Source organism: Carassius gibelio, chromosome A1 (genome assembly GCF_023724105.1).
Source record: "Carassius gibelio isolate Cgi1373 ecotype wild population from Czech Republic chromosome A1, carGib1.2-hapl.c, whole genome shotgun sequence".
Lineage (NCBI taxonomy): Eukaryota > Metazoa > Chordata > Actinopteri > Cypriniformes > Cyprinidae > Carassius > Carassius gibelio.
Window position 1 is genome coordinate 1,109,700 of NC_068371.1, and position 288,358 is coordinate 1,398,057.

General features: G+C 38.4%; 2 protein-coding genes and 5 long non-coding RNA genes across 19 annotated transcripts; 4 read left to right on the top strand and 3 right to left on the bottom strand.

Annotated features, from left to right (window-relative positions):
* Positions 1 to 23,170: 23,170 nt before the first annotated feature.
* Positions 23,171 to 26,883, top strand: LOC127947950 (uncharacterized). Of its 6 annotated transcripts, none has more exons than XR_008151900.1 (6): positions 23,171 to 23,432; positions 24,413 to 24,656; positions 24,782 to 24,865; positions 25,534 to 25,638; positions 25,725 to 25,821; positions 26,423 to 26,883. It is a non-coding gene; the product is annotated as an uncharacterized LOC127947950 (long non-coding RNA). The 6 variants fall into 6 exon arrangements; XR_008151798.1 differs by having other exon boundaries at positions 23,171 to 23,422; XR_008151849.1 differs by having other exon boundaries at positions 23,171 to 23,422; positions 25,538 to 25,638.
* A 2,442-nt stretch (positions 26,884 to 29,325) lies between these two features.
* Positions 29,326 to 32,077, bottom strand: LOC127948311 (uncharacterized). 4 transcript variants are annotated; one of them, XR_008152068.1, is made up of 4 exons: positions 31,846 to 32,077; positions 30,674 to 30,770; positions 30,465 to 30,548; positions 29,326 to 29,860 (listed from the first exon to the last, which is right to left on the bottom strand). It is a non-coding gene; the product is annotated as an uncharacterized LOC127948311 (long non-coding RNA). The 4 variants fall into 4 exon arrangements; XR_008152062.1 differs by having other exon boundaries at positions 30,674 to 30,929; XR_008152069.1 differs by having other exon boundaries at positions 31,836 to 32,077.
* A 9,419-nt stretch (positions 32,078 to 41,496) lies between these two features.
* Positions 41,497 to 42,540, top strand: LOC127949038 (uncharacterized). The gene is made up of 3 exons (XR_008152231.1): positions 41,497 to 41,614; positions 41,756 to 41,840; positions 42,355 to 42,540. It is a non-coding gene; the product is annotated as an uncharacterized LOC127949038 (long non-coding RNA).
* Positions 42,541 to 45,251: 2,711 nt separating this feature from the next.
* On the bottom strand, positions 45,252 to 47,533 carry LOC127948984 (uncharacterized). The gene is made up of 3 exons (XR_008152224.1): positions 47,387 to 47,533; positions 46,559 to 46,654; positions 45,252 to 45,560 (listed from the first exon to the last, which is right to left on the bottom strand). It is a non-coding gene; the product is annotated as an uncharacterized LOC127948984 (long non-coding RNA).
* Positions 47,534 to 67,626: 20,093 nt separating this feature from the next.
* On the bottom strand, positions 67,627 to 158,451 carry chst10 (carbohydrate sulfotransferase 10). Of its 3 annotated transcripts, none has more exons than XM_052545438.1 (6): positions 158,199 to 158,451; positions 151,839 to 151,963; positions 126,853 to 126,950; positions 126,479 to 126,713; positions 120,646 to 120,751; positions 69,041 to 70,167 (listed from the first exon to the last, which is right to left on the bottom strand). In XM_052545438.1, the coding sequence occupies exons 2-6, from the start codon at positions 151,936 to 151,938 to the stop codon at positions 69,618 to 69,620; spliced, it is 1,089 nt and encodes a 362-aa protein (XP_052401398.1). In that variant the 5' UTR covers positions 151,939 to 151,963; positions 158,199 to 158,451; the 3' UTR covers positions 69,041 to 69,617. The 3 variants fall into 3 exon arrangements, with proteins under 3 accessions (XP_052401481.1, XP_052401398.1, XP_052401315.1); XM_052545355.1 differs by having other exon boundaries at positions 151,836 to 151,963; XM_052545521.1 differs by lacking the exon at positions 158,199 to 158,451 and having other exon boundaries at positions 67,627 to 70,167; positions 151,836 to 151,956.
* An 877-nt stretch (positions 158,452 to 159,328) lies between these two features.
* On the top strand, positions 159,329 to 185,006 carry LOC127948897 (uncharacterized). Of its 3 annotated transcripts, none has more exons than XR_008152215.1 (5): positions 159,329 to 160,949; positions 177,525 to 177,756; positions 179,829 to 180,732; positions 181,405 to 181,456; positions 181,895 to 185,006. It is a non-coding gene; the product is annotated as an uncharacterized LOC127948897 (long non-coding RNA). The 3 variants fall into 3 exon arrangements; XR_008152219.1 differs by having other exon boundaries at positions 182,668 to 185,006; XR_008152220.1 differs by having other exon boundaries at positions 183,890 to 185,006.
* An 8,356-nt stretch (positions 185,007 to 193,362) lies between these two features.
* Positions 193,363 to 198,941, top strand: LOC127948835 (uncharacterized). Its single transcript, XM_052545647.1, has 10 exons — positions 193,363 to 193,571; positions 193,839 to 193,938; positions 194,044 to 194,171; positions 194,251 to 194,310; positions 194,746 to 194,811; positions 194,894 to 194,950; positions 195,746 to 195,805; positions 196,216 to 196,412; positions 196,956 to 197,115; positions 198,124 to 198,941. Coding segments are annotated over exons 2-10 (861 nt in total). The 5' UTR covers positions 193,363 to 193,571; positions 193,839 to 193,936; the 3' UTR covers positions 198,255 to 198,941.
* The last annotated feature ends 89,417 nt before the right edge of the window (positions 198,942 to 288,358 follow it).

Consider the following 288,358-nt stretch of genomic DNA (forward strand, 5'->3'; position numbering starts at 1 on the left):
GGGCTTGATTTTACTTCATTTGAACAAAGGCACTATTTCAACATTACTGGACTCAGAAAGCTGTAAACTGACAATCTTGATCATTGAAGTCCTAACATAAGTTTTTGAGCATATAACTTCTAACACATTAAAAACTGTCTTACAGCATTGCAGAAAACATTTTATTTCATAAGACATAAGCATGTTTCAGTTTGGCAAGATTTGCACTGAATATTGAATGAAACAGCTTTCTCTAATAGAGAGACAAGCTCTTGAGCAGATTTGGGTTTGATTTCACTTCATTTGAACAGAGGCACTATTTCAACATTACTGGACTCAGAAAGCTGTAAACTGACAATCTTGATCATTGAAGTCCTAACATAAGTTTTTGTGCAAATAACTTCTAACACATTAAAAACTGTCTTACAGCATTGCAGAAAACATTGTATTTCATAAGGCATAAACATCTTTCAGTTTGGCAAGATTTGCACTGAATACTGAATGAAAAAGCTTTCTCTAATAGAGAGAAAAGCTTTTGAGCAGATTTGGGCTTGATTTCACTTCATTTGAACAGAGGCACTATTTCAACATTACTGGACTCAGAAAGCTGTAAACTGACAATCTTGATCATTGAAGTCCAAACATTAGTTTTTGAGCATATAACTTCTAACACATTAAAAACTGTCTTACAGCATTGCAGAAAACATTGTATTTCATAAGGCATAAACATCTTTCAGTTTGGCAAGATTTGCACTGAATACTGAATGAAACAGCTTTCTCTAATAGAGAGAAAAGCTTTTGAGCAGATTTGGGCTTGATTTCACTTCATTTGAACAGAGGCACTATTTCAACATTACTGGACTCAGAAAGCTGTAAACTGACAATCTTGATCATTGAAGTCCTAACATAAGTTTTTGTGCAAATAACTTCTAACACATTAAAAACTGTCTTACAGCATTGCAGAAAACATTGTATTTCATAAGGCATAAACATCTTTCAGTTTGGCAAGATTTGCACTGAATATTGAATGAAACAGCTTTCTCTAATAGAGAGACAAGCTCTTGAGCAGATTTGGGTTTGATTTCACTTCATTTGAACAGAGGCACTATTTCAACATTACTGGACTCAGAAAGCTGTAAACTGACAATCTTGATCATTGAAGTCCTAACATAAGTTTTTGTGCAAATAACTTCTAACACATTAAAAACTGTCTTACAGCATTGCAGAAAACATTGTATTTCATAAGGCATAAACATCTTTCAGTTTGGCAAGATTTGCACTGAATACTGAATGAAACAGCTTTCTCTAATAGAGAGAAAAGCTTTTGAGCAGATTTGGGCTTGATTTCACTTCATTTGAACAGAGGCACTATTTCAACATTACTGGACTCAGAAAGCTGTAAACTGACAATCTTGATCATTGAAGTCCTAACATTAGTTTTTGAGCATATAACTTCTAACACATTAAAAACTGTCTTACAGCATTGCAGAAAACATTTTATTTCATAAGACATAAGCATGTTTCAGTTTGGCAAGATTTGCACTGAATACTGAATGAAACAGCTTTCTCTAATAGAGAGAAAAGCTTTTGAGCAGATTTGGGCTTGATTTCACTTCATTTGAACAGAGGCACTATTTCAACATTACTGGACTCAGAAAGCTGTAAACTGACAATCTTGATCATTGAAGTCCAAACATTAGTTTTTGAGCATATAACTTCTAACACATTAAAAACTGTCTTACAGCATTGCAGAAAACATTGTATTTCATAAGGCATAAACATCTTTCAGTTTGGCAAGATTTGCACTGAATACTGAATGAAACAGCTTCCTCTAATAGAGAGAAAAGCTTTTGAGCAGATTTGGGCTTGATTTTACTTCATTTGAACAAAGGCACTATTTCAACATTACTGGACTCAGAAAGCTGTAAACTGACAATCTTGATCATTGAAGTCCTAACATAAGTTTTTGAGCATATAACTTCTAACACATTAAAAACTGTCTTACAGCATTGCAGAAAACATTTTATTTCATAAGACATAAGCATGTTTCAGTTTGGCAAGATTTGCACTGAATATTGAATGAAACAGCTTTCTCTAATAGAGAGACAAGCTCTTGAGCAGATTTGGGTTTGATTTCACTTCATTTGAACAGAGGCACTATTTCAACATTACTGGACTCAGAAAGCTGTAAACTGACAATCTTGATCATTGAAGTCCTAACATAAGTTTTTGTGCAAATAACTTCTAACACATTAAAAACTGTCTTACAGCATTGCAGAAAACATTGTATTTCATAAGGCATAAACATCTTTCAGTTTGGCAAGATTTGCACTGAATACTGAATGAAAAAGCTTTCTCTAATAGAGAGAAAAGCTTTTGAGCAGATTTGGGCTTGATTTCACTTCATTTGAACAGAGGCACTATTTCAACATTACTGGACTCAGAAAGCTGTAAACTGACAATCTTGATCATTGAAGTCCAAACATTAGTTTTTGAGCATATAACTTCTAACACATTAAAAACTGTCTTACAGCATTGCAGAAAACATTGTATTTCATAAGGCATAAACATCTTTCAGTTTGGCAAGATTTGCACTGAATACTGAATGAAACAGCTTTCTCTAATAGAGAGAAAAGATTTTGAGCAGATTTGGGCTTGATTTCACTTCATTTGAACAGAGGCACTATTTCAACATTACTGGACTCAGAAAGCTGTAAACTGACAATCTTGATCATTGAAGTCCTAACATAAGTTTTTGTGCAAATAACTTCTAACACATTAAAAACTGTCTTACAGCATTGCAGAAAACATTGTATTTCATAAGGCATAAACATCTTTCAGTTTGGCAAGATTTGCACTGAATATTGAATGAAACAGCTTTCTCTAATAGAGAGACAAGCTCTTGAGCAGATTTGGGTTTGATTTCACTTCATTTGAACAGAGGCACTATTTCAACATTACTGGACTCAGAAAGCTGTAAACTGACAATCTTGATCATTGAAGTCCTAACATAAGTTTTTGTGCAAATAACTTCTAACACATTAAAAACTGTCTTACAGCATTGCAGAAAACATTGTATTTCATAAGGCATAAACATCTTTCAGTTTGGCAAGATTTGCACTGAATACTGAATGAAAAAGCTTTCTCTAATAGAGAGAAAAGCTTTTGAGCAGATTTGGGCTTGATTTCACTTCATTTGAACAGAGGCACTATTTCAACATTACTGGACTCAGAAAGCTGTAAACTGACAATCTTGATCATTGAAGTCCAAACATTAGTTTTTGAGCATATAACTTCTAACACATTAAAAACTGTCTTACAGCATTGCAGAAAACATTGTATTTCATAAGGCATAAACATCTTTCAGTTTGGCAAGATTTGCACTGAATACTGAATGAAACAGCTTTCTCTAATAGAGAGAAAAGCTTTTGAGCAGATTTGGGCTTGATTTCACTTCATTTGAACAGAGGCACTATTTCAACATTACTGGACTCAGAAAGCTGTAAACTGACAATCTTGATCATTGAAGTCCTAACATAAGTTTTTGTGCAAATAACTTCTAACACATTAAAAACTGTCTTACAGCATTGCAGAAAACATTGTATTTCATAAGGCATAAACATCTTTCAGTTTGGCAAGATTTGCACTGAATACTGAATGAAACAGCTTTCTCTAATAGAGAGAAAAGCTTTTGAGCAGATTTGGGCTTGATTTCACTTCATTTGAACAGAGGCACTATTTCAACATTACTGGACTCAGAAAGCTGTAAACTGACAATCTTGATCATTGAAGTCCTAACATAAGTTTTTGTGCAAATAACTTCTAACACATTAAAAACTGTCTTACAGCATTGCAGAAAACATTGTATTTCATAAGGCATAAACATCTTTCAGTTTGGCAAGATTTGCACTGAATACTGAATGAAACAGCTTTCTCTAATAGAGAGAATAGCTTTTGAGCAGATTTGGGCTTGATTTCACTTCATTTGAACAGAGGCACTATTTCAACATTACTGGACTCAGAAAGCTGTAAACTGACAATCTTGATCATTGAAGTCCTAACATTAGTTTTTGAGCATATAACTTCTAACACATTAAAAACTGTCTTACAGCATTGCAGAAAACATTTTATTTCATAAGACATAAGCATGTTTCAGTTTGGCAAGATTTGCACTGAATACTGAATGAAACAGCTTTCTCTAATAGAGAGAAAAGCTTTTGAGCAGATTTGGGCTTGATTTCACTTCATTTGAACAGAGGCACTATTTCAACATTACTGGACTCAGAAAGCTGTAAACTGACAATCTTGATCATTGAAGTCCTAACATTAGTTTTTGAGCATATAACTTCTAACACATTAAAAACTGTCTTACAGCATTGCAGAAAACATTTTATTTCATAAGACATAAGCATGTTTCAGTTTGGCAAGATTTGCACTGAATATTGAATGAAACAGCTTTCTCTAATAGAGAGACAAGCTCTTGAGCAGATTTGGGCTTGATTTCACTTCATTTGAACAGAGGCACTATTTCAACATTACTGGACTCAAAAAGCTGTAAACTGACAATCTTGATCATTGAAGTCCTAACATAAGTTTTTGTGCAAATAACTTCTAACACATTAAAAACTGTCTTACAGCATTGCAGAAAACATTGTATTTCATAAGGCATAAACATCTTTCAGTTTGGCAAGATTTGCACTGAATACTGAATGAAACAGCTTTCTCTAATAGAGAGAAAAGCTTTTGAGCAGATTTGGGCTTGATTTCACTTCATTTGAACAGAGGCACTATTTCAACATTACTGGACTCAGAAAGCTGTAAACTGACAATCTTGATCATTGAAGTCCAAACATTAGTTTTTGAGCATATAACTTCTAACACATTAAAAACTGTCTTACAGCATTGCAGAAAACAATGTATTTCATAAGGCATAAACATCTTTCAGTTTGGCAAGATTTGCACTGAATACTGAATGAAACAGCTTCCTCTAATAGAGAGAAAAGCTTTTGAGCAGATTTGGGCTTGATTTCACTTCATTTGAACAAAGGCACTATTTCAACAGTACTGGACTCAGAAAGCTGTAAACTGACAATCTTGATCAATGAAGTCCTAACATTAGTTTTTGAGCATATAACTTCTAACACATTAAAAACTGTCTTACAGCATTGCAGAAAACATTTTATTTCATAAGACATAAGCATGTTTCAGTTTGGCAAGATTTGCACTGAATATTGAATGAAACAGCTTTCTCTAATAGAGAGACAAGATCTTGAGCAGATTTGGGCTTGATTTCACTTCATTTGAACAGAGGCACTATTTCAACATTACTGGACTCAGAAAGCTGTAAACTGACAATCTTGATCATTGAAGTCCTAACATAAGTTTTTGTGCAAGTAACTTCTAACACATTAAAAACTGTCTTACAGCATTGCAGAAAACTTTGTATTTCATAAGGCATAAACCTCTTTCAGTTTGGCAAGATTTGCACTGAATACTGAATGAAACAGCTTTCTCTAATAGAGAGAAAAGCTTTTGAGCAGATTTGGGCTTGATTTCACTTCATTTGAACAGAGGCACTATTTCAACATTACTGGACTCAGAAAGCTGTAAACTGACAATCTTGATCATTGAAGTCCTAACATTAGTTTTTGAGCATATAACTTCTAACACATTAAAAACTGTCTTACAGCATTGCAGAAAACATTTTATTTCATAAGACATAAGCATGTTTCAGTTTGGCAAGATTTGCACTGAATACTGAATGAAACAGCTTTCTCTAATAGAGAGAAAAGCTTTTGAGCAGATTTGGGCTTGATTTCACTTCATTTGAACAGAGGCACTATTTCAACATTACTGGACTCAGAAAGCTGTAAACTGACAATCTTGATCATTGAAGTCCAAACATTAGTTTTTGAGCATATAACTTCGAACACATTAAAAACTGTCTTACAGCATTGCAGAAAACAATGTATTTCATAAGGCATAAACATCTTTCAGTTTGGCAAGATTTGCACTGAATACTGAATGAAACAGCTTTCTCTAATAGAGAGAAAAGCTTTTGAGCAGATTTGGGCTTGATTTCACTTCATTTGAACAGAGGCACTATTTCAACATTACTGGACTCAGAAAGCTGTAAACTGACAATCTTGATCATTGAAGTCCTAACATAAGTTTTTGTGCAAATAACTTCTAACACATTAAAAACTGTCTTACAGCATTGCAGAAAACATTGTATTTCATAAGGCATAAACATCTTTCAGTTTGGCAAGATTTGCACTGAATACTGAATGAAACAGCTTTCTCTAATAGAGAGACAAGATCTTGAGCAGATTTGGGCTTGATTTCACTTCATTTGAACAGAGGCACTATTTCAACATTACTGGACTCAGAAAGCTGTAAACTGACAATCTTGATCATTGAAGTCCTAACATAAGTTTTTGTGCAAGTAACTTCTTACACATTAAAAACTGTCTTACAGCATTGCAGAAAACATTGTATTTCATAAGGCATAAACCTCTTTCAGTTTGGCAAGATTTGCACTGAATACTGAATGAAACAGCTTTCTCTAATAGAGAGAAAAGCTTTTGAGCAGATTTGGGCTTGATTTCACTTCATTTGAACAGAGGCACTATTTCAACATTACTGGACTCAGAAAGCTGTAAACTGACAATCTTGATCATTGAAGTCCTAACATTAGTTTTTGAGCATATAACTTCTAACACATTAAAAACTGTCTTACAGCATTGCAGAAAACATTTTATTTCATAAGACATAAGCATGTTTCAGTTTGGCAAGATTTGCACTGAATACTGAATGAAACAGCTTTCTCTAATAGAGAGAAAAGCTTTTGAGCAGATTTGGGCTTGATTTCACTTCATTTGAACAGAGGCACTATTTCAACATTACTGGACTCAGAAAGCTGTAAACTGACAATCTTGATCATTGAAGTCCAAACATTAGTTTTTGAGCATATACAGTATTGTTCAAAATAATAGCAGTACAATGTGACTAACCAGAATAATCAAGGTTTTTCGTATATTTTTTTATTGCTACGTGGCAAACAAGTTACCAGTAGGTTCAGTAGATTCTCAGAAAACAAATGAGACCCAGCATTCATGATATGCACGCTCTTAAGGCTGTGCAATTGGGCAATTAGTTGAATTAGTTGAAAGGGGTGTGTTCAAAAAAATAGCAGTGTGGCATTCAATCACTGAGGTCATCAATTTTGTGAAGAAACAGGTGTGAATCAGGTGGCCCCTATTTAAGGATGAAGCCAACACTTGTTGAACATGCATTTGAAAGCTGAGGAAAATGGGTCGTTCAAGACATTGTTCAGAAGAACAGCGTACTTTGATTAAAAAGTTGATTAGAGAGGGGAAAACCTATAAAGAGGTGCAAAAAATGATAGGCTGTTCAGCTAAAATGATCTCCAATGCCTTAAAATGGAGAGCAAAACCAGAGAGACGTGGAAGAAAACGGAAGACAACCATCAAAATGGATAGAAGAATAACCAGAATGGCAAAGGCTTAGCCAATGATCACCTCCAGGATGATCAAAGACAGTCTGGAGTTACCTGTAAGTACTGTGACAGTTAGAAGACGTCTGTGTGAAGCTAATCTATTTTCAAGAATCCCCCGCAAAGTCCCTCTGTTATAAAAAAGTCATGTGCAGAAGAGGTTACAATTTGCCAAAGAACACATCAACTGGCCTAAAGAGAAATGGAGGAACATTTTGTGGACTGATGAGAGTAAAATTGTTCTTTTTGGGTCCAAGGGCCACAGGCAGTTTGTGAGACGACCCCCAAACTCTGAATTCAAGCCACAGTACACAGTGAAGACCGTGAAGCATGGAGGTGCAAGCATCATGATATGGGCATGTTTCTCCTACTATGGTGTTGGGCCTATTTATCGCATACCAGGGATCATGGATCAGTTTGCATATGTTAAAATACTTGAAGAGGTCATGTTGCCCTATGCTGAAGAGGACATGCCCTTGAAATGGTTGTTTCAACAAGACAATGACCCAAAACACACTAGTAAACGGGCAAAGTCTTGGTTCCAAACCAACAAAATTAATGTTATGGAGTGGCCAGCCCAATCTCCAGACCTTAATCCAATTGAGAACTTGTGGGGTGATATCAAAAATGCTGTTTCTGAAGCAAAACCAAGAAATGTGAATGAATTGTGGAATGTTGTTAAAGAATCATGGAGTGGAATAACAGCTGAGAGGTGCCACAAGTTGGTTGACTCCATGCCACACAGATGTCAAGCAGTTTTAAAAAACTGTGGTCATACAACTAAATATTAGTTTAGTGATTCACAGGATTGCTAAATCCCAGAAAAAAAAAAATGTTTGTACAAAATAGTTTTGAGTTTGTACAGTCAAAGGTAGACACTGCTATTTTTTTGAACACACCCCTTTCAACTAATTGCCCAATTGCACAGCCTTAAGAGCGTGCATATCATGAATGCTGGGTCTTGTTTGTTTTCTGACAATCTACTGAACCTACTGGTAACTTGTTTGCCACGTAGCAATAAAAAATATACTAAAAACCTTGATTAGTCTGGTTAGTCACATTGTACTGCTATTATTTTGAACAATACTGTAACTTCTAACACATTAAAAACTGTCTTACAGCATTGCAGAAAACAATGTATTTCATAAGACATAAGCATGTTTTAGTTTGGCAAGATTTGCACTGAATATTGAATGAAACAGCTTTCTCTAATAGAGAGACAAGCTCTTGAGCATATTTGGGCTTGATTTCACTTCATTTGAACAGAGGCACTATTTCAACATTACTGGACTCAGAAAGCTGTAAACTGACAATCTTGATCATTGAAGTCCAAACATTAGTTTTTGAGCATATAACTTCTAACACATTAAAAACTGTCTTACAGCATTGCAGAAAACATTGTATTTCATAAGGCATAAACATCTTTCAGTTTGGCAAGATTTGCACTGAATACTGAATGAAACAGCTTTCTCTAATAGAGAGAAAAGCTTTTTAGCAGATTTGGGCTTGATTTCACTTCATTTGAACAGAGGCACTATTTCAACATTACTGGACTCAGAAAGCTGTAAACTGACAATCTTGATCATTGAAGTCCTAACATTAGTTTTTGAGCATATAACTTCTAACACATTAAAAACTGTCTTACAGCATTACAGAAAACATTGTATTTCATAAGGCATAAACATCTTTCAGTTTGGCAAGATTTGCACTGAATACTGAATGAAACAGCTTTCTCTAATAGAGAGAAAAGCTTTTGAGCAGATTTGGGCTAGATTTCACTTCATTTGAACAGAGGCACTATTTCAACATTACTGGACTCAGAAAGCTGTAAACTGACAATCTTGATCATTGAATTACTAACATAAGTTTTTGTGCATATAACTTCTAACACATTAAAAACTGTCTTACAGCATTGCAGAAAACATTTTATTTCATAAGACATAAGCATGTTTCAATTTGGCAAGATTTGCACTGAATACTGAATGAAACAGCTTTCTCTAATAGAGAGAAAAGCTTTTGAGCAGATTTGGGCTTGATTTCACTTCATTTGAACAGAACCACTATTTCAACATTACTGGACTCAGAAAGCTGTAAACTGACAATCTTGATCATTGAAGTACTAACATTAGTTTTTGTGCATATAACTTCTAACACATTAAAAACTGTCTTACAGCATTGCAGAAAACATTTTATTTCATAAGACATAAGCATCTATCAGTTTGGCAAGATTTGCACTGAATACTGAATGAAACAGCTTTCTCTATTAGAGAGACAAGCTTTTGAGCAGATTTGGGCTTGATTTCACTTCATTTGAACAAAAGCACTATTTCAACATTACTGGACTCAGAAAGCTGTAAACTGACAATCTTGATAATTGAAGTCCTAACATTAGTTTTTGTGTATATAACTTCTAACACATTAAAAACTGTCTTACAGCATTGCAGAAAACATTTTATTTCATAAGACATAAGCATGTTTCAGTTTGGCAAGATTTGCACTGAATGTTGAATTAAACAGCTTTCTCTAATAAAGAGACAAGCTTTTGAGCAGATTTGGGCTAGATTTCACTTCATTTGAACAGAACCACTATTTCAACATTACTGGACTCAGAAAGCTGTAAACTGACAATCTTGATCATTGAAGTACTAACATAAGTTTTTGTGCATATAACTTCTAAACACATTGAAAACTGTCTTACAGCTTTGCAGAAAACATTGTATTTCATAAGGCATAAGCATGTATCCGTTTGGCAAGATTTGCACTGAATACTGAATGAAACAGCTTTCTCTAATAGAGAGAAAAGCTTTTGAGCAGATTTGGGCTTGATTTCACTTCATTTGAACAGAAGCACTATTTCAACATTACTGGACTCAGAAAGCTGTAAACTGACAATCTTGATCATTGAAGTCCTAACATAAGTTTTTGTGCATATAACTTCTAACACATTAAAAACTGTCTTACAGCATTGTAGAAAACATTTTATTTCATAAGACATAAAAATGTTTCAGTTTGGCAAGATTTGCACTGAATATTGAATGAAACAGCTTTCTCTAATAGAGAGACCAAGCTTTTGAGCAGATTTGGGCTAGATTTCACTTCATTTGAACAGAAGCACTATTTCAACATTACTGGACTCAGAAAGCTGTAAACTGACAATCTTGATCATTGAAGTCCTAACATTAGTTTTTGTGCATATAACTTCTAACACATTAAAAACTGTCTTACAGCATTGCAGAAAACATTTTATTTCATAAGGCATAAGCATCTATCCGTTTGGCAAGATTTGCACTGAATATTGAATGAAACAGCTTTCTCTAATAGAGAGACAAGCTTTTGAGCAGATTTGGGCTTGATTTCACTTCATTTGAACAAAAGCACTATTTCAACATTACTGGACTCAGAAAGCTGTAAACTGACAATCTTGATCATTGAAGTCCTAACATAAGTTTTTGTGCATATAACGTCTAACACATTAAAAACTGTCTTACAGCTTTGCAGAAAACATTGTATTTCATAAGGCATAAGCATCTATCCGTTTGGCAAGATTTGCACTGAATAATGAAAGAAACAGCTTTCTCTAATAGAGAGAAAAGCTTTTGAGCAGATTTGGGCTTGATTTCACTTCATTTGAACAGAAGCACTATTTCAACATTACTGCTGTAAAAGCTGTAAACTGAAAGCTGTAAACTGACAATCTTGATCATTGAAGTCCTAACATTAGTTTTTGTGCATATAACTTCTAACACATTAAAATCTGTCTTACAGCATTGCAGAAAACATTGTATTTCATAAGGCATAAACATCTTTAGGTTTGGCAAGATTTGCACTGAATACTGAATGAAACAGCTTTCTCTAAAAGAGAGAAAAGCTTTTGAGCAGATTTGGGCTTGATTTCACTTCATTTGAACAGAAGCACTATTTCAGCATTACTGGACTCAGAAAGCTGTAAACTGACAATCTTGATCATTGAAGTCCTAACATTAGTTTTTGTGCATATAACTTCTAACACATTAAAAACTGTCTTACAGCATTGCAGAAAACATTTTATTTCATAAGACATAAGCATGTTTCAGTTTGGCAAGATTTGCACTGAATATTGAATGAAACAGCTTTCTCTAATAGAGAGACAAGCTTTTGAGCAGATTTGGGCTAGATTTCACTTCATTTGAACAGAAGCACTATTTCAGCATTACTGGACTCAGAAAGCTGTAAACTGACAATCTTGATCATTGAAGTCCTAACATAAGTTTTTGTGCATATAACTTCTAACACATTAAAAACTGTCTTACAGCATTGCAGAAAACATTGTATTTCATAAGGCATAAACATCTTTCAGTTTGGCAAGATTTGCACTGAATACTGAATGAAACAGCTTTCTCTAATAGAGAGAAAAGCTTTTGAGTAGATTTGGGCTTGATTTCACTTCATTTGAACAGAAGCACTATTTCAACATTACTGGACTCAGAAAGCTGTAAACTGACAATCTTGATCATTGACGTACTAACATAAGTTTTTGTGCATATAACTTCTAACACATTAAAAACTGTCTTACAGCTTTGCAGAAAACATTGTATTTCATAAGGCATAAGCATCTATCCGTTTGGCAAGATTTGCACTGAATACTGAATGAAACAGCTTTCTCTAATAGAGAGAAAAGCTTTTGAGCAGATTTGGGCTTGATTTCACTTCATTTGAACAGAAGCACTATTTCAACATTACTGGACTCAGAAAGCTGTAAACTGACAATCTTGATCATTGAAGTCCTAACATAAGTTTTTGTGCATATAACTTCTAACACATTAAAAACTGTCTTACAGCATTGTAGAAAACATTTTATTTCATAAGACATGAGAATGTTTCAGTTTGGCAAGATTTGCACTGAATATTGAATGAAACAGCTTTCTCTAATAGAGAGACCAAGCTTTTGAGCAGATTTGGGCTTGATTTCACTTCATTTGAACAGAAGCACTATTCCAACATTACTGGACTCAGAAAGCTGTAAACTGACAATCTTGATCATTGAAGTCCTAACATTAGTTTTTGTGCATATAACTTCTAACACATTAAAAACTGTCTTACAGCATTGCAGAAAACATTGTATTTCATAAGACATACGCAAGTTTCAGTTTGGCAAGATTTGCACTGAATACTGAATGAAACAGCTTTCTCTAATAGAGAGAAAAGCTTTTGAGTAGATTTGGGCTTGATTTCACTTCATTTGAACAGAAGCACTATTTCAGCATTACTGGACTCAGAAAGCTGTAAACTGACAATCTTGATCATTGAAGTCCTAACATAAGTTTTTGTGCAAATAACTTCTAACACATTAAAAACTGTCTTACAGCATTGCAGAAAACATTGTATTTCATAAGGCATAAACATCTTTCAGTTTGGCAAGATTTGCACTGAATACTGAATGAAACAGCTTTCTCTAATAGAGAGAAAAGCTTTTGAGCAGATTTGGGCTTGATTTCACTTCATTTGAACAGAGGCACTATTTCAGCATTACTGGACTCAGAAAGCTGTAAACTGACAATCTTGATCATTGAAGTCCTAACATAAGTTTTTGTGCATATAACTTCTAACACATTAAAAACTGTCTTACAGCATTGCAGAAAACATTGTATTTCATAAGGCATAAACATCTTTCAGTTTGGCAAGATTTGCACTGAATACTGAATGAAACAGCTTTCTCTAATAGAGAGAAAAGCTTTTGAGTAGATTTGGGCTTGATTTCACTTCATTTGAACAGAAGCACTATTTCAACATTACTGGACTCAGAAAGCTGTAAACTGACAATCTTGATCATTGACGTACTAACATAAGTTTTTGTGCATATAACTTCTAACACATTAAAAACTGTCTTACAGCTTTGCAGAAAACATTGTATTTCATAAGGCATAAGCATCTATCCGTTTGGCAAGATTTGCACTGAATACTGAATGAAACAGCTTTCTCTAATAGAGAGAAAAGCTTTTGAGCAGATTTGGGCTTGATTTCACTTCATTTGAACAGAAGCACTATTTCAACATTACTGGACTCAGAAAGCTGTAAACTGACAATCTTGATCATTGAAGTCCTAACATAAGTTTTTGTGCATATAACTTCTAACACATTAAAAACTGTCTTACAGCATTGTAGAAAACATTTTATTTCATAAGACATGAGAATGTTTCAGTTTGGCAAGATTTGCACTGAATATTGAATGAAACAGCTTTCTCTAATAGAGAGACCAAGCTTTTGAGCAGATTTGGGCTTGATTTCACTTCATTTGAACAGAAGCACTATTCCAACATTACTGGACTCAGAAAGCTGTAAACTGACAATCTTGATCATTGAAGTCCTAACATTAGTTTTTGTGCATATAACTTCTAACACATTAAAAACTGTCTTACAGCATTGCAGAAAACATTGTATTTCATAAGACATACGCAAGTTTCAGTTTGGCAAGATTTGCACTGAATACTGAATGAAACAGCTTTCTCTAATAGAGAGAAAAGCTTTTGAGTAGATTTGGGCTTGATTTCACTTCATTTGAACAGAAGCACTATTTCAGCATTACTGGACTCAGAAAGCTGTAAACTGACAATCTTGATCATTGAAGTCCTAACATAAGTTTTTGTGCAAATAACTTCTAACACATTAAAAACTGTCTTACAGCATTGCAGAAAACATTGTATTTCATAAGGCATAAACATCTTTCAGTTTGGCAAGATTTGCACTGAATACTGAATGAAACAGCTTTCTCTAATAGAGAGAAAAGCTTTTGAGCAGATTTGGGCTTGATTTCACTTCATTTGAACAGAGGCACTATTTCAACATTACTGGACTCAGAAAGCTGTAAACTGACAATCTTGATCATTGAAGTCCAAACATTAGTTTTTGAGCATATAACTTCTAACACATTAAAAACTGTCTTACAGCATTGCAGAAAACATTGTATTTCATAAGGCATAAACATCTTTCAGTTTGGCAAGATTTGCACTGAATACTGAATGAAACAGCTTTCTCTAATAGAGAGAAAAGCTTTTGAGCAGATTTGGGTTTGATTTCACTTCATTTGAACAGAGGCACTATTTCAACATTACTGGACTCAGAAAGCTGTAAACTGACAATCTTGATCATTGAAGTCCTAACATAAGTTTTTGTGCAAATAACTTCTAACACATTAAAAACTGTCTTACAGCATTGCAGAAAACATTGTATTTCATAAGGCATAAACATCTTTCAGTTTGGCAAGATTTGCACTGAATACTGAATGAAACAGCTTTCTCTAATAGAGAGAAAAGCTTTTGAGCAGATTTGGGCTTGATTTCACTTCATTTGAACAGAGGCACTATTTCAACATTACTGGACTCAGAAAGCTGTAAACTGACAATCTTGATCATTGAAGTCCAAACATTAGTTTTTGAGCATATAACTTCTAACACATTAAAAACTGTCTTACAGCATTGCAGAAAACATTGTATTTCATAAGGCATAAACATCTTTCAGTTTGGCAAGATTTGCACTGAATACTGAATGAAACAGCTTTCTCTAATAGAGAGAAAAGCTTTTGAGCAGATTTGGGTTTGATTTCACTTCATTTGAACAGAGGCACTATTTCAACATTACTGGACTCAGAAAGCTGTAAACTGACAATCTTGATCATTGAAGTCCTAACATAAGTTTTTGTGCAAATAACTTCTAACACATTAAAAACTGTCTTACAGCATTGCAGAAAACATTGTATTTCATAAGGCATAAACATCTTTCAGTTTGGCAAGATTTGCACTGAATACTGAATGAAAAAGCTTTCTCTAATAGAGAGAAAAGCTTTTGAGCAGATTTGGGCTTGATTTCACTTCATTTGAACAGAGGCACTATTTCAACATTACTGGACTCAGAAAGCTGTAAACTGACAATCTTGATCATTGAAGTCCAAACATTAGTTTTTGAGCATATAACTTCTAACACATTAAAAACTGTCTTACATCATTGCAGAAAACATTGTATTTCATAAGGCATAAACATCTTTCAGTTTGGCAAGATTTGCACTGAATACTGAATGAAACAGCTTTCTCTAATAGAGAGAAAAGCTTTTGAGCAGATTTGGGCTTGATTTCACTTCATTTGAACAGAGGCACTATTTCAACATTACTGGACTCAGAAAGCTGTAAACTGACAATCTTGATCATTGAAGTCCTAACATAAGTTTTTGTGCAAATAACTTCTAACACATTAAAAACTGTCTTACAGCATTGCAGAAAACATTGTATTTCATAAGGCATAAACATCTTTCAGTTTGGCAAGATTTGCACTGAATACTGAATGAAACAGTTTTCTCTAATAGAGAGAAAAGCTTTTGAGCAGATTTGGGCTTGATTTGACTTCATTTGAACAGAGGCACTATTTCAACATTACTGGACTCAGAAAGCTGTAAACTGACAATCTTGATCATTGAAGTCATAACATTAGTTTTTGAGCATATAACTTCTAACACATTAAAAACTGTCTTACAGCATTGCAGAAAACATTTTATTTCATAAGACATAAGCATGTTTCAGTTTGGCAAGATTTGCACTGAATATTGAATGAAACAGCTTTCTCTAATAGAGAGACAAGCTCTTGAGCAGATTTGGGCTTGATTTCACTTCATTTGAACAGAGGCACTATTTCAACATTACTGGACTCAGAAAGCTGTAAACTGACAATCTTGATCATTGAAGTCCTAACATAAGTTTTTGTGCAAATAACTTCTAACACATTAAAAACTGTCTTACAGCATTGCAGAAAACATTGTATTTCATATGGCATAAGCATCTATCAGTTTGGCAAGATTTGCACTGCATACTGAATGAAACAGCTTTCTCTAATAGAGAGAAAAGCTTTTGAGCAGATTTGGGCTTGATTTCACTTCATTTGAACAAAAGCACTATTTCAACATTACTGGACTCAGAAAGCTGTAAACTGACAATCTTGATCATTGAAGTCCTAACATAAGTTTTTGTGCATATAACTTCTAACACATTAAAAACTGTCTTACAGCATTGCAGAAAACATTGTATTTCATATGGCATAAGCATCTATCAGTTTGGCAAGATTTGCACTGCATACTGAATGAAACAGCTTTCTCTATTAGAGAGACAAGCTTTTGAGCAGATTTGGGCTTGATTTCACTTCATTTGAACAACAGCAGTATTTCAACATTACTGGACTCAGAAAGCTGTAAACTGACAATCTTGATAATTGAAGTCCTAACATTAGTTTTTGTGTATATAACTTCTAACACATTAAAAACTGTCTTACAGCATTGCAGAAAACATTTTATTTCATAAGACATAAGCATGTTTCAGTTTGGCAAGATTTGCACTGAATACTGAATGAAACAGCTTTCTCTAATAGAGAGAAAAGCTTTTGAGCAGATTTGGGCTTGATTTCACTTCATTTGAACAAAAGCACTATTTCAACATTACTGGACTCAGAAAGCTGTAAACTGACAATCTTGATCATTGAAGTCCTAACATAAGTTTTTGTGCATATAACTTCTAACACATTAAAAACTGTCTTACAGCATTGCAGAAAACATTGTATTTCATATGGCATAAGCATCTATCAGTTTGGCAAGATTTGCACTGAATACTGAATGAAACAGCTTTCTCTATTAGAGAGACAAGCTTTTGAGCAGATTTGGGCTTGATTTCACTTCATTTGAACAAAAGCACTAATTTCAACATTACTGGACTCAGAAAGCTGTAAACTGACAATCTTGATAATTGAAGTCCTAACATTAGTTTTTGTGTATATAACTTCTAACACATTAAAAACTGTCTTACAGCATTGCAGAAAACATTTTATTTCATAAGACATAAGCATGTTTCAGTTTGGCAAGATTTGCACTGAATACTGAATGAAACAGCTTTCTCTAATAGAGAGAAAAGCTTTTGAGCAGATTTGGGCTTGATTTCATTTCATTTGAACAGAAACACTATTTCAACATTACTGGACTCAGAAAGCTGTAAACTGACAATCTTGATCATTGAAGTCCAAACATTAGTTTTTGAGCATATAACTTCTAACACATTAAAAACTGTCTTACATCATTGCAGAAAACATTGTATTTCATAAGGCATAAACATCTTTCAGTTTGGCAAGATTTGCACTGAATACTGAATGAAACAGCTTTCTCTAATAGAGAGAAAAGCTTTTGAGCAGATTTGGGCTTGATTTCACTTCATTTGAACAGAGGCACTATTTCAACATTACTGGACTCAGAAAGCTGTAAACTGACAATCTTGATCATTGAAGTCCTAACATAAGTTTTTGTGCAAATAACTTCTAACACATTAAAAACTGTCTTACAGCATTGCAGAAAACATTGTATTTCATAAGGCATAAACATCTTTCAGTTTGGCAAGATTTGCACTGAATACTGAATGAAACAGTTTTCTCTAATAGAGAGAAAAGCTTTTGAGCAGATTTGGGCTTGATTTGACTTCATTTGAACAGAGGCACTATTTCAACATTACTGGACTCAGAAAGCTGTAAACTGACAATCTTGATCATTGAAGTCATAACATTAGTTTTTGAGCATATAACTTCTAACACATTAAAAACTGTCTTACAGCATTGCAGAAAACATTTTATTTCATAAGACATAAGCATGTTTCAGTTTGGCAAGATTTGCACTGAATATTGAATGAAACAGCTTTCTCTAATAGAGAGACAAGCTCTTGAGCAGATTTGGGCTTGATTTCACTTCATTTGAACAGAGGCACTATTTCAACATTACTGGACTCAGAAAGCTGTAAACTGACAATCTTGATCATTGAAGTCCTAACATAAGTTTTTGTGCAAATAACTTCTAACACATTAAAAACTGTCTTACAGCATTGCAGAAAACATTGTATTTCATATGGCATAAGCATCTATCAGTTTGGCAAGATTTGCACTGCATACTGAATGAAACAGCTTTCTCTAATAGAGAGAAAAGCTTTTGAGCAGATTTGGGCTTGATTTCACTTCATTTGAACAAAAGCACTATTTCAACATTACTGGACTCAGAAAGCTGTAAACTGACAATCTTGATCATTGAAGTCCTAACATAAGTTTTTGTGCATATAACTTCTAACACATTAAAAACTGTCTTACAGCATTGCAGAAAACATTGTATTTCATATGGCATAAGCATCTATCAGTTTGGCAAGATTTGCACTGCATACTGAATGAAACAGCTTTCTCTATTAGAGAGACAAGCTTTTGAGCAGATTTGGGCTTGATTTCACTTCATTTGAACAACAGCAGTATTTCAACATTACTGGACTCAGAAAGCTGTAAACTGACAATCTTGATAATTGAAGTCCTAACATTAGTTTTTGTGTATATAACTTCTAACACATTAAAAACTGTCTTACAGCATTGCAGAAAACATTTTATTTCATAAGACATAAGCATGTTTCAGTTTGGCAAGATTTGCACTGAATACTGAATGAAACAGCTTTCTCTAATAGAGAGAAAAGCTTTTGAGCAGATTTGGGCTTGATTTCACTTCATTTGAACAAAAGCACTATTTCAACATTACTGGACTCAGAAAGCTGTAAACTGACAATCTTGATCATTGAAGTCCTAACATAAGTTTTTGTGCATATAACTTCTAACACATTAAAAACTGTCTTACAGCATTGCAGAAAACATTGTATTTCATATGGCATAAGCATCTATCAGTTTGGCAAGATTTGCACTGAATACTGAATGAAACAGCTTTCTCTATTAGAGAGACAAGCTTTTGAGCAGATTTGGGCTTGATTTCACTTCATTTGAACAAAAGCACTAATTTCAACATTACTGGACTCAGAAAGCTGTAAACTGACAATCTTGATAATTGAAGTCCTAACATTAGTTTTTGTGTATATAACTTCTAACACATTAAAAACTGTCTTACAGCATTGCAGAAAACATTTTATTTCATAAGACATAAGCATGTTTCAGTTTGGCAAGATTTGCACTGAATACTGAATGAAACAGCTTTCTCTAATAGAGAGAAAAGCTTTTGAGCAGATTTGGGCTTGATTTCATTTCATTTGAACAGAAACACTATTTCAACATTACTGGACTCAGAAAGCTGTAAACTGACAATCTTGATCATTGAAGTCCAAACATTAGTTTTTGAGCATATAACTTCTAACACATTAAAAACTGTCTTACAGCATTGCAGAAAACATTGTATTTCATAAGGCATAAACATCTTTCAGTTTGGCAAGATTTGCACTGAATACTGAATGAAACAGCTTTCTCTAATAGAGAGAAAAGCTTTTGAGCAGATTTGGGCTTGATTTCACTTCATTTGAACAGAGGCACTATTTCAACATTACTGGACTCAGAAAGCTGTAAACTGACAATCTTGATCATTGAAGTCCTAACATAAGTTTTTGTGCAAATAACTTCTAACACATTAAAAACTGTCTTACAGCATTGCAGAAAACATTGTATTTCATAAGGCATAAACATCTTTCAGTTTGGCAAGATTTGCACTGAATACTGAATGAAACAGCTTTCTCTAATAGAGAGAAAAGCTTTTGAGCAGATTTGGGCTTGATTTCACTTCATTTGAACAGAGGCACTATTTCAACATTACTGGACTCAGAAAGCTGTAAACTGACAATCTTGATCATTGAAGTCATAACATTAGTTTTTGAGCATATAACTTCTAACACATTAAAAACTGTCTTACAGCATTGCAGAAAACATTTTATTTCATAAGACATAAGCATGTTTCAGTTTGGCAAGATTTGCACTGAATATTGAATGAAACAGCTTTCTCTAATAGAGAGACAAGCTCTTGAGCAGATTTGGGCTTGATTTCACTTCATTTGAACAGAGGCACTATTTCAACATTACTGGACTCAGAAAGCTGTAAACTGACAATCTTGATCATTGAAGTCCTAACATAAGTTTTTGTGCAAATAACTTCTAACACATTAAAAACTGTCTTACAGCATTGCAGAAAACATTGTATTTCATATGGCATAAGCATCTATCAGTTTGGCAAGATTTGCACTGCATACTGAATGAAACAGCTTTCTCTAATAGAGAGAAAAGCTTTTGAGCAGATTTGGGCTTGATTTCACTTCATTTGAACAAAAGCACTATTTCAACATTACTGGACTCAGAAAGCTGTAAACTGACAATCTTGATCATTGAAGTCCTAACATAAGTTTTTGTGCATATAACTTCTAACACATTAAAAACTGTCTTACAGCATTGCAGAAAACATTGTATTTCATATGGCATAAGCATCTATCAGTTTGGCAAGATTTGCACTGCATACTGAATGAAACAGCTTTCTCTATTAGAGAGACAAGCTTTTGAGCAGATTTGGGCTTGATTTCACTTCATTTGAACAACAGCACTATTTCAACATTACTGGACTCAGAAAGCTGTAAACTGACAATCTTGATAATTGAAGTCCTAACATTAGTTTTTGTGTATATAACTTCTAACACATTAAAAACTGTCTTACAGCATTGCAGAAAACATTTTATTTCATAAGACATAAGCATGTTTCAGTTTGGCAAGATTTGCACTGAATACTGAATGAAACAGCTTTCTCTAATAGAGAGAAAAGCTTTTGAGCAGATTTGGGCTTGATTTCACTTCATTTGAACAAAAGCACTATTTCAACATTACTGGACTCAGAAAGCTGTAAACTGACAATCTTGATCATTGAAGTCCTAACATAAGTTTTTGTGCATATAACTTCTAACACATTAAAAACTGTCTTACAGCATTGCAGAAAACATTGTATTTCATATGGCATAAGCATCTATCAGTTTGGCAAGATTTGCACTGAATACTGAATGAAACAGCTTTCTCTATTAGAGAGACAAGCTTTTGAGCAGATTTGGGCTTGATTTCACTTCATTTGAACAAAAGCACTAATTTCAACATTACTGGACTCAGAAAGCTGTAAACTGACAATCTTGATAATTGAAGTCCTAACATTAGTTTTTGTGTATATAACTTCTAACACATTAAAAACTGTCTTACAGCATTGCAGAAAACATTTTATTTCATAAGACATAAGCATGTTTCAGTTTGGCAAGATTTGCACTGAATACTGAATGAAACAGCTTTCTCTAATAGAGAGAAAAGCTTTTGAGCAGATTTGGGCTTGATTTCACTTCATTTGAACAGAAGAACTATTTCAACATTACTGGACTCAGAAAGCTGTAAACTGACAATCTTGATCATTGAAGTCCTAACATTAGTTTTTGTGCATATAACTTCTAACACATTAAAAACTGTCTTACAGCATTGCAGAAAACATTTTATTTCATAAGACATAAGCATGTTTCAGTTTGGCAAGATTTGCACTGAATACTGAATGAAACAGCTTTCTCTATTAGAGAGACAAGCTTTTGAGCAGATTTGGGCTTGATTTCACTTCATTTGAACAGAACCACTATTTCAACATTACTGGACTCAGAAAGCTGTAAACTGACAATCTTGATCATTGAAGTACTAACATAAGTTTTTGTGCATATAACTTCTAACACATTAAAAACTGTCTTACAGCATTGCAGAAAACATTGTATTTCATATGGCATAAGCATCTATTAGTTTGGCAAGATTTGCACTGAATACTGAATGAAACAGCTTTCTCTATTAGAGAGACAAGCTTTTGAGCAGATTTGCGCTTGATTTCACTTCATTTGAACAAAAGCACTATTTCAACATTACTGGACTCAGAAAGCTGTAAACTGACAATCTTGATAATTGAAGTCCTAACATTAGTTTTTGTGTATATAACTTCTAACACATTAAAAACTGTCTTACAGCATTGCAGAAAACATTTTATTTCATAAGACATAAGCATGTTTCAGTTTGGCAAGATTTGCACTGAATATTGAATGAAACAGCTTTCTCTAATAAAGAGACAAGCTTTTGAGCAGATTTGGGCTAGATTTCACTTCATTTGAACAGAACCACTATTTCAACATTACTGGACTCAGAAAGCTGTAAACTGACAATCTTGATCATTGAAGTCCTAACATAAGTTTTTGTGCATATAACTTCTAACACATTAAAAACTGTCTTACAGCATTGCAGAAAACATTTTATTTCATAAGACATAAGCATGTTTCAGTTTGGCAAGATTTGCACTGAATATTGAATGAAACAGCTTTCTCTAATAAAGAGACAAGCTTTTGAGCAGATTTGGGCTAGATTTCACTTCATTTGAACAGAACCACTATTTCAACATTACTGGACTCAGAAAGCTGTAATCTGACAATCTTGATCATTGAAGTACTAACATAAGTTTTTGTGCATATAACTTCTAACACATTAAAAACTGTCTTACAGCATTGCAGAAAACATTTTATTTCATAAGACATAAGCATGTTTCAATTTGGCAAGATTTGCACTGAATACTGAATGAAACAGCTTTCTCTAATAGAGAGAAAAGCTTTTGAGCAGATTTGGGCTTGATTTCACTTCATTTGAACAGAACCACTATTTTAACATTACTGGACTCAGAAAGCTGTAAACTGACAATCTTGATCATTGAAGTACTAACATTAGTTTTTGTGCATATAACTTCTAACACATTAAAAACTGTCTTACAGCATTGCAGAAAACATTTTATTTCATAAGACATAAGCATCTATCAGTTTGGCAAGATTTGCACTGAATACTGAATGAAACAGCTTTCTCTATTAGAGCAACCCGTTCTCATCAGTCTGCGTATAAATAACACGACTTTACACTTTCTATTTGCGTGTAATGCATACGCCAAATGCCATTTTTGCGTGCATATGATACGCCAATCCTTCCCATTAATTTCGGTGGAGAGCAGATGCGTCAAAATAACACGCATCATCTTCAGCGGCAGTGACGTCACCAGCGAGGCTCGTTCAGTTCACCTGATGCGCGTACACCTTCAAACAGGTAAGCAAGGGTAAATATATTTTTTTCTTCTTCTTTTTGTAATGATATCACGTGGTTAAGCGTATTGTTTTAATTATTTCAGTATTTCTGCATCACGTTAGACAGGGTCGTGTTTTTAAAGGGCAGTTTATGCTCAAATTATGGGTCAGTGGGCTGCTCAGCTAGCCTACCATTGTCATTAGCCTAAGCTAACCTGTACTGTTTATAGACCTGTTGCAGTTTTAAATAAATAATGATGTGACATATGGGTCTTCAGCTTTTAGACATGAGACTAATACAAGCACAACAAAGCACCCAACCCAATATCGCGTGATAATCGTGATCGTGTAAAAAGTCCACACATTTAGCATATTTTTACAATACTAGCCTAACTTTTGCTTGACCACGTCATGTGTAGCCAATACACACACAGTAACTACAGCATATTTACCATGCTTCTCCTACTGTAACCGTAGTTTTACTCTGGACTTTGTAACGCACATAACCACGACATTTACTATGGGTTTACCATAGTAACCATAGTTTTACTCTGGTATTTGTATTTACTAACACACAATAACCACAACATTTACTATGGGTTTACCATAGTAACCATAGTTTTACTCTGGTATTTGTAGTTACTAACACACATAACCACGACATTTACTATGGGTTTACCATAGTAACCATAGTTTTACTCTGGTATTTGTAGTTACTAACACACATAACCACGACATTTACTATGGGTTTACCATAGTAACCATAGTTTTACTCTGGTATTTGTAGTTACTAACACACATAACCACACTATGGGTTTACCATAGTAACCATAGTTTTACTCTGGTATTTGTAGTTACTAACACACATAACCACGACACTTACCAGGATTTTACCACAGTAACTGTGTTTTTACTCTACACTATTTGTAAAGCACAGTAACCACTAAGTTTGCCATGCCTTTAATATCTTTTTGTGATGTAATTGTAATTCAGTGTTTTTTCTGTCTTGCAGTTACGTCGGATTACATACTCCACAACAACCTGTAATCCAGCAGATCTTTAAAGAAGCCATCTCTTGTAAAATCTCTCTCTCTCTCTCTCTCTCTCTCTCTCTCTCTCTCTCTCTCTCTCTCTCTCTCTCTCTCTCTCGCTCTGCTAGAATTAACAGGGAACTTCAACTCCACGCTCCCAATGCTGATATTGAAGAAGCTGTCAAGGGGGCTGAACAAGTCCTTCAAAGGATCAACCCTTCACAGGTAATGTTGAAGACTCTTAGTTATAACTGATTTGCTTTAATGTACGCATCCTTATATTATGTGTTAATCAAATATTTTGGTCACAGATCATTTTAACACACTGTCTCAACATGTTTATATTTCAGGAAGGCCTGTCATGAGATTTGAATTTGACCATCTTGTGCATTTATGAAGAAGACCAAAAGCTGCAAAGGCAAACACTTCCAATGGTACGTCAGATACATTTTTCTCAGCATTTGATGTTTCTTAAATTTTGGTTCACTTAGCCCATCAGGAAGAACACTCAACAAAGAGCATGTTGTAGTAGTAATAATTCATCCAATAATCATATTATATTGCACAAGCGTACTTGTACAAAATTCTACAACTTTTACTCCTACTGCTGTTATTGGCCATTACCACAGCTCCCATCAGATTGTGCCCATTGTAAGAGTGTTTATATCATGAAGTTTAAATGAAGTCCATTGTATTCTTTATTAATCTTTACAAATTGGTGCCGCCTCTTCCTGTTTCAACAGTACATGATATCTGTCCACACCTCATAGTCTGCCTTTCTTTCTATGGTGATGTTACTGAACACATCTGTCTTAGAAGCAAGAGAATGGAAATCCTAGTTTAACTTTTCAAGTGCTACAAATCAGATCTTCAGTGAATTTGGGCAATCAGATCACTTAAAGTTGTTCACACAAAGACCAATAACTATAATGAGAAGTATTTTAGCATCCACACCAACAGACAGTACTGTTCTCTTAAATCTCTTAAATGTTCCCCTCATTCTGTTAAATTTATACACAAAATTCTGCCTTTCTCTGCCTTTTTCACTTCATCTTCATGCTGTACTCCCTCACTCACACATTCTTTTATGCTCTGTTGTAAGGCAGAAACTGAGAGTTTGCATGATGGCATTTTCTCAGACGCTGAATCTGATGTGTACAGATGAACTCAGGAGCCTACTAGAGTTGCCACGGAACTTGTGCTTGAAGTATATAATTATATCTGCTTTATTTATATTTTTAAACAACAATAATGATTAAACATGGGGTCAATAAATATTTTCTTGTTTTACAGCTGAAGACCAGAAACGCAAAGAAAATCAGTCAAACCAGTCCTAAAGAAATGAGGAATGAACATGGACTTCTTGTGCCCCAAAAGAAAAGACAGAAAGGTGAAAAGTTTCACATTTCCATTTGTATGTCTGAATTCAATGCAGTTATGTGTGGTACAACATTGATGTTGATCATTTAAAAGACTTTTCAAGTCCGCAGTTATAGTTTTTCACATATACATCTTTTTTATAGCTCCTAAAATGAGCAAATAAGCTGTGCATCATATCTGTGATTTGGAAAGGAAATGACTGAATATGGTGAGTACTGACACCTGCAACTGTATTCACCAACACTATTACTCTAGAATGGTTATTGCTGTTATTGCTGACTTATTGTTTTGTCTGTTTGTTTGAATTAAGATGAAGCCAGTTGATGAAGATATCAATTGAATGGCCACCGAGTGCATCACTGCTACCTGAACCCATCAGTTATCTTCTGTGAAGACTGCATTTACAAACCGCTCTACTGCGACAGCTCAGATGTTACGGTCCGTAAAAGTAAACATCACAGCTAAACAACAAGAGCTAGTTGTGGTGGGATTCTTTTGGCCAATATCCCCAACAAGAATCAATGTTAAGTCCAGTGCAACAATTATAAATAAAAATACTATATATTGTTTATTGATTTACCATACCCTAATTACATGTTTTGGCCCTCCAGGACATCTAGACCAGGTGGAGTGTGAGGAGGACCGTCAGAGACTCCAGCCAGCCGAGCCATGGATTGCTCTCACTGTTACCATCAGGCATGCGTTATCACAGAACCTACACCAGCAGACAGTGAGACAAGTTCCTTTCACAGGCAATCAGACTGAACTGAACTCATACCAGTAAAACCATACACACCCCACCAACCTCATATGCCCTGCACTCTTATCAGTTATGCTGACTGGACTCAATATTATTATGCACCCTGACATTCTGTTTGCACTAATTCATACCGTGCTTTACTGCAGAGATGTATGTGTACTGTGATTATTATTGTTTTCAATTCATGCTCTCTGTATAGCATAATTTTTAACATATATTGTTCTCTACCTGAATTGAGTCCCTTATATATGTGTGTTGCATATATATATTCAGAATTTGTATTTCATATATATTCATGAATTAATTCATTTGTCATCCGTACTATCAGGCTGCAGTCTGCACCCAAGACTTTCATCACCTGTATACTTGTGTTCATTGTATTGTGACAATAAAGATATTTGATTTAAATTAGTTACATGTCTTTTGTTCATCAGTTGTGCTGTAGGGTGCTGCATAACAACTGCAAAAAAAAATGTATGACATGGAAGATTATGATATGTCCAGGACATGGACAAGCAAGAAGAGGAAGAAAAGCAGGAGAGCTCTAAAAACTTGATGTGATTCTTTGGGGCTCAAGACATTTCACCATGCATGCATTTGCATGGCTTCATCTGATTAGAAAAACATGGTTTTAACATAACCCATTTTTAATGTTGTTAAAAATTGTATATCATTTGTCTTAATACACTACTTTAGTTGTCTTTATGTTGTATCCTCCAGTAAAGTACTGCACATGGTGTTGGATAATAAAGTAGGGTGAATATTCTATATTAAGAATGGTGTTTGGTAAATACATCATTTAATTTTGTAAACAATAGATAAATGTGTTTTAATTAAGAAATGAACATTTGGTTACATTAATGACATTCAGTTAGATGAAGGGCAGGCTGAAAGCTGCATTAGAAGATACTGCATGGACTATAATGCTGCAGGAATTTCATGCACAACTGAAGGTGATGGACAAGGGAAAGATCAACATGAATCCAGTACTGTATAATAAGCAAGATGAGCATGCACATTACTGATGTTTAGTACCCGAGGAGGACAAATATGAGGAGTATTTTACACAGAGACACAAATTAGCTCTTAATATTATGATTCTTTGCATTGCATGAATTGTATGGCTTTGCACTATAAACTACACACTCTCTGTACCTTGTCTTACTGAATGACACATTGACACTGTGAAAGTACAATGAAGTGTCACAGTATGTATTGGTTGTTTAAATTTGGTGTCTTTGTTTACTTTCAATACTGTATCCTTGCACCTGATGTAATTCAATATTTGGAGCCTATTCCAAATAGGCACTGATGTATATTTTTATGGTTCTATTCTTATTCTAAGATAAACATGACTTACAACTTACATATTGGCAATTTGTTGAAAAGAAAAACTTAAAAATTATGACTCAGCACAGTCTGTTGTCCATGATGAGAAAGGTATGTGTATGTTTTACTGCCCTTCCATCTTCAAGGGCCCAGTAGAGTCCCCTAGAAGAGCAAAAAAATGTAAATTTCAAATGGCTGTAAATCAAAGTCTGATTATAGTGTCAAAGAAAAAATTGGCAGGACAACTACTTATGCTATGCTAATTAAATAATGTTGGACAGAGTTTTCAAACATATATGGAAAGGTGGTATAAAGGTGTTTAAAAAAGTGCACTTAGTAAAATATCGAATTTCAGCCTGCCTCTTAAATATGTCATTAATGTTTACACAATGAACATGTTTAGATGACCCTTTGTTAAAAAAGATTGCATTTTCCCATTTTTTTAATTATTAAACATTTTAAACTACATTACCCATAAGCCTCTGCCATTCTATCGTTTGAACGCGAGTAATATTAGCGCTGGTATTTGGAGTTTATTGGAGTTGTGCTTAGGGTTAGGGTTACGATTTCGGTAAAGAGGTAATTTCTCACGACATAGCAACACTGCATTGTTAACTGAAGGTGTTACTGACGTAATAATTACAGTCAAACGGACTTTGCAACATTAAGCGGTTTATAATTTGGGTTAAAAGATAGTCCAATCACAGCGAGTTCTGCGAGAGCCAAGGGAACGTCAATGCCAATGGCAACCCAGTTGAGCAGAGGCGTCACACTAACTTGTACATATATGGTCATTTATGCCGGGAGCTTCCGGGTTCCTGTAGTGAATGGACAGAAGCTGCAGTTACCCTGATGCAGCAAGAAATACGTTGATTAAAGGTGTTTTTTTGTTTTGTGTTTTAACGAAGGTATAATGATTCCCATTGTATTGAATAGGCTACATTGTTTACACTAATATTAGTGTACAGTACTTAAACTCAAAAGTTTGCATATACTGTGTGAAAAATAAATGTCAAAATGTTTCATTTGCTTAAAAAAAACACCTCTGAAGATTATTTAAACACAATATTTTTCTACTACTCAATTTTCCTTCTGTAATATTTACAATGTATTTATAGTGTATTAAAGGTAAACAATTTATCACATCTACGTTTCATGGAAATGGACCCTAAAAACTTGCCATTCTTAGATCCACCAGTTGAACTATATGAATAGAAAACAAACAAACAAACATCATGACATCAATCACTCATTGTCTAGTCATTTTACAGTGTTTATTGATATGTCAAACTTTTCGCAGATAAACATAGTGCCCAGAACAGTCTCTCTCCAGTTTATTCCACTATGAAAAAAAAAGAAAAGTTGATAAAAAAAAATGCATAGAGGTAACTAAGTGAAAACAAACAAACCAAATTGCAGCAGAAACTCCCTTCAAAAAACATAAGTTTAATATTCAAAAATAAAAAGGGAATTTGTTTACAGAAATCCTGACAAAAGATGCCAAAGAATAATCAAGGCTACAGTTGAAAATATATTGTTTTCTTCCCTTTATCAACCAAATAGGCAAAAATGATTAAGAACAATGCTCCAATATTTTACAATTATCACCTTTAAAAACATATATCCTGTAATCATTGTTTGCTTCTATTGTGAATAAATGCAAAACAAATAAATGGTTAATAATAATAATTATTATTATGTGTATATATATATATATATATATATATATATATATATATATATATATATATATATATATATATACAGGAGTGCTTATAGTAGAGATTGGAGTGATGAATGTAGAGGAAAAATGAATACAAGCAGAAATGCTAAGACTGGAGGTTGGCAGTAAAGGACTGAGAGCAGATGTGTCACACAAGAGAGGAAGATCTGGAAGCTTTTGAATGGGCTGATATTGTGAAGAGCTGATGAAGAATGATTAAGTAATCTGTGAGAAATCCTGCAGGAAGAAACAAAGATAATTTATCACATTATGAACAACAAAAACACTGACAACAACAAAATTGTACAGTACTGTCTGTTGGTGTGGATGCTAAAATACTTCTCATTATAGTTATTGGTCTTTGTGTGAACAACTTTAAGTGATCTGATTGCCCAAATTCACTGAAGATCTGATTTGTAGCACTTGAAAAGTTAAACTAGGATTTCCATTCTCTTGCTTCTAAGACAGATGTGTTCAGTAACATCACCATAGAAAGAAAGGCAGACTATGAGGTGTGGACAGATATCATGTACTGTTGAAACAGGAAGAGGCGGCACCAATTTGTAAAGATTAATAAAGAATACAATGGACTTCATTTAAACTTCATGATATAAACACTCTTACAACGGGCACAATCTGATGGGAGCTGTGGTAATGGCCAATAACAGCAGTAGGAGTAAAAGTTGTAGAATTTTGTACAAGTACGCTTGTGCAATATAATATGATTATTGGATGAATTATTACTACTACAACATGCTCTTTGTTGAGTGTTCTTCCTGATGGGCTAAGTGAACCAAAATTTAAGAAACATCAAATGCTGAGAAAAATGTATCTGACGTACCATTGGAAGTGTTTGCCTTTGCAGCTTTTGGTCTTCTTCATAAATGCACAAGATGGTCAAATTCAAATCTCATGACAGGCCTTCCTGAAATATAAACATGTTGAGACAGTGTGTTAAAATGATCTGTGACCAAAATATTTGATTAACACATAATATAAGGATGCGTTCATTAAAGCAAATCAGTTATAACTAAGAGTCTTCAACATTACCTGTGAAGGGTTGATCCTTTGAAGGACTTGTTCAGCCCCCTTGACAGCTTCTTCAATATCAGCATTGGGAGCGTGGAGTTGAAGTTCCCTGTTAATTCTAGCAGAGCGAGAGAGAGAGAGAGAGAGAGAGAGAGAGAGAGAGAGAGAGAGAGAGAGAGAGAGAGAGAGAGAGAGAGAGAGAGAGATTTTACAAGAGATGGCTTCTTTAAAGATCTGCTGGATTACAGGTTGTTGTGGAGTATGTAATCCGACGTAACTGCAAGACAGAAAAAACACTGAATTACAATTACATCACAAAAAGATATTAAAGGCATGGCAAACTTAGTGGTTACTGTGCTTTACAAATAGTGTAGAGTAAAAACACAGTTACTGTGGTAAAATCCTGGTAAGTGTCGTGGTTATGTGTGTTAGTAACTACAAATACCAGAGTAAAACTATGGTTACTATGGTAAACCCATAGTGTGGTTATGTGTGTTAGTAACTACAAATACCAGAGTAAAACTATGGTTACTATGGTAAACCCATAGTAAATGTCGTGGTTATGTGTGTTAGTAACTACAAATACCAGAGTAAAACTATGGTTACTATGGTAAACCCATAGTAAATGTCGTGGTTATTGTGTGTTAGTAAATACAAATACCAGAGTAAAACTATGGTTACTATGGTAAACCCATAGTAAATGTCGTGGTTATGTGCGTTACAAAGTCCAGAGTAAAACTACGGTTACAGTAGGAGAAGCATGGTAAATATGCTGTAGTTACTGTGTGTGTATTGGCTACACATGACGTGGTCAAGCAAAAGTTAGGCTAGTATTGTAAAAATATGCTAAATGTGTGGACTTTTTACACGATCACGATTATCACGCGATATTGGGTTGGGTGCTTTGTTGTGCTTGTATTAGTCTCATGTCTAAAAGCTGAAGACCCATATGTCACATCATTATTTATTTAAAACTGCAACAGGTCTATAAACAGTACAGGTTAGCTTAGGCTAATGACAATGGTAGGCTAGCTGAGCAGCCCACTGACCCATAATTTGAGCATAAACTGCCCTTTAAAAACACGACCCTGTCTAACGTGATGCAGAAATACTGAAATAATTAAAACAATACGCTTAACCACGTGATATCATTACAAAAAGAAGAAGAAAAAAATATATTTACCCTTGCTTACCTGTTTGAAGGTGTACGCGCATCAGGTGAACTGAACGAGCCTCGCTGGTGACGTCACTGCCGCTGAAGATGATGCGTGTTATTTGGACGCATCTGCTCTCCACCGAAATTAATGGGAAGGATTGGCGTATCATATGCACGCAAAAATGGCATTTGGCGTATGCATTACACGCAAATAGAAAGTGTAAAGTCGTGTTATTTATACGCAGACTGATGAGAACGGGTTGATTAGAGAGACAAGCTTTTGAGCAGATTTGGGCTTGATTTCACTTCATTTGAACAAAAGCACTATTTCAACATTACTGGACTCAGAAAGCTGTAAACTGACAATCTTGATAATTGAAGTCCTAACATTAGTTTTTGTGTATATAACTTCTAACACATTAAAAACTGTCTTACAGCATTGCAGAAAACATTTTATTTCATAAGACATACGCATGTTTCAGTTTGGCAAGATTTGCACTGAATGTTGAATTAAACAGCTTTCTCTAATAAAGAGACAAGCTTTTGAGCAGATTTGGGCTAGATTTCACTTCATTTGAACAGAACCACTATTTCAACATTACTGGACTCAGAAAGCTGTAAACTGACAATCTTGATCATTGAAGTACTAACATAAGTTTTTGTGCATATAACTTCTAAACACATTGAAAACTGTCTTACAGCTTTGCAGAAAACATTGTATTTCATAAGGCATAAGCATGTATCCGTTTGGCAAGATTTGCACTGAATACTGAATGAAACAGCTTTCTCTAATAGAGAGAAAAGCTTTTGAGCAGATTTGGGCTTGATTTCACTTCATTTGAACAGAAGCACTATTTCAACATTACTGGACTCAGAAAGCTGTAAACTGACAATCTTGATCATTGAAGTCCTAACATAAGTTTTTGTGCATATAACTTCTAACACATTAAAAACTGTCTTACAGCATTGTAGAAAACATTTTATTTCATAAGACATAAAAATGTTTCAGTTTGGCAAGATTTGCACTGAATATTGAATGAAACAGCTTTCTCTAATAGAGAGACCAAGCTTTTGAGCAGATTTGGGCTAGATTTCACTTCATTTGAACAGAAGCACTATTTCAACATTACTGGACTCAGAAAGCTGTAAACTGACAATCTTGATCATTGAAGTCCTAACATTAGTTTTTGTGCATATAACTTCTAACACATTAAAAACTGTCTTACAGCATTGCAGAAAACATTTTATTTCATAAGGCATAAGCATCTATCCGTTTGGCAAGATTTGCACTGAATATTGAATGAAACAGCTTTCTCTAATAGAGAGACAAGCTTTTGAGCAGATTTGGGCTTGATTTCACTTCATTTGAACAAAAGCACTATTTCAACATTACTGGACTCAGAAAGCTGTAAACTGACAATCTTGATCATTGAAGTCCTAACATAAGTTTTTGTGCATATAACTTCTAACACATTAAAAACTGTCTTACAGCTTTGCAGAAAACATTTTATTTCATAAGGCATAAGCATCTATCCGTTTGGCAAGATTTGCACTGAATAATGAAAGAAACAGCTTTCTCTAATAGAGAGAAAAGCTTTTGAGCAGATTTGGGCTTGATTTCACTTCATTTGAACAGAAGCACTATTTCAACATTACTGGACTCAGAAAGCTGTAAACTGACAATCTTGATCATTGAAGTCCTAACATTAGTTTTTGTGCATATAACTTCTAACACATTAAAATCTGTCTTACAGCATTGCAGAAAACATTGTATTTCATAAGGCATAAACATCTTTCAGTTTGGCAAGATTTGCACTGAATACTGAATGAAACAGCTTTCTCTAAAAGAGAGAAAAGCTTTTGAGCAGATTTGGGCTTGATTTCACTTCATTTGAACAGAAGCACTATTTCAGCATTACTGGACTCAGAAAGCTGTAAACTGACAATCTTGATCATTGAAGTTCTAACATTAGTTTTTGTGCATATAACTTCTAACACATTAAAAACTGTCTTACAGCATTGCAGAAAACATTTTATTTCATAAGACATAAGCATGTTTCAGTTTGGCAAGATTTGCACTGAATATTGAATGAAACAGCTTTCTCTAATAGAGAGACAAGCTTTTGAGCAGATTTGAGCTAGATTTCACTTCATTTGAACGGAAGCACTATTTCAGCATTACTGGACTCAGAAAGCTGTAAACTGACAATCTTGATCATTGAAGTCCTAACATAAGTTTTTGAGCATATAACTTCTAACACATTAAAAACTGTCTTACAGCATTGCAGAAAACATTGTATTTCATAAGGCATAAACATCTTTCAGTTTGGCAAGATTTGCACTGAATACTGAATGAAACAGCTTTCTCTAATAGAGAGAAAAGCTTTTGAGTAGATTTGGGCTTGATTTCACTTCATTTGAACAGAAGCACTATTTCAACATTACTGGACTCAGAAAGCTGTAAACTGACAATCTTGATCATTGACGTACTAACATAAGTTTTTGTGCATATAACTTCTAACACATTAAAAACTGTCTTACAGCTTTGCAGAAAACATTGTATTTCATAAGGCATAAGCATCTATCCGTTTGGCAAGATTTGCACTGAATACTGAATGAAACAGCTTTCTCTAATAGAGAGAAAAGCTTTTGAGCAGATTTGGGCTTGATTTCACTTCATTTGAACAGAAGCACTATTTCAACATTACTGGACTCAGAAAGCTGTAAACTGACAATCTTGATCATTGAAGTCCTAACATAAGTTTTTGTGCATATAACTTCTAACACATTAAAAACTGTCTTACAGCATTGTAGAAAACATTTTATTTCATAAGACATGAGAATGTTTCAGTTTGGCAAGATTTGCACTGAATATTGAATGAAACAGCTTTCTCTAATAGAGAGACCAAGCTTTTGAGCAGATTTGGGCTTGATTTCACTTCATTTGAACAGAAGCACTATTCCAACATTACTGGACTCAGAAAGCTGTAAACTGACAATCTTGATCATTGAAGTCCTAACATTAGTTTTTGTGCATATAACTTCTAACACATTAAAAACTGTCTTACAGCATTGCAGAAAACATTGTATTTCATAAGACATACGCATGTTTCAGTTTGGCAAGATTTGCACTGAATATTGAATGAAACAGCTTTCTCTAATAGAGAGACAAGCTTTTGAGCAGATTTGGGCTAGATTTCACTTCATTTGAACAGAAGCACTATTTCAGCATTACTGGACTCAGAAAGCTGTAAACTGACAATCTTGAGCATTGTAGTCCTAACATAAGTTTTTGTGCATATAACTTCTAACACATTAAAAACTGTCTTACAGCATTGCAGAAAACATTGTATTACATAAGGCATAAGCACCTTTCAGTTTGGCAAGATTTGCACTGAATATTGAATGAAACAGCTTTCTCTAATAGAGAGAAAAGCTTTTGAGTAGATTTGGGCTTGATTTCACTTCATTTGAACAGAAGCACTATTTCAACATTACTGGACTCAGAAAGCTGTAAACTGAAAATCTTGATAATTGAGGTACTAACATAAGTTTTTGTGCATATAACTTCTAACAGATTAAAAACTGTCTTACAGCTTTGCAGAAAACATTGTATTTCATAAGGCATAAGCATCTATCCGTTTGGCAAGATTTGCACTGCATACTGAATGAAACAGCTTTCTCTAATAGAGAGAAAAGCTTTTGAGCAGATTTGGGCTTGATTTCACTTCATTTGAACAGAAGCACTATTTCAACATTACTGGACTCAGAAAGCTGTAAACTGACAATCTTGATCATTTAAGTCATAACATTAGTTTTTGTGCATATAACTTCTAACACATTAAAAACTGTCTTACAGCATTGTAGAAAACATTTTATTTCATAAGACATAAGAATGTTTCAGTTTGGCAAGATTTGCACTGAATATTGAATGAAACAGCTTTCTCTAATAGAGAGACCAAGCTTTTGAGCAGATTTGGGCTTGATTTCACTTCATTTGAACAGAAGCACTATTTCAACATTACTGGACTCAGAAAGCTGTAAACTGACAATCTTGATCATTGAAGTCCTAACATTAGTTTTTGTGCATATAACTTATAACACATTAAAAACTGTCTTACAGCATTGCAGAAAACATTTTATTTCATAAGACATAAGCATGTTTCAGTTTGGCAAGATTTGCACTGAATATTGAATGAAAGAGCTTTCTCTAATAGAGAGACAAGCTTTTGAGCAGATTTGGGCTAGATTTCACTTCATTTGAACAGAAGCACTATTTCAACATTATTGGACTCAGAAAGCTGTAAACTGACAATCTTGAGCTTTGTAGTCCTAACATAAGTTTTTGTGCATATAACTTCTAACACATTAAAAACTGTCTTACAGCATTGCAGAAAACATTGTATTACATAAGGCATAAGCACCTTTCAGTTTGGCAAGATTTGCACTGAATATTGAATGAAACAGCTTTTTATAATAGAGAGACAAGCTTTTGAGCAGATTTGGACTAGATTTCACTTCATTTGAACAGAAGCACTATTTCAACATTACTGGACTCAGAAAGCTGTAAACTGACAATCTTGATAATTGAAGTCCTAACATAAGTTTTTGTGCCTATAACTTCTAACACATTAAAAACTGTATTACAGCATTGCATAAAACATTGTATTTCATAAGGCATAAGCATCTTTCATTTTGGCAAGATTTGCACTGAATATTGAATGAAACAGCTTTCTCTAATAGAGAGAAAAGCTTTTGAGCAGATTTGGGCTTGATTTCACTTCATTTGAACAGAAGCACTATTTCAACATTATTGGACTCAGAAAGCTGTAAACTGACAATCTTGAGCATTGTAGTCCTAGCATAAGTTTTTGTGCATATAACTTCTAACACATTAAAAACTGTCTTACAGCATTGCAGAAAACATTGTATTTCATAAGGCATAAGCATCTTTCAGTTTGGCAAGATTTGCACTGAATAATTGAATGAAACAGCTTTTTCTAATAGAGAGACAAGCTTTTGAGCAGATTTGGTCTAGATTTCACTTCATTTGAACAGAAGCACTATTTCAACATTACTGGACTCAGAAAGCTGTAAACTGACAATCTTGATAATTGAAGTCCTAACATAAGTTTTTGTGCATATAACTTCTAACACATTAAAAACTGTCTTACAGCATTGCAGAAAACATTGTATTTCATAAGGCATAAGCATCTTTCAGTTTGGCAAGATTTGCACTGAATATTGAATCAAACAGCTTTCTCTATTAGAGAGACAAGCTTTTGAGCAGATTTGGGCTAGATTTCACTTCATTTGAACAGACGCACTATTTCAACATTACCGGACTCAGAAAGCTGTAAACTGACAATCTTGATCATTGAAGTCCTAACATAAGTTTTTGTGCATATAACTTCCAACCCATTCTCACTCCAAAGGCGTCAAAAATCGAAGCATAGTCAAGCGCCCCTAGCGTCACTTTTATGACACCAAATGTGCCTCTTGGCGTCGAATATCGAAGCACTATGACCTTCATTGCTTTCAGTAGGAAACTTTTGGCGTCAGAATTCGACACGAGATGTTTATCGCTGTGAAATCACGTTCAAGAAGTCCCATTCAGCACACATTGCGATACTTGCTATCAGTGACAGTTCCACAGTTTGGGTGAGTAGTCGTAAATACGCTCTTTTAATGCCTTTTATAAAATGTATTCTGTCTTCTTTATTAATCAGATTAGTGCCATATGTTTAATCGCTGTATTATATCGGTCATCCGTGGCTGTCTTTGAGTTTCATTGCGTTTAAATAAATGAACACAGCTGCTAATTAGTCTGATTAAACTCTATCTGTCACGTGACGTGCCATAGACATTTTATATTATTATTAATTTCAGGATCAATGATTTAAGTTGTATTTGTAGTAAAATCATGGTAATCACGACACTTACAATAGTAATAAACGAAATGTGAAGTTAAAACACAGTAAACGGGACATTAGTAACTATAACTGTAGTTTTACTATGGTATATTAATAATGTAACACCAATGAGCGGATGGTATTCAACCATCTGTTCCATATTAATGAATCCTGACCCTTTTGACACATTCTACACTCAAAGACCAGAACGTGAGTTAAAGAAAAAACAAGGACTTTCGTTTTACAACCCTCTTACAACATAACTCACCACCCTGGGCGCCACCATGACAGCAACGTCCTGGCGGGGATGAGAGTTATAACACCTTGGAGACTATCCAGAGATGCGATATCGAACTTCAAAAGGGAAGACAAACACCCCCCCTTCTTGATCGCACATTCCAGTGAAACAGACGCACACACATTCATGAGACGCACACACACTCAAAAACAGGCACAAGCATCTTTGCTGGCCCATGGACCTTCTTTTACTAAAAAATTTCTCAGAGGGCAGGCTTCAAGTATAACTCGTTTGAAGTAATGGTGCTTCATATAACATTATCCAGAGAAACCAATGTTAATGATAAATCCCCTGTTATGTTTGTACTGGCTACTGTATACAGGCCACCAGGGCACCATACAGACTTTATTAAAGAGTTTGGTGATTTTACATCCGAGTTAGTTCTGGCTGCAGATAAAGTCTTAATAGTTGGTGATTTTAATATCCATGTCGATAATGAAAAAGATGCATTGGGATCAGCATTTATAGACATTCTGAACTCTATTGGTGTTAGACAACATGTTTCAGGACCTACTCATTGTCGAAATCATACTCTAGATTTAATACTGTCACATGGAATTGATGTTGATAGTGTTGAAATTATTCAGCCAAGTGATGATATCTCAGATCATTATTTAGTTCTGTGTAAACTTCATATAGCCAAAATTGTAAATTCTACTTCTTGTTACAAGTATCGAAGAACCATCACTTCTACCACAAAAGACTGCTTTTTAAGTTATCTTCCTGATGTATCCGAATTCCTTAGCATATCCAAAACCTCAGAACAACTTGATGATGTAACAGAAACTATGGACTCTCTCTTTTCTAGCACTTTAAATACAGTTGCTCCTTTACGCTTAAGGAAGGTTAAGGAAAACAGTTTGACACCATGGTATAATGAGCATACTCGCACCCTAAAGAGAGCAGCCCGAAAAATGGAGCACAGCTGGAGGAAAACAAAACTAGAGGTATTTCGTATTGCTTGGCGGGAAAGTAGCATATCCTATAGAAAAGCATTAAAAACTGCTAGATCTGATTACTTTTCTTCTCTTTTAGAAGAAAACAAACATAACCCCAGGTATTTATTCAATACAGTGGCTAAATTAACGAAAAATAAAGCCTCAACAAGTGTTGACATTTCCCAACACCACAACAGTAATGACTTTATGAACTACTTTACTTCTAAAATCGATACTATTAGAGATAAAATTTCAACCATTCAGCCGTCAGCTACCGTATCATATCAGACAGTGCACAATAGACCCCCTGAGGAACAGTTCCACTCATTCTCTACTATAGGAGAGGAAGAATTGTATAAACTTGTTAAATCATCTAAACCAACAACATGTATGTTAGACCCTATACCATCTAAGCTCTTAAAAGAGGTGCTTCCAGAAGTCATAGGTCCTCTTCTGACTATTATTAATTCCTCATTGTCATTAGGATATGTCCCCAAAACCTTCAAACTGGCTGTTATTAAGCCTCTCATAAAAAAGCCACAACTTGACCCCAGAGAACTTGTTAATTATAGACCAATCTCGAATCTCCCTTTTCTGTCCAAGATACTAGAAAAGGTGGTATCCTCACAATTATATTCCTTCTTAGAGAATAATGGTATATGTGAGGATTTCCAGTCAGGATTTAGACCGTATCATAGTACTGAGACTGTTCTCCTTAGAGTTACAAATGATCTGCTCTTATCATCTGATCGTGGGTGTATCTCTCTATTAGTTTTATTGGATCTTAGTGCTGCGTTTGACACAATTGACCACAACATTCTTTTGCATAGACTTGAACACTTTGTTGGCATCAGTGGAAGTGCATTAGCATGGTTTAAATCGTACTTATATGACCGCCATCAGTTCGTAGCAGTGAATGAAGATGTATCATATCGAACACAAGTGCAGTATGGAGTACCTCAAGGCTCAGTACTAGGGCCGCTACTCTTCACGCTTTATATGTTACCCTTGGGAGATATCATCAGGAAACATGGTGTTAGCTTTCACTGTTATGCTGATGATACGCAGCTCTATATTTCCTCGCAGCCTGGTGAAACACGCCAATTTGAAAAACTAATGGAATGCATAGTCGATATAAAAAATTGGATGACGAGTAATTTCTTACTGCTAAATTCAGAAAAAACAGAGGTGTTAATCATAGGGCCTAAAAACTCTGCTTGTAATAACCTAGAACACTGTCTAAGACTTGATGGTTGCTCTGTCAATTCTTCGTCATCAGTTAGGAACCTAGGTGTGCTATTTGATCGCAATCTTTCCTTAGAAAGCCACGTTTCTAGCATTTGTAAAACTGCATTTTTCCATCTCAAAAATATATCTAAATTACGGCCTATGCTCTCAATGTCAAATGCAGAAATGTTAATCCATGCATTTATGACTTCAAGGTTAGACTATTGTAATGCTTTATTGGGTGGTTGTTCTGCACGCTTGGTAAACAAACTACAGCTAGTCCAAAATGCAGCAGCAAGAGTTCTTACTAGAACCAGGAAGTATGACCATATTAGCCCGGTCCTGTCCACACTGCACTGGCTCCCTATCAAACATCGTATAGATTTTAAAATATTGCTTATTACTTATAAAGCCCTGAATGGTTTAGCACCTCAGTATTTGAATGAGCTCCTTTTACATTATACTCCTCTACGTCCGCTACGTTCTCAAAACTCAGGCAATTTGATAATACCTAGAATATCAAAATCAACTGCGGGCGGCAGATCCTTTTCCTATTTGGCGCCTAAACTCTGGAATAACCTACCTAACATTGTTCAGGAGGCAGACACACTCTTGCAGTTTAAATCTAGATTAAAGACCCATCTCTTTAACCTGGCATACACATAACATACTAATATGCTTTTAATATCCAAATCCGTTAAAGGATTTTTAGGCTGCATTAATTAGGTAAACCGGAACCGGAAACACTTCACATAACACCGTACTTTCTACATCATTAGAAGAATGGCCTCTACGCTAATATTTGTCTGTTTCTCTCTTGTTCCGAGGTCACCGTGGCCACGAGATCCAGTCAGGGTCACTTCAGTCACCCGGATCCAGTACGTATCCAGACCAGATGGTGGATCAGCACCTAGAAAGGACCTCTACTGCCCTGAAAGACAGCGGAGACCAGGACAACTAGAGCCCCAGATACAGATCCCCTGTAAAGACCTTGTCTCAGACGACCACCGGGACAAGACCACAGGAAACAGATGATTCTTCTGCACAATCTGACTTTGCTGCAGCCTGGAATTGAATTACTGGTTTTCGTCTGGTCAGAGGAGAACTGACCCCCCAACTGAGCCTGGTTTCTCCCAAGGTTTTTTTCTCCATTCTGTCACTGATGGAGTTTCGGTTCCTTGCCGCTGTCGCCTCTGGCTTGCTTAGTTGGGGTCACTTTACAGAGGTGTAATGTACAAGTTGCACGTAATTAATAATATTTCCTTCTTTCTGTCTTACAGGATTTTTTGCAGATAATGCTGTTCTTCTTTTTCAGGTCTAAAATATTGAGCTCAACAGCTATTTTAAGAGCCAACCCTCACAAACCTTCCTAAAAACTAAAAGAGCTATTACTGAGTCTCAGCGAATCTTGTCATGATCAGCTCTTCCCAGGTACATTAGTTTAGAATATTTTTTAATCAACATTTACTCATCAAATGCTCTGGTCTGAATCTTACTTTAAATTAACTTAAGTATGTTTAATGAGCAATATTAATTGCACACAGAGTAAGTAGAGATTATCTTGTTTCACAGAAGAGAAGGAAGACCAAGGAAATTATTTGCTCAGGATGAGAAATGAAGATGGCCATCTTGTGCTCAAACAAACAGAAGTCCTCTGGTATGTGTGTGTTGAAGCAATGCTGTGTTATACAACATTTTATGATGATCTCTCACAGAACTGGTCATGTCAGCCTTGATTTCTTTTTATACTATTACATTTACAGCATGTTAGCAAAGTGTTACTCGGCATTTTTAATATTATGTTTTTAAAAACACACCACCTGTTTTAAAAGTAGACAAGTATCATGAAATTGGTTTAGTTGATATAAACACCAATTTACATTATTTCATTGTTTTGTAAATGTTATGTTATAAATTGTGAATTGATAGTTGATTGGTTTGAAGCCAGGCCTTACACTGCACAGACTAAAACACATTTGTGAGAGAAGTCAGGAACTTTGGAGAAAGATTCTAGAGGAAGAAAACACATTTACTGCAACAATAGATGAATTCTAGAGTCTCTGAGAACTACACATGCTAATGCAGTCTCATGAGCAAGACCTTTGCCTTTTGTAACTTTTTCTTAATTCTTGCAGAATGACATTTTTATTGCAGTATTTTAATTTGTACAGATGATCTCATTAGCCAAATGAGGGGTTTTGACCAAGTGATGCTCTTGAAAGGAGTGAAAGAAGAGGATGTGGTAAATTGTCTTCAGAGAAAAAGCTTCTCAAAAGGTCTCAAAACAGCTTGAAGAATGGTAAGTGTACAGTACTACAAGGGTAAAATCACACAGAACATAAGATGAGCTCTCTGTCCATTAAACAACTTCATCTGGATTGTTTGTTTCACTTTGACCGGGTCTGGCATCTTAGGACTGAGAGATAACAAAACTGCTTTCCAGACACGAGAGAAGAAGATCATGATGGGCAGATGAAACCAGTTTAGATGTGATGATGGGAATCATTATTTTCTGGAACAGTATCACATGTCTTATATGTATCACATGATCTGTATCACAGTTGACTGAATGGGACTGTGTGACTTTTAAAGACATTTCATCACTCATTTGTGTGAACTGATTTATATATGAGGTTAATGTATTTTTGATGATAATTATTTTCATTGAATCTTATTTGTCTTGATGCTACTTTATCAACTTTATAGTCTATGCTTCAATAAAATGAAAATGGTGAATATTGTGTTCTGAAGATTCTTGGTAAATACATAATTTTACTAGTTAGGCTGAAATGTGTTTATTTTAGACTTGGAAAAACTACATATTAATTATTGGGATTATTTTTTATTTAAGATATAAACATTTTTGATCGGATTAATAACATCTGGGACATCAGTACACCAGAAAGTAATTTTTTGATATATTAGTAGCAAATATGCAAATTTTTTGTGAAATAAAGGGAGTTACAAGATTAATTATTTTGCATTACAAGATGGTTCCATGGGCTTTTTTGTTACAAACACTTGAGGGATAACTGAGAATGTAGCAGGAATGATCAACGTGGATCTTGTACTGCATTAAAACCAAGAGCAGGCACATTACTGATGTCCAGCACCTGAGGAGCAAGATACGGTGAGGGTGAGGAGGACATTTTTACACTGATTTTTGCTAATTAGTTTTATATATATATATATATATATATATATATATATAAATTAATATTCTTAGCACTGCATGAAAGTATCACAATGTGTATACATTGTCCTTGATTACTGCTTAACAGTGGGGAATAGATAAAGGCAAGTTGTTGCTGGTTCATCCATTATATTTCTTGCCATTTACTTCAAAAATCAAAGAAATAATCTATTATTTTCATTGTTAAATCATTTCTTTCTAATTTTTCCATGTTTCATCAGATGGCTTCACAATGTCCTGTCAAAAGGTATAATAGCAATGATGTAAGAATTAGAAAACAGAGGACTGTGAAAACTGTCAGATATAAATGTGACTCAGCTCAGTTTGTTGTCCATGATGAGGAGAATACATATATGTAGGTTTTACTGCCCTTCTACCCCCAGGGGCCCAGTAGCACCCCCCGGAAGAGCCCAAAACTGTATATTTCAAATGGCTGTAAATCAGAGTCCAATTAACGAATCAAAGAGGAAATGGGCAGGATTATTACTTATGCTATGCTGATAAAATAATGTTGAGCTCAGTTTTCAGAAATAAATGGAAAGCTGGCATAAAGGCATTTTAAATATTGCTCACTGTAAAATACCACATTTCAGCCTGCCTCTCAAATGTATCATAGAGGTTTGCACAATAAACATATTTAGATAACCAGTTTTCCTTAAAATAAATAATTTATTTCGTTTCGTTAATAAAAAGTTTTAAACTACATTACCCACAAGCCTCCGTCGTTCTATCTATGGAAAGGCAACACTAGGGGGCTGTTTTTTTTTGTAGTTCATTGAAGTTATGCTAGGTTAGGATTAGGATCTCGCTAAAGATGTCATTTTTCTCAAGATAGCAGCACTTCATTGTTGACTTAATATATTACTAATGTGATGATAGCAGCAAAACATACTTTTTAACATGATGCGCTGTTTAATATGGGTTAAAAGAAAATTCATAGCCAATGACATCAAAGCTGAGCAGCGGCGTCACACTTCCTTATCCATTTATGACAGATGTCTTTCGTTTTTCGGCTGAAAGGATAGATTCGGTTAACAATAGATTAAGCTTGCTACTTATTAGATTCTGTTTTATTAACGTCTACACCTTCCTCCGTTGTTCAGCTTGACAAAAATTGGGCAATATTGATGTGCACATGCCCAGCAGTCGCAGTTGTATCCAACAGATAGATTCCTCTCATTAAATATGACACATTTTTAAGATTTTTTTTTTTTTTTGACCAAAGACAAATATATTTACTAATCAAATGAAGTGCTTCTAAAATTTACATTGTATATTACAGTGTGTTTTAAAGTTAAAATTGTTCACATTTGTGTTTCTGTGATTTACCATTCTCTACCATTTGAACTCTAGGAATAAAAACAGAAATTATAAATGAATGAATGAATGAACAAATAAATACATAAAGCATAATAAACATGCATATTTTTGTAAGGATCTTCCATTATTTATTGATATGTCAAACTCATTTAAAGACAACATGCCCAAATTACTACACTGCATCCTCTGTCACCAAGCTCGTTTTTGCCACCATAAAGAATAAAAAGGCAGTTATGTTTTAAACATTAACTATTTTCAGTATGCAAATGAAAATGCTTTTATTAAAAAACAAAACAGTAAATACAGTATGTCTTTCAGAGAACACTGGAAAAAGATCAATTTTCTTAAAAATTTAATTGACCAAAATGTTATACAACACAATGTAAATGTTTCAAACTCACAAAAAAACACCATGAAGACATGCATGTCAAGTGTGCAATATCATCTATAAAACTCTATCAGCACAGCATCAAATAAACACTGATTGAACAATGAAAGACAGAGAAAGTGTTCAGGAAAACAAACACCTGCTAGCTTTGACAATAACATCATGAATTCACTTCATGAATGGAACTAGGGGATGACTGTGTATGAATATCTCCTTTACTAAAACTCTTAATTAAAGTCTAAAATGTTTACTGTATGAAGCTTGAAAAAGAGAACAAAAAGTTCTGTAATGTATTCATTATGAGCTTATAATTAAAATAAAAGTTACATCTTCTGCAAAAATCAAACCACTGCAAAGTCTAATCACTGATCCAGGGACCATTTCTGTGTGTGCGGGGGAAAAAAAAAAAAAAAAAAGAGTTAACGAGGTGAGTCCTTGTGCATGATGGAGAACTACAGCGTCACCAGCAAACAATCCTGTAAGACAGAAAGGAAGGAAATATTACATTACATTCAACTTATACATTACACTGTGTTTTGTTTAGACCATAAAAGCAGCCTCTGTAAAGATAATGTATAAATAAATGTTAAATGCATCCATTATTGAAAGCAAGTAATTAATAGCAAGCTATAGTCATATGAATTCTTTTGATAGTGTCAGATGAAACCGTCCTGGGGCTTGTACAATATCATACAAGTGTTAAACTGGATTATTAAGACTGTGATGTGCGACTGTGTTTAGGGATCATTTTTAAGACTTTGACCCCGTCCAGATACCCACACTTGCAGTCTTGACAACTTGAGAGTGTGTGTACGTGACAGTGTGTGAACGAGACTGTCCCCGGTCTTAATAATGCCAAAGCACAATGCCTTAACACACACTAAACATCTCCAATTCTGCTCCTGAGCGCTATACAAAGCATAGTGTATCCCATCATGCACAATGTTTTGGAATAAATCATCAGAATTTTGCCGAGATCACACAAGAGGTTACGGACAGCTGTCCAATGTACAGTATGTGAAATATTGTTAATTAGATATTAAAAATCTCTGTAAACACATAAGTGTCCCATAAGGCAGTGGCTCCCAATCCTGGTCCTGGAGAACCCCAACACTGCACATTTGAGATGTCTCCCTGATCAAACACACCGGATTCAACTCATCAGCTCATCAGTGAAGGCTCCAAGGCAGATAAGAGAGACATCAAAACCGTGCAGTGCTGGGGTTCTCCAGGACCAGGATTGGGAAACACAGTCATCAGGTCATGAAAAGTTCGACACACACTTGTGGTCATCATGCTCACTTGAACACTAGGCCAAATACAGGAAAGACGTCAAATAAGTAATCAAGTGGTCAAGTGCAAAGATGGCAAGTGTGGGTATTTGGACAGTGCAACAGTTTAAGAAACAACAAATGCTGTACAAATTATAACAGCAGGAATGTTTGATAAAAGGGACAAACTATCACAGACTTACTGCTGCAAATATCTGCCTCCGCAGCTTTCTGTCTTCTCCATTTCTGAAGGAATCCCTCTCCAGAAACACCACTGGGCTTCCTTTACGTCTTTTCAGCTAAAAATAAAAATAATAAAAAAGGGGAGAGAAAATAAAATTGAATTATATACAGAATGTTAATAATGATCTGTGAGCAAAATATTTATATATATATATATTTATATATATATATATATATATATATATATATATATATATATAAACTGATATGAATGAACTGCAAGATCGAAAAATACATGTTTTATTATTTATTTATTTTTGATTTGATTTTTTTTTTTTTAGATTTACATTTAAAGGTATTAAAAGCATGGTACAGAACATATGATTACTGTGATATCTGTCATATAAAAGCACATAAAAACACTAACATTACAGTGATACAAACAATTATTGTTTTGTTGTACTGATTATTAATATACCATAGTAAAACTACAGTTATAGTTACTAATGTCCCGTTTACTGTGTTTTAACTTCACATTTCATTTATTACTATTGTAAGTGTCGTGATTACCATGATTTTACTACAAATACAACTTACATCATTGATCCTGAAATTAATAATAATATAAAAGGGATCGAATGTCTATGGCACGTCACGTGACAGATAGAGTTTAATCAGACTAATTAGCAGCTGTGTTCATTTATTTAAACGCAATGAAACTCAAAGACAGCCGCGGATGAATGACCAATATAATAAAGCGATTAAACATATGGCACTAATCTGATTAATAAATAAGACAGAATACATTTTATAAAAGGCATTAAAAGAGCGTATTTACGACTACTCACCCAAACTGTGGAACTGTCACTGATAGCAAGTATCGCGATGTGTGCTGAATGAGACTTCTTGAATGTGATTTCACAGCGATAAACATCTCGGCCCAGTTTCCCGTTAATGGCTTAAAATAAACCAGGACTAGGCTAATTCTACTTAAATTAATCCACACTAAACAACTGACTTTCTGAGATGTTGCTTAAGTTTGGATTAACTAGTTCTAGACTACAGAGTCTCAGATTAAGGTAATCAAGGACAAGTGAGATCATCTTTTGGAAACCCGATTAGATTAATGGCATGCACATGTGGCTAAGGAGAGGTTATAAAAACCTGGTATGGACTACTTGTAATTCATTAGTCTTAAGGAGTGTGTGGAACAGGAGTCATTACACTTAACCAAAAAATGGATCAAGGCAGAAGAAAACGCTCAAAAAACTTCAGTGAATTTGAGAAGACCCTTTTTAAACAAATTGTATCAAATTATCCTGTAATTGAAAACAAACAGCATGATTCAGGTACAGAAAACAAGAAGAAGAAGGCATGGATTTCCATATTGAATCAATTCAACTCAAATGAAATAGTAACCAAACGGACACTCCAACAAGTTCAGGTAAGATTTATTGTTGCCCCATTCTTACAAATCAGTCAATTATAAATGTTTTCATTAATGAAATGTAAAAAGAAAACAATATTATATAGAAGTCCTTCTTCAGAGTATATATTATCTTGTAAAGGTCCTGTGGAAAAACATAAAAATAAACCTGAAAAAAACAACTGCTGCTACGCGTCAAGAGCGTTTCAAGACAGGCGGGGGACTCCCAGTTCCACCAGACACAAAGGAGTTGGGGGACTTGTTGGCTGGGATTATTGAAAGTCAGCAACCCCTGGAAGGTATTCCAGATGATGACCATTTGGACAGTTCAGGTGAGGAATCCTTCAAAGACTCATTTAACACGTCTCATTTACAGTAACGTGCTATCCCATCCAACATAATTAAATGCAAGTCATGTCTTGTAACAAAAATTATGTAATGACCTTTATTGTTGAAGTCAAATGTAATGCTATTTATTTATTTTTTTCATACAAAGATGACCTGATCTTGACACAGGACTTGGGGGGCGCAGGGAACAGTCAAGATGCTCAAATGAATCCAGCAGCAGCCAGCACCAACATGCAGCAGCATCCAGTCTCCTGCAGTAGCAGTAGTCAGCATCCAGCAGTCTCTAATCCAGGCAGCAGGTCAAGAGGGAAAAGGATGACCATTCATGAGAAACTTGCCATAGAGTTCCATGAACGTAATTTACAATATTTAAAAGAAGAACATGAAGTCAAAATGAAAATCCTTCATCTTGAGTTGTCTATGAAAGAGAGAGACATGAAGCAGCAGCAGTGTCAACTGACTTTGGAACAAAATCTCAGTTAAATAAATAATTTCATGAATTTTTTTTATCTGTCTATGCCAATCATTTATGTATCACTCAAGGCTCATTTATGAGAAGTGCTGCAAAGCAAAAGCATCTCTGTAAGCAAGTCCATTTCTGTCATTGGCTAGCTCAGCGATAGGGACATGTTGGTCATCATCATTTGCAATATCAGGGTCCGGGCAGCCACACTGTTTAAGAAAATTATGAAGCACTGCTGTTGCAATAATAACAATGCAGCACCTCCTAGGTTCAAACCGCAGTGTATTTCGGAGACACTGGAAACGATTCTTCCATACACCAAACATGCGCTCTATTAGCCCTCTGGTGAGCATGTGAGCTTGGTTATAGCGCTGTTGCTCTGGTCTGACTGGATGGAGATAGGGGGTGAACAAGAAGTTTGTCTGTGCATACCCACTGTCACCAAGTAGAATTCCAGAGTGTTGTCTTGTTTCAAACTGACCGTACAAAGAGGAGTTGTGGAAAATCCTTGAGTCATGGGTTGAACCTTTCCAACGTGCAACAATATTGGAGAACTGCATAGTGGGAGTGCACACTCCTTGTACATTTATTGAAAACCAGTTTTTACGATTTCTGAATTCCTCAGCATCTGCTGTAGAGGGACACTTGATGGGAATGTGGCAGCCATCGATACAACCAATGACTCCAGGGAAGTTACCATATTCATAGAAATCTACCTTGTAGGTGGCCTGTTCAGCAGCATTTGGGAATTTGATGAAATCCTTTTTCAGTTCACATATAGCACTGCAGACTCTGTGTACTATTTTGCACACTGTTGATTCACCTACACCACACAAATCCCCAGTTTCACGATGGAAGGTTCCACATGCCAAAAACCTTAAGGTAATTAATATTTGTAAGGAAGGAGAAATAGGAGTGCCCCTGACTAAGTCACCTGAAAGCTTGGGCTGCAGCAAACCAATTATTTCTGTTGCAGTTTCCTTTGACATACGGAAACGGTCAAGAAAATGTAAATCATCAAAATCATTTAGTGGGTTGCTCCTGTCTTTCAGCAACCTTCTTTCTGGTCTTGGTGGTGGTCTCTGATTGTCGTTGAAATAGTCGAGGTAATCCATTTTCTGCTACTATGAACGTGAGCCTTGAGGCAAGACGTTTTTAATCTGAGGTTAAACCTGCTTCTGACCAGGTTTAATTTAAGACTTCATTTAGATCTGAATTAGGTCTAATCCTACTTCTAGAAATCCGATTGTTTTAAGTCTAGACTAGTGCAAGTCTGAGACTATTGTAATCCATGTGTGAGAAAGCTACTTCAATAAATCCAGGTTTAAAATGACATTTAGTCTACGACTAGGCTTAATTCCCGTACGGGAAACCGGCCCCTCATGTCCTCGTGTCGAATTCTGACGCCAAAAGTTTCCCACTGAAAGCAATGAAGGTCGTAGTGCTTCGATATTCCACGCCGAGAGGCACATTTGGCGTCATAAAAGTGACGCTAGGGGCGCTTGACCATGCTTCGGTTTTTGACGCCTTTGGAGTGAGAATGGGTTGTAACTTCTAACACATTAAAAACTGTCTTACAGCATTGCAGAAAACATTGTATTTCATAAGGCATAAGCATCTTTCAGTTTGGCAAGATTTGCACTGAATATTGAATGAAACAGCTTTTTCTAATAGAGAGACAAGCTTTTGAGCAGATTTGGGCTAGATTTCACTTCATTTGAACAGACGCACTATTTCAGCATTACTGGACTCAGAAAGCTGTAAACTGACAATCTTGATCATTGAAGTCCTAGCATAAGTTTTTGTGCATATAACTTCTAACACATTAAAAACTGTCTTACAGCATTGCAGAAAACATTGTATTTCATAAGGCATAAGCATCTTTCAGTTTGGCAAGATTTGCACTGAATATTGAATGAAACAGCTTTTTCTATTAGAGAGACAAGCTTTTGAGCAGATTTGGGCTAGATTTCACTTCATTTGAACAGAAGCACTATTTCAACATTACTGGACTCAGAAAGCTGTAAACTGACAATCTTGATAATTGAAGTCCTAACATAAGTTTTTGTGCCTATAACTTCTAACACATTAAAAACTGTCTTACAGCATTGCAGAAAACATTGTATTTCATAAGGCATAAGCATCTTTCAGTTTGGCAAGATTTGCACTGAATATTGAATGAAACAGCTTTCTCTAATAGAGAGAAAAGCTTTTGAGCAGATTTGGGCTTGATTTCACTTCATTTGAACAGACGCACTATTTCAACATTATTGGACTCAGAAACATGTAAACTGACAATCTTGAGCATTGTAGTCCTAGCTTAAGTTTTTGTGCATATAACTTCTAACACATTAAAAACTGTCTTACAGCATTGCAGGAAACATTGTATTTCATAAGGCATAAGCACCTTTCAGTTTGGCAAGATTTGCACTGAATATTGAATGAAACAGCTTTCTCTAATAGAGAGACAAGCTTTTGAGCAGATTTGGGCTAGATTTCACTTCATTTGAACAGAAGCACTATTTCAACATTACTGGACTCAGAAAGCTGTAAACTGGCAATCTTGATCATTGAAGTCCTAACATAAGTTTTTGTGCATATAACTTCTAACACATTAAAAACTGTCTTACAGCATTGCAGAAAACATTGTATTTCATAAGGCATAAGCATCTTTCAGTTTGGCAAGATTTGCACTGAATATTGAATGAAACAGCTTTCTCTATTAGAGAGACAAGCTTTTGAGCAGATTTGGGCTAGATTTCACTTCATTTGAACAGAAGCACTATTTAAACATTACTGGACTCAGAAAGCTGTAAACTGACAATCTTGATAATTGAAGTCCTAACATAAGTTTTTGTGCCTATAACTTCTAACACATTAAAAACTGTCTTACAGCATTGCAGAAAACATTGTATTTCATAAGGCATAAGCATCTTTCAGTTTGGCAAGATTTGCACTGAATATTGAATGAAACAGCTTTCTCTAATAGAGAGAAAAGCTTTTGAGCAGATTTGGGCTTGATTTCACTTCATTTGAACAGAAGCACTATTTCAACATTACTGGACTCAGAAAGCTGTAAACTGACAATCTTGACAATTGAAGTCCTAACATAAGTTTTTGTGCCTATAACTTCTAACACATTAAAAACTGTCTTACAGCATTGCAGAAAACATTGTATTTCATAAGGCATAAGCATCTTTCAGTTTGGCAAGATTTGCACTGAATATTGAATGAAACAGCTTTCTCTAATAGAGAGAAAAGCTTTTGAGCAGATTTGGGCTTGATTTCACTTCATTTGAACAGACGCACTATTTCAACATTATTGGACTCAGAAACATGTAAACTGACAATCTTGAGCATTGTAGTCCTAGCATAAGTTTTTGTGCATATAACTTCTAACACATTAAAAACTGTCTTACAGCATTGCAGGAAACATTGTATTTCATAAGGCATAAGCACCTTTCAGTTTGGCAAGATTTGCACTGAATATTGAATGAAACAGCTTTCTCTAATAGAGAGACAAGCTTTTGAGCAGATTTGGGCTAGATTTCACTTCATTTGAACAGAAGCACTATTTCAACATTACTGGACTCAGAAAGCTGTAAACTGACAATCTTGATCATTGAAGTCCTAACATAAGTTTTTGTGCATATAACTTCTAACACATTAAAAACTGTCTTGCAGCATTGCAGAAAACATTGTATTTCATAAGGCATAAGCATCTTTCACTTTGGCAAGATTTGCACTGAATACTGAATGAAACAGCTTTCTCTAATAGAGAGAAAAGCTTTTGAGCAGATTTGGGCTTGATTTCACTTCATTTGAACAGAAGCACTATTTCAGCATTACTGGACTCAGAAACATGTAAACTGACAATCTTGAGCATTGAAGTCATAGCATAAGTTTTTGTGCATATAACTGCTAACACATTAAAAACTGTCTTACAGCATTGCAGAAAACATTGTATTTCATAAGGCATAAGCATCTTTCAGTTTGGCAAGATTTGCACTGAATATTGAATGAAACAGCTTTCTCTATTAGAGAGACAAGCTTTTGAGCAGATTTGGGCTTGATTTCACTTCATTTGAACAGAAGCACTATTTCAACATTACTGGACTCAGAAACATGTAAACTGACAATCTTGAGCATTGTAGTGCTAGCATAAGTTTTTGTGCCTATAACTTCTAACACATTAAAAACTGTCTTACAGCATTGCAGAAAACATTGTATTTCATAAGGCATAAGCATCTTTCAGTTTGGCAAGATTTGCACTGAATATTGAATGAAACAGCTTTCTCTAATAGTGAGAAAAGCTTTTGAGCAGATTTGGGCTTGATTTCACTTCATTTGAACAAAAGCACTATTTCAGCATTACTGGACTCAGAAACATGTAAACTGACAATCTTGAGCATTGTAGTCCTCAGTGTTGAGTACTCGAGACTCGGACTCGGTCTTGGACTCGGTCTCGAGACCGTATTTTAATGGTCTCGGTCTTGTCATGGACTCGCTCTTGGCGAAACTTTTTTAAACCAATGACAGTGCTGCGTAGCTGCACGAGCCTGTGGCGATGCAGCGCGCCAAAGCCCGCCAGAATGGGCGGGGCGAATGGCTATATAAGCAGGCAATTGCCAGAGGAAATCAGGTCATACGACTGAAGCGACGACACTGAACCCGCAGCCTCGTGGCACGGCATATAACGCAGTACTCGTTCCGTATCTCAGGGAACCGAGGTTACGTTCATAACCGAGTACGTTCCCTTTCGATACTTCACTCATACTGCATATGGGGAACGAATTCAACCGCGCCGTGCCACGGTAGGGAACGACAAGACTTAACTTGAACACCCTGGGGTCCAGAGGATAAGTGAGAGGGCCGGAGCCATCGAACCCTTGACGCTACACTGCTGAGAGGGAGCTAGCTCCCTGGAGGTGGTATGATGACAGAGTCTGCTAGAGGCCGTCGTATCAAACCGAAAGAACCCGAGCATGCAAGGTCGGGATATCCAAGTTATAGAACCTGACAAAAGTGGACGGCGAGGACCAGCCGGCCGCCTCACAGATGTCCTTGATAGAGACACCACTAGACCAGGCCCATGAAGAGGCCATCCCTCTAGTAGAGTGGGCTCTAACTCCTATGGGGCACTCAAGGCCCATAGAGGAGTAACATAGAGCGATAGCTTCAACTATCCAACGCGAGAGGCGTTGCTTTGAGACCGAAGACCCTTTTGGTGTGTAGTACGTCCCCGGGGAGGCTCAGAGGCTCCCATCAAGGGACCATACATGCAGAGCCCAGAGTTCTGGCTGTGGATGCCAGATTGTCCTGTTCGCCTGAGAGAGGAGGTCCCGCCTCAGGGGGATCGGCCATGGGGCTTTCATGGAAAGCCTGAAAAGCTCAGAGGACCAAACTTGGGTCCTCCAGAGTGGGGCCACTAGGAGGACTCTGTGTCTGTCTTCCCTGACTCGTCTGATGACCTGAGGGATCAGAGCGATCGGGGGAAAAGCATAAAGAAGGAGGCTGGGCCAGTTGTGGGCCAGCACATCTGTTTCCTTTGAAAAATAAGTTGGGCAATGAGAGTTGCTTTCTGAGGCGAAGAGGTCGACCTCTGCCTTCCCGAAAATCTCCCAGATTTTGAGAACCGTCTGGGGATGGAGCATCCACTCGTCCGAGGGGACATTGCTCCGTGAAAGCATGTCTGCTCCCAGATTCGTCTTGCCAGGTATGTGTGTCGCCTTGAGCGATCGCAACCTGGGTAATGCCCATTCCAAGAGGCGCTTTGCCAGTGCGCAGAGGCGGCTGGACGAAAGGCCGCCTTGGTGATTTATGTAGGACACCACTGTCATGCTGTCCGACTGGACTAGGATGTGGCGCCCTTCCAAGATTGCCTGAAAGGATTGAAGGGCTCGTTCTACTGCCAGCATCTCGAGGCAGTTGATATGAAGATGGCTTTCTTCGTGTGACCACGAGCCGAAGGCTGGTCTGCCCTCGCACAGAGCACCCCAACCCAGGTTGGACGCATCCGTTGAGAGCACCGTCCTTCTGGAAACCGCCTGTAGGGGTACTCCACGACTGAACCAAACAGGGTTCATCCAAGGCTCCAGGGCTGCTAGACAGGCCTGGTTGACCCTGATGCGAAAGCGGCTGTGCCGCCAAGCATGAGGTGGGACCCGGAGTTTTAGCCAGTACTGCAAGGGCCGCATTCGTAGGAGGCCGAGCTGTAAAACTGGGGAGGCGGAAGCCATCAGCCCTAGCATCCTCTGAAAGAACTTCAGAGGGAAACAGGCTTTGTTCTTGACAGAGGCCGCGAGCTGCTGAAGTACCAGAGCGCGCTCTGGTGATATGACCGCCCTCATATTGACGGAGTCGAAAACTGCTCCCAGCAACGTAATACGTTGGCTGGGGAGCAGTGAGCTCTTGGCGAAATTGACCCTGAGTCCTAGGCACTGTAAGTGGCTCAGGAGCACGGATCTGTTGTGGTCTAGCTCGGTTCGTGACTGGGCTAGAATGAGCCAGTCGTCGAGATAGTTCAGAATGCGAATTCCCATCTGTCTCAGAGGGGAGAGCGCCTTGTTCATGCACTTCGTGAAAGTGCGGGGAGCTAGAGATAGCCCAAAGGGAAGGACTGTATATTGGTAAGCCACACCCTCGAACGCGAATCTCAAGAATCGCCTGTGATGGGGGGCTATCTGGATGTGAAAGTAAGCATCTTTCAGGTCCAGCGAGAAGAACCAGTCCTCGGGGCAAATCTGCGTGAGGATCTGCTTCAGTGTCAACATCTTGAACTTCCGTTTCATGAGGGAAAGGTTCAGGTGTCTGAGGTCTAAGATGGGTCTGAGAGCGCCATCTTTCTTGGGGACAAGGAAATAACGGCTGTAGAACCCTGACCCGCTGTCTGAGGGAGGAACTATCTCTATGGCTCCCTTCCTTAACAGCGTCATCACTTCGGTGCGGAGGACCTGAGCGTCGTCCGGCTCTAACGAGGTGGGAATCACTCCGCGAAAACGCGGGGGTCTTCGGGCGAACTGCAGTGAGTATCCATGTTTTATTATCCCCAACACCCACTTGGACACTCCGGGGATGGCCTGCCAGGCCTCGGCCCGCGTGACAAGGGGCTGGATAGTGTCGGATGGCAGACCGCTGATTAGGGGCCTGAACACTGACGAGTGTGGAAGAGGAAAACTGCTCTCTTTTTGAAAATGTGAAATATTTATTGTGTTCGCCATAACAACGGCGCTTTGCGTGGACGCAACAACAGTGGGCCCAGGTCGCACAGCAGACAGGCGAGAGAGCTTCTGGGGTGGTCCGGCCGTGGCGGGACTTTGCCCCTTCCTCTTTCTTCCCCAACGATCAGGAGGATTTAGAGGGCGTCGGGTCCAGCACAATCCTTTGCCGGGGGCCCTGACGTCTAGGCGGTTTAGCGCGCCTAGTGGGGCGAGCTGGGTGCTGCTCCTTAGGGGGTGCCGCCTGGGGGGTAGAAGGGGCAGGTTTGCTCTGGTGCTGAGTCGGCGCAGTCCTGGGGCGACTCGGGGCAGAGGTGGAGCGCTTGGGCAGGAAGTGTCGCATGGCTTGGGACGACTTCTGTGCTGCAGTGAAGCGTTCTGTAAACCCTTCTACCGCTATGAGCAATTGAAACATGAAGTCTCAGTGAGTGCAGCCTCAGCATGGGGTTTGTGAAATCTAGCCCGGTATTTCATAGTTCCAAAGAAGGATGGGGGGTTGCGTCCGATCATAGACTTACGTCACCTGAACCGCTCAGTTATGCCACTGAAGTTCAAAATGCTCACTGTCAAGCAGGTTGTAGCTCAAATCAGATCAGAGGACTGGTTTGTCACCATAGATCTCAAAGACGCATACTTCCATATATCCATCCTTCCACAACACAGGAAGTATCTGAGGTTCGCTTTCGGGGGCAAAGCTTATCAATATCGAGTACTTCCCTTCGGCCTTGCACTCTCACCCCGCACGTTCACGAAATGTGTAGATGCGGCTCTGGTATCCCTCCGTATGCAGGGCATCCGCATTCTAAATTATATCGACGATTGGTTGATCCTAGCTCAATCAGAGCAGATGGCGGTTCGACATCGAGATGTCGTTCTCGCACACATGGGGGAGCTGGGTTTGAGACTAAATGCCAAGAAGAGTGTACTTTCTCCAGTTCAGAGAACCACCTATCTAGGCGTAGTGTGGGATTCGACCATGATGCAGGCACGTATGTCTCCTGCTCGGATCGAGTCGATCCTCACATCAGTCGAGAGAGTCAAAGAAGTCCAGTCACTCACTGTCAAACAATTCCAGAGATTGTTAGGGCTGATGGCAGCTGCGTCCAACGTGATACCTTTTGGCCTGCTGCACATGAGACCCCTACAGTGGTGGCTCAAGTCCAAGGGCTTTTCCCCGAGGGGAAATCCACTTCGAGTTATCAAGGTCACGCGGCGATGCCTTCGTGCCTTAGACATATGGAAGAGTCAACACTGTCGTCGACAGGTTCCAGGAGGCACGCAAACAGGCAGCGGCGTTCCAGAATTTCCTCCCTCGTCGCTCTCGTGGTGCATCTGGGTGGGAGATCACCACGCCACATACCGGCTCCTCATACCGGGAAGCGCAAAAACAGAGTGTCGCCGCTCGTGTTCCCCCACGTCGGGACCGAGGGCCGAAGTCGGGGACTTCCAGAGCTAAAAAGCCCGATTTAAGAACAGTTATCGAGGCCCGGAAGTCCTCGACGAAAAGATCCTGACATCAGGGTCCAGAGGGTAGCCCCTACTGGGGTAGAGCGCGGTCCACCTCAGTATACGGTGCCCGCCTCACCTCAGTGCCCTCAGGAGGTCGGTCTGCCAACCCTGCCAGAGCTTCAGGGCGCAGCGGCCTCCAGCGAGCACTGCTCCCAGTTATTTCCGCCCGTGAGCGCAGCGGACCTGGGATGCTCGCCGCCCCTTCGGGGGCCTCTTACACCAGAGGTCAGTCTCGAGAGACTGATTCCCTTAGTAGATTATTTAGCAGCGTGGAAGCTACTGCCAAATGTATCTCATTGGGTCCTGCGTACAATAGAAAAAGGCTATTGCATTCAGTTCGGTCATCCACCACCGAAGTTCAACGGGGTTACACCGACTGTGGTCGGCCCCCGGCAGGCTCTGGTTATGGAACAAGAAGTGAATACCCTATTAAGGAAGGAGGCCATCGAGGTGGTCCCTCCTCTAGACAGGGAATCCGGATTTTACAGCCGGTATTTCATAGTTCCAAAGAAGGATGGGGGGTTGCGTCCGATCATAGACTTACGTCACCTGAACCGCTCAGTTATGCCACTGAAGTTCCAAATGCTCACTGTCAAGCAGGTTGTAGCTCAAATCAGATCAGAGGACTGGTTTGTCACCATAGATCTCAAAGACGCATACTTCCATATATCCATCCTTCCACAACACAGGAAGTATCTGAGGTTCGCTTTCGGGGGCAAAGCTTATCAATATCGAGTACTTCCCTTCGGCCTTGCACTCTCACCCCGCACGTTCACGAAATGTGTAGATGCGGCTCTGGTATCCCTCCGTATGCAGGGCATCCGCATTCTAAATTATATCGACGATTGGTTGATCCTAGCTCAATCAGAGCAGATGGCGGTTCGACATCGAGATGTCGTTCTCGCACACATGGGGGAGCTGGGTTTGAGACTAAATGCCAAGAAGAGTGTACTTTCTCCAGTTCAGAGAACCACCTATCTAGGCGTAGTGTGGGATTCGACCATGATGCAGGCACATATGTCTCCTGCTCGGATCGAGTCGATCCTCACATCAGTCGAGAGAGTCAAAGAAGTCCAGTCACTCACTGTCAAACAATTCCAGAGATTGTTAGGGCTGATGGCAGCTGCGTCCAACGTGATACCTTTTGGCCTGCTGCACATGAGACCCCTACAGTGGTGGCTCAAGTCCAAGGGCTTTTCCCCGAGGGGAAATCCACTTCGAGTTATCAAGGTCACGCGGCGATGCCTTCGTGCCTTAGACATATGGAAGAAACCTTGGTTCTTGAATCAGGGCCCGGTGCTGGGTGCTCTTCGTCGCCGTGTAACGCTAGCGAAAGACGCGTCCCTCACCGGTTGGGGTGCGGTCATGAGTGGCCACCCTGCCCGCGGTCTGTGGAGTGGTCGCCATCTGACATGGCACATCAATTGCCTAGAGATGTTAGCAGTCTATCGAGCACTAAAATATTTCCTCCCAGACCTGAGAGGTCACCATGTGTTGGTGCGCACCGACAACACATCAGTGGTCTCTTATATCAATCACCAGGGGGTCTGCGCTCACGCCCCTTGTACAAGCTGGCATACCAGATCCTTCTCTGGTCCCAGGGCAAACTCCTCTCGATCAGAGCAGTGTATATTCCTGGGAGATTGAATGTTGGAGCAGACATACTGTCGAGACAGGGGCCGAGGCCTGGGGAATGGATGCTTCACCCCGAGGTGGTGAAGCAGATATGGAGAGTTTTTGGCAAAGCTCAGGTGGACCTCTTTGCGACTCAAGAGACATCGCAATGTCCCCTCTGGTTCTCTCTAGTTCATCCAGCTCCTCTGTGACTGGACGCTATGGTACAGACCTGGCCGTGGCTTCGTCTGTATGCATTTCCCCCTATCGCTCTGCTCCCGGGAGTTCTGGCGAGAGTACGCCGGGACGGGGTCCGTCTTCTATTAGTAGCCCCGTTCTGGCCGGGCCAAGTATGGTTCTCAGATCTAGTCTCGCTCCTCGACGGCTTTCCGTGGGAGATACCGATCAGGACAGACCTACTCTCACAGGCGCAGGGCACGATAATTCACCCTCGCCCGGAGTCGTTCAAGCTGTGGGTGTGGCCCCTGAGGGGGCACAACTGTTAGCAGCTGGTCTCTCAACTGAGGTTGTTGAGACCCTACTCCAATCCAGAGCTCCCTCTACGAGGAAACTGTACGCCCTGAAGTGGTCATTCTTTACTTCATGGTGCAGAGATCGCCACCTTGACCCTGTTAACTGCCCAGTTGGTACAGTTCTGGAGTTCTTACAAGCTAGGCTCTCTGCGGGGTTATCCCACTCCACCTTAAAGGTGTACGTGGCGGCCATAGCTGCTTTCCATGTCCCTTTCAATGATCAGTCAGTGGGTAGACACCCCATAGTTACACGTTTCCTCCGAGGTGCACTGAGGCTGAGACCTCCAGTACGGTCCCGTATTCCCCCATAGGATTTGGTTGTGGTTCTAGAGGCTCTTTGTAAAGCTCCATTCGAGCCAATACAAGATATCTCAGATAGACATCTGACACTGAAAACTGCCCTGCTACTGGCAATCACCTCGCTAAAACGAGTTGGAGATCTCCAGGCCCTTTCGGTGGCCCCTACTTATTTAGACTTTGCCCCTGGTATGGCCAAAGCATTCTTATACCCTCAAGCGGGTTATGTTCCAAAGGTTCCCTCTGTTACACCACAACCTGTCGTACTGCAGGCCTTTTGTCCTCCTCCCTTTCGGGAGCCAGACCAAGAGAAGCTAAACTGTATGTGTCCAGTGCGAGCACTGAACGCATAAGTCCACAGAGCTGCCCTGTGGAGAAAGTCTGACCAATTGCTTGTTTGCTACGGTCCTACTAACAAGGGTTCTCCTGCCACCAAGCAGACCCTTAGTCGTTGGATAGTCGAGGCTATCAACGTTTCCTATGAGTCCTCTGGTCTTCCCCCCCCTTTGGGGGCCAAGGCTCACTCTACTCGTGGTATGGCGGCCTCCAAGGCCTTCTCAGTAGGTGTGTCCCTCTTGGACATCTGCAACGCTGCGGGGTGGTCCACGCCCTCTACATTTGTCAGATTCTAAGATCTTGATATGCGAGCCACTCCGGGCTCTTCTGTTCTCTCGTCCTAAGCTGTGCTCTTCGGATACACACTAGGCAGGGCTTTGGTAGTCTGGGAACGAGACGCTGTGTCGCAGAGCCATACTCCCGGCACCCCTGCCGGCGCTTGCTTCCCTACTCGAAGCTGAAGCCAGCTGCACGGCACGTGCTTATATAGCTTCCTGGTCGCTACGTCACCCCGCTCCGTGACGTCACGGCCGTCCATTGGACAGATTGCACACGATATTCAGAGTCGGTCTCGTCAGGGACGTTCCCCAAAGCGTTTTCGACGCAGCGTCTCGTTCCCTCAAGGAACTAGGGTTACATACGTAACCTTGAGGCGTTTTTGTGCATATAACTTCTAACACATTAAATACTGTCTTACAGCATTGCAGAAAACATTGTATTTCATAAGGCATAAGCATCTTTCAGTTTGGCAAGATTTGCACTAAATATTGAATGAAACAGCTTTCTCTATTAGAGAGACAAGCTTTTGAGCAGATTTGGGCTAGATTTCACTTCATTTGAACAGAAGCACTATTTCAACATTACTGGACTCAGAAAGCTGTAAACTGACAATCTTGATCATTGAAGTCCTAATATAAGTTTTTGTTCATATAACTTCTAACACATTAAAAACTGTCTTACAGCATTGCAGAAAACATTGTATTTCATAAGGCATAAGCATCTTTCAGTTTGGCAAGATTTGCACTGAATATTGAATGAAACAGCTTTCTCTATTAGAGAGACAAGCTTTTGAGCAGATTTGGGCTAGATTTCACTTCATTTGAACAGAAGCACTATTTCAACATTACTGGACTCAGAAAGCTGTAAACTGACAATCTTGATCATTGAAGTCCTAACATAAGTTTTTGTGCATATAACTTCTAACACATTAAAAACTGTCTTACAGCATTGCAGAAAACATTGTATTTCATAAGGCATAAGCATCTTTCAGTTTGGCAAGATTTGCACTGAATATTGAATGAAACAGCTTTCTCTATTAGAGAGACAAGCTTTTGAGCAGATTTGGGCTTGATTTCACTTCATTTGAACAGAAGCACTATTTCAACATTATTGGTCTCAGAAACCTGAAACTTGACAAACCTTGTGGTGTCGTCTACCGGTTCTCAGAAGAATCAAACTCAGTCAGGGGTTTTCTCTCAGAAGAAAAGACTTTATTTCCAGGAAAATAAACTCGAGAGTCCTTGCAAGGAAATCTCTCGAATGCTAGGTGGTATCTCCTTATATACAGTTTTCCTGTTTCTAACAGGGCGTATTTTATTCTCTATAGTTTTCCTTATGTTTACATTTTAGTTACTCCCTAGAGAGCTGAGACCTATTCGTAAAGCAAAACCCATTGTATGTATTTTCCAGATGTTTCCTATCTGGGGACAGGATGTTTTTTCTGCAGACAGGCACATTCTTTTCACACACAAGCTATATGATTATAATGGAATCTCACATACATATATGTGACTAGATTTAACATGATTATACTTGACTGATACAAATCTTATTAATAAAAATCTTCCACAACCTGAGCATTGAAGCTCTAACATAAGTTTTTGTGTATATAATTTCTAACACATTAAAAACTGTCTCACTGCATTGCAGAAAACATTTTATTCATAAGACATAAGCATATTTCAGTTTGTTAAGTTTTGCACTAAACATTGAATGAAGCAGCTTTCTGTAATAATCAATTGAGAGAGCAGCTTTTGAGCAGATTTGGGCTAGATTTCACTTCATTTGAACAGACGCACTATTTCAACATTATTGGTCTCAGAAACCTGAAAACTGACCAACCTGAGCATCAGGGGCACCAGGACATACGAAACGAGGGGGCCTCGTTGTGTCACTCGGGGGGCATACCTCCACGGCAGATATATTTTAACAAAAATAACTTAAAATGTAAATTACATTTTAACATTTTTAGCATTATTGCACCATATACTGGATTCTTATTTCTGTGCCCTTGAGAGTATGATTTAGAATGTTCAGTGGAGTCACAGATTCAAACAGCTTTCACGTGTTGGCTGGCACTGAGCCAGAGACGGACGCGCTCAGAGCTTGTCATATATCACAATTAATATGCAGTGTTTTCAACCACATAATGTTTATTTTGGTTTCATACATTTAAATATACATAATCACTAGTAAAATAATACATTGGTAGTTTGTAAAATACACACATATGTCTATGGAAGCAACAAAAACTATTGAATCAAATGTAATTTGCCGACGTGTTTTAGTCATATATCAGACACACATGGCAGAACAATAAAGTTTACTCTATTCTTCGCCCAGTTCAACAGCCACTTACTTCCATGTAAGTCGGGAGAAACTGGGGATTTCAAGTGCTGCAAGTTAAATCCGGCTGAGCGCTCATCTCGTTATAGATCAAGATAATTTATAAAGAAGAATCGGAATATCAGATAGTTGACATGGTAAGCAAGTTTGCATATATATTTTAATAAAAAATGAAAAACTAAATAAAACGAATAGCGATACATCTGTTAGTTATTGTGGCTGCTGTGTCACGTGACAATCATGACGCGTCGCCATAGAAACAAGGGGTCATTTAAAAATATTTGAACTTACGCGTGAAAGGGTTGATTTAAAAAATATTTATATTTTCTAAGTAAACAACAATATCCAAGTTAATTAAACATTTTTTATTGTGACTATAAAAAATAATTCTGTATATATTTTTGGGTGGCTACGCCACTGATCCAAAGCACTGAAGTACAGCCTGCGTAGCTCCACTTTATCAATGATGTTGGCTCCAGTTGTTTCTTCAACTACATATTCAGTCAGGTTCTTGTTTAACTGTCGCCTCCGTTTTGCTCAAACAGGTGTATTTTAGTGATTGCTGTTACTGTGTCACAGAGAATGCAGAATTAATCTTCGCTGCGGAGATTGCGCACACATTCGGCCGGTGAAGATACAAGTTTCATCTCAGTTAAAAGGTCTGTATCCTCTCCTTGCAGAGTGATATTGGCAGGATTGAGCAAAAAAAGAACCTAGGGTGGCAACCAGTGGTGTAGCGCTGGCGCGCTGCTGCTGTAGAGGGAGACCGTTGACAGACCAGGCTCTTGTCTTCATGACAACAATATCAACTTTTTTTACACACCTACACCTACGCCTACTGATAAAGGACACCGTCAAAAGTATTGACGGCGAAATAGATTGTTTGACAGGTGCAATATTTGAAAATCGATAATTATTTATTTATTTTTTAAATTACATTTATATCTGAATTTATGTCAACCTATAGACTTTCAAATATCTAAATATCATGAATTCATATGTATTTGTGTACAAAATGACATATAAACACATTTTCCTATTATATTTTGCCTGGAAACGCTTCCAACACGCGCGCGTGTCGCTGTAAAAAATAGACGTCGGTTCTCACGCAGGCGGTCTGTAAACTCTAACCTGTGGGAGCCGAATTAAAAACCGACACGCCATGCTTCTGAGACGCTTGCGCCACGCATCCAGTGTGTTGCCAGCCTGAGGGTGGTGTGCTGACTAGAGGTGAGGGGGCACAGTAACCTAGGTGGCCGGGCCAGGCCCCCTGGGGCCCCCACATGGCGCCGACCCTGCTGAGCATTGAAGCTCTAACATAAGTTTTTGTGTATATAACTTCTAACACATAAAAAACCAGCCTGATCTCACAATCAAAACGTACATATTTAGACGTAAATTAAAACTGTCCAATACGTATGTGTCTTTACATATTTATAGTGTCGTTTATGTATTATCTGGACGTAATTACAGGTTCGATACGTATCTAAATTTACGTAAAAACAACCTCAAATACGTACAGATAGAACATGTTCTCTGACCAGTTATCCATAGAAATTTGCTCATGAAGCTGATTTTCAATGCGTATCTGATTTTTTTTTAAATTAATGTATATTTTCCCTTTTTATAATTTTTTTTGATAAATGTAAGATCCCTATACCCCACCCAAACCTAAACCTACCCATTTTATACAGAATGTTAAAAGAATAAAACATAATAAAACAATTTTAGTAAAAATATAACATTAAAACGTTATTTTGTGCCACTAATGTTAATCCTACACCTACCCCTAAACCTACCCATAAGCATTTCTTAAATCTACATAACGTTACTGTTATAAATAAACAAATAACAGAAAAACAAACGTAATGTTAATCATTTATTTTTTGCAAAAATATCAAAAGTGGTACCAAAAGTAGTTCAAATGATAATGAGTTCCAGTCGCAGTCCTCTCTGGAGGTAATCGTTTTTATAGGGTACAGAGCAGAATTTAATTTATTAATCCGTGAAATTATGTGTCTGTGTTGCGACATGTCGCAATCTGTGACGAATTAGGTGAGAACCAATTAGCGTTCGATATCAGTGCCTTAAACCAAGTCGTGGAGCACTGGCACTATTTTCAAATTCGAATCATAACCAGAGCGGGCTTTCGCTGTTGCTGAGAATGAAGATGAAGATCGATTGATAAAGGGCTGAATTTGGATATGTTCCTTGCAAACATCGGAATTCTAAAGATATGGAGTACAGCAAACAAATAAAATGGACGTGATTTGTAATTTTATGCTGTGCTTTTGTGTATCTATGGTTGTATTGCACAGAAATGTCATTTCCTATTAAGTAGATGAGTAAACTGCTTTCAATAAAAAACATGTATTGATATAACAATTAATTACAACAGATTTAAATCATTAAAGCCACAATTTTAATATTAATACATGGGAATTCATATACATTCACACTTTACGTTAGATTATTTACGTTTTTTTTTCGCTACTAACACGTAACTATTTGTACGTTTTACTGCTATAAATGGTACGTCAGAATTGTAAGTTTTTATGTGCATGAAAACGTAAGTAAATGTACGTGTGGTAGAACCAAAATTAACGTAAAAATACACACGTATTCTCATTAGATCACGTTGCAAAAACTGTTTCACACTGCATTTGTGAAAACATTTTGTTTCATAAGACATAAGCATCTTTCAGTTTGGCAAGTTTTGCACTAAACATTGAAAGAAGCAGCTTTCTGTAATTGAGAGAGCAGCTTTTGATCAGATTTGGGCTAGATTTCACTTCATTTGAACAGAAGCACTATTTCAACATTATTGGTCTCAGAAACCTGAAAACTGACCAACCTGAGCATTGAAGCTCTAACATAAGTTTTTGTGTATATAACTTCTAACACATTAAAAACTGTCTCACTGCATTTCAGAAAACATTTTATTTCATAAGACATAAGCATCTTTCAGTTTAGCAAGTTTTGCACTAAACATTGAATGAAGCAGCTTTCCTTGATTGAGAGAGCAGCTTTTGATCAGATTTGGGCTAGATTTCACTTCATTTGAACAGAAGCACTATTTCAACATTATTGTATAACATGTACTTATAGTGTACTTACAGTGTATTTACCTAAGAAAGTTCTGGTAATACAAGGTAACTACATGGTGCCTAGTTATTACAGTTATTGTAATTACTGTAATAAGTACATAGTATGTACATGAGGAACAGGACTGTAAAATAAAGTGCTACCAGGCCCTAAATGGTTTAGCTCCTGTGTACCTAACTAACTAAATCCTGTCATATAAATTTACTACTAAATATTGTAGAAACTTAATTTTCTGTAAAGTTGCTTTATAATTATTTGTATTGTAAAAAGCACTATACAAATAAACTTGAATTGAATTCAGCTGTAACAGCAGCTTAAAGTGCATCTTGCTTAGACTGTGCTGAAACACTAGCTTTTAGATGTGAGCATTAACACTCCACTTGTTTTTCTGATTTCAGAATCAGAATCAGAAACCTTTATTATCAAGTATGCTTGCGCATTAAACTAATTTGTTTTAGTGACATAATCTTCCAGTACACAGAGACAACAATACACAGACCAATAATGATAATAATAATAATAATAATAATACATATATGTAAATATAAATAGACAAATATTGAAAAAAAAAAAAAATCAAACAAACAAAAAAAACAAATACATTGTATGAACAGTTGTGTTATAGATAATATTAAATACACTAGAGTGAAATGCAAGAATATACTAAGATGGTGGTAACAAATAATTATATCGGTTATTGCACATTTGTATTGCATAATTGGAGAACATTTAACTGTTCATGAGGTACATTGCCTGGGGGAAGAAACTGTTCTTGTTCCTGGCTGTCCTGGTATTTGCAGCTCTGAAGTGCCGGCCAGATGGCAAAAGTTCAAAAAGGGGATAACTTGGATGTGAGGGATCCAGAGTGATTTTCTGAGCCCTTTTTTACTCTCTGGATATCATCTTTATTTATATAGCGCTTTAAACAAACAAACAAATTTTTTTTTCAAAATTATGGTATTTAATTATGAATTATGTCAAACAACTGAACAACATTAATTAGGCAAACAGTGTATCAATAATGCAAAATGACAGTTGAAAGTTCATCATTGAATTCAGTGATGTCATCATCCAGCTCAGTTCAGTTTAAATAGTATCTGTGCAATCATTTGCAATCAAGTCAACAATATCGCTGTAAATGAAGTGTCCCGAACTAAGCAAGCCAGAGAGCAGTTTTTGTGCAATAACTAATATAAGCTTATATGCCATTCTTCTCACAGGACTGGTGGGAAATGTGCATTGATACACATTTATTATATATGTTATGTTTTTGTGTGTTAAGAGAAAGCACCTCAGCAGCATGTTCTTAACATGATAGAAAGACAGTCTTTTCTTCTTGCTTCAATAAATCGCAATTTTTCTGTACTAAACAAGTGAATTTTGCCAATATATTTTCAGAGATTATAGACAAGATTTTAGTACTGGGTATCGATTCAGATGTGCCAATTCGATTCACAAGTTCTCGATTTGATTTGAATCGATTCTTGATTTTTTTTTTTATTACATTCAGTGAATATAGTTTTAATACAAATGTTACTGATATTTCTAAAATAAGATCAGAAAACATCAGTTTACAAATGGTGAAGTTATAAAAAGAACTTAAGAGCCACAAGCCTGTATTTTAAACCTTTATTTTATTTTTTAAACAATAATATAGACCATATAAAATGTTCTTATTTTTTTCTGGTAAACAGATGAAGGCATAAAACAATTTAATGTATCCTAATAAAGTGAAAAAAACTTATTTTTTGGCAAGCAAAGTGCTGCATAACAGAGATTTACTGTTAAAATTAAAAAGAAAACAAATTTGATAATTCCTTTAAAAATTAAGATTTATTAATATATATTAGTAGTAGTTGCTTGTTACTTATAAATCCCTGAATTTAGCACCGCAGTATTCGAATGATATCTTGTTACATTATAGTCAAAGTCCTTTCAGGCAAGTCGTGCCACTCGGCCTGCCATCTTGGCAACGCCTCCGGGCAGCTATTTCAGAATAACAAGACCAGCTCCTATCTAAATGAATGGGCTGAGAATCAGAACTGCACTTTCACCGGTCACCGGGACATAAAAACAGCATGTATAGAAACAGCAGTGAAATATGATAAAAATCGCTGGAAAAATTTTATAAAATAAACTGCGGGCGGCAGATCCTTTTCCTATTTAGTGCACAAACTCTGGAATAACCTTTCTAACATTGTTCGGGAGGCAGAGTACACTCAGTTTAAAGTCAGTTTAAATCTAGATTAAAAACCAATCTCTTTAACTTGAATTACACATAAGACACTAAAACATTTCTAATATTCAAATCCATTAAATAATTTTTAGGCTGCATTAATTTGGTCAACCGGAACTGGGAACACTTCCAATAACATCCAATGTACTTGCTACATCATTAAAAGAAGGGCCCCAGAGTGCTAAATAGTAATATATTTTTGACAGTTTCTTCTTGTTAAAATAAACCTTTATTTTGATAGGTTGCTGTAAGGAACTTGCAGCAGCTGTCTATGTGATATGATGGTAGTTTTGTCAAATTAAACAATAAAATGCTAATGAAGTGACTCTCAGAGCAGCTGGGGATGAAATTTGCGTATTCATATCATCATAGTGAGATGACAGATACTGAAAGCACAGCGAGCATGTGAATTGACGTCATAAAAAAAAATAAAATAAAAATCTATTAAAATTTTTTTTACCTAGCCCTACAAGATATGACATCGTACAGGTTCTCCCAGATAGCATCACATTTGAATCTTTTTTTACCACAATAGAACCTGTAAATTTAATGCTGAACCTATTTGATGGGCTGAAAGAAAAAAAAAAAGAACTTTTTTCTAAGAGCTCCATATCCTAAATCATATCCCAAACCTTTTTGGATATTTAGATATGTTTTGGTACTAATTTAGTTACATACAGACATATAAAGGTAGCTTTGAAAAATATAAATATAGATACATAATGAAGAGCATATAAGAGGGATGATTTATTATATAGTACCAGAATGAAATGATGAATAATGAAAATTAACATTGTTAAGATCAAAACTGTAAGATTTATTAAATTGTCTTTTAGGATCCTTGAGTACTACAATCCCTTAAGTAGAAAGGATAGAGAAGACAGTATTTTAGAAAATGAATCCATAGTAAACTGGTTTACAGTTTTACCTAATTCACTGTCTTAAATAAACTTTTTTATAAAACTTTTCAAAATAATATTATGGCACTTAATTATTGTATGGTAAATACAGATATTACCAAAGAAAAATAAAATAAAATATAAACTTTAATTATGCACTGTTTGATCTTAGTAATTCATCTTAAAATTTACTCTCTAGTGCAGATTCCGGACCAACCCAAATCCACACATGAATGTCTTCAAACATACTATTATGTGTATAGTAACTAATTAAGTCTCAGATCAGTGCAAAAGAACAACACATCTATCTATCTATCTATCTATCTATCTATCTATCTATCTATCTATCTATCTATCTCTCTCTCTCTCTCTCTCTCTCTCTCTCTCTCTCTCTCTCTCTCTCTCTCTCTCTATATATATATATATATATATATATATATATATATATAATGGAGTCAGGAAATCTCAATGTCAGCCCACTAGGAAGGCAGGTCTCTGGTAATCAAACAGGCTGAAGTCTCCCTGGTAGCGAGCGTAGAGTCGACGAACATCTCGTTGGCTGATTCCAGTAAAATAGCGTTCCACTTTGGTGTGGTTGTAGCGGGTTATCCCTGGTGGGATATTTGGGTATGACACCAGGTCAGAAATACCAGCAGCTTTTAGAATATAAGGAGCATCATGCTCCAGAGTCTCATGGTGTCCCACAACATTGTAGGGGATATCACAAGGAGCACACAGTTCAGCATATGTCATCCAGTGAATAATGTGGTCACCAAACTGCCTATCCAAGTGCTGTCGGCCTGACTTGTCACCCAAGTACCGTACAAAGTCTTCAAACTGAAGACCCACTTTTCCACTATCATCATGGTGACTCTTGCGATATTTACGAATGATGGCTGGGGCAATGTCATGTTTGTACCAAGGTTCAAATCTTGGGTTCTTCACAAACTTGTCCTTGAAAGCAGATATGAGACGCTCAAATGGGTCTCTCACAATAAAGAACTTGAAATAGGAATTTAACCTGTGAACCAAACAAAAACACAAAGTCAGGATAAAAGTATAAACTATTATTTTAAACATTTCAAATTGATGTAATTTTCACAGACCTACTTCATACTTGTTTAGTAATAAGTAAATTAAAGATATTTGTAGCTGTTAACATACAAATGAATTTATGCATGACAGTACATTCTTTTTCCATCATGTGTGTTCAGGACACTCACCCACAAAGTGAGAAATGCATTGATAAACCTTTAGAAACAAGGTCCATCTTCCTAGTGTTGTTTTAAAGGCAGACACACTATCACATTTCTATGATTCAAATCCCTTAAGGAACTGGAAACAGGAGCACTTCCCATAATCCCCAATGCACTCGTGTTGTATTTTTCACAGCAATTAACTTAAGGCTAACAACTCTTTTCATTACTACATCCCACCTTTTTTGTGGAAGAAAGAAAAATTGGATTATAAGTTAAATGAAATGAAACACAGAACACCAGACAGGAGCACTTCCCATAACCCCCAATGCACTCGTGTTGTATTTTTCACAGCAATTAACTTAAGGCTAACAACTCTTTTCATTACTACATCCCACCTTTTTTGTGGAAGAAAGAAAAATTGGATTATATGAAATGAATCACAGAACACCAGAAAAACAACAACCATGAGTGTATTATGTATATATATATATATATATATATATATATATATATATATATATATATATATATATATATATATATATATATATATATATAAAATAACATGTCTGAAACACCTTTATTAGACTATAATAATTTTTTCCAACACCTTGTATCTCCATCCCCTATTAAGTTACAAAGTATGCCCCTTTACATACAGGTGCTTCTCAATAAATGATAATGTCGTGGAAAGGTTATTTATTTCAGTAACTCAACTCAATGAAACTCATGTATTAAATAAATTCAGTGCACACAGACTGAAGTGGTTTAAGTCTTTTGGTTCTTTTAACCCTTTAAAGCCTGACACATTAAAAAAATGGCAGAAAATTATATATTTTTGGAAATTAGATGTTTATTAATCCTTGAATCAAAATCCCCCCCAAAAAATTTTGCCAACTCATATTGTTTATGATATATTTTTTGTATCACATTTGATACATCAGGCTTTTAGGGAACGTTTTGCTTACAACAGTGTAGATTTTAGATACAAAAAAAATCTATTATGCCTTTAACAATTTGAAAATATAGAACATTTTAGGCAGTTTTTCTCTCTTTTTTTTTACATAGATCTTTTTTCCAGTCCTTTTATTTCACTTTGTGGTAGTCACGAAAGCAGTTTCTGTCTTTGTTCAGGCAAAGATGCACCTTACACTTCTTACAGTACACATGTGAGAAATGATTGTTGGTTCAATGCTTGCAACTTTCTCTATCTCTTTGGCAGTTGTGTTTACTGACTTGCCCTCTTTTTGTACGCTGTACATATTTGTTTGTTCTGCCGTTTCCTGTAGCATTTCATCAGTGACAAACTGTTTGAAATACATGTATGGAGTCCAGTTACACCTGTCTTCTGTCCCTTCCTCATCAGATGCAATGAAATCGACAGATGGAGGTTGAAATTGTTTTTATCTCCATCTGTATTCTTTCTTTTTTGCATTATCCTTCACCGACTGCCATTTGAATCTGTCCTGTGTTGTTGGGACCTCAACTTCTATGCTGCTCTGGACTACACTTTCGAATTGATAATCTTCTTCATCACTGCTGTCTGAACTTCCATCATCATGCATGGCCTGAGGAATCCATTCCTCATCATTCTCCTTCTCCTCCTCTTCCTCTAACTGCTCTAGGTCACTTGAATTGCCATCCATTATTATGTTGATTACATTTTGAAGATGCTTTTTTTTCTCTTTCTTCTTCCTCTAATCTTTTTGGCATCTAAAAATACACATAAAAATTGATGATTCCAGCATATTGATTATAATTTTAGAGGAATTGTTACTGTAAAAATAACCTAAATGTATTGTAAGATGACATTGTGGTAGGCATATTGTAGATTACATTAAAAAAATATTTGACACGACTATTCAGGGATAAAGAACCTTATACCTGCAGTTTCAAATTTAATATGTGCATTTTTAACACAATATACAGTATTGTTCAAAATAATAGCAGTACAATGTGACTAACCAGAATAATCAAGGTTTTTAGTATATTTTTTATTGCTACGTGGCAAACAAGTTACCAGTAGGTTCAGTAGATTGTCAGAAAACAAACAAGACCCAGCATTCATGATATGCACGCTCTTAAGGCTGTGCAATTGGGCAATTAGTTGAAAGGGGTGTGTTCAAAAAAATAGCAGTGTCTACCTTTGACTGTACAAACTCAAAACTATTTTGTACAAACATTTTTTTTTTCTGGGATTTAGCAATCCTGTGAATCACTAAACTAATATTTAGTTGTATGACCACAGTTTTTTAAAACTGCTTGACATCTGTGTGGCATGGGGTCAACCAACTTGTGGCACCTCTCAGCTGTTATTCCACTCCATGATTCTTTAACAACATTCCACAATTCATTCACATTTCTTGGTTTTGCTTCAGAAACAGCATTTTTGATATCACCCCACAAGTTCTCAATTGGATTAAGGTCTGGAGATTGGGCTGGCCACTCCATAACATTAATTTTGTTGGTTTGGAACCAAGACTTTGCCCGTTTACTAGTGTGTTTTGGGTCATTGTCTTGTTGAAACAACCATTTCAAGGGCATGTCCTCTTCAGCATAGGGCAACATGACCTCTTCAAGTATTTTAACATATGCAAACTGATCCATGATCCCTGGTATGCGATAAATAGGCCCAACACCATAGTAGGAACATGCCCATATCATGATGCTTGCACCTCCATGCTTCACTGTCTTCACTGTGTACTGTGGCTTGAATTCAGAGTTTGGGGGTCGTCTCACAAACTGCCTGTGGCCCTTGGACCCAAAAAGAACAATTTTACTCTCATCAGTCCACAAAATGTTCCTCCATTTCTCTTTAGGCCAGTTGATGTGTTCTTTGGCAAATTGTAACCTCTTCTGCACATGCCTTTTTTTTAACAGATGGACTTTGCGGGGGATTCTTGAAAATAGATTAGCTTCACACAGACGTCTTCTAACTGTCACAGTACTTGCAGGTAACTCCAGACTGTCTTTGATCATCCTGGAGGTGATCATTGGCTGAGCCTTTGCCATTCTGGTTATTCTTCTATCCATTTTGATGGTTGTCTTCCGTTTTCTTCCACGTCTCTCTGGTTTTGCTCTCCATTTTAAGGCATTGGAGATCATTTTAGCTGAACAGCCTATCATTTTTTGCACCTCTTTATAGGTTTTCCCCTCTCTAATCAACTTTTTAATCAAAGTACGCTGTTCTTCTGAACAATGTCTTGAACGACCCATTTCCTCAGCTTTCAAATGCATGTTCAACAAGTGTTGGCTTCATCCTTAAATAGGGGCCACCTGATTCACACCTGTTTCTTCACAAAATTGATGACCTCAGTGATTGAATGCCACACTGCTATTTTTTTGAACACATCCCTTTCAACTAATTCAACTAATTGCCCAATTGCACAGCCTTAAGAGCGTGCATATCATGAATGCTGGGTCTCATTTGTTTTCTGAGAATCTACTGAACCTACTGGTAACTTGTTTGCCACGTAGCAATAAAAAATATACTAAAAACCTTGATTATTCTGGTTAGTCACATTGTACTGCTATTATTTTGAACAAAACTGTATATTTTAATATGACATTTCAGTCATGAATTGCCATTAATTGAATCATCCCAATATTGTGTGTGTTTGCACTGTGGTAGTCATAAAGTAGATAACATTACTACAATTTGACATTACTGTTTAGACATAAAGCACCATTAATACCTGATGTATCAAATTTGATACACAATTTCCAACACGATTTACTTGTAATTTAATGATTAAATTATTAAGTAATTATGCATTATTTCAATTCAGAAAGTGTTAAATTAATTATATCAGGCGCAATCCAATATCATTTTTTACCTTAACAACTTGAAATTAGCCTTTATTTTCCTGCCGAAAGCGTCTGGCTTGATCCAATCGCAGCTGCCATTTTGAAAAGCTAAAAAATCACCCCTCTACTGCCTGCAGTACAGTGAAATTCCACAAGATGGCAGAATACACGTATCAAAATAGATACAACAGGTTTTCAAAGAAAGTATTGCTCTCACTGATTCAATATATGTCTTAGAAACTCGTGTATCAAATATGATACGTGCGGTTTTAAAGGGTTAATTGTGTGCTTACATTTTACAATACCCACCAATTCACTATCTCAACAAATTAGAATACTTCATAAGACCAATAAAAAAATTCAATTTTAGTGAACTGTTGGCCTTCTGGAAAGTATGTTAATTTACTATACATGTACTCAATAAATCAGAATCTCAATCTCAACAAATTAAAATATGGTGACATGCCAAAATACCTGTAAAGGTTTCCTGAGCTTTCAAAATGGTCTCTCAGTTTGGTTCACTAGGCTTACACAATCATGGAGAAGACTGCTGATCTGACAGTTGTCCAAAAGACAATCATTGACAGCCTTCACAAGCAGGGTAAGCCACAAACACCCATTGCCAAAGAAGCTGGCTGTTCACAGAGTGCTGTATCCAAGCATGTTAACAGAAGGTTGAGTGGAAGGAAAAAGTGTGGATGAAAAAGATGCACAACCAACTGAGAGAACTGCAGTCTTATGAGGATTATCAGCAAAATCGACTCAAGAGTTTGAGTTGACTTCAAAAGGAATGGACTAAGGCTGGTGTCAAGGCATCAAGAGCCACCACACACAGACGTGTCATGGAATTGTTGCTACAGTTGTCGTATTCCTCTTGTTAAGCCACTCCTGAGCCATCTTACCTTGGCTAGTTTCCACATTCTGTGATGATTTGCTGTGCAATGTCAATTGCTGGTGTTGGTCCATTGTGTTCTTTAAAAACCAAAGTCACTGCACCTGTTTACCAAGAAATCTTGGAGCACTTCATGTTTCCTTCTGCTGACCAACTTTTTGAAGATGCTGATTTTATTTTCCAGCAGGATTTGGCAACTGCCCACACTGCCAAAAGCACCAAAAGTTGGTTAAATGACCATGGTGTTGGTGTTCTTGACTGGCCAGCAAATTCACCTGCTTGAGAGAATCTATGGTCTACTGTCAAGAGGAAAATGATAAACAAGAAATAAATCAATGCAGATGAGCTGAAGGTCACTGACAAAGAAACCTGGGCTTCCACACCACCTCAGCAGTGCCACAAACTGATCACCTTTTTTTGAGGGCAGTAATTAAAGCAAAATGAGTCCCTCTCTTTAACAGTGTAAAAAACTCAGTATGCATGAAATAGCATTTCACCCCCCCTTTAAGAGAACCAAAGACTTAAACTACTTCAGTCTGTGTGCACTGAATTTATTTAAGAACAAGTTTCACAATTTGAGTTGAATTACTCAAATAAATGAACATTTCCATGACATTCTAATTTATCGAGAAGCACCTGCAGTCCTTAGACCAAACTGGGGCCTGACACACTCAACAAAGGATGTGAGGTACAAAAAAGAGATAATGACATTTAAGGTGTCTGGGAAGGTGCTTCAAGAAGCTTGAAAGAGTCTTCTGCTAGAGAAGCTGTATCAGATGCAGTGACACAGTGAACATTTCCATGACATTCTAATTTATCGAGAAGCACCTGCAGTCCTTAGACCAAACTGGGGCCTGACACACTCAACAAAGGATGTGAGGTACAAAAAAGAGATAATGACATTTAAGGTGTCTGGGAAGGTGCTTCAAGAAGCTTGAAAGAGTCTTCTGCTAGAGAAGCTGTATCAGATGCAGTGACACAGGATGACTTTGCTTTGTGAATGTTGGATGATTTATTTCAAATTATTTTGCCATGCAAATACATGTGGAGTTGCTCTGTTAGCATGTAGAAACTCACAAAAGCTTTCCACTCTTTACCTTCAATTCTAGCAGTCTTTGAACACTTCACAAGAAGAACTACACAAGAGTCATAGAAGTAACATCAGGTGTGATTGCAATATCGGGCCATTTAGTGTTGTAATCAGTGTCATAGCAAAGCAACATCCTTGAAGAGCATTATTCAAGGGCCCAACTACATCAAAAGCCAGCTTTACCCAAGTGGATGTTGGAGTAGGCGCAGGATGGTGTGGAGCTACATGAGTATTAGTAGTTTTATCATGCTGGAGGCAGGTAGAACAGGATTTGATGCAATTTTCCACTTGATAGTCCATCAATACAAGTCAATCAGCCTCTGCTTTGTACGCACCATCCCTTGATGGGTGGCATGCGCCAACTGGATGAACTTGGATTGCAATGCTTCTGGAACGATCACTCAATGTGTGCCCAGGATTACGTACCCATCTTGTACAGACAGCTCATTCCAAAGATGCTGACAAACAGCAATAGGTGAGCTTTTCACACTATGAGGCCGCCACTTTGCAATGCAAGTCTTAACCTGATGAAGAATAGGACAGTCATCACACGTAGACTTAAGCTCTAGTGCCACCAGGCTCTTGCTCTCGGCTGTAATCAGTGGTTGGAAGCAGAAGTCTGGAAAAACAAACAGCTGTCACATTGTCTCACCCAGGCTTGTATTTCATGTTGTAATTAAAGCACAAGAAGAAGCGTGCAGACCATCGGGCAATGCTCATGTCTACGTGTCCAAGGAGCTTTGTGGAAAGCAGCTAGATCTAGATGTAAAAAGCAATCTATGGATGGACTTGTGTGGATAAGATCTCTGTCACCACAGCTGTTTTGCACCTTCACGTGAGCCAGTATTCACCACTTTAACTGAAGTTTCAGTGTGTTCTATAGCTTTAGCAAAAACTACTGCAGACTCCCCAGATCATAATCGCCTTTTGCAGAGTGATTTCTGTTTAAAACCGCAGACATTCCCGTACATGTGGAGTGAATGTTTCCTCTACAATCTTGGCCTATATTCTTAAAGATTCTAAGAATCCTTTCAGAGAGCTTCTTTAAGAAAACTTTCATCTCAGTTAGGAGGAAGGGCTAACCCCATTGCTATGTATGACTTTTATGTATGTCTTTTGACGTCCTGTTAATAGAAACTCACCAAAAGGGGAATCTGTGAAGTCTTGTCAAGTCAAAAAAAAAAAAAAAAATTGTATAGCTCTTTATACAATACTGGTTGTGTCAAAGCAATTTTACCATGTTAAAAAGGAAAACAGTTTATCAACAATGCAAGAAGATAATAACAGTAATTTCTTCAGCTAATGTCAGTTCATTTTTGAATTCAGTGATGTCATTATCCTGTTCAGCTCTCTTCCAATAGTGTCTGTGCAACCAGTCAAGCAACCCCAACAAGCCAATGGTGACAGTAGGAAGGAACCAAAACTCCATCCGTGACCGGAATGGAGAAGAAACCTTGGTAGAAACAAGGCTCAGTTAGGGGGCCAGTTCTCTGGCCAGTTGACACCAGCACAGTGTGGTTTAATTCCAGTCTGCAAAACAGGTGCAAAAGACTTGTCTGGTTCCTGGTCTTTTGCCGATGGTTGTCAGAGTCAGGGTTAGAGTAGCTGTATTGTCATTCCAGCTCTATACAGTTAGTATACAGTAAAAACAAGAAAGTGTTTCTCCAGGACCAAGGTGCTACAGAGACAAAAAACACAGAACTCGGGACTGCAAAGAACTAAACTGGACATAATTAAATTAAATTAAACAGGCGAAGTAAAGGTTAAATAATAGCTATATATAAAACTATCAAATACAAGGTTAAATAAGAACTAGATAGTAAAGTTTGTTTTCAAACTTTAAGTTGGCTTGAAAAAGCCTGGCCAGAAAGTTAGAAAAATTTAGAAAGTTTGAAAAGCTTAAAAAGTTTAAAAAGATTTAAAAGTTTGAAAAGATTAGGAAGTTTAAAAAAGAAAGTGATTAACATATTACTAGCATTATAAGCAAGTGACTACCATGTCGTTAGCATGATTAACAAAGTTGCTAACATGTTTCTAGCATGTTGCTAGCATGATTTTAGCATGATTAGCATGTTGCTAGCATGATTTTAGCATGATTAGCATGTTGTTAGCATGTTTCTAGCATGTGACTAGCATGTTGCTAGCATGTTTCTAGTATGTGAATAGCTTGTTGCTACCATGATTTTAGTAGGATTAGCATAATGCTAGCATGTTTCTAGCATGATTAGCATGCGACTAGCATGTTGCTAGCATGTTTCTAACATGATTAGCATGTGGCTAGTATGTTTCTAGCATTATTAGCATGTGGCTAGCATATCACTAGCATTTTGCCAGCATGATTAGCATGTTACTAGCATGTTTCTAGCATGATTAGCATGTGGCTAGCATGTTGCTACCATTTTTGTAGCATGATTAGCATGTTGTTAACATGTCGGTAGTATTTTGTTAACATGATTAGCATGTTGTTAGCATGTCGCTAGCATTTTACTAGCATGATTAACATGTTGCTAGCATTTTTCTAGCATTATTAGCATTTTGCTAGCATTTTTCTAGCATGATTAGCATGTGACTAGCATGTTTGTAGCATGATTACCATGTTGCTAGCATGTCGCTAGCATTATTAGCATTTTGCTAACATGTTTCTAGTATGATTAGCATTGTATCTAGCATGTTGCTAGCATTTTTGTAGCATGATTAGCATGTTGTTAGCATGATTAGCATGTTGCTAGCATGTTTCTAGCATGATTAACATGTTGCTAACATGTTTGTAGCAAGATTAGCATGTTGCAAGCATGTCGCTAGCATGTTTGTAGCATTATTAGCATTTTGCTAACATGTTTCTAGTATGATTAGCATTTTGCTAGAATGTCGCTAGCATTTTGCTAACATGATTAGCATGTTGCTAGCATGTTTGTAGCATGATTAGCATGTTGCTAGCATGTCGCTAGCATGTTTGTAGCATGATTAACATGTTGCAAGAATGTCGCTAGCATGTTTGTAGCATTATTAGCATTTTGCTAACATGTTTCTAGTATGATTAGCATTTTGCTAGCATGTTGCTAGCATTTTTGAAGCATGATTAGTATGTTGTTATCATGTCGCTAACATTTTGCTAACATGATTAGCATGTTGCTAGTATGTTTCTAGCATGATTAGCATATTGCTAGCATGTTTCTAGCATGATTAGCATGTGGCTAGCATGTCTCTAGCATGTTGTTAGCTTGTTTCTAGCATGATTAGCATGTTGCTAGCATTTTTGTAGCATGATTAGCATGTTGCTAGCATGTCGCTAGCATGTTTGTAGCATGATTAGCATTTTGCTAACATGGTAAGCATGTTGCTAGCATGTTTCTAGCATGATTAGCATGTGGCTAGCAAGTCTCTAGCATGATTTCCATGTTGCTAGTGTAAGGGAAACAGGTCAATTTAGCTCAAAGGGAATCATTTTGCTAACATGTTTCTAGTATGATTAGCATTTTGCTAGAATGTCGCTAGCATTTTGCTAACATGATTAGCATGTTGCTAGCATGTTTGTAGCATGATTAGCATGTTGCTAGCATGTCGCTAGCATGTTTGTAGCATGATTAACATGTTGCAAGAATGTCGCTAGCATGTTTGTAGCATTATTAGCATTTTGCTAACATGTTTCTAGTATGATTAGCATTTTGCTAGCATGTTGCTAGCATTTTTGTAGCATGATTAGTATGTTGTTATCATGTCGCTAACATTTTGCTAACATGATTAGCATGTTGCTAGTATGTTTCTAGCATGATTAGCATATTGCTAGCATGTTTCTAGCATGATTAGCATGTGGCTAGCATGTCTCTAGCATGTTGTTAGCTTGTTTCTAGCATGATTAGCATGTTGCTAGCATTTTTGTAGCATGATTAGCATGTTGCTAGCATGTCGCTAGCATGTTTGTAGCATGATTAGCATTTTGCTAACATGGTAAGCATGTTGCTAGCATGTTTCTAGCATGATTAGCATGTGGCTAGCAAGTCTCTAGCATGATTTCCATGTTGCTAGTGTAAGGGAAACAGGTCAATTTAGCTCAAAGGGAATCATTTAAGATTTTAAAGGGAATTTGAACAGAATCACTGTTTCACGGCTGGTCACGGAGACGCCCTGCGATTCAGTGAACTAGCCGTTTAACATCAAATCTGCGCTGGATACTAATATCCAAACTATAGTGAAACACTATCAATTAGCACAGTAACAAGATCGGCAGTTTAAGACATTAACTTGTAAGCACAAAACACAAGATACTTCTCTTTTCAATATGAATAAGGCTTTATTAGATAAATCTAAGACATATAACCTAATCTAACACATAAACGCACGCACACACACATTCACACAAGTTGCAGGAAGGTTGAAAGTTAGGGAAAGATGAGTTTAAGAGAATGGAAATATGGAATCCCAAGTTTACAGCAATACGTTAAATTGAAGAATATGTTTGTTGACTGTGTTATCAGTAGATGTGTTTACCTCTGGGTGTAGGTAATGTTGTGTGTTACTGGTGTAGTGCATGTGTGGTCAGATCTGTTCAAGTCTGTGTTGTCTCCCCCTTTTCCTAGCATGTCACTGAAGACTGGCTCTCTGCATCCTTGGCTTGGATGAGGGCGTGTCCATGGTCTAATGAGGGTCAGTCCAGCAAGGCAGGAAGTTCTTTGGCAGACAGTCGGAGGCAGTTTGGCATGGCTGTGTGAAGCTGAGTTGCAAAACTTGTCTCCTATGTTGCATTTTTCTTGTGATGCCTTCTGACTGTAGCAGACTTTCTGACCTTCTGTGCTCTGGTGGTTGCTGTTGCACAGACAGGGAATGTGGTACTTGGAGTTAATTTGACAGTTTGTTAGTGACTGAGGTGATGTCCTTTAGTACCTCAGATTTTTCATCAACAGTTGGCCGTGAAAGACTTGTTCGTTCTGGGTTGTTGTTGAACAGGTGCTTGTCATCTCTGATGTGGTGCACCAGGTGATCACCGGCCTTCCGTTCTGTCGCTGGTCACAGCGAGCATGACTCAAATTTGTGGTCACCTGCATGTAAATTGTCTTGAAGGAACTCTCTTAGTTGTTCCATGACTTGTTCCGTGTCTTCAAATGGTAAGCGGTCATGTTCTTGTGCATACTCAGCACTGTGCATGTCTTAGTGGTGCTGAGGTGGGTTTTGTTGTCGCTTACCCACACGAGTTGCTCTTGGATGAGTCAGCTGATTACCTTTGGATATCTGGTTAGGTTTCCAGATGTTCTTATCCTTTTGGTTTCTTGAGAAGCGTGGCTGGTCCCATGGATTTTTCCAGCAGTTGGGCTGAAAGCGGTCGTGGATATGGGCGTCACGTTCTCTGTGCTCTTGATGGAAGACTCTGGTGTTGTGATGCCACTGGGTGTCGTCCAGTGCAAGGCTTGAGTCTTTGTTGACAGAATTCAAGAGTGTGGATGTTTTGTTACCTTTCTTTGAGGCCAACTTCTGCTTGTTATAGGCCTTCTGTGTTAGGTCACGCAACTGTTGGATGGTCATGGAGTTCGGACAGGCCATGACACCTAGATGGTGACTGACTCCAGGGTGCAGATTTCTTAGGAAAAGGCTTTTGAAGTTCACATCCTCTTCAAGGTCAGGGCTGTTGTGTGCACCAAAGTAGGCTTGTCGGAGTCGGTTGTAATAAGCTTGTGGAGTCTCTTGACGACCTTGTTTGGTTTCCAAGGCAGTTAACAGTCCATGTTCAGACTCTGGGTCTGTAAACTCTTTAATCAGGACCTCACGAAGTCGCTGGTAGTTTGACTTGGTTTGACTGGGCTGTCGATCTAGAAAGTTTCGTACCTCGGGACTGGACGTGGCTCTAAGGAGGTATAACCAGTCTCTCTCAGTCACATAAGGTCTCACTTCCAGGTGAAATTCAATATCTCGCAGGTAAGCTTGGATGTCGGGGCTCTCTGTGGAGTTCGGGTTGAACCTGCTGATGTTTTTAGACAGCTTGTTGAGGTCTTTGATTGTCATCCCATGGGCAGCTCCAAGGCCTTGGACGGGAGGTTTTCTGTCGTTGGCAGGAAAGGGTTGTGTGGCGAAGGCAGGTGAGGTTTTGGGTTGTGGCCCTTCGCTCCTTTCGTCATATGCCAGTTCTTGGACGTGGGACTCTGCTCTGCTCAGCAGTGATGAGGCTAAGAGATGTTTCTCTTTTCTTGGCTCTAGTTTGTGCTTGTAAGCATTTTGGAGTTCTTTTCTGACCATGTAGAGCGCATCGTTGGTATCATCTAGTTGTTGGGTCAGATTGTCCATTTCAGTTCTGTACCTTTCAAGGTGGTCTTTCAAAGCACTGATTTCAGAATTCTTGCTTCTGATGTCTATCTTGGCTTTCTCCAGTAGCTGTTCGGCATACTGGAGTCTGTTTACCAGGTCTTTCTGAGCAGCCGTTGCATGTTGCTGGTCGAGCTGAGCTGCTGCCAGGGCTGCTAGGAGCTTCATAACTTGTTCTGTTGTATCCTGCTCCCTCTCGCTGGGTGCTTTGAGTTGATTTTGAACTTTCACTTCCAGCTTGTCTATGCGACGTTGAGCACGTGTCAGCTCCTCTTGAAGGTGGGTGATGTGCTTGTCGCTCAGTTTCAGCTGGGTTGTGAAGGCATAGCTTAGTGAGCTCGTGATCTTGACTAGCTCCTCGTGGTTGTTGTTCTGGCTTGAATCTTGTGTCAGGAATCTTCTCAGGATTAGGATTATTATTAAAAATAATAACAGTTCAAATGTCTTTGGAGTGAGGCTGTCTGTTATGCCTCTCAGCCAAATGTTCACATCTTCCCCATGGGAAATGGGGTCTGCAGTCTGCGGCATGTTGGCACGCTGGGGAGAAGAGAGACTGACACAGATCTGTGTGGAGTAAAAGCCTATGTGTGGTGGGACAACTAAGTGTTGTATCAGTGATTGTGAACCACTAGTGAAATGTGGTGATGACTGTGTTGGTCTCAGGGTGTCTAAGTAGACTAGAGATGCAAAGACTTTGTCACTCTAATGAGGAAGAGGAAAAGAGACAGAGGTGAAAAACAAATTCAAATGACAAGCAAAATTTCTGTTTTTCAAATGAGGAAAATTATTTTTTCCAATTAAAGGTTATCAAAAACGGATGAGATGCTAAAACTTGGATTGCGTTTTCAACTGTAGGGAGGTTAGGAAGAACAAATGAGAGGATGATTACAATCAAATTCATAAGGATGATTCGTCGTCTTTGGCACGATTGTGTATTTACTTAGAATTGATTGATGGTTCTTACATGTCCTACAAATGTAAAAAGAGAAGAGGAAAGTAAAGGAGAGAGAGGATGGAGATGGTAAGTCTCAGTAGCGGTTATCTCAACTACAAGGAGAGCGTTGTGTTAGTTGCTGCACAACTAATCAAACAAAATAAACTTTAAGTGAAAGAGAGTTGTCTTTCTAATTTATTTGAACTCGTAGTGAGGGATAACAATGTCTCCTTTTAGGGGCTCAGGTTTGTCGTTCCCAGGCTAGGATACACAAAAGAAATGGTAAGAAATAGGAAAATTAAAAAAATTAATAAATGGGCAAAATATGCAAAAATGAAATTAAAAAGAGGAAATCAATACGTAAAACAATAGTGGTTAAGTGTATAACCAAAACAGGAAGAGGGGTAAAACGCATTCAAATAAGTAAAGGTCTGAATAGCATATATTCAGATGGGTAATAAATAAATTAGGAAGAATAAATTTACTTAACTTCCAAAGTTCAAGGCTTATTCATTCCTAAAATAATTAGACCCAAAAGAGAATACTAGAAATAAAAGATCATATGAAATGATCTGAGAGGGAAATTTTAAATGATTCAAAATAAATTTAATGTTTCAATTAAATTTCAATTTGACAATTAATAATTGTGAGTCAGTATTTCCCTTTCTAGTAAAATGAAAATAAGTGGTCTAGTGAGAAAAGAGAGCGATAAAAAGAAAGGGACTAACAAGTGTTAGTTAAGATGTTTAAAATGGTTAAATCACTTCAGCGTTGCCCAAACACACATTATTCTACCACTGGATGGTAATGCTAACGGCTAACCTTTGAGTCTAGTGGCTTTAGTATGGACTTCAATGTAAATGCAATGGTTTCGTTAGCTTAGCGACACCGCGGAGTTTGTTCAGAGTTGCTCCGGAAGTACGTTAAGGCTTCCGGGTCACGGTCGTCACTATGGCAACCAAAACACATTCTAGTGGATTAGCACATGAATCGTTGCATTGTTGCAAATACAGTTAAGCATGTTACATGAAATGTCGGCTCATTTCAACACTGTACAAATAACAACACCGCCTTTCAGTTGGTTTTGCGATGTGGCACTTAAACTCTCAGTTTGTATAGAGTTAAATTTATCTTAATTCAAATAGCAGCTTCCTGCTGTAGTTATTATATCAATCTCAGCAATTTGAATCTCCGTGCCAGTTTTTCTGGACACAAACATAAAAGTTTTTGTTCGCTGTTGGTACACAGTAAAAATTTACTTGATCAATTCCCACTCCCATTCAAATTACTCTCGGACACACGCAGTGAATACGGGGGCTTTGATAAATAGATTGAGGAACACGCTCAAAACTATTCTTTATTCACCGATTTATATCCCTTTTGAAACACTAACAGTTTAGCTCCGTTCAGCAAACAGTGACTGAGATAGCGTTTGAGACACTGGAACACGCAGTGAAATCAAATCAGCTATAAAACAAGGCATTACACAAATGAGGAACACGCTCAATTTCTACCTTATTGTACGATCTCAGATGTTTACTTTTAAGTTCACTTACTGCTGTTAACATTGAAGAGACGGACTTGAGTTAAAGTCTCCTCTAGCTCCTTTCATTCAAGCGGGAGGGCGCGCGCTGCTTACGTCACGCGTCACACAAACACACACACATACTCCGGTCTCGCAAGCTTGTCATCTTTCATTCCTTTAGCAAAATCAAAGATTAAATAACTTGGTTTATGCTCACAATTTAGATTAAACTGCCCGCATCCTCCACCATTCATGTAAGGGAAACAGGTCAATTTAGCTCAAAGGGAATCATTTAAGATTTTAAAGGGAATTTGAACAGAATCACTGTTTCACGGCTGGTCACGGAGATGCCCTGCGATTCAGTGAACTAGCCGTTTAACATCAAATCTGCGCTGGATACTAATATCCAAACTATAGTGAAACACTATCAATTAGCACAGTAACAAGATCGGCAGTTTAAGACATTAACTTGTAAGCACAAAACACAAGATACTTCTCTTTTCAATATTAATAAGGCTTTATTAGATAAATCTAAGACATATAACCTAATCTAACACATAAACGCACGCACACACACATTCACACAAGTTGCAGGAAGGTTGAAAGTTAGGGAAAGATGAGTTTAAGAGAATGGAAATATGGAATCCCAAGTTTACAGCAATACGTTAAATTGCATAAACATGAACAACCATCAATCACGTAATTAGCACTCGCATTGAGTTCCTCAATGGGGTTAAAATTATATTAGATGATCCAGCACAACAAATATCTGGGAATACGTTGCCTTCGTTTGCTGTGAAAGGGACTCCCGTTGAAAGGGGTATCCCGGTGTCGCTGATTGGCTGGAAGTTCAGTAGTGGCTGAAGTGACGTCTTGGGGAGCCCGTGCTTGGGCGTTGGCTGAAGCTGGAGTTGTGTGGCTGGTTGGAGTTCAAACGCGCAGACGAGGTCGACGTTACAAAACTTAACTCAGAACACGAAACTCTCAAACAGAAAAGAAAAGAAATAAAGTTTGACGAGACTAGGTTGTGTTCCTTCTCATTGTGGCATAGTAGCAGCAGGCAGGCACGCTGGAACCGCGCTGATGACTAACCGCATGGCTAGATGCTACAAGCTAAAGCTAGGTAGCAAAGCTACAAGCTAAGAGCAGGCATGACTGATAGCACAAGCAAGGCTAGAACTAAAAGCCGACATGGCTAATAGCAGCAGCTAGGGACTAAAAGCAAGGCATGACTGATAGCACAAGCAATGCTAGAACTAAAAGCAAAATTTCATGGGGTCCAAAGTATTTAAACTTCCTTGTGGGCCACCCCTCAAATGTTGCCTTGACCAATCAGATATGGTCTTGGCTCAGGGGATCATAAATCATTTGTTTATCTTACCAAGCATGTGGTTCCTGCCTCGCAGGATCTAATTTTGGACATGATTCCTATAACAAAATTATGATATATTTTACAAATAAATGATTGTCAGGACAATATCAAGCAAGAAAATTCGATTATATCAATACTAGACATAACTATGTATTGTGACGAGTCAGCTGCCTCCTCCCTGATTATCACCGGCACCCCGTCCTAAATCGCCGCCCTTCACCAGGCTCCCGACTGGAGTGGGTGTGTGAGAGGAGGGGCGCTGGACGAGTCAGGGCTGGCGGCGTGTGATGGGGCACACCTGAAGGAAGTGGAGCCTCATTACCGCCGCTGTTTAAAAGCCCAACGCGCCTCTCCTCAGGAGACCGGTCTCTTCCCCGTGCATGCACACTGGTGTCCTCGTGGGTCCAGGAAGGGTGCGTTGAGGGACTCCCGCGCCACCAAGGCGTGAGCTGCCGGACCCGCGATCCGGAGGAGAACCGCACCCGTTTACACGGCCGACGGGCCAGGATGCCGGGCCGTCCATCCCCTACCAGCGCCGCGGCCAACGAGAGAGACGCGGCCGCTAGGAGAAGCCGCCGCCCCTCGCGCCCCGGACCTAGGAGGGGAGCGCATGCGGCCGCCGGACTCCGCCCCTTGCCTGGACCCTTCCTCGATGAACACTGCCCGACCTACACAAACCCCGCAGCACGACGAGGACACCAGATTCCCTGTTATTTTGGACACTTTCCCCCTTTGGCCACTTTTATTCCCTGTGTTATTTTATGATTTCTGTTAATAAAAGCCTCTCCGAGGCCTGACGCCACGCCCACTGTGTCTGTCTTGTGCTCCTCCCGTGACAGTATCCTATAGTTATCAAAAGACATACACAATAAGCGATTATACATGATAGTCAAATGTGTGGGTTACACATAAATGAATATGGAGTTAAGCAATGGAACGATTCATTTAGAAGTCTTTTTGAGTTCATTCTGGTCCATATATAATGTATAAAAAGCAGTTTATTTGCCATTCTCTGGCAAAGGGACTTTTCTGTGAAGACAAAGGTTTAAAGCCCTTCCCCCTTAGGAATTTCAGTCTGGTTCTGCTGGATGGGGGAAGTCAATGCAAGTATTTAACTTGATCTCCTGGGTTTACATGTGATGTCCAGCGTTGCATTTCATTCACGAACAATAAATTTGACAATCTCTTCTTCGAATTAAAATTGTCAATAATTGTTCTATTGGTGTTAATGTTGAAAGCTGTTGTGTGAACAAGTTAGTTGGTTGGTTATCTTGCTTGGTTCTTGTGGCACTAGAACTGATTTATGACTTCCTGAGGAGTTCGGCTCTCGTTTCAATGCACACAGCTCTGATAGACTCTTTGATTTGTCTGGTTCGACTCATTTCTGCTACACTAGCATTTTGTTAACATGATTAGCAAGTGACTAGCATGTCGTTATCATGTTTGTAGCATGATTAGCATGTTGCTAGTATGTCTCTAGCATGTTTTAGGATGATAAGTATACAACTAGCATGTTGCTAGCATGATTAAAATGCGACTAGCATGTGGCTAGCATGACTAGCAAGTGACTAGCATGTCATTAGCATGATTAGCAAGTGACTAACATGTTTCTATGCTAATCCAGGTAAAACCAGTAGATTCAGTTAGAAACCAGCTAAGACCAGCGTGACAGTGGCCAAAACTACTTTAAAACCATGTTAAAAGCATGTTTCTGACATGATTATCAAGTTACTAACATGTTGTTAACATGTTTCTATGATAATCTAGCTAAAACCAGTTGATTCAGTAAAGAAAACCAGCTAAAACCAGCTAAGACCAGCTAAAGCCAGCTTGACAGTGGCCAAAACCACTTTAAACCATGTTAGAAGTATGTTTCTAGACTGATTAGCAAGTTACTAGCATAATGTTTTCATTTTTCTATACTAAACCACCTAAAACCAGCTAAGGCCAGCGTGACAGTGGCCGAAACCACTTTAAAACCATGTTACAGGCATGTTTCTAGTCTGATTAGTGAGTAACTAGCATGTTGTTAGCATGTTTCTATGCGAATCTGGCCAAAACCAGCTAAAAACATTGGATTCAGTAAAAACCAGCTAAAACCCAGCTAAGACCAGCGTGAGATTGGTCAAAACCACTTAAAAACCAGTTTGGGAGACTAGCCAAAACAACTGATCAGCTTAGGCTGGTTTTAGCTGTATACTCAGTAGAGAGTTTTTAAGGTTTGCTATGGTAGTAGACAGCTTAAATATATTATAAGCCTTATTTTTCAAAAGTTTGTACCCCCTCAATGAAAGTCTATGGGATTTAAGGTGGTTTTGGTAGTCTGGTTTACGAAAACCATAAGCCGGATCAGTTAGAAGAGATATAGCAACCCGAGTCAGACCAGTCTGAAGGTCTGACCCGAGTTTGGTGGTTCTAGTTCTAGGAGGAGATAGTGTTTAAAATTTGGATCAGAAGAATAATAATAATAACTAGAATTAAAAGTTAGTGAACTAACTTTGATGTTGGCTTGGCCATCTTGGCCATGGAGCAAAAGAGCCACAGTACTTGTGTGCCCAACATTCTTGAGTTGCCCCGCTGCAAAAAAAAAAAAAAAAAATACAATAATGTCATAAAAAAATACACCTGCAACAGTCTTTTTCCATGGTCCCTTGCTGTTTTCTTTTTTAATAAAAAGCCTGGGCTATGATAACAGCTACGACAGGGTTGTCTAGCTGGATGTGAAATAAGTCATGCCTATTTTTCTCGTGTATGTATTTCACAGTCCTGTCACTGTTGCTTTGTGGGCAACGACACACAAGATAACTGAAACAATGCGGTTTAAATCAAGGTGATCATAAGAGGTCCAAGCACAGTGAGTACTATTATATGCACAACATGAAAATAGATAATTATCATAGTGTCCCTTCTTCACTTTTTCAGTAATGTGTGATAACTTGATAAAAATATTGGCAATACTATTAAAATATGTTCAAATTTAATGATATCTAGGAGATGATGTTCAAGTCTTTGAACAGATGAGGTGTGCTATATCTTTTCTAACTAATTGGACTTCATAAAATCATAAAAATCCCATAGACTTTAATTGTCAGGATGTTCAGATGAGCCAAGCTCCAAATCCCATTAGACTCAATCAAACTTTGCTTCTATGAACTATTTCTAATCAATTTAAACTCATTCAAACTCATGTAATATTTCAAATTTATTTATGTGCAGAAATAAAACATTTATAAATATTCATTATATTTTTTTAATAAACTTTAATAAGGCCCAATATAGTAATAATGCAAAAACTATAATCTCCTAAATACCATTCAGTTTGACTCTATTTTCACGTTGTGCATATCATAGTACTCACAGAAGGACTCATAATTTACTTGAAAATAGGATATTTATGTATTCACTTGTATGAACTGATTTGTCTCTGAATATAGCTTGAAGTATTTAGTATTTATCCTGTGGCGCCATCGTGTGGACAACATACTGAAAGCAATCAATCCAGCATCAATACCTATTTTCGATTTATTTCTCAACAGTTTATGTTCACGTGGCTGTTTTCGTTTAAATTCGCCAAGCTATTATGAATTTTGAAATAAAGCCTTAAGCCTTGTGTTAACTGTGCTGTCTTACGCCATCACCATGCCAGCTGACCTGCGACAAATACACCTGGCCAACTCTCTGGATAGCGCCTTCCTACAGCACGTCAACCCCAAACAGAGAGAAGTGAACGTGCTCCTGAACCAACCCATCAGCGAGTCAAGCCAAGTCTACAGACCTAAAGACATTGTCAGTGTCAGGATGTGGAAAAGCAACACCCACACCAAAACACACATTCCAAATGCGGTGGCCTACCACGACAGCGACACACAGCTGTACCTGGCCCCAAACATGCACATGTGTGCTTGGTCCAAAGACATTCATTATCTCTGCCTTAGCAAACCCCTCCTCAGACACAAGGAATCTGCGAGCTGCAACCCTGGGTCAGCGATACGCGCTGCCCTGCCGAAGCCAAGCCTCGTACACAAGTCACAGAAACGCAAGCAGAGATTGCGGGTAACAGATGGCTCGTCAACACTCCTGTGCGCTCAGCTACGCTGACCTACGACCAGCATGACACTGCCACCCGTGCCAACCTGCTTGACCAAGTACTGAAAGGTACCACCCAAAACATTGATATTACTCCTGTCGACACAGCCCTCCAAGCACAGCCTCGAGAGCCCGTTCTGAACCCGTCATCTGCGGTCCGAGCCTGGACTGCTGCCGACACTGCACAGTGCATCTCCACCGTCACTGGTCCCGCCCTGACTCTTGGCGTGACCTTCATCCTATACAGGATACTCAACGAGATGCAAACCTCTACAGCCAAACTCACGACAACTGTGGCTGGAGGTCTCCGATGGAATCCCCGGAAAAGGGACGCCAAGTCAAAGACAACACCGAACCTCATCAAGCTGAATCCTCAGCTTCAGGAACCACCTGCCATCATGACCCACCTGCTACATGACCATCACGATTCACCTGTCATCTGCCCATCCTGATGATTGCCGTCCGATGATGTCCACACAGGGACTTCATCTGACGTAAAGGGGGAAGGTGTAACGGATATGCAGATCATCGATTCATAGGTTAAATTCAGGCATAAAAAAATGAAACCCATTTTGCACTAATTGCCTGGCCTGGCACCAGCCTGGCTGGACTTAAATAAATTTACGATACCCGTGCAAGCCTCAAAGGAGAAATGAAAACCCCCAACCAAATTCCTGAAGACGAAGGAAACCTTTCTTAGAAGTTCCTTACTTTCATAATTTTATTAATAATATGTATTTTAAATATGTTTATGGATTGCATAAAATGGTTAATCCTTGTTATGTGAGAGTATAAGTTGCTAGCTTATACTTCAGGAAATGTCTCTCCTCACTTTAACTCTCTCAAAGAGAGCCATGTTTCTTCAACCCCCACCCCTGCAGGTCGTAAAACTTTATGACCACCCTGGACAACAGGACAGGAGAGAAGCCAAATCACTGGTTTTCTTTCCTTATGCATTCTAAACTTACCTTTTTGTTTTTATGTTTTCTAAATGTATTACGTATTTCTTTTTGGTACATTAGATGTTTCCCATATAAATTGGGACTATCTGCAATTTATTAGCGTGTGTTATGTTGTGTTATCTTTAAATGTGTGTAATTCTGCATTTAAAGATACCTTCGTGTTTCTATCTGTTATATATATGTACTGTTTGGTGTTCTTCGAATCGTCATGTTGTGACCGACCCATTTATCTAGAGCAAAGTAATGAAAAATGTATTTTAATCTGGAATTACAAACTTGCTAGAACTCCCCGATGAACTCGGAGAAGCCCTAAATCATCAGGGGGTTGTCTCCACAGAGACAAAGGAACTTTTCCCTCCGCTGCAGATCGCGGACATTCATTGGATCCGCCCTCTCTTCCTCTCCTCTTCTCGTTCTTGGTCCTCGGACACGCTGTGCTCCTGTGCGACCCTGTGCGCGGCCTCCAGGACCACGCACGCTGTTTTCAAAAGGAACAGCGCGCAAAGCTCACACACTCGACGCCGATCTCACCCCACGCACACTGGGCCATGCAAGTATCAGTTTTCTATGGAGATTTAAATGCTGCTTTAAATTGTTGCTATGATCTGATCGTTGTTGGCTTCCAAAAGTTACTGACTATGATTTCCATACCTGAGCTCCTTATGTGATCTCATTCTATTTTCTCTCTCTCTCTCTCGCTCTCTCTCTCTTTTATTTGGATTCCGTTATGTCTTGTATAAAGCTTACTGTTTGTATTGTCGTACGCATATTTACTCTGTGTGATTTGTAGTTTGATGTATTACTAGTTGATTTATTAAAAACCCATATACTGACGATTGGCTTGGACTCCACCCCACTTACATTACGAGTCACTGAGATGTCTGATCTTTAGCTACAAGCTTTAAATTTAGAAACTAAATTTATCATAAGGATAGGATAATGTTTTCATGGCCAGAGAATATTTTTCCTTGAATTATAATAAGTGATAACTTTATTGGAAATTGATAGGTCAGTCTGGTTTGCTGGACAAACCACTGTTTGATTTGCAATAATTTACAGTAAGGCATATCACAACAATTGATATGGAGAATGGAATATTGACATATTAATGAGTAAATTACAACGCCCTGTGATTATTTATTGGTATAAGCAATTGAGCTATTTTTCATAATCAATCAAATTTAATGTAACTGTCACCTGAGATATAAATTTATCATATTCCTGATTAATTATTCAAATTCCCTATATATCATTTGAGTTAATTATTCTGTAAAACTCGTTGTTACAACTGATTGAGATTGAGGAAGTTGTCCTCAGCAAGCTGTCCTCAGCAAAATGTTCTGCACATAGTTTTACATGTGGTTTATAATTTTTTGGGAACCGAATTAAACATAAATTGTAACCATTAATATCCAAGTACAGCGTCCCTGGGAAGGCCAAACAAAGATGATTGGACTCCTCTACTCTGTTTGAGCACAAAAAGAGTAGATTTTGTGAATTCATGTGGGCAGAGGTTAGTCAAAAAACTGTTTTAGTGACATCATTACTGCAGGAACTAGAGGGATGTAGTCCAAACGGGTCGTTTTTTTGTAGGCGAATTCTGTTAAATAAAATAACTCGCTTGGCATTGAACTTTGAGCTTTAGAATTTTACACAACAACATTACACACTAACTAAAGTTTAAAACATGGGATCACGAAGAACGGGACCTTTAAGTTGAAAATGTAAAATTGATTTCTCTCCATTTATGCCTTTTAGCATTAGAATACCTTTTTTGTGGCTGTACAAATGGTTGTCCACCAGAAAGCAGATTTCGATTGTGCCATATGGGAGAATTGGTAGGCCATATAGTTTTAGAAGGGAAAATGTAATCAATCTTTTTAAAAGTTTGGAAAGTATAGGAAAGTATAGGTACATAATGTAATTAGCATTTAGCATTTCCTATATATAAGACCAAAAAAAAAAATATTCCAATCGAATTGGTAAAATAATCTCTTGATCTATTATTTTCCATGAGGACTGTGAACAAGGATCAAACCATTTCTTAAACGAATAAAAGACCAGTGATACAATTTAAAGTTCTTTCATTTTAAGTCTTTGAAGTGTAGACCACTTAACGCGGGGACGTTTTCCATTCCAAATATATTTTATAAGTAAAGAATCAATTTTTTTCTAATGATTTGTAGGTGGAGGGAGAGGAATCATGGAACTAATAAAATTAATGCGAGGCAGAATATTCATTTTTATTACTGACATTCGGGCTAAAGGTGATGAGGGCAGATACATCCATCTTTGGATATCAGACTCAATTTTCCCATAGATTGACATATAGTTTATTTTTGAGATTAGGGGTAAAGTAGGTCTGAGTTTGATCCTTAAATATTTAACTTGTGATGTTGATAAGATATTGTTTAGAATTAGAAAATTAGACCATCTGAATTAAGAGGCATCAAAATAGTTTTTGAATGATTAATTTTAAATCCCGATCCAAAAGGGGGGAAAGTGGACAACCCTGCCTTGTACCTCTATGAATATTAAACCTGTCTGAGATGAGTCCACCGGTATAAGTCACACTTTTTTCATAGTTTGGCTGGTCCTGTGACTTATAGTCAGGTGCGACTTATTTATCAAAATTAATTTGACATGAACCAAGAGAAAACATTACCGTCTACAACCACGAGAGGGCGCTCTATGATGCTCATTGCTCCTGTAGCCTACACTGAGCAGCATATAGTGCCCTCTCGCGGCTGTAGACGGTAATGTTTTCTCTTGGTTTTTGGTTCTAAATAAATGCAACTTATAGTCCAGTGCGACTTATATATGTTTTTTTCCTCGCCATGACATATTTTTGGACTGATGCGACTTATACTTAGGTGCGATTTATAGTCCCAAAAATATGGCATGTAGTATTTATGTTTTGTAAAATGCATGAGGTATTCTGCTCTTCTGTGAAGCAAATCATTGAGTGCAGCCCTTTCTACATTTAACTCATATAGTTTAATACTGGAAAAGTTGTAACCTAATTCACTTTCTAAGTCCCCACATCTTTTTTTCTAATACTGATATTTGTTCAAAATATTTTTTTCCAAGTCTAGCTGAAAAGAAAATGGCTTTATTCCTTAAAAAGCCTTTTGGTAGATCCCCAAAGCATATCATAATTGGAGACTTAGTTTTGATTTAACCTAATAAATTCCATCAGTTCTGCTCTCAGTTGAGATAGGAAGTCCTCGCTTTGTAGTAGCAGAGTGTTAAATCTCCATCGGGACGGTTTGCAGGATGACTTAGTTTGGAGCTGTGCTAATACAGAATTATGGTCAGAAACACTTTGTGGTAGAAATTTAATGCGTAGAGTGGCTTGTGGCTTGATGGCTTGATCTATTTCCTTCAATTAATTCAATTCAAATTCAAACTTCCTGTTTGTTGTTGCCGTCTTTACTGCAGTTTGAGCTCCGTCACTATATTCTTTTTATCAACTAATTTTAATTTAAAAATCAATTTTATACACCATCGTTTCCGTTTATATAATGTGTGAATATATCCTCTAATGTATTCTACAACAAAAACAATCAGAGCGACTCGCTATCACTAGTTTTATTTTGATCTCCCAGGTCCGCTATTAGCTTTCAGCTAATTCGTTAGCATCAGCAAGTGTGATTGTTGCTTATAAATACCTAAATGGCTAAAGTCTAATCTCGCTGTAATCAGCAAAATTCTGGGCTATAATAATATGTGAGCAGTATGTATGTACATGATTGTGTTTTTGAGAAGAAAAAAAATATGCGTGGTTAGTAAAAAACTTAAAATGTTAAATCACTTGAATAAGGCAATAAAACACATAAAGAACATTGGTTCCCGGGATTTTTGAGAACTGGAGCTTGTCGCCTAGAATTTTTCTTTCTAAATTATGTGAAAATCATTTTGTTTTCTCATTTACAGAAAACAATATATTGATTTAAATTTTCTAAGACACTTTTTGTTGGTAAAAGTCAAATGCGAGTAGGCGTCAACAATCATGAATATTATTGTGATTTACACCTGAGAAGACAAAGGCCTGCATAATGAGCTGCATAATGAGCATTTCAGTCAGCTGTGCCACTGAGAGGGAGGAGTTACAAGAAAGAATGTGAGGACAAAATAAATTATATAATTTTATGTTTGTAGTTTATTTAGAATGTATTTAATTATCCCACAAAATAATTTAATATCCACTTGGGGGAGCAGTTAAACAGTTTATTAGGAACAATCAAAGCTGACTTTCAAACTGAATTTTTTGAATCATTACTCCAGTCACACAATCCTTCAGAAATCCTTTTAACAATCTTATTTTCTACAAAAAAACATTTGTTGTTATTATTATCATCACCATTATCATTATTTTTAATGTTGAAAAGAGCTGAGAATATTTTTTTAGGTTTATTAAGGGGGATAAATTGAAAGAACAGCATTGTTTATTACATTTGTTACAGTTACATTTATTTGTTACATTTATATTATTTACATCAAGCTTTTGAATTGTATAGTATTGTATATTGTTACTGAAACTTCATAATCTTTCACTTGATTATACATTTTGTCAGGAATTATAGTTGGGAAAAAGTCTTTGGAAAAAGTCTAACTAGTAAAATGTTTACACGTTATGTAAAAACTAGTACAAGTATATAAATAAATAAAAAGAGACTTACTCATGTTTATGATCTCTGCTGAATAAAGCACTTTTTTCTGAGGAAATCCAAATCTCAAAACCTCAACCACATCACATCTTTTCGGGGTTAATTAGGTCTTATTCCTCTCATCTCGAAACAAACAGTAAAATAAAAAGAACTTGAAGAACAGTCTCGCTGCTTTTTCTTCTCTGTGGGCGTATTCAAGCCGCGCGTTCAGGGCGGGGGCGTGGTCACATTAGATATAATGAAGGGAGACGTGAAAAACAGACATCACGTTTTCATATGGATTACTTTACCACAGAATATCACAGAATATATATTTAATGACGTATTTGTAAATGAAGATCAGCGCAGACAAAGGCTGCAGACAGCAAACCTTGTTTGTTATCTTTATATTATAAGTGCACAAAGTTCTGTTGTTATTATGTCTGTATTAAAAAAAAAGTAGACCCTTTACAGATTCGATTGATGTATTGCTCTTATCTGTATGATCAAAACTGAAAGTGTAATTTAAGTTATTTTTGGGGTTATCAGGAGAAAATGATTAATACGCGTTAATCGACTCCAGAGGGTTAATGGCGGATTAATGTCTACCTTTGATTGCAGGTGAGGACACGTTCAAGCTGCATTCGGTGCAGCTCGAGCTCGAGGCCGTGGAGAAGCAGATTCGCGACCTGGAGGTGAGGCAGGCCCAGCTGAGAGAACGGAGAGCCGCGCTGGAATCATCCCGGGCTGACGATCACAAGTCCGGGGGAAGTATACAGCATGCTGTTAACAGTCCCACCACGTATACTCCGTGTGTTTCTTTGCACAGGCCGGGTGCACCCAGGACGCGATCTTCCCAGATGTCCTTCACTCCGGCGCCGGGACACACGGACCCTGGGTGCATCCACAGTGGAGGATGCAAGCCAGGCCCCGGGCGATGACTTCTCCACCCGGAACCGCTTCGCTCCCCTCCGCGAGATGGGATGCGACGCTGTGATCATCGGAGACTCCATCGTCCCACACGTCCATGCTACGTTAGCCGAAGGTAAAGTGCACACTCATTGTTTCCCTGGTACTCGTGTTCTCAATGTTTCTGCGCAGATACCCTCGATCCTGAAGGCTGACAAGAGCCCCAGAGTGATCATGCTTCACGCCGGGGTTAACGACACCACGCTGCGGCAGACAGGGATGCTGAAGAGGGACTTCAGGAGCGTGATCGAGACAGTTTGCAGCACGATGCCATCGTGCCAGGACCACTGCCCACGTATCGACGAGGACACGAAAGGTTCAGTAGTCTTTTTGCATTAAATGAATGGTTGTTGTCATGGTGTAAACAACAGAAATTGCTATTTGTTAATAATTGGAATCTTTTCTGGGAGCGTCCTAGGCTGTTTTGCGCTGATGGCCTGCACCCCAGCAGAGACGGAGCGGAGCTGCTCTCTGACAACATCTCCAGGATGCTTCGCTCCATGTGACTAGTAAGACAATTCTCAAATAACTATTATGCTGACTTTTGTTCCACCCGCTTAAATTATAAAAGAACTTGCGTGGTAAAAACTATTTAGACTGTGTCTGTTCCCCGAATAGTGAGGTCAAAATATAAATTTAATGTAGGATTTAGAAAAAATCTTATCGTGATTAAACCAGAAACATGTAAAGTAAATGAACAAAAACTATTTTTAAAGTTTGTGCTCATAAATATTAGATCACTCACACCCAAAGCAGTTATTGGAAATTAAATGATTACAGATAATAGTTTTGATGTACCCTGCTTGACTGAAACCTGGCTAAAACCAAATGATTATTTTGGCCTAATGAGTTCACTCCATCAAACTACTGTTATAATCATGAGCCTCGTCAAACTGGTCATGGAGGAGGTGTTGCAACAATACATAGTGATATTCTCAATGTTACCCAGAAAACAGGATACAGGTTTAACTCATTCAAAATACTTCTGCTTAATGTTACACTTTCAGAAATGCAAAAGAAATCTAATGTATCTCTTGCTCTGGCTACTGTGTATAGTCCACCAGGGCTGTATACAGAATTACTAAAAGAATTTGCAGATTTCCTCTCAGACCTTCTGGTCACAGTTGATAAGGCGCAAATCATGGGAGATTTTAATATTCACACTGCTAATACAAATGATGCATTAGGACTTGCGTTTACTTACCTAATAAGCTCTTTTGAGGTCAAGCAAAATGTCACCGGGCCCACTCATCGTTTTAATCACACACTAGATTTAATTATATAGCATGGAATCGATCTTACTGCTATAGATATTGTACCTCAAAGTGATGATGTTACAGACCATTTCCTTGAATCTTGCATGCTGCGTCTGATATTAACTATATGTCTCAGCGTTACCGTCTGGGCAGAACTATTGTTCCAGTCACCAAAGACAGATTCGCAAATAACCTGCCTGATCTATCTCAACTGCTATCTGTACCCAAAAATACACATGAATTAGATTAAATGACTGACAACATAATATTTTCTCTAATACATTAGAAGCTGTTGCCCCCATCAAATTGAAAAAGGTTAGATAAAAACGTACTGTGCCATGTAATACTCTTTCTCTCAAGAAAGTAACTCGTAGTCTTGAATGCAAATGGAGAAAAACTAATTTGGATGTTTTTAGAATTGCATGGAAAAACAGTACGTCCAGCAATAGACAGGCTCTAAAAACTGCTAGGGCAGAGCATATACACAAACTCATAGAAAATAACCAAAACAATCCTAGGTTTTTTTATTTAGCACAGTGGCTAAATTAACAAATTACCAGACGCCACCTGATTCAAATATTCCACCAACGTTAAATAGTAATGACTTTATGAATTTCTTCACTGATAAAATAGATAACATTAGAAATACAATAGCGAATGTAGGTTCTACAGCGTCTAACACTTCAGTTTCATCCATCGCACCCAAAGATAAACTGCAGTGCTTTACAACCATAGGACAGGAAGAGCTAAATAAACTTATCACTGTATCTAAACCAACAACATGTTTATTAGATCCTGTACCCACTAAATTACTGAAAAAGTTGTTACCTGTAGCCGAAGAACCGCTTCTCAATATCATTAACTCGTCGTTATCTTTAGGTCACGTCCTAAAACCATTCAAGCTGGCGGTTATCAAGCCTCTTATTAAGAAACCGAAACTAGATCCTAGTGTACTGGCAAATTATAGGCCTATTTCAAATCTTCCATTTATGTCAAAATTTTTTGAAAAAGTTGTGTCTGCTCAATTGAGCACCTTCCTGCATAAAAATGATCTGTATGAAGAATTTCAGTCAGGTTTCAGGCCCCGCCATAGCACAGAAACTGCACTTGTTAAATTTACAAATGACCTGCTCCTTGCGTCAGATCAAGGCTGCATCTCATTTGTAGTCTTACTTGATCTTAGTGCTGCGTTCGTCACCATAGATCATGACATACTCATAGATAGATTACAAAACTATACAGGTATTCAAGGGCAGGCTCTAAGATGGTTTAGATCCTACCTGTCCGATCGCTACCATTTTGTTTACTTAAATGGGGTGTCATCTCATTTATCATCAGTAAAATATGGAGTGCCACAAGGATCCGTCCTAGGTCCCCTTCTATTTTCAATATACATGTTGCCCCTTGGTAATATTATTAGAAAATACGTGTGGCAGGGGGGGCGTGGTTTAGCGAAGTCTGCAGCGGGAGAGAGAATCAGGAGACGAGCGGTAAGTGAGTGGTTTGGGCAAAAATTATCATCACCTGTTTCTCGTTCTAGTAATTGGCGTGGAGAGAGTATAAAACGCCGGGAGAAACGGATGCAAGGGAGAGAGAGACGGACTGCTGACCCGAACCGGAAGGAGTGAACCGGAAGTTTGACAGAGCGTGTCAGAATAAGAGTCACCGTTTGGGTGTTTGTGATTTTCTTTGTTCTTTGTTTAGTTTTGGTTAAATAAATACGTCAGCAGTCCAGCCGACCCCTTTGTCCTCTTCCTTGCCACACGAACTTACTACAATACGGAATTAGCTTCCACTGTTATGCTGATGATAGTCAGCTATATATCTCAACGAGACCAGATGAAACTTCTCAATTATCTAAGCTAACAGAGTGTGTTAAAAATGTAAAAGATTGGATGACAAATAATTTTCTTCAATTAAATTCAGATAAGGCAGAGATATTAATTATTGGACCAAAAAACACTACACAGAATCTTGTAGATTACAATCTGCAACTAGACGGATGTACTGTTACTTCCTCTACAGTCAGACATCTGGGTGTCATATTAGACAGCAATTTGTCTTTTGAAAATCATATTTCCAATGTTACAAAATCTGCACTCTTCCATCTTAGAAACATTGCCAAGCTACGAAACATGTTATCTGTTTCTGATGCAGAAAAGCTAGTTCATGCATTTATGACCTCTAGACTGGACTACTGTAACGCACTTCTAGGTGGTTGTCCTGCTTCGTCAATAAACAAGCTACAGGTAGTCCAAAATGCAGCAGCTACAGTCCTTACCAGGTCAAGAAAATATGATCATATTACCCCAATTTTACAGTCTCTGCACTGGCTACCTATTAAGTTCCGTATCAGTTACAAATTATCATTACTTACCTATAAGGCCCTAAATGGTTTAGCTCCTGCGTACCTAACTAGCCTTCTTACCAGGCTACAACCCATCACGCACCCTAAGGTCATATGAAGTTATTTTTGATTCAAAACAACTGAACACCTGTGACAGTGCGATAGTGAGTTGCACACTTGTAGAATATTTTCTCAGAAATGTCTTGTATATTTTTCTAACACAAACACAAAGTACATAACTACATCTGCTTGAATCTGCAGCGTTGAATCTCAAACACCGTCTTTCGCTTTCAAGTGACAAGTTTCGCGCTCTCCCTTTTCCACCGAGATATTTGGTTCAAAAGTGATTTGTGCATCTGTAGAGGTAGTGGGCGGGACTGTTTAGAGATTAATGAATTTCAGCCAATCAGAAGAGCTACTTTGGCTCGTTGCTGAGCATAGACTCATGGTGTCATATTAACATTGTTTTTCATGTCAAATAGTTTATCCATAATGTTAGACCATTGCTATAAAATAATAGTTTTGTTCTTAATATAGAAAAGGCACTTTTGATTTTGTTGTAAAAAAAATAAAAAATAAAAATGCTAAATGATGCTTGGTTTATTTGGGCTGTGATAAATATTTCTCTGGTAATCCATCATCTGTGCTCTTGCTGTTGTGAAACATGTGTCCATCTTGGAGGCTGAGGAGAAATTACTGCGAGGACCTGTCATTGACGCAAGCTACTGTAAGGATCCTATAAAGGACAAAATGTTGAAACATGACATCCTGCCATAATATATAAATAACCATTGTTTATACCACTATGCAACTTTTGCTTTTTTTATTTATTTTTATCAGAGAGTTGTATCACTTTGACAGCAGGATAAAGAAACAATTAAAGAAGAGTGGCAAGCCATTGGAGAGTCATCTACAGGAGTCATGCTGTTAAGAAATGACCAAGTCATGGTGTTAATAAATAATTTTTTTTTGAACAACAATGTTGTCTCTTTCTTTGAAATGACCCTTGGAACTTTAGAAAAGGGTTAAATTGTGTTTGTCTTCATAAAATGCTATGTAGGGCATGTTTTGTTGCTGTATGACGAGCAATTGTGAATTGTACAGCAAATATTTCATTTAGGATCCATATGATTACACAGTACTGTATGTCTAATGGCCTGAATATGGTTAATATCTAAATATAACTTAATATAAATTCACAACATCATATATCAGTCAGTCTCCTGTATATAAAAACAGTTTATAAATAAATATAAATAATACATTTTACAGTAGGTCATAGGTCTGCAGCCTCACCCTACTGGACGCATGAGGACCAACAGGGGCGTAAAACTGTTTCCCAAGCCTCCACCTACTCAGCAATGAGCCAAAGTAGCTCTTCTGATTGGCTAAAATTCATTAATCTCTAAACAGTCCCGCCCACTAACTCTACAGATGCACAAATCACTTTTGAACCAAATATCTCGGTGCAAAAGGGAGCGTGCGAAACTTGTCACTTGAAAGCAAAAGACGGTGTTTGAGATTCATCGCTGCAGATTCAAGCAGATGTAGTTATGTACTTTGTGTTTGTGTTAGAAAAATATACAAGACATTTCTGAGAAAATATTCTACAAGTGTGCAACTCTCATTTGATGAATTCACGTATTGATTTGCGGATGTTCAACATTTCTCCACGACTTCACATTTCTTGATGCGGGTGTGTAAATGCGTTTTGCACCACATTCACTGCAGCGATTGTTTCAAAAATGTGAGCGTACGAGTTTCTAAATGTGTGATTTGTAGAATAGGATTTGTGCACCTGCAATGAAGAATTTGAGAAGGTGTAACTGTTGTGTTGTGTTTGTGGGAGAGGAAAAAAAGTCTACAGGTTTGCAACTCTTAAAACACTTCTCTCTGTGACTTCAAATTTACTGATACACATGTGTGGCTTTTCTTTACAACTACAAATCGCACTGTCACAGGTGTTCAGTTGTTTTGAATCAAAAATAACTTCATAAGGTCACAAAACGCTGTACTTTTGGTAGTTCCTAGGATAGCAAAGTCCACTAAAGCAGGTAGAGCTTTTTCACATTTGGCTCCCAAACTCTGGAATAGCCTTCCTGAAAATGTTCAGGGTTCAGACACACTCTCTCTGTTTAAATCTAGATTAAAAACGCATCTCTTTCGCCAAGCATTCGAATAATGTATCTTAAATTGTGAGTGTAGTTGCATCTGATCAAATGTGCATTTTTATTCATTAGCTTGGGTTAAACTAATTTTAGTTTGTTGGATCAGCAGCTGGATCCAGAACACCTGAGAAGAGATGATGCTGACCCTCAGAGGACCTCAGATGATGCTAACCCTGAATCAACAACAGAACTAATTATTAATATTAGTAATGTTCATCGTCTAGCTGACTACATCTTGTATTAATTTTTTCTAAAAATCCTGTCAAACGTGCACAAACTGACAGTCACCATCATAAGCTACTACTAAATATTGTAGAAACATAATTTTCTGTAAAGTTGCTTTGTAACAATTCGTATTGTAAAAAGCGCTATACAAATAAACTTGAATTGAATTGAATGTTCAGGCCCTCAAAAATGCGATTCATTATGGAGCAGAAGAAGAAGAAGAAGAAGAAGAAGAAGAAACGGAGCAATTCCAATAGGGTCCTCGCAGTGCTCGGGCCCTTATAATAATAAATATAGCTGCAAGCAGCGATGGCGGGCTCAAGCCACCAGTGCAAACGCCACCCCGGTGGCATCAGGTAAACTGTGCCCAGCGACAATATGCATTCACAATAGCCCACTGGCAGTCAGGTTTTAAGGGATACGGCAGTTAAAGGGTTAATCAGAATCATCTAGACTTTGAAATCACATTCACAAAACAATATATATAACTTTAGTAACACTTTACAATACTATTTCATTTATAAACATTAACTATGTTAACATGCATTCATTCATGTCAGTTAATATTCCAAACTTAAATATTAAAACATAATTTTTTCCAAACCATATCAATCTTAATAACTACTATTATTTTTTATTTAATCCTTTATGAGTGTCCCCATGAGAAATATCAAAAACAAATGCAAGAAATTGCAAAGTTAAGACTTGACCAGTTTGGGCACCTTGTTGCAGTTTGGGAAAATGTTGGCACTGGAGATTAAATGCTCCCTGATAGTTTCACACCTAATTCTTCACTTTAGTTCTTAACCCTTTTGCAGTTAACATGTTTCTGTTCTTCTCCACCTGTTTTATTTTTTATTTTTTTTACCCTTCTGATCCAGTAAGCATTTTGCTGTCCAGTGGTAATGTCTTAACTTTGCAATTACTGTACTGCTCTAATTTTGAATATTTCTCATGGAGATCTAATAATTTTGGATTTTTCAGTCTGAGTTAAACCTCTTTTTTTGGCTCATTTTATCAGTAAAGGAAAACATGCCTAATAATTCTTCACACCTTATTATAAGGAGTTTTTTTTCTCTTCCAGCCTCCGTGGTCAACTATGCATATATTACACTCTTTGCTTTCTCTAGTGCAGCTCAACCAAAGTCTCATCTCATTCGTTAATAATTCACAAATCCCAGAGAATATTTGTTGTAGTGCAACATTACAGACTAACTAAAGTTGAAAAAGTGAAAAAGCATACTGTAATAGCGCTTCTTTAATAGGCATTATTATTAAGCAGTTCATAAATACAGCTATAAATGTTTTGTTCTTGAACATAACCTATAAAGTTCAATAATTGTATTTTCATACTTTAAGTATAATAAATTACAAACACCACCCCAGTGGCATCAGTAAAACTGTTCCCAGCAGGCACATACAAAGTAGCCCTCTAGTACAGGGGTGTCCAACTCCGTTAATGGCGATTGACTGTCCTGCAAAATTTAGCTCCAACCCTAATCAAACACACCTGAAGCCATTAATTGAGGTCTGCGGGATCACTTGAAAATTAAAGGTAGGTGTGACTGATTAGAGTTGGAGCTGAACTTTGCAGGACAGTCAATCACCAGGAACAGGATTGTGCACATCTGTTCAGTTTGGAATTAAAAGATACAGCAATGAAAGGGTTAATCCGAACCATCAAGAGACACACACACACACACACACACACACAATACAATATATAAAACCTAACACTTTCAATAAGGTTTCAGTCATTAACATTTATTGTATTATTTTACATGAACAATAATCTTATTTATTTTTATTATTTTTTTTCATGATGTATAACCATTTTTAACCCTTGTGGATTGTTCAAATTCACTACCCTTTCGAGTTGTTCGGGATGAAAACATCCACTCAATAAACTGCTGTAAAAATGTATCAGATTCATATTTTTTTTTTTTTGCATAAATCTGTTAATCAACCTCAGTCCTGATCAAAACTACCAAATGTTTTTAAAAAATCCAAGATTTTTACTCTTTAATTGCCAAGTTCATAAATGATGTCATTTGGGGGAAAAACACACAAAATGTTTTCAATATACAAGTAATTGTGGCTGGAATTTTTTTTTTTTTTTTTGCTTTTTATAACAGGCATGTCAAAGATTAGTAGCAACATTAGCTTTGATGCATTTTTAGTTTTTGTGGAGCATTAGATTAAATTTTTTTCTCCCTAACTTGTTGTTGGTGGCTGTTTTTGCCCCATTGACTTTCATTATAATGACATTTTTTGATTGCAAAGCCATGACACTATGTAATCATGCATTCTTGATTGTTTGTGGTTTTCCCTTTTGGGAAGAGGTAAAATTTGTTAATTGATCACTAGGTGGGACCATTAACCCTTTAGATAGGCCTGTGCAAAAAAAGGCTTAGTTTCTGGCTAGTATATGGAGTTATATGGAGTATAACAGCAAATTATAGTGTTTGTGTGTGTGTGAGATTCTTGATTGTAGGTGGTTTTCCCTGTTGGGAAGAGGTAACATTTGTTATTTTTACAGTTGATCACTAGGTGGGACCATTAACCATTTAGATAGACCTGTGCAAAAAAAGCTTAGTTTCTGACTTGTGTTTGAAGCTATATGGAGCATAATAGCATATTATATTGAGTGTGTATGTGTGTGTGTGTGAGAAAGAGAGAGAGATTGTGTGTGAGAGAGACCTTTGCGCACTTACCTTAATGTATTTCAGAAAATCACAATGTACACCTCAGCTCTCAGAACTACATGGAGTAAACAAAAGTGTATTTATGCACCTGCTGCCTTTTAATGGTGGTGAATGTATTCGGTTGTTAAGTGATGACGTAAGAAGCGCTGTTTCCGGGTCCAGGCCTCAACTCACTTCACTTGAGAATATGACTTCAGCAGCCATTTATGAGCACTGTTTATTCATATTGATAATTTCAGTTAAACGCTTTCAAACTTACAATATACACTACAGTCTCCGTGCTCCCAGCATCTCAAACACAAATAATTTTTATATATATTTTTTATATTAATATTTTCATTGTCTGGCTATCTTGTATCTCGGTATGGAGTTAAAGGTTAATATTATAACTTTTTCGCTAGTATTCTATAACATTGTGAGTTAATATTAGCACCTTTTGTTGTTTTCTTGTGGTAACTGATAGAGCATTTGGACACGGAAGCGCTGCTACGTGACGTCAGACTTAACAAGCGAATAGACAAAACAAAAGCATGCATGCATGTCACAGGGTGTCAGAGGTCAGTATCAAATGAGTTTAAAATTATTATTTGCAACTGTAAAAAATAACAAATGTTACATCTTCCCAACAGGGAAAACCACCAAGAATCAAGAATCTCACACACACACACAAACACTATAATTTGCTGTTATACTCCATACAACTCCATATACAAGCCAGAAACCAAGCCTTTTTTTGCACACGCCTATCTAAAGGGTTAATGGTCCCACCTAGTGTAAAAAAATATTTTTTTTTTACCTCTTCCCAAAAGGGAAAACCACAAACAACCAAGAATGCATGATTATATGGTGTCATGGCTTTGCAATCAAAAAAATGTCGTTAAAATGGAAGTCAATGGGGCAAAATCAGCCACCAACAACAAATTAGGGAGAACAAATGTAAATCTAATGCTGCACAAAAACGAACAATGCATCAAAGCCAATCTTGTTACTAATCTTTGACATGCCCAAGACTGTGATAAAAGGTAAAAAAAATATCCAGTCCACAATCACTTTTTATATTGAAAATATGTAATTTTGTGTGTGTTTTTCCCAAATCAGTGACATCATTTATGAACTTGGTAATTAAAAAGTTAAAATCTTGGAATTTTTAAAAAAAATTGGGTAGTTTTGATCAGGACTGAGGTTGATTAATAGATTTATGCAAAAAAAAAATGTGAAAAAAAAAAAAAAAATCTGATACATTTTTACAGCAGTTTAATTTAGTGGATGTTTTCACCAGAAAAAAAAAAAAAAAAACACTTTATTATAAATGTTATAAATGTTGTTATTTGTTTGTTGTTGTTGCTAATTGTGCTGTTTTCATTACAGCTTAAGAAATCTCTTAGGCCTTATTCTTTTCTGACAGTTTCAGGAATAAAAAAAAAATAAAAATAAAAATATTTGTGCTGCAAATAATAATGCTGTACGATTAAAACTGAGAGTGTAATTTAAGTTCTTTTCGGGGTTATCAGGTGAAAATGACTCAAAACGCATATATGCGTTAATCGACTCGAAAGGGTTAAAGAGATGTTTAATTCTCGCTGTCTGTCTGCCACTCAGCTCAGCCCATCCCTGACTCACACTCACACACACACTCAGGCCCCGTCCACATGGAGACACGTTTCTGTGAATATGCACAAATTTTTTATCGGATAGGCGTTTCGTCCACACGGATCCGGTGTTTTCATAAGGTGAAACCGCAATTTTTTTGAAACCGTGTCCCAGAGTGGATAAATTTGAAAACGCCATCTCTGCTTTTTCGTCTGGACGGCTAATCCGTATATTTTCTGAAACGATGACGTCATCAGCCCACATCTCCCCCCTAGTCAGACACCTCTACGTCACGTTACAGCAACAAAAACATGAACAAACACTGAACGATTGTCTTTTTATTAACTAACATTAACACTGATTAATAAATGTATTGTTCCATGTTCGTTTGTGTACCACGCGCAAGTCTTCTCTGTTTTTAGTGTATCTCTGTGCCAGAATTACAGTGCCACATACTGGTCTGGCATGTATACTACATCATTATGCGGTTTCGTGTGGATGCGGATATTTCTTGAGATGGGGAAAAAAAAGATCGGATTGGGGTAAGCTCCGTCTCCGTGTGGACGGGGCCTCAGTCAGCACACATACATTCCTCAAACAAAGGGACAGAGTGAGTTGAGATGTCTGACAGTTTTTTTAATTTTATTTTAATCATACATTGTTGCAAAGTCATGAAACTATGCATATTTCCTCAGAATGATTTGATCGCTGTATGAAAAATGCTTTTAAGTGTTTGGAAGCTGCAATTAAAAAATACAAGACAATTAATGATTCCATTTTTACTGTCATTTCAAAAAATCACCACGACAAAATCCCCGAAATCCGTTCGCAATTTAAGTTCCTCAATGTTTTTGCAACATGTAGACAAAGTTTGGTGAGTATAGTGAACTTTTCCTCTGAGGAGTATGCATTAAATCACAGCTCAATTTTTTCAAAAATCCATATTCAAATCAAAATAGCCGACTTCCTGTTGGTCGTAGCTGACGACTGTGAATTAGAAAGTTGTACATCTTGATAAGTACAATATACTAACACCCCCACTTTTGACAAAAGGTGGCGCTATAGAGTGCCTCTTCGACGCCCTTTTAAAAACTTTTTCTGAGTTTAAAGTAAAAATTACTTCCATTTCAGTCTCTTTCAATATAAGTGTTTACATAAATGTTAATTAAAGCTTAGTTAAAATATTTTAATACATTATAAAAATAATTTTTTTAATTACAGTTTATTTTAAGATTAGTTTATGTACTGTGAAATAATATAAACAATAATATTTTTAATGATAGGAATAACTAACATAAAAAAAGATGAATAAATGATCTGGAAAATAGATTGTTCATTGTTAGTTCATGTTAGTTAATGCATTAACTAATGTAAACCAAAGAGAGCTTATTATAAATTGTTGCAAAACACTTTTCATGATCTATAATCATTTTAAAAAATACTTTTATCATCTATAAACATTTCTGAAATTATTATATAAAACTATATTACCAGTAAATTCATTAGCTTTTTTAAATACGTATTATTTTTCTTTGAAATATTTTTTTAAAATGATTTAAATGCTGTATACACGTTTCTAAGACATTTATTTAAAAGTAATGCTATAGCTCCATCTGGTGGTGGCCATGCCCATGACTGGTATTACACACTGCACGTTTGGTGTTGCTATCTGAACCAGTCCGAATGAAGCGTTCCTAAATGGAGAGAACAGGACAGATTGTGCATATGCCTATGCAAGGCCAGGTTCACAAGCTCTATCTGTAATGCATATTTTTTTCAGAGCCCATGTTAATGGACTAGCGCATGAGCATAGAGAGAATTGTGAGTGCACAGGACACAGTTTGTGCAGAGGAAACGAGTTTTAAGTGCGCGCACGCTCTCCGAGCGAAAGCTTGCGCATTATTTTAATGCGTTTTTGTGTTACAATCAGTGCTTTAAGTGGGCCCAGTGGGCCCAGAACGTGCTTTTAGCATACCGGTACGCTCATTTGGTCATTTGTTTTAATAGAGATTTTAATCTTTTACCTGCACTGCCGATTTTCAGAGCGCCTTTCACAATGCAAGCTTCCTAATTCATCCCACCGAGAGCAGAAACTACATTACCCATTCACCCTTAAATTATACAAGTGAATAGCGCATGTGTCGCTTTTCCCACTGTTAGTGTCAACAACTCAACGTGGCCGGAGAAGGTGTGTGAAAGTCTTTATGAGTATACACTTGGTACTGTTAATAATCAAATACAGTTAACAGCACTTAATATGTTCTCTTGGCTTCAGACTCTGAATACCGAAAGAACAAGATCATAAGAAGATGCTTCGCTGACTGACACCTCAGCAAGTTTGAATGATATCACTGCAGGTCAGACTCAAACTAATGAAGTAATGCAGCTCTTTCAGGTAGGGTGACCAGACGTCCCGAAAAATTTGGGACAGTCCCGAAATCTAAACTCTTGTCCCGACTCCCGAATCTGGCCCTAATTGTCCTGAAAATTATACTAAAGCAAAATCTTGAGTATTTATTGTCTGATAAACATTAAAAACTGTCTGCGGAGGTTGAGTCGTCCTGCAGCCGCTGCTCATTGGCTGCAGCATCTTTTTTCAAAGTTCTAAAAAAATACCGTAGGCGGCTGGGCACAAATTTAGATATTCATTTATCTAATTAATCTATAGCCTATGCACAAAGACAATATGATCTTTTTGTCCCCTTTTTGTTTTAAAGCTTGATGAAGAGAGCGCAAGTTGCTGCAGCTGCGAGGAGGACAGTGATGCACGCGTACAGGAGTGATTGACAGTTCGCGGCACTGTGTACAAAAAATACTCCGCTTTTTTTTCGTTATTTTCGTTTAAGCTTATTAACGTTAGCGTTACAGAAAGGTCTGATTTACGCACTGTTACAACAGTCATTGTTTTTTTGTTTTTTTTTTACAATGACATTTGAGTTCATGATTTTAATGTTGCTGTTTCTTGTGGCAGACTAAAGAGTAATGACAGACGGTTGATCTTTGAATAAAAATGTGTTTAGTTAAGGTTTGAAAGTCATTATCTTTTATTATAGGCTACAAAGTCTAATATCATAAGCCCCCCATCCCGTCACCCAAGACCACAGCAACCGCCCCCCCGCCCCCCCCCCCCCCCCCCCCCGTTTATATAAAAAAGGCTATAATAGAGTACCGGCACCTCTTTTGGGCCACTTAAAGCACTGGTTACAATAACGTGCTCTCGCTGCTGCGTCTGCACCACATACACATACTGTATTCACTCTGCAAACAGTGAACCTGTATAATGAATAACAAATCTATTTCAACATCTGAAGCATCGCTACAATGAGCTCTATGACCAATGCAATTCAGCACTTCTGAATATGAATGAGCTTTTCACTTCCAGCCTTCGAGGACAATTATATATATCACTCATAAATCATGAAATACTAAATCTGTAGTATTTATTAAGATTGATGTGATTTGAAATTGGTAAAATGTGCTTGGAAAAAAAATGTCATCAAAATATCAACATGCCGTATTATTTTGCACTCGAATTTATTGATCTATAAGCATTTGTCAAATATTTTTCCTGCATTACAGCTTAGTCTTTATCTGTGACTGTGAGCTGAACTGTTTTACTGTTAAATCATCAAGATTGTGTAAACTCAGGTAAATGTCATGTCACAGAATGTCTGTCATAGGTCAGTATCAAATAAGTTTACAATTATTATCAGAATAAAAAATATATACAAGTCAACGTGTATGTATTTTTAAAAACTTTTTTAAAATTTTGAAATGAACATAATTCTTAACCTTATTATACAAAATCATGTTGTCTGAGCCCTACAAATTGTACTAGGTTTTTTTTTTTCGTCCCTAAAACTGACAGAAAATGATAAGGCCTAAGAGATTTCTTAAGCTGTAATGATGAAAAAAATCAACAACATACAATTTCTGTTTTTATTCCGGTGATTAAAGAGATGTTAACTCTCTCTCTCTCTCTTTCTCTCTCTCTCTGTCTGTCTCTCTGTTAAGTTCCTCAATGTTTTTGCATCATGTACACAAAGTTTGGTGTGTATAGTTGACTTCCCCTGTGAGGAGTATGCATTAATTCACAGCAGAATTTGCCCAAAAATACATTTTCAAATCAAAATAGCTGACTTCCTGTTGGTCGTAGCTTATGACTGTGAATGAGAAAGTTGTCCGTCTTGATAAGAACAATTTATGTACCAAGTTTGGTGTCTGTAGCTAAAACTAACCCCCCACTTCTGACAAAAACTGGCGCTAGAGAGTGCCTCCACGCCCTTTTAAAAACTTTTGCCATTGTCTAGCTGTCACTAATACTGATATGTGTTCTGAGTTTAATGTAAATCTGAGCTTGTTGTCTGCCTCAAAATCACCATGACAGAATATTCAAGTTTTGGAATGTTGCTATGGCAACACTATATTAGATATCAATATTACCACAACAGATTTACATCGGCTGTGTTTTGTCATTATTCTGATGAAGTTTGAAGCAAATCAAGTAAAAATAAGACGCAGAATTAAAACCATTTTGACAATGAAACACTTCCTGCTGTCAGTTGGTGGCGCTGAAACTTTGACACCTTATAGTTACATATATGTGAGCAACATATTACAATGAACAAACCAATGAAGTTTGATGAAACTCAGGAAATGTATGTGGATGTTATTAGGCACTTTGTAACACCAATGAGCGGATGGTATTCAACCATCTCTTCCATATTAATGAATCCTGACTCTTTAACACATTCTACACTCAAAGACCAGAAAGTGAGTTAAAGAAAAAAACAAGTACCTTCGTTTTACAACCCTCTTACAACTTAACTCACCACCCTGGGCGCTGCCATGACGGCAACGTCCTGGCGTGGATGAGAGTTATAACGCCTTGGAGACTATCCAGAGATACAATATCGATCTTCAAAGGGAAGACAAACACCCGCCCTTTTTACTCGCAGCGATCACACATTCCAGTGAAACAGACGCACACACATTCACAAGACGCACATACATTCACAAACAGGCACAAGCATTTTTGCTAGCCCATGGACCTTTTTTTTCTATAAAACTACCTCTAAATGTATTTTAATGTCTCCCTTTTTGTGCTCAAAGGTATGTATGCGGCATAGTGGAATATACAAATGTTACTGTGTGTTTAATGCAAACTTTATATGCATTTAGTTAAGAATAACTCTGTATCTCTGTATACTTGATTGGTAAAATCATAGTTCTTGGTGTCTGTATAATCGTAAAAATACGACTGTAACGAATCTTGATAGCAAATTACAAAAAGATGCATTGTTTCAGAGGAACGATCTTGCTTAAGAAAAATGTTTAATTTTGTCATCGCCATAAATTAGACCAGTGGGCGGAGATCAGCAAACAAAGAAGATTTTTTCCGCCTCAGTTTGTTTACACTTCATTGGCTCATACTGAAAAATAGGTGTAAACATAAGTTTACGTAAAACCTCAGGGAAACCTGTTTTCTGGGCATTCCGCCAGAGAGAAAAGAGGGTTCCCAGCTTTGCAACTGGACTTCAAGAAGTTCTTCGTTTATTCTTCTTTACTTTTTGTTTCATTTTAGTTTTTCTTTATTGTCTTCGGATATTTGACTTCGTTCAATTGTCTTCACGAGCCAAACGAACTTAAGTCTAATCATCTTTTGGCAAAGTTTACCTTCGCGTTAACCATCGAGCTCACGCATCATCTGTTCTTGAAAGAACCATGCTGAAGCCGCACGGACGGACAATTTGAACGCAACTACACACAATAGCCAGATCAAAGCAAGTACTTTCTTATATCGCAACTAAAATTTCTGTTTAAGGTTGTCTATGCTATTCCATGTTTGTGGAATTATTCAATGACTTGGGGTCTCTTGCAAAGTTAACTGTTTGAAATTGTCACGCTGAGATTGGTTTTCACTTTATCTCCCTCTCTCTTTATCTCTCTCTCTCATTTATCTCATTACTATTCTTGTTCGTTTACCTTGTTTAAATTATATTTTCATTTTGCTATATACTCATATTTACTTCGTGTGAATTGTAGTTATGTACTCTTTAGTCTGTTTTTATTAAATCATATAATTTGCTTGAATTGAATTGTTTTATTGCTCATTGAGATCGAAGTCCCTGAATCGTGTGATCTACGCTACGAGCTTTGTTTTATATAAATTAATTTCAGTAATCTTAGTAGTACAGACACAGAAAATATTGTTTTTTCCTGATCAGAAGATTAATATTTCTTGGAGTTTGTAAGAAGGGTATTTTTATTGAATTTTGATAAGGAAGTCTAGCTTCCAGTTCGCTGGACGAACAGATTGTCTAGAGTATCTTAAATTAATTCGAGTAAAGGTTACCTTTAAGTTATTAAATATTCCCTCTTTGGGTAATTTAATATTTGTAAGCAATAAGCACGTTATATTCATAGACTCATGAATATTCACTTCATTTGAGTTAATTATTCCCCAGAAAGTGATTGTTGCTACAACTTCCTGTTTCTAATTTTTTGACCTAAATTCAACGCCTCGCCACGGGCAAACCATTTGAGATATCAAAAATCCCCTCGTAATTTTTCATCCTCAATGTCTTGAGATCATGTTCACTGAGTTTCGTGGCGAACGGGTGAAAAACTTCAGAGGAGTATTTCAAATTCCAGAGCATGCTTTTTTAAACAGCCCTGAATAGCTGACTTCCTGTTGGGCGGAGCCTATGACATAGAGCGTGAAATTTGTTCGGCTCAATGAGATCTATAAGTGTACTGAGTTTCATATAAATACATGAAAGTTTGTGTGAGCTATGGTTCAGGATTTTCTGACGATGTTCCAGGGGGCGCTGTAGAGCCCCTGTGCCACGCCCGGGTCCCAGTCTCTGAAAGGCGTCCTGATGGCCGCAGGTTCAAATGTGTAGGCCAATTTTCTTTGTTTTTGAGTATGTTAAGGCCAAAACCCCCCGGAAGGTTGAAAAAATAATAATAATAATAATAATACTTAGGGGAACAATAGGGCTCTTCGCCCCTTCAGGCTTGAGCCCTAATTAAAGCTGCAAGCAGCGATGAATGGGCCCTCGCACCCGGACCACAAAAAAAAAAAAAAAAACATTAATGTCAAAAGATTTCTAGGAGTACTTTGTCACAGCGTAAAATATGCCACTTCCTGTTGCCAGCAGGTGGCGCTATGACTATAACTGAATATGGGCATGTAGATCTGTTAAGGGCAGAAGTCTTATCTAACATGTGAAGGTTGGTGAGGATTGGACATTGTATGTCTGAGTTACAGCAACTTCCTTTTTCATGGCGAAACATCGAAATTTGTCAGGCCGCCATGGACACCCCCTTTAACAAACCTCAAGATCCTCGCAATTTAACTTCGCAAAGGCCTTTAGATTACACTGACCAAGTTTGGTGTTGATCTGAATAAATCTCTAGGAGGAGTTTGTTAAAGTACAACCCATGAAAATAGCAAAAACAACACCAATTTTGCAGAGAAAATTCTAAATAACTGACTTCCTGTTGGGATTCGGATTTTGTACCAAGAGACTTATTCATGTATTACATGTGTGTACCATTTTTTTTACATGTACGTGAAACAAAGCTCGAGGCGCACTCTGTTGAAAGTGTAGACGCACTCCGATGAAAGGGTATAGGTGGCGCTATCGAGACATTTTTGCCACACCCGATGGAATATTGGCCTTCAGATCTGTTCAGGCCAGGACCCTTATCACACATATGAAGTTTGGGCAAGATCGGACATTTTATGCCTGAGTTATAACATCTTTTATTCCCATGGCGAGACATCGAACTTCGTCACGGCGCCATGGACACGCCTTTTAACAAAAACTCAAGATCTTCACAACTGAACTTTGCACAGGCCTTTATATTAGACTGACTACCAATTTAGCAGAGAAAATTCTAAATAACTGACTTCCTGTTGGGATTCGGATTTCGTACCAAGAGACTTTTTCATAGGTATTGGTGTGTTATGTGTGTACCGTTTTTCGTACATGTACATGAAACATAGCTCGAGGCACACTCTGTTGAAAGTGTATAGGTGGCGCTATCGAGCCATTTTGCCACACTCAATGGAATATTGGCCTTCAGATCTGTTCAGGCCAGGACTCTTATCACACATGTGAAGTTTGGGGAAGATCGGACATTTTATGCCAGAGTTATAACATCTTTTATTCCCATGGTGAGACATCGAACTTCATCACGGTGCCATGGACATGCCTTTTAATGAAAACTTAAGATCTTCACAACTGAACTTCGCACAGGCCTTTAGATTAGACTGACCACAAAAAAGTAGTAGTTCGTCACAGTGTAAAATATGTCACTTCCTGTTGCCAATAGGTGGCGCTGTGACTATAACTGAATGTGGGAATGTCAATCTGTTCAGGTTCGGAGTCTTATCAAACATGTGAAGTTAGGGGAAGATTGGACATTGTATGTCTGAGTTATAGCAATTTTATTTTTCATGGCGAATCATCGAAATTCGCCAGGCCTCCACGGACACGCCCTTCGACGAAAACTCAAGATCTTCGCAATTTAACATCGCAAAGGCCTTTAGATTAGGCATACCAAATTTGGTGTTGATCTGAATAAATCTCTAGGAGGAGTTCGTTTAAATACAACGCATGGAAATGACAAAAATTACACAAAATTTGCTCATAATATTAAAAATAACCGAATTCCTGTTGGGTTTAGAATTTTGCTCCAAGAGTCTTTTTTTGTAGGTATTGGTGTGTTACATGTGTGTGCCAATTTTCGTGCATGTACGTGAGACATAGCTGGAAGGCAGTTGATTTTCTTAGTATAGGTGGCACTGTCGAGCCATTTCGGCACACCCTCTTCTGAATCCTATATTAGACAAAAATTTTCACCAGGTTTGACGCGTGTGCAAAGTTTCATGACTTTTTGAGCATGTTTAAGCCCTCAAAAATGCGATTTATTTTGGAGAAGAAGAAGAACCGGAATAATAATAATAAACAGAGCAGATACAATAGGGTCCTCACACCATCGGTGCTCGGGCCCTAATAAACGGAGCAATTCCAATAGGGTTTTAATTTTAACATTTTATGGATTCCCCCAATCTCCCGCACGACCAAATTCTGTATTTGAAACTTATTTATTTATTTATTTAAAATGGATTCATTATTATTTAAACAAGTTTTAATTAATACAAGGGAACTTGTGGAAATAATTTTCGGCATGTCATAAGCTCTGTATATAGGAATAAAATGTGTCAAAAAAGGCCAGATAACTAATAAATACGTTTGAACTGCTGAAATAAATAAGCAAATTATGAAAAGTTTCAAGCCTTTCATAATTTGTGACATAAATATGACTATAGTGCCAAAATATGTTAGAACTAGGCCTAGCCTAAAACACTCAACAATAACCCACCTCAACCCCTCAATCGTTTTCTTTTTTTTATGGCATAATGCACACATCCTTAAATGTAATCTATATATATATATTTTTATCCTATTATTCTTGATTTCTTATTCTTGAAAGATATTTAGATCAATTATTATTTATTTATTTTTATGGTGCGAGTCGGAGAAAACTGCGACGTGAATAAAGTCTCATGAACCTGCAGCCTTGTACACATCGATATGTATGCTTGTACAGTGGACCAACGGCCAAGGTTGTTCAAAATCTTTCATTAGCCTATAGATTGAAATGAAAGTGCTTAATAACAACATATGGAAATTGTGTGGTTTTAATGGTTTCATAATGAATGTTTAATAACCATAACATGCAGTAAGAGCCTTTGTGTAAATTACTTTTTTTAAGCATTAGGCTGCAGCCTATATGTCTATTTCACACGTTGAATTTCACTTTCTAAAAATACATTTAAAATTAATTTTCTTATGATTTTTAAGATTCTTATGATGTTATATTATAAAGTTATTTTTGTTGAATTTTGTTATTTGATCTCGGTTTACAAAACAAAATATAACTGCAACCAGTTGTACCACCTGGCAGTAGTTTTGTGAAAGTCTTTAACATCTGACTGACTTGCAGTTAACGCCGTGCCCTGCAGCATTTAGATTGGTTTCCTACAGTATATCAAATAGTTGACAAATAGACTCAAAGCACAACAGGGACAGAGGTTTATCACAGCTGTCTGGTTCAGTTTCGGCTAAGGAGACGAGTGCATTTTTTTCTTGGAGAATTAAGACTGCTGGGGATCATGGCCTCAATAGCAGTAACTTGATCTTCTCTTTATGTGTGGGTCCTGGCACTGGTCACTGTATACAGAGCAACATTTAAAACAGACACATGTCATTAACCCTGTGGGAAACCCTAAACTGTTGACAGAGGGAATCCCCAAGGCAGGGTTACGCTATGTGTAGTAGTGGCAACAAATGTGTCACTCACAAAATGGACAAGGAAGTCTGTAGTTGGAGAATGGTCAACAGCGCTGTAAGACTGTCAAATAAATGTTTTGGAGTAGTTCTCTGGGTGCTGAGACTTTTGGCCCAGAAGGGCAAACGTTTTTGTTAGAAAGAGAAATACGACATGTGGTTTTGTTCATAATTGGCAAGGGATCTTTTGTTCTCTTCCCCTACAATTGGGATGGACACTCTGGATATGGGGCAGACCAGCGCCATATCTAGAGTGGGGTGCTTTTTCGCTTGTATAGTCCAGAGCCCTGCTGTACACATTGCCACTGAGGGAATAGATACAGCCCCTCCTGTACAGGGTGCTGGTCCATCACCATCATCTCTGCTCCATCTCACGCAAGGTCGTGAGTGCAAGCTTTTCGAAGAATACTCCTTTGACGGGGTCCATGGTGTTCGGCACATATGTATTGTGTAAGTGATTGTAAGTGCTCAAAGTCCCCCACTCACTTGCATATGGGCAAAAATGTAACTTTCAGCATAATGGATGCACTGACAGCGCGAAAATTTTTGCGCTGTCAGTGCATCCATTATGCTGAAAATTTGAAGTTGGGTGGTATTGCATCTGAACGCAGTATATTCCCTGATGGCATTTATAGGCTACATCACTTGTCCCTTTCTCCTCTCCACCTGTAGTTGTGTGGTGAGCGCACTGGCGCTGTTGTACTGTGGCTGCATTCGCATCATCCAAATGGGCGCTGAACACTGGTGGTTGAGGATTAATATCCCCTCATGTGATGGTAAAGCGCTTTACGTATACAATAAATTCGTTAGCCTATATGATTGCCCCATTTATCTAGGTGATGTCTATTTGAAGTCTGCAAGATTATACTTTTTTTTTTTTACAGTATTTCCACATTTGCAATACGTCTATAGGACATTTCCTCTCAGATGTCAAGTGGACATTTTTTTTAGATGTATTTAAGATGTTTGTAAACAGCAGATGCTTTCCAGATCAATAGATAGTATTTTAAAAAGAATACATGTGACCTTACACGTTCTATTCTCTATCACTATATATTTTCAAATGTATAAACTAACTTAACAAGTTTCACTTGTGCCTTCACTGATAGATAGAGCAAGATAATTTATTTTATTTTTCCTCTTTCATGTTTCATATGATGTTTAAATTTGTCTCTTAACCTTTAGCAAAACCTTTAACCTTTAATTTTGAATCTTGCTGGGACTCTCACGAGAAGTACATCAAACTTGCTTTGTATTGCAAGGCTCATGATTGGCTGTTCGCCCGTGATGTCACACATTCATGTGCACAGAGCTCCACAAGCTCAGGATCAAAGCCTGAGTTGACAAAGAAAGTTGATGAACAGCATCATGGTACCAACAAAAAAAGCCGAATTGGAGAGGTTTGGTTTAAGCTGCACCACAACAGCTTAAGCAGCAAACTTTCCAGAACACAAAATTTATGTCACTGCCCAAACTTATACTCACACACACACACACACACACACGCACGCACGCATGCACACACGCACGCACACAGATACCACTATACCACTATAATTGGCTGTGTCATAAATACGATGCTCAGGAAGCTACAAGCCAGTGAGTTTGCATAAGGCAGAGAGCATGGATTAAGCTTTAATTTTACCCTTAAACATTGCTCTTTTAGGCTAAAGGAAGTGAACTGTTTACATATATCTTTTAAACATTTTGACAGAGAGAAGCATGAGGGATTCCCACACTAAACACCTTCTTGGTTGTGTAAGAAACGTGTGGCCAGCTTCTTACAGAATAGGAAAACTTGCTAATGTTTCAGTAGGGGGTCATTGAGAAGGAACAGGAAATATTGTTGAATCTTGATATATATATATATATATATATATATATATATATATATATATATATAGTTATATAATGTAATTCACAGTTCTGTACATGCAGAAATCACCAAAGTCTAACACTCATCCTCACATCATTTCAATTCAAACCTGTATGCATTTCTTTCTTTTGTGAAATGCAAAACAAATATTTTTAGCATCTTTTCTGGCCACACATTAGAAGTCAGTAGGGACCAAATGCTTTTAGACCACGGTGTCCAAGTTAAACATTTGTTCTGAAAAATAAATGCACCAGCCTATTGTGGCCAAATTTTATAGGGTAGAAAATGTGTAGTAATAACGTTGACACAAGTCTAGACATCCCCATTAATCTGATGGTGCAAATGGACTGAAAGAACAACAAGAAATTGCACTATAATCTAGGTAATTTCTTTGTACATCCAATTTAGGGTTGCAGACCTGTAATCTGTATTGTGACATATCTAATTTTTTTTGTTTGTTTTTTTGGTTTGGTAAAGTTAAGCAGGGCTCAACAAAAAGGACTGGCCCAATAGTCTGAAGCCAGTGTAAGATAGTGAGAGCTTGAATGCCAAGCATTAGAAGCAATAGTATGCACATGCTGAAAACTAGAATTCTGTTAGACTTAAACCCAACTTTTGATACAGTTGATCATGAAATTATTTTATCTCCTAATTTTTTATCAATGCATTGGTTACCTGTGCATCTTAGAATTGCTAAAAAAAATATTCTCTATGGTTTTAAATCTATAAATAATCTGGCACCAAGCTATCTATCTGATCAACTTTATTCATACAATCCTACACAAAATCTGAGGTCTGGTGATCAGGCTTCTCTCTGTCCCCAGATCACGGTTAAAGCATAGGGGGGATAGAGCTTTTGCGGTTGCTGGCCCTAAGATGTGGAACAACCTTCCAGCATATATCAGATTGGCACAGACTTTAAATGTTTTTAAATCATCTCTTAAAACCTATTTATTTTCTTTGGCTTTTAATTTTTTGTGAGTTTATGATATGAATCCATGGGTTGCCATGTGTTCTATGTCTTTTGTTTGTTCATCATTTTGGTCAGCCGTGCTAACTGTTTTTAAATGTGCTATATAAATAAAAGAAACTTGAAACTTGATTATAATTTTGGTTGTTACCCTGTTTGGTAACATGCTTTCCAAGAAACATCTCTTTACAAAACATTTTTGTGAAGTGAACTGATGTAAACCTTTGATGAATTTCTGTGTCCGTCATAGAGGACAGGCGGGGTAAACCATTTCTTTCATGATCGTGAACCAGGTTCTCTGGTATATCTTCAACTTTTGAGAACTTTCCTGAAAGACAAAAAAAAGTTAAGCATGTTTTAAGTCTAAAGGAGATATGCAGGTTGATGTCATACTTAAGTGAAAGTGAAGTGACATTCAGCCAAGTATGGTGACCCATACTCAGAATTTGTGCTCTGCATTTAACCCATCCGAAATGCGCACACACACAGAGCAGTGAACACACACACACACACTGTGAGCACACACCCGGAGCAGTGGGCTGCCATTTTATGCTGCGGCGCCCCCGGGGAGCAGTTGGGGGTTCGATGCCTTGCTCAAGGGCACCTAAGTCATGGTATTGAAGATGGAGAGAGAACTGTACATGCACTCCCCCCACCCACAATTCCGTCCGGCCCGAGACTAGAACTCACAACCCTTCGATTGGGAGTCCAACCCTCTAACCCTCTTAAGAGGGTAGTTCACCCAAAAATGAAAATTTTATGTTTATCTACATACCCCCAGGTCATCCAAGAGGTAGGTGACTTTGTTTCTTCAGTTAGAACACAAACCAATAATTTTAACAGGACCAATTTTAAGTGAACCATTGACACTCCTAATTGAGATTGTAGATAGTGTCAGTGGTCCATTTGAGAGATAGATAGTGGTAATGCATCCCCATAAAGCAAGGCGAAGAAGAACACTCCGTCCTCATGTGCCTGCTTGAGAACACAAATAGGTGGACGGGCTCAGAAGAGTTCTAACAGTTTGCACATTGTGTGAATCATATGTAAAAATAAATAAATAAATAAATAAAAATCCTGAGGCTGAACTTTTTTCCGGGGGCAGGGCGGGGCAGCACATGCAAAGCATGCAATGACTGTGACAACTTTAACATTTGAAAGAATACTACGGCAAAGTTATTGCTTTCTTTATTCAAACTGATTTTCTTTTTCATGAATATATGATTGATTTTACACTTCGAAAATTATGACCTATATCATCGCTTATCGACACTAGGGGTGTGACAATACACTTAGCTCACGAGATGAGACAAAATACAGATACTTGGTTCACTAGAATGTGACAATATTTTAATACTGTTTTTAAGAAGTTTTTAATAAAATGTTTTGTCTTTTTATTACAAAAGGAAAACAATGCAGTTGTATTTAGAAATATTTTAACTAATCTAGGGCTGTAACTATGGGGGTAGGATTGTAGCAATATTCCAAATTAATAGATTACGATCCACAAATCAATGTAAAGCTATTCACAAAAAATAATCGTATCCACAAATGAATAGAATGAGATCCACAAATATATGTTAGGAGTCTTACAAAATAAAATAATTAAATTCACAAATATATAAAAAATAGATTTGCTAGTAAAAAACGTATTCAAAAATATTTTTGTATGTCACAAGCACAATTCTACCTACATTCATTTGTGAATCGCTTTCTGTACATTTGTGAATTGCTTTCTGCGCATTTGTCGATCACCTCACGCATTTGTGGATTTTGACACAATTCTAGCGTCACCAATGCAGAAAAATCCACAAATAGGTTGACTCCACCCACCGTCTACTTAACCCAATCAGATAACACCCTAACGCTGACCATTCACAGCACGCTCTCTCTCCAACCAATCACGTTTTGCCTAACAACCAGGGTGGGAACAGACACATGAACGTAATGCTGTGTTCACACCAAATGTGAATAGAGCGTCAAATTCTCGTCTACCGCGTCTAGTTTGCCGCTTGACCATTTTGAGATAATTCGCGCGAGTAATTCGTTTTATTCGCGAGTGAAATTAACTTCACAACTCAACAGACGCGAATTTGCATTTCAGGCGAGAAAGTAGTTGTTTTAAACTCAAATATGCGTTTTATTTATAATGACAGCATCTATTTAAAAAATGTGTTTCACCGATCTGGTTCTTTTCGTCAGTTAATTTCAATTAACATGTCATGCAGTACATTGCATTACAGGTAACGTAACAACAGCATTACTCCCCTCAGTTCACGCATGCTCGTAGTATCAGAGACGATGCCACTGCAGGGGGTGACAAGGGGAAACTCATTCAATCGTTTTGCCTGTTTAATAGGGACAAGGGGTCATTTTTCTGATTCATTATGGGAAAACCGAGTCTCATATAATATGCAGTGGAAGATCTGAACCCAAACATATGTCTGTATAATTAAAGGTGCCATATGCAAAAATTGAGGTAAAAATATCCATAACATGACCTACACGCATCAAAAGAATGAGAAGAAATAAGGACGATGATGTCATTAAAAAAATGTCAAGTTATAGTGCTGCAGAGATATCAACCTTAATTAGCATTAGCATTACTAGCCCCGGCCCGACAGGTGTCGTAATACCAGTTTCGGCCATGGGAGGCAGTATGCGGGCAACATAACCACCAGCCAACCTTCAATACACAAATAACACGCACGTCTTGTGGGCGTGCCTGAACCTGATGTCAATCATGTGGAAAGTACAGCACAGTACTTCATTTCAGTTCAGGGAAGAGAGAGAAATTATGGCTCAAGCCCTTGGCAAGAGACCACCACCCGCTACAGGGAAACAACCGCGCTCGGAATCACAAATCAAATCCGATAAGAAAAGGAGCCAAACCAGAGTAAACATCGGCACTGCTTTTAATCGCTGGAGACAACTGATGGACATGAAAGAAATGAGGTTCGACTCTGAACTTGCAACATTTCTTTTCGATTGGTAAGTTAGATGCTGTTAGTATTTCGCTAGAAGTTTGTTTTATATGTTTGTGTATTTGTTTTCGGGAAGTTATAACATAGAAATGTATCGAAGGCTGTTCGATAAACGTGCTAATGTTAGCGATGGCAAACCGTAGCTGCGTTTGATAATTAGCTAGCTATAACTTAACATTACCCATTTTATTATATCATAACTAACCTGCTCTGTCTAGCCTGTTGGTCTCCGTGTCCTGTTTGCTTTGTGGTTTTTCTGTGCGTGAAAAAATTGATGTGTGGTGTGAAAGCGTGTGAAAAGAGTCAACTGTGTGTGTCTCACGGTGAATGCTTGAGGGTTGGCACAATAGATCCAAAGCAGAATAAAGGACAGGTTGATTATTGCTGTTTAGCGTTTGTATTAATCTATGATGTGTACAAGGACATAAAAAATAAATTAAAAGTGATACGTGGACCAAGGTGTCTGAGATTGTTCATTTTAAGTAAAGGATCATAATATTTCGTCCACAACAATATTTAATGAGGTTAACTTATAACTCCTTGTGGTTAGTCTGCACGAGATCAACAAGCTTGTTTGCTTTGCGGCCGCTTTAAATACAAAATAAGCATTTGATCTACGTTAGAGCGTCTGAGCGCTCACGAATTATTCTGCAGCGTCGTGAGCAGAGCGGCAAGAACGATTTTTGACGCTCTAGACGCCGGCGGTGTGAACGCACAGTTAGGCTTCGGCTATGGCTGTAGTGTTGTTGTGAAAGTAGGGGCGGAGCATAGAGACTATGCCGTTTCTCGTTTGTTACTCTAGAGTAGACCAATTCACTTTATTGAGGCATATTGCCCCCATCTGGTATGGAATGTGGAGTATGATTTGATTTTTTTTTTGCCAAACATTACAGATGGCACCTTTAAGGCAGTTGGCAACCCTACTACAGGTGCACATCTAATCTACCCGCAACTTCACACATATTCTAAATCTTGCACTCAATATTGTTTACGTTATAGTTTAATCTAATAAACTAATTCAGTAATTCTAAATGTAAATTATATCCGCAGACTGTTTCGATGGCTGCTTCCTCAAGGAGGTCTCATTTTGTAGGCCACATACATCATAGAAGTTGCCTCGTTTTAACTAGGCAACAATTTACAACAATTTACACCTCACAATGAATAATGGTCCATTTTAGAATTAAGACACCCTTCATGTATGTGGCCGACAAATGCGACAGACTCCGAAATGGTGGTTGGTAGCAAATAATAACTGATTCAATTATTGTGTAAATTGTCAAACTGCCTCACTAGTTATGACAAATAATGACATATCAAGAATCTGGTAAAACTTCAGTTAATTACTGTGTTCAATTGGCATCACTCACCTGTCTTTACTCCTCCTCATCGGCCATGTCGAAGAGACTGTAGCGACGAGTGACTCACGTTCATGTGTCTATTCCCGCCCTGGTTGTTAGGCAAAACGTGATTGGTTGGAGAGAGAGCGTGCTGCAATTGGTCAGCGCAACACGGGCGTTATCTGATTGGGTTAAGTAGACAGTGGGTGGAGTCGACCTATTTGTGGATTTTTCCAGACTTAGGTCTCTGCAGAGCAAAAGTGGGCGTTTATCACCATGTGGGTGTTTTGAAACTGCTGGGTGTTTCTAAATCATGCAATCTAAATGATCCCCCTTACCCAACCCCACATCTAAACCTAACGTCACTATGGCATCAACCAATCAGGTATCATTGTGTAAAAACACCCTTATCTGGTAACTCCCATTACTTTCCTGCAGAGACCTATACTTTTATGTTGTAAATGTATACCTATACATTTTTCTCCACTGGTCACTCTAGAATCCACAAATGCGTGAGGTGATCGACAATGCGCAGAAAGCAATTCACAAATGTACACAAAGCGATTCACAAATGAATGTAGGCAGAATTGTGCTTGTGACATAAAAACAATTTGTGAATACGTTTTTTACTAGCAAATCTATTTTTATATATATTTGTGAATTTAATTATTTTTTTGTTAAACTCCTAACATATATTTGTGGATCTCATTCTATTCATTTGTGGATACGATTATTTTTTGTGAATAGCTTTACATTTATTTGTGGATCATAATCTATTTATTTGGAATATTTCTACAATCCTACCCCCATATGTAACGAATGATTCTTTTGGGAATCAATTAACCTACTGATTCTTTTGACAACTGAGTAATCCTATTTTTTATTTATTTAATTTATTTTAATTTTTTGTAACACAAACAGACTTAAGTGAAAACCAGGCTTTAGTATGACTATTTATATATAAACTAACAATGAACCAATAATAATTGGCTCAAATAAAACATCAAAACCAAGAATTTACAAGATTGTAACAACACTGAACAACACTGTTAAAATTCATAATGTAAAATGCCTATATATATATATATAACATGAACATAACTTAAGTACATTAATGTATTAAAACAAATACCTGTAGAGGGCGCAAACGGCCTGGAGACGTTTCACTTTACAGCTTGATTAAACAATGTTTAAATCCATTAAATTTTAATATTTGGCCACGTGCAGAAACATTTATTTTCAAATCAATGTACAATACAATGGTATATTTGTCAGTCAGTTTCTTGCACAGACCAATCGTTTTGTGTCTTTTCATATCAATGTATCGTCACAAGCCACAGGATTTAATTAGTTTTAATTAGTTTAATTATTAGTTTAATTAAATTATTATTATTATTTTTTTTAAATATATTGTATGTTTTAGCCGTGATTCCCATCCACTTGTATTATAAGACGGATAGACTGCAATGGTTTGAGATGAAAATTTCAGTTTGTGTTCTACTGAAGAAACAGTCACCTACATCTTGGATGCCCTGGGGGTAAGCAGATAAACATAAAATGTTCATTTTAGGGTGAACTATCCCTTTGAAATGTGATGCTGAATTATTATTATTTTTTTTACAGTTTCAAATTAGTTGTAAGATTTATATCCCAAATATATAAGTTATTATACCTAAAGACATATCTTACCATTAAGGACAATTAGCTATTTTACCTGAAGACATATCTTACCATTCAAGACAATTAGAACCTTCTTCCATTGTGTATTTCCAACTTTGGGTGTCTGACAGAAGAGTATTTTGTGCTTGTCACACACAAAAATGCGGTCCAACACAAACTTGCCCACAGTTGTGTGGGTGAGGTTCCACAGAGATGAATTTCTGCAAACAGTTGCTAACAGCTCCAGACGCTTCTCATTCACTGACTGCCAGTTTGTGGGCTCCACCAAAGAGGGACCAACTGAGGACTAATACCCACAACCCAATCAACATACATGAACATATACATAACAGTCAAAAACACATTATAAATAAAAATTTAATTCAAGTTGCTTTTAAAAATAAAGCAAATAAGTGAACCCAGTATACCCTGGCAAACTGTCTTACCAGTATATATGGCTGCGATGCTCCCTTGTCTGGCCACTGTAGATTCATCGTAACAGATGGCAAGGTCCAAACAAACATCTCTGTCCTCTCTGCATAGTCTGAAAACATATTGGAGGGGGAAACTCTCAGAGTGCTTTATGGTCAATGAATATAAATATACAAATAAGTTGTGGGATGTTTTAAATGACAGATACAACATAGCAGGGGTGCAAATCTGGTCTGATAGCTGGTCTGATATCTGCAGGCCCATCACGACAAGGCAGGCAAACCAAGCAATTGCTTGGGGCCCCGAGCTGGCCTGGTTAAGAATAAAGAATAAAATGCAACGACACTGTGTGAGCGCCCCTTTGATCGTCAATGCAGTAACGTGTAATCACACTGTTATCGGGATCCCCCTCAAGGGGGCCCCTCTCAGTAGTCGCTGACAGCAGCCAGCCAACCACCTGATCTCACGTGATGGACTAATATCCGTAAATATTAAGCCGGAACAGTCTATTTATGAATCCTGCATGTTCTGCGTGTCTCTGTTAATGAATGGAGCAGAAGCGCGACTTCCTTTATAAACACACACTGAAGCGCACGTGACGCTCGCGGTAATTTCAGTGTCTGCTGTCTCACTAAATAAGACGAGAACACATGAACAACATCTCCAGAACTGCTCTGACAGTCTCTTCATGAGCATCTGACCGTTTGATTTGAGTAAAACTAGCGTCACATAAAATTTGTATTAATCAAGTATAATCAAGGTGAATCTAGCCATTTATATGTACAGTTATTATTCCATTATAATGATATAGCCTGTGTGTGAAAAGAATGTGCTTGCTTGGCAGAAATATAGACCCTCAGATGAGAAACATCTGGAAAAACATCTTACCCTAACAAAAGTCTAGGGGGACCCTTCTCTCTAGGGAGGAATCAAATTGTAAGCATAAGGAAAACTATATGAAATATATTGAACATGCCTTACCCTGTATAGTGTATAACATTACCCTGTATAAAAAAAAAAAAACACAAAAAAATGTATACAAGGAAATGCCACCTGACATTCAAAAGATATTCAGCTTTATTCTCCTTGAAATAAAGTCTTTTTTTTTTCTGGAAACAAAATCCCAGACTTGATTCTTCAAAATCAGCGGCAGACGACACTACAAGCCCTATTTATTTTATTCTTCTTATTTAGTATTTTATTGTTTGTCTCTGTTCTGAGAAGTGCTGCAGGTGAGTCATAATTTGATGATGTGTGAATCCAGGTTGCTGCTGTTTGTACATTAAAATTAATGTGACATTTTTAATGGGTCAGGAAAATTAACTGGAATGAACATCCCTTTTCGATCCATTTTGGCAGAAATGACAAACTGCAAGCTTTGAATGCTTATATATTCTAAATGCAAATGTTGTCACTGTTTTGAAGCATACTGGCTTATAGATAAACTTATAACTAACATATTGATACTAACACCCAAAAAACTTTAATTTTTATTTCATGGGGAATTTAAGGGAGGATCATTTCGATATGAAACTTGACACCAATAAGGTTACAAGAGTTAATAATTTGTTCCTAAAGCATGCATTAAGCTGTATACAAAAGACAATATACAAAACAGTAATAATACACACAATGTCCCAGGGATACATGTTAATTTATAGCAAGGTTTATCTATAAATTTAATGGAGAAATGTTCTTTCTATGGGCAATATGTGGTTATTCAAATTATAATTATGTGACAGTTAACTCTCCCCAAATTTCTTTGAGTTGTTAAACCATCTTTTCTTGCTGATATACCTTTGTTGCTATGGTAACCAGGGGCATGTTCTGCCTCGGGGTGTTAGTTGTGGCTAAGGGGGTAGTTCACAGACATCCCAGAACCCAGTCCTATTGTTGGGTGAGGGGTCTGTTGGATTATTCATTAAATATAACAGGTCTGTATACAGTGCAACATATATGTCACATGTGCTGTGAAAAAAATCTGTCTGTGTAACAAATAAATATACCCTACTCGCATCTGTACTAGGGCTGCATGAAAAATCAAGATTAAAACTAAATCTCATGCAAATCGAACTATCTAGTGTGATTATGCTATCGCAAACCTTGCAATTATGTTTTTGTTTGAGTCGTTTATAATGAGTGTTTGAGTCACTTATAATGTGCATTTGCAAAAGCAACACTCCTCAAACATCATCATTATAAATATACTTTATCATGGAAATTGCCATTTCCTGGAACTGTGTTATGGTACTTCTGCGGGGAATTTTTGGAGTTTCTCTGTGAGAGCTCCCTATGGCTTTTAGATGCATTCAACCATACTTCACTGACAGGTTGTGCATAAAAAAAAAAAATAAAAAAAACAATGCCAACTTTTTTTTTTTTTTTTTTGGCTCATTGAAGACAACACTCGCTGCTGCATTCTGGATGAGTTGCAGAGGCTTGATATTACATGCAGGAAGGCCTGCCAGAAGAGCATTACAATAGTCCAGTCTGGAGAGAACAAGAGGTTTGACAAGGCGTTGTGTGGCTTGCTCTGACAGGAAGGGTCTAATCTTCCTAATGTTGTATAAGGCAAATCTGCAGGAACAGGTCATTGTAGCAATATGGTCTGTGAAGCTTAACTGATGATCCACCACAATTCCTAGGTTTCTGGCTGACCTGGAACGAGTTATGGTTGACGAACCCAGCTGTATAGAGTAGTTGTGATGAAACAATGGGTTAGCTGGAACCACCAGCAATTCTGTCTTAGTAAGGTTGAGCTAAAGGTAATTGTCATTCATCCAGCTAGAAATATCACTCAGACAGGCTGCAATGCGAGCAGCTACCATTGGATCATCTGGTTGGAATGAGAAGTAGAGTTGAGTGTCATCAGCACAGAGGTGATAGGAAAAGCCATGCTTCTGAATGACAGATCCTAATGATGACAAGTAGATGTAGAAGAGAAGTGGTCCAAGTACTGAGCCTTGAGGAACCCCAGTAGCAAGAAGTTGTAACTTAGATACTTCCTCTATCTGAGAGGTAGGACTTAAACCACAGGAGGATTTGGAATCTGCTCTTGCCAGTCGCAGGTCTTCAATAACTGATAGCAGGGCAGTTTCAGTTGAGTGGCCGCTTTTAAAGCCAGAATGGTTGCTGTCCAGGAGGTTGTTCTGTACAAGGAACATAGAGAGTGGATTGAACACAACTTGCTCAAGTGTCTTTGCAATGAACGGAAGAAGAGATACTGGTCTGTAGTTTTCTAGAACTGCTGGATTAGGGATGGTTTCTTAAGCAGTGGGCTTACCAGAGCTGGCTTAAATTCTGAGAGAAATGTACCAGAGTGAAGAGAGGTGTTGATAATGTGAGTAAGTGAAGGTATGACTGAAGAAGAAAAAAAAAACGCGGAAAACGCGGATGGAATCGCGGAATCCATTCATAAAAATGGAATTTACAGTTTAACGTGCGTGCCACTAGCAGTGATTTCAGCATCTGTCGTCTCACTAAATGAGGATGAAAACACATGAAAAACATCGCCAGGACTGCTCTGAGAGTCACTTCATTAGCATTTGACTGTATGATTTGACCAAAAGCATCATATCACATGCACAGAACTGTACAGGTATTAACGGCAACCCGTCAAAATAAAAGTCCGGTTTTGAAGTCTATTTTTCAGTAGATGTACACTGCCTACTACTACAACTAAAATGAAACAAACATTATTTTTTAAAGGGGGGGTGAAATGCTATTTCATGCATACTGAGTTTTTTACACTGTTAAAGAGTTGGATTCCCATGCTAAACATGGACAAAGTTTCAAAAATTAAGTTGTACGTTTGAAGGAGTATTTCTGTTCCAAAAATACTCCTTCCGGTTTGTCACAAGTTTCGGAAAGTTTTTTTCGAGTATGGCTCTGTGTGACGTTAGATGGAGCGGAATTTCCTTATATGGGTCCTAGGGCACGTCTGCCAGAAGAGCACGCGCTCCCGTATAGCAGAGCACTTAGAGGCTGAGCACAGAATTCACTGATCAGAGCGAGAGTGTCGCGAAATGTCACAAAAGAAGTGTATTTTTGGTTGCCAGGGCAAGACAACCCTGCACAGATTACCTTTACCAAAAAAAAAAAAACAGCATTAAGGGACCAGTGGATGGAGTTTATTTTTACAGAGCATCAACGGAGTTGTGCAAGTGTTTTTGTTTGTTCCCTGCATTTCGAAGATGCTTGTTTTACAAACAAGGCCCAGTTTGACGACGGATTTGGGTATCGTTTATTTCTTAAGGATGATGCAATCCCAACGAAAAAGGGTCACGATCGTGTGTTGGAACCGCAGGCGGTGAGTAAAACTGCTTAAAATATCTCTGCCTTCTTGTTAGTGCGTCCGCCTCCCATGCCAAGACCCGGGAAAAATCGGTACAGACTATCTTTCTCTTATGAATATAATAAAACTAAAGACTTTTTGGAGTTATGAAGGATGCAGTACTACTCTATAGGTACTCAAGATTAACAGGATATTGAGTGAAAACGAGCATTTCACCCCCCCTTTAAAGATTAAAAACATTTCTTCCATGTTTGAATTTCAATAGTAAATCCCCTTTGTTTGGCAAAAAAAGTTTTCTTAATTTTTAGTAATTAAAAGATAAATTAAATTAATGTTTCCTGCCTTGATTTGATTACAATAGAAATTTTAATATACAGAGAAAGGGGAAAAAAATCAAGGCTTTAAGAAAAGGTTTTTTTTTTTTTTTTTGCAATCAAATAATTATACATAATAAAACACAGAATTTGGTAACAATAAAAAATATGGTGTTAAAAAATAAAATGTAACATGGGCCCTTAGAATGTAATTTTTGTTAAACTTTTATTAAACTGATGTGAAAATGTATGTTTCATTATTTTAATTAGACTTGTTTTATGATTAATAAAACTTCAATTTAACTATTAAAAAGGAGTGGAGAAAAATTTAAATGGAAAAAATTTTTCCAGAAAAATTTAAATGAAAATAAAGAATTTAGGAAAATATTTTACAGATTTGATAGAGCCCTATTAGAGTGTGGAATCGGCAAAATCCAATATCAGTCGACCTCTAGTAATAACCTAGAATGCATTCTATGACTTGATGGTTGCTCTGTCAGTTCTTCGTCATCAGTTAGGAACCTAGCTGTGCTATTTGATAGCAATCTTTCCTTAGAAAGCCACATTTCCAGCATTTGTAAAACGCTCTCAGTTACTAACGTAACCTCGGTTCTCTCTAGATGAGGGAACGAGTGTTGCGTAAACTAGCTTAGTAATGTGCACACATATATTCCCAAGGGCATATGCCCAGGTATACATAATAGCGGGTTAATCCAGACCAACGAACGTGGGTCGAAGAATATAATACGACCATCTAAAAGGACATGGGTGCTTATCATAGTATAACAGTCAGGAATGACATAAGTCAGCCTGAACTGCATAGAAGCAAGGCTAACATCAGTTTGACATCTGAGCCAGAGGGACAGATATCCTTGTAGAATTACAGTCAGGGAGGACCTAAGTCAGCCTGATCTGTTAGTCTTAGACCCGTGCTAGCAGCACGCTCATACAACACCGTCTGCACGACACCGAGTCGGGCAGATCAGTGGATATTACACCTACACTGACAACAGCTTAGCCTACAAGGAGGAATTTCCAGGTTATAGAACCTCATGAATGTAGACAGGGAGGCCCAGCCTGCCGTCATACAAATGTCCTGGAGTGAAACACCACTAGACCATGCCCATGAGGAGGCCATGCCTCTTGTGGAATGAGCTCTGATGCCCAGCGGGCAGCAAAGGCATTTAGACTCATAAGCCAGAGCGATAGCGTCAACTATCGCTCTGGAAAGGCTCTCTTTTGACATGGCTAGTCCCTTAGTACGGCCACCAAAAAAAAACAAAGAGCTCTGACTGTCTGAAAGCAGCAGACAGTCTGCCATTACCCTCAGCACCCTGACCGGGCAGAGGAGGTTCACATCGCCCTCACTATCAGATCTTGAATGAGCTGAGAGTGAAATGACTTGTGCTCTGAACGGAGTGGAAGGCATTTTGGACACATAACCGTGTCTCGTTTTGAGAATGACTTTAGAGTCGTTAGGTTCAAACTCGATACACATAGCACTCACAGAGAGCTCCCAGGTCACCCACTCGCTTGACAGAGGGCGAGAGCTACAAGGAAAGTGGTCCTAAATGAAAGATACCGCAAATCCATGGACTGCAGCGGTTCGAAGGAGGTGCCCTTCATAGCATCCAGGACCGTGGAGAGGTCCCAGAACGGAACCAGAGGGGGCTAGGAAGGGTTTAATCTCCTATCACCTCTCAGGAAGCGAATGATGAGATCGTTCCTTCCCAGTGGCTGGCCAAGAATAGGTTTGCCAAACGCTGCTATGGCAGCAACATAAACTTTGAGCGTGGAAGGGGACCTGCCCTTCTCCAACAGCTCCTGAAGGAAGGAGAGAATCTCCTATGTTTTGATCCGAGCACCAGCCGGAAAACACTGACCACTTTGAAGCGTAAAGCCTTCTAGTAGAAGGCGCTCTTGCCTGCGTAATAGTGTTCAACACTCCCTCTGGGAGGTCCGCAGGTACCCATTGATGGCCCAGATGTGCAAGGCCCATAAGTCGTGCCGCGGGTGCCAAATCGCGCCCCTGGCCTGAGAGAGGAGATCCCTCCTCACCGGAATCAGGCTTGAGTTCGTGTTCACTAGCTGCATCAGCTATGGGAACCAATCAGGAACCCTGATTTGCTTGATCACCTGTGGTAACACTGCGACAGGGGGAAACACAAAGCAGGCGGCTGGGCCATACATGGTCCAGCACGTCCCTCCCTTTCGTTAAAAATGCTGGGCAGTGCGCTTTCTCTGGTGACGCAAAGAGATCGATTTCCACTCTGCCAAAGGTCTCCCATAGTAACTGGACTACCTGGGAGTGCAGGGACCATTCCCCTGTGGAAACATTGTCTCTGGCATCCATAGAAATTACTTTTCGCTTTGAGATCATCCCCAAATCCACGCCTGACTGATAACAGTCTGCCACCTTCCAGGGCTACAGTGCTGTAACACAGTTCTGAGTCACCCTGAGGCGAATAGTGCCAGAGGTCCACACTCAACGTGGGACCCGTGTTTTCAGCCAGTGCTTGCTGTAGGAAGCACATGTAAAGCAAGCTCAGTTGGAGCACTGCCGAGGCCGAAGCCACAAGATCCAATATCCTCTGAAAATTCTTGAGAGGAAAAAAGCTGCAGGCCCTGAAAACTGCTGATGAGCATTGTAACGCATGCTCTGGCATCATTGATACAGAGTCCAAATATTTAAAATCAGGTCCCTCTTTACGAAAGCACTTTCTGTAAATGATTTGACCACTGATTATAACATAGATGTGCTCTGTTTGACAGAAACCTGGCTAAAACCTGATGATTTTTAATTTTAAATTAGTCCACCCCCCAAGATTACTGTTATAAACATGAGCCACTGTCAGGATCCTGCCCTGACAGTCTTGTCTGTACTGTCTTTGTTCAATGTGTCTTTGTTTATTTTGTGCCTGAGCACATGGTTGTGTCTCTTGTGTCTACCACGTGCTCCTCTTGTCCCACCTCCTTGTTTTCCCTGGTCACGCCCCCTTGTTTAGTCCCCATTAGTCAGAGTGTTGTCACCTGTTCCTCATGTCTCCGTATGCTTTTATTGTGACCATTTCCCTCATGTGTTTGCCGGTTCGTTTTGTGTGTGAGTTAGTGTCTGCTTAGCGTGCTAGCTTTTCTAAACTAATAGCGGTTTTCCCTTGTCAGTTTAAGTCTGGTATTTGTTAGTTTAAGTTTATCTTGTCACTGTTTATCCTAGTCTAGTTTAAGTGTTTCTTTTTGTTTGGATCTCACTTTTAATTTGACTTAAGTTTGACTTGTTCTTTAAAGTGTTTATTTTCCCCTTTTGAGTTATTTTCTTGGTTAGTCTTCCAGTTATTTCTAGAACTTTGATTTGCATTTTGTTTCTTTACCTTTTTAGTTTACTTTGGTTATTTCCCTAGTTAATCTGGTTTCTAGGTCATAGCACCCTTGTCTGATTTTTGCCCTTTTATTATTATTATTATTATTATTATTATTATTATTATAGTTGTTGTTGTTGTTGTTGTTCTCATGTTGTCTTAAGTCTTGTCTAGTGTCTTGTGAGTTCTGTCTGTTCCTGTCTTGCCTGCTGCCTTCTCCTCCCTCTGACGTGTGTGGCTGTACCGCTATAGTCAAGTGCCCTTGGTTCCTGGTGTTGTGGTCTGGTCCCTTGCACAGCCTCCTCTACAGTCCTGCACTCGGTTGTCACCCAGAGCCCCCCTCGGCGGTCATCCCCCCCCCCCCAACTGCCTGCTCCACTGTCTACCCATCTACCCAATCCTTCTGTCTGGACTGTTCAAGCCACTCCCTCCTATCGTGCTTTGTCTTTTGTCAATAAACATTTCTTGTTCACTCTGCATCTGGGTCCTCTCCCTCAGTAACCCTGACAGAACGAACCGGCCCAGTCAGGACCCAGCAGAATGAGTATCAAGATCCTAGCCCCTGCAAATGCTCAGGAGAGACTGGCCCGCCAGCAAGGCCTGGGTGCACTTCGGCAGCAGGGACAAGAGGTGAGGGCCTTTGCCCAATTCTTTTGGACTATGTCTAGGGGCCTTGAGTACCAGGATGCAGCCCTTAAGGATGTCTTCAACCTCTGTTTGGATGATCCACTGCCTCAGTGGGAGATGGAGCAATTGAGGATCTTGGACTTTTGGAACTTTTCCAATTATTTGCACCACCGCAAGGATTGGCAGATACTTACACCACCAGAGTCCCCCTACAGCGATCACCCCACTCTCACTCCATCGAGTCATGTCCCTGATCATCTTTTGACTCCCACTGAGAAAAGGAGAGTGAGAAGGAGGGCGGCCAAAGCTGCTGCATCTGTCATGGAGGCCTCTGTGCTGGTTCCAGCCTCCGAATCGGCTGAATCCCTCATAGTCACGTCCGAGTCAACCAAGTGCTCTGAAGCAGTCAAGCTCAAGGAAGCCGTGAGGGAGGTTCCCCTGTTAGCCCCTGTTCCTGTGCCAGTCAAGCCTGTTTTAGTCCATTCAAAGCCAGTCAAGCCCAGTCCTGAAAATTCTGTGTCAATGTCAGTTTATGTAAGTCAAGATGTAGGTGACGTGAATGCTTACAGGCCTGGGAGACGAAAGGGTAGGAGGACCCGCGCCAGGAGAGCTAGAGACCTTAGTCTGGAGATCCCTCCTGCAGTTTCCCTGGGTGATCTCAAGTGGCCTGCTGCTTCAGTCATGACCATGGAGTCCAGTGGTGAGCAACCAGCTCCAGAGCTCACTCCAGTGTCTGCTCCAGCCCCTGTGTCTAGCCCACAGAGGACTCCAATCTTGGTGGCCCCAGCGGGCAATTCCACAGCCCTCGAGGGCGGTCAAGAACCCACTCCCAAGTCTGTTCCAGTAGCCCCGGAGGGCAGCTCAGCAGCCCCTGAGGGCGGTCAAGAACCCACTCCCGAGTCTGTTCCAGTAGCCCCGGAGGGCAGCTCAGCAGCCCCTGAGGGCGGTCAAGAACCCACTCCCGAGTCAGTTCCAGTAGCCCCGGAGGGCAGCTCAGCAGTCCCTGAGGGCGGTCAAGAACCCACTCCCGAGTCAGTTCCAGTAGCCCCGGAGGGCAGCTCAGCAGCCCCTGAGGGCGGTCACGAACCCACACCCGAGTCAGTTCCAGTAGCCCCGGAGGGCAGCTCAGCAGCCCCTGAGGGCGGTCAAGAACCCACACTCGAGTCAGTTCCTGTAGCCCCGGAGGGCAGCTCAGCAGCCCCTGAGGGCGGTCACGAACCCACTCCCGAGTCAGTTCCAGTAGCCCCGGAGGGCAGCTCAACAGACCCTGAGGGTGGTCAAGAACCCACTCCCGAGTCAGTTCCAGTAGCCCCGGAGGGCAGCTCAGCAGACCCTAAGGGCGGTCAAGAACCCACACTCGAGTCAGTTCCTGTAGCCCCGGAGGGCAGCTCAGCAGCCCCTGAGGGCGGTCACGAACCCACTCCCGAGTCAGTTCCAGTAGCCCCGGAGGGCAGCTCAGCAGACCCTAAGGGCGGTCAAGAACCCACTCCCGAGTCAGTTCCAGTAGCCCCGGAGGACAGCTCAGCAGCCCCTGAGGGAGGTCAAGAATCCACTCACGAGTCAGTTCCAGTAGCCCCAGAGGGCAGTCCAGAACCAAGTCCGGAGTCCATTCTTGCAACCCCAGGGGGCCCTCAAGAATCAGTCCCTGAGCCCATTCCTGCAGCCCCGGAGGGCAGTTCGTCCACCCGCCAGGCCACTCAAAGGTCAGTCTCTGAGCCCATTCCTGCCGCCCCAGGGGGCAGTTTATCAGCTTCTGAGTCTCTTCCTGTGGCCCAGGAGGGCATTTCGACAGTCCCCACAAACCTTCCACAGTCGCCTTTGGAGCCCGGTCCAGAGAACCCTAATCTCTTTGAGGCCATTCCAGAATCCCTTGCTAGTCATGTCTTGCCAACCAAGAATACCCGGCAATCCGCCCTGACTACCCAGTCCAGTTGGCAACCCTTGCCTGTGAGAGGTGTTCCTGTAGGGAGAGGTGCCACCAGCCATGCCCCCACCTTTGCAGAGTTGGATAGACCGGGTTTCGCCAAGCCGGCAGCACACTGGCCTAACCATTCCCCTGGAACTTTTTCCACCCCTCCCAGCCCACCCCCTGTTTTCCCTGATAGGCCTGGATTTCCAAGGTTTTCATCCCACCCACCCCCCCAGTCAGTACCATCTTGGCCCCCTACCATGCCTGTGCCCCCTTTCACTCCTCCACCCAGGGTGGATGCCTGGAGGCATCCTTTGGAGGGGGGGTACTGTCAGGATCCTGCCCTGACAGTCTTGTCTGTACTGTCTTTGTTCAATGTGTCTTTGTTTATTTTGTGCCTGAGCACATGGTTGTGTCTCTTGTGTCTACCACGTGCTCCTCTTGTCCCACCTCCTTGTTTTCCCTGGTCACGCCCCCTTGTTTAGTCCCCATTAGTCAGAGTGTTGTCACCTGTTCCTCATGTCTCCGTATGCTTTTATTGTGACCATTTCCCTCATGTGTTTGCCGGTTCGTTTTGTGTGTGAGTTAGTGTCTGCTTAGCGTGCTAGCTTTTCTAAACTAATAGCGGTTTTCCCTTGTCAGTTTAAGTCTGGTATTTGTTAGTTTAAGTTTATCTTGTCACTGTTTATCCTAGTCTAGTTTAAGTGTTTCTTTTTGTTTGGATCTCACTTTTAATTTGACTTAAGTTTGACTTGTTCTTTAAAGTGTTTATTTTCCCCTTTTGAGTTATTTTCTTGGTTAGTCTTCCAGTTATTTCTAGAACTTTGATTTGCATTTTGTTTCTTTACCTTTTTAGTTTACTTTGGTTATTTCCCTAGTTAATCTGGTTTCTAGGTCATAGCACCCTTGTCTGATTTTTGCCCTTTTATTATTATTATTATTATTATTATTATTATTATTATTATTATAGTTGTTGTTGTTGTTGTTGTTCTCATGTTGTCTTAAGTCTTGTCTAGTGTCTTGTGAGTTCTGTCTGTTCCTGTCTTGCCTGCTGCCTTCTCCCTGGCTACTGGGTCTCCCCGCCTGGAGGTCTGACGTGTGTGGCTGTACCGCTATAGTCAAGTGCCCTTGGTTCCTGGTGTTGTGGTCTGGTCCCTTGCACAGCCTCCTCTACAGTCCTGCACTCGGTTGTCACCCAGAGCCCCCCTCGGCGGTCATCCCCCCCCCCCCCCAACTGCCTGCTCCACTGTCTACCCATCTACCCAATCCTTCTGTCTGGACTGTTCAAGCCACTCCCTCCTATCGTGCTTTGTCTTTTGTCAATAAACATTTCTTGTTCACTCTGCATCTGGGTCCTCTCCCTCAGTAACCCTGACAGCCACGGCCAAAAGGTAAAGGTGTTGCTTCAATTTATAACAATGTTTTCAGTATATATCAGAGGGCGGGCTTCAAGTCATTTGAAGAAATGGTGCTTCATATAACATTATCCAGAAAAACAAATGTTAATGATAAATCCCCTGTGATTTTTGTACTGGCTACTAGGGATGGGTGGATCAATCTAAATATTGATAGTATCGATGCCAACACTGGTATTGGTATCAGATTGATACAACTGTAATTGAATCGATGTTTTAATTTAAATATCTCTCATCTACGTTCATTATACTTTGTGCATGTCTTCTACCTCTACAATCCTGAGCAAACGCAGCTTTCACATCCTGGCCCACTTTATGGAGCCAGAAGAGTCTCAATAAAGATAAATGCATACACTACATTCACATATGCACACATAGGATTCATACATGCACACACATGATTCATAAATACACACACAAGATGCACAAATGCGCACAAAATTCACAAATGCACACACAAAATTTAAAAAGCACAGAAGATTCACAAATGCATACAAAATTCAGAAATGCACACAAAAATCAGAAATACACACACAATTCAGAAATGCAAACAACATTTACAAATGCACTCAAGATTAACAAATGCACAGGACAAGATTCACAAATGCACAGGACAAGATTCAGAAATGTATTTCTGATGCACACACACATATATCTTGATTCACAAACTGCTTGCGGTCTGTGAACTTCACTGCATTTGTGTGTGAATTTTGAGACTCCCCTGACTTGGCTCGACACACAAATGCTTTTTTTTAAACAGGGAATGATCAGCAACCAATCAGATATCTCCCTTCTTTTAGCCAATCACAAGAATGCACCCCATGTGGGGGGATTGTTTACTTATAAGCCAATCACATGAACGTGTTCACACAGCAATTGTATTAAATTGTATGAAAATACAGATGTTTAGATTACAATTCAGGTTTATTTTTTATTATTTTTTACTAAATAAAAATTTAAAAACTGCAGAAAAAAAGTTAACCATGGATACATAAATTTGCAATAGGCAATTATTTCATTTTATTGAAATATTTTAATGAAAGTAAAAAAAAAAAAAAAGTTTAAACCTTTTTGAATATTTAAATATATCTAAATATTCTTTTGGATGCAATATAGAAGTCACTTTAATTATAATATTCAGTCCTTACATGAAGAGAGAGTCAGTGGTCCGCTGCGAGAGGAAAGTGGCTCTCTGGCTGCGAAAAGTGGGTCTCCGGCTGTCGTTCGCTTAGGAAAGTGAGTTGATCGCTGCGTGAGGAAAGTGAATCGTTCGCTCAACTTCGCTGCTTGAGGAAAGTGAATCGTTCGCTGAGGAAAGTGAGTCGCTCGCTGGGTGAGGAAAGTGAGTCTTTCGCTGCGTGACTCGTGAGGAAAGTGAATCGTTCGCTGAGGAAAGTGAGTCGCTCGCTGGGTGAGGAAAGTGAGTCGTTCGCTGCGTGACTCGTGAGGAAAGTGAGTCGCTCGCTGGGTGAGGAAAGTGAGTCGTTCGCTGCGTGACTCGTGAGGAAAGTGAGTCGCTCGCTGGGTGAGGAAAGTGAGTCGTTCGCTGCGTGACTCGTGAGGAAAGTGAGTCGCTCGCTGGGTGAGGAAAGTGAGTCGTTCGCTGCGTGACTCGTGAGGAAAGTGAGTCGTTCGCTGCGCAAAGTGGGTCGCTGGCTGCGCAAAGTGAGTCGCGGGCTGTGTGAGGTAAGTGAGTCGTTCGCTGAGGAAAGTGAGTCGTTCGCTGCGTGAGGAAAGTGAGTCGTTCGCTGATTGGCTTATAAGTAAACAATCCCCCACGTGGGGTGCATTCTTGTGATTGGCTAAAACAAGGGAGATATCTGATTGGTTGCAGATCATTCCCTGTTTAAAAAAAGGCATTTGTGTGTCGAGCCAAGTCAAGGGAGTCTCAAAATTCACACACAAATGCAGTGAAGTTCACAGACCGCAAGCAGTTTGTAAATCAAGATATATCTGTGTGTGCATCAGAAATACATTTCTGAATCTTGTCCTGTGCATTTGTGAATCTTGAGTGCATTTCTAAATTGTGTGTGTATTTCTGAATTTTGTGTGCATTTCTGAATTTTGTATGCATTTGTGAATCTTCTGTGCTTTTTAAATTTTGTGTGTGCATTTGTGAATTTTGTGTGCATTTGTGTATCCTGTGTGTGTATTTATGAATTATGTGTGTGCATGTATGAATCCTATGTGTGCATATGTGACTGTAGTGTGTGCATTTATCTTTATTGAGACTCTTCTGGCTCCATAACTTTGCTACTCCTCCCCCTCCTGCTGCTCTGCTGTGAGTCATTGTTGTGACGTCACGTGACTCACTGACACAACGCATCGAGGAGCAGCAAACAGAGAGAGTGAAGCTGATAGCACATTGAAGTCCAGAAGGGGGGCTCAGGGAATGTAATTGCACAGGTATATTTGTTCTTTGTTTGTTCTTTAGTAATTATTGTGTGCATTTTATTTCATTTGCTTTTAAAACCAGGAGAGATTTTTGTTACTCTTTATTATTATTATTATTATTATTTTTTTTTAAAGGCTGTAAAGAATTCATTCTACAGTGCCTACTAACTAGTAATTTTGTGGACTTCAGTACATTAATAAAAAAATATTGCCTAAATAACTGATCATTCATTCACCTCAGAAATAATGACATAGACCTACTGCTCTACCCTACACAAAAGTATATATTTGTTTTAAGTAAAAAGTAACCTGTCTTATTTATTCAATACAGTGGCTAAATTAACGAAAAATAAATCATCAACGAGTGTTGACATTTCCCAACAGCATAGCAGTAATGACTTTATGAAGTACTTTTACTTCTAAGATTGATACAATTAGAAATAAAATTGTAACCATGCAGCCGTCAGCTACAGTATTGCATCAGACAGTACACTACAGAGCCCCTGAGGAAAAGTTCCACTCATTCTCTACTATAGGAGAGGAAGAATTGTATAAACTTGTTAAATCATCTAAACCAACATGTCAGACCCTATTCCATCTAAGCTCCTAAAAGAGGTGCTTCCAGAAGTCATAGATCCTCTTCTGACTATTATTAATTCCTCATTGTCATTAGGATATGTCCCCAAAATCTTCAAACTGGCTGTTATTAAGCCTCTCATCAAAAAACCACAACTTTACCCCAAAGAACTAGTTAATTACAGACAAATCTCGAAACTCACTTTTCTGTCCCAAGATACTAGAAAAGGCAGTATCCTCACAATTAAATTCCTTCTTAGAGGAAAATGTTATAAGAAAAGGATTTCCAGTCAGGATTTAGACCGGCATCATAGTTCTGAGACTTCTCTCCTTATCATCTGATAGTGGTTGTATCTCTCTATTAGTGCTATTGGATCTTAAAGCTGCGTTTGACACTTCTGACCACAACATTCTTTAGCATAGACTAGAAAACTTTGCTGACATTAATGGAAGCGCATTAGCATGGTCATACGCATTGACCACCATCAGTTCGTAGCAGTGATATAAGAGGTATCATTTTGATCATAAGCGCAGTATGGAGTACCTCAAGGCTCAGTACAAGGGACTTTACTCTTCACGCTTTACATGTTACCCTTGGGAGATATCATCAGGAAACACGGTGTTAACTTTGACTGTTATGCTGATGATACTCAGCTCTACATTTCTTTGCGGCCCGAAGAAATATACGAATTTTAAAAACTAATGGAATGCATAGTCGATCTAAAAAAATGGATGACTAGTAATTTCTTACTGCTAAATTCTGAAAAAAAAAAAAAAAACAGAGGTGTTAATTTTAGGACCTAAAATATCTGCATGTAATAACCTAAAACAGTGGTTCCCAACCTTTTTCAACTCGCGGCCCACACAACCACACACATATGTTTGCGTGGCCCACATCAAAAAAATTAACTGACCCCCGCTATTGTTGGGTTAATAACTTAGTACTCAGAAGCTAGATTGTTAACTGTATTTATTGAATGAACTAGGGCTGTGAGATATGGACAAAAAAACTAAACCTATCGCGATTTCTTTGATCAATTTTGCGATTGTGACACACATCGATATGCTTTTACAGTCATAAATGCATTCAGGATTAATTTGAAATATATTTCCAAAAGAAAACCAATTAGAGCTTTATCAAAAAGTTGTAACGTCTCTAGAACAGACATAAGTCAAAATTATCACTATAGTAAAGATGTAATAAAATGTATAGACTTATGGCAAAAAATAAATAAACCCCATGTCCAGGGACTTTTTTCTTTTTCTTTTTTGCCATGCATTGTTCATAGAGCTCATTAATTGTAGATTAATCAATACATCAAAAAAAAAATAATCGCTAGATTAATCGTTTAAAAAAATATTCGTTTATCCCAGCCCTAGATACAATGTCAAGATATGATACAGTCCATCCATTCATGAGGGGACGCTGTGGCCTAGTGGTTAGAACCCTAGGTTTGTGGGTTCAAGTCTCGGGCCGGCAGTACCACAAAAATATATCTAAATTACAACATATGCACTTAATGTCAAATGTAAAAATGTTAATGCATGCATTTATGACCTCTAGGTTTGATTATTGTAACGCTTTATTGGGTGGTTGTTCTGCACATTTAATAAATAAACTCCAGCTAGTCCAAAATGCAGCAGCTAGAGTTCTTGCTAGAACCAGGAAGTATGACCATATTAGCCCTGTTCTGTCAACACTGCACTGGCACCCTATCATACATCGTATAGATTTTAAAATATTGCTTATTACTTATAAAGCCCTGAATGGTTTAGGACCTCAGTATTTGAATGAGCTTTTGTTACATTATAGTCCTCCACATCAGCTGCGTTCTCAAAACTCAAAAAGCAATTCGATCCTTTTCCTATTTAGCGCCTAAAATCTGGAATAACCTACCTAACATTGTTTGGGATGCAGACACACTCTTGCAGTTTAAATCTAGATTAAACACCCATCTCTTTAACCTGGCTTACACATAACACACTAGCACATTACTAATATCCAAAATCCGTTAAAGGATTTTTAGGCTGCATTGATTAGGTAAAGCAAAACCGGAACCGGGAACATTTCCCATAACACCCGATGAACTTGCTACATTATTAGAATAATGGCATCTACGCTAATATTAGTCTCTTTTATTCCAAGGTCACCATAGCCACCAGATCAGATGGTCACTGCAGTCACCCGGATCCAGTAAGTATCCAGTACAGATGGTCAATAAGCACCTAGAAAGGACCACTACAGCCCTGAAAGACAGCAGCGACCAGGACAACTAGATGAGCCCCAGAGACAGATCCACAGTCAAGACCTTGTCTCCTAGACGACCAATGGGACAAGACCACAGGAAACAGATGATTCTTCTGCACAATCTGATTTTGCTGCAGCCTGGAATTGAACTGCTGGTTTTGTCTGGGCAGAGGAGAACTGGCCCTCCAACTGAGACTGGTTTCTCCCAAGGTTTTTTCTCCATTCTGTCACCGATGTAGTTTTGGTTCCTTGCCGCTGTCACCTCTGGCTTGCTTAGTTGGGGACACTTTATTTACAGCGATATTGCTGACAAGATTGCAAATGATTGCACAGATACTAATTAAACTAAACTTTTACCAATCATATGAAATTAGTATTAATAAAAGATTAATTTGTAATACAGAGGTGGCACAGAAGAACACAAAAGTGACTTGTAGGTAGATATTCAGATGTTTAATAAGGCTCAGAGGTGGCATGAGTGCAATTAAATTCATACATTCATCTGGAGATTAAAGTCAGCATTTTTATCACTGAATAATTCATTCAAATGGCTGATTCATTCAGGAATGAAGCAAGTGACTGTCTTTATGAATGGATAATCATGAATCACTGACTCACTTGATTCATTCAAAAACGCACTTTCATTGAATGAATGAAACTCGGCTGTGTTTGCTTTTAGAGATGCGAAGCGGCTGAGCTGTTACTATATTTGGAACTATTTTCATTGAGGAAACGCAGCAAAATCACACAGAAAATGAGAGCACGTGAGTGAGTTCTCAAGACTAAAAAGCACGTGCAAATGATAGATTCCGTCACCTGTCATCGCATTATAAGCACGGAACCTGTGGGGATGAGAAGAATTGTTATTATTAGCCACAATCCCACGCCAAAATTCAAGTCCAGCTCTGTGTTTTCTGCTAATAACCCAACTGTGAATGATGGGAGCAGCATCACTATGTTGTCACTGAGAAGCTGCAGCCGTGATGGGGATAATTTTTAGCAACAAAAATGCACTACATGTTTCTTTTCCCCTAATTTTTTCCAATTGACAGAAATGTCAATATTTGCCATATTTATAATACATTGTAAGTGCATTCATAAGGCATTTTAATGAATGCATAATGCCTTATAAAAAAATCCTTATAATATGTTGTATAATCTCATGAATATTAAAAAGAACAGTTTTAATATATTATACTATTTACTTATTTGTCGTTATTCCATTTTAAAAGTATCATGATTTATAACACAATAAACACGTTGCATCCACTTGCATTGATTATATTTCTCAGTTATAATGTATTATAAGTCTCATATCTTGTAAATTTTTCTGATTCTTCTTTACTTAAAGCAGTCAAAGACCACTTATAAGTAGTAATAATAATAATAATAATAATAATTATAATAATAATAATAATAATAAAAATTCTCTCAAACAGCCATAAGATCACATATCAGGTCAGATGAATGTGTAATGTGAAACATTTGTTTTGAAATATTTTTTTTTGTAATATCAGTTTGATTATTTTGATGATCCCCTTTAGACAGCTATTGATGAGTAACTCTGCAACTACAGATCAACTAGCGGTCATTAGAGTATTAGTATGTCTGCTACTGTAAATATGCTAACACTTAATTTTTAATCTTCATCTACAGCGATATCATTGACTTGATTGCAAATAAATGCACAGACACTATTTAACTGAACAGAGATGGCATCACTGAATTCAATGATGAACTGCATTTAACTATCATTTTGCATTATTGACACACTGTTTTCCTAATGAATGTTGTTCAGTTGCTTTGACGCAATGTATTTTGTTTAAAGCACTATATAAATAAAAGTGACTTGACTTGATGGTCAACCAACAGATAAACTGACTATGCTCTCTGCAACCATACTAGATGCAAACATTCTTGAGCATACTAATACTCTAATGAGAGTTAGTTGGCATGTTCTTGCAAAGTTGCTTACAGTCGACTGATTAAGGGGACAATCAAAATAAACCATATAAAACTTTTTTTTTTTCAGTTGGAGTGTTAGGCTAACATCAATTAATTAACATTAGCTCCACAGGAAAGAATCAAATAACACTCAACATCTAACCACTCACAAGCTGTAGTAACATACTGTGCATGTCAAGATATGATACAATTAGGGCTGGGACAACGCGTCGAGGTCATCGATGACGTCGACGCAAAAAATACGCCGACGCAAAATATGCGCATCGATTGGTTGACTTGTTTTTAGTTCTCTAAAAAACGTTTGCAAAACGTTTACCTTATGTGCGCTGAATATACGCGATGGCCGGATCAACATTCTGTCCAACGTTATATAACCAATCCAGGGGTTTTTCTGCATTGATCTTTTTTTTTGGCGGCTGTCAAAGCCTTATTTGATCGGTGAGTGATGTAGAATGACTGCTGCGCCTGACAGGGCGCGTACGAGAAAGAGCCCCAGCTGCTCGCGCACTCACAGTCTTCAAACAACACGAGCGCTTCTTGCTCTCTCTCTCCCTTGTGCATATTAATCAAAATCATTAAACACGATAGAAAAAGGGCGAAACACCAAAGTTTCATGCGCGCTCACGCACGCACAGTCTTCAAACTACACGAGCGCTGTCTCTCTCTCTCTCTCTCTCTCCCTCGTGCATATTAACCAAAATCATTAGACACCATAGAAAAAGAGAGGAACGCCAAAGTTTCACGTGGAGCATTCAGAGATTTTTTTTTTCTCCATGACAGGCTGCTGGCTCCCACTGTTACTTTTTTTTTTGGAAAAGCACTCTCTGTATTAGCTTAAAGCCCTCAAGTTTACATTGGTTACTGTATTCTTTCAATTGCTCTAAAAAAGTATTTTGGGTGACCTTTTTTATTGAATGCTAGACATCAAGTTGTTGTTATTTTCATCTGAAAGAAGAACTTTTTATCAGTAAGCTAGGCCCTATGTGCTCAGTAAGCTTGTTTCAGTGAGCTATGTGTTTTCAAGGCTTCAAGGTTTTATTGAATGCTATCTCTATACAAGTGCAAAGTAATGCATTCTTAGTCAGTCTTTTATTTTGTAATTTTAAGAGCAATAAACATATATTGCAATGTTAAAGAATTCATGTTTTTTTCATTCAGATATGTAAATCAACATGTATAAATTGTTAGTAGTCAATTAATGGGGAGATAATCGAAATCGAATCGGTCTAGGAAAATTAATCGTGAGATTAATCGATACATTGGAAAAAAATTATCGCTAGATTAATCGTTTAAAAAAATAATCGTTTATCCCAGCCCTAGATACAATGTCAAGATATGATACAGTCCATCCATTCATGAGGGGACGCTGTGGCCTAGTGGTTAGAACCCTAGGTTTGTGGGTTCAAGTCTCGGGCCGGCAGTACCACAACTTAGGTGCCCTTGAGCAAAGACCGAACCCCCAACTGCTCCCCGGGCACTACAGCATAAATGGCTGCACACTGCTCCGTGTGTGTGTTCACAGTGTGTGTGTGTGTTCACTAGGGGTTGCACGACTACTGATTTCTATTAGTCGATTTTTTATTTAAAAAATACTTGAATTACTCGACTACTCATAGCCTCATACTCATAGATTCATAGCCTTATCCAACAATTACATATATAAATTGTCAAAACTATTTTGACATTACATATTTACATTTTCATGAAACAGCCAGTACGTGTATTTGTGTCTGTAACAATCAAAAAAAAAAAAAAGACAGATACAACGTCGTACAGTACTTGATAAAACCGTTATGGCTATCTTTTTTTTTTCATAGTTATCACTGATCAAGTATGCAGTGTTAAACTAAAATAATATTTATCATGCAAGCAGAGAGATTCAGTGATCATTTGAACACGACTGAATCAATTCATTGCGCACATTTTCATTACATTAACTCTTTAAAGCAAAGATTGCTTAAAGAGTAATGTTTATGTTTAATGTTTAGTGAACAAATGTGTGTGTGCCACGCAAACCAGCAAAAGATTAAGATGCAAACATGTAGGCCAAATAGAAAATGTATCCATATCTAAGTTGATTATTAGCCTGCTCTCTCTCTGGTATTTGAGATACTGAGACGCGCAGTGCGGCCGTTTGATAGATGAGCGTGCAGTGCTTAATCTATTCATTCCTATCATATTGTGGTTTAAAGCATTGCCCTTTAAATATAAACAATAGAACGTGTATGATGTATTATTATAGGTGATATTATTCCTTGGCGAGCTCTGATTTCTGAGAGATGCACAGAGAGACAACAGCAATGCTGTGTTTGATTTGCGCTCTTTTATCTCATAAAGTATACATTCATTCAATTCACACTCATGACTTTAGAGGTCTCTGTATAATACTGCACTGATCCCCTGGCTCACCTGCTATCTAGCAAACTCCAGACTGTGGCAGCTTCAGCTGAGTATTCAGGCAGAATTATTCCTTGTCTGTTATTCATTTTTGAAGCCATTATCAGTGCCATTCGGAATAAGGTATTCGGCTTCAGGCACAGATAGATAAGGTCATAGAAAGTAACATTAGCAATATTGTAATCCTAAAATTCACGTCGTACTTGCAAACTCTTTGTACGCATTATGATTAATGCATGCTTGAGTGGTCGAATGTTTCTGACAGTGCCAACTAGTGGTTGAAATAGTCGATCAATCGACTAGTCTATGCAAGCCCTAGTGTTCACTGCTGTGTGTGTGAACTTTGGATGGGTTAAATGCAGAGCACAAATTCTGAGTATATATAGATTTATATCATTTTCGCGAATGCTTATAGATCATTAAAATCAATTATAAAAATTGCTTATAGATAATTAAATCTTTGGTAACACTTTACAATAAGATCTAATTTTTTTAATTAGTTAATGCATTAATTTAATTTAAAAATAATTTTGAAAGGTGAAAATTAATATTTGAATTAAAAAAAATGTGGAAAAAAAGGCCCGCTGTAATAGAGGCGTGGTTGTCTGCTTTGCGAGTGGGCGCGCTAGCGCGCCTGAGGGTTCAGGGACAGGTCACAGCCTCACAGGAGTCGCACTGTCTGGCACAGCATCACTGCTGAAAGTTGACGCGTCTTCATGGAAGATGCCAGCAAATGCAGAGCCCAACTCGACCGCAGCAGAGAAAATGAGGTAAAAGTTGTATGCAAGCTATTGCCACTCCTGCCACTCTTCCTACAACCACATACACACACACAGTGACTATTGCACTACATTTCCCACAAGCTCCATCCTTGGACTCAAATTACTCTCCAGCTGTAGCTCATTGGATTTTAGTATTTGAACTGCCAGCATTCTTGTGTTTATCGCGATGTCTTGTTTTACTACGGTTTACACTTCTGAGCATTTTCTATTGTCTGTCGGATGCTTATTTTGTCTGTTCCCCAATTTATGATTACTGCTGCCTGCCTACTGGACTATATTGTTTGTTTTTTGGACTGTGATTCTCAGCTTGACACCCTGACATTCTGCCTGTGTACCTACCACGATTCTGCTTGTTCTTCCCTGTCTTGTTTGCTGTCATTGACCCCTGCCTGTACGACCACGATGTTTCTTATTAAAAGCTTGCAAGTGGATCTAAAGTCTTGTGATTACCCCTCCGTAACAGTTATATATAGATTTATATCATTTTCGCGAATGCTTATAGATCATTAAAATCAATTATAAAAATTGCTTATAGATAATTAAATCTTTGGTAACACTTTACAATAAGATCTAATTTTTTTAATTAGTTAATGCATTAATTTAATTTATTAAAAAGTATTGATTCATCTTTGTTAATATAAGTTAATAAAACTGTTCATGTTAGTTCATGGTATATTAACTAGCCTAATGTATATCAACTATGCATTTTAGGTAACTATGCATAATAAGGTATTACCGTATTTTTCGGACTATTTTTCGCACCTGAGTATAAGTTGCATTAGTCCAAAAATACGTCATGATGAGGAAAAAAACATATATAAATCGCACTGGACTATAAGTCACATTTATTTAGAACCAAGAGAAAATATTACCATCTACAGCCGCGAGAGGGCGCTCTGTGCTGCTCAGTGTAGACTACAGGAGCAATGAGCAGCATTAGAGCGCCCTCTCGCGGCTGTAGATAGACAGTAATGTTTTCTCTTAGTTAATTTCTCTCGGTTCATGTCAAATTAATTTTGATAAGTCGCACCTGACTATAAGTCGCAGGACCAGCCAAACTATGAAAAAAAGTGTGACTTATAGTCCGGAAAATACGGTAGTACATTTTGAACATAATATTAACTAAGATTCATAAATGCTATATAAATAGTGTTCGTTTTAACCAATATAGTTAGTGTTACCAAAGTTGTATATATTTTATTTTTGTGTCAGGGTGTTAAAGTCGGCATGAAATCAAATTTGACAAATCTTATTTTTATATGTAATATTGTAGTGTGCATTATAAATGATTTATCTGTGCACTTCATTATTTTTTTTTAAAATTCATGTACCCTTATAATCTTTAATCAAATACATTACCCTACCATCCCCCCTCGAAACGACCTCTCTTCTCTTTCGGTCACGTGCCATGGTGAAAGGGTGCAGCCAGAGCCGATGAGGGTGCGGCTATAGGTGTCTGTCCCGTTTCTGCAACGCCTCTCAGAGAAACTCTCGAGGGTGAACTTGAACGACAACTTCACTCGACTCATCTTGGTTTGCGGGAGGCTCGTATAAATATGGGCTGATTCCTGCCTGAAATTTAGCTCCTCGTTCTCGTCGCCGGGCTCCTCAATAAAAAATCCTTGATGGGAGGGTAACGGTGGAGAGCAATCATCCACAACTGAATGCAAACTAGCATTCAAATCTGCCTCCATTTTGTTTGCAACGCCCAACAATCCAATCAATTCCCCGATGGACGAAACCAAGCCCCGCCCTACATTTTTTTCTAATTTCAGAAGCCGTTTAACTCGGATATACGTCACAGCAAGGAAAAAATGACAATCTCAACTTCCGTTTCATGCCGACTTTAACCCTTTCATTACTGTGTGCTGACCATAACATCCAGACTGCTAAAAATAAATTATATAGCATTTATTTATATGTAAAATAATAAATTCACTATGGCAAAAACACATTGTAATGTATATTTCAAATAATGCAGTATGCGAAAGGTAAATGTGCAGATTAGTACTGGTTTAGTATTGGTAACTCTTTACAATGTTAAAGGTTAACAGTGTTTTTTATCTTAGTTTTTTTATGTTCGTTTTTGGTATGACGAACACAGGTAGACGGGCTAGCCGATGAGCTATATGTGGGCATACTGAAGACTAAGGTTGATTTGTTTAGTTTAGTTTTAAAGCACATTTAAAAACAGGTGTTGAAACCAAAGTTCTGTACAACAATGTAAAATAAACTTAAAAACATACATCCTCAATATAACAAAAGGACAAATGAAAGATACACCCTCAAACAGAATTAAAACAAACAGAATACAAATCAATCTTCAAAGAAGATTTATACAAACAAATAGAAGGGGAAGATCGTTCCAGATCCTAGAAGATGCCATAGCAAAAGCCAGGTAGCCTTTGGTTTTAAAATGTGAATGAGGGACTGAGAGGAGAAATTGACTATGATGACCAAAGTGATCTAGAGGTATTTTGTGGGTGATCGGTGCCTATGCTTTTCACCTCGGTAAAAACTGATCTAATGCTGGCAAAATTGAAAAACATGCATAGGATAAACATGTCAAAAAAACATCTGATCAGTCAAAAATAAAGCATTAAGTTTTAAAGGGGTACATTTTCAAAATGTTTTTAAATGTTACTGCATTGCAACATAGATAAACACTTTAAATCAATATCTCTGCATAGAAACTCTGACCTAATGTGATAAACACATACCACCTGGTATTCTGAAGCTGAAGTTGATGAACTTGCTGACGAACATAAGGATAAGTAGCACCCAGCCACAAGCACCAACCAGCAACCAATGACGGCGCATCATTGGCACACGAACAGGATGTCAAATCCTACAAAAAAATAAATAAATCAAAACATAAAAAAACATGATTAGTTTCTACGATTAAAATTTTTTGATGCATTACAATTTACATAACACAGAATCTTTATTTTCTACATAGTTATGCTAATACATATGGCCACTTCTGTTATGTATACAGTGCAACAGTGAGAGAGAGAACAAAAAAAGTATATCTTATATATATATATATATATATATATATATATATATATATATATATATATATATATATATATATATATATATATATATACACACACACACAGAATTGTTGGCATTTTTGCAGATTAAAAAAAAAAAAAAAAAGTATATCACATGGTCCTAAGTATTATATAAGACCTTACATCTCACAGTGCATGTCAGAGCAAATTAGAATAATGAGGTCAAAGGAACTGCCTGAAGAGCTCAGAGACAGAATTGTGGCAAGGCAGAGATCTGGCCAAGGTTACAAAAACATTTCTGCTGCACTTAAGATTCCTAAGAGCACAGCATGGAGCCAAAAGAGTCTCAATACAGATAAATGCACACACTACATTCACATATGCACACACGATTCATAAATACACACACAGGATACACAAATGTGTTTTGGATGCAATATAGAAGTCACTTTAATTATAATATTCGGTCCCTACATGAAGAGAGAGTCAGTGGTCCACTGAGAGAGGAAAGTGTCTCTCCAGCTGCGCAAAGTGAGTCGCCGGCTGCGTGAGGAAAGGGAATCGTTCGCTCAACTTCGCTGGGTGAGGAAAGTGAATCGTTCGCTGAGGAAAGTGAGTCGCTCGCTGCGTGACTCGTGAGGAAAGTGAGTCGTTCGCTGCGTGACTCGTGAGGAAAGTGAGTCGTTCGCTGCGTGAGGAAAGTGAGTCGTTCGCTGCGAGAGGAAAGTGACTCTCCGGCTGCGGAAAGTGAGTCTCCTGCTGCGCAAAGTGGGTGTCCGGCTGCGCAAAGTGAGTCGCCGGCTGCGTGAGGTAAGTGAGTCGTTCGCTAAGGAAAGCAAGTCGTTCGCTGCGTGAGGAATGTGAATCGTTCGCTGAGGAATGTGAGTCGTTCGCTGATTGAGGAAAGTGAGTTGTTCGCTGAGGAAAGTGAGTCGTTCGCTGATTGGCTTATAAGTGAACAATCCCCCACGTGGGGTGCATTCTTGTGATTGGCTCAAACAAGGGAGATATCTGATTGGTTGCAGATCATTCCCTGTTTAAAAAAAGGCATTTGTGTGTCGAGCCAAGTCAGAGGAGTCTCAAAATTCACACACAAATGCAGTGAAGTTCACAGACCGCAAGCAGTTTGTAAATCAAGATATATGTGTGTGTGCATCAGAAATACATTTCTGAATTTTGTCCTGTGCATTTGTGAATCTTGAGAGCATTTGTGAATGTTGTTTGCAATTCTGAATTGTATATGCATTTCTGAATTTTGTGTGCATTTCTGAATTTTGTAAGCATTTGTGAATCTTCTGTGCTTTTTAAATTCTGTGTGTGCATTTGTGAATTTTGTGTGCATTTGTGTATCCTGTGTGTGTATTTATGAATTATGTATGTGCATGTATGAATCCTATGTGTGCATATGTGAATGTAGTGTGTGCATTTATCTTTATTGATACTCTTTTGGCTCCATACACAGGGGCCTCCATAATCCTTAAATGGAAGACATTTGGGATGACCAGAACCCTTCCTAGAGCTGGCCGTCCGGCCAAACTGAGGTATTGGGGGAGAAGAGCCTTGGTGAGAGAGGTAAAGAAGAACCCAAAGATCACTGTGGCTGAGCTCCAGAGATTGAGTCGGGAGATGGGAGAAAGTTGTATAAAGTCAACCATCACTGCAGCCCTCCACCAGTCGGGCTTTATTATTTATTATTTATTTATTTATTGCAGTGTGTAATTATTGCTTAATTTAATTTTCATTTTGCACTGTACGTTGCACAAATGTATTGGAAAATGTAAATATAAATACAGAAATGTATTGCCATTTTACATATTGCATTGTCATTTTACATATTACATTCCGAACTGAATATCGCCACCCATATGCTTCCATACATATGGGGAACTGCATATAAATGGAAAGTCCCATAGAAGAACTGACCATTTTTTTCTAATTATTAAAAATTGTATCTATAATATATATTTATAGATGAGGACTTTTGCAGGGTTGTGTGATTCTGATATCACTGCTCATGAGCTCAAAAAGGCAGTGAAATGCCTCTCTTTGAACAAGTCCCCGGGTTGTGATGGTCTAACATCCAACTTTTACCGTCATTTCTGGGACTTGCTTAAGGAAGACTTTATTTTAATGTTAAAAGAGGCAATTGATAATCTATCTTTTCCTCCAACAATGAATCAAGGAGTAATCACTTTAATCCCAAAACCTGGCAAAGACCCAAAAAATTTAGATAATCTTAGACCTATTACTTTACTGAACACTGATTATAAAATTATTACACATGTTTATACTAACAGATTAAAATCCAATTTGGACAAAATTATTAGTGACTCTCAATCTGGCTTTATGAAAAATAGATCGATTCACAACAACATTCGCTTAGTTCTAGACCTTTTAGATTATAGTCACTTAATAGAAGACGATGGATTTATTATTTTTCTTGATTTTTATAAGGCTTTCGACTCGATTGAACACCCTTTTATTTTCCAGTGCCTTAAACATTTTGGATTTGGGGACAATTTTCGTAACATCATTGAATCTCTATATGATAATGCAAACAGCTCAGTCTCATTACCAGGTGGCACTACGCCGAGGTTCTCTATCAAACGAGGAATCAAACAAGGTTGCCCAATATCTCCTTTTTTGTTTATTATTGCCACTGAGATGCTATCTATTTTTGTCAAAACCTTGAATATTGCTCCTTTAAATGTGTTTGGTAAACCCTTAATTATAAGCCAATTAGCAGACGATACAACTGTTTTTATGAAACATTTAACAGAGGTCCCAAAGATAATAAAAACCATTGATACTTTTTCCAAAGCCTCAGGACTCAAACTCAACCTAAACAAATGTGAACTAATGCCAATCCATCATTGTGTATTAACAAATGCATACAACATTCCCATAAGGACAGTTGTCAAATATTTAGGTATACATATTTCTAAAGATGTCACTGTAAGAGAAAACAAGAATATAAATGAGGTATTGAAGAATTGCGAAGCTAAACTTAATCTCTGGTTGCTAAGAGATATCAGTTTACTGGGCCGAGTATTTTTGACTAAGATGGAAGGCATCTCTAGGTGTATCTATCATGCATATTCATTAGCTATCTCTAGCAGAGCCGTGAAAAAGATTAACCAAATTAATTTTGCTTATATTTGGAAAAGGAAAACCCATTATTTTAAAAAAGCTGTAATGACCAAAGAATATAAACATGGTGGTTTACAAGCCATAGATTTCGATTTCATAAACGGAACCTTAAAAAAATAAACTGGTTAAAGTCCCTTTTAAGTAATGAAATTTTTTGGTTTCATATTCCTTGAGAAATTTTTAAGAAATTAGGTGGTATTGATATGTTATTAAGATGTGACTTCACCATTCAAAAATTACCTATTAAGCTATCCCTTTTTCACCAGCAAGTGCTTTTATATTGGAAGATGTTGTACAGTCATAATTTCACCCCACACAGTACACCAATTTGGAACAACAGATACATCCTGATTAAAAACAAATCAATTTATAATAAGGAATTAATGGATAAAGACATCTGGTCTGGGATTCACTTTATTGATGGAGAAGGTTGTATAATGTCCCATGAACATTTTTGTTTGAAACACAACTTTTTGTGTTTCCATTCGATAACTAGAGCAATTCCTGCCTCCATTCTGGGCCTAATTAAGGGAAACCTTTTAAACTCTGTGACTGTCACTCCCTGTCTTCCACGTCTTTTAGTGGGCGGTTGTGACTTTGCATCCACCAAATTCCCCAATAAAAAAATCAGAAGTCTTTTTAATGAAATCTCCTATCCAATGTTTTCCTTCCGAAACTCCAGAGCTAACTTCTTTTCAAAGGACATACACTCTCTAAGAACCAAATATCTTAAATTCCCCATCTCTCCACAATCTAAAGAAATGCATTTTACAATTTTAAATGGTATATATCCTTCAAATGAATTTCTACATCTGCGATTTGGCTTTGACAGAAATAGCTGTGTTTTTTGTAAAGGTATAGAAACCACAGAACACTTATTCTTCCAATGTCCTTTCATAGATGCTTTGTGGACTGACATTCATGACTGGCTCCTTTCTAATATCTCACTAGATCTCTTTATTCAGAATGATATTATTTATGGCATTACCATACAAAACAATGATTTAGATTTTTTGATTAACAATGTCCTGATTCTTTGTAAATTTTACATACATAAATGTAAATACAGGTATAAGTTTTCTGTTTTTCACAATGACTTTTTCCTTAACTAAAGCCTTAAAGAGAATGAAATGCAAATATGCAATTAAACTTGATAATTTAATTGAAAGATACGATTTGCTGAACAAGTCCTAGCCCCTAGTATGTTTCTTACAATGTTTTCTGACAATGTTCTTTATGATTGTTAAAAGATGCACTATTTTTGTTTTGTCTTTTATTTGTTGCACCCGATCTATTTTCAAGGAATACTACTGAAATTTCATGCCACTTTGTTTTGTAAATGGAACTGTCAATAAAAAAAAAAAAAGTTTCCTTTCTAATGGAATCAGCCATTTTGAACGAAAAGTTTGATTTGAACGATTCAATAAATACTTAAACCATGAAAAAAAATTGTATCTTTATCGCCTCTAAAGTGTAATAATTCCTATATGAAAAATAACCATGGTTTTATTATAGTAAAACCGTAGTAACCCATGGTTTTTTGGCGTGTTGACTTCCATTTGTATAACCACAGATTTACTACAAATACCATGGTTATACTATGGTTAATTTAGCAAAACCATGGTTAATTTGTGGTTACCATGGATTAACTATAGTAACCATGGTTTTTTGGTTTTATTTGTAGTAAAACCATGGTTTATTTTCGTAAGGGATAACTCCCTCTAAAATCTAATAATTTCACATTTCAATCTTTCCTAAGAACTCTGCTATGATTTGAAAGGTCGAAAAATATAGTAACACACAACCGTTAAAACACCAATGAGACGGTTTCATCGGGGGCACGCGCCTGGACCTAAGTTAACTTCCGGTCTGTGTTGTGTATATCGGTCTGGCTGCAGTGCCATCTACAAACGCAGTTAAAGCCAAGGTGATTAGTAGACTGAAGTTGGGCTCAGGTGGCTGTGCTGCGGGATGTGTTTCCCATACATTTATTTATTTTTGGAGACTCGCCACAATTTTAAAACTGATCGATTTTCAAAAAGGCTTCGTTAAATAAACATGAGTAACGTAACGTACTGCACGTTTAATAATAATAATTCCTTACATTTATGTTTAAATATCAAAACGAGGCACGGGTGTTTTTATATCGCTGTATTTCTGAAACAAGACTTGCATGTTATATGCGTGATAAAGCAGCGTGTGAGCGTACCAGCTCTGCTTTGTTTACAGCTGTTAGGGAAACCTCTATTTCTCGCGCTTTATGTCTATGCTTTAAAACATCTCCTGCTGGCAAATAATGAATTAGCATTTTCATTAAGTCCGCCTGATCCACACAGAAAACACATTTTGTTTGTTATCAAAAAATATCTACTCTAGAGGGACTTGGCTGTTGTTATTGATTCTATTTGGAGTCTACCGGAAGTTAAGTTAGGTCCACAAAAGCGCTCACGCGCATTAACGTTTGTTTATGTTGATGCCGTTGAAACCGTCTTATAGAAAGAAGTACAAAAAAGAAATCGAGAAATGAGCGTCTAACGTTAAATGAAAAGTGCTCTGAAAGCGTTCTCTCTCTGTGTGTGTGTGTGTGTGTGTGTGTGTGTTTTCCCTTCAGTACCGTAATCAAGATAATACGCACGCATACGAATTTCAATCGCGGCTGGCTTGACCGTGTTTTTCTGAAGTGCAGCTGGCTTGACCGGCGTAATCGAACGCACTGAATAGTGGAATATCATAGGTATCGAAGCATTAGTCTAGGGCTGTCTTCAAAAACCGACCAGCTTAAAGGCTATGTATACAGGATATGAAACGATCATTGGAATCAAATTTGCCTTTGCTGCCTATATAGAGGCATCATTTTTAGGCTTTCGGTCGCAACCATTGACTGCCTGTATAACTAAATAGCCCATGCCAAACCTTCTCAATGTAAATCGTCAGTGCCTTCCGTCATCTCTTCTTGTCAGGGTTTCCACAATAACTGGGTGCTGTATTCCGGTGAACATTAGCTCCGTCCGTAATCCATCACTAGATAACACTGACTGTTCAGTTCACTAAGTGGCCTAAATCGAGTAGGGGAAGAAAAATTATGATCGAATTTCGACTTTGGCGTAATTACAGTGGGCCAGAGAGCGGTTCCGGCTTCTTCTTCGTGTTCTTCTGTGAATTAACTGGGGGTTGCAATCCAACTGTAACATACTGCCATCTACTGCTGTAGATTCTGTACTGTACTCTGACGAAGATGGATACAGAATAATTTACTATACCGTATTCTATATTTAAAATAACATTTGGTTTCTACGGTTTCAATTTTGTGGAATATATTGGGGAAAGATGCCCCCCTTAAAAAACGTGCATTTAAAATTTTATTATTTTTTTTACTAAAGATATTACAAAATAGCAACACTAATGCAAACTCAATGATTTTGAGGCCTAAAGGATTTAATGAAAAGCAAATATCAATTTATCCATCTAATTCATGGAAATTCTTAATAACCCCATTAATTACAATAAGTACAAAAGGTTAAAAATTAGCCTTTTGAGGTTCCTTCTACATTGCAACTGTGGGAGAACCTTAAAGGATCTCTTTTTTTAACTTTTTGAAAAGGTTCTGATTGAGTAAGTGAATCTCTACTTAAAGGTGCACTAATGACCCTCATGGATTCCTTTTTTAACCTTTTTCTAGATAGCAATAATATTATTATTATGATTATGCAAACTTATTATTATATATTACTATCTTAATCTAATTTCACTATATAGATGGACCCAGGTGATAAAGCAAGCACTCATAAATATATAAATTATTTTACTGTGTGTGTGTGTGTATATGTGTGTACACACACACACACACACACACACACACACATATATATATATATATATATATATATATATATATATATATATATATATATATATATATATACATACATACATACACACACACACACACACATATATATATATATATATATATATATATATATATATATATATATATATATTGGGGGGGTGGGGGAGGGTTCTCCTCTGACCAGACGAAACTAGCAGTTCAATTCCAGGCTGCAGCAAAATCAGATTGTGCAGAAGAATCATCTGTTTCTTGTGGTTTTGTCCTGGTGGTCGTCTGAGACAAGGTCTTTACAGGGGATCTGTATCTTGGGCTCTAGTTTTCCTGGTCTCCGCTGTCTTTCAGGGATGTAGAGGTGACCCTCTGATCTGGATACAGACTGGATCTGGTGGCTACGGTGACCTCGGAATAAGAGAGAAACAGACTAATATTAGCGTAGAGGCCATTCTTCTAATGATGAAGCAAGTACATCGGGTGGTATGGGAAGTGTTCCCGGTTCCGGTTTACCTAATTAATGCAGCCTAAAAATCCTTTGGATATTTGGATATTAAAAGCATATTAGTATGTTATGTGTAAGCCAGGTTAAAGAGATCTAGGTCTTATTCTAGATTTAAACTGCATTATTATCAAACTGCCTGAGTTTTGAGAACGTAGCGGACGTAGAGGATTATAATGTAAAAGGAGCTAATTCAAATAGTGAGGTGCTAAACCATTCAGGGCTTTATAAGTAATAAGCAATATTTTAAAATCTATACGATGTATGATAGGGAGCCAGTGCGGTGTTGACAGGACCGGGCTAATATGGTCATACTTCCTGGTTCTAGTAAGATCTCTTGCTGCTGCATTTTGGACTAGCTGTAGTTTGTTTACTAAGCGTGCAGAACAACCACCCAATAAAGCATTACAATAATCTAACCTTGAGGTCATAAATTCATGGATTAACATTCCTGTATTTGACATTTAGAGCATAGGTCATAATTTAGATATATTTTGAGATGTAAAAATGCAGTTTTACAAATGCTAGAAACATGGCTTTCTAAGGAAAGATTGCGATCAAATTGCACACCTAGGTTCCTAACTGATTAAAGCTAAAGCTCTGCTTTTTTTTAAGCTCTACTTTACTTTTACTTTTTTATGTTCTATAAAATAGACAGCAACGATATAAAAGTAATATGAGTTATAATGTTAATAATATTTGAGTAAGAATGTTTATACAAAATTTTACTATAGGTTCTGCTCGCGAATAACTTTATAGTGTGCTTAATAATAATTCATCTTTAGCTTCTGTTTGTGAACATCTGCTCTGGTGTAAATGTGTTAAAAAAATGTATACTCTGTCATTGGCATTGATGATCATCTGAGGGCTAAATGTATCAAGCAAGCTGTAAATGAGTGTTCCATCGAAAGACATGTGTATATACACGCATCCTTTCTTATCAGTGATGCAATTTATTATCAGCTGTGCATCTTCTGGTAATTGCTAACAACTGTTACGATTTTCACTTAGGACTGTGGCTGCATCACTGGCATAATTACACAAGAAAGTCACACGTGTCGTTCAGTTTTGAGTTTACTGGAAAATCATACTAAGTGCACAGTACAGTAATTGTACTTTTATTATGCATAGACTATATGATAATATTATTTGTGGTTAGTGTTAAAATGTAGTTTCTTTGTTATTGGCACTGTATGGGAAAAAATGCTAACAATTGTTTTTAAAATTATTTTAGGACTGAATACACCACTCTTGCCTTTACCTGCATCTCTCACAGGAAGGAGACGCTCATTCAGTTTTCAGCTCTATTGAGAATCTTAGAGTAAGTGTGCATTCACTATTTTATTGTGATTTGGTTTTCACGTGATTTGTTTGATCTGTGGTAAACTATGTTTGCTATGTGGTAATTGTGCTCATTGTTTCGATAAATTAGTGCTAGTATCAGTGAACATCATAATAATGTTAATAATGTAATCTAAATTTCTTATGGCACAATTATGTTTTCATAGCCTATATAAGGAACAACAGGGGCATAAAACTGCTTTGGGCGTATATATACAGTCTATGATGTCTACCGGCTCCAGGTCTGCAGCCTCCCCCTACTCAGCAATGACCCAAAGCAGCTCTTCTGATTGGCTGAAACTCTGTATTCTCTAAACAGTTAATATCCAGCCTTCAAACTTCCCAACTACTACCTTTTCAAAATTTTAAATGGTCGGAGATGATTTTATTATAAGTACAGTGTAGTCCATGAGATCCACAACCAGTATTTTAGATCCGGTTCCCTGCTCAGTCATTATGAACTGCCTTGCATCAGTCTGCCCTTTTATGACTTCAATTGTGAACTTGTCATTGACTTCTGGAATTGTTCCTCCAGAACTAAAAATAGCTGCCATTACACCAGTCCTTAAGAAGACTGGTTGTGATGTATCTGATTTATCAAATTACAGGGCAATTTCTAACTTCCCATTCTTGGCTAAAGTTCTAGAGCGTGTTGTGGCTGTTGAGTTAAATAATCAACTAGCTCTGAACAGTCTCTTTGAACCTTTTCAATCTGGGTTCAGAAGAGAGCATAGTACTGAAACCGCTTTAATTAGGGTCGCAAATGATCTTCTTTTCGCGGCGGATTCCGGTGCATGCAGTATTTTGGTCTTGTTAGTCCTCAGTCCTGCTTTTGACACTATATGTCACTCTCTTCTGCTCGACAGGCTGGAAAATTGGTTGGGTCTTTCTGGAGCTGTCCTCAATTGGTTTCGGTCTTATTTAACGAATCGTGCCCAGTTTGTTGGCTTGGGTAACTACAAATCAGATACCATGCCTGTTCGACAGGGAGTTCCTCAGGGTTCAGTATTGGGTCCAATATTATTTAACATTTATATGCTTCCACTTGAGCAGATCATTAGAAAACATGGTCTTGGGTATCACTGCTATGCAGATGATACGCAGATTTACATCACCACTAGTCCTGATGTCCATTGCTCATTAATAGCTTTGCATGGTTGTTTAGCAGAGATAATTATCTGGATGCATAACTTCCTGAAGCTGAATGGCTCCAAAACTGAACTGATGCAGATTGGTACAGTGGTGGCTACTCGTAAGGCCGAGCAGATCAGTTTGTTTGTTGATTCCTGTACGGTAATCCCCACTCCACAGGTGCGAAATCTTGGTGTCATTTTTGATCCACAATTATCATTTGAATACATCTCTAAAATGGCATTTTTCCACTTGAGAAACATAGCTCGACTTAGACCTTTTCTCTCTTTTGCAAACACAGAAAGGCTTATACATGCCTTCATAACAAATAGATTAGATTATTGTAATGCCTTGATCTCTGGCCTTCCAGCTAAATCGTTGAGCAAGCTTCAGTATATACAAAATTCTGCCGCTGGTGTGCTCACTTGTACTTCTCCTCATGAACACATTACTCTGGTTCTTTCACAATTACACTGGCTTCCCGTAAATGCGAGAATTGATTTTAAAATTCTTATTTTAACATACAAGGCACTTCATTGGACTGCACCTGAGTATCTTTGTGATCTCATCAGTCCTTATATTCCATCACGCTCTCTTCACTCTACTAACTCTCTTTCACTTCACCAGCCATCATGTAAGCTAAAGACCATGGGGGAAAGAGCATTTTCATACAAGGCCCCTAAGCTATGGAATGTGCTTCCTCTGCCCGACAGAAATGCACCAACGTTGGGTTATTTTAAAAAAAGTTGATTAAGACACATTTATTTAAGACTGTCTTTCTCTAATGAATTGTTGTATTGCTTTTGGTGTTTTGTTTTATTTTATTTATTACTTTATTACTGTAGCGCTTTGGGTTTAAGAAAAGCGTATTACAAATAAAATGTATTGTATTATTATTACAGATGCACAACTCACTTTTGAACCAAATATCTCGGTGCAAAAGGGAGAGCGCTTGAAACTTGTACCTGTCAGTTGTAAGCGAAAAACAGTGTTTGAGATTCTTCGCAGCAGATTGAAGCAGCTGTAGTTATGTACTTTATGTTTGTGTTAGAAAATTATACAAGACATTTCTGAGAAAATATTCTACAAGTGTGCAACTCTCATTGGATGAATTCACGTTCTGATTTGCGGATGTGCAAAATTTCTCCACCACTTCACATTTCTTGATGCGTGTGTGTAAATGCTGGGTTGGGGGTTTGATTCCCCAGGAACACATGATAGGTAAAAATTGATAGCCTGAATGCACTGTAAGTTGCTTTGGATCTGTGTCTGTTAAATGCATAAATTTAAATGCGTTTTGCACCATATTCACTGCAGCAATTGTATCAAAAATGTGAGCGTACGAGTTTCTTAATTTGTGATTTGTAGAAAGGGATTTTTGCAGCTGCAATGAATAATTTGAGAAGGTGTAACTGTTGTGTTGTGTTTGTGAGAGAGATAAAAATCTCTACAAGTTTGCAACTCTTAAAAAATTTATCTCCGTGACTTCAAATTTTCTGATACACGTGTGGCTTTTCTCTACAACTACAAATCGCACTGTCACAGGTGTTGTTTTGACTCAAAAATACCTTCATAGACATGCCAATCAGTTAATCAATTCAAAACACCTGCAAAGCTTTCCTGAGACTTTTTAAAATGGTCCCTCAGTTTGGTTTACTATGCTACACAATCATGGGGAAGACTGATGATCTGACAGTTGTCCAGAAGACAATCACTGACACCCTTCACAAGGCCACCGGTAAGCCACAACCATTCATTGCCAAAGAAGCTGGCTGTTCACAGAAGTGCTGTATCCAAGCATGTTAACAAAAAGTTGAGAGGAAGGAAAATATGGAAGAAAAATATGCACAACCAACAGAGAGAACTGGGCGCAGACTTATGAGAATTGACAAGCAAATTCAATTCAAGAATTTGAGTGAACTTCACAGGGAATGGAAAGAGGCTGGGGTCAAGCCATGAAGAGCCAGCACACACAGACGTGTCAAGGAATTTGCTGAAGCACAGACAACATCAGAGGTGTCTTACCTGGGCTAAGGAGAAGAACAGGACTGTTACCCAGTGGTCCAAAGTCCTCTTTTCATATGAGCGCAAGTTTTGTATATCATCTGGAAACCAAAGTCCTAGAGTCTGGAGGAAGGGTGGAGAAGCTCATAGACCAAGTTGCTTGAAGTTCAGTGTTAGATTTCCACAATCTGTGATGATTTGGTGTGCAATGTCATCAGCAGATGTTGGTCCATTGTGTTTTTTGAAAACCAAAGTCACTGCACCCATTTACCAAGAAATTTTGGATCACTTCATGCTTCCTTCTGCTGACCTTTTTAAAGATGCTGATTTCATTTTCCAGTAGGATTTGGCACCTACCCACATTGTGTCAGGAAGCAGCCTGGATTTCAGATGTGGGTATAATTAACTTTATTTAATAGACAATAATCAGAATAGGTCCCTTCTGCAGATCGGAAACCACAGCTGGCACAAGCAACAATGATGGCAGAGGATAAGTATTTGGCAAGGCGGGGGGTGGGGGGTTGAGCGATCACCAGCAGGGTTAAGGGGATAAGAAAACACAGGTTTAATGCTAGTGACATAAAACACAGGGTGAACCCGACCAAGAGCAGGAAGGAGCTTAAGCCTGATTGCCATCAGATTAACCACCTTGGTTATGCATCAGGTTCCTGTGATTGAAACAGAGGCTGTTAATAACCTACAGCAGTGGTTTTCAAACCCTGGGTCGCGAGAATTAAAAAATGGGTCGCCAGTGATTTTTTTTTTTTTTTTTTTTTTTTTTTTTTTTACTAAAATAATTAATTCAGTTTTCTAATCATAATAATATTAATAATAATAACTTTGAATAGAAGTACACTGAAAAATCATTCAAATACATGCAAAATAAATAAATTAAAAATTAAAAAATGAAAAAAAAATATTGCGCGCAGTGTTGTTGATACAGCCATTTTCTTTTTCTCACTGAGATGATGCAACATCTTAGGTAGCGTGACATTAGTAGCCCATATTTAATTTATTTTATGCTGAACATGAGCAAGCCAAAGTCAAAAAGCATTTATGATTTTTTCACAAGAAAAGAAGGCTAGAGACAGAGACCCCTTTAAATGAAGCAGCAGAAAACGCAGCCATTCGTCAAACCCTGCCGCAAACAGCGGAGAGCAGGGAAGATAATGAAGGCGATGCATGTGAACAGAGTAGCAGTACTTGCCCAGCAAAGAAAAAGCAGAAATCCGGAGTAAGGCCATATAAAGATGATTTTTTGAAGTTTGGGTTTGTCAACTGTTCGGACGCAGTCCGTGCTGCAATACCAATGTGCGTAATATGTGGTGAAAAGTTGGCAAATGAAAGTTTGAAACCAGCGAAGTAGGAAAGCCATTTATGTACACGTCATGCAGATCTTGCGGACAAAACATTATCTTTTTTTCAGAGGAAGTGTCAAGAAATTAAGTCATCAGCTCAGTTACTCAGCAGAAGTGTGACATACAATGACAAATTGCACTTGGCATCTTATAAAGTTTCATATCGTGTTGCCAAAGAAAAAGCACCACACACAATTGCAGAGCAATTAATATTGCCTGCTGCACTAGACATAGTTAATACAATTCTGGATGAAAAGGCAACTGAAAAGCTAAAACTAATTCCTCTTAGTGACAATACGGTGTCACGTCGAATTGTGGATATTGCCCAGAATTTAGAAGAACAGCTCATAGCGAGACTCAAGTCAGCGAGGGATTTTGCTATTCAGCTGGATCTGACGTTGCATCAAGCGCTATGTTACTTGTTTATGTTCGGTACATTTGGCAAGGTGAATTTCTTGAAGATCTTCTGTGCTGCCTAACTTGGCCTTCTAGCGCATCAGGAGCACATATTTTTGAACAATTAAATGCATTCATAACAAAAAGCGGTCTGGATTGGGCCAATTGCAAAGGCATCACCAGCGAAGGGGCGGCCAACCTCACTGGCAAAAATAGTGAAGTTGTCAGAAGGATTAAGGATGCAGCAGGACAAAACATTGTTTTTGATACCATTGTTTTATTCATCGTTTAGCGTTGGCATCAAAAGGAATCCCACCTGAGCTTGAAATAGTGATGAGAGACACTGTCAAAGTTGTGAACTACATTAAAGGCAGTGCTCTTAATAGCCGACTATTCGAGGCCCTGTGTGTTGGGAGCCGAGCACAAACATTTACTCTTTCATACAGACGTGAGATGGCTGTCGAAGGGTAGGGTGCTCAGCCGAGTGTACGAATTGAGGGATGAAATACGTGCTTTTCTTACTGATAAATTGTCACCTCTCGCAAGCCAATTCAGTGATGAGAAATTGCTTAACCCATTCTTATCTGGCTGACATATTTTCTGTTCTAAACGAACTGAATCTAAAACTACAAGGATGGGAAGACAACATTTTCAGACATTGCGAACAAATTCAGGCTTTCCAGAAATCATTCGAACTGAATGAAACACATTGAAGAAAACGATGTGCCCATCGAATCGGTCGCTGGCCTGACGCGTCTCATTCAGTCATATATGGATGCACTGATGGGGAAATTTTCTCGCTACTTTCCCCAGGCGAAGTTCGATGAATTAAAAGACAAGCGGTGGGTGAAAAATCCCTTTGATTTTGAAACTCCAGATTCAATTGCTGAACTGAATTTAACTCCTTCTGAAGAATCAGAAATGATCCAACTAACCAGTGACAACACTTTGAAAACTCGTCAAAAAACAGCAAAATTGTCTTCGTTCTGGATTGGCCTCTTCACCGAGTATCCCATGCTGAGCAAAGCAAGCATTTCATTGCTAGTACCCTTCACCACTACCTATATGTGTGAAACTGGATTCTCAGTTTCACTCGTTCGCTCCACCGGCAGCAAGACTCACTCACACTCGTTCGCTCCATCGGCAGCAACTCACACACACTCATTCGCTCCATCGGCAGCAACACACACACACACTCGTTCGCTCGTTCGCTCCATCGGCAGCAACAAACACACACTTTAAAGAGTTCAGTGAACATGAGCCTTGTCTTCTGTCACACACACACACACGCACACACACACACACACACACACACACACACACACACACACACACACACACACACACACACACACACACACTTATTTCAGATCAATAGGATAATTGTTTTCCTTCTGTTTCCTTATTTTTTTGCTTTTAAACAGTTGTGTGTGTGTGTGTGATTTTGGTTGGGTTACAGTTGTTTGTTACTTGTTCTGTTCTGAATATCACATTTAAAAGATTTGTTGTGGAATGTTTTGTGTATTTTTTAAGCATGCAGCAAATGATAGTAGGCTTTTAATTGGTTAAAATTCTTATGATGGTTAATGGTTAACAGGTTAATGAGCATCCCATAGCTAGATCAAATTAGTGCAGAATCAACTTTGCATTGCAGTCGCGTCAATGATCATCCAGTGCACATGCATCATCAAAAGCGGTTGTTATTGTTATTCTTATGCTTGGCTTAAGAATAAGCCTATGGGTTGCGTAAAAAAAAAAAAAAAAAAAGGGTCGCTCTTGAAAAAGTTTGAAAACCACTGACCTACAGCACACTCAAAAGGAGACATACCTGAAACCACCACTTGAAGGGAGTTATGAGTGTATTCCATCCAAGAGAGCTGTTGGCACCAGGAACTCTGATTGTTGGATGTCAGACAGCGGAGCATTTTTTCAAGATCCTGGTTGGCCCGCTCGCATTGCCCATTGGTCTGAGGATGGAAACCGGAGACAGACTCACAGAGGCCCCGATCTCTTTCCAAATCCGGGCGATGAACTTAGGACCCCTATCTGAAACCACGTCCACCGGTAAACCATGAAGACGTGGTCCACAACCAGTTGGGTGGTCTACCGGGCGGAGGGCAGTTTGGGCAGGGGAATGAATTGAACCGCCTAAGAAAGTGAGACCACAGTGAGAATTACAGTGTTACCCTTCAATGGGGGAAGCCCAGAGACAAAATCAAGGCCAATGTGTGACCACTGATGGGAAGGGTCAGGAAGAGGACTAAGCAGACCATCAGGAGGGTGATTTACTGGCTTACATTGGGCACATGTGGGGCAGGCCAACACAAACTGTCTGACATCTGCAGCCATAACAGGCCACTTGAAGCATTGACAGATGGCAAACAACGTTCTCCCAATCCCTAGATGGCAGACCAGCCTGGACGCATGACCCCCCTGAACCGGCCTCCTCTACTTGCCACTTGATGCCCCAAGAAAGAGCTCCTACCACCACCCCTTCAGGGAAGGATGGCTTCACGTGCACATAGCAAGCTGTCAAACAAGCCACGCACACAACACCCAAAACCCAGACTAAGGAACAGGTGTTCAAACCAGAGACCCGGCACACTGCAAAAAGAATAAAAAAATGGTTAAATGACCATGGAGTTGGAGTGCTTGACTGGCCAACAAACTGACCAGACCTGAACCCCATTGAGAATCTATGGGCTATTGTCAAGACGAAAATGAGAAACAAGAGACCAAAAAATGCAGATGAGCTGAAGGCCACTGTCAAAGAAACTTGGGCTTCCATATCACCCCAGCAGTGCCACAAACTGATCACCTCAATGCCACGCTGAATATAGGCAGTAATTAAAGCTACACTGTAAAAAAATTCAGTAAAAATACGGGACAAAGTACTGTGTTAATATGAAGGAATTTTCCGTATTTTCTTTTTACAGATGTTTTACCCGTCTTTTGAATTACGCATTGCATTGTGGGAGCAAGAACCTCTCGAAAGTTGGTGCGAAAGGAGTGTGAGTCAAACGCCATTACATACAAGGATAACCGTCACGTTTCAGTCAGACTTCTCAGAAGGATAAACTTCGCGCTTCTGTGGTAAAAATAAAGATTTACATTTTGTTTGTGTTCTTTTTTTTATAATTTTTGCCACATAACCTGCTTCAGTAACATTAGTATTGCATTTTAGGTGCTATCAATCTGGCTCGTTTGTCGTTTGTTCTCGGCCGTTTTGCATGTCCTCACACAGTTAACGTATATAGAATTAGTAACGTTACAGATTAAGTTGATATTTGTGAATGTATATGTTACTGTAGCTCAACTGGTAGAGCACTGCGCTAGCAAGCAAGCAAGCGCAAGGTTGGGGGTTCGATTCCCCGGGAACACATGATATGTAAAAATTTATAGCTTGAATGCACTGTAAGTCGCTTTGGATAAAAGCGTCTGCTAAATGCATAAATTTAATTTTTTACATTTTTTACTGTGCCCTTTATTTATTTAATTATTAACTTATATTGGTTGGTGGTGTCATTTAGAATTGTTCCGTGCCAACCATGTATGTTGTAACTTAGCCTTAACGTTAGCTGTGGCAAATGAATTAAAATAATTTTTGAGTATTGGACAGTTTGGGCCGTCATCATAACGTTAACGTTACTTCTAATGAAATTGAAGGTGTCGGTACCACTGTGTTTTTTATATATTGACTGATCCTGAATCGGTCATTCAGGTGAGGCTGTGGTTTACACCAGTTAACGTTAGCTTAGCGCAGTTTTAAACGAAGCGTTCTACAAATGATTGGTGTGCGATTAGATGAGGCAATTTTGTCGTTATGCTGACGTGCAGTGTGTGTGAATTCAAATGTGTTTGATGTATTTTTCTTGTGTGGCCATAAAGATTGTGGAAGAAAATTTTCCTCATTCAACTGCTTTGCTGTTCATATGTCACGAACACATCCAGACAAGAGGGCCACACAAACTTGGAACCGGAATGTGTCTGTTCAGTTAAAGTGTTCAATGAGTTTGTGCAGTGCAGAATATGCAGACGTTAAAGGGTTTGTGTCTCACTTGAGTAGCCACATACAAGAGGGGCTGACTGTAACTTGTCCTTATGATGGATGTTCTAAGTCTTTTAATGTAAAGACATCATTTTCGTCTCATATTTCCAGATGTCATAGAAGGTGGGATGTCACCCAGATAGCACCTGTTTATCTATGTGAAGTTGCAGAACAGTCTTCTCCAGGTGAGGGAGCACATGATGTTGATATCGAACATAATGAAATTGATGTGATTAATACAGACCAAAGTGAAAATGAAGTGCAAGATACCTACACAAAAAGTCTAGCTCAGTTTCTCTTGGATTTGGAGGTAAAGTAATTAGTTCCAGCCTCCACAATTACAGTGATAGCAAATGAAATGCAAATTCTTCAAGATATTCAACAGGAATATACAATTGATGTGCTGTCTCAGGATCTTGAACAGTATGGTGTTTCTGCAGAGACCTTAAGATGTCTTGGGGAAAGTGCATATGAGCAGAGTCCTATGCACAAGGCCTTACATGCCAATGGTCCTTTAACTACCCACCATAGACGGCTGCAGTATTACAAATCGCAATATAACTATATTCAGCCTGTTGAAGTCACACTTGGCTACAATAATAGAGGCCAGAAGAGGCACTACCATTACATTCCAATACTGAAAAGCCTCAGTGCACTGCTTAAAGAGTGTAGTGCAACTCAGCAAAGCTTCAACCATCTTCATATTGAAGATGGTACACTCTGTGATTTCACTGATGGGCATGCCATTAGATCTAATGCCATGTTTGTTTCTGACCCAGACTCATTAAAGGTGATGCTTTTTCAAGACTCTTTTGAAGTGGCTAATCCTCTGGGATCTGCCAAGCATAAGCACAAAGTCTTAGCTGTCTACTTCACTCTGGGAAATTTCTGTCGACACAACCAATCAACTGTTGATCAAATACAGCTGGCACTTCTCTGCATAGAGAAAGACTGTAAATATTTTGGAGTGGACAGAATTTTCAGTAAGCTTGTGTCAGACTTGTGCGAGCTGGAGGTAAAGGGCATATCTGTTGAGGGAAAGAGATATACAGGCACTGTTGCATGCATAATGGGAGATAACCTGGGCTCTCACATGATTGGTGGGTTTATTGAAAATTTCAGTACTGCTGAGTATTTCTGTAGATACTGTTTAATGACAAGAAATGAATTTCACTCTAACCCTCTCACAGTTGTCACTCAGAGAGATCCTGGTGTTTATAATGAGTCTGTGCAGTTTTTGGAGAGACACCCTGAAGTGACCATGCATCAGGGCATTAAACACAACAGTGTTTTCAACAAATTGTCTAACTTCCACGTGTGTAACTCTGGATTACCACCCTGCCTAGCACATGATTTGTTCGAGGGTGTTGTTGATTATGACCTAGCGATGTGCTTTCACTACTTCATTAAAACAAAAATGTGGTTCAGTTACGAGTCACTAAATGACAGACTCAGATCATTTCCTGGTGAAAGCAGCAACAAGGCAAATGCTCTACCCAACAATGGAGCAAAGCTTGGAGGCCATGCGGCCCTAAACAGGTGGCTATTGAGGTTCTTGCCTCTTCTGGTCCATGACCGAATTGCAGATGCTGACGATGCTGTTTGGCAACTGGTACTACTACTGAGAGAGTTAGTTGAATTTGTCTGTGCACCTACACTTTCAGAGTCTCAGATTGCTTACATGACAGTGTTGATCGAAGAATATGTGGAAATGAGACAACAGTTATTTCCACATGTGAATCTCAGACCAAAACACGACTATCTGCTTCACTATGCTGACTTGACTTTACAGTTTGGTCCACTGATAGATACTTGGACCATGCGCTTCGAAAGTAAGCATAGCTATTTCAAAAGGTGCATCAGGTCAAGTAAAAACTTCAAAAATGTGACCAAGTCTCTTTCACACAGACATCAGTTGTTTCAAGCATATCAGAGTTGCGGCAATGTATTTAGCCAGCAGGTTCAAGTTTCAGACTCCACTCGTTTTTATCCAAAGCTCTATGATAGTAGCATAAGAGAAGCAGTTGCAGACTTTGGACTTACATCAATTAACTCAGTTGTCACAGATAAAGTCCAAGTTAGAGGTACTTCGTACACAAATGGTATGCATGTCTTACTGAACTACACCAAAAGACAGCTACAGTTAGGGCAAATTTTCACGGTAGGAAATCCAGTGTTTCCTCCGTGTCATGTTTTGTGGTTGTTTTTGTACTTACGTTGTCTCCATGTGCTCGTTTAGTTGATTGTGGTCACCTGGGTGTTGATTGTCTCGCTCCAGCTGATCCTCATCACCCCTCAGCTACATATACTCACCTCGCTCTCTGTCTGTTGTCAGATCCTCACTCATGTTGCAGTCTCCCTGTTGGATTACCGTCTCCCGTGTTAGTGTTCTGGATTGTGTTCGTGTTGTCGTCTTCGTGTGAGTGTTCCGGTCACTTCCTGGTTTCATCCATTGACCGTCCACACCGTCACCACCGACTTCACCATCCAGCACTTCTCACGCCACTGTAGACCTTCCGTCACCATTGCCCACATCCTGGACTGTGCCTTCATCCTTCTGTTTCGCTGTATTTTCTACCATCAATAAACAACCATTCTAATTACCTGCAATTGCTTCCTCCTCTCTTACGAGCCGTCACAGTAGGATCTGACCATCATGGAAGCAGCAGGCAATCGCTCCCCATCTCATCTAGAGGACATTCTGCAGAGAGTCGTTGATCGTATGGAGCGCCAAGACAAGGCGATAGATGAGATGGGTCGAGCCTTCCAAGCAATGGTGACGAAGGTGTCCGAGCTCGCTCTACAGGCTCAACAGCAACAACAACCGCCACCCGCTGCGCCTCCCACGCCACCCACACCGCCGATCGTCTCCGGAGGGATTTCCCAGCCTGAACCACGCCTCCCCATTCCTGAGAAATATGCGGGTGAGCCAAACTTTTGTCGATCATTTCTGTCACATTGTTCTCTACACTTCGCCTTACAGCCCCGCACGTTCACCACCGAGGAGATGAAGGTGGCTTTCGTCTTGTCCCTACTGACGGGGAGGGCTGCCCTCTGGGGAACGGCGGTGTGGGAGAACCAGGACAGCTGCTGTGCATCGTTCCACACCCTTTCGGTGGAGATTAGACGAGTCTTCGACCGCTCCGTCGCCGGGAGGGAGGCGGCTAGACTTCTCACGGATCTACGCCAGGAAGAGAGGTCCGTATCCGACTATGCCATCGAGTTCCGCACCCTGGCGGCGGAGTGTAAGTGGAACGAAGAGGCGCAGTGGGATCACTTCCTGCATGGGTTGGCTGACCGCATCCAACAGGAGATCCGCGCCGCTGAACTCCCCACTTCTCTCAATGGTCTTATTGACTTCACCATCAGGATAGACAACCGACTCGACCAAGCCGACAGACGGAGGGGGAGAGTTGTTCTCGCGACCAGACCGGAGGCTCAGCGTCAACGCTCAGAAGTTGCGGTCAGCCCACCTGGAGATTCTGAACCCATGCAGGTGGGGCGAGCTCGGCTCTCCCGGGAGGAGAGGATCAGGCGGAGATCCCTGGGACTGTGTTTATACTGTGGCAGCCAAGAACATCACATCCAGCGCTGTCCGGTAAAAGACCAAGCCCGATAGTAAAACCGAGGCTACTATCGGGTGGGATCTCTGCCAAGAAGACCTCATCTACATCGACACTCCTTCCGGTGAGTCTACGGTGGTCTACCCACGCACTTAATCTTCACGCTTTGGTGGATTCTGGGGCCGAGGGCAGTTTCATGGACTGCAAATTCGCCAGGAAGCTCAACATTCCTCTCACCTCCCTCAAACACCCCATTGCACCTTTTGCACTCAACGGACACAAACTGCCGATCATCACACAGACCACTCTACCGGTTTCGCTCATCACAGCTGGCAACCATACGGAAGAGATGTCATTCTTCATCACGGACTCACCTCTATCCCCCATTGTTCTCGGTCACACCTGGCTCCAGAAACACAACCCAAGGATCGATTGGCTTCTCGGATCTGTGGTTAGCTGGAGCGAGGAATGTCATTTGTCTTGTCTTTTGTCTGCTGGTGTTAATGTTTCTGAGTCTGTGTTTCAGGGGGAGGCAGTGGATTTGGCTAACGTGCCCGCGGAGTACCACGACCTGAGGGAGGTGTTCAGTAAGTCTCAGGCTGATTCTCTTCCTCCTCATCGTCCCTATGACTGTGCGATAGAGTTATTGCCAGGTACTTCTCCGCCTAAGGGCAAGTTATATTCCTTGTCTATTCCAGAGACGGCGGCCATGGAGAAATATATATCCAGTTCTCTAGCAACGGGGTTCATCCGCCCTTCCTCTTCTCCAGCGGGGGCGGGGTTCTTTTTTGTGGGAAAGAAGGACGGATCCTTGCGACCTTGCATTGACTACCGAGGGTTGAACAACATAACGGTAAAGAATACCTATCCTTTACCGCTTATGTCTTCAGCTTTTGAGAGGTTGCAGGGAGCGTCTGTTTTCACTAAATTGGACTTACGTAATGCTTATCATTTGGTCCGCATCAGGGAGGGGGATGAGTGGAAGACTGCTTTTAACACCCCTAGAGGCCATTTTGAGTATTGCGTCATGCCCTTCGGGCTAACCAACTCGCCGGCAGTCTTTCAAGCACTCGTTAATGACGTGTTACGAGACATGGTCGATCTATTTATATATGTTTACCTGGATGACATATTGATTTTTTCTTCGTCTCTCCAGGAACACGTGCAACACGTACGACGAGTGCTTCTGCGGTTGCTAGAGAATGGGTTGTTTGTCAAGGCGGAGAAATGCGTTTTTCATGCACAGTCTGTTTCTTTTCTAGGACACATCATTTCGACTGAGGGTGTTCGCATGGACCCTGATAAGGTTAAGGCTGTGGCAGATTGGCCATCCCCAGAGTCTCGCAAGGCCCTGCAGAGATTTCTGGGGTTCGCCAACTTTTACCGGCGTTTCATTCGCAATTTCAGCCAACTAGCCGCGCCTCTGACCGCTTTGACCTCCCCTAGATTGACGTTCAGGTGGTCAGACGCAGCCGAGGCTGCGTTTACCAAACTGAAGAGCTGCTTTGTTTCGGCTCCCATTCTCGTCACCCCTGATCGCTCACGTCAATTCATAGTGGAGGTCGACGCGTCAGAGGTGGGGGTAGGAGCAGTGTTGTCCCAGCGCGCATCCTCAGACGAAAAGGTTCATCCTTGCGCGTATTATTCTCACCGTTTATCCCCTGCGGAGGTTAATTATGACATTGGTAATCGAGAGTTGTTGGCAGTCAAACTTGCACTGGAAGAATGGCATCACTGGCTTGAAGGGTCGGGTGTACCCTTCATTGTATGGACGGACCATAAGAATCTCGAATACATTAGAACCGCCAAAAGACTTAACTCCAGGCAGGCTCGGTGGGCATTATTTTTCGGTCGTTTCGATTTTACACTTTCTTACCGGCCGGGTTCCAAAAACATCAAACCCGATGCTTTATCCCGTCTTTTTGAGCGTTCCGATCGTACTGCTACTCCCGAGCCCATTTTACCGGGGACCATCATTATCTCCGCGCTCAGATGCGAGGTCGAATCGAAGGTTTTGACTGCCTTAGAAGGGGTAACGCCCCCGGCTCGTTGCCCACCGAACCGATTGTTTGTGCCGGAGGGGTTACGGTCAGACGTTCTCCAGTGGGGTCATTGTTCCAGTGTTGCTTGTCACCCAGGGGTTAGTAGAACTAGGTTTCTAGTCATGCAACGATTTTGGTGGCCTGGTATGGCTCGTGACGTCCACGACTTCGTCTTGGCTTGTTCGGTTTGCGCTATTGGAAAGACTTCCAATCGACCTCCAGAGGGGTTACTCTTACCGCTGTCTGTCCCTTCGAGACCCTGGTCCCACATCTCGCTAGATTTCATTACCGCCCTCCCGCCCTCTAAGGGCAATACGGTGATTTTAACCGTAGTGGACCGGTTCTCGAAGACGACTCATTTCATTCCCTTGCCCAAATTGCCATCAGCCAAGGAAACAGCGGTAGCTGTCATTGACCACGTCTTCCGTATACATGGCCTTCCGACAGACGTGGTTTCTGACAGGGGTCCCCAATTTGTGTCCAGATTTTGGCGAGAATTCTGTAAATTGTTAGGAGCGACTGTTAGTCTTTCGTCCGGGTTCCATCCCCAGAGCAATGGTCAAACCGAGCGAGCCAATCAGGATGTCGAAAGGGTTTTGCGATGTTTGGCTTCCAATAATCCTTCGTCCTGGTGTCAGCAACTCTCAATTGTGGAGTACGCACACAATTCTTTGCCAGTGTCATCTATGGGCATGTCTCCATTTAAGTGTAGTTTAGGGTACCAACCACCTAATTTTGTCAGTACGGAATCCGAGGTTTCGGTCCCCTCCGCACACGCACTAGTCCAGAGGTGTCACCGCACCTGGACCAGAGCTCGCAGAGCTCTGCTCCAGGCTAGGTCGCGCACCAAGGCTAAGGCCGATCGCCACCGGTCGAAGCCTCCCCGTTACGTCGTCGGTCAAAGAGTGTGGCTTTCTACCCAGAATATTCCTATGCGTTCCGTTTCTAACAAACTTGCTCCCAAATTTATTGGCCCGTTTTCTATTACCAAAATTATTAATCCGGTAACCGTGCGTCTTAGCCTTCCTCCGGCGTACAGGAGGATTCATCCCGTGTTCCATGTGTCCAAAATTAAATCGGTGATTTCTTCCCGTCTTAATCCGCCTGCCTCGGTTCCCCCCCCGCCTCGTCTCGTTAATGAGGAAACCACCTATTCGGTTAATCGTATTCTGGACTCTAGACGGAGGGGACGCGGATTTCAGTACTTGGTGGATTGGGTGGGTTACGGTCCGGAGGAGAGAAGCTGGGTTCCTGCTCGGGACATATTGGATCACCACCTTATAGATGATTACAATCTACAGGTAAAGCAGGCTGGGAACGTCAGGTGACGTCCTAGGGGAGAGGGTACTGTCACGGTAGGAAATCCAGTGTTTCCTCCGTGTCATGTTTTGTGGTTGTTTTTGTACTTACGTTGTCTCCATGTGCTCGTTTAGTTGATTGTGGTCACCTGGGTGTTGATTGTCTCACTCCAGCTGATCCTCATCACCCCTCAGCTACATATACTCACCTCGCTCTCTGTCTGTTGTCAGATCCTCACTCATGTTGCAGTCTCCCTGTTGGATTACCGTCTCCCGTGTTAGTGTTCTGGATTGTGTTCGTGTTGTCGTCTTCGTGTGAGTGTTCCGGTCACTTCCTGGTTTCATCCATTGACCGTCCACACCGTCACCACCGACTTCACCATCCAGCACTTCTCACGCCACTGTAGACCTTCCGTCACCATTGCCCACATCCTGGACTGTGCCTTCATCCTTCTGTTTCGCTGTATTTTCTACCATCAATAAACAACCATTCTAATTACCTGCAATTGCTTCCTCCTCTCTTACGAGCCGTCACACAAATAACTATCATTTTCATTAAAGGTGAAACAACAGTTTTACTGTTGCTGCGCGAAAAAACTGCCAGCTGGCTCCCTGAGCTTGGAGTGTATGAAAGCGATAAAAACAGTTCCGATAAGCTCATCTGTAAAAATCTTGACAAGGTCAGTGATTACACTTCACTTTCTTTTTACCACAGAGGTGCAAGGCTACTTCTCCCACTTGAACATATGCCACTATGGAGCTTTTGAAAGATATAGTTGGAAAAGCTATGCCATCACTCAGCAATGAGCTGTTGGATTCACTTATGGCTAGACTGGAGATGATTGGAGTAAATGGTGTAGATGACCTTTGCTTTGTCAAGATTGAGGACGTCGATGGAATTCTGCCACAGATTTAGTGTAGAAGACTAATTCAACCTTTCAGTTCAGGTAAGTTTTTAGATTTTTAACCCTAATCTATTGCTGTCAGCAAATGTTATACTTTTTATAAAAAAAAAAAAAAAGTTTAATAAGTGTAAAAATAGATATTCAAATTGATTGAATCCTTTTTATTCATGTAATCTTTTATTGTTACAGCATTAACCTAATCTTTTTGCACTGCTTCAGTATCCTATAAGCAGCAATGGGTTACAATTTAAATTAGGGCTGCACAATATTGGAAAAAAATTACATTGCAATTTGACAATTTAATTTTCTCTAACAAACAATGGGGTAAACATACTAACATTCTCATTTTAAGAGGTGTTATGAGTAAATTATTTATTTGTAACTTTAGGATATGGTTTTTGTTAATGTTAATGTATCTAATAACTAACATGAACTTACCATGAGAAATACTTTTGTTACTGTATTTAATAACCTTTGTTTATCTTAGTTTATAAAAATACAGCTGTTCATTGTTTAATGTTACTTCACAGTAGGGATGGGTATCGTTAAGGTTTTAACGGTATTACTACTCTTACTCATACTACTTAACGGTCCGGTACTTTGACGGTATTCTTATCGATAGTTAGTGTTGTGTTAGGCAGTCGAAAACTTTGCATTTCTCTGTCTGCACATAATGCACTTTTGAAAGATGCTTTGATAGATTGCTTGTGTTTCCGCCCTTACATGCAAATATTTTGTTGCACTTATGACAACCAGCGTTGTCTGCATCAACTCAAGTGAACTATAACCACACTTTGGAACGTTTCACTGTCTCCGCCATCATCACTCTTTGTATTAAGCGGGAGTTTTCGTACTGTAAGGGGCCGTTCACATATCGCGTCTAAAAATGCGTGGAAAACGCTAGGCACACCGCTTTCTGATTTTTTCCCCCCAAAGCCTTCTGGCATTTGCACTCTTGAGAAGTCTGCCGTTGCTAAGCAACCATGACCTGCTCTCTCTATGAAGAGGTGGAAATTTCAACAATGGATAAATGGATTTGCAGCTCTAAAAACTGCTTGCAGTAGCTCTGCTACTAAATTAATAATAAAAAAAAAAAAAAACACACATACAGCTATCAGCTGTTCCTTCATCTTGGCTGAGCTTTCAACATTGTTACGGAAAAGGTGAGGAAGCTACATGACCTGCGGTGCGCTTGCGGCATTCTGAAAAGTTGAGATGTTTTTAACTCGATGCGGTGCAGCCTGGAAAAAACGAGCTCATCGCACCGTGTGCGTCGCTTCCATTATGAGCGCACATACCGCGCACTTACATTTGAAATAACCAACTTGAGCGTGCAAAAGACGCGATATGTGAACGGCCCCTTATGCGTGTGTGTGCGCCGTGCTCGTTCTTGTTGTGTTTGTGTGTGACTGACAGACAGCCTCCGCAGCACGCATGAGAGATCTCGCAGATCTCACAGACAAACGTCTTAATATGATCGCACATTAGAAATGTTTGGTGAGATAAAATGTGCATGATAACATTAAGCGAAAATACATAGTAAATTTTTTTTTCCTCCAGTACCGAAAGCAGAACCGATAGCATCAGATCTTACTGATACTACTGCCTTTCATAATTTAGCCCCGGGGCCAGTTTAATACCGGATTTCAGTACCCATCCCTACTTCACAGTGCATTAACTATGTTGACAAATACTGTACAACTTTTGATTTCAATAGTTTTGGCGGTAGCAATGTTGCAGAACGGCAGTTTAGTAAATGCTAACTAATGTAGTTAAATAGTTTAATAAATAGAACATTATTGTAAAGTGTTACCTAATTTAAACATTGTCTACCATAAATTTTTGTTATATTTTACTTGCATCTCGTTGTTGTTGTTGTTGTTGTTGTTGTTGTTATTATTATTATTATTATTATTATTATTATTATTATTATTATCAAAGATCAATCTGCCCCAAATCTTGGTATATGATTTTGAGCAGAACTAAAGTGATTAGAGCTTTAGAGAATAGAGGCCATGACATGTATTTGCATTTAACATAGATTGTACTGTTATAGCTTATATATTTTCCATTGCTAATATTGTTATTTTTTTGGTTACGTATGTTATGCATAGGGTCAGAAGCTGTTCTTGGCTGCGATTCTACACCTCCTCATCAGGATATCCATGTGCCCCAAACACCATCTCTGACACAAAGTTACATAGAGTGTTCCACAACCCAAGAGGTTTATGTTGTACCATGGCACAAATTGCCCTCAAACCTCATGCTTGTTCTAAGTGAAAAGAAAAGGCCAAAGCCCAGTGAGAGAAGAGAACTAATTCGCATCGTCATTGATGATCTACTCCATAAAGAGAATGGAAGGCCTGGAAGAGCAAAGCTGTGGCACGTTGCAAAGCAGATTGTAGACAAATATCCCTGCTCTTTCCAAGACCGAGAGCTAAATGGAACAAAAGTCATTGGAACAGGATTTGATGCTCTCTTTATACACCTTGAAAACAGAGTTGAAAATGTTCGGAGACCCTTAACCATCAGCGCAAAAAGGCCAGCAGAGGATGGAGATGTGGTGTGGAAAAAATCCACACATTCAGATCGTTATGGATGTGTGGAGTGGCAGCCTGCTATTGAAGGTAGAGATGAACTAAAATCTAAACAAGATGAATTAAAACGTGCCTTTACATCCCGTGATCTTCGGGAGTCTTGCATTAGAAAAATGATGAGTGAAACCTATTGCATCCAGCGTGCAACCATCAACAAAGGAAACATTGTAAAAACTGTAAAGGAAGAGTGGCCTTTCCTTTTTGAAGCTGTTCACCTGTTTGATCACACATGTTCACTCCTTGGCTTTCCAATGCAAATGAAGCTGCCTGAGGAATTAACAAAAAAAAAGGAAATACCATCAAAGACTTCCTTAATTCAAAAGGGATGAAGATTTAACTCTGTGATGATCCAGTACAGCTGATCTCTGGTATTGCCAAATATTTTAAGGAAACCCCTGATCACCTTTACTGCCAAAACGAGGTGGGTTTACACTTTTATTTATTTGTAATTGCTTGTATATTTAAACCACAGATCTGTGCTCACCCCCCCCCCCCCCATTCATCTCCTTCCCCATTATTTTTTGATTGGTCTGACTGAGTCTGCTGGACACAACAGATTCTCAAGGTGATGATACACAGGGCAACTTTTTTGAGAAAAAAAGTTGCCCCATGTATCATCACCTTCGGTGGTTTGTCTAGTCTCTTTAATGAATATTGAGCTTGTTACTTTTAGGTATATTGTAATTAGTGTAACAAATTGAAATGCATAGTTCACCCAGAAATTAAAATTTGGTGTTGATTTACTCACCCTAAGGACATCAGAGATGTAGGTGGCTTTTTTCCCTTTCTCATTGGAACAGTGAAGAAGATTTTTAGATTAAATTGTGGTCCTTGCTGGTTCATATAATGCAAGTCGATAGGTGGCATCACTTTGAGAGTCAAAAAAACATTTATAGATCAAACAGAATTAACACCTGTGACTTCTAAAGACACAATGAGGTCTTATAATCTAACGATCGGTCTGTTTAAAAAAAAAAAAAAAAATTCATTTTTGGCTGAACTATTCTTTTGTCTTACTAATTTACCATAAAAGTATGTGAATGAAAAACATGTCAAAGTTCATGACATTCATACGGTCTCCCCACCCCCACAGGACATAATTGCTGCTGGACGAAGCATCCCAAGCACCCCCTGCATTATCATGGGTTTGTATTCTGTTTCTAATTTAATTAACGCTTTTTAATCATAATTTTATATTGGAAATAGTTGAGTCTTTCATTCGATTAGTTCAAACATCGGTTTCATGTAGGAACAACTATGTGACTTTTAAAATTGTTTAAAATGTTGTATGCCTTACAGACCCATGGTCTGTGTGCATATCAAACACGCTGGCTTTGTGTTGTGATCGTAAGATAAAATAAAACAAAATTGTTCAGTCCAGTCACATTTTAATCGTTTATTTTCAATGTCCACTTTTTTTTTTCACACTTTCCAGTTACAGTTTACACTTGCTAACCAGACTAACTGGTGCAAAAGCAAGCGTTTTCAATTAATTCTTGCGGAAGTTGCACAAATAGGAATTGAAAAGATCAGATTCCATGTACATTTTTTCTGTTCTTACTGTCATGACAAACACATCACAGAGTCACATGTGAAAAGAAAATTCGGATTCGAATCACCTCCCCCGTTGTGGCCCTGAGCTACACTTTCTCTTTGTTTTATGTTTTAAACATAAAATACCCAAAAGAGATGTCTCTCTCCCTGGAATTCATCCAAAGGTAAAGCCACACATTGTGTTATGTTGAGTATACAGCATGTTGTTGTGTTGCTATTTTTTTAAACAGAAAATTATTGAATCTTGCTTTTTACAGTGGCTCAACCATAAGTTTATGAAGCGACTATTCATATTCTTCTGTGTGTGCCTCTCAGTGAGTTCACGTAGTGTAACAGCGCAGCGCTTCTGGGATGTACTATATTCTCATCAGTGTTTTGTTAGCTTAAACTTAAATTTATTTACCCCGGCCCATTTTCTTTCACTATAAATTTCTAATTTTATTAAACGTTTCATGTCAAATTTCTTAGGTTTGATAATATACTGTACTAGGACTGTAACAAATCAAATTAAATAATTTACACTTTTTTTGTTTGCTGTTAAGACAATGTAATAAATTCATAATACTCTGTAAAATAACAAAATTCCTTTTTTTTGCCATTGAAGTTAAACAGGCTACTTGTCCAATTAAGCAAAAATGTCACTTGCCCCATCAAAATAATCCACCTGTCCCTGACAAGCGTTAGTGTCAAGCCCTGATTAAATAAGTACTCAAAGTAAGAGTTCTGTCTGCATGTTACTCTATTTCAGTTTTATTCATTTCATCACTTGATTAGTTAAAAAATGTGTATTCATTTCTTTAAGAGTTTTCCTGGGGATAAATCCTGAGCGAGGGTCCAAGGCTGAGATGAAGGGAACAAAATCGCAACACATTCCTCCAAAACTTTTTTGTTCCTTTGTGACTTGAACAACTTTGAAAATCCATGGAAAATTTGAGTTCTTTTTTTTTTTCATAATGGAAGTTGGACTGAACCGCAGTTTTGCTCAAATAGGTTCAAGTTAAAAGGTAATAAGCACACGCAGACACATGAACCCCTGCGTCCCACTTCATGCTCTTCTCTTAAGGACAAATGGCACAAACACTGGAACATTTTAAAGGTGACAATAGTCTTGTTATAGACAAGTCTAGAAATTATTATTAATGATCTTGAGGGCAACATTGGTGTTTTGGTGTTAGTTTTTTTTTTTTTTTATTTCAAGATGGTTGTTAATCTCTAAAATTCACTTGTTTTGAATGTTACCTGTTACCTCTCTTTGGTGTTACATCCTGATTTTACAGATACATTGTTTAATTGTCTTTCACTCTCAAAAAGCAAAAAAAGTTGTTTTATGTTTTAAACATAAAATACCCAAAAGAGATGTCTCTCTCCCTGGAATTCATCCAAAGGTAAAGCCACACATTGTGTTATGTTGAGTATACAGCATGTTGTTGTGTTGCTATTTTTTTAAACAGAAAATTATTGAATCTTGCTTTTTACAGTGGCTCAACCATAAGTTTATGAAGCGACTATTCATATTCTTCTGTGTGTGCCTCTCAGTGAGTTCACGTAGTGTAACAGCGCAGCGCTTCTGGGATGTACTATATTCTCATCAGTGTTTTGTTAGCTTAAACTTAAATTTATTTACCCCGGCCCATTTTCTTTCACTATAAATTTCTAATTTTATTAAACGTTTCATGTCAAATTTCTTAGGTTTGATAATATACTGTACTAGGACTGTAACAAATCAAATTAAATAATTTACACTTTTTTTGTTTGCTGTTAAGACAATGTAATAAATTCATAATACTCTGTAAAATAACAAAATTCCTTTTTTTTTGCCATTGAAGTTAAACAGGCTACTTGTCCAATTAAGCAAAAATGTCACTTGCCCCATCAAAATAATCCACCTGTCCCTGACAAGCGTTAGTGTCAAGCCCTGATTAAATAAGTACTCAAAGTAAGAGTTCTGTCTGCATGTTACTCTATTTCAGTTTTATTCATTTCATCACTTGATTAGTTAAAAAATGTGTATTCATTTCTTTAAGAGTTTTCCTGGGGATAAATCCTGAGCGAGGGTCCAAGGCTGAGATGAAGGGAACAAAATCGCAACACATTCCTCCAAAACTTTTTTGTTCCTTTGTGACTTGAACAACTTTGAAAATCCATGGAAAATTTGAGTTCTTTTTTTTTTTCATAATGGAAGTTGGACTGAACCGCAGTTTTGCTCAAATAGGCTCAAGTTAAAAGGTAATAAGCACACGCAGACACATGAACCCCTGCGTCCCACTTCATGCTCTTCTCTTAAGGACAAATGGCACAAACACTGGAACATTTTAAAGGTGACAATAGTCTTGTTATAGACAAGTCTAGAAATTATTATTAATGATCTTGAGGGCAACATTGGTGTTTTGGTGTTAGTTTTTTTTATTTTTATTTCAAGATGGTTGTTAATCTCTAAAATTCACTTGTTTTGAATGTTACCTGTTACCTCTCTTTGGTGTTACATCCTGATTTTACAGATACATTGTTTAATTGTCTTTCACTCTCAAAAAGCAAAAAAAGTATTTATTTTTTTACAGTATAGGCACTTTTTAATAGTGCTTTGCACATTGTTATACAGAGATTGAAAAGCTGCAGCTGTTTTTGTATTACTGGTTTGTTTTTTATTTTTTATTTATTTAGAAATGGTTTTGACTTTCAATTGGTTCTTGACCATTTCCATATGAGTTTTTACTTTTTGACAGTGCACCACTACTGCTATACACATACAGTACATGCTCGTTTTAAGACATTTAATTGTCTTTTGTTGTTTAAAGCTAAAAAAGTATTCAACACAAGTACTCTATTGCACATTAAATGAATTGTCCTGATTTTTTTTTTTTTTGTGAATTCTTTTTTTAAAATTATTATTAATCTTGATTTGAGTTAAGATATATTTTTTTGTGTGTTTTTTAAAAAAGAAAATCCATTTGATTTAATAATCTTTTGTTGTTTAAGGCAAAAAGTCAACACAAGCACTCTGCATATTGGTAAATTAATTATTATTATTATTATACATTTTTTGCAATTAATATGCTGCAGCCCTGTTTTTGTATACCAGACCCCCCCCCCGATTTATTTAAATGATCGGTTCTCAACTATTTTACTTATGAAATGTGTATTTTTTTTTCTTGTGCTTTTCACTTTCACTGCATTAAATTGTACATATATATATATATATATATATATATATATATATATATATATATATATATATATATATATATATATATATATATATATATATATTTTTTTTTTTATACTGTTGCCCTGTTTTTGTAGGGTTAGGGTTTTAGATTGTAAATTTTGAATCTTTACTTTTACAGTTATGAAGTTTAAAATGTTGACATTGCAATACTATTGTACATTAATTTTTACTAAAGTAGAATTAATGGAATGTTATGTAAATTTTATTGAGGATATACTGTAAAAATACAGAACTTTCCGTTTTTGAATTGAAGGAAATGACAGTAATAAGAACGGAATATGTCCTGGTAATTTTCTGCCAGTAGTACATTATCCGTTTTTTTACGGATTGTTTTTTTTTACAGTGTAAAGGAGCCCCTACCAAGTATTGAGTACATGTACAGTAAATGAACATACTTTCCAGAAGGCCAACAATTCACTTTGTTCACAATTCACAATTTTTTTATCTTCTTATGAAGTATTCAAATTTTTTGAGAGAGTGAATTGGTGGGCTTTTGTTAAATGTGAGCCAAAATCATCACAATTAAAAGAAACAAAGACTACTGCAGTCTGTGTGCATTGAATTTATTTAACACACGAGTATTACAATTTGAATTGAATTACTGAAATAAATGAACTTTTCCACGAAATTCTGATTTATTGAGATGCACCTATATAAATAAATAAATAAATATATATATAGGGGGGGGGGGGGTGTCAGTATTCTTTGATGAATAAAGTCAGGAATAACAGTATTTATTAAAAAAAAATATATAAAATGTATTTTAAATTATAAATTGAAATCCGTTATTTTAAATTGTAATTTTTCTCAGTATTGCTGTTTATTATCTGTACAAAAAAGAAATAATCTTATAAATCTTACTGATTCTTAAATATTGAACAGCAATGTGTATGTATGTGTGTAGCTAGCACTTTATTTATCTACCATAATTAAAGGCATCATTCAGAATACAAAGTTTTTACACTTTAGGAAACACATAAATAAAAATGTTAATAAATATGAAGTAGATGAACACACACACACACAAATAATTATACAAAGATTAGTAAACTAACTAGTAAACTTAAAATAATCAAAAAAATAGTAATAACATCATTTTAGACCTCCTAGATCTCAACCACTGTGCATAGTGGCATTACTATAGTAACTTTCATTGTTGATTTGCTTAAACGCACAGTGGATGTGTAATGATGCTGGGATGAGATGTCCGTTCCCCGTAAACTCAAAATTTGTACTTGCTTTCCATAAGAATCACTTTCAGGATGAGGATGAAAGCCAGGAGACTTGTGCATTGATGCGTTTAAATTCTTGACCTTTTGACATCACATTTACAACAATAAAACTCTTGATAATAACCGGCTGTGGTTCTGCTCTAGGGTCAAGGGTGGGTTCCTCAAAACTAGGGGTGCTCCGATCGGACGATCGTTAATGCGCATCTCGTCAGTAAAGCCGGTTATCTAATCAGCGGTTACTTCCATCAGGTGCGTGATTTCACATAGAGCAGCTGTTACTACACAGAGCCGTTCACTGTAAAACTTTTCACTGTAAATTTACAGTAAAATACTGGCAGCTGGGTTTTCCAGCCACATACTGTATTTTTACAGAACTAGTACTGTAAACAGAATTTACAGTACTAGTTCTGTAAACCGTTGTACTGTAAATGTACAGTAAAATACTGGCAGGTGGGTTGCCAGCCACATACTGTATTGTCCTAAATTTACAGTACTGCACTGTAATTACAAAAATACAGTATATACCACATAATTTTACGGAATTATACAGTCTACAGCAAAACAAAAACAAAACATTTTTTACAGGGAAAACGTTATACTCTGAATTTTAAACAAGAAAATAGAAACCAACAACATTATCTGGGTTTTAAAACATTTATTTTAAAATCAACAACCAGACATTTGCTTTTGTAAATACTTTTGGCTGAAATGCCAGCTGTTTTTTTTTTTTTTACATTAAAATGTTAGTTGAAGAGTAGTCTTGTTAACCTTTAACAAATTGAAAAAAAAAAAATCAGAAAATTAAAGAATAGAATCTCAAAATGGCTGAAATGGCAGTTGTATTGTATAAATTGAATTAACGATGCAGTAATCATAATTACTTTTAATGTACTTGCTGACAGGATCTAAACAAAGTTCTATTCAAAGTCTGAAAGTTTTCTCAGAAGTGAGGAAACTGGTGGGCTTACAGTGGCGTTCTTTTTTTGCACAACTTGGCCAGTTTTCTTTGAAGTCACTTTTCCTTTATTTGCTTGCGATCCACATTCAGGATTGATGTCAACAAAGCGTCTAAAATGCAGAAATGAGGAAAAAAAACACAATGAAATATTATGGACTGTGCATATAGAGAGAGATAGAGAGAGACAGAGACAGAGAGAGAGAGAGAGAGAGAGAGAGAGAGAGAGAGAGAGAGAGAGAGAGATTTAATGACTATTCCCCCAGCTTATATTAACATTATAATTCCTTCATAAGGTACTGGATCAGGGCCTACCAGAGTATCAGTTAAAATGCACACATAAACCCTGTTTATGTAGAGCACACATTGCTGAGTCCAGTCCAAACATTTGTGACTTCATTAATATAACTAAATTTCAACCTAGGGTCCTTTGCACCATGACCTTGAGCCAAATACTAAGTTGTCCAAAAAACATTTTCAGCAACACCGGTTGATTGCGCAAGCCCTTACAAGCTTTCACCAAATCACGGAAGTGAACTCTACGTCTGTGTTAGCGGTAGCATTCGCCGTCAGACAATTGTTATTTAATAAACTCCTGATGTACTTACAAACCTTCCAATCCCTCGTTTTAGGAGTACAGAACCTTTTTGTACTACTGTTGAAGTTTGGTACCCTTCTGGTCATCATTATTAGTGGGGTAATTACACAACTTTTGGAAAAGGCTTCTGAGGGGGGGGGGGGGGGGGGGTGTTTGGCTCAATGTCATGGTGAAAATGACCCTAGGTTGATTTTACTCTGAACCATCGCTTTAAATAACCTTATTTTACCAAGGCCTAGACCTGGCTTAAAGGGTAAGCTCACCGAAATATAAAAAATATGTCATATATGACTCACCCTCATGTCATTCTAAACCCGTAAGACCACAGTTTAAGATATTTTAGATTTAGTCCGAGAGCTCTCAGTCCCTCCATTGAAGCTTTGTGTACGGTATACTGTCCATGTCCAGAAAGGTAAGAAAAACATCATCAAAGTAGTCCATGTGACATCAGAGGGTCAGTTAGAATTTTTTGAAGCATCGAAAATACATTTTGGTCCAAAAATAGCGAAAACTACAACTTTATTCAGAACTGTCTTCTCTTCCGGGTCTGTTGTGAGAGAGTACACGACGCTGCTGACGTATTTTCTGGTGCGCCCAATAACAAAGATAACATGTCAGCAGCGTCACTGCAGTGTTATGAACACACTCACAACAGACCCGGAAGAGAAGACAATGTTGAATAAAGTCGTAACTGTTTTTATTTTTGGACCAAAATGTATTTTCGATGCTTCAACAAATTCTAACTGACCCACTGATGATACATGGACTACTTTGATGATGTTTTTCTTACCTTTCTGGACATGGACAGTATACCGTACACACAGTTTCAATGGAGGGACTGAGGCCGGCGACACACTGGATGCGTGGCAGAAGCGTCTCAGCTGCGTGGCGTGTCTGTTTTTAATTCGGCTCCCATGTTAACAGGTTAGAGCATGCAGACTGCCTGCGTGAGACGCGTGCATGCTAGAAATAGAACCGACACCTATTTTTCACATGACACGCGCGCGTGTTGGAAGCGTTTCCAGGCAAAATACTAGGAAAATATGTTTATATTTAATTTTGTACACAAATACATATTAATTCATGACATTTTGATATTTGAAAGTCTATAGGTTGGCATAAATTCAGATATAAATGTTATTTAAAAAATAAAATAAATTATTATAGATTTTCAAATATTGCACCTGTCAAACATACTCTATTTTGCCGTCAATACTGTTGACGGTATCCTATCAGTAGGTGTGTAAAAAAAAAAAAGTTTATATTGTTGTCATGAAGAGAAGAGCCTGGTTTTTCGGCGGCCTCCCTCTATAGCCCTATTCGGACGGGACTAGTTTCACAGGGGGTCATTAGAGAAATCTGCGTTTCACAGACGTACTCTGTGATTTTAATCCCGTCCGAATAAGCCACGTCTGTGTTTTTCTCACACAACCCTCTGTGATAATTCCAGAGCAAATTACCTACCGTTTTTCAGCAAACTCAGTGATCCTCTGAGAAAACTAATCCCGTCCGAATTCGAATATCTGTGATTGCCGGTGATATTTTATTTCACAACGCGTTTCCTTGTGTCTTTTGGCCAACGTGAATTACATTAGATGCTCTACCACGCGGATGTTTGATATATTTGCTTAGCGGCAAATAGATATTAATAAAAAAATAATACAAATAATAAAATCAAGAGCAAGATCGCGTAAACCGTTAATACTGGCTATTGTAATATCAGCATCAGGTAAGATTACTCACGTTCATTTATGTACTCATAATGTTTTAATTACATTTAATAAAAAAAAGGAAAACACGTTAAACTAAACCCAGATAGCAGACAGATTTGGACCTTATCTGGGCCACTTTTGGCACTTACGGCTCAGTTACGACACTGGCAAGTGTTGTGTGGGCCAAATGTGGCCCAAATTACATGAGCCGACCCTAACTTGTGCTATGGCAAATATTGTGTGGGCCAAAAGTGGCCCAAATGTCATGAGTCAGGCATGGAATAGGTTACGGCAAGTGTTGTGTGGGCCAGACTTGGGCCGAATGTCATGAGCCGGACCTAACTTGTGTTACGGCAAATATTGTGTGAGCCAAAGGTGGCCCAAATGTCGTGAGCCGGGCATGAAATAGGTTACGGCAAGTGTTGTGTGGGCCAGACTTGGGCCAAATGTCATGAGCTGGGCATGAATAGGTCACAGCAAGTGTTATGTGGGCCAGACTTGAGCCAAATGTCATGAGCCGGTCTTGAAATGGGTTATGGCAAGTGTTGTGTGGGCCAGACTTGGGCCGAATGTCATGAGCCGGACCTAACTTGTGTTACGGCAAATATTGTGTGAGCCAAAGGTGACCCAAATGTCATGAGCCGGGCATGAAATAGGTTACGGCAAGTGTTGTGTGGGCCAGACTTGGGCCGAATGTCATGAGCCGGACCTAACTTGTGTTACGGCAAATATTGTGTGAGCCAAAGGTGGCCCAAATGTCGTGAGCCGGGCATGAAATAGGTTACGGCAAGTGTTATGTGGGCCAGACTTGAGCCAAATGTTATGAGCCGGTCTTGAAATGGGTTACGGCAAGTGTTGTGTGGGCCAGACTTGGGCCAAATGTCATGAGCCGGGCATAGGTCACAGCAAGTCCTGTGTGGGCCAGACATGGGCCAAATGCCACAAGCTGACTGTATAAAATAGCAAACCCTATGCCAAGCTCTTAACAGACAAAGGGATAGGCTAGTACTAAAAGATCAATCTTATCACAAAAACAAAATAAGCCTCCAAAGCTGACTTGAGCTTCTTACCTTAAGATGTGAGACTGCTTAATTCATCTTCAGCAGTCAATCATAAACCTTAACACAAACTGAAATTCATTATTATTATTATTATTATTATTCATTAAAATTAGATTTTCTTGCATATATTGTAAATATTCTGATTCACATGTCAACAATGTTAATTGATTATATTTTGTTTATTGTTCTTGTTTAGTAAAATTGCTCAATGTAGGCCTATTATTTGGCACTTTTTAATATCCCACAATAGTGCCTTCAATTGAAATACTGATTAAGTAGGATTACAATTTAATTGAAAATCGTGAATCATTTAACTTGTTGAAATACTTAGACAACCTCGCATGTGGAAACTTCACTCAAAAACCAACAACTGGCAATGTGCACGGCCCAGAACCAGTTACCAATTTTGAGTGAAATCAGTGAGATGGTGCTTACACAGAGCCCAAATAAGGACCCACCCAGCCACAGCCTGTTTACACTGCTAAATGTTTCTACTGCAATCATTAAACTACAGAGCAGCTTCCCCCCCCAAAGCTCCAATGAATAATTTATTTATGCCTATGTCTGCCATTTAGCAGAAGGGAGTAACAAACTCTAATTCACTTTACAACCTGATTTAATTATTGCTATTATTAGGTGCAGACAAGAATTGTGTGTAGGCCAGAGGTGGCTGAGTGTTTTTTACAAAAAACAAACAAACAAACAAAGAAAAACATGTCTAACATACACACACACACACACACACACACACACACACACATATATATATATATATATATATATATGTATATATTTGCACCCTGTGTATGTGTGGTTGATTGGATTTTTCTTACAACACCCCTTTCAGATTAGCTAACTTGGGACAGTTTTTATTATTTATTATTACTTATCGTGTGAAATTGTTTGGCGCTAGAGAGAACATGACAAATGTTATTTATAGATGGAAAAATAAAATGTGTTTGTCACTGAAATAAAAAAGAACTGTAAAATATAAAACTAAAATAAAAAAGAACTGTAAAATATAAAACTAAGAAGGTAAGTGTCAGCTACAGCCATAGACTGTAAAAAAATATGGACGTAGTGTCCGTGACATCACCCATAGACTCCGGTTTTAAAGCTCAAAGTGTGCAGAAAAAAAAAAAATCAAAGTGTGCAGAGCAGGCCATCGCCATCTTGGCAGCGCGTGACCGCGCGACGGATAATCGAAAATGGGCAAAAAGGCGGGAGCTGATTGCTGAAGCCAGGCCCACCTAGTGCGACGGCATTGTCAGCAGTGGCAATCCACCTGTCAATCAAGTGGCCACGCCCTTAGTTATGCAGAACTTTAAGTCTTAATATAATTTAAACGGATGAGTTTTTACAAAATTTACCCCCTCACAGTTGTCATGAAGGGCAAAATTATTAATATAGACCAAAATCATTTTTTGAACCAGGCTGTAAACGTTTTTTTTTCTGCTGTAAAGTTGGGCATTTTAACTTGGGAATTCTATGGGACTCAATCCCTTTTGCAGCCAGCCTCAAGCGCCCAGTCGATGAATTGCAGTTTTTGTCACTTAATTGGCTTCACGAGAGAGAGCGCGAAGATCACCACCTTACTCATTGTCCTCTGGTAGATACTGGAGTTGATATGGTTGCTGGTTTTCCCCATGATTACATGCACTTAGTGTGTTTGGGTGTTATGAGGAGACTTCTTGAACTGTGGGTTGGCACTGCTGGCTCTTTGCGCACCAGAATTTGTCTTTGCAAGCATCCTTAATCTCTGATAAACTTTTGGCATTAGCACATCATATTCCATCTGAATTTGCAAGGAAACCTCGGGCACTCAGTGAGAGACTGAGGTGGAAAGCAAAAGAACTGCGCCAATTTTTGTTGTTCACTGGTCCTATAGTTTTGAAAGGTGTCTTGCTGCCTCAAGTGTATGAAAACTTCATGCTTCTTTCTGTTGCTATCTATATTTTGGTTAGCCCGCAGTATTGTTTACAATTGAACCACTTGGCTCATCATTTTCTTGTCTCATTTGTGGAGCATTATGGCTTGCTATATGGTAAAGACCAAGTAGTGTACAACATTCATGGGTTAGTGCATCTTGCTGGTGATGTGAAGGTACATGGCCATTTAGATGGTATCTCTGGCTTCCCTTATGAGAATTTATTGGGTGAACTTAAGAGAATGATAAGGAAAGCTCACAATCCTCTACCACAGGTTATACGCAGGTTATCTGAACATGAACAGAGGGGCTGTGATTTTGATTCACCCATTGAGCAGGAACCCTTTTTAAAATCTCCACATCATGATGGGCCAGTACCAGAGGGCCTTTTGGAAAATGTCAGTCAGTTCAATCAGTTGATAGCCGATGGTGTCATTCTAAAAACATCAAGTAAAGATGACTGCATTGTCATTGACTTGAACGTTGTTTCTGTGCAAAACATAGTTAGTCATGAAGACAAAGTGTATGCCATGTACCAGGAGTATAGAGTCAAAGAAGCACTTTACAGTTACCCACTCGACTCAAGGGAACTGGGAATATACATCGTCTCTCATTTGTCTCCTGTGATGCACTGTGTAGAGATGGTTAAGCCTGTGCAAAAGTGTGTGCGGTTGCCCTTGGGAGACAAATTTGCAGTGTTCCCTCTTCCTCACACAAATTAATCTGAAGCACTTGTCTAGTCTTTGTACTAAGTGTATTATAGTTGATCGTTGTAGCATCCTTTTATTTATAATATCTTTAGAGTTTTACTGGCTTTACTTTTTTATCAGGAGATGTTTCTCATTGTTATTTTTGAATCTACTAATGAAGTGGAAGTAGTCCCTGACATTTGGGTGAAAAAAAACACCTGTTTGTGGCCACCGTACAAACGTGAAGAAACTGTAAAAGCAGTGAAATCACAGGAACCACCTGGAGCACGTTGGATTCCCTACAAAGTACGCATCATATTAAACAAAGGTAGAAAGAAGACAATATTTTACTTACACTTTCTGTATATGAAGAGTTCAGTAATTTCACTTAAATGACAATGAAAATTACCTATTAATTGTCATTTAAGTGAAATTACTGAACTTAAATATACGAGCTTGATAAAAATGATCATTCTAGAAGAAAATTTCAGATGGCATTTAGAGGCTTTTGCATCTGAACTCTTCATAAAGAATTTAGAGGGCTTTTTTTTTAAAAATTTTTTTTTTTTAAAGTTACATATGAAGAAGCAAGACTCAAACTGCCAGAGGCTGAACGATTCACAGATTTGACAGATTCAGAAGACTCTCCACTCAAACGTAGACGGAGAAGAATGTAAGTTAAAAAGAGGGAGGAATAGAGCCAGAATGGAATGGAATGAGCAAAACTCATTTTACAGCCTTCCATAATTTTTTGTTTCTTATTTAACCTTAAATGCAGGAAGAAGAATGTAGTCCTTGAAGAGGAAGACAGTGAAAGTGAGAGGCAGCAAGCATCCACACTACCCAGCCCTCCCAAAATGGCTTCTGCAAAGAAGCGGCCTTATTCACTCTCCCTGCTTTCACAGTGTAAGAGCGCTAATGTCAATTTTAGTGTCATATTTTCATTGTTGGCGTGGTTTGAATTTTAACACAGCTTCTCCTACAGCGTCTCCTACAGCCGTCAACGTAGGATGCTCAGGCAATGAAAGGACTGCTGTCAGTGAATGTGAGTCTAACATTTTTCATGACTAGACTGGAGTAAACAAATGTAAATCAATTCATCTAACAAAATGACATGCCTTCTAATTCACCATCCTGCAAATAAAATACAACCAACCCTTTACACTGAATGTCATTCAAATGCAATTTTGAAACTACCTGAAAGCCCAGAGATGTGCCCAAAAATTACAATTGAATGATCAAGATAAATTAATCATAAGATGATGACACCCTGAGCCCCCGCCAAACACGTAGACTGCTATTCTATGGGACACACTGCAATCAGGCCAATACATTTTGAGAGATATTGTCTTTGTGCAAATCAAGTTTTGTTAGAACAGACAGAAACTCAGGCACTGCACTGCTCTGTAAAATTGAAAACACTTCCAAACATGTGTTCCTCAGTGTCATATCCAGAAATTCCTGTTATTTTTCTCTGTAGTGTGCTCCGAAAGAAGGTGCAACATAACACCTATCCCACTGTCAAGAATTAGAGAGGATGTTGATTGTGAGTAGACATAAAGAATTGATTGTATCTTTCTCTTACATTCCTTACTTCTGGCAGCTTACTCCTCTTTCTGTTACTATAGCTCTCAGTGGAGGAAACATCACACCATCCCAGGTCAGAACTGACCATTCCGGCATATGTGAGTAAATGTTGCATTCAGTTGAAGTTGACAATATAAACATTCAAAAGCTATTTGCATCAAAAACACTAAGTTGATAATGAAAATGTATGTGAAGAGCCTTCTACAGCTTTACCTGGAATCTACCTGAAAGTTATGTTTTCAGGTAAAACCCAGCAGAGTAAATTTTGTTTACCATTCACATGTGAAAGACTGAATTAAGGGATTAACTGTTTGTGTCTAAACTAGTTCAGATATATACTTTATTACAGTAGATGTGACTTGAAGAAATTAACAATTCAATTTGAGATTTTGTTTGGCCCCTTTCACTTATAGCCAGAAATGTTTAGGATAGAAATGAAGAAATCATCTCAGAAATGCTAATCATCTTTACTAAATCTATATCCAAATATTTGTAAAATAATAATAATATTTATTCTTATATTTCCCCTGTAAAAGGCATACCTGAAGTAGTTTTGGTGTCATATGACAATCAAACAATGTCAGAGAACAATATATCACAAATAAAAGACCTGAAAAAAACTGGGTTCTTCTTGTCAATTCAGACTAATAAATTAAATCAAAGTTTCTCCTGAACAGCATGTATGTTGTCTTGAATAGCTGGTGGTGTTTGACCACATGGTTCAAAATGAAGTAGACTTGCATGGATAAATCTCCATGACAGATTTGTTCTTAAAACTAAAATGTGCATTTATTCATGATTTCATTGTAGTTATCTACAGACAGAAACGAGCCTTTTGAAAGTGTTGTACATTTTAAAATGTGAACTTTGAGGTTTTGGTCTCTTGTTTGCAGTGATTAATAGAAGAACCACAGCTACACCAACTCATGCCCAAAATGCAGACTTCAGTGAATGTGAGAGAAACTACCCTTGCTTGGCCATCCTAAATTTCGTGAGCGTAGCGTTTGCTATTAGACAGTCTTTAAAGCATCCAATGAAAATGTACAGAGCCTTTCCAGAGTTGGACTAATGCAATTACAATGCCATGTTTTTTTAGAAATAACTTTCCATTAAAGGAAAGTAAGAAATATCTTTGTGTATGCTGTCAATTATAATTCTTAAAAAGAAAGAAAATTGGAATCAGCAGGTCAGACCTTTAAAAAATTATAAGCCAGGAAAAATGCAATCGATGAATCGACTTAGGAGTTGTATTTTTCCACATCATTAAGTGAAATGAAATTGGCAGGCTAGAAACATAAAGTTATAGTTTTTTTAATGCATATACTTCAACTAAATAGACTGAATCTTCTGATCACTGTTATAGCTGTGATACGAACCATCCTGACCAATCAAGAAGTCATCAAAGATCAGATGGGCATTTTGGTGAAGCTAGTTCATCAGTTAAAGGGGACTGCAGAAGAGAGCCCATCTCTACCACCGGAAACCCTTCTGGTTGCAACCCTTCAAGAGCTTCTGGTTTTGGAGGGAAAGCTGCTTGATCAAGAATTCAAGAAAACTCTGGTAATGTATATTGGTACAATACCATTATAAGAGATTATGTATAAGGTAATTCAATCCAATACGATTATCTCTCTGACAAAGAACCATAAATGGTTAACTATCCTTCATTGGAAAAATCTCTTTACTAGAATCCCCATTTGCACTGGCTTCTCTGACTGTGGTTCCATTCAACTGTACATTATAAAACACTGACTATTAAATAAACTCTGAATTAAAATTAACTGCAGATTAACAGTGCTCAGTGTTTCCCACAGAATTACAGTATTACTGTAATGAGGGGTTATTTGTACAATTAGAAAAACAAAATAGGCAACAAAGTGGCTCAATCTAAAATGACTATGATACGATATCAAGAATCAGTGAGTTTTTTTATGCACTGAAATGTGGTCAGATGTTTGGCTTGGATGCTTCCATTCCAGGTGGAACATATTTTGTCTCTTACAGAGATTGATTCTACTTGAACTGTCTATCTCCTCTGTCATCTAAATCAAATTAGCTACATGTGACACTTAATGCTTGCTGTCTTTTCCCCTTGTTTAACAGACGATTACCTTGGCACAAAGAGGAGGTACAACCGTTAAGGACACTGTTTGGAGAATGATGGGATACCTCTTGACCAATGAACTTGCCAGACAGATGAATTGGAAAGGAGCCAATGGCAAGGCAGCCTTCAAGAACCTTATTCTAAGAGGGATAATCAATGGTGAGTCGCAGTGGTTTAGGTGTTGTTGCCTCTGTTTTCATTGAGATCTGTGCATTTGTTGGAATTTGCTGCTTACCTCACCCACAAACATGCATACACCTCTGGCCCTGTTTCAGAAAGCAAGTTCTTAACTCTGAGCCTGTATTGTTATACTCTAGATTTCAGAACGTGACTGGTGGGGAAAAGTTTGTCAGAAGTGACTTAAAAGTGACTCACTTAACAGCAGGGGTATTCAATTAGAATACAAAGGTCCAGTTAGAGAAATTTCCCAAAAGGTCCGGAACATCAAAATGACTAACTTGCATTATCATTCAGAATCAGTACCCTAACATATAGTTGTATCAGCATATGTTTTTAGTCAACAACTGACAATATTTCAGCAATATTCAGTTTTTACATCAAACTGGAGGGATAACAAAAAAAAAACTACTCCAATAATAAAGCTTTCTCAGACTGTTGTTGGATATAGGTTATCCTGGCCATAAAATGTGTACAAAAACTTAAATATTGCTCAACATTTAGCATGACTTTATTATATAAATTGGCCTTCTAACTGCCCACACCCAATCCAGTGTCCCTGTGTCATATGTACATTTGCACTCACTAAATAAATACTTAACTCTTACTTTACTTTATTTTGCTCAATCCTGTAATTTAGTTTGCCTGAGACCAGCGCCAGAGTAATCCTAAAAGTCAGAGTATTATTTTTCAGAGCCCTATTGCAAGACTGTGTTTTTTTCAGCTCACATATTCTCACCCTATCAAGCCTGTCCTGAACGTTGACTGGAAAATGCATATGACATATCTGAGCTTGACAGTGGCATCATATGTATTGTATGTATGTTATATTGACTTTCAGTGTCACATTGCTTTAAAATTATGTACTAGAATCACTGACTATATATACATTATTATAATGTCTTGTTTCAACTGATGTCAAAAGTTATAAATTCTTGTCCTCCTGATAATATTTTACTATAACTTACTCAACCAACTATCTCATTATAGAGGCTGTACGAAGAAACCGACTTACAGCAACAACAACAGATCAAGAAACTGAACTGTGGATTAAAAGGTGGCTCCGTCTTGCTGGAGACAGAGATGGAGGACACCGTGCCAGGCAGCGAACTGATAACTGATGTAACTGAGACAGTCTACTTGTTGAGAACAATGCTATAGTTCAGCACACTTTCAGCTACATTAATTGTTGTGACAAATTTAAAGTTTAATTTGTTTTGTTAACTTTGTTCAATGTGGCTTAGTTTTATTCTGTTTTCAGCCATTATAATGGGTGTTTTTTGCATTGGAGCAACCATCAAAAAATATATTTAACGCTAGGCAGAGGTGCTGTCATTTCGTGAACACAAGTTGATTGTGACAGAGGACATTAGACACTATTTTTTCCCAAAACTTACAAGGGGGAATGCAAACGTTGTTCCACAGGAGCTCACGGACTGCAGATGTGCCCACAGGCATTTTTTGTTTATTGGCCCATTCAGAAAATCTAACATTTTCTATTTAGCTAACTATTCATTCATTTTAATAAATGGAAATGAATAACAAAAGCAGTCATTGTTTGTTACTAGAACTGCTCTATTACAAGGTGGATTGAGTATCAGAAAGAGGTTTGAGTGTTGTGAGATGGTAATGCAAAATAGTTATTGGTCCTTACCTGATTGTGGACCTGTGGTCCTGTGTGGACCTGTGTGTCCTGGTCTATACATAATTGATGTCCATTGTCTAGGTTCTGAGCTGATTTCCCCTGGCACATGGCTGGTACATAACTGACATACGGCTCATGTAAGTTAAGGGTGTCATTAATTCCTCTGGCCCATACCTGGCCCGCAGCATAGGTGACGGGATGGTATGGCCCTGATCTGGCACACATCTGGCCCTTTAGATGCCTGACATCTGGCACATTTAAGGGGAAGCTGTGATTAAGTCTTTTGGCCCATACCTGGCCCGCATCTGGCCGGTAACATAGGTGAGAATATGGTATGGCTCTGATCTGGCACACATCTGGCACATTGAAGGTGAACATTATGGTACATTTTATTTGGCCCAGATTTGGTCCACATCACACCTGACATCTGGCCCATATAGGGTGAAACTGTGGCTGAGTTAAGGCAGCCACACTCACCCTGAGTCAACGCCGTAAGTCAAGGCCAAATGTGGGCCATAACAGAATTTCAGATGTGGCCCATATAAGGTGGATTTGTGGCTGAGTTAAGGCAGCCACACTCACCCTGAGTCAACGCCGTCAGTCAAGGCCAAATGTGGGCCATAAGAAAGATGCAAATATGGGCCAAATTTGGGCTGAATATTTATTGCTATCTGGGAAGGAACCACACATTAACATGGTTTTGCTATACTAGCAATTTAGTATTTATTGTGTAATAATACAAAGGCAATCATTCTGAATGAATGCAATGCACGCATACAGAGCGCGTGATCTCTGTGACGCCCAGATGCACAAATCAGACCCTCCCACCTCTGTAATAAACACGGAGATACTAGTCCCGTCCGAATTGGTACATGAAAATCACAGACGTCAGGTGGTAAGAATTGAAACTCAAACGTAGTTTAGAAAACTAGTCCCGTCCGAATAGTGCTTATGTCCCCTACAGCAGCAGCAGCGCACCAGCGCAGCGTCAGTCACGCTTCTGGTGTGTTAAGCCACAGAAAACGCGAAGCAGCCACCATGCTTTTGGCACGCAACAGAAACGCCACGCAGCCAGTGTGTCACCGGCCTGAGAGCTCTTGGACTAAATCTAAAATATCTTAAACTGTGTTCTGAAGATAAACAGAGGTCTTACGGGTTTGGAACAACATGAGGGTGAGTAATTAATGACATTATTTACATTTTTCTGTGAACTAACCCTTTAAGCTACCCTGTCTGCCCTGCAAAAAAATGCTTTTCTTTGTGTCTGGTTTCCTGTCAAATATCAAAAAAAAAAAAAAAAAAAAAAATCCTAAATCAAGATGCATTTACTAGATACGTAAAATTAGATAAGATATAATGTCTTGTTTTCCAACGGAATTAATCCAAATTAAGGTTTTAGTTTGAGACTGGAAACAAGTAAAGCATGTTTTGCAGTGTGTGAAACCAGGTCCATATTGTTATTCCCAGTAGTCAGCTGTACAAAACGTTAATGAAAAAAAATGAATTCCTTAACAAATACTGTCAAGACAAAGGTTAGTGACAATTCAGTCTAAAATATATATGTCAAATATGCTAATGACTTACCTCTGAACAAACTCAAGGGTGCATGCTGCCTCTTCCTGGTACTGTAAATTGAAATTATAGAAGGAGACAAACAGCACTGCTAGACCAGTGATGAAGTTGGGCTGTGCTCCTTCACACACAACTTGACCCTCCAAACTCAACATCCAGCGCTGGTTTCTCAGAGATTTACCTTTAATAAAAAATAAAAATCTGGATGAAAAAGTAAAAATAATATTTAAAATAACTAATACAGCCTTATACTGTATTATTACAGTGTTCATCAATACAGTTATACTATAATTTAATTTATATGAGCAATTTCCTATTTAGAGGAATAGTTTTCCCTGGTTAAATGAAAGTAGTGTTAGAGTTAGTTAGCTGGACTTCACAACCACACAATTTTGCTGAACACAGTTGATTCTTCCATACATTTGTTGCCAATTGAAATCTGTTTTATATTTCTCATACCATCACCAATCTCTTCCTGAAAAAGTCATACGATATTGAAACAAAACCACACTGCAAAAAAAGCTTTTCTTAGTTACTATTTTGTCTAGTTTCCAGACAAATAACTACAAGTTCTTACATCAAGAATAATAAACTAGACAAGTACAAATTATGTCTTGTTTTCTGAAAATGGTTTACTTAAACTTTTTTTTTACATCAACTTTATCTTTACCTTGATTTTTCCATGAACTAAGAAGTTTTCTGCATTGGATAGGTCTTATAAACTCCAAAATGTCATCTTCTTTTACATAAACCAAATCATCCAAGCCTTCGACACCTTAGTCCATGAGCTTCTCAACAAGCTGGTTGGTTACATCTGGAGACAGGCTTGGCAACACCAACAATACAGCATCTTTCAGGACTTCTTTCATTCCAGACATTATTCTAAAATTGGGAAGGAATGATGGAGAACAATTACTGACAAGCCACACAATGAATATTCAGGCAGAGGATAGTAATCCAGTAGACTGTCATGATTTATGCATAGGTAGCCTTGATCTTGTGGTTTCAAGCAATGAACTCCCTGGTCTATAAGACAAAAAGACTGACTTTTCTTTGTGACAAAATACACATTGCAATTGTCATGTTCAATAATTGACTGAATGTTCCCAAACAAAACAAAATGCATGTTTAAGAAAAAAAACAGATTCATCTGCATTATCTGGCAAAAGTGCATTCTCCAACTGCTTTCTGCCATCACCACAATCAAAGAATTCAGACTATTGATGTGAGTGTTCGGCCATGTTAGATGCCTCACCATGCAGCATCTGTACTGAAACATTTGACTACAGTATACTATGACGCAAACTTTCTGATGAAAAGTTTCGATGTTTTCTGGATAAATGTGAAGTCAATGTAGATGCTACAGAAAATTGTTTATTGCATGTAAATAGACATGGCACTCTGGTGCCTTCTTTGATATGATTTTACAAGTGTAAAACAAAGTTTTTCAAATCACTGCACTATTCTTGACATGTACCAATATCACACACTATGTCAACAGATGACTTTGAGGGCCTGTCTTTGTGATCCCTGAATATGTGAGCTTTGAAAGCAGTGAACTTTTTAAATGTTCTGGAGCAATCCGGAATACCACATTTGAAAACAGAATTTGGAACATGACTATGGATTTTCATGTGCTGGCAAAATGCTGACAACGATTCAAAAGTACAATCGCAGAACTCACACCATAGCATTTTTGCACATGGACTAGACACTTTAAAGCATTTACTTTAGCACTGGATTTTCATCAGATTGTAAAACCTGAAACGAAGAAAAAAAAAGCAGAACATCCAAATGACATGGTAAATCACTCGGTGGAACGAGTGATTTTTATTTCCGTGATTTTTATTTTATATAACTTATATATATAAGCAGGTCATGCAGATGAAATGGTATGCTACCTGTGTGATATGTCGAAGTTAAGTTAACGTACTTGGTAAAGAAGGAGTGTTTTTTTTCGCGGTACAAAACCACGTTCGCAAAATCTAACTAACTTATTCGTCTAACTTAAACGATGTAGAAAACCGAACGCAATAAATAAATAAAAATAGATTGGCTTACCGTATCAGTCAGTTGTACAGTCTTTTCAAGCTCTAAAATCCACTTTTGTTCACAGATGCATGACTGATTATTCCTCCCGTCTTCATGAATTCATGTGATGTTAACCGTTTCTGCTGCATCTCAGGCAACTCATATTTGAAAGACGCACACAAAAGCTTACACGACACTTAAAGATTAACTTAATTACAAACTCAAAAACTCAGTTGGCGTCACGTCTCATCTGAATTTGAGCGCGAATAAAATCAATCCCACAATGCAATGCATTTACAGTCTGATACTGTATTACGAATTTATCGGGAGGAAAACAGAAATGTGCTGTATATTTACAGCTGTTCTGTAAATTATACAGCCTTATATTGTATTATGGAAATACAGTACAATTCTGTAAGAAATTCGCTGTAAACTTACAGTAAAGGGTTACAGTGTTGTTAACTGAGAAGATGCGCCAATAAACGCTGAAAATGAACTGGATTTGTGCATCTTCTCTATTAACAATGACTCTGTGTAGTAACAGCTGCTCTATGTGAAATCACGCACCTGATGGAATTAACCGCTGATTAGATAACCGGCTTTACTGACGAGATGCGCATAATGATCGGCCGATCGTGATCGGAGCACCCCTACTCAAAACTGTTAGTGTTTCCAGACCACTCAGTATATACACATGCTGACCTTTCAGCTCCAGATCCATCTATGGAATAAGTAAGTAATAATTGACAATGGGCCATTGAATTATTAGAAAAATAATGCACACCCGAGGTGGTGATGCAGCCATAATGCGAAGCAGAGTTAATTATTCAGCTTGTACTAGAGTTACCACACGTTAGTTCAGTTAGGCAACGTAGGCATAGTGCTGCGACCAGCTGATGCAGTAAAGAGTAATGACATTTGCAAATATGATTAAATGATGAATGTGTGACAAAACTATAGAATGGCACATTTTATTATTAGGTCTTTCGACACATACAAGTTTTACCAAATAAAAAGTACAGCACTTTTAGAATTTATCCCACTATTTGATGTGAGCATAAATATTGGAACAGTTGAATTTAAGCAAGATGTAAAAAAAAAAAAAAAAAAAGCTAATATTTAGTTAGCAGTGAGTCTGCAACCCATATAGACATCATCAGACTCTTGGTCTTATGCTTTAAAATTATTTTCCCCAGCCTTTAATGTCGCCAATTCCAACTGTTGCTTGTTTTGGGGAGTTTTTGTCTATAGTCTCCTCTTCAGCTAGTGAAATTAATGTTCAGTGTGATTTAAATCTGGAAATTGATTTGGGCAATCTAAGACTTTACATTTCATTGCCCTGATGAAGTCCTTGACTGAATTGGCAGGGTGTTTTGGGTCATTGTCCATATCTAATATGGAGTGCTTTCTAATGTGTTTGGTGACATTTTCTTGAATATTGGTAGCCAAAATGATTTTGTACTCTTCCAAATTCATTCTGCTACTGCCATCATACATTAAGTAATCATTAAAATTAAGAGGTCCTGTTCTAGAGAGCCATGTATGCCCATGCCATGACACCATCTCCACCAAGCTTTACAAAAGATTGCAGATTGCAGATCATTTGCAGTACCCTTTTGTCTCCACACTCTTGCTTTCCAATCACTTAGATGAAGTTTAATCTTTGTTTCATCGATCCTTCAACTCAGTTCCAAGACTCTACTAGCTCACATTTGTGAAGAATCTTGCCTTTCTGTTTTTGGTGCTGATCAGAGGTTTGCATCTTGCTGTGTAGCTTCTGTAATTCTGTGTCAAATTCTCATGCAGACTGTAGATTGACAGAGCATCACCCTTCCACACCCAACAGAACTGCCCGATCTCTGGGTTCAGAAGCCTGCACTGTGGCTACTTCCTCCCGGGATGATGGCTTGGTGCTTCGCCTGTCTTCCTCTAAAGGAGGTTGACATGGAAAGCGTCGTTGAGGTCTCGCCCCCTCTATCGCCCCAGTACGAGGAGCTGTTGGAGGTGGTGACTTGTGAACTAAAAAATTTAATTAATTTATAAATCATTTGGCCCACCGAGAGTCAAGCCAAGCCGCACTGCTCTAGCTCCCCTCCGCGTACCAGCTTCTCATATAAAGAGGCTCAGAAACAGAGCAGGGGACCTGAGGGATCTGAGGAACATACTTCAAGCTAGGAGGTCATCGGCCAAAATGTCATGAATAAGAATCTTAAAAAAGAAAGAAGCTTCAAAAAATTACTTTAAAGTGCGTGAATAAATCCAACCAACCCTATAGATTTATTAATATATATTTCACTTTCCATAATCCGTGACCAACAGAGACAAAAGACCAAACTGTCACAGGCAGAGACTGGATTTTTTCGAACAGGTAGGGTATAAGTGATTTCAAAACATTTCAGCCAGTGTGTGTGTGTGTGTGTGTGTGTGTGTGTGTGTGTGTGTGTATATATATATATATATATATATATATATATATATATATATATATCATGGATATATTATTTACCTGATATAAGATGCATTTGGTTTTGAGTCAAGCACTTCATTGTAGCACTACGATGATATCTCTTTACCGTGCAGCACGAGCAGGACAAACAACAATGCAGAATATGAATAACTATGACTGGACTGTCACACCCATACAATTATAACGAGAACACCATTATAATAAAACGCTGTGAATTTTTAGAGTTTGGCTGATGTGTTTCTGCACATTGTTTCGTGAATAACGCGTCCACAAAAGGAGTTCATTCAGATCCACGCAGACACGTTCATTTGCATTTGGCTCTTTTTGCAGATAGCCTATAAGTCTTAATATCAGTGCTTTAAGTGGCCCAAAAGAGGTTCCGGTATAGCCTATATATATATACTTTTTTTTTTTTCGATGACTCCCCTCATCCCCTGAGGTAACAATAACTATATTGAAGAATTATAATATAATTGAATTATAAATAACAAGCATATTCTACATGAAATTATGAGTTTAATCCCATTGATTAAAAACTTGCTATCAAATGCTCACTCTACTGGTTGCTCTTCAGTGCGTGCAGCTCAAAACAGAAATGCAGAACATTAATAACTACTGTCATATTAACTTTATAATGAGAGCACTATTGTAAAAATTGTGAATTGTTAGGGTTTGGCTGACGTTTAGTGTTAACTATCTTTTAATCAAAACAAAAACATTATTTACCCTGTTTGTATCTGCAAGGCATTTGTTACACATTTCCCCTGTGTGTTAACATCAGTAATTATGACTGTCGAATGTCTGACTTGACTCAATGTATTTTGCCCCGCCCCCAAACATATGCTTCAACTATTAGTCAAATATCAGCAAGATTAGAAAATTCTGATTAGACTATGAAAACCCTTAGTTGGGGACACCCCTAGCAGCTATCATAGAATTTGATATCAATTCAGGATATCAAACACTCCTTTGTAAAAGGTGCATATGATACTTAATGTATCAATTAATAAGTTTGATACTTGCACGTCTCGCCTGTTTGAAAAAGAGTCCTGATGCACTTTGGGGCTACAGTTAGTCTCTGCTAAGGTTGATGAGAAAGACCAGTTAGAATCTGAGGACATTGATAAACGGATAGCCAAGGCCGAAGGCCTGGCGCAAGCTTAGGGTGTTTTTTTAAGGCTCTTAGCTCAGTGATGCAAAAATTTTACTTTCAATCCATGTCAGACGGTGGGGTGGTATTTTAGTATGCAAATTTATTCAAATAATATAGGAAATGAGAATACAACTCATAACTTGCAAACAGATTAGTAACTATTAAAATCAGCTTCAAATATAGAAAATACAAATCCCAATATTAATATAGTTTTAAAAGCAATCCATATATGATGGATGTTGCCCAATTAAGATTAATACAAAATACATTATAATATTCAAAAGTAATCAAAATGTTAAAATAATGATACAAAGTATACAACAATACCTGTATATCAAAAGTCAAAAGTGAAGTGACATTCAGCCAATTAAGTATGGTGACCCATACTCAGAATTTGTGCTCTGCATTTAACCCATCCGAAATGCACACACACAGAGCAGTGAACACACACACACACACACACACACTGTGAGCACACACCCGGAGCAGTGGGCAGCCATTTATGCTGCGGCGCCCGGGGAGCAGTTGGGGGTTCGATGCCTTGCTCAAGGGCACCTAAGTCATGGTATTGAAGGTGGAGAGAGAACTGTACATGCACTACCCCCACCCACAATTCCGTCCGGCCCGAGACTAGAACCCACAACCCTTCGATTGGGAGTCCAACCCTCTAACCATTAGGCCACGACTTCCCCACAAAGTAATAATAATATTTATATAATAATAAATAATATAATAATAATAATATCTGAGATGAATAAACCTGTAAGAAGTTCAAAGTATTCAAGTGAGCCTGAAGTAAAAGATAAAGAGAAGATGAGAAACCTAAGTTCAGTTAGGTAGAGAGTAGAGAGAGAACTAGAGAGTGAACTGAGAAAGGAGGGGTTTGCACCTCCTTATGTAGTCCCTTCAAGCAAAGAGTCTTGTGATCCAGAAATTAAGTCATGTCTCAAATAGATAGAAAGACATTGGTCATATGCCTCTGGTCCACATAAAGATACCAGATGAGCCTTGCAGTCCAGTTTCACTTCCACATTTTAGAAGATCAAAACATATAATTACCGATTTTGACTTCGCTCAGTTAAATACAGGGTTACAAAATACCTCAAGAGATTGGCTGTACTGCATCCCTTATCAAAACCCAAAAGGATTAAAAATAACTCAATGATACAGACATGTGGAACTAAAACTCAGACATACAGAATCCCAAATACCTCTGAGACAACATTGTGACAGACATACAGAATCATAAAGCTCAAAATATGAACGTTTTGTGGAACTATGGAAAGTTACTGCTTTATCTATTTCTATATCGCCTTCAAAAGACTTCTAAGGTCTATAACAGAATGTGAAGGCCCTTGGAACAAAATGTCTCGTGCTTTTGTGCACGTAGCAAAGTTACACGTGGCAGAAGTCAAAATTTGGGTTACACCAGTCCCTCACTCGAGTCTTAACAAAAGACTCGCAACCGAATTTCTTTCCCTTAAAATAAAATACATAATATTCAAAAGAAACAAATACATATGCAGGAAAATAAGTAAATAAAACATTTCAGGTAAGCACTTAATAATGTAAGCATAAAGGAGATATAGAAAAAGTGAATGAATCTTTTTAGGTAGACTGTAAATACCTCTTTAACCCCAGCCACCTTAAAGTTGACGCTACCAGCAGTGTTGAAGAAATGTATGAATTAGAGGTGAAGGGTAAGGAAAGATACGAGATGTTGAAAAATATCAACGAAAGTTTGGAAATTTGCGACATGGGGTATCATGTCGCAAATTTCCAAACTTTCGTTGATATTTTTCAACATCTCGTATCTTTCCTTACCCTTCACCTCTAATTCATACATTTCTTCATCACTGCTGGTAGCGATAGGAATAAAATAATTATTTTGATCAATAATCTTGTGAGGCATCTTAATGTAGGGATTTGTAAATCTAGATATCAGCTGGTAGATTAAAGCACAAGTCTCTCAGATGATGTAGAGTTAGCGTGCAATGTGATGACGATGCGTCCAGTTCTTGGGATCAAACACTGATGTCCAGCTACGAGCACAGCAACTACTCCCGGATCGTCAATGAGCTGCACTGTTGCAGAAGTCACACCAAAGGGGTCACCCTTAGAACCAGTCGTGTGTGGTAAATGTACGCAGGATAGTTCCGTATCAGCATGCACTCATACCTGTTAAGTTTTAGAGTAGTAGGAACAGAAATATGTGGAAACAGATATAACACAAACAACAAACACAAACACAAAAACATATAATGCTAAAGCAAAGCGACAAACATTACATATAACATTTTGACACACACACACAAACACAACGAAGACACAACAAAAAGAATAAAACAACATTAACTACAATTGTTACATATAAACATTATGGTTTTCAGTTTCATTTCATCATTTTATAAACAAATAAACACATCAGATCCAGGGGATCTCAGCATTGGAAACCTGGAGAGAAGTAAACAATTAATCATTAATCATTGTTCGTCCTTAGCAGCAATTCGTCTGATAGAGTTTACACCTGTTGGACAAATTCACAGTGAAAACAGTATCATTAACAACCTAAGGAACAGATATGGTGAATTTTGGTTAATTTTGATTCTCTGGAAGCAAGTGAACAATCTCTAAATAAAGAATCAATAATTGAATCAATCAATTATTACACTCCTGACATAAGTCAGACCCTCAGTCACCTCACAGAGGTTGAAAACAAACATTGATTACAACCTTAATTATAGAAAGGGTACCCTTAATCTATAAAAAGAAAATCTATTGTGCATTGAGAGATATTGTTAGTATCAGCAAGCTGCAACAGAGGCTTCACTTGTGCAAGATTCCATCGAGTTAAGCCTGGCTCGATTTCAATGAGTAGAGAGAAGTTGGAGTAGTCAGCAACACTGAGAAAGGACCTTCATACCTGGAAGACATAAGTCCTAAATTACCTATTTCTGAACCATTACTTTGTCCCCCACTTGTACAGGATTTTTAGCCGTTAAATTAAATGCAGCAGTCTTTAAGTCTCCCGCAATTTGGACGCTGAGGGCACTGAAATGGGCATCCTTAAATGCACATAACGTGTACCGATGATCAGAGGGTACAAAAATAAAATCTACCTGTCAATGTGTACAAGGTCCTCGCCGGTGAGGACTATGGCCAATTGATATCATACCTCTTCATAATCGTGGCTTTGTTTATAAATGATGGATATATCTGGACAGTCTATCCCTCACAGTTTGTAACTTCTCTGGCCAAAACCATGTTTGTTGTAACATAGCATTAATTTTATGAACCCCTTGGTGTGCAACACTGTGGTATAGATCAATTAACTCAGTTTGATATCCGCTAGGCGGGTCGCTGTTGGACAGTGTTTTCTCTACTTCCTGTTGGCCTTCTGTAGCTAATCATAGCTCCATGTAGCTGTTTTTATTTTATATTTTTTCTCTATAATCTTTCTTACTATCACTGTCTGTTTGTTTGTTTTTTTAATTGTAAAATATAACTTAATTCACACCATATTTCTGATATTACCGATCAATCTTATCAGATTAACTTTGATCGTTCACTCTTCCGTGACTGCAGCACACCTGCAAAGCGTTAGCACTCGTTAGCTTGTCATTAGCGTTTTCTTTTCTCCTCTCCTCTCCTCTCTCACGCTGCAGTTTTCCACAAGTTCATCAAACAACCGCAGTAAGAATATTTCATCAAGCACGGTGAGTAATGGCTTCTCCTACAATTGTTATTTGCACCTCTTGCCACATGTACAGTTTATCTATCTCTGTCGCTGATGAGGGATTCACATGTGATAAATGCAGGGAAACAGTTAGGCTGACAGAGAAGATTTCAGAATTAGAGACACGCATCCAAACTTTAATTGAGGACAGTAAGAATGTTAGGGCTCTAGATATGGCTTTGGATGCGTCTAGCTTAGGGATTCCTGTACATTGTCCGGTTCCAGCAGAGCCCCTGCAGCAGGGCAACTGGGTGACGGTGAGGCAGCGTAGTCGTGGGTCAAAACACCGCTCTTCTGTTCCGATCAAAACATTAAACAGGTTCTCCCCACTCAGTGATGCACCCACTGAGAAACCTGATGAAAGTGCTCTAGTTATTGGCGATTCTATTGTACGGAACGTGAATATAGAGACACCAGCCACCATAGTCAAATGTTTACCGGGAGCCAGAGCGCCTGACATCTTGGCAAATTTAAAAGTGCTGGCTAATGCTAAACGTAAATACAGTAAGATTGTTATTCATGCCGGCGCTAATGATGTTCGACTTCGCCAGTCGGAGATCACTAAAAATAACTTTAAAGAGGTGTGTGAACTTGCAAGCACGATGTCAGACACTGTAATATGCTCTGGTCCCCTCCCTGCTTACCGTGGTGATGAGATGCATAGCAGATTGTCATCACTCAATGGCTGGATGTCTAAGTGGTGCCCACAGAATAACATAGGTTATATAGACAATTGGACGAGCTTTTGGGGCAGACCTGACCTGTTTAAAAGAGATGGTCTTCATCCCTCCTGGGGTGGCGCCACTCTTCTGTCTAGAAATATGGCAAATAGTCTTAGTGTTTATACTTGACTAACTGGGGCCCAGGTCAGGAAGCAGACAGACTGGCTAAACCGACTGTCTGCTAGCTGCCTCCCGTCACAGAGGTCAGTTAATTCTCAGCACATAGAGACTCTTTCACCTAGATATCACACTATAGAGACTGTGTCTGTTCCACGAACTAGAAAATACAAAAAACGTCCAAACCAAGTTAAGGTTAACAATTTAATTGAGGTTCAACAAATAAAAAACAAATGCAATATGGATAAACAAATGATAAAGATTGGCTTATTGAATATCAGATCCATTTCTACGAAAACACTTTTTGTAAATAATATGATAACTGATCATAATATAGATGTGCTCTGCTTGACAGAAACCTGGCTAAAACCTGATGATTACATTATTTTAAATGAGTCCACCCCCCAAGATTATTGTTATAAACACGAGCCGCGTCTAAAAGGCAAAGGGGGAGGTGTTGCTTCAATTTATAATAACGTTTTCAGGATTTCTCAAAGGGCAGGCTTCAAGTATAACTCGTTTGAAGTAATGGTGCTTCATATAACATTATCCAGAGAAACCAATGTTAATGATAAATCCCCTGTTATGTTTGTACTGGCTACTGTATACAGGCCACCAGGGCACCATACAGACTTTATTAAAGAGTTTGGTGATTTTACATCCGAGTTAGTTCTGGCTGCAGATAAAGTCTTAATAGTTGGTGATTTTAATATCCATGTCGATAATGAAAAAGATGTATTGGGATCAGCATTTATAGACATTCTGAACTCTATTGGTGTTAGACAACACGTTTCAGGACCTACTCATTGTCGAAATCATACTCTAGATTTAATACTGTCACATGGAATTGATGTTGATAGTGTTGAAATTATTCAGCCAAGTGATGATATCTCAGATCATTATTTAGTTCTGTGTAAACTTCATATAGCCAAAATTGTAAATTCTACTTCTTGTTACAAGTATCGAAGAACCATCACTTCTACCACAAAAGACTGCTTTTTAAGTTATCTTCCTGATGTATCCGAATTCCTTAGCATATCCAAAACCTCAGAACAACTTGATGATGTAACAGAAACTATGGACTCTCTCTTTTCTAGCACTTTAAATACAGTTGCTCCTTTACGCTTAAGAAAGGTTAAGGAAAACTGTTTGACACCATGGTATAATGAGCATACTCGCACCCTAAAGAGAGCAGCCCGAAAAATGGAGCGCAGCTGGAGGAAAACAAAACTAGAGGTATTTCGTATTGCTTGGCGGGAAAGTAGCATATCCTACCGAAAAGCATTAAAAACTGCTAGATCTGATTACTTTTCTTCTCTTTTAGAAGAAAACAAACATAACCCCAGGTATTTATTCAATACAGTGGCTAAATTAACGAAAAATAAAGCCTCAACAAGTGTTGACATTTCCCAACACCACAGCAGTAATGACTTTATGAACTACTTTACTTCTAAAATCGATACTATTAGAGATAAAATTGCAACCATTCAGCCGTCAGCTACAGTTTCGCATCAGACAGTGCACTATAGACCCCCTGAGGACCAGTTCCACTCATTCTCTACTATAGGAGAGGAAGAATTGTATAAACTTGTTAAATCATCTAAACTTACAACATGTATGTTAGACCCTATACCATCTAAGCTCTTAAAAGAGGTGCTTCCAGAAGTCATAGGTCCTCTTCTGACTATTATTAATTCCTCATTGTTATTAGGACATGTCCCCAAAACCTTCAAACTGGCTGTTATTAAGCCTCTCATAAAAAAGCCACAACTTGACCCCAGAGAGCTAGTTAATTATAGACCAATCTCGAATCTCCCTTTTCTGTCCAAGATACTAGATAAGGTGGTATCCTCACAATTATATTCCTTCTTAGAGAAAAATGGTATATGTGAGGATTTCCAGTCAGAATTTAGACCGTATCATAGTACTGAAACTGCTCTCCTTAGAGTTACAAATGATCTGCTCTTATCATCTGATCGTGGGTGTATCTCTCTATTAGTTTTATTGGATCTTAGTGCTGCGTTTGACACAATTGACCACAACATTCTTTTGCATAGACTTGAACACTTTGTTGGCATCAGTGGAAGTGCATTAGCATGGTTTAAATCGTACTTATATGACCGCCATCAGTTCGTAGCAGTGAATGAAGATGTATCATATCGATCACAAGTGCAGTATGGAGTACCTCAAGGCTCAGTTCTAGGGCCGCTACTCTTCACGCTTTATATGTTACCCTTGGGAGATATCATCAGGAAACATGGTGTTAGCTTTCACTGTTATGCTGATGATACGCAGCTCTATATTTCCTCGCAGCCCGGTGAAACACACCAATTTGAAAAACTAATGGAATGCATAGTCGATATAAAAAATTGGATGACGAGTAATTTCTTACTGCTAAATTCAGAAAAAACAGAGGTGTTAATCATAGGGCCTAAAAACTCTACTTGTAATAACCTAGAACACTGTCTAAGACTTGATGGTTGCTCTGTCAATTCTTCGTCATCAGTTAGGAACCTAGGTGTGCTACTTGATCGCAATCTTTCCTTAGAAAGCCACGTTTCTAGCATTTGTAAAACTGCATTTTTCCATCTCAAAAATATATCTAAATTACGGCCTATGCTCTCAATGTCAAATGCAGAAATGTTAATCCATGCATTTATGACTTCAAGGCTAGACTACTGTAATGCTTTATTGGGTGGTTGTTCTGCACGCTTGGTAAACAAACTACAGCTAGTCCAAAATGCAGCAGCAAGAGTTCTTACTAGAACCAGGAAGTATGACCATATTAGCCCGGTCCTGTCCACACTGCACTGGCTCCCTATCAAACATCGTATAGATTTTAAAATATTGCTTATTACTTATAAAGCCCTGAATGGTTTAGCACCTCAGTATTTGAATGAGCTCCTTTTACATTATACTCCTCTACGTCCGCTACGTTCTCAAAACTCAGGCAATTTGATAATACCTAGAATATCAAAATCAACTGCGGGCGGCAGATCCTTTTCCTATTTGGCGCCTAAACTCTGGAATAACCTACCTAACATTGTTCGGGAGGCAGACACACTCTTGCAGTTTAAATCTAGATTAAAGACCCATCTCTTTAACCTGGCATACACATAACATACTAATATGCTTTTAATATCCAAATCCGTTAAAGGATTTTTAGGCTGCATTAATTAGGTAAACTGGAACCGGAACACTTCACATAACACCGTACTTTCTACATCATTAGAAGAATGGCATCTACGCTAATATTTGTCTGTTTCTCTCTTGTTCCGAGGTCACCATGGCCACCAGATCCAGTCTGTGTCCAGATCAGAGGGTCACTGCAGTCACCCGGATCCAGTACGTATCCAGACCAGATGGTGGATCAGCACCTAGAAAGGACCTCTACTGCCCTGAAAGACAGCGGAGACCAGGACAACTAGAGCCCCAGATACAGATCCCCCGTAAAGACCTTGTCTCAGAGGAGCACCAGGACAAGACCACAGGAAACAGATGATTCTTCTGCACAATCTGACTTTGCTGCAGCCTGGAATTGAACTACTGGTTTCGTCTGGTCAGAGGAGAACTGGCCCCCCAACTGAGCCTGGTTTCTCCCAAGGTTTTTTTCTCCATTCTGTCACCGATGGAGTTTCGGTTCCTTGCCGCTGTCGCCTCTGGCTTGCTTAGTTGGGGTCACTTCATCTACAGCGATATCGTTGACTTGATTGCAAATTAAAACAGACACTATTTCAACTGAACAGAGATGACATCAATGAATTCAATGATGAACTGCCTTTAACTATCATTTTGCATTATTGAGACACTGTTTTCCAAATGAATGTTGTTCAGTGCTTTGGCGCAATGTATTTTGTTTAAAGCACTATATAAATAAAGGTGATTGATTGATTGATTGACAACCTTTTCATTTTGAGCATAAATACCTTTTTCATTTAAAATAGCTCCTAACTTTTGACCCATTTCACGATCTTCATCTGTGTACAATTTAGATAGAGTTTCTGATGCTGCACAATTTGGATTGACAGGGAAAATTGCAGTTACTTCTCCAAGTGATGCACCCTTGGCCGCCTCTCTCGCAGCCTTATCAGCTAGCGAGTTTCCTTTTGCCCACCAATCATTGAAAGTACTGTGACCTGTAACCTTGCAAACCGCAACATTGTTAGGTAAAATTTTTCTTGCATGTTTCAAGAATTTCTTTAATAATGGTTTGATGACTTGTTGGCATAAAGGCGGTGGTCAGATAGCCGCGACTTTTCCAAACAGGGCCATACCTCTGCATTGCATGGTAACTGTAGGCACTGTCAGTAAAAATGTTCACATAGATGGAGCTATTTACATTTGCAGTTAATTTAAGTGTTAGATTTAAAGCAGCTTTCAAAGCAGGCAGTTCGGGGGTCTGAGCACTTCCTTCCCGTAGCGGCCCAACCTGTGTTTCACCCTCATCTGCCATCCACGAACATGTCCATGGCATACAGATGGCTCATCTCTGACGAAATGTCCTCTGTCACAGATAACCACCTCGGCACAGTCATGTGCACTCCCTTCGTTCTCCATGAGGTAGGCAGGGTTCGTCCTGTTATCTGCAACAACAGTAAGCTGAGGACTCATGAGAGCAGTTTCAAACTTAGCACGTCGCTGATTTGAGATCGATTTCACCTTTGTTTCAGATAGCAAACGTAAAAAGTGATGTGGGGTATGTAAAATAGTCTGGTTGTAGCCGACGATGTGCTCGGTGACCTTCAGCGCCCACTCTGCACAGTCCAATGCCATCAAGCACGGCATCTGTCCTTTCATAGAAGAAGGAATCACAATTGAATAATATCCAACAGTTCCAAAACTTTTGTCACCTTTATGCTGTCCCAGCACGCAGTTGTAAGCATTCGGGCCTACATGTGTCCAAATGTGGAGCGGTTTTGTCATGTAACGCAGGAGAGAGGCTAGTGCGGATTTGAGAGGAGTGAAAGACTCAGCCATGCCTGCCGTCCACTCCAGAGGGGAAGTACCCGGAAGGCCTCCCTTAAAAGCCTCTGTTAGAGGTTCAGCCAAATCAGAAAAATCAGGGATGTAAACCCGATTAAAATTAAATAGCCCCATTAGTGATCTTAAACCAGTAACTGTGGTTGGCTTCTTTAATTTTGTAATTGTTATGACCCGATCTGGAAGAGGTCTTTCTCCCTTACGACCAACACTCTGACCTATAAATGTCACTTCAGGTTGAAACAGCTGTGCTTTCCGTTTGTTCAGAAGGAAGCCAGCCTCTTAAAGAGCTCTCAGCAAGAGAGTGAGTACACTCAGATGCTGCACCTTATTTGGAGATGCAGGAAGAATGTCATCACAATATTGAATTATAACAGATGGCACACGATTCTTTTAAAATGGTTGACTGATTGACAACATTGGGGGTTGCTTTGGTGGTCACAGCATTCAATGCGGTATAATCTATAGTAAGCCTATAGCTATCATCTGGCTTTTTTACAGGCCACAGGTGAATCACAATGAGAGGCACATCTTACCACAATCCCTGCTTTCTCGAGCTGGCTCACAATTGCCTGTGCAGCTCTTTCTGCTTCTCACTGAAGAGTATACTGGAATACTGGAGGAGGTACAGGACCTGAAACATTTAGAGGTTTAATTCTGCAAAGACCAACATCAAGTTTAGAAGTTGACCACAAATCTGGAAATTTCTCAGAGAAGTATTGTATCATTGGAGAGTCAGTAGGCTCTTTCTCATTTGCTGTAACAGCTCCAATGTTAAATTTAGGAGTTCCATTTTTGCTGACAACTGGTATGGGAACTGGCAATATTTTACTAACTATTTGATTCTTAGTTAATAAAATATCTGCTTCCAATTTCTCCAATATATCCATGCCCAATACAGTGCCAACTTGACTTTCTCCAACCCAGAATTGCACCCAAAAGGGTTTGCTTAAGTGGATAAATTATTAAGGGAATTAATTGAGACTGTGTGAAAAGACTGCCATCAGATAATCCTTGAAGAGTCATGTGTTTGTTTGTAAAAGGTAAATTAAAGTAGCTAAATAAATATGTAGCTACCCTGACCTCAAGTGCTTTGGTCAGTATGCCAACCTGTGGCACCAGCAGCTTAAGCTGTGCCTGCATGTCGACTTCCTTTTCTCTGCATCAACTCTATTTTGAGAGCGAGGCTGAGGGGGGGGGGGGCAACTTTGGTAGCCGTTGCTGTTGCTGAAAAGAGGAACCTTTTTAAACATTTTAAAACTTAAAACCCTCGCTCTTCATCTCGCTCAGGGCACCTATTTACGTAGTGGCCTGTTTTCTGACAATTATAACAGGTAATTACAGAGACAGAGGGCGATCCAATCGCATCATCTGCTCTTTTCGTTTGGTCAACAATATCTTGAGCTCTGGTTCCCCACGTGATGAAGGCTGCTCAAACACATATTGCTAACAAAGAAGAACGAAACAATTGGGTGAATCTAGCATCCATATTTAATTGCAGTGTGTAACAGTATATGAGAGTCCAAATCAACAGCTTCTTTTGTAGCAACAAACTCTTTCAAAGCTTGTGTGAAACGCTCAGTATATTTAACAAAGGGCTCGTTAGGGCCCTGTCTGATCGATGTTACATTAGTAAAAGTTTGGATTCCTAATCCAATCACATGCTGTACTTCAATACACAGTTCATTAAATTGCGTAGCAAAATCATTTGCAGTTGTAATTAGTACAGTTAGATTTCATAATTGGCAGCGTGTTTACAATGCTAGTTAAATCACACACACCCATAGTTCGATAGACCCCAACTTGGCCACCTCATTATAGCATGGTAATCTTGAATATAATTTCACAAATCTGCCACAATCAGCCTCAGCTTCTTCCAAACTGCCAGGAGAAATAGCAAACTATATTCACAATTCTCAGAAATATCTGTTACATTTCTGCCAGTTATAAATGTTATCAATCTTAGGAGTTTTGCCTATATTGGCTCTCGGCTCCTTTGTTACAAAATTTAATAAATCCCACATATATCGTAGCATCTCTAGCTGCTTCCGCTAAATTATAAACCTGTACAATTCTACCATTTCTGTCTGTCAAAAGCCCTTTAACTTTCCTTATCCATAAACAACATAAAACACGTGCATATTTTCCTTTAACCTGTTAACTGTCACCCCATCCCGAATACGGGACGCCTACGTTGACTTTATTATATTACAATCAAATCTAATCTAATCTTGAAAAACTATATATCATTTGAAAGGTCTAAGATTCCCCAATATATTTTACCAATATTTTTGTTAAAAATGATGTAGGAAAAGTAATAAAATTAATTTATGACAAGAGTACACCCTCAGAAATCTACATTACAAAAGAAGAATTCCTCGTTGCCTTTTTTCTCTATCACATTTTAGAAATCATCAGAAGTGATATATCACATGAAAACATAAAATCTCAAAATGCATCCTTTAAATTCATCCCATTTTTAAAATCATACATTGCATTACCATGTAAATGGCACATCAAAATCACGTTACAAAATATTTTCAGTCATGGATTATAAAAGTTTAGGTTTGTATCATGCACATTCAAGTCTATCTTCAAAAACGTGAGTGACAGTTAAGGGGTCAACACCCATTCACTCTGTCTGCGTGGAACCGAAATCTCTCTAAACCCATCTTTAACCATTTTCAGTCTTATTTCTTCTACATTACATATTCATTTGGAGTTTCTTTTATTTGAACAGGTACCACTATCACATGTGCTCACAATTCCAACATGGAAAAAGTTTATTCAATTCAGATACACTTAATTAAAATTTTTTCTTTATTTATCTTTACTTATCTTTATTTATCTTTACTTATTTTTATTTATCTTTACTTATTTTACTTAATTTCTACTCATTTTTACTTAATTCACCATCTGACAATTTAAATTTAGTCGCAAGGTGGGGTTCTGTTCGTGTCGAAAACTGACGAGCCAATTCCCAGAGACTATATCAAAACAAGAGACGGCATTCAGAACCGTGATCTGTGCAGTACAGCACGTGTCTCAAAATACTGTTGCACTTTCGGTTTAACCCAAAAGCGCTCACAATACACCCCCGGTAACCCCGCAGGATGTAAAGCGCAGATATTTATCCACACTACCAGTACCCCTCAATAGTGAACAACACATTTAATGCCGCGGATCGCCGTCTCGTCCCCCCCCAAAATTTTACTTTCAATCCATGTCAGACGGTGGGGTGGTATTTTAGTATGCAAATTCATTCAAATAATATAGGAAATGAGAATACAACTCATAACTTGCAAACAGATTAGTAAGTATTAAAATCAGCTTCTAATATAGAAAATACAAATCCCAATATTAATATAGTTTTAAAAGCAATCCATATATGATGGATGTTGCCCAATTAAGATTAATACAAAATCATTATAATATTCAAAAGTAATCAAAATGTTAAAATAATGATACAAAGTATACAACAATACCTGTATATCAAAAGTAATAATAATATTTATAAAATAATAAATAATATAATAATAATAATATCTGAGATTAATAAACCTGTAAGAAGTTCAAAGTATTCAAGTGAGCCCGAAGTAAAAGATAAAGAGAAGATGAGAAACCTAAGTTCAGTTAGGATGAGAGTAGAGAGAGAACTAGAGAGTGAACTGAGAAAGGAGGGGTTTGCACCTCCTTATGTAGTCCCTTCAAGCAAAGAGTCTTGTGATCCAGAAGTATTGCAGTCCAGTTTCACTTCCACATTTTAGAAGATCAAAACATATAATTACCGATTTTGACTTCGCTCAGTTAAATACAGGGTTACAAAATACCTCAAGAGTATGGCTGTACTGCGTCCCTTATCAAAACCCAAAAGGATTAAAAATAACTCAATGATACAGACATGTGGAACTAAAACTCAGACATAAAGAATCACAAATAGCTCTGAGACAACATTGTGACAGACATACAGAATCATAAAGCTCAAAATAAGAACGTTTTGTGGAACTATGGAAAGTTACTGTCTTATCTATTTCTATATCGCATGCAAAAGTCTTCTAAGGTCTATAACAGAATGTGAAGGCCCTTGGAAAAAAATGTCTCGTGCTTTTGTGCATGTAGGAAAGTTACACATGGCAGAAGTCAGAATTTGGGTTACACCACTCAGCATCTTCTCCTGGAATTCCTAAGTCTAAAAGAACCGCCCTGATCTGGTGATCAGTGACATATGTCAGGATTTGAGTGAGCCAATGAGGAATGGTTCCATTTCGGTACAACTATTTGTTTCTAGTATGGTGTCTTGCATATGAAATTAGATTGGGGGGTTCAAGAGAAGAAATTTTAAGATTCTTATAAAACTAAGGTGTTGCATTGGTATCAACATATAATATACACTCATTTAAATAATGAAAATATGAACTTATAGATACCAAACATCATATAGATGAGGTTATATTAGCTAGTGATCCATCATAAGCATGCATAAAACACATACAATACACAAAAGACAATATACAAGAACAGTAACAGCATACACAATGCCCTAAAGTATATGTGAATTAATTCAAAATAAAGGGTTTTCTATTAATTAATTAGAGAAGATTCCCTTTTAATGTGTATTATGTGTCTGTTTTTGAGAGACTTGAGTTAAGAGATGATTTACACATTCCTTTTATGAGATAAGAAGATTCCTTTTAGTGTGCCTTTGGTTGCTATGGAACCATAGGCTTGTTCTGTCTGTTTTGAGGTGACAGATGCATTTTGGGGGAAGGGTCCACAGACCCATTTGTTAGATGAGGGGACATTAGATATTATTTGTTAATTATAACAAATAGTTGTGTGTCTGATTGGTCCAAATGCTACACAATGCAGAAAGACATTGTGCACAGAAACTTATATTAGAGTTTCAATGCACATGCTTGTCAGTTTACAGCTTCTGAGAACACTAATGCTGAGTTAGTGCTTCTGGTCAAATGAAGTGAAAACAAGCCCACATTTGCAGAAATCTTTCTTTCAATACATTTTCAATTTAACTTCTCATTCAGCTCGACAGCTGTTTTTCCTAAATCCTCCTTTCAATTTGTATCTTTGTTCTATATCCAGTTGTGCTCTTGCTTGTAATTTGTTAATTTGTATTTATATTTGCTAGGCTAGTAGTTTTTGCTGTGGTATTGAAGTTAGAATTGTAAAATTTAACTGGTACCTAAACTTATTAACTTATGTCATAAACTTATTTATTAGAATAAAAGATAACAAGGGTCAAAAACAATGATAACAACAACTATGGTATATTTATAACATAACCACACAGCAACCAACTGATCCGGTAGAAAAACCCTGCTAATGATTCAAAGCTTGTCAATATCAAAAAGATAGTAATTATCTAAATGTTAAAGCTGCCAAAAATAGGCCAAAAAGCCTCATACTCTATAGTCACCATAGTTAGAATGCATAAAAATCAAATGTAAGATTTTTTACTTTGGCCCTAGCATACAGTAGTTCCACATAAGTCAGCAAATGTACAAAATATAAAAAAATAAAATAAATAATGTCTATAAGTCACATAAGATGCTAAATATCATTACAGTGTCGCAAACAAGCATTCAAGTTTTAATGGAACAAAAATAATAACCAGTTTTTTTTTACTTAGTTAAGTGACAATGTGATGTGATAACCCACTGAAAAAAAAATGGATTTACTTGATAGAATCTTTTTAACAATTTGAACTAACAAATTTTAAGTAGGCCTAAACTTTACTGAAACCGCTCTGTACAACTGACCTGGCATTGTCGAGTAAAATCTACTTACTATTGAACTCAACATTCATTACGAAATTAAGTTTACTTAGACTTACTTAGCAATACTTTGATTTTACTCAATAAAGCACTGTATGTGCTACTCAAAAACTAAATAATATAATACAGCTTAATCTCAGCACAACTTTTATAATGCAAGAAATTCCCACACAAATATATTTATATCTCAGATCAAAAGTACATCTACAGACGTGAAGTAGTGGTGCTTCATATAACATTATCCAGAGAAACAAATGTTAATGATAAATCCCCTGTTATGTTTTTACTGGCTACTGTATACAGGTAACCAGGGCACCATACAGACTTTATTAAAGAGTTTGGTGATTTTACATCCGAGTTAGTTCTGGCTGCAGATAAAGTTTTAATAGTTGGTGATTTTAATATCCATGTGGATAATGAAAAAGATGCATTGGGATCAGCATTTATAGACATTCTGAACTCTATTGGGGTTAGACAACACGTTTCAGGACCTACTCATTGTCAAAATCATACTCTAGATTTAATACTGTCACATGGAATTGATGTTGATAGTGTTGAAAATATGCAGCAAAGTGATGGTATCTCAGATCATTATTTAGTTTTGTGCAAACTTCATATAGCCAAAATTGTAAATTCTACTTCTTGTTACAAGTATGGAGGAACCACCACTTCCAACACAAAAGACTGCTTTTTAAGTAATCTTCCTGATGTATCTGAATTCCTTAGCATATCCAAAACCTCAGAACAACTTGATGATGTAACATAAACTATGGACTCTCTCTTTTCTAGCATTTTAAATATAGTTGCTCCTTTATGCATAAGGAAGGTTAAGGAAACCAGTATGACACCATGGTATAATGAGCATACTTGCACCCTAAAGAAAGCAGCCCAAAAAATAGAGCGCAGCTGGAGGAAAACAAAACTAGAGGTATTTCGTATTGCTTGGGGGGAAAGTAGCATATCCTACAGAAAAGCATTAAAAACTGCTAGATCTGATTACTTTTCTTCTCTTTTAGAAGAAAAGATTGGCTTATTGAATATCAGATCCATTTCTACGAAAACACTTTTTGTAAATAATATGATAACTGATCATAATATAGATGTTCTCTGCTTGACAGAAACCTGGCTAAAACCTGATGATTACATTATTTTAAATGAGTCCACCCCCCAAGATTATTGTTATAAACACGAGCCGCGTCTAAAAGGCAAAGGGGGAGGAGTTGCTTCAATTTATAACAACTTTTTCAGGATTTCTCAGAGGGCAGGCTTCAAGTATAACTCGTTTGAAGTAATGGTGCTTCATATAACATTATCCAGAGAAACCAATGTTAATGATAAATCCCCTGTTATGTTTGTACTGGCTACTGTATACAGGCCACCAGGGCACCATACAGACTTTATTAAAGAGTTTGGTGATTTTACATCCGAGTTAGTTCTGGCTGCAGATAAAGTCTTAATAGTTGGTGATTTTAATATCCATGTCGATAATGAAAAAGATGCATTGGGATCAGCATTTATAGACATTCTGAACTCTATTGGTGTTAGACAACACGTTTCAGGACCTACTCATTGTCGAAATCATACTCTAGATTTAATACTGTCACATGGAATTGATGTTGATAGTGTTGAAATTATTCAGCCAAATGATGATATCTCAGATCATTATTTAGTTCTGTGTAAACTTCATATAGCCAAAATTGTAAATTCTACTTCTTGTTACAAGTATCGAAGAACCATCACTTCTACCACAAAAGACTGCTTTTTAAGTTATCTTCCTGATGTATCCGAATTCCTTAGCATATCCAAAACCTCAGAACAACTTGATGATGTAACAGAAACTATGGACTCTCTCTTTTCTAGCACTTTAAATACAGTTGCTCCTTTACGCTTAAGAAAGGTTAAGGAAAACAGTTTGACACCATGGTATAATGAGCATACTCGCACCCTAAAGAGAGCAGCCCGAAAAATGGAGCGCAGCTGGAGGAAAACAAAACTAGAGGTATTTCGTATTGCTTGGCGGGAAAGTAGCATATCCTACAGAAAAGCATTAAAAACTGCTAGATCTGATTACTTTTCTTCTCTTTTAGAAGAAAACAAACATAACCCCAGGTATTTATTCAATACAGTGGCTAAATTAACGAAAAATAAAGCCTCAACAAGTGTTGACATTTCCCAACACCACAGCAGTAATGACTTTATGAACTACTTTACTTCTAAAATCGATACTATTAGAGATAAAATTGCAACCATTCAGCCGTCAGCTACAGTATCACATCAGACAGTCCACAATAGACCCCCTGAGGAACAGTTCCACTCATTCTCTACTATAGGAGAGGAAGAATTGTATAAACTTGTTAAATCATCTAAACTTACAACATGTATGTTAGACCCTATACCATCTAAGCTCTTAAAAGAGGTGCTTCCAGAAGTCATAGGTCCTTTTCTGACTATTATTAATTCCTCATTGTCATTAGGATATGTCCCCAAAACCTTCAAACTGGCTGTTATTAAGCCTCTCATAAAAAAGCCACAACTTGACCCCAGAGAACTAGTTAATTATAGACCAATCTCGAATCTCCCTTTTCTGTCCAAGATACTAGAAAAGGTGGTATCCTCACAATTATATTCCTTCTTAGAGAAAAATGGTATATGTGAGGATTCCCAGTCAGGATTTAGACCGTATCATAGTACTGAAACTGCTCTCCTTAGAGTTACAAATGATCTGCTCTTATCATCTGATCGTGGGTGTATCTCTCTATTAGTTTTATTGGATCTTAGTGCTGCGTTTGACACAATTGACCACAACATTCTTTTGCATAGACTTGAACACTTTGTTGGCATCAGTGGAAGTGCATTAACATGGTTTAAATCGTACTTATATGACCGCCATCAGTTCGTAGCAGTGAATGAAGATGTATCATATCGATCACAAGTGCAGTATGGAGTACCTCAAGGCTCAGTGCTAGGACCGCTACTCTTCACGCTTTATATGTTACCCTTGGGAGATATCATCAGGAAACATGGTGTTAGCTTTCACTGTTATGCTGATGATACTCAGCCCTATATTTCTTCGCAGCCCGGTGAAACACACCAATTTGAAAAACTAATGGAATGCATAGTCGATATAAAAAACTGGATGACGAGTAATTTCTTACTGACATATTCTGAAAAAAATAGAGGTGTTAACTATAGGACCTAGAAACTCTGCATGTAATAACCTAGAACACTGTCTAAGACTTGATGGCTGCTCTGTCAATTCTTCGTCATCAGTTAGGAACCTAGGTGTGCTATTTGATCACAATCTTTCCTTAGAAAGCCACGTTTCTAACATTTGTAAAACTGCATTTTTCCATCTCAAAAATATATCTTAATTACGGCCTATGCTCTCAATGTCAAATGCAGGAATGTTAACCCATGCATTTATGACCTCAAGGTTAGATTGTTGTAATGCTTTATTGGGTGATTGTTCTGCACGCTTCGGTAAACAAACTACAGCTAGTCCAAAATGTAATAGCAAGAGTTCTTACTAGAACCAGGAAGTATGACCATATAAACCCGGTCCTGTCAACACTGCACTGGCTCCCTATCAAACATTGTATAGATTTTAAAATGTTGCTTATTACTTATAAAGCCCTGAATGGTTTAGCACCTCAGTATTTGAATGAGCTTCTTTTACATTATAATCCTCTACGTCCGCTACGTTCTTAAAACTCAGGCAATTTGATAATACATAGAATATTAAAATCAACTGCGGGCAGCAGATCCTTTTCCTATTTGGCGCCTAAACTCTGGAATAACCTACCTAACATTGTTCGGGAGGCAGACACACTCTTGCAGTTTAAATCTAGATTAAAGACCCATCTCTTTAACCTGGTTTACACATAACATACTAATATGCTTTTAATATCGAAATCCGTTAAAGGATTTCTAGGCTGCATTAATCAGGTAAACCGGAACCGGGAAAACTTCACATAACACCCAATGTACTTGCTACATGATTAGAAGAATGGCATCTACACTAATATTAGTCTGTTTCTCTCTTATTCCGAGGTCACCTTGTCTCAGATGACCACCAGGACAAGACCACAAGAAACAGATAATTCTTCTGCACAATCTGACTTTGCTGCAGCCTGGAATTGAACTGCTGGTTTCGTCTGGTCAGAGGAGAACTGGCCCCCCCTAACTGAGGCTGGTTTGTCCCAAGGTTTTTTTCTCCATTCTGTCACCGAAGGAGTTTCGGTTCCTTGCCGCCGTCGTCTCTGGCTTGATAAGTTGGGGTCACTTCATCTACAGCAATATCATTGACTTGATTGCAAATAAATGCACAGACACTATTTAAACTGAACAGAGATGACATCACTGAATTCAATAATGAACTGCCTTTAACTGTCATTTTGCATTATTGATACACTGTTTTCCTAATGAATCCCTATATTCAAACATTAATTGCCATTTTGCTCTTTATAGTGTTTGAGTGGATAGAGCTTGCCTGCCAACTCAACACAGCAGCAGCAAAGCGCAAGTAAATCATCGTCTGCTTATCCTAAAATGTGTATTATATCAAAAGTTAACATGAATGAACATGAGACAAAAAAAACTCCTGCTCACTGATTGTCATCATCGCTCATGCAACCAGGGCCGCTGCTGGCCAAATGGATGTCCTAAGCATAATAGTATTTTAGTATAGTATAAACTATATATATATATATGTTAATGTTTAGATTTTTATATGTATATGTTAATAATAATATAGAAATAATATAGACTTTTTCAAGTGAACGTTTTTGATTGTTTGAACACGACTGTACTTGTCTGTTTGTTTTCTACTGTATTGGATTATCCTGCATTTTTTGGCAAGTGTTCCTTGTAAATTTCTCTCCGACCTTATTTGTTTCTGACTGAGGAATCTAAAGTGGCCTCAGTTCCACTCATTCTCTACTATAGGAGAGGAAGAATTGTATAAACTTGTTAAATCATCTAAACTTACAACATGTATGTTAGACCCTATACCATCTAAGCTCTTAAAAGAGGTGCTTCCAGAAGTCATAGGTCCTTTTCTGACTATTATTAATTCCTCATTGTCATTAGGATATGTCCCCAAAACCTTCAAACTGGCTGTTATTAAGCCTCTCATAAAAAAGCCACAACTTGACCCCAGAGAACTAGTTAATTATAGACCAATCTCGAATCTCCCTTTTCTGTCCAAGATACTAGAAAAGGTGGTATCCTCACAATTATATTCCTTCTTAGAGAAAAATGGTATATGTGAGGATTCCCAGTCAGGATTTAGACCGTATCATAGTACTGAAACTGCTCTCCTTAGAGTTACAAATGATCTGCTCTTATCATCTGATCGTGGGTGTATCTCTCTATTAGTTTTATTGGATCTTAGTGCTGCGTTTGACACAATTGACCACAACATTCTTTTGCATAGACTTGAACACTTTGTTGGCATCAGTGGAAGTGCATTAACATGGTTTAAATCGTACTTATATGACCGCCATCAGTTCGTAGCAGTGAATGAAGATGTATCATATCGATCACAAGTGCAGTATGGAGTACCTCAAGGCTCAGTGCTAGGACCGCTACTCTTCACGCTTTATATGTTACCCTTGGGAGATATCATCAGGAAACATGGTGTTAGCTTTCACTGTTATGCTGATGATACTCAGCCCTATATTTCTTCGCAGCCCGGTGAAACACACCAATTTGAAAAACTAATGGAATGCATAGTCGATATAAAAAACTGGATGACGAGTAATTTCTTACTGACATATTCTGAAAAAAATAGAGGTGTTAACTATAGGACCTAGAAACTCTGCATGTAATAACCTAGAACACTGTCTAAGACTTGATGGCTGCTCTGTCAATTCTTCGTCATCAGTTAGGAACCTAGGTGTGCTATTTGATCACAATCTTTCCTTAGAAAGCCACGTTTCTAACATTTGTAAAACTGCATTTTTCCATCTCAAAAATATATCTTAATTACGGCCTATGCTCTCAATGTCAAATGCAGGAATGTTAACCCATGCATTTATGACCTCAAGGTTAGATTGTTGTAATGCTTTATTGGGTGATTGTTCTGCACGCTTCGGTAAACAAACTACAGCTAGTCCAAAATGTAATAGCAAGAGTTCTTACTAGAACCAGGAAGTATGACCATATAAACCCGGTCCTGTCAACACTGCACTGGCTCCCTATCAAACATTGTATAGATTTTAAAATGTTGCTTATTACTTATAAAGCCCTGAATGGTTTAGCACCTCAGTATTTGAATGAGCTTCTTTTACATTATAATCCTCTACGTCCGCTACGTTCTTAAAACTCAGGCAATTTGATAATACATAGAATATTAAAATCAACTGCGGGCAGCAGATCCTTTTCCTATTTGGCGCCTAAACTCTGGAATAACCTACCTAACATTGTTCGGGAGGCAGACACACTCTTGCAGTTTAAATCTAGATTAAAGACCCATCTCTTTAACCTGGTTTACACATAACATACTAATATGCTTTTAATATCGAAATCCGTTAAAGGATTTCTAGGCTGCATTAATCAGGTAAACCGGAACCGGGAAAACTTCACATAACACCCAATGTACTTGCTACATGATTAGAAGAATGGCATCTACACTAATATTAGTCTGTTTCTCTCTTATTCCGAGGTCACCTTGTCTCAGATGACCACCAGGACAAGACCACAAGAAACAGATAATTCTTCTGCACAATCTGACTTTGCTGCAGCCTGGAATTGAACTGCTGGTTTCGTCTGGTCAGAGGAGAACTGGCCCCCCCTAACTGAGGCTGGTTTGTCCCAAGGTTTTTTTCTCCATTCTGTCACCGAAGGAGTTTCGGTTCCTTGCCGCCGTCGTCTCTGGCTTGATAAGTTGGGGTCACTTCATCTACAGCAATATCATTGACTTGATTGCAAATAAATGCACAGACACTATTTAAACTGAACAGAGATGACATCACTGAATTCAATAATGAACTGCCTTTAACTGTCATTTTGCATTATTGATACACTGTTTTCCTAATGAATCCCTATATTCAAACATTAATTGCCATTTTGCTCTTTATAGTGTTTGAGTGGATAGAGCTTGCCTGCCAACTCAACACAGCAGCAGCAAAGCGCAAGTAAATCATCGTCTGCTTATCCTAAAATGTGTATTATATCAAAAGTTAACATGAATGAACATGAGACAAAAAAAACTCCTGCTCACTGATTGTCATCATCGCTCATGCAACCAGGGCCGCTGCTGGCCAAATGGATGTCCTAAGCATAATAGTATTTTAGTATAGTATAAACTATATATATATATATGTTAATGTTTAGATTTTTATATGTATATGTTAATAATAATATAGAAATAATATAGACTTTTTCAAGTGAACGTTTTTGATTGTTTGAACACGACTGTACTTGTCTGTTTGTTTTCTACTGTATTGGATTATCCTGCATTTTTTGGCAAGTGTTCCTTGTAAATTTCTCTCCGACCTTATTTGTTTCTGACTGAGGAATCTAAAGTGGCCTTTGTTATAACTTAGGATGGGCAGCTAGCTGGGGAACTACTGTGTGGGAGCTGACGCTTCCTTGTCAAGTCTAGTCAAGTCACCTTTATTTATAAAACACTTTTAGCAATAAAGATTGTGACAAAGCAACTGAACAGCATTAAATAGGAAATTAGTGTGTCAATAGTACGAAAAAGGCAGTTCAGCGTTGAATTCAGTGATGTTATCATCCAGCTTAATTCAGTTTAAATAGCATCTGTGCAATCAAATCGATGATATCGCTGGAAATTAAGGGTCCCCAACAAAGCAAGCCAGAGGCTACAGCGGCAAGGAACCAAAACTCCATCGGTGACCGAATGTCGAAAAAACCTTTAGGGAGAAACCAGGCTCAATCGGGGGGCCAGTTCTCCTCTTGCCAGATAAAACCAGCAGTTCAATTCCAGGCTGCAGCAAAATCAGATTGTGCAGGAGAATCATCTGTTTCCCGTGGCTGTCTAGAAGACCAAGGTCTTGACTGTGGATCTGTCCTGTATTGACCTGGTCTCCACTGACATTCAGGGCTGTAGAGGTCCTTTCTAGGTGCTGATCCACCATCTGGGCTTGATACGTACTGGATCTGGGTGACTGCAGTTTTCACCACGTTCCAATGATATACCAAATAACGTTGTCAGTTCTCTTCAAATTAGAATATGGTGACATGCCAATCAGCTAATCAACTCAAAACACATCTAAAGGTTTCGTTTCATTCATTGCCAAAGAAGCTGGCTGTTAACAGAGTACTGTATCCGAGCATGTTAACAGAAAGTTGAGTGGAAAGAAAAAGTGTGGAAGAAAAAGATGCACATCCAACTTAGAGAACTGCAGCAATGTGAGTGAGGATTGTCAAGTAAAATCGATTCAAGAATTTGAGTGAACTTCACAAGGAATGGACTGGAATCAAGGCATCAAGAGCCACCACACACAGACGTGTCAAGGAATTTGGCTATAGTTGTCATATTCCTCTTGTTAAGCTACTTCTGAACCATATACAACGTGAGAGGCGTCTTACCTGGACTAAGGAGAAAAGAACTGGACTGTTGCCCAGTGGTCCAAAGTTCTCTTTTCAGATGAGAGCAAGTTTTGTATTTCATTTGAAAACAAGGAAGGGTGGAGAAGCTCATAGCCTAAGTTGCTTGAAGTACAGTGTTAAGTTTCCACATTCTGTGGTGATTTGGGGTGCAATGTCATCTGCAGATGTTGGTCCATTTTTTTTTTTTTTTAAACCAAAGTTACACCCATTTACCAAGAAATTTTGTAGCACGTCATGCTTCCTTCTGCTTTTTTCATTTTCCAGCAGCATTTGGCATCTGCCCAGACTACCAAAAGCTGGTTAATTAACCATGGTGTTGTTGTGCTTGACTGACCAGTAAACATACCAGACCTGATCCCCATTAAGTATCTATGTGGTATTGTCAAAAGAAAAATGAGAAACAAGAGACCAGAAAAAAAGTACATGACCAAAAGGCCACTGTCAAAGAAACCTGGGCTTCCATACCACCTCATTAGTGCGACAAACTGATCACCTCCATGCCTCCAATTGAGGCAGTAATTAAAGCAAAAGGAGCCCCCCTACCAAATATTGAATACATGTACTTTATCACAAGAAACAAAACTATAAACTGTCTCTAACCAGTTTTTAATGGCCTTGATATGAAGCTTGTCACATGTTTAGAACAAATTGCATTGTGCACTTTCTCTGCAGCAGCTCAGTTCGATTCCCTGGGAACACATGATAGATAAAAATTGATAGCATGTAAGCCGCTTTGGATAAAAGCATCTGCTAAATGCGTAAATTTACATTTTAAATTTAAATTTACTTTTAGGCAACTAGTCATCATAGCTCTAGTCCTTTAATGTATTTGCATTGTACTAAAGTGAGTTCATTTTCAATGGGCATATAGACGGTTTCAACGGCATCAACATAAACAAACGTTAATGCGCGTGAGCGCTTTTGTGGACCTAACTTAACTTCCGGTAGACTCCAAATAGAATCAATAACAACAGCCAAGTCCCTCTAGCGTATATATTTTTTGATAACAAACAAAATGTGTTTTCTGTGTGGATCAGGCGGACTTAATGAAAATGCTAATTCATTATTTGCCAGCAGGAGATGTTTTAAAGCATAGACATAAAGCGCGAGAAATAGAGGTTTCCCCAGTAACAGCTGTAAACAAAGCAGAGCTGGTACGCTCACACGCTGCTTTATCACGCATATAACATGCACGTCTTCTTTCAGAAATACAGCGATATAAAAACACCCGTGCCTCGTTTTGATATTTAAACATAAATGTAAGGAATTATTATTATTAAACGTGCAGTACGTTAGGTAACGTTACGTTACTCATGTTTATTAAAAGAAGCCTTTTTGAAAATCGATCAGTTTTAAAATTGTTGCGAGTCTCCAAAAATAAATAAATGTATGGGAAACACATCCCGCAGCACAGCCACCTGAGCCCACTCAGTCTACTCATCACCTTGGCTTTAACTGCGTTTGTAGATGGCACCGCAGCCAGACCGATATAAACAACACAGACCGGAAGTTAACTTAGGTCCAGGCGCGTGCGCCCGATGAAACCGTCTATATGCGGCTGAAACAGGTAGCCTAGTGCATCCCAAATTTTTCAACATGAACATTTTAATATAACATTATAGTCATTATAGCCTATGGCCTTTAGAAAAATGTTTTTTTTTTTTTTTGAGGAGGTTGAGTACACAATACACAATAGGCCCCTGTGGCATGACCTAAGCTTTTGTTCTTAATGGCATTTTTTTCCTTACGTTACTTTTACATTTATACTTTAAGTAGTTTTTTAAACCAGCTCTTTTACACTTTTACTCGAGTAAAATGCTTGAGTTGATACTTCAACTTCTACAAAAGTATTTGTAAACCCTAGTATCTATACTTCTACTTGAGTAATGAATGTCAATACTTTTGACACCACTGATGTAGATGCATAACAAATGTCTTTATTACTTGAGCATCACTAACGTGATCAAAAAACTTTTTGTGGACTCTTCTTATATACATATATATATATATATATATATATATATATATATATATATATATATATATATATATATATAATTCAAGTGTACAGTTTCCTTTTATTGCACCTTGAAATAAATATTTTTGAGTTCTGTATCAATCTGTGTTGTGTTTGTTTATTTTTAAATTTTTATTTTTTAGGAAGATAACAGCCTTTAATCTCCTCAAAATAAATGTGCTTATAAAACATGAACAATTTAATTATAGCTCTATTTATAAAGTACTTACTAATGACTATTAATTTTGTGAGAAGGCTTTATAAAGCATGAACTGACTATTTACTAATGCTTAGCTAATGAGTGCAGCTATTTTGAAGTGCTACCAATGCATTTACTGATGTTAACAAATGAGACATTATTTTAAAGTGTTACCAAATCCTTAAATGATTTAGAAGTGTTTTGTAATGATTTTATTGACCTATACGCATTTGTGAAATAGTTCTGCTTGCATCACAGCTTAGTCTTCATCTTTGAGCTGAACAGTTTTACTTACTTACTTTACATTCATGAGATTATGTAAATTCAGATAAATGTCATGTCACAGGATATCAAAGGTCAGTATCAAATGAGTTTTAAATTATTATTTGCACCACAAATAAAAATACTGATGTGTTTTGAGTTTCATGTAATTCTGAAAGTGTTATGTGCCTCAAAATCACCAGAACAGAATTTTCAAATTTGAAGCATTGCCATGGCAACACTACATTAGATATCGATATCCCCCAGCAGATATACATCGGCTGTGTTTTGTCATTATTCTGATGAAGTTTGAAGCAAATGGAGTTAAAGATGCTGAATTCAAAGCATTTTGAAAAATTACACACTTCCTGCTGCCAGTTGGTGGCGCTATACTTTTTACTCCTAATAGTCACATATATACGATTAGAATCATACAATGAACAAAATGATGAAGTTTGATCAAACTCAGGCAATATATGTGGATGTTATGTGGATGTTATTAGACATTTCCTGTTTCTCATTTCTCACCATAATTTCAACGACTCGCCACGGGCAAACCGTTCGAGATATAAAAAAATATATATTTGCAATTTAGCATCCCCGATGTCTTGAGATCATGTTCACCAAGTTTGGTGGCGAACTGGTGGAGTTCCTCAGAGGAGTGTATCAAATTCCAGAGCATGTGCTTTTTACATAGCCCTAAATAACCAACCTGTAGGGCGTATCTTATGACATGCAGTGTGAAAGTTGTTTGGTTTGATGAGATATACATGTGTACCAAGTTTCATATGTATACGTGCAAGAATGCATGATATATGTCCCTCAGTATTAGAGGGGTATTGTAGAGCCCCGTGCCACGCCCATGTATCAGTCTCTGCCCGGCCCTAATGGCCGCAGGTTCCAAGGTGTGTGTGTTACAAGTATCAAATTGAGCAACTGTAGTAACAAAAAGATTTTGACTGGGGTTCACCCCTCTCGACTCTCGATGTCAGCCTGGAAGACAAAATCATACTTAGTCAGAGAAAGAGCGAACCGCCATCTTCATTTCCAAATCTCAATATCTTTATTACAAATTTATCAAATTATAGTATAAAACAATAAAATTCCCTTTGTGTAAATATGTTTCAGTTTCAGTGCAATTTCAATTTTAGCACCTCAATAAAGGTTTTCTCTTTACTCTTCACATATCAACGGGCGACATTTCACACTCATATTCACAAAATAATTATGTCTCTGGAAAAATAAACATCACTCCTTTTTTTCCCTTTAAAGTGCAACAATATCCCAAGGATAGATCATATTTTAAACTATACATTTATTTATATACGTTTATATAACTAGTTTTATCTTTAATCTTACTAATGAAATAATATGAATCACAAACCCTCTCTTTGCTGTATACAAACATACAAATGACTTTAAAGTCACAGCATAAATATCACACATTAGGAAAACTGTTCAAATTATAATACACTGTCAGACACAGAAAGCCAACAGCTTCTGTAACTTTAGTAATAACTATTTTTTTTCTTAACATTTACAATATTGTATAACCTGTCAGAATACCTTAAAACACGAAATAAAAACATTTCTAGGGAGTGAGGACCTCAATGCACTGATTCACACATTCAGTTACAATACCCACGTGATATACAGCTGCTAGCACCATTGTTTACACATGCTTTCTCCTGCGATTATAAACGCGGCTCTCTAATTCGGTTTCACACATCAAACACATCACACATCAAAGTCCATCACAGTTTCAATACACTTCAGGAGGAAACAGTTCATATGATTGTTTCTTTTTTTTTTCACAGGGTACGAACCTGGAAGACAAAATCATACTCGGTCAGAGAAAGAGCGAACCGCCATCTTCATTTCCAAATCTCAATATGATAGAAAAGGAAGACGTCCGTCACTTAGGCGGCGCAGTGCAACAACACCCGCCGCACTTTGGTTCCGCTTTCTTTGGTTCCCCCCTAATTTATATTGTACAACACAATAACAATCGCAATTCTAGTGAACGCTACATGTTATTAGATACACTCATATCCTTTAAACATTAAATTGCACTGTCACTTAAAGGTGTATCACACACTCCCCAACAAATAAAAGTGGCTCCTGACACAAGATATTCTGACCAATTTCACTCTGCACTCTGATAAGCGGGTTGACCCAGGGATGGGTAAGTAAACACATATTTTGGCCATCTCTCTCTCGTTGACTGTCTCAGTGGGACCTGATGTTCAGGTTGTGGCATGGGGACATTGTTCTCTTGACGGACAGTATACAGTTCCTCTTGAACAGTCGCAGGCTGAAGCTGCTCCATGCCATGTTCATCGTCACTGGATATCCCCTGTTCCTCGTCTCTAACACTCTCCCTGTCCTGTTCAGGTTCTGCGTGAATCATTTCTCCCAGATGTGTCTCATTCTGTTCAGATCTGTCTTGGCAGCCAGGAGTAACATGCGGCACAGGTACGTAACTTCCAGCTCTTGGCTTCTCCATCGGTATTCGCAACCAGTATCGAGGCACACCTTCCTCTTCCTCAGAGTCACTTATATCTGGGTCCTGTGTCTCATGCGTAGGTTTCAGCCTGTCTGAAACTCTTTTCTTTCTCTTTTGTGACTCAGCTACATTTGTCGTCGGGTTCTGAGGTGGCTCTACAGGTAGGTCGTTCACTTGCAACAGGTGGTTCCTGTGTAGAGTGCGAACTGGTCGGCCTCCCGCCTCTGGGCTTACTTTGTAGACAGGATTATCTCCAACCTGTTCTCTCACAATGTAAATAAGCTGCTCCCAGTACGATCTAAGCTTTCCAGGGCCTCCTGGAAAGTACAAGGACTCTGTCCCCAGGCTGAAGAACCACACCCCTTCTCCGTTTATCATAGTAGGTCTTCCCTTTGGAGCTGGACTGTTGGCTGTTTGCATTTGCTATTCGGTATGCCTCCACCATTTTTCCTGCCCATTTTTCAGCATATCCTTTCTGTCCATTAGTTTCAGCTCCCTCGTCTGCCATGAGACCGAAGAGGATGTCCACTGGTAGACGAAGATGCCGGCCATACAACAAATAGAACGGGGAGAAACCTGTGACCTCGTGCCTTGTACAATTATATGCCTGGAGTACATGGGGCAGGTGGTCCTTTCAATTTTCCTTCTCTTTCTCTCCCAAGGTGCGGAGCATCTGCAATAGGGTGCGATTGAGCCTTTCCGCAGGATTGCCCTAGGGATGATACGGAGAGTTTCTCGAATGGGCAACACCAGCTAACTGCCTGAGAGTTCTGAAGAGTTCATTCTCAAACTCTCGACCCTGGTCGTGGTGTAGTTTGGCCGGGTATCCAAATCTGGGAATGAAGTCATTGAAAAGCCTGTCAGCGGCCGTCTTACCAACCTTGTTCCTCATGGGGTAGGCTTGTGCGAATCTGGTGAAATGATCCACCACTACCAGGATATACTCGTACCCACCTCTGCTGGGTTCCAGGTGAAGGAAATCGATGCACACCAACTCAAGGGGTGAATTTGATGTTATACTTCCCATTGGTGCTCTTTCATGTGTGGCTGGCTTCTTCTGTTTAATGCAAGAGCACTTCCTGGTCACATACTCCTCTATCTCTCTTTTCATGAAAGGCCAGTAAAATCGCTCCCTCGCTAGGCTCAGAACTTTTTCAACGCCAACATGGCACATGTTGTTATGCAGCTGGGTGAGTACTGTCTGTTTGTAGGTGGCGGGCAGGACCAGTTGTTGTCGACCTGCACTCTTCCTGTAGAGAAGGTCATTCTCTATGTATAATCTGTTCCACTCTCTTAACAGTCTCCTTGCATGTGTGTACATCCTCTCTTTGTCATCCTCTGTTAGTGGTGTGCCCTTTTCCTTCAACGCCATCACTTTCCCAATAGCGGGGTCTTTTCTTTGTTCCCTCACAAGCTCATCATGACTGACTTCCGGCAGAGGCTCAACTTGAGGTTGGCTGTGGGATGTTAAGTTGAGGGCTGCCACCCAGGCCACATCTCCTTGTTGTGCTCGCCGGCTTCCTTCCCATACAGCGAATACTGCCTCCTCCAATATCTCTTCTGAACACCTAGCTATGATGGTGCCAATGTCCATGGTGCCAATGTCCATAGGGCAGCGTGATAGGGTGTCAGCATCGATGTTGGTTTTGCCTGGCCGGTATTTGATATCAAAGTTGAAATCGGCCAGTTGCCCCACCCACCGGTGACCCACTGCGTTGAGTTTGACAGAACTCAGAATGTATGTGAGGGGATTATTATCTGTGAAGACTGTGAAATGAGGGGCGTAGAATAAGTAATCACGGAACTTCTCACATATTGCCCACTTCAATGCGAGAAATTCAAGCTTCCCGCTATGTAGGTGATAATTTTGTTCCGCTGATGTTAGTGTGCGTGACCCGTAACCAATCACTCTCATTTTCCCATCCTGGTTCTGATAAAGAACTGCACCGAGACCCTTTTGGGAGGCATCTGTGTGGAGTGTGAAGGGGCGGCTGAAATCGGGATATGCCAGCACTGGGGGTTTGGTCAGCCGGTCCACGAGCTGTTCAAGGATCTGTTGGTGTTGCATATTCCACTCTACCGGAGTACAGGAGGACTGCTGACTGCCTTTCGTTTTTCCTCGTGGCGGTTTGACTGGAGAGGTGCTGGGCTTTGACTGGAGCAGGTCGTATAGGGGCTTGGCTATGCGTGAGAAGTCCTGCACATATGTTCGATAATAGCTCAGGAACCCAAGCAACTGTCTGACGTCCCCAACTGTCTGTGGCATCTTCTCTTTCAGTGCCCGCACTGCTTCAAGGTCTTTGGGGTCTATTTTTACTCCCTCTGCTGACACCAGACGACCGACATATCGGACCTCCTTGCGGAAGAGCTCGCATTTCTCCGGCTTCAGCTTTACCCCGTGGTGTTGCAAGGCTTGAAGAACTCTGCATAGCACCTGAACATGCTCATCAAAAGACCTGGAGAAGCACAACACGTCGTCGAGGTAAGGGATGCAGCATTCATCTCTCAGCGTGTCAAGCATACTTTCCATGCTCCTTTGAAAAGCAGCTGGGGCGTTTGACAGCCCAAAGGGTATTCGGACCCACTCGTAGAGCCCCCAAGGGGGAATGAATGCAGTCAGGTACCTTGATCCTTCAGCAATAAAGCCTTGATGGTAGGGCTTTCCCTTGATCGAGGATCGAAAACCAGGTATATCCTCCCAGGGAGTCAGTGAGGTCCTGAATTCTTGGAAGAGGGTGACGGTCTGGCACAGTTTTGTTGTTGAGGAGCCGGTAGTCAACACACAGGCGTAAGGACCCATCCTTCTTTCTTACACAGATGACAGGAGCTGAATAGGGTGACTGGGACTTCACGATCCATCCTTTTACCAACAGCTCCTGGATGTACTCCTTAACTTCCCTGTAGAGTGGCTTTGGGATGGATGCGTAGGCCCTCTGAACTGGGATGTCATCCTTAGTCCTGATCTCCATCTGTAGGGAGGGGATGCACCCTATGTCGTCATTGTCACGGCCGGATGCTCCACATTCCTCATAGAGCACTTCCTTTACCGCCTTTTGTTGTTCAGGGCTGAGGTGACTGATATCAACAGGTGGAAGCCAGGACTCTGGTCGAGAGGTGCTGGGAGAAGCGACGGACTTAACCTCAACTGATGTCATCTTTCTGAGTGTAGGATCAGCCTGATGTGACTCTGGTGTATTGGTCTCAATTACCTTGATAACATGTTGGATGGTTCCCAGAGAGGTTCTCCTCAGCAGGGTGACCTCATGCTTTGAGTGGTTGGAGATGGGCACCTTAACATAAGGCCGTCGGGTGTTATTGATTTCCAAGAGGCCTTCTCCTACACTCAACTGCCCTAAGACAACGTTTTCCTCCGCCGGTTCGTATAGAACAGTGGGGTTAGAGACATCAAAGTTTGGGGGTACCTTACACCATACATAAGCTGTCCTGCCAGGGTGAATGATGGTATGGTCTTTGCCCACTCTTATAATGACTGGATCACAGTATGTCCTTGGAGGCACCTGGATGAAATTCACAATGGCTTCCACCTGTTCCTCCTCTATTCCAAAGGCACTGCGGAGAAGGCTGACAACCGTTGCAACTGCATCGCCCGAGGACTCTTTCCTTCTGATGATCTCCTGGAGTACATTGGCACCTAGAAGGGGCTGGGGCAGTGGCAGCGGGCTGACTAGGAAAGGGGCCTATATGGTGAGATTCGGGTCTTCATTCCCGGCAAGATTGACAGTGAGCTCAACCCATCCAATGTAGGGGACAGCATGACCAGTGATTGCCTAGACGCCAAATTCTTCCTCCAATAACTCAGAAAGAGGTCTCAGGATATGAGTGGGAATGTGAGTGTCAGTCCATTGTTGGTAAATTCTGCTCACCTGCGAGCCTGAATCAAACAATACTGTAGCTGGGTACCCGCCAATCAAACATTTCAGCAGACTTTTCTTTCCAATTAGGGGTGCTTTGCAGGTGATGTCATTCTGGCTGGTCAGTACATGTGAATCTTGCTGTTTGTTCTGCTTGCAGTGTCTTGTTATTTGTTTGTTATTTGTTACTGTTTGGGACTGAAGCTGCTCACCGGTCTCTGGGCGTCCCTCCACAAAGACCGAGCTCCGTTTCCCTGTACACTGACTCGTTGCAGACATCCCACTGCTCTGTGTCCTGCCTCACCACACACGAAGCAATGGTTACACTACTGTGCATTCTGTTCAGTACATTTCGGACAATGAGCTGTTCTACCTCTCACCTGGACTGCTGGTTGTCCCAACTGTGCTTGGACAGGTCTGCTAGAGGTTGGCTGAGAAGGAGGGTAAGACACCCGAGGATTTTCTGTCCGCTGCTCAATCAAAGAAGCCACCATGTGTGTCAGGGTCTCTACCTGAGAAGTGAGTTGTTGTATTGTCTGGAGATTTTCATTGTTTGATGGTGTATCCCGTGACTTGTTATTGTTGTCATGGTCTCTCGTCTCAACCTTGGCGCTGTGTGCTTGTGTTACCTTTTGTCGTGGGGGTTGGCCCAGTCTGCGCTGGTGCTCATTCTCATCACTAATTATTTTCATGACCTGGCACAAAATTTCCTCATCTGTGACTTGACTGTTTGAGATTAGAGGTCTCAGCCTCTGTCGGAGGTCAGCATGTTTTGTCCCCAAACCCTGATAGATAGTATGGAGGAACACCTCCTGGATGGTCTTAGGATCATATGAAATGTCTGGACTGGCCTGTCGGGACTGGAAAAGGATTTTCTGCTTAAGCCCAATCATGCGGTAGAGAAACTGCTGTGGTGATTCTTGGTCTGATTGCCTGGCGCACATCAATTCCTGGAACATCTCAGTCGTTGCTTTCTCTCCGAGGTGAGACCTGAGGAAGCCTTTGAGTTCAGATACTGTAATTGAATCTTTGTTAACGAGCATATCTTTAAAAGCCCCCGGTTTGATGATCCTCAACACCCCTCTCATCACTTCTGCTTCTGTAAAGCCCTCTTTCACTCCCTCGTCGATTTGTTTGCTGATATTGTTGTAATTTAAATCAGAGTTCTGATCCCCAACCTGACCACCATGTACTTTGAAGTCTCTGCACTGCAGGTAGGAAAGGTCCTTCAGTAGTACGGGTCTCTCTGAGATCATCTGTGGCATCTGGTGTAACTCTGACTCGCCCTGGTGGAGGTAAGAGGTGGGCGATGAGGTTTCTGTAAATTCACGTTGTCGCAGTTTCTCACCCAGCTCTTCATACACTTGTCTCAGTTCTTCTAAGGACTGTGTTGTTGTATTGGTTTGAGTGTTAGAGTGGGGTTGTGTTTGCATAACTGTACTGTTAGGGTGAGAATGAGGTTGTGATGTAGGTTTTGGAATGGTAGTGGATGGACTTTGACTAGGTGTAACGTGTGTGCTACCATTACTCAATGTACCCACTGGAAAATTAACAGGATCAACAGCATTAATTACTCTACCTATCAAATCATTTAAGACCAACAACTGACCCATACCCTCATCCTCAAGTCCTAGTAAGGTGTCAGATTGCATGTAGGAGACTACATACTCCATGCAGCCTTCTTCATCATTCATATTTAGCTCTTCTTGATGTTGACTGTTAATTGCAATGTCTTTTTCAACCTGATAGACGTCGTTGCTTGAGAGTCTGAATAGTTGTTTCTTGATGCCCCATACTAATTCTTTACGAGTTGCTGACATGGTGTCTAGTCCTGATGTCCCCTTGTGGTTTGTAGGTTCAGTAAATCAGCGGTACAGTCACTTAAGTGGCGTGTGTGTGTGTATATGTCGACCTCCCGATCACAATGCGATGATCTGATGCTGGTGTGCGATGACCACAGGATCAGCGTATGGCCCTCTGGAAAGTAGCGTGCGCTGGCCTCTAGATCAGCAGTGCTGCTTCTAAGCGAGGTTGAGATCCCTTTTCTCTTTGGTCCCCCTCCTTGGACGCCCACAGGTGGACTCCTGGCCTGCAGCAACGTCTTGTCACCTTGGTCGCGTGGTTCTAGTATCTCTGGATCTGCTCCCCCTATGGTCGTGATGAGGAGAGATCCCGGACGAGCCCCCACAGTTTGTTACGAGTATCAAATTGAGCAACTGTAGTAACAAAAAGATTTTGACTGGGGTTCACCCCTCTCGACTCTCAATGTCAGCCTGGAAGACAAAATCATACTCAGTCAGAGAAAGAGCGAACCGCCATCTTCATTTCCAAATCTCAATATCTTCATTACAAATTAATCAAATTATAGTATAAAACAATAACATTCCCTTTGTGTAAATATGTTTCAGTGCAATTTCAATTTTAGCACCTCAATAAAGGTTTTCTCTTTACTCTTCACATATCAACGGGCGACATTTCACACTCATATTCACAAAATAATTATGTCTCTGGAAAAATAAACATCACTCCTTTTTTTCCCCTTTAAAGTGCAACAATATCCCAAGGATAGATCATATTTTAAACTATACAGTTATTTATATATGTTTATATAACTAGTTTTATCTTTCATCTTACTAATGAAATAATATGAATCACAAACCCTCTCTTTGCTGTATACAAACATACAAATGACTTTAAAGTCACAGCATAAATATCACACATTGGGAAAACTGTTCAAATTATAATACACTGTCAGACACAGAAAGCCAACTGCTTCTGTAACTTTAGTAATAACTCTTTTTTTTCTTAACATTTACAATATTGTATAACCTGTCAGAATACCTTAAAACACGAAATAAAAACATTTCTAGGGAGTGAGGAGCTCAATGCACTGATTCACACATTCAGTTACAATACCCAGGTGATATACAGCTGCTAGCGCCATTGTTTACACATGCTTTCTCCCGTGATTATAAACGCGGCTCTCTAACTCGGTTTCACACATCAAACAGTCCATCACAGTTTCAATACACTTCAGGAGGAAACAGTTCATATGATTGTTTCTTTTTTTATCCACAGGGTACGAACCTGGAAGACAAAATCATACTCAGTCAGAGAAAGAGCGAACCGCCATCTTCATTTCCAAATCTCAATATGAGAGAAAAGGAAGACGTCCGTCACTTAGGCGGCGCGGTGCAACAACACCCGCCACACTTTGGTTCTGCTTTCTTTGGTTCCCCCCTAATTTATATTGTACAACACAATAACAATCGCAATTCTAGTGAACGCTACATGTTATTAGATACACTCATATCCTTTAAACATTAAATTGTACTGTCACTTAAAGGTGTATCACATGTGCCAATTTGCAAGACTGTTTAAGCATGTTAAGGGCCCCAAAAGAAAATTTGAGGAATAAAGAACAATTAAAGCTGCAAGCAGCGATGAACGGGCTCACCGGCAGCGAGTGGCTTTAGTAAATAGGTGAACGGTGAGAAACATGCATTTAAACTCATAAATATAAGTGGAATATATCAAAGTTTATTCCACATATGTGCCAATCTTCCTGTTGCCAGCAGGTGGTGCTATCATTATAATGGAATATTGGCCTTCAGATGTGTTCAGGGCAGGACTCTTTTCGAACATGTGAAGTTTGGGGAAGATCGAACAAATTATGCCTGAGTTACAACAACTTCTCTTGCTGTGGCGAGACATCAAAATTTGTCATGACGCCATGGACATGCCCTTTAACAAAAACTCAAGATCTCCACAAGTTAACATTGCACAGGCCTTTAGATTAGACTGACTACAAAAAATACATTAATCTCAAAAAAATTCTAGGAGTAGTTTGTCACAACATACAACATGTCACTTCCTGTTGCCAGCAGGTGGCGCTATGACTATAACTGAATATGGGCATGTAGATCTGTTAAGGGCAGAAGTCTTATCTAACATGTGAAGTTTGGGGCAGATTGGACATTGTAAGTCTGAGTAACCAGCAACTTCCTTTTTCATGGCGAAACATTGAATTTTGTCAGGCCGCCATGGACATGCCCTTTAACGAAACCTCAAATTCTTCGCAATTTAACATCGCAAACGCCTTTAGATTTAACTGACCAAGTTTGGTGTTGATCTGAATATATCTCTAGGAGTAGTTCGTTAAAGTACAACCTCTGAAAATAGCAAAAACAACGCCAATTTTGCAGAGAAAATTCTAAATAACCGACTTCCTGATGGGATTCGGATTTTGTACCAAGAAACTTTTTGTAGGTATTGGTGTGTTACATGTGTGTACCGATTTTTGTACATGTACGTGAAAAATAGCTCGAGGCGCACTCCATTGAATGTGCATATGCACTCCGTTGAAAGTTTATAGGTGGCGCTATCGAGCCATTTTGCCACACCCAATGGAATATTGGCCTTCAGATCTGTTCAGGCCAGGACCCTTATCACACAAGTGAAGTTTGGGCAAGATCGGACACTTTATGCCTGAGTTATAACATCTTTTATTCCCATGACGAGACATCGAACTTCGTCACGGCGCCATGGACACGCCTTTTAACAAAAACTCAAGATCTTCACAACTAAACATCACACAGGTCTTTAGATTAGACTGACCACAAAAAAGACATTGATGTCATAAAATTTCTAGAAATAGTCTGTCACAATATAAAATATGTCACTTCCTGTTGCCAATAGGTGGCGCTATGACTATAACTGAATATGGGCATGTAGATCTGTTCAGGTCAAGAGTCTCATCCAACATGTGAAGTTTGGGGCAGATTGGACATTGTATGTCTGAGTTACAGCAACTTCCTTTTTCATGGCGAAACATCGAAATTTGTCAGGCCGCCATGGACACGCCCTTTAACAAAACCTCAAGTCCTTCGCAATTTAACATCGCAAATGGCTTTAGATTACACTGACCAAGTTTGGTGTTGATCTGAATAAATCTCTAGGAGGAGTTTGTTAAAGTACAACCCCTGAAAATGGCAAAAACAACACCAATTTTGCAGGGAAAATTCAAAATAACTGACTTCCTGTTCGGATTCGGATTTCGTACCAAGAGACTTTTTTGTAGATATTGGTGAGTTACATGTGTGTACCAATTTTTGTACATGTACGTGAAACATAGCTCGAGGCACACTCCGTTGAAAGTGTATAGGTGGCGCTATCAAGCCATTCTGCCACACCCGGTGAAATATTGGCCTGCAGATCTGTTCAGGTCAGGACTCTTATCATAAATGTGAAGTTTGGGGAAGATTGGAAATTTTATGCCTAAGTTATAACATCTTTTATTCACATGGCGAGACATCGAACTTCGCCATAGTGCCGTGGACACGCCTTTTAACGAAAACTCAAGATCTTCACAACTGAACATCGCACAGGCCTTTAGATTAGACTGACCACAAAAAATACATTGATGTCAAACAATTTCCAGGAGTAGTTCGTCACAGCGTAAAATATGAAACTTCCTGTTGCCAATAGGTGGCGCTATGACTATAACTGAATATGGGCATGTCAATCTGTTCAGGTTCAGAGTTTCATCAAACATGTGAAGTTTGGGGCAGATTGGACATTGTATGTGTGAGTTATAGCAACTTCATTTTTCGTGGCGAATCATCGAAATTCGCCAGGCCGCCACGGACACGCCCTTCAACGAGAACTCAAGATCTTCGCAATTTAACATCGCAAAGGACTTTAGATTAGGCATACCATTTTGGTGTTGATTTGAAGAAATCTCTAGGAGGAGTTCATTAAAATACAACACATGGAAATGACCAAAATTACACAAAATTTGCTCATAATATTAAAAATAACCGACTTCCTGTTGGGTTTAGAATTTTGGTCCAAGAGTCTTTTTTGTAGGTATTGGTGTGTTACATATGTGTGCAAATTTTCGTGCATGTACATGAAACATAGCTGGAAGGCTGTTGATTTTCTTAGTATATGTGGCGCTGTCGAGCCATTTTGCCACACCCTCTTCTGAATCCTATATCAAACAAAAATTTTCACCAGGTTTGACGCGTGTGCAAAGTTTCATGACTTTTTGAGAATGTTAAAGCCCTCAAAAATGTGATTCATTCGGGAGAAGAAGAAGAAGAAGAAGAAGAAGAAGAAGAAATATAGCTGCAAGCAGCGATGGCGGGCTCAAGCCACCAATGCCATCGCCACCCCGGTGGCATCAGGTAAACTGTGCCCAGCGGGCACATGCATTCACAATATCCCTCTGGCAGTGAGGTTTTAAAGGATATGACAGTTAAAGGGTTAATCCGAATCATCTAGACTTTAAAATCACATTCACAGAACAATATATATATATATATATATATATATATATATATATATATATATATATTTAGTAACACTTTACAATAAGATTTCATTTATAAACATTATGTTAACATGAACAATATTTATATAGCATTCATTCATGTCAATTAATATTCCAAACTTAAACATTAAAACATTGTTTTATTGTGATTTTTTTCAAAGCACATTTTACCAATTCCAAACCATATCAATCTTAATAACTAGCATTATTTTTTATTTAATCATTTATGAGTGCTATGCAATAGTCCAGGAAAGCTGGAAGAGAAAAACTCCTTATATTCATGTGCAGAATTATTAGGCATGTTTTCTTTTACAGATGAAATGCGCTTAAAAAGAGTTTTAACTCAAACTGTTTTAACTCAAAGTCGAAAATTATGAAATACCCATGAGAAATATCAAACACAAATGCAATACAGAAATGGATAAGTTAAGACTTGACCATTGTACAAAAATGCTGACTGGGTCATGAGGTCAGAAAAGAAGAAGAAAAAAAAAAAACAGGTCAAGAAGAACTGACAAAAATAATTGCAAAATAATTAGGAATTAATGTGAAGATTAATTTTTAGTCAATTCTGCAAGACAGACTTTCAGGAAAGGAGGTGGAATAAAAATGAGCTCCTAAATCTTAATCCCGGATTCTGGAAGATATATTCCTCAAACCATCGGACAAGAGGAGGTGGTGCTGGTCCTTCACAAGTCACTCTAATCTGTTCAAAAAGCCTATATATTAAGTCTTAATATATAGTATTTCACAATACTTCATGGTATTCTAATTAAATCATTTTTTGGAATCTTTGATCTCTCAGAACCTGACACATTGTAATTCTGAGACTCCAGGAAAGTGGCAGTTCTGTAAAATGTTGGCACTGGAGACTAAATGCTCCCTGATAGTTTCACACCTAATTCACTTAACACGCACACACACACACACACATTACCCACAGTGACAGAGGGACAGAGTGACATCAGATGTATGATAGTTTTTTAATTTTCTATCATCCATATAGTGTTGTATAGTCATGAAACTATGCATATTTCCTCAGAATGACTTGTCTTCTATGTGTACATTTTTTTGAAGTGTTTAGAAGCTGCACTTAAAAAAAATAAAAGACATTTACTGGTTACTTTTTTACTGTTATTTCAAAAAATCACCACGACAAAACCATTCAAGCTATTCAAAATTCATCCGCACCTGTTCTGTAAGATACATTCTTTAAACAGCGGTAAAAGAGGATGTGGTGCTGATCCTTCAAGTCACTCAAAACGTATCTGTCCATAAAGCCTATAAAGAATTATTCTTAATATACGGTTCACAATACTTCAGCTTGTTATTCTAATTAAGTGAGGGTCATTTTATCAGTAAAATACATAAAATTTATATTATTTTTCTTTGAAAGATTTCTATAAATGATTTAAATCATACTTGTTTCTACAATAATTATTTAAAAGTAATCCTATAGCTCTATCTGGTGGCCATTATTGGTACTAAGAATTGCAAGCTTGATTTATATGTTTTGATAGTTTTAATTTTATGCTGGCTCTTGAAAATGATAAAGCTATGAAACTTACTGTGCTTCCTTCAAATGATGACTTCTACGTATATAAAAAATTATGAAGAGTTGGAATTAAAAATTTTAAAGATATAGTAAAATAACTATTGTATTACTTTAATAAATCTCTATGGCCACACCATTTAAGGTATCCTAAACCCATTCGCAATTTAACATCTTCAGTATATGGCTTCATGTTAAAAAAATTTGGTGTGAACTACTTGTGTCTTCTTGGAGGAGAATGAATTAATTTACAGGCTGAGTTTATCATAAATCCACAATAACATTTCTGAGTTCTTTATCAATCTGTGTTGTTGTTTGTTTATTTTTATTTTTTTTATTTTTCATAGGAAGATAACTGACCCTTTACTCTCCTTTTTAATAAATGTGCTTATAAACCAAGAACAAGCTATTTATAGCTGTATTTATAAACTGCTTACTACTGACTATTAATATTGGGACAAGGCTTTATGAAGCATGAACTGACTATTTACTAATGAGTGCAGTTATTATAAAGTGTTATCAATGCATTTGTTAATGTTAACAAATTAGATATTATTTTACAGTGTTATCAAATCCCTTAAATGATTTGTAAGTGTTTTGTAATGATTTTATTGACCTACAAGCATTTGTGAAAGTTCTGCTTGCATTACAGCTTAGTCTTGATCTGTGAGCTGAACAGATTTACTGTTACATCCATGAGATTATGTAAATTCAAATAAATATCATGTCACAGGATGTCAGAGGTCAGTATCAAATTAATTTGAAATTATTATTTGCAGCACAAATAAGGTTTTTTAGTATTTTTAAAAATCCCTAAAACTGTCAGAAAAGGATAAGGCCTAAGGTTTCTATGTGAGTGGCTAAATTTGTTTGTTTTTATAACTATAATGCATAAACTATGAAACTATACAAAATGTATAAAAAAGTACAACAGTTATTCTTTTCCAATGTTTTTTATTTATTTATTATTTTTTTTGGATTTACATTTTAAAAATTAGCCTAAGGCAATCATTCTAAACAGCTTGAATAAAACCTTTCAATATTTATTATAGACCACTGTAACTGTGTATAATCTAACAAACAAGTTTATTATGAAAATAAAAGTGTGTACACCAGATAAACTGGACGATAAAGAAATTCCTAACAATAGTATAATAGAGCATGTTTTAGGTTTTTAGGCGTTTAGATGCAGAAATGGACAAATCAAATGTAAAATAAAATGTAATTGATTTAATTAAATATAGATTAAGTCTTGTTAGAGCAAAATAATAAATAAATACGTACACACATTAAAAAAGCAGCCAAGATGAATGAGTTAAATTTTTTACATAGATTAAAATTGAAGACAGAAGCATATGCGGTCACTTAATATTAAAATCCAGTAGATCCACTTCAGATTTATTTCTCAACAGTTTATGTTCACGTGGCTGTTTTCGTTTATATTAGCCAAGCTATTATGTATTTTGAAATAATCTTGTCCGTGATGTGTTCGTTCTTACGACGAAAGGCAGAATCCTGCAGCTGGAGAGATATATGTTATTCTGCCAGTCGCGCTTTCAAATAGTCTTGCACACTTAAACGGGTCACAAACACCTGCATTTAGCTCTTGGTGTGTTATAATGGATGTATTGTGTGCATTTATGGCAATAATTTATTTTAAAAAGCTCTTAAACAAGAATAAATTCGTTAGTTTTGAACTTGTGACTCTGTGCGCGCTGATCGGAGGCAGTGATTTCAGATAGGCAGCCGCGAATATTTCATTTTCAAACAAACAGTTCAAAAACATCTTAATTTAGCTCTTGGTGTGCTCTAATTGGTGAATTGTGTGATATCGCTGCAATACTTTATTTTTAATAGCTATAAAACAAGAATAAACTCGTTTTTTCTGAGCTCATCATTCCACACCCTTTTGCTCAGAGCAGTGATTCATCTCTCATATTTCTCACGTATCACTGACCACACATCAATTATTAATGAGCCCTGACCTGATAATAATCATATATGTCGGTTTAGCCTGTCAGTGTGAATTAAATCCAAGTATTTATTTGTATTTTAACCGATTTAAAAGTGAAACCAAAAGAGAGTCTCCTCCCTTTTTTAGTCCGGGAATTGCACCTAGGGGCGCATTTTCTCTGAGAATGGAAGTCTAAGCACATATACTCAAACAGATGGACAGTGAGTGAGATGAGATGTCTGACAGTTTTTTAATTTTCTGTTATCCATACAGTGTTGTAAAGTCATGAAACTATGCATATTTACTCAGAATAACTTTTTTTCTGTATGCAAAAAGGTTTTGAAGTGTTTGGAATTTAAAAATGCAGGAAAATTAATAATTCCATTTTTACTGTCATTTAAAAAAATCACCACGACAAAACCATTCAAGCTATCCAAAACCCATTCACAATTTAAGTTCCTCAATGTTTTTTCAACATGTAGACAAAGTTTGGTGTGTATAGTGTTACTCTCCTCTGAGCAGTATGCATTAATTCACAGATAAATGTAAAAAACAATCCACATTCAAATCATAATAGCCGACTTCCTGTTGATCTTAGCTGATGACTGTGAATTAGAAAGTTGTCCGTCTTGATAAGAACAATTTTTGTACTGAGTTTGGTGTCTGTAGCTAAAACTAACCCCCCACTTTTGACAAAAGGTGGCGCTATAGAGTGCCTCTTCCACGCCCTCTTATGAACTTTTGCCATTGTCTAGCTATCAATAATACCGATATGTGTTTTGACTTTCATGTAAATCTGAGCTTGTTATTTGCCTCAAACTCACCATAACAGAATATTCAAGTTTGACACATTGCCATGGCAACACTATATTAGATATCAATATCCCCACAACAGATTTTCATTGGCCGTGTTTTGTCATTATTCTGATGAAGTTTGCAGCAAATCGAGTAAAAATAAGATGCTGAATTCAAAGCATTTTGAAAATGACACACTTCCTGCTGCCAGTTGGTGGCGCTATAACGTTGACTCTTAATAGTCACATATATACGATCGGTATCATACAGAGAATAAACCGATGAAGCTTGATCAAACTCAGGCAATGTATGTGGATGTTATTAGGCATTTCCTGTTTCTCATTTATTGCTCTAATTTCAACGCCTCGCCACGAGCAAACCGTTCAAGATATCAAAAATCCCCTGGCAATTTTTCATCCCCAATGTCTTGAGATCATGTTGACCGAGTTTCGTGGCAATCAAGTAAAAAACCTATGACAAGTATATTAAATTCCAGAGCATGCTTTTTTTAAACAGCCCTGAATAGCTGACTTCCTGTTGGGCGGAGCCTATGACATAGAGCGCGAAAGTTGTTCAGCTCAATGAGATCTATAAGTGTACTGAGTTTCATATAAATACATGCAAGCGTGTGTGAGCTATGGTTCAAGATTTCTGACGGTGTTCCAGGGGGCGCTGTAGAGCCCCTGTGCCACGCCCGGGTCCCAGTCTCTGTGGCGTCCTGATGGCCGCAGATTCCAATGTGTGTGCCAATTTTCAAGAGTTTTTGAGCATGTTAAGGCCCCCCAAAATGCCCGGTTTAAAAAAAAATAAAAATAAAATAATAATAATAAATATAGCTGCAAGCAGCGATGTCGGGCTCAAGCCATCAGTGCAACCCCACCCCGGTGGCATCAGGATAACTGTGCCCAGCGGGCATAAGCATTTACAGTAACCCTCTGACAATCAGTTTTAAGGGATGCGGCAGTTAAAGGGTTAATCCGACCAATCTAGACTTTGAAATCACATACACAGAACAATATATATAACTTTAGTAACACTTTATTTTAATATTTATAAAAAATGTATAAGGTGTGCATTGTAGCTGACACCTATATGAACACATTACAATCGCTTTGTGACTGCAAGTCTTTCTTCTCAAATGCTATTGAGCTTCAAATTTGCATTTGAGCCCATGTGAAAAAGTAGCATAATTTACATATGACTTACAGTTTGTTGTAATAAATATCAAACATTCAATTTAATTGTGCATTATAGCTGTCACCTAGATGAACAATTACAGTTGTTTTTATGACTGTAAGTCATTCTCTTCAAATGCTACTGACGTTAGAAAAGTGTATAACAATATCACATGTAACTTTAGAGACCGGCCCTAAATTTGAGACTCTAGAAAGTCCAATGTCAAGACAACTTTATGCCTGTTTTATTTTCTTTAGTTTTCTTTTCTCTGTGCCGGATTGCTGATGTCCTATACCCAGGCATAGATGTCCATCCATCAATTACGAACATTCAGCCGCAAACATGAGGTGTGAGCGGTCGCGAGCGCGGATGGGAGAATGGCGCATGTTTTTTTTTTTTTTTGAGCAACTGGGATGGTGCCCCCTCTGGGAGTTGGTGCCCTACGAAGACTGCATACTATGTTATACTGCATAATGTTAACAAATTAGACATTATTTTACAGTGTTACCAAATCCTTAAATAATGTATTAGTGTTTTGTAATGATTTTAATGACCTATAAGCATTTGTGAAATAGTTTTGCTTGCATTGCAGCTTTATCTGTCAGTTGAAGAGTTTTACTGTTACATCCATGAGATTAATAAATGTCATGTCACGTCACAGGTTGTCATAGGTCAGTATCAAATGAGTTTGAAATTATTATTTGCAGCACAAATTAGGGTTCTTAGGATGTTTTTAAATCCCTAAAACTGTCAGAAAAGGATAAGGCCTAAGAGATTTCTTAACCTGTAATGTAAGGAAAAAACACCACCATTAGCAACAACAAAAACAATAACAATTTAAAATACAATTTTTTTTTTCCTGATTATTAAAGGGATGATTAGGTCTCTCTCTCTCTCTCTCTGCCAGACAGCCCCTCCCTACAGTCCACACACACTGTCACAGTCACCAACTCCCTCACACTCCCCCTCCCTCTCCCCCTCCCTTCCCTCACACAGACAGGGTGGCCAGAGTGAGATCATGTCAGTTGAGAAGTCTGACAGTTTTTTAATTTTCTTTTATCCATACAGTGTTGTAAAGTCGTGAAACTATGCATATTTCCTCAGAATGATTTGATCTTTGTATAAAAAAATGCTTTGAAGTGTTTGGAAGCTGCAATTTAAACATACAAGACAATTAATGTTTCCCTTTTTACTGTCATTTCAAAAATTCACCACGACAAAACCGTTCAAGCTAACCAAAATCCGTTCGCAATTTAAGTTCCTCAATGGTTTTTCTTCATGTAGACAAAGTTTGGTGTGTATAGTGTACTTCCCCTGTGAGGAGTATGCATTAATTCACAACTGTAAAATCTCAAAAATACACATTCAAATCAAAATAGCCGACTTCCTGTTGATCGTAGCTTATGACTGTGAATTAGAAAGTTGTCCGTCTTGATTAGAACAATTTATGTACCAAGTTTTGTGTCTGTAGCTAAAACTAACCCCCCCACTTTTGACAAAAGGTGGCGCTATAGCGTGCCTCCTTCACGCCCTTTTAAAAGCTTTTGCCATTGTCTAGCTATCAATAATACCGATATGTATTTTGAGTTTCATGTAAGTCTGAGCTTGTTGTCTGCCTCAAACTCACCATAACAGAACATTCAAGTTTGACACGTTGCCATGGCAACGCCATATTAGATATCAATATCCCCACAACAGATTTACACCGGCCGTGTTTTGTCATTATTCTGATGAAGTTTTAAGGAAATCGAGTAAAAATAAGATGGTTGCCAGTTGGTGGCGCTATAACATTGACTCTTAATAGTCACATATATACGATCGGTATCATACAACGAACAAACCAATGAAGTTTGATCAAATTCAGGAAATGTATGTGGACGTTATTAGACATTTCCTGTTTCTCATTTCTCGCCATAATTTCAACGCCTCACCACGGGCAAACCGTTCGAGATATCAAAAATCCCCTCGCAATTTTTCATCCCCAATGTCTTGAGATCATGTTCACCGAGTTTCGTGACGAACGGGTTGAAAACCTCAGAGGAGTATTTCAAATTCCAGAGCATGCTTTTTTTAAACAGCCCTGAATAGTTGACTTCCTGTTGGGCGGAGCCTAAGACATAAAGTGTGAAAGTTGTTCGGCTTAATGAGATCTATAAGTGTACCGAGTTTCATATAAATACATGCAAGTGTGTGTGAGCTATGGTTCAAGATTTCTGAAGGTGTTCCAGGGGGCGCTGTAGAGTCCCTGTGCCACGCCCGGGTCCCAGCCTCTGCAGCATCCTGATGGCCGCAGATTCCAATGTGTGTGCCAATTTTTAAGAGTTTTTGAGCATGTTAAGGCCCCTAAAAACCCCCGGAAGGTTTAATAAAAAATAAAAAAAATAATAAGAAGAAGAATAATCCTTAGAAGAACAATAGGGCTCTTCGCCCCTTCGGGCTTGAGCCCTAATAATAATAATAAGAAGAAGAATAATCCTTAGGGGAACAATAGGGCTCTTCGCCCCTTCGGGCTTGAGCCCTAATAATCCTAAGAAGAACAATAGGGCTCTTCGCCCCTTCGGGTTTGAGCCCTAATAATCCTTAGGGGAACAATAGGGCTCAAGCCCCTTCGGGCTTGAGCCCTAAAAATATAGCTGCAAGCAGCGATGTCGGGCACAAGCCATCAGTGCAATGCCACCCCGGTGGCATCAGGACAACTGTGCCCAGCGGGCATAAGCATTTACAGTAACCATCTGACAATCAAGTTTTAAGGGATGCGGCAGTTAAAGGGTTAATCCGACCAATCTAGACTTTGAAATCACATACAGAGAACAATATATATGACTTTAGTAACACTTTATTTTTATATTTATAAAAAATTTATAAGGTGTGCATTGTAGCTGACACCTATATGAACACATTACAATTGTTTTGTGACTGCAAGTCTTTCTTCTCAAATGCTATTGAGCTTCAAATTTGCATTTGAGCCCATGTGAAAAAGTAGCATAATTTACATATGACTTACAGTTTGTTGTAATAAATATCAAACTTTCAAATTAATTGTGCATTATAGCTGTCACCTAGATGAACAATTACAGTTGTTTTTATGACTGTAAGTTATTCTCTTCAAATGCTACTGACGTTAGAAAAGTGTATAACAATTGTCACAACCTGGCTCAAGGGTCATGACAGAAGAGGGAACGAGGCAGCATAAATAATCAAAAGGTGAATTATTTAACAAAAGAGTCACCAAACATAACTACTTAAATGCAGATGGTAAGTCTCCATAACACAAATAAACCCAAACAAAATATAGTAGTCGGCGTGATCAGGCCATGGATGACATCTGGATTGCAGAGAAGAGGCTGCCCGAGTAGTTTGACCAAGTGGAGCTTATCTTCACTAGTTCATAGGTTCCAGGTGCACCACTCACAGGTTCCAGGTGCACCCAGTCAGCGATCACCTCAACAGAACAAAGATAAATCACACAAGGGCCGTCACCCCCCCCCCCCCCCCATAAAGTCGGTGACCCAGAGGGGCCACCGGCAAAACAAATCACAGGTACCATAACCCAATATAATCGAAAACGTTAAATTACAAAATTACCACAACACAATAAATGGCAGAATATATACACAGCCGAAATAAACATTAAACTTCAACTTGCGTTTAAACTACGGCTTCCCTCCATTCCATCTTCAGCAACCCCGACCTGGGAATCAAATTAAGAAAACAGGCATAGGAAAAACAAGTCTTAAGACAACAAGAAGCGGCATCAACACTTAAAGCATAGGGGCACGTGATAACGCGTCTGCTATTACGTTGTCTACACCTTTAATGTGTCTAATCTCCAGTGCGTAGGCTTGCAAAAACAACGACCACCTCATGAGTCTCTGATTGGGACACTTCAGTGACTGTAAAAATGTCAACGGATTGTGATCTGTGTACACAACAAGTGGCCGCCCTCCTCCAATGTACACCTCAAAGTGCTGCAAAGCCCAAACAAGTGCCAGCGCTTCTTTCTCTATCACTGAATAATTGAGCTGATAACGGTTGAATTTTTTGGAAAAGAAGCTAACTGGTCTCACCATTCCCTGATCATTCTCCTGTAACAAAACAGCACCTGCACCCACCTGACTTGCATCTACTTGGAGCATGAATGTTTTATCAAACTGTGGTGCTATCAACACAGGAGACGAACACAACAGGGACTTAATATTCTCAAAGGCTTTCTGACACTCATTAGACCACACAAACTTTACCTTAGCTTTTAACAACTCAGTCATATGAAAACCAACTGTAGAGAAGTTCTTACAGAAACTCCTGTAGTATCCAACGAGACCCAAAAATCGTTGTAACTCTTTTTTTAGTTGTAGGCCTAGGAAAATGTTCTCCTGCCCTGACTTTGGCCTGGACCGGAGCTACATGGCCCTGCCCCACTCGTGCCTCAGACAACCGGTCAAACAAAGCTCGAATGCGTTTAAGATGAGCATGCCATGTGTCACTATAAATAACCAGATCATCTAGATAAACAGAACAACCTTCTAAACCTGACACAATGCGATTCATCAAACGCTGGAGCGTTCCTCAAACCAAACGGCATGACTCTATAAGAATAGAGTCCAGATGGTGTAACAAATGCCGATACCTCCTGAGCACGCGCAGACAGCGGAACCTGCCAATATCCTTTAAGCAAGTCAAACTTGCTAACAAATTTGGCAGAACCAACCTCATCTATACAGTCGTCCATACGTGGCAACGGAAAGGAATCTGGTTTAGTGACTGAGTTTACCTTTCTGAAGTCTGTGCAAAATCTAGGCGATTTATCAGCCTTTGGAACCAAAATACACGGTGAAGACCAACTAGAAGGTGACGGGATTGCAATATTATTTTCCAACATGTAAGCAACTTCAGAGTCTAGATATTTAAGTTTCTCTGGAGACATGCGGTAAAAACGCTGTTTAATTGGTTGTGCATGTAGGAACATCATCAAACAGACATGGATATTTCTGTATCAGATCTGACAACTCACCACGCTTAGATTCAGTCAAATGCAACAACAGACTATCAAGGTTACGAAGGGTCTCAGAATTTTTTAGACGACCATATAAAAAACTGTCATCTGGTTCTGGCACTCCATCTACCTCATGTGATTCTGACACTGAACTCACAAGCAAAACCGGATGCACCTGGTCTCTTACTGTCTGGCTTACCTCAGCCTCACGCTTATAATATGGTTTGAGAAGGTTGACATGACATAACTGTGTTGACTTTTTCCGTCCTGGTGTTGCTATTATATAATTCAGGTCAGACCTTCTCTCAACAACTGTATAAGGACCAGCATATTTAGCCTGAAATGGCGAGCTCACAACAGGCATCAGTGCGAGCACTTGATCTCCCGGACTAAACTCTTGATGCTCTGCACGGCGATCATAGTTATTTTTTATCTTACTCTGTGACACTTGCAATTTCTCCCTCGCCATTTCACCTGCTACAAACAGACGATGTTTAAAGCCATTGACAAAATCAATCAAATTTCTGGGCGGTTCTGCCTCCACCAGACCAACTTTTAAAAAAGCCAAGGGTCCACGCACTTTGTGTCCAAAAACCAAGTCATTAGGGCTAAAACCTATACTTTCCTGCACAGCTTCTCTTGCAGCCGACATAAGCCAGGGAAGACCCTCCTCCCAGTCTCTATCCAGCTCTGTGCAATATGCACGCAGGAGAGACTTCAAAGTCTGATGGAACCTTTCCAAGGCCCCCTGACTCTGTGCATGATAGGCTGTTGATTGGTTATGACTGACACACAACAACTTCAAAATTTGACCAAACATGTGCGAAGAAAATTTGGACCCCTGATCGCTCTGGATGACCTTCGGAATGCCAAAGACCGAAATGAACTGACTTAGAGCTTTCACTACCGCCTTAGTGGTAATTGCCCTCAGTGGATACGCAGCAGGATACCGAGTATTCTGACACATAACAGACAGCAGGTATTTACAGCCAGACTTAGAGCATGGTAACGGACCCACACAGTCCACAATCAGGTGCTCAAATGGCTCATTCCGAACCAAAATGGGTTGTAATGGAGCAGGTTTAACATACTGATTGGGCTTACCCGTTAACTGACACACGTGACATGTCTTAATGTATGCTGCAACATCTTTTTTCAACCGTGGCCAAAAGAAATGCTTCAAGACACTAAGATAAGTCTTTTTCACACCAAAGTGCCCACTCTCATCTTGAGCAACTTTTAAGACAAGGGGACGAAATTTAGTCGGTACCACCAATTGAACGATAGCATCCCCAACAAAGTCAGTACCCAGAATCAACCATTTCCTAAGTAACAAGCCTTTTTGTAAAAAATACCCACTTGCTACACTGTTGATCTCCTTAGCAGATACAACACAATTAAACATTTCTTTAAGGGAAGAGTCACTTTGCTGTTCCTGTATCAACTCAATTTTTGACACCGATAGTGGAAAGTCCGACATCGATGGAGTCACGAACTCTACTTCACTCTCATCAGACTCCCTCTCAGACTCCGCTTTACTCATAGCTTGTGTACTTACACAGGCTGAGAAAACTTGAGGTAAATCAGTGGCAATATGGTCAACAACAGACTTAACTGGGCAAGATGCAACGACTGGCAAGGGAGTAGTGTCAGCCCAAACATGGCTACCGGCCAGCCCGTTACCCAGAATGAAATGAATCCCCTCAATGGGCAACGCTGGACGTACTCCTACATTTACCTCTCCTTTTACCAGTTCACAGTCCAAGATCAACTTATGTAACGGTATGGGTAAAACAGTTAAACCCATGCCACGACTTAGTATGCAGTCACCCGTGTCAGTTTCTTCTGACAATGACAACACAGATCCCACAATATAAGAGTCATAGGCCCCTATGTCCCTCAGAATTTTTACTGGAACCCTAACCTCACTTCCTACCAGTGACACAAACCCATCTCTTATAAAAGGGGCATAAGCTGCCAAGACATCCGGTTCAAGCTCTGCTGTAAGTAACTCAGACACACAGTCCGTAACAACCGGTGCCGCTGCTGCCACAGGATTAACCTTAGATAATACTTTTTTATTTTTAAAATGCAGCAGCAGACAATCAGCCTTCCAGTGACCCTCTTCATGACAGTAGTTACAGTTAGTGTCAACATTACCTCGCGATACTGCTTCTAACTTCAGTGCACCAGCTCTCCAAGAATGCTCACGTGTTATAGCACGCTCTCTAAAACTCCCTTTATGGAGTAACAAATACTCATCTGCTAATTCAGCCGCACCTGCCGCCGTGACGCACTTTCTTTTACTAACATATGTTGCAATATAGCCAGGAAGCATGTTTTTGAACTGCTCCAAAACAACAAGGTCACACAGATGCCCAAAAGTAGTGACCTCCAGCGCATCCAACCAACGTTTAAAATGACCAGTTACGTCTCGAGCAAACTCCATATAAGTTTGACCAGTGCGTCTTTCCCAGGACCTAAAACGTTGGCGATACGCTTCTGGTACCAGCTCATACGCCTTTAACACGGCAGACTTGATTTTTACAAAGCTAGAGCTATCTTCTGCGCTCAAGGATGAATAAGCTTCCTGTGCTCGTCCTGTCAGCACACACTGAAGCATCAAAGCACAATCTGCTTCAGGCCAACCTCTAGCTTTAGCAACACGCTCAAATAATATAAAAAAAGTATCCAGGTCCTTTTCATTAAACTGTGGCAGTAGTCTTAAATTATTAATATCAAAGGAACACACAGCTCTAGACAACTGCACGGTCTGATCTTCAGTGGCCCCCTTACTATTATTTGCCAAAGATAATCGGCGCCCTTCCAGATCTAATTTGGTCTGCTCGATTTCTTGTCGAATCCTCTCCACCTCAATCTGCTGTTTAATTTGCAACTCATGTCTACATTTGTCATGATCAAGCTGAATCAACAACAGTTCTTTCTGTTGGTCAAATGTTAAGCCCTGAGTCTGGATAAGTACGCCAGCAGAAACTGGAGAATCATCTTTCTCGTCTACAGCCAACACACCCTTCTCCCTCAACTCAGACTTCAAAACTACCTTAATGTTCTCTTTAAGGCGTTCTCCCCTACCACTATAGAGAAGTGCTCTGCAATCTTCAGTAGCTGCTCTCTAGTACAATGCTCCAACACCTCTTCAGACGGCGCTGCAATAAATGCATCACAATCTGCCATTATAACAATTGGCACAACAAAACCACAGCAACAGACCCAGCAAGACAATGTAGCTTCCTCGTGTGTACTAAAAGGACTAAACCTCAAATGGTATGGAGTTTTCCCGCTATCTTGATCAACCCTGCTAACTTACTCATCCCTAGTCTTCATGCAGCTACTTGTGGTGGGTATTTATGCACTAATGACCACTGGCTTGGAAGAGCAACTAGCACACTAGCTACCCTCCCAAAACCATGGACATGCTCCCAAGCTAAAAGCTTCACCCACGTTCGCCAAAACACTACCAAGGACCCGCACAACAAGCCCAAAAGTGGACCGTCGCTACAGCCTACAAGAGAAAACTCCAACTGCTTTTGAAAACAATATGCACACAAGGACCCACAACATTCACCTGGATTATCTGTTGACTAACAACAATAAATAATTTGTAAAAGAAACAAAAATCACCTACAAGTTTTCAAATGCCAAAACCAACCTTCACTTACCCTGCTCAACCAACAAACCAATCACTACAACACTACCCCAAATGAACAAACAAGCAAACAAACAATTACCAAAGTAAAACAAACTTCTTACCATTCGCACAAGCTGCCACGCTCCCAACAACTAGAACCTCATACATAGGCCTACGTATTAAACATTGATATCTTATTAAATTGCCTGAATTCTAAGACCGAGACGAGCCCCCATTTTGTCACAACCTGGCTCAAGGGTCATGACAGAAGAGGGAACTAGGCAGCATAAATAATCAAAAGGTTATTTATTTAACAAAAGAATCACCAAACATAACTATTTAAATGCAGATGGTAAGTCTCCATAACACAAATAAACCCAAACAAAATATAGTAGTCGGCGTGATCAGGCCATGGATGACATCTGGATTGCAGAGAAGAGGCTGCCCGAGTAGTTTGACCAAGTGGAGCTTTATCTTCACTAGTTCATAGGTTCCAGGTGCACCACTCACAGGTTCCAGGTGCACCCAGTCAGCGATCACCTCAACAGAACAAAGATAAATCACACAAGGGCCGTCACACAATATCACATGTAACTTTAGAGACCGACCCTAAATTTGAGACTCTCGAATGTCCAATGTCAAGCCAACTTTATGTCTGTTTTTGTTTTTTACTTTATTTTTCTTTTCTCTGTGCCGGATTGCTGATGTCCTATACCCAGGCATAGATGTCCATCCATCAATTACGAACATTCATCCGCAAATGTCCGAGCGGTCGCGAGCGCGCATGGGAGAATGGCGCATGTTTTTTTTTTTTAAATAATATTTAAAATTAAAGGGATGATTAGGTCTCTCTCTCTCTCTCTCTGCCAGACAGCCCCTCTCCTACAGTCCACACACACTGTCAGTCACCAAAAATTCACAGTCACCAACCCCATCACACTCCCCCTCCCTCTCCCCCTCCCTTTCCTCACACAGACAGAGTGGCCAGAGTGAGATCATGTCAGTTGAGAAGTCTGACAGTTTTTTAATTTTCTTTTAATCATATAGTGTTGTAAAGTCATGAAACTATGCATATGTCCTCAGAATGATTTGATGTCTGTATGAAAAAATGTTTTTAAGTTTTTGGAAGCTGCAATTTAAAAATACAAGACAATTAATGATTCCCTTTTTACTGTCATTTCAAAAAAATTCACCACCACAAAACCGTTCAAGCTAACCAAAATCCGTTCGCAATTTAAGTTCTTCAATGTTTTTTCTTCATGTAGACAAAGTGTATAGTGTACTTCCCCTGTGAGGAGTATGCATTAATTCACAACTGTAAAATCTAAAAAATACACATTCAAATCAAAATAGCTGACTTCCTGTTGATCGTAGCTTATGACTGTGAATTAGAAAGTTGTCCGTCTTGATTAGAACAATTTATGTACTAAGTTTGGTGTCTGTAGCTAAAACTAACCCCCCCACTTTTGACAAAAGGTGGCGCTATAGAGTGCCTCCTTCACGCCCTTTTAAAAGCTTTTGCCATTGTTTAGCTATCAATAATACCGATATGTGTTTTGACTTTCATGTAAATCTGAGCTTAAACTCACCATAAGAGAATATTCAAGTTTGACACATTGCCATGGCAACACTATATTAGATATCAATACAAGATATCAAAAATCCCCTCGCAATTTTTCATCCCCAATGTCTTGAGATCATGTTCACCGAGTTTCGTGGTGAACGGGTTGAAAACCTCAGAGGAGTATTTCAAATTCCAGAGCATGCTTTTTTTAAACAGCCCTAAATAGCTGACTTCCTGTTGGGCGGAGCCTATGACATGCAGTGTGAAAGTTGTTCGGCTCAATGAGATCTATAAGTGTACCGAGTTTCATATAAATACATGCAAGTGTGTGTGAGCTATGGTTCAAGATTTCTGAAGGTGTTCCAGGGGGCGCTGTAGAGTCCCTGTGCCACGCCCGGGTCCCAGCCTCTGCAGCGTCCTGTTGGCCGCAGATTCCAATGTGAGTGCCAATTTTCAAGAGTTTTTGAGCATGTTAAGGCCCCTAAAAACCCCCGGAAGGTTTAATAAAAAATAAAAATAATAAATATAGCTGCAAGCAGCGATGGCGGGCTCAAGCCACCAATGCCATAACCCCCCCGTGGCATCAGGTAAACTGTGCCCAGCGGGCACATGCATCCACAATATCCCTCTGGCAGTGAGGTTTTAAAGGATACGGCAGTTAAAGGGTTAATCCGAATCATCTAGACTTTAAAATCACATTCACAGAACAATGTATATATATATATATATATATATATATATATGTATATGTATATGTATGTATATGTATATATATGTATATATATATATATATATATATATATATATATATATATATATATGTATATGTATATATATATATATATAACTTTAGTAACACTGTACAATAAGATTTTATTTATAAACATTATGTTAACATGAACAATATTTATATAGCATTCATTCATGTCAGTTAATATTCCAAACTTAAACATAAAAACACATTGTTTTATTGTGATTTTTTTCCAAGTACATTTTACCAATTCCAAACCATATCAATCTTAATAACTACCATTATTTTTTATTTAATCATTTATGAGTGCTATACAATAGTCCAGGAAAGCTGGAAGAGAAAAACTCCTTATATTCATGTGTGCAGAATTATTAGGCATGTTTTCTTTTACAGATGAAATGCGCTAAAATAGAGTTTTAACTCAAACTGTAAGGTCGAAAATTATGAAATAGCCATGAGAAATATCAAACACAAATGCAATACAGAAATGGATAAGTTAAGACTTGACCATTGTACAAAAAATGCTGACTGGGTCATGAGGTCAGAAAAGAAGAAGAAAAAAGCAGGTCAAGAAGAACTGACAAAAAGAATTGCAAAATAATTAGGAATTAATGTGAAGATTAATTTTTAGTCAATTCTGCAAGACAGACTTTTCAGGAAAGGAGGTGGAATAAAAATGAGCTCCTAAATCTTAATCCCAGATTCTGGAAGATATATTCCTCAAACCATCGAACAAGAGGAGGTGGTGCTGGTCCTTCACGAGTCACTCTAATCTGTTCATAAAGCCGATATATAAAGCCGATATATATAGTATTTCACAATACTTCATGGTATTCTAATTAAATAATTTTTTGGAATCTTAAGTCTCTCAGAGCCTGACACCGAGTAATTCTGGAGACTCCAGGAAAGTGGCATAGGTGGCGCTATCGAGCCATTTTGCCACACCTGATGGAATTTTGGCCTTCAGATGTGTTCAGGCCAGGACTCTTATCACACATGTGCAGTTTGGGGAAGATCGGACATTTTATGCCTGAGTTATAACATCTTTTATTCCCATGGCGAGACATCGAACTTTGACATGGCGCCATGGACCACCACAAAAATGTCCTCACACCATCGGTGCTCGGGCCCTAATAATAATAAACAAAGCAGATACAAGAGGGTCCTCGCACCTCGGTGCTCGGGCCCTAATAAGAATAATCCTTAGGGGAACAATAGGGCCCTGCGCCCATTGGCTCGGGCCCTAATAATAATAATAATAAACGGAGCAATTCCAAGAGGGTCCTCACACCATCGGTGCTCGGGCCCTAATAATAATAAACAAAGCAGATACAAGAGGGTCCTCGCACCTCGGTGCTCGGGCCCTAAATATAGCTGCAAGCAGCAATTACGGGGCCAAGCACTCCAACGGCAAATGTAGGAGCTAAGCATCGCATGAAGCATCACACCAAATACATTAATGAGCAATAACAGCAATTTTGGAATTATTGTAATTGAAATGGCTAAAAAAATCATAATACCACCTCTAGTAGCATGATTACTTGGCTTATCAAGCTTGACCAATAGGTGGCACTGTTATAAAATCAATTTGGTGTACTCTGTGTGACTTTTCAATGACACACACAAAGTTTGGTGTCAATATGCCAAACCATTCCAGGGATACAGCCTCAAGTGTCATTTTCTCATTGTGCCTCATATTCGTTGATGTGGTATGCGAAAACGGTTTAGTCTATCGACTCAAAATCCAAAACTTTCAGTCAGCATAGTCTGAAGATCATTTGATTCGAATTTGGTGAAAATCGGACCTACGGTTGATGAGGAGTTCGAAAAAGTATGTTTTTAACATAAATCAAAATGGCGGACCGGAAGTTCAGCTTACTATGGCATATATAGTATCTATGTTATCGGCATAAGCCAGGGAATATTTTGAGCCCAGTTGCAATAGACTAATGCATTAAGAAGTTATTAGCATTTTTATAAGTGCAATTATTAATGATTAATGAATGGTTTATTACTCTTGACCAATAGGTGGCGCTGTTACCAAATTTATGTGGCATGGTCAGTGTGAGGTGGTGAAGACACATACAAAGTTTGGTGCAAATATGTCAAAGCGTTGCAGATATACAGCCTCAAATGCATTTTGGCACCCTTCCCGCAAATTCGTTAATGCGCTAAATGAGAACCGTTTTGTATATCGACACGAAATCCATAACTTGTTGCCAGCATGGTCTGAAGATGATTCACGTCAAATTTGGTGAAAATCGGACTAATGGTCTAGGAGGAGTTCGAAAAAGTAGGTTTTCAACATTAAGCAAAATGGCGGACAGGAAGTATGCCCAAATCTCGCATAATTGGTATCAATGCTCTCGGCATGTCCCAGAGAATATAGAGAGACCATTTTAATTTTAATAGTCTAATTTATTCAAAAGCTATTAGCATTTATGTGATATTTCATTATAACTCTTGGCCACAAGGTGGCGCTGCCACCAAACTTTTTGAGTACCTTCAGGGCATGGAGCCGAATATTTTTGTAATTATTTGCAAAACGATACGATGCTGCGTTCAAAAAATACAGCATTTTAAAACATAATTCAAAATTGCCGACGCCTAAAATGGCCGACACAGGAAAATTGGATATCATTCGACTCTACATGACTCACTGAATCTAAAGTGACCAGTTGTGTGATTTTTGGCCAAACCATTCAGAAGTTATAAGCCAAAATATGCATTTTTCATATCTCCTGACCACTAGGTGGCGCTGTGTCGAAACACTGCAAGTAGTCTCAGTTCATGCTTGTTATAACACAGACCAAGTTTGGTCTCAATATGACAAACCGTTGCGGAGATATAGCCTCACTTGCATTTTTGCGTGCTTTTCGTCAAATTTGTTTACGTGTCATTCGACAACGGTTGGACGAATCAACTTGATTTCCATAACTTTTGCGGGCCTGGTCTGAAGATGATCTGAGACAATTTTCGTGGCAACCGGACTAACCGTCTAGGACGAGTTCGAAAAAGTAGGTTTTTCGAATAATTGAAAATAGCGAAAAAACTAAACCTTGCGATTTTTGAATTTCAGGATTAATTCGACTTGGCTTGAGCCAAGGATTCAGAGGATTCAGAAGAATTTCCATTTTCTGGCTTACGGTTCAAAAGTTATTAGCATATAAACATTGAAAGTTTGGACAAGTGGTGGCGCTAGAGAGTTGGAGTTAGAGACTTCAAATTTGCTATAGTTAATGTTAGGACTGTCCTCTATCAGTGTGCCAAATTATACAACTTTCCCGCAATCGGTTCTATGGGCTGCCATAGACTTGCGGCGGAAGAAGAAGAAGAAGAAGCAGAATAATAATAACGCCAACGATTACAATAGGTGCCTACGCACCTTCGGTGCTTGGCCCCTAATTAAAGCTGCAAGCAGCGATGAACGGGCCCTCGCACACGGGCTCACCGGCAGCGAGTGGCTTTAGTAAATAGGTGAACGGTGAGAAACATGCATTTAAACTCATAAATATAAGTGGAATATATCAAAGTTTCCTCCATATTTGTGCCAATCTTTGTGTTGCCAGCAGGTGGTGCTCTCATTATAATGGACTATTGGCCTTCAGATGTGTTCAGGGCAGGACTCTTATCGAACATGTGAAGTTTGGGGAAGATCGAACAAATTAAGCCTGAGTTACAACAACTTCTCTTGCTTTGGGAAGACATCAAAATTTGTCATGACGCCATGGACATGCCCTTTAACAAAAACTCAAGATCTCTACAAGTTAACATTGCACAGGCCTTTAGATTAGACTGACTACAAAAATACATTAATCTCAAAAAAATTCTAGGAGTAGTTTGTCGCAGCGTAAAACATGTCACTTCCTGTTGCCAATAGGTGGCGCTATGACTATAACTGAATGTGGGCATGTAGATCTGTTAAGGGCAGAAGTTTTATCTAACGTGAAGTTTGGGGCAGATTGGACATTGTATGTCTGAGTTACAGCAACTTCCTTTTTCATGGCAAAAACAACGCCAATTTTGCTGAGAAAATTCTAAATAACCGACTTCCTGTTGGGATTCGGATTTCGTACCAAGAGACTTTTTTGTAGGTATTGGTGTGTTACATGTGTATACCGATTTTTGTACATGTACGTGAAACATAGCTCGAGGCGTACTTTGTTGAAAGTGTATAGGTGGCGCTATCGAGCCATTTTGCCACACCTGATGGAATTTTGGCCTTCAGATGTGTTCAGGCCAGGACTCTTATCACACTTGTGCAGTTTGGGGAAGATCGGACATTTTATGCCTGAGTTATAACATCTTTTATTCCCATGGCGAGACATCGAACTTCGTGACGGCGCCATGGACACGCCTTTTAACAAAAACTCAAGATCTTCACAATTTAACATCGCACAGGCCTTTAGATTAGACTGACCACAAAAAAGACATTGATGTCATAAAATTTCTAGGAGTAGTTCATCGCAGTGTAAAATATGTCACTTCCTGTTGCCAATAGGTGGCGCTATGACTATAACTGAATATGGGCATGTAGATCTGTTCAGGTCAGGAGTCTCATCAAACATGTGAAGTTTGGGGCAGATTGGACATTATATGTCTGAGTTATAGCAACTTCCTGTTTCATGGCGAATCATCAAAATTCGCCAGGCCGCCACGGACACGCCCATTAACGAAAACTCAAAAGCTTTGCAATTTAACATTGCAAAGGCCTTCAGATTAGGCATACCAAATTTGGTGTTGATCTGAATGAATCTCTAGGAGGAGTTTGTTAAAATACAACGCATGGAAATGACAAAAATGACACAAAATTTGCTCATAATATTAGAAATAACCGACTTCCTGTTGGGTTTCGGACTTTGCTCCAAGAGACTTTTTTGTAGGTATTGGAGAGTTACATGTGTATACTGATTTTCATACATGTACATGAAACGTAGCTCGAGGCGCACACCGTTGAACGTGTACAGGTGGCGCTGTTGAGCCATTTTGCCACACCCACTTCTGAAACCCATATCAGACATAAATTTTCGCCAGTTCTGAGGTGTGTGCAAAGTTTCATGACTTTTCGAGCATGTTTAGGCCCTGAAAAATGCGATTCATTTTGGAGAATAATAATAATAATTAAAGCTGCAAGCAGCGATGAACGGGCCCTCGCACCCGGGCTCACCGCCATCGTGTGTCTTTAGTAAAAAGGTGAACGTTGAGAAATATGCATTTAAACTCATAAATATAAGTGCAATATATCAAAGTTTATTCCATATGTGTGCCAATCTTCCTGTTGCCAGCAGGTGGCGCTATCGTTATAATGGAATATTGGCCTTCAGATGTGTTCAAGCCAGGACCCTTATCACACATGTGAAGTTTGGGCAAGATCGGACATTTTATGCCTGAGTTATAACATCTTTTATTCCCATGGCGAGACATCGAACTTCGTCATGGCGACATGGACATGCCTTTTAACAAAAACTCAAGATCTTCACAACTAAACATCACACAGGTCTTTAGATTAGACTGACCACAAAAAAGTCATTGATGTCATAAAATTTTTAGTAGTAGTTTGTCACAGTGTAAAATATGTCACTTCCAGTTGCCAATAGGTGGCGCTATGACTATAACTGAATATTGGCATGTAGATCTGTTCAGGTGAAGAGTCTTATCAAAAATGTGAAGTTTGGGGCGGATTGGACATTGTATGTGTGAGTTATAGCACCATCATTTTTCATGGCGAATCATCGAAATTTGTCAGGCCGCCATGGACACGCCCTTTAACGAAACCTCAATTCCTTCGCAATTTAACATGGCAAAGGGCTTTAGATTACACTGACCAAGTTTGGTGTTGATCTGAATAAATCTCTAGGAGGAGTTCGTTAAAATACAACCCCTGAAAATGACAAAAACAACACCAATTTTGCAGGGAAAATTAAAAATAACCGACTTCCTGTTGGGATTCGGGTTTCGTACCAAGAGACTTTTTTGTAGCTATTGGTGTGTTACATATGTTTACCGATTTTCGTACATGTATATGACATGTAGCTCGAGGCGCACTCCATTGAAAATGTATAGGTGGCGCTATCGAGCCATTTTGCCACACCCAATGGAATATTAGCCTCCAGATGTGTTCAGGTCAGTACTCTTATCAAACATTTGAAGTTTGGGCAAGATCTGATATTTTATGACTGAGTTACAACAACTTCTACTCCCATGGCGAGACATCGAACTTTGACATGGCGCCATGGACACGCCCTTTAACGAAAACTCAAGATCTTCTCAATTTAACATCGTACAGGCCTTTAGATTAGACTGACGACAAAAAAGACATTGATGTCAAAAATTTCTAGGAGTAGTTTGTCGCAGCGTAAAATATGTCACTTCCTGTTGCCAATAGGTGGCGCTATGACTGTAACTGCATATGGGCATGTCAAACTGTTCAGGACAGGAGTCTCATCAAACATGTGAAGTTTGGGGCAGATTGGTCATTGTATGTCTGAGTTATAGCAACTTCCTGTTTCATGGCGAATCATCGAAATTCGCCAGGCCGCCACACACAGGCCCTTCAACGAAAACTCAAAAGCTTCGCAATTTAACATCGCAAAGGCCTTTAGATTAGGCATACCAAATTTGGTGTTGATCTGAATTAATCTCTAGGAGGAGTTCGTTAAAATACAACGCATGGAAATGACAAAAATGACACAAAATTTGCTCATAATATTAGAAATAACCGACTTCCTGTTGGGTTTCGGTTTTTGCTCCAAGAGACTTTTTTGTAGGTATTGGAGAGTTACATGTGTATACCGATTTTCATACATGTACATGAAACGTAGCTCGAGGCGCACACCGTTGAACGTGTATAGGTGGCGCTGTTGAGCCATTTTGCCACACCCACTTCTGAAACCCATATCAGACGTAAATTTTCGCCAGTTCTGAGGTGTGTGCAAAGTTTCATGACTTTTCGAGCATGTTTAGGCCCTCAAAAATGCGATTCATCTTAGAGAAGAATAATAATAATAATTAAAGCTGCAAGCAGCGATGAACGGGCCCTCGCACCCGGGCTCACCGCCATTGTGTGGCTTTAGTAAAAAGGTGAACGTTGAGAAATATGCATTTAATGTCCTAAATATAAGTGGAATATATCAAAGTATATCCCATATATGTGCCAATCTTACCGTTGCCAGCAGGTGGCGCTATCATTACAATGGAATATTGGCCTTCAGATGTGTTCAGGCCAGGACTCTTATCAAACATGTGAAGTTTGGGGAAGATTGAACATTTTATGCCTGAGTTACAACAACTTCTCTTGCTGTGGCAAGACATCAAATTTTGTCATGGCGCCATGGAAACGCCCTTTAACAAAAACTCAAGATCTCCAAAAGTTAACATTGCACAGGCATTTAGATTACACTGACCACAAAATATATGTTAATCTCAAAAAAATTATAGGAGTAGTTTTTCGCAGCGTAAAACATGTCACTTCCTGTTGCCAATAGGTGGCGCTATGACTATAACTGAATGTGGGCATGTAGATCTGTTAAGGGCAGAAGTTTTATCTAACATGTGAAGTTTGGGGCAGATTGGACATTGTATGTCTGAGTTACAGCAACTTCCTTTTTCATGGCGAAACATCGAAATTTGTCAGGCCACCATGGACACGCCCTTTAACGAAATCTAAAGATCTTCGCAATTTAACATCGCAAAGGGCTTAAGATTACACTGACCAGGTTTGGTGTTGATCTGAATAAATCTCTAGGAGGAGTTCGTTAAAGTACAACCCCTGAAAATGGCAAAAACAACACCAATTTTGCAGAGAAAATTCTAAATAACTGACTTCCTGTTGGGATTCGGATTTCGTACCAAGAGACTTTTTTATAGGTATTGGTGTGTTACATGTGTATACCGATTTTTGTACATGTACGTGAAACATAGCTCGAGGCGCACTCTGTTGAAAGTGTATAGGTGGCGCTATCGAGCCATTTTGCCACACCTGATGGAATTTTGGCCTTCAGATGTGTTCAGGCCAGGATTCTTATCACACATGTGAAGTTTGGGGAAGATCAGACATTTTATGCCTGAGTTATAACATCTTTTATTCCCATGGCGAGACATCGAACTTCGTGACGGCGCCATGGACACGCCTTTTAACGAAAACTCAAGATCTTCACAATTTAACATCGCACAGGCCTTTAGATTAGACTGACCACAAAAAATACATTGATGTCATAAAATTTCTAGGAGTAGTTCATCGCAGAGTAAAATATGACACTTCCTGTTGCCAATAGGTGGCGCTATGACTATAACTGAATATGGGCATGTCAATCTGTTCATGTTAGGAGACTCATCAAACATGTGAAGTTTGGGGCAGATTGGTCATTGTATGTCTGAGTTATAGCAACTTCCTGTTTCATGGCGAATCATCGAAATTCGCCAGGCCGCCACGGACACGCCCATTAACGAAAACTCAAAAGCTTCGCAATTTAACATCGCAAAGGCTTTTAGATTAGGCATACCAAATTTGGTGTTGATCTGAATGAATCTCTAGGAGGAGTTCGTTAAAATACAACGCATGGAAATGACAAAAATGACACAAAATTTGCTCATAATATTAGTAATAACCGACTTCCTGTTGGGTTTCGGATTTTGCTCCAAGAGACTTTTTTGTAGGTATTGGAGAGTTACACGTGTATACCGATTTTCATACATGTACATGAAACGTAGCTCGAGGCGCACACCGTTGAACGTGTATAGGTGGCGCTGTTGAGCCATTTTGCCACACCCTCTTCTGAAACCCATATCAGACGTAAATTTTCGCCAGTTCTGAGGTGTGTGCAAAGTTTCATGACTTTTCGAGCATGTTTAGGCCCTCAAAAATGCGATTCATTTTGGAGAAGAAGAATAATAATAATAATAATAATAATAATAATAATAATAATAAACGGAGCAATTCCAAGAGGGTCCTCACACCATCGGTGCTCGGGCCCTAATTAAAGCTGCAAGCAGCGATGAACGGGCCCTCGCACCCGGGCTCCCCGCCAGCGAGTGGCATTAGTAAAAAGGTGAACGGCGAGAAATATGCATTTAAAGTCATAAATATAATTGGAATATATCAAATTATATTCCATATATGTTCCAATCTTCCTGTTGCCAGCAGGTGGTGCTATCATTTTAATGGAATATTGGCCTTCAGATGTGTTTAGGGAAGGACTCTTATCGAATATGTGAAGTTTTGGGAAGATCGAACATTTTATGCCTGAGTTACAACAACTTCTCTTGCTGTGGCGAGACATCAAATTGTGCCAAGGCGTTATGGACACGCCCTTTAACAAAAACTCAAGATCTCCATAATTTAACATTGCACAGGTCTTTAGATTAGACTGACCACAAAAAAATTACATTTCTGTCAAAAGATTTCTAGGAGTAGCTTGTGGCAGCATAAAACATGTCACTTCCTGTTGCCAGCAGGTGGCGCTATGACTATAACTGAATATGGGCATGTAGATCTGTTAAGGGCAGAAGTCTTATCTAACATGTGAAGTTTGGGGCAGATTGGACATTGTATGTCTGAGTTACAGCAACTTCCTTTTTCATGGTGAAACATCGTAATTTGTCAGGCCGCCATGGACACGCCCTTTATCGAAACCTCAAGATCTTCGCAATTTAACATTGCAAAGGTCTTTAGATTTAACTGACCAAGTTTGGTGTTGATCGGAATAAATTTCTAGGAGGAGTTCGTTAAAGTACAACCCCTGAAAATGGCAAAAAAAACGCCAATTTTGCAGAGAAAATTCTAAATAACCGACTTCCTGTTGGGATTCGGATTTCGTACCAAGAGACTTTTTTGTAGGTATTGGTGTGTTACATGTGTGTACTGATTTTTGTAAATGCACGTGAAACATAGCTCGAGGTGCACTCCGTTGAAAATGTATAGGTGGCGCTATGGAGCCATTTCGCCACACCCAATGGAATATTGGCCTTCAGTTGTGTTCAGGCCAGGACTCTTATCAAACATGTGAAGTTTGGGGAAGATCAGACATTTTATGCCTGAGTTACAAATTTTATTCTCATGGCGAGACATCAAACTTTGTCACGTCGCCAAGGACACACCCTTTATCGAAAACTCAAGATAATCACAATTCACTATCGCAAAGGCCTTTAGATTAAACTGACCATAACACAATTTAGATTTTATTAGATTTCTAGGAGTAGTTCATTGCAGCATAAGGCATTCACTTCCTGTTGCCAGCAGGTGGCGCTATGACTATAACTAAATTTGGGAATGTTGATCTGTTCAGGTCAGGAGTCTTATCAAACATGTGAAGTTTGGTGCAGATTGGACATTTTATGTCTAAGTTATAGCAACTTCATTTTTCATGGCGAAACATCGAAATTCGCCAAGCCGCCACAGACACGCCCTCAAACGAAAACTCTAGATCTTCGCAATTTAACATCGCAAAGGCCTTTAGATTACACTGACAAACTTTGGTGTTGATCTGAATAAATCTCTAGGAGGAGTTCGTTAAAGTACAACCTCCGGAAATGGCAAAAATGACAAAATTTTGGATGAGAAAAAAAATAATAACTGACTTCCTGTTGGAATTTGGATTTCGTACCAAGAGACTTTTTTGTAGATATTGGTGTGTTACATGTGTGTACCGATTTTCATACAAGTACGTGAAACGTAGCTCAAGATGCACTTCGTTGAAAATTTATAGGTGGCGCTGTCGAGCCATTTTGCCACACCCACCTTAGCAAACCATTGCATACCTAATATTTTTCCAGCTCTGACGTGTGTGCCAAGTTTCATGACTTTTCGAGAAAGTTTCAGAAAAATAATAATAATAATAATAATAATAATAATAAACAACACAGAAACAAGAGGGTCCTCACACCATCGGTGCTCGGGCCCTAATAAATATAGCTGCAAGCAGCGATGGCGGGCTCAAGCCACCAGTGCCATGGCCACCCCGGTGGCATCAGGTAAACTGTGCCCAGCGGGCACATGCATTCACAATATCCCTCTGGCAGTGAGGTTTTAAAGGATATGGCAGTTAAAGGGTTAATCCGAATCATCTAGACTTTAAAATCACATTCACAGAACAATATATATATATATATAACTTTAGTAACACTTTACAATAAGATTCCATTCATAAACATTATGTTAACATGAACAATATTTATATAGCATTCATTCACGTCAGTTAATATTCCAAACTTAAACATTAAAACATTGTTTTATTGTGATTTTTTTCCAAGCATTTTTTACCAATTCCAAACCATATCAATCTTAATAACTACCATTGTTTTTTATTTAATCATTTATGAGTGCTATACAATAGTCCAGGAAAGCTGGAAGAGAAAAACAGGTCAAGAAGAACTGACAAAAAGAATTGCAAAATAATTAGGAAATAATGTGAAGATTAATTTTTAGTCAATTCTGCAAGACAGACTTTCAGGAAAGGAGGTGGAATAAAAATAAGCTCTTAAATCTTAATCCTGGATTCTGGAAGATATATTCCTCAAACCATCGAACAAGAGGAGGTGGTGCTGGTCCTTCACGAGTCACTCTAATCTGTTCATAAAGCCTATATATAAAGCCTTAATATATAGTATTTCACAATACTTCATGGTATTCTAATTAAATCATTTTTTGGGATCTTAAGTCTCTCAGAGCCGGACACCGAGTAATTCTGGAGACTCCAGGAAAGTGGCAGTTCTGTAAAATGTTGGCGCTGGAGACTAAATGCTCCCTGATAGTTTCACACCTAATTCACTTAACACACACACAAACACACACACACACACACACTACCCACAGTGACAGTGGGACTGAGTGACATTAGATGTATGATAGTTTTTTTATTTTCTATCATCCATATAGTGTTGTATAGTCATGAAACTATTGTCATGAGACCAGTCATTCTGAGGAAATATGCCTCAGAATGACTTGTCTTTTATGTGTACATTTTTTTTAAGTGTTTAGAAGCTGCACTTTAAAAAAAATAAAAAGACATTTACTGGTTCCTTTTTTACTATTATTTCAAAAAATCACCACAACAAAACCATTCAAGCTATCCAAAATTCATTCACACCTATTCTGTAAGATTAATTCTTTAAACAGTGGTAAAAGAGGATGTGCTGCTGATCCTTCAAGAGTCACTCAAAACGTATCTGTCCATAAAGCCTATAAAGAATTATTCTTAATATACAGTTCACAATACTTCAGCTTGTTATTCTAATTAAGTGAGGGTCATTTTATCAGTAAAATTCCTAAAATACATATTATTTTATTTGAAAGATTTCTATAAATTATTTAAATCATACTCGTTTCTACAATAATTATTTAAAAGTAATCCTATAGCTCCCTCTGGTGACCATTATTGGTACTAAGAATTGCAAGCTTGATTTATAAGTTATGATAGTTTTAATTTTAGGCTGGCTCTTGAAAATGAAAAAGCTATGAAACTTACTGTGCTTCCTTCAAATGAGGACTTCTACTTATATAAAAAATTATGAAGAGTTAGAATGAAAAATTTTAAAGATATAGTAAAATAACTATTGTATTTTTTTTATGTTACATTAATAAATCTCTGTGGCAACACCATTTAAGCTATCCTAAACCCATTCACAATTTAACATCTCAGTATATTGGCATCATGTTGAAAAAGGAGTATGGAGTAGTATGAGGAGGAGTATGAATTCATTTACAGGTTGATTTTATCATAAATCCACAATAAAATTTATTTTTCTGTTCTGTATCAATCTGTGTTGTTGTTTGTTTATTTTTATCTTTTATTTTTCATAGGAAGATAACTGATCCTTTACTCTCCTTTTTAATAAATGTGCTTATAAACCAAAAACAAGCTATTTATAGCTGTATTTATAAACTGCTTACTACTGACTATTAATATTGGGACAAGGCTTTATAAAGCATGAACTGACTATTTACTTTTTGAGTTTGAAATTATTATTTGCAGCACAAATAAGGTTTTTTAGGATTTTTAAAAATCCCTAAAACTGTCAGAAAAGGATAAGGCCTAAGATTTCTATGTGAGTGGCTACATTTATTTGTTTTATAACTATAATGCATAAACTATGAAATTATACAAAATGTATAAAAAAAGTACAACAGTCATTGTTTTCCAATGTTTTTTTTTTTTTTTTTTTTGGATTTACATAAAAAAAAATTAGCCTACTGCAATCATTCTAAACAGCTTGAATAAAACCTGTTAATATTTATTATAGACCACTGTAACTGTGTATAATCTAACAAACAAGTTTATTATGAAAATAAAAGTGTGTACACCAGATAAATTGGACGATAAAGAAATTGCTAACAATAGTATAATAGAGCATGTTTTAGGTTTTTAGGCGTTTAGATGCAGATATGGACAAATCAAATGTAAAATAAAATGTAATTGATTTAATTAAATATAGATTAATTCTTGTTAGAGCAAAATAATAAATAAATAAATAAATACGTACACACATTAAAAAAGCAGCCAAGATGAATGAATTTCATTTTTTATATAGATTAAAATTGAAGACAGAAGCAGCTGGTATATGCGGTCACTTAATATTAAAATCCAGTAGATCCACTTCAGATATATTTCTCAACAGTTTATGTTCACGTGGCTGTTTTCGTTTATAGTCGCCAAGCTATTATGTGTTTTGAAATAATCTTGTCCGTGATGTGTTCGTTCGTACGACGAAAGCCAGAATCCTGCAGCTCGAGAGATATATGTTATTCTGCCAGTCGCGCTTTCAAATAGTCTTGCGCACTTAAACGGGTCACAAACACCTGCATTTAGCTCTTGATGTGTTACAATGGGTTTATTGTGTGCATTTGTGGTAATGTTTTATTTAAAAAAGCTCTTAAACAAGAATAAATTCGTTTGTTTTGAGCTCGACACTGTAAGCGCTGATCGGAGGCGTGATTTCAGATAGGCAGCCACAAATATTTCATTTTCACACAAACAGTTCAAAAACATCTGAATTTAGCTCTTGGTGTGTTCTAATTGGTTGATTGTGTGATATCGCTGTAATAATTTATTTTTAAAAGCTATAAAACAGGAATAAATTAGTTTTTTCTGAGCTCTTTACTCCAGACTCTCGTGATCACAGCGGTGATTCATCTCTCCTATTTCTCACGTATCTCTGGCCAGAAATAATTTATCCATGAGCCCTGAACCGGTAATAATCAGATATGTTGGTTTAGCTTGTCAGTGTGAATTAAATCTAAGTATTTATTTGTATTTTTAACCGATTTAAAAGTGAAAGTAAAAGTCCGGTAATTGCACCTGTAGGGGCGCAATTTCTCTCAGACAATGGAAGTCTGAAGCACACATACTCAAACAGAGGGACAAAGTGAGATGAGATGTCTGAGAGTTTTTTAATTTTCTGTTATCCATACAGTGTTGTAAAGTCTTGAAACTATGCATATTTCCTCAGAATGACTTTTTCATCTGTATGAAAAAATTCTTTGACGTGTTTGGAAGCTGCATTTTAAAAATACAATAATGATTCCCTTTGTAAGGTAATTTCAAAAAATCACCACGGCAAAACCATTCAAGCTATCCAAAATCCATTCACAATTTAAGTTCCTATCAGAAATACTGATGTGTGTTCAGAGTTTTGTGAAATTCTAACTATGGTATTTGCCTCAAAATCACCTGAGAAGTATTCCAGTTTGACATGTTGCCACGCCAACAATTTTTTAGATATCAATATCCCCCTTGCAGATTTATATCGGCTGTGTTTTAACATTATTCTGATGAAGTTTGAAGCAAATCGAGTAATAATAAGATGCTGAATTCAAATCATTTTGAAAATGACACACTTCCTTCTGCCAGTTGGTGGCGCTATAACTTTGACTCCTAATAGTCACATATATGCGATCGACATCATACAACGAATAATCTGATGAAGTTTGATTAAAATCAGGAACTGTATGTGGATGGTATTAGACACTTCCTGTTTCTCATTTCTCGCCATAATTTCAACGCCTCGCCACGAGCAAACCGTTCGAGATATCAAAAATCCCCTGGCAATTTTTCATCCCCAGTGTCTTGAGATCATGTTGACCGAGTTTGGCGGCAATCGAGAAAAAAACCTATGACAAGTATTTCAAATTCCAGAGCATGCGCTTTTTACATAACTCTAAATAGCTGACTTCCTGTTGGGTGGAGCCTATGACATGCAATATGAAAGTTGTTCGGCACGATGAGATCTATATGTGTACTGAGTTTCATATGAATATGTGCAAGTATGTGTGAGCTATACATCAACATTTATGACTGTGTTCCAGGGGGCGCCATAGAGCCCCTGTGCCACGCCCGGGTCCCAGCCTCTGCAGGCTCCTAAAGGCCACAGATTCCAAAGTGTGCGCAAATTTTCAAGAGTTTTTGAGTATGTTAAGGACCCCCAAAGCCCCCACAACTTTGACGAAAAATTTGAATACTAAACCCTAAATAGCCAACTTCCTGTTGGGCGGAGCCTATGATATGCAATACAAAAGTTGTTTGGATTGATGAGATTTATATGTGTACCGAGTTTCATACGTCTACGAGCAAGAATGTATGATATATGGCCCTCCATATTCCAGGGGGCGCTGTAGAGCCCCTGTGCCACGCCCGTGTATCAGTCTCTGCCCGGCCCTAATGGCCGCAGGTTCCAATCTGTGTGCCAATTTTCAAGACTTTTTAAGCACGTTAAGGGCCCCAAAAGCCCCCGAGACGTTGAAAAAAAAAATAAATAATAATAATAATAATAATAATAATAATAATAATAAAAAATAATCCTAAGGAAAACAATAGGCCTCTCGCCCTTTGGGCTTGAGCCCTAATAATAATAATAAACAAAGCAGATACAAGAGGGTCCTCGCACCTCGGTGCTCGGGCCCTAATAATAATAATAAACGGAGCAATTCCAAGAGGGTCCTCACACCATCGGTGCTCGGGCCCTAATTAAAGCTGCAAGCAGCGATGAACGGGCCCTCGCACCCGGGCTCACCGCCATCGTGTTGCTTTAGTAAAAAGGTGAACGTTGAGAAATATGCATTTAATGTCCTAAATATAAGTGGAATATATCAAAGTATATCCCATATATGTGCCAATCTTACCGTTGCCAGCAGGTGGCGCTATCATTATAATGGAATATTGGCCTTCAGATGTGTTCAGGCCAGGACTCTTATCAAACAGGTGAAGTTTGGGGAAGATTGAACATTTTATGCTTAAGTTACAACAACTTCTCTTGCTGTGGCAAGACATCAAATTTTGTCATGGCGCCATGGAAACGCCCTTTAACAAAAACTCAAGATCTCCAAAAGTTAACATTGCACAGGCCTTTAGATTAGACTGACCACAAAATGTATGTTAATCTCAAAAAAATTATAGGAGTAGTTTTTCGCAGCGTAAAACATGTCACTTCCTGTTGCCAATAGGTGGCGCTATGACTATAACTGAATGTGGGCATGTAGATCTGTTAAGGGCAGAAGTTTTATCTAACATGTGAAGTTTGGGGCAGATTGGACATTGTATATCTGAGTTACAGCAACTTCCTTTTTCATGGCGAAACATCGAAATTTGTCAGGCCGCTATGGACACGCCCTTTAACGAAATCTAAAGATCTTCGCAATTTAACATCGCAAAGGGCTTAAGATTACACTGACCAGGTTTGGTGTTGATCTGAATAAATCTCTAGGAGGAGTTCGTTAAAGTACAACCCCTGAAAATGGCAAAAACAACGCCAATTTTGCAGAGAAAATTCTAAATAACCGACTTCCTGTTGGGATTCGGATTTCGTGCAAAGAGACTTTTTTGTAGGTATTGGTGTGTTACATGTGTATACCGATTTTTGTACATGTACGTGAAACATAGCTCGAGGCGCACTCTGTTGAAAGTGTATAGGTGGCGCTATCGAGCCATTTTGCCACACCTGATGGAATGTTGGCCTTCAGATGTGTTCAGGCCAGGACTCTTATCACACATGTGCAGTTTGGGGAAGATCGGACATTTTATGCCTGAGTTATAACATCTTCTATTCCTATGGCGAGACATCGAACTTCGTGACGGCGCCATGGACACGCCTTTTAATGAAAACTCAAGATCTTCACAACTAAACATCACACAGGCCTTTATATTAGACTGACCACAAAAAATACATTGATGTCATAAAATTTCTAGGAGTAGTTCATCGCAGTGTAAAACATGTCACTTCCTGTTGCCAGTAGGTGGCGCTATGACTATAACTGAATATGGGCATGTCAATCTGTTCAGGTCAGGAGTCTCATCAAACATGTGAAGTTTGGGGCAGATTGGACATTGTATGTGTGAGTTATAGCAACTTCCTGTTTCATGGCGAATCATCGAAATTCGCCAGGCCACCACGGACACGCCCATTAACGGAAACTCAAAAGCTTCGCAATTTAACATCGCAAAGGCCTTCAGATTAGGCATACCAAATTTGGTGTTGATCTGAATGAATCTCTAGGAGGAGTTCGTTAAAATACAACGCATGGAAATGACAAAAATGACACAAAATTTGCTCATAATATTAGTAATAACCGACTTCCTGTTGGGTTTCGGATTTTGCTCCAAGAGACTTTTTTGTAGGTATTGGAGAGTTACATGTGTATACCGATTTTCATACATGTACATGAAACGTAGCTCGAGGCGCACACCGTTGAACGTGTATAGGTGGCGCTGTTGAGTCATTTTGCCACACCCACTTCTGAAACCCATATCAGACGTAAATTTTCGCCAGTTCTGAGGTGTGTGCAAAGTTTCATGACTTTTCGAGCATGTTTAGGCCCTCAAAAATGCGATTCATTTTGGAGAAGAAGAATAATAATAATAAATATAGCTGCAAGCAGCGATGGCGGGCTCAAGCCACCAATGCCATCGCCACCCCGGTGGCATCAGGTAAACTGTGCCCAGCGGGCACATGCATTCACAATATCCCTCTGGCAGTGAGGTTTTAAAGGATACGGCAGTTAAAGGGTTAATCCGAATCATCTAGACTTTAAAATCACATTCACAGAACAATATATATATTAGTAACACTGTACAATAAGATTTCATTTATAAACATTATGTTAACATGAACAATATTTATATAGCATTCATTCATGTCAGTTAATATTCCAAACTTAAACATGAAAACATTGTTTTATTGTGATTTTTTTCCAAGTACATTTTACCAATTCCAAACCATATAAATCTTAATAACTACCATTATTTTTTATTTAATCATTTATGAGTGCTATACAATAGTCCAGGAAAGCTGGAAGAGAAAAACTCCTTATATTCATGTGTGCAGAATTATTAGGCATGTTTTCTTTTACAGATGAAATGCGCTAAAATAGACTTTTAACTCAAACTGTAAGGTCGAAAATTATGAAATACCCATGAGAAATATCAAACACAAATGCAATACAGAAATGGATAAGTTAAGACTTGACCATTGTACAAAAAATACTGACTGGGTCATGAGGTCAGAAAAGAAGAAGAAAAAAGCAGGTCAAGAAGAACTGACAAAAAGAATTGCAAAATAATTAGTAATTAATGTGAAGATTAATTTTTAGTCAATTCTGCAAGACAGACTTTTCAGGAAAGGAGGTGGAATAAAAATGAGCTCCTAAATCTTAATCCTGGATTCTGGAAGATATATTCCTCAAACCATCGAACAAGAGGAGGTGGTGCTGGTCCTTCATGAGTCACTCTAATCTGTGCATAAAGCCTATATATAAAGACTTAATATATAGTATTTCACAATACTTCATGGTATTCTAATTAAATCATTTTTTGGAATCTTAAGTCTCTCAGAGTCCGACACCGAGTAATTCTGGAGACTCCAGGAAAGTGGCAGTTCTGTAAAATGTTGGCGCTGGAGACTAAATGCACCCTGATAGTTTCACACCTAATTCACTTAACACACACACACACACATTACCCACAGTGACAGTGGGACTGAGTGACATCAGATGTATGATAGTTTTTTTTAATTTTCTATCATCCATATAGTGTTGTATAGTCATGAAACTATGGTCATGAGACCAGTCATTCTGAGGAAATATGCCTCAGAATGACTGGTCTTCTATGTGTACATTTTTTTTTTTTTTAAGTGTTTAGAAGCTGCACTTTAAAAAAATAAAAAGACATTTACTGGTTCCTTTTTTACTATTATTTCAAAAAACATCACGGCAAAACCATTCAAGCTATCCAAAATTCATTCACACCTATTCTGTAAGATTAATTCTTTAAACAGTGGTAAAAGAGGATGTGGTGCTGATCCTTCAAGAGTCACTCAAAACGTATCTGTCCATAAAGCCTATAAAGAATTATTCTTAATATACAGTTCAAAATACTTCAGCTTGTTATTCTAATTAAGTGAGGGTCATTTTATCAGTAAAATATATACAATTCATTTTTTTTTTTTTGAAAGATTTCTATAAATGATTTAAATCATACTCGTTTCTACAATAATTATTTAAAAGTAATCCTATAGCTCCCTCTGGTGGCCCTTATAGGTACTAAGAATTGCAAGCTTGATTTATAAGTTATGATAGTTTAAATTTTATGCTGGCTCTTGAAAGTGATAAAGCTATGAAACTTACTGTGCTTCCTTCAAATGAGGACTTCTACTTATATAAAAAATTATGAAGATTTAGAATGAAAAATTGTAAAGATATAGTAAAATAACTATTGTATTTTTTTATGTTACTTTAATAAATCTCTATGGCAACACCATTTAAGCTATCCTAAACCCATTCACAATTTAACATCTCAGTATATTGGCATCATGTTGAAAAAGGAGTATGGAGTAGTATGAGTAGGAGTATGAATTCATTTGCAGGCTTTATCATAAATCCACAATAAAATTTCTGAGTTCTGTATCAATCTGTGTTGTTGTTTGTTTATTTTTATCTTTTATTTTTCATAGGAAGATAACTTACTCTCATTTTTAATAAATGTGCTTATAAACCAAGGACAAGCTATTTATAGCTGTATTTATAAACTGCTTACTACTGACTATTAATATTGGGACAAGGATTTATAAAGCATGAACTGACTATTTAATAATGAGTGCAGTTATTATAAAGTGTTATCAATGAATTTGCTAATGTTAACAAATTAGACATTATTTTACAGTGTTATCAAATCCTTAAATGACTCATAAGCATTTGTGAAAGTTCTGCTTGTATTACAGCTTAGTATTGATCTGTGAGCTGAACAGATTTACTGTTACATCCATGAGATTATGTAAATTAAAATAAATATAATGTCACAGGATGTCATAGGTCAGTATCAAATGAGTTTGAAATTATTATTTGCAGCACAAATAAGGTTTTTTTAGGATTTTTAAAAATCCCTAAAACTGTCAGAAAAAGGTTAAGGCCTAAGCTATTTCTATGTGAGTGGCTAATTTTATTTTTGTTTTTATAATTGTAATACACAAACTATGAAATTATACAAAATGTATAAAAAGATAAATAAATAAATACGCACACATTAAAAAAGCAGCCAAGTCGAATGAGTTTCCTTTTTTATATAGATTAAAATTGAAGACAGAAGCAAGTGGTAAATGTGGTCACTTTAATATTCAAATCCAGTAGATCCAGTTTATGTTCACGTGGCTGTTTTCGTTTATAGTCGCCAAGCTATTATGTGTTTTGAAATAATCTTGTCCGTTATGTGTTCGTTCGTACGACGAAAGCCAGAATCCTGCAGCTCGAGAGATATGTTATTCTGCCAGTCGCGCTTTCAAATAGTCTTGCACACTTAAACAGGTCACAAACACCTGCATTTAGCTCTTGTTGTGTTACAATGGGTTTATTGTGTGCATTTGTGGTAATATTTTATTTAAAAAAGCTCTTAAACAAGAATAAATTCGTTTGTTTTGAGCTGGACACTGTACGCGCTGATCGGAGGCGTGATTTCAGATAGGCAGCTGCAAATATTTCATTTTCACACAAACAGTTCAAAAACATCTTAATTTAGCTCTTGGTGTGTTCTAATTGGTTGATTGAGTGATATCGCTGTAATAATTTATTTTTAAAAGCTTTAAAACAGGAATAAATTCGTTTTCTCTGAGCTCTTTACTCCAGACGCTCGTGATCACAGCGGTGATTCATCTCTCGTGTTTCTCACGTATCTCTGGCCAGAAATAATTTATCCATGAGCCCTGAACCGGTAATAATCAGATATGTTGGTTTAGCTTGTCAGTGTGAATTAAATCTAAGTATTTGTTTGTATTTTTAACCGATTTAAAAGTGAAAGTAAAAGTCCGGGAATTGAACCTGTAGGGGCGCTATTTCTCTCAGACAATGGAAGTCTGAAGCACATATACTCAAACAGAGGGACAGAGTGAGATGAGATGTCTGACAGTTTTTTTAATTTTCTGTTATCCATACAGTGTTGTAAAGTCGTGAAACTATGCATATTTCCTCAGAATGACTTTTTCATCTGTATGAAAAAATTCTTTGACGTGTTTGGAAGCTGCAATTTAAAAATACAATAATGATTCCCTTTGTAAGGTCATTTAAAAAAAATCACCACGGCAAAACCATTCAAGCTATCCAAAATCCATTCACAATTTAAGTTCCTATCAGAAATACTGATGTGTGTTCAGAGTTTTGTGAAATTCTAAGTATGTTATTTGCCTCAAAATCACCTGAGAAGTATTCCAGTTTGACATGTTGCCACGGCAACAATTTTTTAGATATCAATATCCCCCTTGCAGATTTATATCAGCTGTGTTTTAACATTATTCTGATGAAGTTTGAAGCAAATCGAGTAATAATAAGATGCTGAATTCAAATCATTTTGAAAATGACACACTTCCTTCTGCCAGTTGGTGGCGCTATAACTTTGACTCCTAATAGTCACATATATGCGATCGACATCATACAACGAATAATCTGATGAAGTTTGATTAAAATCAGGAAATGTATGTGGATGGTATTAGACACTTCCTGTTTCTAATTTCTCGCCATAATTTCAACGCCTCGCCACGAGCAAACCGTTCGAGATATCAAAAATCCCCTGGCAATTTTTCATCCCCAGTGTCTTGAGATCATGTTGACCGAGTTTGGCGGCAATCGAGAAAAAAACCTATGACAAGTATTTCAAATTCCAGAGCATGCGCTTTTTACATAACTCTAAATAGCTGACTTCCTGTTGGGTGGAGCCTATGACATGCAATACGAAAGTTGTTCGGCACGATGAGATCTATATGTGTACTGAGTTTCATATGAATATGTGCAAGTATGTGTGAGCTATACATCAACATTTCTGACTGTGTTCCAGGGGGCGCCGTAGAGCCCCTGTGCCACGCCCGGGTCCCAGCCTCTGCAGGCTCCTAAAGGCCACAGATTCCAAAGTGTGCGCAAATTTTCAAGAGTTTTTGAGTATGTTAAGGACCCCAAAAGCCCCCACAACTTTGACGAAAAATTTGAATACTAAACCCTAAATAGCCAACTTCCTGTTGGGCGGAGCCCATGATATGCAATACAAAAGTTGTTTGGATTGATGAGATTTATATGTGTACCGAGTTTCATACGTCTACGAGCAAGAATGTATGATATATGGCCCTCCATATTCCAGGGGGCGCTGTAGAGCCCCTGTGCCACGCCCGTGTATCAGTCTCTGCCCGGCCCTAATGGCCGCAGGTTCCAATCTGTGTGCCAATTTTCAAGACTTTTTAAGCACGTTAAGGGCCCCAAAAGCCCCCGAGACGTTGGAAAAAAATAATAATAATAATAATAAAAAATAATCCAAAGGAAAACAATAGGCCTCTCGCCCTTTGGGCTTGAGCCCTAATTAAAGCTGCAAGCAGCGATGAACGGGCCCTCGCACCCGGGCTCACCGGCAGCGAGTGGCTTTAGTAAATAGGTGAACGGTGAGAAATATTCATTTAAACTCATAAATATAAGTGGAATATATCAAAGTTTACTCCATATATGTGCCAATCTTCCTGTTGCCAGCAGGTGGTGCTCTCATTATAATGGAATATTGGCCTTCAGATGTGTTCAGGGCAGGACTCTTATCGAACATGTGAAGTTCGGGGAAGATCGAACAAATTATGCCTGAGTTACAACAACTTCTCTTGCTGTGGTGAGACATCAAAATTTGTCATGACGCCATGGACACGCCCTTTAACAAAAACTCAAGGTCTCCACAAGTTAACATTGCACAGGCCTTTAGATTAGACTGACTACAGAAAATGCATTCATTTCAAAAAAATTCTAGGAGTAGTTTGTCGCAGCGTGAAAGATGTCACTTCCTGTTGCCAGCAGGTGGCGCTATGACTATAACTGAATATGGGCATGTAGATCTGTTAAGGGCAGAAATCTTATCTAACATGTGAAGTTTGGGGCAGATTGGACATTGTATGTCTGAGTTACAGCAACTTCCTTTTTCATGGCGAAACATCGCAGTTTGTCAGGCTGCCATGGACACGTCCTTTAACGAAACCTCAAGATCCTCGCAATTTAACATCGCAAAGGCCTTTAGATTTAACTGACCAAGTTTGGTGTTGATCTGAATAAATCTCTAGGAGGAGTTTGTTAAAGTACAACCCCTGAAAATGGCAAAAACAATGCCAATTTTGCAGAGACAATTCTATATAACCAACTTCCTGTTGGGATTCGGATTTCGTACCAAGATACTTTTTTGTAGGTATTGGTGTGTTACATGTGCGTACCTATTTTTGTACATGTAAGTGAAACATAGCTCGAAGCGCACTTTGTTGAAAGTGTATAGGTGGCGCTATCGAGCCATTTTGCCACACCCGATGGAATATTGGCCTTCAGATGTGTTCAGGCCAGGACTCTTATCACACATGTGAAGTTTGGGGAAGATCAGACATTTTATGCCTGAGTAATAACATCTGTTATTCCCATGGCGAGACATCGAACTTCGTCACGGCGCCATGGACACACCTTTTAACGAAAACTCAAGATCACAACTTAACATCGCACAGGCCTTTAGATTAGACTGACCACAAAAAAGACATTGATGTCATAAAATTTCTATGAGTAGTTTGTTGCAGTGTAAAATATGTCACTTCCTGTTGCCAATAGGTGGCGCTATGACTATAACTGAATAAAGGCATGTCAATCTGTTCAGGTTGGGAGTCTCATCAAACATGTGAAGTTTGGGGCAGATTGGACATTGTATGTCTGAGTTATAGCAACTTCATTTTTCATGGCGAATCATCGAAGTTCGCCAGGCCGCCACGGACACGAACTTGAACGAAAACTCAAGATCTTCGCAATTTAACATCACAAAGGCCTTTAGATTAGGCATACCAAATTTGGTGTTGATCTGAATTAATCTCTAGGAGGAGTTCATTAAAATACAACGCATGGAAATGGCAAAAATGACAAAAAATTTGCTCATAAAATAAAAAATATCTGACTTCCTGTTGGGTTTAGAATTTTGGTCCAAGAGTCTTTTTTGTAGGTCTTGGTGTGTTACATGTGTGTACCGATTTTCATACATGTGCGTGAAACGTAGCTCGAGGCGCACACCGCTGAACGTGTATAGGTGGCGCTATCGAGTCATTTTGCCACGCCCACTTCTGAAACCCATATCAGACGTAAATTTTCGCCAGTTCGGAGGTGTGTGCAAATTTTCCTGACTTTTTGAGTATGTTTAGGCCTTCAAAAAGGCGATTCATTTGGCACCGTAATAATAATAATAATAAGAAACGAAGCAGATACAATAGGGTCCTCACACCTTCGGTGCTCGGGCCCTAATAATAATAAACGGAGCAATTCCAAGAGGGTCCTCACACCATCGGTGCTCGGGCCCTAATAATTAAAGCTGCAAGCAGCGATGAACGGGCCCTCGCACCCGGGCTCACCGGCAGCGAGTGGCTTTAGTTAATAGGTGAACGGTGAGAAATATGCATTTAAACTCATAAATATAAGTAGAATATATCAATGTTTATTCCATATATGTGCCAATCTTCCTGTTGCCAGCAGGTGGCGCTATCATTATAATGGAATAGTGGCCTTCAGATGTGTTCAGGGCAGGACTTTTATCGAACATGTGAGGTTTGGGGAGGATTGGACATTTTATGCCTGAGTTACAACAACATCCTATTTCATGGCGAAACAACGAAATTTGTCAGGCCGCCATGGACACGCCCTTTAACGAAACCTCAAGATCTTCGCAATTTAAGATCGCAAAAGGCTTTAGATTACACTGACCAAGTTTGGTGTTGATCTGAATAAATATCTAGGAGGAGTTCGTTAAAGTACAACCCCTGAAAATGGCCAAAACAACACTAATTTTGCAGAGAAAATTTGAAATAACTGACTTCCTGTTGGGATTTGGATTTCGTACCAAGAGACTTTTTCGTAGATAATGGTGTGTTACATGTGTGTACCGATTTTTGTACATGTACGTGAAACATAGCTCGAGGCGCACTCCGTTTAAAGTGTATACGCACTCCGTTGAAAGTGTATAGGTGGCGCTATCAAGCCATTTTGCCACACTCGATGGAATATTGGCCTTCAGATCTGTTCAGGCCAGGACCCTTATCACACAAGTGAAGTTTGGGCAAGATCAGACATTTTATGCCCGAGTCATAACATCTTTTATTCCCATGGCGAGACATCGAACTTCATCACGGCGCCATGGACACACCTTTTAACAAAAACTCAAGATCTTCACAACTAAACATCACACATGTCTTTAGATTAGACTGACCACAAAAAAGACATTGATGTCATACAATTTCTAGGAGTAGTTTGTCACAGTGTAAAATATGTAACTTCCTGTTGCCAATAGGTGGCGCTATGACTATAACTGAATATTGGCATGTAGATCTGTTCAGGTCAAGAGTCTTATCCAACATGTGAAGTTTGGGGCAGATTGGACATTGTATGTCTGAGTTACAGCAACTTCCTTTTTCATAGCGAAACATCGAAATTTGTCAGGCCGCCATGGACCCGCCCTTTAACGAAACCTCAAGTCCTTCGCAATTTATTATCGCAAAGGGCTTTAGATTACACTGACCAAGTTTGGTGTTGATCTAAATAAATCTCTAGGAGGAGTTCGTTAAAGTACAACCCCTGAAAATGGCAAAAACAACACCAATTTTGAAGGGAAAATTCAAAATAACCGACTTCCTGCTGGGATCCGGATTTAGTACCAAGAGACTTTTTTGTAGGTATTGGAGTGTTACATGTGTGTACCAATTTTTGTACATGTACGTGAAACATAGCTCGAGGCGCACTCCGTTGAAAGTGTATAGGTGGCGCTATAGAGCCATTCTGCCACACCCGGTGGAATGTTGGCCTGCAGATCTGTTCAGGTCAGGACTCTTATCACACATGTGAAGTTTGGGGAAGATCGGACATTTTATGCCTGAGTTATAACATCTTTTATTCCCATGGCGAGACATCGAACTTCGTCGCGGCGCCATGAACAAGCCTTTTAACGAAAACTCAAGATCTTCACAACTGAACATCGCACAGGCCTTTAGATTAGACTGACCACAAAAAAGACATTGATGTCATAAAATTTCTAGGAGTAGTTCGTCGCAGCGTAAAATATGTCACTTCCTGTTGCCAATAGGTGGCGCTATGACTATAACTGAATATGGGCATGTCAATCTGTTCAGGTTCGGAGTCTCATCAAACATGTGAAGTTTGGGGCAGATTGGACATTGTATGTGTGAGTTATAGCAACTTCATTTTTCATGGCGAATCATCGAAATTCGCCAGGCCGCCACAGACACGCCCTTCAACGAAAACTCAAGATCTTCGCAATTTAACATCGCAAAGGCCTTTAGATTAGGCATAC

Excerpts from the sequence above, each read along its gene's own strand:
- chst10 (XM_052545521.1), bottom strand. The coding sequence starts at position 151,938 with ATGATGCGCCGTCATTGGTTGCTGGTTGGTGCTTGTGGCTGGGTGCTA. Across the intron at positions 120,752-126,478 it reads GGTTCTAATTGTCTTGAATG|GAAAGTTCTCAAAAGTTGAA; the intron begins GTAAGATATGTC and ends TTTGTCTTTCAG. Across the intron at positions 70,168-120,645 it reads GACACAGAAATTCATCAAAG|GTTAAATTCCTATTTCAAGT; the intron begins GTTTACATCAGT and ends TTTGGTTCACAG.
- LOC127948835 (XM_052545647.1), top strand. Across the intron at positions 194,172-194,250 it reads ACTCTCCCTGCTTTCACAGT|CGTCTCCTACAGCCGTCAAC; the intron begins GTAAGAGCGCTA and ends CTTCTCCTACAG. Across the intron at positions 196,413-196,955 it reads AAGAATTCAAGAAAACTCTG|ACGATTACCTTGGCACAAAG; the intron begins GTAATGTATATT and ends CTTGTTTAACAG.